At 43.2% G+C, this 288,358-nt stretch overlaps 9 protein-coding genes across 11 annotated transcripts in view; 4 read left to right on the forward strand and 5 right to left on the reverse strand.

Annotated features, from left to right (window-relative positions):
• Positions 1-5,525: 5,525 nt before the first annotated feature.
• NEK3 (NIMA related kinase 3) lies at positions 5,526-26,732 on the reverse strand. Its single transcript, XM_075265890.1, has 14 exons — positions 26,614-26,732; positions 23,403-23,524; positions 22,048-22,141; positions 20,430-20,527; positions 17,485-17,568; positions 16,605-16,672; positions 14,030-14,116; positions 13,539-13,593; positions 11,779-11,979; positions 11,611-11,695; positions 9,390-9,533; positions 7,493-7,627; positions 6,200-6,329; positions 5,526-5,644 (listed from the first exon to the last, which is right to left on the reverse strand). The coding sequence occupies exons 2-14, from the start codon at positions 23,517-23,519 to the stop codon at positions 5,575-5,577; spliced, it is 1,368 nt and encodes a 455-aa protein (XP_075121991.1). The 5' UTR covers positions 23,520-23,524; positions 26,614-26,732; the 3' UTR covers positions 5,526-5,574.
• A 5,861-nt stretch (positions 26,733-32,593) lies between these two features.
• CKAP2 (cytoskeleton associated protein 2) lies at positions 32,594-43,453 on the reverse strand. 2 transcript variants are annotated; one of them, XM_075262931.1, is made up of 9 exons: positions 43,229-43,453; positions 42,514-42,580; positions 41,339-41,408; positions 39,106-39,770; positions 36,521-36,764; positions 36,071-36,241; positions 35,671-35,731; positions 33,713-33,968; positions 32,594-33,225 (listed from the first exon to the last, which is right to left on the reverse strand). In XM_075262931.1, the coding sequence occupies exons 1-9, from the start codon at positions 43,287-43,289 to the stop codon at positions 32,952-32,954; spliced, it is 1,869 nt and encodes a 622-aa protein (XP_075119032.1). In that variant the 5' UTR covers positions 43,290-43,453; the 3' UTR covers positions 32,594-32,951. The 2 variants fall into 2 exon arrangements, with proteins under 2 accessions (XP_075119032.1, XP_075119031.1); XM_075262930.1 differs by having other exon boundaries at positions 42,514-42,601.
• A 7,793-nt stretch (positions 43,454-51,246) lies between these two features.
• VPS36 (vacuolar protein sorting 36 homolog) lies at positions 51,247-79,585 on the forward strand. The gene is made up of 14 exons (XM_075265901.1): positions 51,247-51,356; positions 52,602-52,670; positions 56,418-56,488; positions 58,985-59,099; positions 59,931-60,014; positions 62,510-62,596; positions 68,792-68,824; positions 68,912-68,989; positions 70,124-70,258; positions 72,103-72,168; positions 76,848-76,912; positions 77,326-77,410; positions 78,196-78,272; positions 78,352-79,585. The coding sequence occupies exons 1-14, from the start codon at positions 51,261-51,263 to the stop codon at positions 78,443-78,445; spliced, it is 1,155 nt and encodes a 384-aa protein (XP_075122002.1). The 5' UTR covers positions 51,247-51,260; the 3' UTR covers positions 78,446-79,585.
• Positions 79,586-82,676: 3,091 nt separating this feature from the next.
• THSD1 (thrombospondin type 1 domain containing 1) lies at positions 82,677-122,659 on the forward strand. The gene is made up of 5 exons (XM_075262932.1): positions 82,677-82,863; positions 106,133-106,228; positions 107,767-108,735; positions 118,299-118,457; positions 121,098-122,659. The coding sequence occupies exons 2-5, from the start codon at positions 106,171-106,173 to the stop codon at positions 122,447-122,449; spliced, it is 2,538 nt and encodes an 845-aa protein (XP_075119033.1). The 5' UTR covers positions 82,677-82,863; positions 106,133-106,170; the 3' UTR covers positions 122,450-122,659.
• Positions 122,660-123,946: 1,287 nt separating this feature from the next.
• On the reverse strand, positions 123,947-139,788 carry LOC142195854 (fibrinogen-like protein 1). Its single transcript, XM_075265922.1, has 8 exons — positions 139,744-139,788; positions 137,115-137,208; positions 129,863-130,079; positions 129,104-129,263; positions 128,531-128,628; positions 125,793-125,881; positions 125,160-125,350; positions 123,947-124,495 (listed from the first exon to the last, which is right to left on the reverse strand). Exons 2-8 carry the CDS (start codon positions 137,190-137,192, stop codon positions 124,315-124,317), a joined length of 1,014 nt encoding a protein of 337 aa, XP_075122023.1. The 5' UTR covers positions 137,193-137,208; positions 139,744-139,788; the 3' UTR covers positions 123,947-124,314.
• Positions 139,789-144,962: 5,174 nt separating this feature from the next.
• Positions 144,963-186,479, forward strand: LOC142195851 (phosphatidylinositol 3,4,5-trisphosphate 3-phosphatase TPTE2-like). Of its 2 annotated transcripts, none has more exons than XM_075265916.1 (19): positions 144,963-145,194; positions 154,972-155,041; positions 160,612-160,686; positions 161,482-161,529; positions 165,520-165,681; positions 165,915-166,034; positions 166,959-167,058; positions 168,922-168,985; positions 170,426-170,490; positions 171,480-171,540; positions 172,147-172,228; positions 173,903-173,991; positions 174,487-174,548; positions 175,918-175,998; positions 178,258-178,363; positions 181,454-181,551; positions 182,025-182,120; positions 185,111-185,181; positions 185,982-186,479. In XM_075265916.1, the coding sequence occupies exons 2-19, from the start codon at positions 154,992-154,994 to the stop codon at positions 186,079-186,081; spliced, it is 1,530 nt and encodes a 509-aa protein (XP_075122017.1). In that variant the 5' UTR covers positions 144,963-145,194; positions 154,972-154,991; the 3' UTR covers positions 186,082-186,479. The 2 variants fall into 2 exon arrangements, with proteins under 2 accessions (XP_075122017.1, XP_075122020.1); XM_075265919.1 differs by lacking the exon at positions 144,963-145,194 and adding an exon at positions 145,371-145,389.
• A 13,636-nt stretch (positions 186,480-200,115) lies between these two features.
• Positions 200,116-220,082, reverse strand: LOC142193915 (mitochondrial ornithine transporter 1-like). Its single transcript, XM_075262933.1, has 7 exons — positions 219,965-220,082; positions 216,167-216,243; positions 213,556-213,814; positions 212,461-212,598; positions 211,164-211,336; positions 210,786-210,944; positions 200,116-200,433 (listed from the first exon to the last, which is right to left on the reverse strand). The coding sequence occupies exons 2-7, from the start codon at positions 216,219-216,221 to the stop codon at positions 200,309-200,311; spliced, it is 909 nt and encodes a 302-aa protein (XP_075119034.1). The 5' UTR covers positions 216,222-216,243; positions 219,965-220,082; the 3' UTR covers positions 200,116-200,308.
• Positions 220,083-223,160: 3,078 nt separating this feature from the next.
• Positions 223,161-237,295, reverse strand: LOC142195855 (mitochondrial ornithine transporter 1-like). The gene is made up of 8 exons (XM_075265923.1): positions 237,231-237,295; positions 235,026-235,067; positions 231,723-231,816; positions 229,059-229,317; positions 226,201-226,338; positions 225,945-226,117; positions 225,404-225,562; positions 223,161-223,487 (listed from the first exon to the last, which is right to left on the reverse strand). Exons 3-8 carry the CDS (start codon positions 231,775-231,777, stop codon positions 223,366-223,368), a joined length of 906 nt encoding a protein of 301 aa, XP_075122024.1. The 5' UTR covers positions 231,778-231,816; positions 235,026-235,067; positions 237,231-237,295; the 3' UTR covers positions 223,161-223,365.
• Positions 237,296-247,270: 9,975 nt separating this feature from the next.
• MRPS31 (mitochondrial ribosomal protein S31) overlaps positions 247,271-288,358 on the forward strand; it is a 50,186-nt gene continuing 9,098 nt past the window's right edge. Inside the window, exons 1-5 of the mRNA XM_075265920.1 lie at positions 247,271-247,377; positions 249,198-249,524; positions 251,442-251,600; positions 255,460-255,558; positions 279,024-279,094. Of these exons, the coding sequence (XP_075122021.1) occupies positions 247,310-247,377; positions 249,198-249,524; positions 251,442-251,600; positions 255,460-255,558; positions 279,024-279,094 (724 nt within the window). The 5' untranslated portion in view covers positions 247,271-247,309. The remainder of the gene's footprint in view (positions 247,378-249,197; positions 249,525-251,441; positions 251,601-255,459; positions 255,559-279,023; positions 279,095-288,358) is intronic.

Consider the following 288,358-nt stretch of genomic DNA (forward strand, 5'->3'; position numbering starts at 1 on the left):
GCAATACAATAACTTTGCAGTACATTGCATTGGGGATCAGATCCTAGGTTCAAGTCCCCTTGTGTGACAAGAAAGAGGTTAATAAGGGGCAACGTGGTGGCTCAGTGGTTAGCACAGCAGCCCTGCAGCACTGGAGTCCTGGGCTTGAATCCCGCCAGGAGCAACATCTGCAAGGAGTTTGTATGTTCTCCCCATGTTTGTGTGGATTTCCTCCCATTCTACAAAAACGTGCTTAAATGAAAAAAAAAAAAAAGTACATTGTGATCCCTATATGGGCTCACATTCTACATTAAAAAGAAAAAGGTTAATAAAATATTATAAAAAATAAATATATAATATAAAATTTAAAAAAAGACCTTTTACTCTAGATTCACACCTGCATCTGGGTTTCTGTTCTTCAGGTCCGCTTGGGGACCCACGTGGTGTCCGGCAGCAAAAAAGCGTTGAGGGAAAAACCGCGGCGGCAACACATTGCAGTTCTTCCTGCAACACTTTACACAAAAAGTTTGCAGAGGTCTCCTCTGAGGACTTTCTATTTCAATTATATCTGTAAGGAAACTGCCGGCGTTTCCGTAGGTATAATTGACATGTTGCGATTTCCAAAAACATAGCTGTGTCTGCACCGCACTTTTTACCGCAAAGTGGGCATAGCTAGAATGCCATCCACTTTACTGTGACTGCTTTTTTTTTCCAATCGATCTGCTGAGTTGATCCCATGTGTGGCCCCGACCTTATGCGGCTTCAGGGACAGAAACCCCAAACATAGAACAGACACAGGTGTGAATCAAAACAAATATGTTAGGTATCTCCATGTGTGTATATGTCCGCACTATCCGAAAATGGCGTTATATATCCTGTTTGATGAATGCTGTATATATCCTTAAAAATATATATGGGTTTCCATATTTTATCCCCCATTGTGATAGATTACGCCCTACAAGATGAGTCCACAGATGACGGGGCCTCTGCAGATAATATAGAAGTAGTACTTGGCCCTGTGAACAATATGGGCCTGCCTGACAGAGAACAATACACAAAGGGAAAGAAATTTGTGACGAAAAAGTCAGAGAGGTAGAAGCCACAGATACGCAAAGGGAAAATAAAGCCATTAGCAGTCTGATAGACTGGGACCTGGGTACAACAAAGCAGGTACTGATACCAGGTAATCCCCTACTTACCTATGTCTAGAAGTGCGTCTTCTACTTTATGTTTCTGCTCGACTCCTGAAGTAAGCACAACAAATGCCTAACAAGTCCAGACACAATAACGTCAGCCTAACATAAGGGGAGCTACACCCAGGAAGTCGTATTCTCCCCGATAACCATTGTCTTCGGATTTCCCAGTCTTATGTAAAGCAAATTTAATGCTTATATACTGGAAAGTTTCTAAATACCCCATACGTATCTAGTCCTGCTCATAGCTGACAGATGGATGCCGTCTAGGCAATGCTCTGTGAGCCAACTACACCAGCAGCTCTAATCCTTGTCATTCAGTACATGTAAGATAATATTAGCCTGGAGTCCAGGAATGATTACCTATACTGAAGGGTTTTCAGCCACTTAAAGGGATTGTGCTGTTATGGACACTTCCCCTAGCCATAGGACAGGGGATAAGTGTCTGATCAATGGGCGCTCAATCGCCAGGTCCCCCAGAGAACAGGAAGATGTGGGATCAAAAGTCCCCCTAAAACCTCCTTGTGGATGGAGCACCATTGTGCCTGCATTACTGGTGCTCCATTTATTGCTATGGGACAGTAATCTCTGACAGCGCCTGCAGCCCCATAGCAATGAATGGCACATCAGTCGCAGCACAATGGTGCTCCATCCACAAGAATGCTGTGGAGGGACTTTTGGTTCCCCTCCTCCTGATCGGTGGGAGACCCAGCAGTTGCGCTCCCTGTCAATAGGACACTTATCCCCTTTCCCTGGATAGGAAATAAACATTTGTAATAGCACATATTGGACAAAGGCGACTACCATATCCCTCAAAGATCCTCCTTCCTTTTAGGAGATTTTTGTTGCTGACTATATTTTGGGATCTTAAAGGTGTTGTACAACACAGAATTACAAAAGCATGACTGCTTTCTTCCTAAAACAGTGCCACTCCTAACCATAGGCCGTGTGTGGTATTGCAGCTCAGTCTCATTCACTTCAATGGAACTACATTCCGATAACAGTCACAACCTATAAACAAAAGTTGTAGTGTCCCTAGCAGAAAGCAGCTGTGCCTTTCTAATCCTTAGAAGATCCAACCCAGACAGGTGTATGAAGATACAAGATCGTCTTTTTGTTTCTTCACATAAACATAAGTAATGCTAAACTAAGATCCTGTATTTGGGATAAGGAAGCCTGACGGATCCTTATACAGGAAGAAAAACATGTACTTATGTGAAGGAATGAGAAGAGGAACCTCTGTTCTGCTTGGATTTTCCATGAATCCCAAAATACAATGAGCAGTACTCTTCACCTAAAAGTAAAGAGGATCTTTGAGAGACGCTCAGCTTTGTCACCAGCTCCATAAAAGGTATGGGTCAATATCAGAATCGTGGGGATCCAACACCCTCACTGATCAGCAGGGTTCAGACAAGCACTGTGGCCTCTTCACTGCTTACCAAGGACAGCGCCACACATTGTGTAGTGGCTATGCTTGGTATTGCAGTGTCACAGACCTGAGAAAAGAAAGCCATTCTCGCCCGAGTGCTATACTCTCTCAAACAGCTGATTGTTGCGGGGGTGCTGAGTGTTGGATACTCATTCCCTGTATGATATTGAAGAACTATTCTATTGATAGTCCCAGAAAACCCTTTCAAAGTTATTAGATAACATATATATGAATAATATAAGAAACTTTATAATATATCTTTTTAAAAGAAAATGCTTCTTTCTCCATTTATCAGGCTGCTTTCATCCACCTTTACTAAGTTTCTTATCACTGTGTGTCTCTTTCTTCACTCTCCCTCCCTTCAGCAGCCTCCTCCTCCTTCTCCTCTTTCCCTTCTGATAAGACAGTTACGCTAGGTTCACACCTGCATTCACCACTCCATTCTGTGCTTTCCATCTTCTGCATGCAAGAAGACGGAAACCACAGACCGGGTCCGGCCGTGAGCGGCGGTGAGCGTTTTGCGCTCTCCGCTGCGAAACCAGTTTTTTTAATCCGGACACAGAGTACTGCATGTCCAACTCTGTGTCCGGATTAAAAAACCCGGTTTCGCGGCAGAGAGCGTAAAACGCTCACTGCCGCTCACGGCCGGACAGCTTTCTCACCCATTCAAATGAATGGGTGAGAGGCTCCTGCAGGTCTCCGTCTCCTGCCTCTGTTTTATGCAGGAAACGGAAACCTGCAGAACGGAGACCGGGCGCAGATGTGAACGAGCCCTTAGATGTAACTTGTCCATATATAGGGAGGGAAGATGGGAGAGGAATGTAGTCTGATGGAGAAAGGAGTATTTTTCTTTAATAAGATATACTACAAAGTTTATTATATTCACATGTACTATTCATGTATGAAAAGTTGTTTTATAATTGGAGGTTCACTATAACTGAACTTTTTTTGTATTATTATTTTTAACCCTCAGAGGATGTTTACTTGTAATAAATCATTTTTCACTATAATATACTGGCATATTTCTATAAATGAGAGCGCCAATGAGGGGGTCTCCGTCTCATTTACCAAGGATACAGTACTGTACATAGTAGAGTTTTTCAATATGCTAGATTTTTTTTCTGCTAAAGTTAATTGGGTTTCACATTTTTCAAAAAAGGTCAGTTAGTGCTATTATTACATTAATAAGTGCACCCATATACCTTTAGCAGTGTTTTCAGTGATTTCTGGGTTTCTCTGGCATCCTCTGCATTTGTTTACCTGGATATCTTCCTGTTCTGCTTTCCTACAACTACCATGATGCATTGCTCTTCACTCACTACCTTCCCCTCTCACTCCCTCTCCCTCTCCTTCCCAGTTTCTCTAGCCAGTCACTACTAGCCCTTCCCAATCAAATAACTCAAGACCCCATTATACATATCTGTCTTCCTGTCTGGATCTTCTGGGCCCGGGTCATCACTTCCTTCAGGAGGGCCAGCTCCTCCTCTTTTTGACATCTGCTAGCACCTGGACGGAGCCGGAGTGATGGCATGTTCTGTAGCTAGTAGAGATGAGCGAGTACTGTTCGGATCAGCCGATCCGAACAGCACGCTCCATAGAAATGAATGGATGTAACTGGTACTTCCACTTTGACGGCGGCCGGTCGCTTAACCCCCCGCGTGCCGGCTACGTCCATTCATTTCTATGCGACCGTGCTGTTCGGATCGGCTGATCCGAACAGTACTCGCTCATCTCTAGTAGCTAGCACTCCGCTCTATTATGCAGGCATGAAGGCCTGATGGAAGTGATGTGCCATGCTCAGAAGATCCGGACAGGAAAACAGGTAAGTATGATGGGTTGGAGTGGGGGTCAGTATAGGTGATGTTCCATTTCTTGAAACGGGGAAATGGAACATCACGGGAAAATCTGAAAATGTGCCTGAGACGGTCATATGACCCCCCCAGTGATCTGGGTAAATATCAATTTTTTTGCAAACTAAGTAAGTTAGAAGGTAGACGGGGTGGGGTGTTTAGCTTAGAGTAGAAAGTTCATTTTATCCTGGACAACCCCTTCAATGGGGGAAAATGTCCAACTGCAAATAACATACATAGGTTATATAAAATATATACCATGAAAAAACACATAGACAGACATCTGGCCTCTGCAGCAGAAAAAGCGATAGTTGTGAATGTTCATCTTACCTATTGGACGTTCCTTAAAGGGGTATTCCCATAACTCTTGTTCTGCAGCCTGAAGGCTCTGTACTCTCTTCACTTCCTGGATTTCTCTCACATTGGTGGGCGGGGTTTCACTTGCTCTATCTGCTATGATCCACTGTATGACGACGCTGATGTGGAAACTGATGTAGCAGAGCTGGATTTGAGTCAGCTTGTATTACATACAGAAGTAACGGGACTCCTTATCTCAGCCCTTATCACCTAAATTCAATTAAATCGGCTGATAAGTGGAAAAGCTATAGATAGACAGCACAGTAATCCCGGAGCTCTCACCTCCCCCTCCCCTATATGAGGAGCTCCATTGCTTGTCAGCCCCTCCCTCCCCCTTTGAGAGCAGGGAACTACATCACTTGGGAAATGAGCAGATAATCCCAAGGGCCAGTGTCAACAATGAAGTGAATAAATTAAGATAGCGGCCAAACAAAGCAGTTTTGATAAAGCAATGTATTTAGGAAAAGTCTTATATCCACATAAACTAGCAGTATAGATAGGATCCTTGTTATGGGACAACCCCTTTAATCTTACAGGTAACATTTCTATTTTCAATAAAGCCGCAATAAAAAACAGAATTCCCATATTAATATTCCATTTTGAAACCAACAAGCAGATTTTTATTGAAAAAACTAATAAGGTCCATTGTCCTGTAGTGTTTGTTTCGGAATTTCGGTATAAATAATATAGTCTGTAGTGATTCACAAGGCAAGTCTTCATGCTGAGTCCGTCAGGTGTAGAACACGTCTCAGTATGGTCTTCAGGTTTACTGAGGATCTGTCACTCTCTGCAGTTCAGAGACCCAGTCACAATCACCCTCTTCTTCCTCAAAATCCCTGTAGGTCGAGGAATAAAACAATTTACCAGCATTATTGAGTTCCATAACATTTATACCGTCCTTATAACTGCATAGCGGCAGTAATACACACTAATATGCAATGGTATACCCCATAAATGTGCAGTAACATATATACAGATATATTCTGCAATGCTGACAATATAAAGGGCCATGGAAAAAACTTCCCAAGGTAATGTGAAATATAATATGGACTAGTGACGTTTTTTGTAGGATTGTGATATTATTGACCTGTCCTGAGGATAAAACATTGTGTAGCTTCTGTTCTTGTTACTGCAGCTTCACCCCATTCATTTGAATGAACCTGAGCTGCATAAAGGCCACATGATGAATGAATATGATGTCACTGACTTGTGATGCAGAAGCGGCACACATAAGCAGCTGATCTGTAGGGGTCCCTGGTACCGGACCCCACCAATCTACAATTCTAAGTATAGGTCAGCAATGTTTAATTGGTTAATGTGAAAAACATTATTAAAAATGTCTGAAAGAAGTTTACATTGGTCGGAAAACACATTACAAATATACAACTCACGTGTCTTCATCATCAGATCTGGTCTCCAGTCTCTCAGGATCTATGTCAATTTCTTCTTCTCTGCTATCTGTGGCATCTGGAGCTTGACTGTTGTTACAGAGCAGACCCTTCAGACAATCCTCAGGAGCTTCTGTTGTTCAGACAGATAAGAAAATCCAGCAAGATCAAGCCATTGTAGGCGTCGAGACATTGACACACATGGTTCATTTTGTAAGAGGGGCATAACTTGAGGGGTGTAGAGGGTACACCCTGGCCCAGGAGCCTTGGCGTCCCATAAGGATTTTCTTTCCAATATGTAGAGACCATTACTATAAACAAAACACTATAGTTGGGAGGCCTTGTACAGATTTTGCACTGTGGCCCTGGAGGAGTTTCATGGAGCAGAACAATAGACATAAAAAGTGACTAATAATGAAAGAAAGCAACCACTAAATTACAAGTGGAGAAGACCCTTCCTGTAAGGTATTTCAGGTTTACTTTCCTTCTTTCATCATTTTAATGAAACTTCTGTAGCTGAAGTTTCCCTTTATCCCGTTTCCACTCTGTGCCGTACTATTATGTTGCATTGAGCATATAGATAATGCTCAGTACCGTAATAGTACGGCACTGTAATACCAGGGGCACAGGTGCTGTAACACAGCCAAGGGCCGGGACCAGCTAATGGAGTCAAAAGATACTCGGAAGATACTCCAACTCCGGTGGATTGAACCCCTGGATGCCGTGATCAAAAACGATCACGGAATCCAGAGGGCCTGGGGAAAGATTTCCCCTTCTGTCACCCCTTTAGGCCAGCCGTGATAAGATCGCAGGTTCTGAGGGGTCGCCATGGCAGCCAAGAGGCTAGGAACTACTGTGCGATGTTCTGCAGTACTTAAGTATACAGTACGTTGCACTCAGTATTGGAGATTCCAGCTTCAAGTCCACTTGTCGGACATGTACAAAAACACACAGAGTTTACAATACAAACAAAGAATAAAAAGTGAAAAAAAACCAAAAAAAAACACCATTATTTAAAAAAAATATATAATGTGAACAAAAAAAAACACACAAAGATGTTGGGCATAACCACGCGACTATAAGTCCCCACTATCCAAAAATAGTGTTATTTATCCCGTATGGTGAACGCTGCAATATTGAATACTCTATAATGCGCAAATTAATGTATTTTGGTCACTTATATTTCCCCCAAAAAAAGCAATAAAAAGTGATCAGAAAATCATACATACAAACAGTGGTAGTAATAAAAACTTCTTATTTTTGCCTGGAGACTCAATGTCCTCCCAAATCACTTACTTGCTCTATAGATGGTGTAGGTCTTAAAGGCTGAGCAGAGATCCAGGTTACTCAGGATATTAAGAAGAGTTTCTGGGGCTTCCTTGTTCCATTCCTTTCTCTTCTCCTTCAGATCATACTTGATAACATGGCCGCCTGTGTGTAGAAACAGGACAGTGAGTCATATACGTGTATGGCGTAAAGATATACTGAATAATGTAATATACAGGGACAAGTGAGTCAGAGGAACCGAAGATGGAGAGAATTTTTATTGCAATGTTATTAAAAAAAAGTTTGAGGTTGATATGGGCACTTTCATTCCATTACCTATTCATCTGAATAAACATGACCTATCCCTAAAGATTTAGGGGTCAGCACAGGTTATACTAGGTTCACACATGCGTCTGGGTTTCCATTATTTGGGTCCGCTTGGGACCCAAAAACAGAAACCTAACTGACTTAAAAAGTGGTTACTTGCGCAAGTTCATGTACCTCATAGTCTATAATGCGGTCCGCTGGGTTATCACCCAAAAATGCATTTTTTAAGGATTCAAGTGCAACATTGTCTTCACAGGACATGTGATGTCACATTCATTGGACACATGGCCTGATTGCAGCTCAGTCCCATTCAAGTGATTTTGCAGTTCTGTGTTTGGTAAGTAATGGAGAGGCTGCAGTGCTCATCTGAATGCTGCAGCCTCTTCAAACAGCTGAGGCCCAGGTGGGTGTCAGACCCCTGCAGATTTTTAAATGATGACCCATCTTAGGGTAAGTTCAAACTGAGATTTTTGGTCCGGAACCGGCATCCAGCCACGCACTCCGCTCCGGATTAGGTCCAATGAATGGGCCTAGTCCGGAGGAGGGAGTGTCTTCAGGCCGAATCGCAAGGCAACTCGGCCTGAAGAATGAGTATCTCGCTTGATTTCAGTGGGAGCCATCTTTTTGGTCAGGATTTTGAGGTGGATATGACTGGATGCCGGTGCAGTGCAGCGGCATCCTGTCGCGGTACTCCGCTCCGGATTAGACCCAAATGAATGGGCTTAGTTGGGAGGAGGGAGTGTCTTCAGGCCGATGTCACGAGACGAATCCACATGAAGAATGAGCTGACAGTGAATTCAGCACACTGTCGGCTTTCCCGATCTGGGCCCAGTGTGAAGAGCTTACGGTCCCGGTACCGTAGCTCTTCTATGGTCAGAAGGATGTTTTTGACACTCAGTCAGAGACGTCCCTCTTCACAGCACAGCCAATCGCGCTGTGCTGTGAGAGCCGGGAGGAACGCCCCCTCCATCTGCTCGCAGTACTCGTCCATAGACGAGCATTATCAGGGAGGGGGCGTTCCTCCCAGCTCTCACAGTACAGCGCGATTGGCTGTGCTGTGAAGAAGGACGTCTCTGACTGAGTGTCAGAAACGCCCTTCTGACCATAGAAGAGCTATGGTACCGGGACCGTAAGCTCTTCACACTGGGCCCAGATCGGGAAAGCCGACAGTGCGCTGAATTCAGCGCTCTGTCAGCTTTCCGGCAGTATATAACACTGCCTGTGGGCAAAATGCTGAAAGGTCCTCTTTAAGGATTAAGATCAATTATTTAGCCTGGGAAACTCCTTTAGGTCGCAGCCACACATGGTGGAAAAAAACGTGGCGGTTTACAGTCTCAGCAAAATGGATGGGATACTAGCGAATCCCATTCCCACTTTGAGATAAAAAACATGTTGGAGGCACGTGGCGATTTCCAAAACTGTTGCAGTTTTGTAAATAGCAGCAAGTCAATTATTCCTATGGAAACGCTGGTGGTTTCCCTATTAGTATAATGGAAGCAGAAAGTCGACAGAAGAAACCTCTGCAAACTTTCTGTCCAATGCATTGCCATCAGCGCTTTTATGCTGCGGGACGCCATATTAATACAGCTGATACACTCACCTTCACTTGTGTTGGCTTTGATGCTTGAGGTGAGGATCGAGGCATTTTCTAGAACATTTAGGACAGTGTCTGTGGCTCCTTTCTTCCATTGTCTCCTATCTGATAGTGGTGAAGTGGACTCTTGTGCTACATAAAGAGGAGAAACTATAAAACATGGTTCAAAATAAAAAACAATAGTTATGGAGGTTACATATACCATATAGTATATAGATAAGCATATCCTTACGTGTGTATTTTAGAGAATATACCATAGGTATCAGGTTAATACTAATGTTTTCCTCATTTTCTAATTTCTATATTAGACAATATTAGTGCGTAAAACTAATAAGTGAATCCACCCAATCCACACAGGCAAAGAAATCAGACCAAAGATGTCTATAAATTATGTGTAACTAGCTGGTACCCGCGACTTCGTCTGCGGTGATTGTAGCAGTGGGTATATACAGGCGCGGGTAAGGTTTTCGTACTGTGTATAAGGTATGGGATATAAAATGTAACTGTGTATCTTGTTGTTGCTGTAATTCTGATAGCACATGAGACTTTTGTGTTGAATGTAATTTGTATTTCAGCCGCTATATGGTGTTGGTATAAACTGTACATAGTGACTTTGGGACAGAGGGATTTCAGGTTAATATACTTCGATATACGACATTGTATGAGTTGTTATTTTGCGCCAGTACATGTAAGTTTTGGGCACAGGATACTCTTGAGTAAGCAACATAAAGTCTGGCCCTGTGCATGACAGTTTAGTAACTCCATGTGCCTCTTATTAATAGCAATTAACCCCATCATGTCCCTCACATTAACCCCTGTGTAAGAGTTACTGATAGAGATGAGCGAGTACTGTGGGGATCAGCCGATCCGAACAGCACGCTCGCATAGAAATGAATGGACGTAGCCGGCACGCGGGGGGTTAAGCACGCTGGCTACGTCCAAGCGGAAGTACCAGGTGCATCCATTCATTTCTATGGAGCGTGCTGTTGTGATCGGCTGATCCGAACAGTACTCGCTCATCTCTAGTTACTGATATGTGAGAGACTTGGAGGTAATAATTAAGTATCTTCATTACTGAGGTCTTTTATTAGTACCTCCATATGTCTCACATATTAGTAACCTTTATATGGGGCACACAGGGGTTAATATGAGGGACATGATGGGGTTTATTCCTATTAATGTGAGGTACATGGAGTTACTAACACTAAACTAATAACCCCATGCCTGACATTAATGAGAATAGGAAGTAAAGGAAGGGAGCTGTGTGTTTCTTACTTTCAGTTTGCTAGCAGCTTCGGCAGGAGCTATAACTATAGCAGGCAGAGACCTGAGTGACTAAGCTCCACCCCCTGGGTTTCCTGCACATCTCTCAAAGGGGAGTGTCCTTATGCCTCAGCTCTAGCAGAGAGTTTATTTAACTCTTGCAGGTCCTGTGCTGCTGGCATGCCAGTGAAATATGGCAGGAGTGCCACTCTTGGCATGTGTGCCAGGGGTTGCTGACCTCTGCTGTAGGGGGTAATATGAATTTTGTGGCTTGCTATGGTCCAAAGTGTGTGAGATTGCAGAGATAGTGATGTGAGTTTGGGTTTTGTGGGGGTCCTGGGAAAAACGTATGTGCGCTATTGTGACGAAAAGTAGCCTATTGCGCAATCGAGTGTAGGGACTATGTTTGTGGAAAATTTCAGCCAAATCGGTGGAGCGGTTTTTGCGTGATTGACCGCCAAACATCCAAACATCCAAAGGGTCCTGGGAAAAATGTATGTGCGCTATTGTGACGAAAAGTAGCCTATTGCGCAATCGAGTGTAGGGACTATGTTTGTGGAAAATTTCAGCCAAATCGGGGTCCAAAGTGTGTGAGATTGCAGAGATAGTGATGTGAGTTTGGGGTTTGTGGGGGTCCTGGGAAAAACGTATGTGTGCTATTGTGACGAAAAGTAGCCTATTGCGCAATGGGGTGTATTAACTATGTTTGTGGAAAATTTCAGCCAAATCAGTCAAGCGGGTTTTGCGTGATTGACTAACAAACATCCGAACTTTCACATTTATAATATTAATAGGATAATGAGAAATGACACCAATAAAAAGATGCAAGAGTAGAGTGTCAATTGGTTTCAATAGCAGCAAGTGACCTGACTAAAGAAGCATGGCGTCTACTAGGCCATGGCTGACAGTTCTAAAAAAGCAAAAAGATAAGTTCAATGAAAAATAGCATGAAAAATATTCATACCATCAGGAGCCGCTACCCGCTGTTCTTTCCTAGGCTGGATTATTGAGGAAGATTCATCATTTGGGAGGTCTGAGGGGTCATCAAGCTATTAAAAATGGCAGAAGATTTAGAGGACAAGTAATGACTCTCCCTGGTCAGAGTAACATGGTCCGGTGAGATAGGTGTTACCTGTGCAGATGCGCACACATTCACCACTTTTAGCAGGCCTCTTCTCTTGAGAATAGTGTTGACTGAAGGTCGCTGTCGAGGGTCTTTGCGAAATATCTGTTTAATAAGACTCCGCAGCTCATAGGAATATTGAGAAGGCAGTGGACTGTATGTCCCACGGCAGATCTTCAGAATCAGATTTTTCCAGCTCCCTGCTTGAAACTTGAATAGAAAATAAAAAATCATATGTAGTTGTATGTATTTGGGATCATTCACACGGGGCAAGAGGGGCGGATTTCGGCACTGAATCCACATAAGAATCTGCCCCCTCACAATGGAGGTCTATGTAGACCGCCAGAGACCTGCTCTTTCTTCAGGCGGATTCCGCAGCTGATTCAGCCCCGGCATCCGCCTCGCGGCAGCACCCTCCGGACTAGGCCCATTCATTTGGGCCTACTCCGGAGTGGCAAGCCGCGAATGTCATAAGCCACAACAGTCGTGGTAGGCGCATTTTGGCCCTACTATGACACGGCTCCCCGCGTCACAATCAGGACCAAAATCCGCCAATCTGCACCCCGTGAGAGCTAGCCCTCGTAGTCAACAAGTGCTAACATCGTTTCTCCATTACAAGCCCTATAGTAAAATAAATAATATCCCAATGGTTAATTATTATAGTCACCCTTTAAAGGGGTATGTATTCCTGATAAAAAAAAAAATGTTGTAAAGAAACTGATAAACATTGTGCCCTATACCTGTGACAATGCCCCTACAATGTATAACCGCACCTACAATATATAACCGCCCCTACAATGTGTAACCTCACCTACATTGTATAACCACACCTATAATGTATAACCGCATCTACAATTTACGACCACCCTTACAATGTATAACCGTACCTACAATGTATAACGGCACCTACAATGTATAACGGGACCTACAATGTATAACGGGACCTACATTGTATAACCGCACCTACAATGTATAACAGCACCTACAATGTATAACAGCACCTACAATGTATAACCGCACCTACAATATATAACAGCACCTACAATTTATGACCGCCCTTACAATGTATAACGGCACCTACAATGTATAACCGTACCTACAATGTATAACTGCACCTACAATGTGTAACCTCACCTACAATGTATAACTGCACCTACAATATATAACAGCACCTACAATGTATAACAGCACCTACAATGTATAACCGCACCTACAATATATAACAGCACCTACAATTTATGACCGCCCTTACAATGTATAACGGCACCTACAATGTATAACCGTACCTACAATGTATAACGGGACCTACAATATATAATGGCACCTACAATGTATAACGGGACCTACAATGTATAACCGCACCTACAATGTATAACAGCACCTACAATGTATAACTGCACCTACAATATATAACAGCACCTACAATTTATGACCGCCCTTACAATGTATAACGGCACCTACAATGTATAACCGTACCTACAATGTATAACGGGACCTACAATATATAACCGCACCTACAATGTCTTTAAACCTCACCCATGCTCCATTAAAGATTCAGAATCCTCTTAGCCCACCATGATCCTGTGTCCTGATCCTCTGACGATTACATTAATGTGAACTTCAATACAGTTATACTTAATACTTATACTATAAAGTGACCACTACTCATTCAAATAGGGGAGGGCCAGGACTCAGTGCAGATTACCATAGATAGAAGATTTTTAGGAGGAGAAAATATATAGTTAGAAAAAAGAAATACATTTACTTACTGGATGTTTCAGGGTGCAGATTTCATATAGCACACACCCCAATGACCAGATATCACTGAAACAGAGAAGTAATAACTATATTCAAAAGGTTTTCTGGGACTTTGGCACTAAGTAGTTCATTGCTATAAGATCTGTGGCACTCCGGCACCCCAAGTGCCCTGTATTAATGTAGCTCAGCTCCCACTGATGTCAATGGCCGCAGGGCTGCACTATGTCAGCCGCTCACCTATCAGATATATTAATTCGGATTGGTGGTGGTGGTGGGGGGGGGTCCAGTCATACAGTGCAGTAGGACACTACTCCAGTATATTGCTACTATTAAAAGAACAGCGAGTAAGCAGTGTAGCATACAGCACATACACAATGCAGATGGGGAAACAGCTGATCAGCAGGGGTCCAATAGTTGGAACCCTACCAATCTAAAATTGATGTCCTAGCTTAGACCCCTATTTTGAGGAGGGCTTATGCATACATCACATAATAGCACTTACCTTTTATTATTATAGGGCAGGTTCTCCCAGATCTCAGGAGGAACATAATAAGGAGTCCCAACATAAGTGCAGACATAGGCCATTGGACTGCGAAAACAAAACACTGTTTCATCTACAAAGTACTTGTAAAATTGTCTTAAAGGGGGTGTCTAAGATTAGGCTTTTCTATGTCATCTCTATTAGTCTAACTATATACCTGCAATGCCAGACACATCTACAAGAAACTGCCTGCAGAGGTCACTAGTGGAATCATGGGATCTTATTGTATATAGGGGCAGATTTATTATTCAATTTGTGCCATAAAAACTAGCGTATATGCATGCTGTGTTCCAAATATATTATTTAAGATACCTTTTTGTGCCTTCTTTGACAAGGAGGTGCGGCTTAGAGTAAAGCAGCATGGCTTAAGATGGAACACTGTGTGCCAACATTTTAGCACATTTTTTGGCATCATCTAGGCCAACAAATACAATAGGTGGTGATACATATGGCACAGTGCTCTAAGCATACGGTGCCTGACTATATTAGACGCTATTCACATAACCAAGTCGAGTCTTGGACATATTATATACATATATACAGTCCTATGAAAAAGTTTGGGCACCCCTATTAATCTTAATCATTTTTAGTTCTAAATATTTTGGTGTTTATAGCCATTTCAGTTTGATATATCTAATAACTGATGGACACAGTAATATTTCAGGATTGAAATGAGGTTTATTGTACTAACAGAAAATGTGCAATATGCATTAAACCAAAATTTGACCGGTGCAAAAGTATGGGCACCTCAACAGAAAAGTGACATTAATATTTAGTACATCCTCCTTTTGCAAAGATAACAGCCTCTAGTCGCTTCCTGTAGCTTTTAATCAGTTCCTGGATCCTGGATAAAGGTATTTTGGACAAACAATTCAAGTTCAGTTAAGTTAGATGGTCGCCGAGCATGGACAGCCCGCTTCAAATCATCCCACAGATGTTCAATGATATTCAGGTCTGGGGACTGGGATGGCCATTCCAGAACATTGTAATTGTTCCTCTGCATGAATGCCTGAGGATTTGGAGCGGTGTTTTGGATCATTGTCTTGCTGAAATATCCATCCCCGGCGTAACTTCAACTTCGTCACTGATTCTTGAACATTATTCTCAAGAATCTGCTGATACTGAGTGGAATCCATGCGACCCTCAACTTTAACAAGATTCCCGGTGCCGGCATTGGCCACACAGCCCCAAAGCATGATGGAACCTCCACCAAATTTTACAGTGGGTAGCATGTGTTTTTCTTGGAATGCTGTTTCTTTTTGGACGCCATGCATAACGCCTTTTTTGATAACCAAACAACTCAATTTTTGTTTCCAAAATGAAGCTGCCTTGTCCAAATGTGCTTTTTCATACCTCAGGCAACTCTATTTGTGGCGTACGTGCAGAAACGGCTTCTTTCTCATCACTCTCCCATACAGCTTCTATTTGTGCAAAGTGCGCTGTATAGTTGACCGATGCACAGTGACACCATCTGCAGCAAGATGATGCTGCAGCTCTTTGGAGGTGGTCTGTGGATTGTCCTTGACTGTTCTCACCATTCTTCTTCTCTGCCTTTCTGATATTTTTCTTGGCCTGCCACTTCTGGGCTTAACAAGAACTGTCCCTGTGGTCTTCCATTTCCTTACTATGTTCCTCACAGTGGAAACTGACAGGTTAAATCTCTGAGACAACTTTTTGTATCCTTCCCCTGAACAACTATGTTGAACAATCTTTGTTTTCAGATCATTTGAGAGTTGTTTTGAGTAGCCCATGATGCCACTCTTCAGAGGAGATTCAATTAGGAGATCAACTTGCAATTGGCCACCTTAAATACCTTTTCTTATGATTGGATACATCTGGCTATGAAGTTCAAAGCTCACTGAGGTTACAAAACCAATTTTGTGCTTCAGTAAGTCAGTAAAAAGTAGTTAGGGGAATTCAAATCAATAAAATGATAAGGGTGCCCATACTTTTGCACCGGTCAAATTTTGGTTTAATGCATATTGCACATTTTCTGTTAGTACAATAAACCTCATTTCAATCCTGAAATATTACTGTGTCCATCAGTTATTAGATATATCAAACTGAAATGGCTGTTGCAAACACCAAAATATTTAGAACAAAAAATGATTAAGATTAATAGGGGTGCCCAACCTTTTTCATAGGACTGTATATATATATATATATATATATATATATATATATATATATATATATATATATATATATATGTGTGTGTATTTACCGGATCCATTTATTGTGCGGGAGGCTTTTTCTTATGGACCCATTTACATCTTGATGGGTGACTTCGATCTTTGCAATAATAGAACATGCTGTATCTTTCATTGATGACGAACATCACACAGCCTAGTAAGTCAGCTGTGTGAATAGGCTCTTAGTAAAGATGCCTTACAGTTTTACTGTATAACAGTCTGCAGTAAGCCCCTCCAAAGCTCCCTCTAGTGGTGGCTGCAGGGGGTGACCATCATTAAAAGATGGGGCATCACTAATGCGACAGATTATATTTAGAGCCGTGAGAACATCGCATAGGAATTACCTGGAGAGAACACGCGCTGATCCAAAGTCCCCCAACTTTATAGTCCTTGTATGAGTAAGGAAAATATTCTGCATTAAAAAAATGTACATATAGATTTATTACTATACAAGATCTAAACAGATGTATATACTATAGCTTTATTACTACATAATGTGCAAACGGTATGATAGAATATTTCTGCATCCCCTGATATACATATACATCCTATGAGTCAGTGAATAACTGATAACATTGCATGTATAGATCATTATCGGCTATATGTGATATAACTAAATAGAAGAGACCTAGCCCAACAAAGGGTAACCCTTAGGCTATGTTCACACCTGCGTTGGAATGTCTGTTCTTCCAGTCTGTCGAAAGACCAGAACAGCAGAGAAGTGGACTGCTAAACCAGCGGAGACATAAGGCACAAGACACATCGCATCGACTATAATGGGATCATCAGGTGTCCATTCTTGTAAGCTGAAACTGTCAGACGAAAACATAGGAGTTGTGGCTCTTTTTAATTTGAAATTTCTTGAACAAAGAATGCAATGGAGTCTACAAATGGAGACTCCAATGTAGATGTGAATGTAGCCTTAAAGGCATGGTATATCATTTAAAAAACAGTGCCACACCTGTGTACAGGTTCTATGTGGTATTACAACCCTATTCAGTTTCATGGGCCTAAGCTGCAACACTAGGCACAATCCTAGGACAGGTTCTGGAAAGAAGCAGCCATATTTTTAATATTCCTGTATAACCCTATATGAGAAGTTGCTGGGTCCGCCTGTAGCTGGGACTAGTGACTAGTGTGACTAGTATGTATCTAGGAACCTCTGGCCATGGATGGGTCAAGGCTTGTATGGTTACTCTACAGAACACTGGAGGTTATACCCACCTTTGACTTAATGTCTCTGTGCAGCACTCGCTTCTCATGAATATGCTGTACGGCCAGACACATCTGAACAAACCAGTGGAGGATCTGTAAAGATACATACAGGAATGAGAAATATTTCAACACATTCTAAGAGCTATATGGTGACTGCAGGCCATACCCATATATTTAACATTTCACGGCATCCTGTACATGTCTTCTATGACTTTATAGAAGACAAGTACAAGATACCATAAAATGTAAAATATGTGGGCTATGTCTGCTGTGTAGCAGAGCTGTGTGCACTGCATAGCAAAGCTGTGTATGTGACTATGTGACTATTTATGTGCGATAGGACTGTGTCTGTATAATGTATGTACTGCAGGGTTTTGGGTATGTATAATAACATGGAGCAAGAAAAAAATAAAAATCCTAAAAAATGTCAGTGTGGTTAAAAAAAAACAGACATATTAAGTTTAATCGGAGTCAACTTTTAACTAATAACCCCCTCCCCTACCCTAGCACAGCAAGACGGGGAGTAATTGACTAAACCTCACAAAAGTTAGTTACCTTGGACCTGCTGCTGAGACCCCATCTCTGCTCTACAATCCACCTGCAGTTCCTCAGGGACCTTCTCCTCATCAGCAGCTCCCCAGCTCATCCATCCTCCTGGCCTGCTGTCTGCTCCTGTCTGCCTGATGGACTGAACACCCTGCTTCATCACCTGCATGTTTCTGCCACCTGAGCCCATTATCTAAGGGCTCTCCTGCTACAATCAGCTCTGCTTCTTCCATCTCACTGATGCTTCCAACATAACTCAGCTCTGCTCCATCTCTGCTTGCTGCTATTATCATTCATATTGTTGGCATTCACTTCCTCCCTCCTGCCCCTGAACCCTGTTTGCTTCTTCAGCTGCATACCAAACCATCAGCAGCAGCACAGGAGGCTCTCAACCTGTCAGCTGAGTGACCATGGTCAAGATTGGCCGGGGTAAGGCTGGTGACTCTCCGGAACCAAAGGACAGGCCACTCCAGTCAGTGGGAATGCAAAAATTCCTTAAAAAACAGCAGGCTTCGGGATCTTCTTCTTCTCCAGGGAAGTTGGCACCTGAGGAATCGAGCGGACAGCGTGCAGTGCCACTTGACTCCGACGGGGATGGCTCCTTGCAGGATAATTCCTCGTCATCTATCTCTAAGGGGTATTTAAAAAAGACTTTGTCTCAATCTCTTTCAAATGCTATGGCCCCTGTGCTGAAAGAGCTCACTGCTCTTCGCGAGGACTTTGCTAATGTGACCCACCGGGTGGATAGGCTGGAGACCTGTCAGGGAGAATTGCAGCATGTGGCTTCCTCCGTGTTTGAACGCTTAGATACCCATGCCGCTCACTTTAACTACACTTATTTGGCGCTGGAGGACTTGGATAATCGCTCCCGCCGCAGAAATCTGCGTATACGGGGTCTCCCAGAAACCTACATGCAAGAACAGCTTCCCTCTATTGCAGCCAGTGTCTTCTCCTCATTGGTGGGTGTGGATGTCGCTTCAAAAATGAAGTTGGAGAGGATCCAGAGAGCTGCTCGCCCCAAACCTAGTGCAGAGGTCCCGCCACGGGATGTGGTGTGTGCCCTTTTTTCCCATATGCATACTGTAGATCTTCTTCGTGCAGCCAGGGATGCAGCTGATTTATCCTATGAGGGACACTTGCTGAAGCTGTATCAGGACTTGGCACCTTCTACCCTTCAGAAGCGCCGGGTGCTGAAGCCACTTTTGGATTACCTGCGAGCTAAGGGGTTTAACTATGCCTGGTTATTTCCCTTCGGCTTTTCGGTTCCTCACAATGGCAAGAGATTGGTGGTCCGTATGCCTCAGGACTTGGAGCGCCTATGGGGAGCTCTGAACATCCCTCCTATCACTGTTCCCTCTTGGATGCCGGTGCAGGAAGAGGCGCTACAGTTACCGGCGACTTGGCAACTTCCACCGAGTTGCTCTGAATCCCTGGATGCTGCGTCGGCCTCTGCTGAGAGTTGATAGCTCCGTTTGCCATGTTCTTTCCAGATGGTTGCGCGGACTTTACTTGTTTTCATATTGGAGTTTTTTCTGGTTTGTGACTCATTTCATTTTGCTCTTTTCACTCATCTCCCCACTCACTCTTTTTTTTTTTTTTTTTTTTTTTTTACCTTTTCCTTCCTACCCTCCCGTCTGCCTCACCCCCCTCCTTTACCTTTCTCTATTTTCAAATTTTATATTGATATTGTTATTTCTGGCCTCTTTATGCTGAAGCACATCTTTGCGCTTGGGCCTGGTCCAGACTGTTTTTCGTATACCATGGACAGCTGTTATTCTATGGATGGTCATGGTCTTTGGTCTTATGCTCATTTTCTCTGCTGTTCTCTTATTTTGCCTATGGTACTGTTGTTGTTCTCTGTACTTTGAAAAAATTAATAAAGTTTGAATTAAAAAAAAAAAAAAGTTAGTTACCTTGACCCATCCTCTTACTTTGACCACCAATAAAGATTGAATTAATATTCTAATTTTTATGTCGAAATCTGGTGCATCGTAAAGTCTGAAGAATATGGTAACTACTAGAGATAAGCGAATAGTATTCGAATAGTGGTATTCGATCAAAAACCTCCATTTGCATAGTTATTGGTGTACTCAGTCGAATACCACGTGGAAAGGCGGGAAATATTCGTTTCCCCTCCAACCTCCCCTGGCGCCTTTTTTTTTATTTTTTTTTTTTAACACCAATGTCTATGGAGGGGAGGTATTCGATCGAATATACTCGCTCATCTCTAGTAACTACTTTTCTCCAGTCTGACCATTACTTGGTCACTGCAATGTTTATAAGGTTACTACCATATACAGAGCGGAGTCACTGTGTACGGTATAATATACCATGCTATAATATAAGTATAGCGTCCCCGATGCTGGCGGTCTGCACCCCTAAATACAGAGAGGATAAGAGATACTCACTGTGTGTTCTGGGAAGAGTTTTCCTCTCTGATGTTTGATGGTGTCTAGCAGATCGCCCCGGTCACAATATTCCATCACTATGTACAGGTGGTCGTCCGCTGTTATTACATAACCATAGGCAGAAAACACCAATGTAATAGAGGATGATGTAGGCCAAACCAATGCCATGTATTGACAACCATGATATTTACCAGGACCAGTACAACAAGCCATTTATACCATCAGTATAGAGGATTAGGAAAACCTTTGGTACTTTATATAATGTTAGAGTCCCTGATGAAAATATCTTTTATAAAAGGGGTTTCTGGGGCATTAATATCGGACACCCTAAGCCATTACCAATGACCTTACTGAAGATGTTCATCTGTCACATGGCTTGAGCTGCCATATTAAGCAGCCAATGTACTATGTACTACGCTGTGACTGGTAAAGTGGCGTTCACACTACCGCTGCTGTCCGCCCCGGGGTTTCCATCGTAAACCCCAAGGAAACTGGACAGGGGACGGCTTGCCAGCGAGGGAGGGGGGTGCCAGGTATCACACCCCCACCAATCATAAGGGTAGATCATAAGTATTAAAGCCCTAGAAAACCCCATTTTATTACCCTAGTAAAGTCTAACTCCCTTCATAGATTTCCTGGTGAAATCATATTTACATAATCTGTAAGGGCACGGCTGTAGTGTAAAGTATGGAGGAGGGGGAAAAACAAGGCTATGGCTTTGTAGAGGTGGACCTCAGACTACTACTTTAGAAGCTGTAGTCACTGATCGTAGTTTTACTCTAATGGACTGGCTTGGACTGACCCATGTGTGAACAGGTGAATCTCCCAGTGGGCCCCTGAGCCAGGAGGGCCCCAACTCACAGTACACTCATTGTAAAGCATCTCACCAGGCTGCGTGTCAGTATAATATACTAGGTGGATTATTGCAGGAACTACACTGTCTACTTTTATATATTGTAGACACCTTGGGTGACCAAGGTACAGAGTCAGGCCAACCAGTATCCTTCCTCTCTGGGCCCCATCCTCTCAATTAGACTGTGGGGGGCCCAAGTCACCAATAATTAGAGGGCCCTAGTTCAAAGCAAGGTAGGACACCAGCAGACTACAGACACGACCCCAGGGCAGTCAGAGTGTCAGGTGACATTTGCATGTAGCTGTACCGTGAGTCCCGGCATGAATTTTACTGGTGTGCCCTAGGCACCCCAATCCTACCCTGCTAATGGAGCATTGATAAAAGCCAACCTAGATACACCAATATCTAGAGGTAGAGGGCGAAGACTAGTTGTAGTAGGAATGTGATGCTGATTTTGGGGTGGATTACGCTCCTGAATCAGCAGCCGATTCTGTACAGATTCCCTTTTTTTTAACGGGAGGCAGAGATTGCATCAGGATGCTAAAAAATCAGCCATAGAGTCTGTGGATTGCAACTCCCGGCTGACAAGGCTCATACATCTGGGTCTAATCAGTGGTGGAAATTACAATGGAACGCCATACAGATGTATCCCACCACGGGTAGCAGGTGGCCACAGAACAGCGGCCTGAAAATGAAGAAGAATTTCTCTTCATTTTACACTGTGTGAATGGCCCCTTAGTTTCTCCACAGTATCAGATGACATACCTTCAAATGCCTCCCTGAATTTGACTATGTTTGGATGTTTCATCTTTGCCAGTAGAACGGCTTCTTGTCTGGACTCTTTCATGGCAGCGGAAGACTATAAAAGAAGACATTGAAGCAGCATTGTTATATTACTATAAAGCCGGCCACAAATACAGCAGCTATTCCTTCCGACAATGTATCTATTGGATATTTATGGGATAGCCTGTGGAGATCCATTTTTTACGTTCAGAGGAAATGAAAAGGATTGGACTTCTGCGCGTACTCATTGGAATCAAAGGGAGCGCATGCATCACATGGCCTTATAAAACAGATATGTCAGTAAGGCCTTGTCTATCTGACTCATTCTCGCCTTGACTACTGTAACTCCTTACTAATCGGTCTTCCCCTCACTAAACTCTCCCCTCTACAATCTATTCTGAATGCAGCGGCCAGGCTCATCTATCAGGCTAGACGCTACAGCGATGCCTCTGGTCTGTGCCAGTCGCTACATTGGCTTCCTGTTCATTATAGAATAAAATATAAAGTTATCACTCTCATTCACAAGGCTCTCCATAATGCCGTACCTCCATACATTTCCTCCCTCATCTCTGTCTACCGCCCCCAACCCGTGCTCTCCGCTCACTCAATGACCTAACACTTACATCCTCTATTATCAGAACCTCCCACGCTCGTATACAAGACTTCTCCTGAGCTGCACCACTTCTCTGGAATGCTCTACCCCGGACAATCAGATTAACTCCCAATTTCTACAGTTTCAAACGCAAACTAAAGACACATCTTTTCAGACAGGCCTATCACAATTCCTAATGTAAACCCTTCTGTACTATAATTAGAATCCCCAAAATTTAACCCTCCTCTGTCCCCGTTCCCACATTTCCCCACATGATATGATGTCTTTTCAGACTAACTTTATAGGTCCAAGCACCATCCACATGTTACAGGACATGACTAAAGTTTTGTTTGTGTAATGACAGTAACCTCTATTACAAAATTGTCTGACCACTGTATAAGCAATGCCGCCCCTGCTACCTCTTGTGTCACCCCCTCTACCTCATAGATTGTAAGCTCTTGCGAGCAGGGCCCTAAGTCCCAGTGTGTGAAATGACTTTCTTTGTAATGTATCTTTCTGTCTGTATTTGAACCCTACAAATTGTACAGCGCTGCGAAATATGTTGGCGCTATATAAATAAAATCTATTATTATTATTATTATTATTATTATTATATTAAGGCCTTAGACTACATTCAGACCTTGTACAGTGGTGCAGTTTACAGCACTGAAACATAACATTTTCTCAGCCAAAAATGTAATGAAGGCGAGTTATGATATGATGGCGGCATTATACAATGTCTTACCTTTGGAAGTCTTATTTCTTTCATGACATACTTCTCTGCGGTATTTTGGAGACCCACTAGAAGGGCTCTACCAAATGACCCCTCTCCAATAACGCTCAGCACCTTGTAGTTCTCCATTATAACTGAGAAGAAAATGGGGAGAATTATGGCAATTTACTGCAAATCTTCCAGTTTATGTAGTAATGCTGCCATATAGCGTGCAGTGGTAGAACTAGACAGATTTGATGTTCAGACAATTCCTGAGGAATCTGCAACGTTGGAAATCATTAGGACCATAAATGATCAAGGAGACCTGGACTTTATTAAATCATTTATTGAGAGGATACAACCAACTGTTCTCGATCCATAATCCAGTCCAAATGATCCTTTATTAGACTCTGGGATACAAAATAAAGATAAAAGGAGGTGTATTCAGAAACGCTTGAATAACAAGTCATGGGTTAGGGGGCGTTCACACTACTGTCGGTGTCCGACAGCTAGTGTCCGCTGCTAATGTCCGTGCAAAATCTTGTGCTAAACCCGACGTGTAGGTTTTTTCTGTCCGCTTGAAAAGTCGGACATCTTTGGGAACGGACAGTTAAGGACACCCACGGACAGTAAAAGAACGCACCCGATGTCCATTTAAATCAATGTAAAATGTCACAGACACAGCTAGTGTCCACTGCTAATGTCCGCGAGTGTGAACGCTCCCTTATTGTATGACTGTATGAATAAAGACATAACCAGTTTTGACCTTAAGGAGGGGGCCCCATGTAGTGTAACTGCTGTGAAAAACCCACAGTGTTTACAGTAAATGCAAAGTGGATGGGATTCTAGTCAATACTATCCACACATTGCAAAATCACAGCATGTCAATTATACCTATGGAAACGCCGGTTTCCCTATAGGTATAACGGAAGCAGAAAGTCTGCAGCGCTTTTTTGCTGTGACCCACAACGTAGGGTCTTAGCCTAAAAGGGTTGTGGAGGATATAAAATTTTTCGCAAGGAGACCGAGGAAGGTGAACAAAAAACCCCCCATACCTGTCAGTACTCTGGTGTCTCCCACTGTGGTCCAGTCCTGCCGCTCCTGGTGCTTCTTCTGGTGTAAGTCCTTGCTGCGCCACTGAGGCCAATCAGCAGCCTAAGGAAAGGACACGCGGGGTCACAGGTTACCTATGTGAGTGACAGGACCGAGGTGGGAGACTCGACCACCAGGGACAGGTGAGTATGTTTTTTTTTTTTTTATTTCTCACCTTTTCAGGCCTCCTTACTGAAAACTGCATATCGTGGACAATCCCTTTAAGATTCAGCTTTTTTTTTCAGTTCTTGGCAAAATTCAGAAAGTCATAGCTTTTTCATTTTTAATCCAATATTTTTCACTCACACCTTTTAGGAATGTCTATAATTTGCTGACTGAATGTTATTAATCCTGCCTGAGAGGCTGAAGAAAAGAACATTTTTTTGCAAAATGATTACATTTCATATTAGAATTTTTTGTGCCATTAACCATGCAGCATAAATACCATATGATTCTTACTCTAAGGGTCCGTACAATTACAGCAAAACTTTTTCATGTTTAATCATTTTGCACAATATGAACTTTTTTCTGAAAAGGATGATTTGTTTTGTGTCGTCATGCTCTGAAACTCATTTTTTTTTTTTTTAAATGGAAAAGCTCTACTTTTTTGTTGATACCATTCTGGGGTACATACAATGTCTTGATCACATTTTGCTGAATCTCTTTGAGCCAAAGCCAAGAATGGCTTCAAAAGGAATGGGAAATACAGTATATAGAAAGCTCCATTGTGTTCAATCCACTTCTGGTTTTGGCTAAAAAAAAATAAAAAAAACGCAGCAAAATCTGCAATAAAAAAAGCCGCGTTTCCGCAAAGTGGGGCCATGGCCTTAGACATTCTTTTTTTTTTTTTTTTTTAAATCCCGTTAGGAAACTGTATAAAGGGATCTTCTGATCCATGATACAATACCCTGCCTTACCGTACTAATGCACTGCAGTGTATTCTTATTGAGGGCAGGTTCACATCTGCGCCCTGGTCTCCGCATTCAGGTTTTCGTCTTCTGCCGACACGAGACGGAAACCTGGCAGACAGTGTCTGCCCATGAGCGTTTTGTAGTCTCCACGGTGAAACCGTTTTTTTTTAACCTGGCACAAAGTCCTGCATGTCCAACTTTGTGTCTGGTTAAGAAAAAAACAATTTCGCCACGGAGACCACAAAATGCTCACGGGCACTTATGGGCGGACACTTTGCAAACCCATTCAAATGAATGGGTTTGAAAAGTGACTACCGGTTTCCGTCTCCTGTCCAGTTTCTCGGGCAGAAGACGGAAACCTGAAAACGGAGACCGGGGCGCAGATATGAACCCGCCCTGACAGATACAGACAAGTAATCAAGTAAAGATAGTGGACCCCGGAGCCATGATCAGTGCCGTGATATCATAGCGGGATATTGTTATAGCAGCATATTGGATCCCCTGATATGGGAGCTGATGAGCAGGGTCCACACTAGTAAACAACCCCTTGGTTTGCTATTGACCACAGCACCTGAGGGGTTAAGTTATAGCTGAGAGCTGTCACTTATGACAAGAGATCCTGAGCCAGCGCCATGTCGGTGCTGTACATGTATGGTGCAGGGTGTTCAAGGGTGAAATATGATGACTAAGGCTATGTTCACATCTCCGTAGGAGACTCTACTGCATATTCAGTATAGAACAGGTGGAAACCAAAGGACACCCTGTGGACCCCATTATAGTCCGTGGGGGCTGTGGGTAACCGGTGGCTTAGCTGATGAGCTCTCCGTCTTTCAGGTCCCCAAACACTAGTGTGAACCTGGCGTTAATGATACACAAACACGTGATGGTGCGCACTTTTTACAATGGGACCCTATAGGTGACGTATGCTACTGTACATCTACAGCATGACATTTCACTGGATTATGTCATAATAAAGGAAATCTTCCCAATGAACGGCTCTGTACATAGCCCAACACCAGAAAAGAAAGTGATATGACAAGTTAAGGCAAATTGTCATCTCAGCTCTGCTACATCTGCCAACTACCAAGCAATTTCTTCCATATATACTGTATTTGTTTTGTTGCATTATAATTCTCATTTCATTACATTGCAATAATGTACAAGTGGACGTAACGGAGAGTGGAGACCGCAGTGTGACCAGGAACACAATGACCTGGGTGTACTGTCTACAAGCATCTTACCAGAAGTGTCCAGAGGCTGCAGCTGCTACCTCCGGCTCATGCCTGCCACTGTGCGCTGTTGCTAGTGATCCCTGTATACAAAGGACTGAGCTATAGTTGTCATTGTACTGACTGGCTGACTGTGTGTGTTTCCTGGGTGTGATCTGAGGACTCTCATCCTCCTTCCTGTTACTTCTCCTCCTCCCACTCTGCTCATGTGTGTTACTGATGTAGAAGAAGAGTCATCATTCCTACCAGAAATACAGAGTGACAAGCTGCGGCTATAGATCACATGTATATACCGTATACAGGCTCCAAGGCTTTGTTATGCTCAACAAGTCTGGTGGAACCAGTTACGTGAGCTAAACATAGCAGCGGCGACTGTGAGTCCAGAGAGGATTGCGCAGACTGGATACTAAGCGTCATATCAGGTTTTCACTTTGTCACAATGTTTTGCTAAAAAATGCAAATAGAGCGTAACATCCGCATGGACTGACAGCCCTCGGAATAGACGAGAATGTTTTTACTTACTGACAGCAAAGATCGATCATGAAAATGTTGAGGAATTAAAAAACGGACAGATTTATTAAGATTGGGATTTCATACGCCAGTCTTGATGAGAGCTCTGAATGGCGCAGGGCATGCCTGAATTATCCAGAGGTTCCGACATCTTAGTAAGACTCTATTCTGATCACGTTTTTTACAACCATTTAATGGAACAAGAATGGATACAAACAGACGCACGTTTACATAGACATCAATGTTAAAGAATAAAGGGACAATTTTTTTAGACATGTTTTTTTTTCTACGAACAGCCATTAGTAGTGTTAACACCTACTATGTAAACAAACGGCCATCCACATGCGTACATTTTTTTGCATCTGTTCTAGAGATGTGCTAAATGGAGATAAAATATATATATATTTCCTTGCAAGAACCATATCTTTGACGGAGTGGCATGAGGCCTGCGGGTTTGTCAGACGGGTGCGATCCATTGGGAAACGGCGCAGAAAATTATGTTGCGTTGGTATAGAACACCTAATCAGTTGGCGCATATGAATCCTTCGTATCCGAGACTGTGCTGGCGGGGATGCGGTCACATAGGAACTCTTCTACACATGTGGTGGGAGTGCCCTTCAATCCAGACTTTATGGGTAGCTGTGTTTCAATTTCTTTCTATGCTGGCGGGTCTTCCTATCCCACCCTCCCCAAGTCTTGCCCTTTGTTTTTTGGATACAGGCTCCTTTCCCTCAGATATGCAAGTAGTGTTGGGACAAATAATTTTAGCTGCCAGGTTAATGATTGTGAGACAGTGGCCCTGCCTGACAATAGAACTAATTCGTCATGTTGATTTGGCATTCACCCTGGAGCGGATGCTGGCTTCAAAGAATCACACCTTCCCCCGTTTTCGTTCTAGGTGGGCATTGTGGTTTTCTTTCATGGAGAATAGAACGGGCTCCCCCACTCAGGCCTTTTCCCCTCCTGCCGCGACCCCTTGACTTGGGCCGGGGCCGATAGTCATTACGCTCACTTGCTTATATATGATTTGTGACCTCTGTAGGACATGTGCCGGTTTGCTCTAGGATCTGCGGACATGTTTTATGCTGTAGTTTTGTTGTTTTACTTTTGCCCTTACAGTTATTATTTTTTTTGTTTTTTCTACCAAAGGTTTTCCCTTGTGCCCTGTCCCGCGTCCCTATTCCCTTATTCCCCTCCTCCCTACCCTTTGCTCACATGGTTTTCCCTTTTCCTACTGATTTGTGATGGACATTAAGAGGGTTGTTTCACGCCAATTACCTTTGATCCAATGTTTGTGGGCATTGTTACCTTCCCCTTGTATTCAATGTTTTGTGATATGATTATCCTTTTGTAATGAAAATTTCTTTCTCAATAAAAATCAAATTTAAAATAATATATATATATATTTGCAGATTTTATTGCGTTTTTTTTGAGCCAAAGCCAAAAATGGTTACACAAGGAATGGGAAATACAGGGTGGGCCATAAGTACCCAGAATGGAGGTGGTTGCTGATATGATCTTATCGTTTGTGGTATATTAGTACATGGGAGGGGAAAACATTTGAGGCTGGGTGACACCCATGGCGGCCAGCAGAAAAGCCGTCATTTTGGATTCAACTTTACTTTTAGCAATGGGAAGGGGGTCATGTCACAAACGTGTCAATGAATAAAGCTACATTAAAAATTAGCACACCATTGTTTTTCTTGTGCAATTCTCCATTTGTTTGATGTGTCATTCCCCTTCCCATTAAAAAAAAAAAAGTAAAGTTGAATTCAAAATGACGGCTTTGCTGAGGGCCACCTTGGGCGTCACCCGGCCTCAAATGTTTCCCCCCTCCCATGTACTAATATGCCACAAACGTTAAGGTGATATCAGCAACCACTTCCATTTTATCTGGGTGTGTCCGTACTTATGGCCCGACCTGTATATAGGAAGTTCTTCTCCCTTCTGCTCTCCTGACTTTGGCTCAAAAAACCGCAACAAAAAAGCTGCGTTTCTGCAACGTGGGGCGTCAGCCTAAGTCAGTTGCATGTCTACGTACGAGAATAGAATTCCTGCATAACTCAAGGCAGAACAATGGCGTGTTACAATAAATATGTCAGCTTGAGCTGCAGCTCTGGAGTCCTGGGTTTGAATCCTACCTAGGACAATATCTGCAAGGAGTTTGTATGTTCTTTCCATGTTTGCATGGGTTTCCTTCTACACTCCAAAGACATACTGATAGGGAATGTAGATTGTGAGCCCTATATGGGACAGTGACTGACCATGTCTGGAAAGCGTACTTTCTAATATTGATGGCTTCTCCTCAGGATAGGTTATAATTAGAGGGTGTGACATTTGGGACCCTGCAGATCAGCTGTACCAAGAGCTATTTACATAACAAGAGCCAAACTGCTCACTCACCATACAAAATGTAGTGTCAGCTTTTTGTATTTCAACTGTCCCATTGAACTGCAGGGGGTCTGGGTGTCACAGCCGTGCAGACCTAATAATGGATGACCTTTCCTAAAGATAGGTAAACTGATAAAGAAGAGCAATACACCAGACATCACAGTTTCATTTTTTTTTTAATTTAACTAAATGGAAAAATCCCCCCCAGGAGTCACGCGCCTGTAGAAACACCTTGAGGTTGGGGCCCCACGTTGCAAAAATGCAGAATTTTGGCCATAGGGGGGAAAAAAAAAAAAACCTCTGCATTTTACATTACAGTGCTAATGCGTTGAAGTGTATTGTAAAATCCACACACCTATCATAGCCTGTAATTGATATATTTTGAAGAAAGATCTGGGAGCCTTCAATAGGTTTCTGACTGTCTAAGGCAACAGATCGACACCCCAGATCCCATCATGATGTAAAAATGAAATGGCACCTCAGTCACATTTCACAGGCTCCTGTATGGGTAATGCCTAAGTGTAGACACTGTTGCCCGGTCTCTGCTATAGAACACTGAGCTGAACTGCCGCCATGATAAGACCCAACATCCCACATAATAGTACTGCAAATGTAAGGAAAGGGTTAAAGACCAGCAGGTGTCCAACCCTCAGCACCCTGGCTGATCAGCTGTTTGAAAAGGCTGCAGTGTTAATTTAAAGAGGACCTTTCATCAGATTGGGCACAGGCAGTTCTATATACTGCGGGAAAGCTGACAGTATGCTGAATTCAGATCGGCTTTCCCAATCTGTGCCCTGGGTAAAGCACTATCGGTCCCGGTACCGTAGCGCTTTACAGTCAGAAGGGCGTACCTGACACTCAGTCAGGAACGTCCTTCCGCCCAGCAGCACCTATCGCGCTGCAGTGTGTGAGCGGGGAGGGGAGAAAAAAAAAAAAAAAAAAAAAAAAAAAAAAGCACAATGCTTTTCCCCCATGATTTTTCCCACATAGCAGCCCACAACCAAAAAGCTATGTGGGAGCCTTAGCCTGAAAGATTAACCATCCACCTGATAACGTGGTCAAAACGTTGTGTGTCTAATATAAAAAAAAAAACAAAAAACAAAACACCAAACAAAAAACAGACCATACAACACAAGAGGTATACAAAATTATTTTATATTAACAAGTTGTGATACACGTTACAAACAAGAACATTTGTTTTAAGGCTTATCAATGGAAGTTAAAAATAAAAGTGCGGTCACACTAGTGTTCAGTGACACTGTCTCCCATTCAGTTTAAAATATGTGGAGAGAAGTTCCACAAGCAGGACTCTGCTGATTTCAGGCAAAAACCTGGCGGACCCACTATAATTCATAGGGCCAAAAGTTGTCCTTTATTTTTTTTTTTTGTGTGCACCTAGTGTGAGCAATATAAGGTTGTCATCTTCTATAGACAGATACAGATTTTAATAAAAAAACAAACAAAACTTGTGCGCTATGGTATGCCTGGAAATTGCAATGTAATCCCTTCACACCAACAGCGGGACCACAAATCACCACCTAATAAATGAGCCATACTGGATGAAACCTATTGCTTACAGTCTATCCTGCTGATGTAGCCCAAGATGTGAACAGAGCTTAGGGATCCTATGGAGATTTTAAAAGTGAGGTCCAAGGAACCATGTGAGGTCTGGGTGCTCCTACTGTAACTGCTAAAACACACCCCATAGTATAACCATCTATAAGTAGACATGTATGACTTAAGCTACCAGAACCCAACACATCATCCTAGCCCCACAGATAGATTGTGCTTTATTCAGGGGACCTCAACCTGTTTTTCCCGTTGTGAATTGCTGTCTCCATTGCCAAGAGATCACCCCCTTTTTTTTTTTTTGGCAACATGCAAACAATCTCTTTGGAGGGCGTTACTGTTGCTCCAAAGAGCAAATTTAAATATTGCAAAACCCGTATGTTGGCTATGGAAGAACAGATTCACAAGAGGAACATGAGAGATTCATATGACCAAGCCGTCTGCAGGCCTGTTGATATGCCAAGACAAAAACTTAAAAAAATCTTAAGGTATTATAATGTGGACCAGCCCCCAGGTGAGAAGTAATGGTTTACATGAATTCCAGTAAGTTTTTATTTCATATTTAATAAGTTAAATAGTTAAAACAAATATGGTGCATGACCGCACTTGTATAATCCACTGTTTTGGCTAAAGCAGGGACACTATAAAATTTTCAGAGTTAACATCTGTCTCATTTCATCCATCCGTTGTAGGAGAAGAAGAATGGAACAACGGTCCATCCAATGACTGACAATGAATCCCATGGAACCCTACCGACTATTTGGGTGGGTGTCAGGTATGCATAGTTTTCTCCCTGACATTTCTGGACAAGAGGCTGCACTTGCAGGAGTTGTCTGCGATGGACACAGGTGCACATGTGAATGTAGCCTAAGGGTCCATTCACACAGAGGAAAATGGTGAGGAATTTCAGCACTGAAAAAAAAGCCTCCTATTGACTTCAATGGGTTCCTTTTAAATCAATGAGCGGCTCTTTTTTTCCCCCCAGTGCTGAAATGCCACACCAATTTCCTCCGTGTGAATAGACCCTTAGGGCACCCATTACTAGCAGAGCCTGTATTATCCACCACAGCCCCAGCATCTATATTACTCTGAAATACACTTTCACATGGGCTGAATAGCAGAAGGTTTACACAGTGCCAATTCGGGACCAAACATGAATGTTCTGGTGGTATACAAAAAGCTCATGCCATTCAGCACATGTGAAAAAGTTATAAAATGCTGCAGGGCATAGATTTTCAATGTGGGTCATTCATACTTTCCACTGACCCTTGGCAGCTTTGTGAAAATCCAGCCAAACAATACCAGTTACAAGTACTCGCAACACGTCATCTCTAGACGTGAGAGAATAGTATTCGAAACTAGAGTTTTGAATACCTCGCTCCCATAGGAATGCATGGGAGCGGCTGTACAGCAAGGGGTTAAGCGCCGGCCGCTCTACGGCCACTCCCATGAATTCCTATGGGAGCAAGGTATTCAAAACTCTAGTTTCGAATACTATTCACTTATATCTAGTCATCTCATGTACAGTCTGTTCCTAAAGAAACATCCTTATTCTGGAGCTCAAAAGTAAAGAAAATGTTGAAGCTGGCCGCCTCCTTTGTAGTATACAATATGCACACAATCATTCTATGAGGAATTTTACACCTATGGAGTGCTTGCACATGCGCTACTCGCTGGCACACACAGATGGCAGCCATTATTGGGCCGATAGACCCGCTGGTCAGCTTCCATCACTGTTCTTACGAGAAAAATATAGACGTAAAAATCCTCAGATAGTAATGTAGAACAGACACCAACACATATAAAACAATGACAAGGATTAGTGTATTGTGCAGAGTAGAATCGTGGCTATAGACAAGGGTTAATAAAGTGCTGGCCAGTCAGTCTGAGGAGGCCACTCCTTTCTTGGTTGCGCTTTTTGCAGAAACTTCATTAAGTGCGCTGTTTTTTCGGAAGATGTAGGCGTTGGCACAGGTCTCTGAATCTTCCAGCTCTCCCAACTGATCGATATCAGACACACAGGGATCGTGGTCCTTCAACATTTCTGGTAATCTGTGAGATTTGCGTTCCAGGCGACTTGAGCGTCTGACGGGGGTGAGAAATTTGTAGCTCTTAACGCTGGAATCTCCTTCATTCAGCTGTAGTTTCTTCATTCTGTATTAAAACAGGTTAAGCAGTCACATTATTAGGAGATTGGCAGTTCAGATTACACTACATGTTACAACAAAAACAGAGGGTACAAGGGATCAACACTCTTGTGATTGGTCAGAGTCCCAGTGATCAAATCTCCTCCAATACACAACTGATTTCTTATCTTGTGGATATGGCGTAATGGTGGACAAACCGCTAACAAAGTGTTCCCATCTAGAACCCACATCTCCCTCCTGTACACTACTCTGTTCACTTCTAGGTTAGTTCCAGAAATAGCCAAATCTGCCATTTAATGTTACCGTAACGGTCTCTGCAGTTAGATAGATAATTTAGGTCACGGGAAGCAGTGGCCATCTAGACCATTCCCCCTGTGGGTATGGAGTTACGTGGTGACCATTCAGATACTATACAACATGGACTACTATGCAGGGGTCACAAGCAGGAGCACTCACATATACACCAATACTTTTATAAACAGTATAACTCTTACTTTTCCAAATGTGGCGTTGAACGAACATTGAATCTTATGACGGATGACGCAGCACCTCCATGTTCTGGTGTACCATCTGACCTGGGTGGCTTGTCGGGTGTAGACTGGCTCTCTGGCTCACTTTTCATAGCTGCAACTCTACCTCTCCTTCTCCTCCCCTTTGCAGTCTTTTCTAAAGGCTCATCCTTCACTTCAGTCTGGAGCTCCTCACTTTTCAGGTCTTCCCCATTTTCTTGTTTTACACTTTCTTCTTTAACTATAGAGAGAAGGGGGGAAAAAAAAAAAAAAAGAAAAAAAAATTATATAGAAGAGATAGAGATGAGCGAACAGTGAAACGTTCGAAGTTCAATTCGAGTAGCCGCTCAATACTGGACTGTTCAATCGAACATCGAACCCCATTATAGTCTATGGGGAATAAATACTCATTTAGGGGGGGGGAAACCAATATTCGACTCAGGAGAGTCACCAAGTCCACTATGACACCCCAGGAAATGATACCAACACCCTGGAATACAACTGGGACAGCAGGGGAAGCATGTCTGGTGGCATCTAACATGCCCAAGTCACTGTATTATGTCGGGATCCCTGTCAGCTTGCGATATGTGGGAGCTGAATTTTTCCCATAGGAATGCATTGACCACTGTTGATTGGCCGAATGCCATACAGAGTACAGCATTCGGCCAATCAACGCTGGTTCTGCCAGTTCTGTACTCTGTACTGCTGGTTCTGTACGGCATTCGGCCAATCAACGCTGGTCAATGCATTCCTATGGGAAAAAGTCAGCTCTGGCATATCGCAAGCTGACAGGGATCCCAACCAGATAGAGCCCCAAAGAGCTGGGTGAGTGACATTCCCACCTAAATAAAGGTAATCTCTAGCTAACCCCGCCTGTACATCTATCCCTGTCTCACAGTTATATAGTTCAGTCTCATATGAACCGGATATTAAATCCACCATTCTTATAAATTGGAGGTCACCTGATTTAGCCAGCCAATTACTTTTTCCGATGCCTCCATTGTCGTAGTTCCTGTCCCACCTCCCCTGTGCAGTTATTGGTAAAAAAAAAAAAAAAAAAAAAAAAAGTGGGAGGGGATACAATTTTTAATGAGTTTGCCTGGTGTTCGCCTGGACTCAAACATCTGGAACTGCCTGATATCCGATCGAACATGTACTCGATCTCTAAAATATATATTTTAAACTTTTTTAGAGAAGACATTCTGGTGACGTTCTGTTTTGGAAGTGGTGAAACAGAGCGTCACCGGATTATCAGAAAGAGTCCCTGGGCGGACCAATCCAGGAATATGGGCAATTATAGATTATGTATTTATTTTTTAAAATTGAACTTAGGCGGGGGATTTAGGGGTTTTGGACAACCCCTTTAAGATGGACACAGGTTGATACTAGAGATGAGCATGTAGTATTTGATCGAATACCTCCCCGCCATAGGTATGCATGTAAGCGGCCGAACACCAAGGGGTTAAACGCATCAAATATTCGATGCGCTTAACCCCTTGGCGTTCGGCCGCTTACACGCATACCTATGGCGGGGAGGTAGTCGAGCGAATACTACACGCTCATCTCTAGTTGATACTAAAAGGGAATTTATTAAGACTGGTGCAGGTTTCAACACCGACCTTTTAATTTTGGCACATCCTCCGGTGCTTTATAGCCTATACAGAATTGAGATCTATGCCAGTCAGGGATTGGTGCTAATTTCAGGTATAAGTCACTCTAGTTTCCTGGTATGAATTACAGTAAATAATTGGCCATGGCGCCTCTTCCCCCGCACACCATGATCACTGCCCTCTTTTCCTAAAAGCGGCACGCACGTTAGATGGAAGTGGAAAAAGTGGTGATTTTTGGCTCAAATAGCTTTGTGACACCAACTTAATATATTCCCCCACTGTATGGGAATCAGCACAGAAGTGTTATAATCTGAGAAGATGAAGACAACATACCTGGGTCAGGCTTCAGCTGCTCCAAGGCATCAGCGAGAATGGCACGAAGCTCTTCAAGAGGCTAAAGATGGGAACATTGTTAAGAGTCATTCCAAGACAAAGATACTAAATATTCCAATAAGTGTTACAAAAATATAATATTCAAGAGATGCTAAATGTCACTCAACATATCTGCCTATAGACAAGCATGTTACAGTCACAGTAACCAAACAGCTGCTTGATAATCTGTGCACTTGTATGTCCATCACATGACCATGGACTGTCCATCGCATGACCATGGACTGCTTTTATTCCCTTGGAGTAAATAGCGAAAAAAAATAAAATGCGAGTTATAATTATTAAATCTGCCCCATTCCCCATGACTTTTGCAGGCAGAAGCCCTTAGACTTGTTTCACTTACTTGGGCGCCAGCAGACACGGCCTCCTCACAGACCGCAATCACATTATAGAGCTGTCCATCCCGTTTCTCGAGACGGGCAAGACACTCCCAGTATCCAGAGAGTTTCTTTGCCTCTGGAACAGTTTCGATTTGCTTTTCAAGAACGGATAGAACTTCTTCCTTTGGACAACCCTATTAAGAATTTACAGACAGATGTGTCATTTGTACAAAAAAAAAAAATTCCTATTAGAAGAGTTTTGTGCCGCATCGCTATAAAGAAAATCCTAGATAGCAGGAGACATCGGTCAGTATATCAGAGCCCACTTATCATCTCAGTCATACATCTATCAGTGTTGCCGCTCATCCACCATTTAGTATATAATATAGTACTTTTTTTTAAATCTATGAAGTTAACACATTAAGTTGTACTGGAAATATGAATACAAGCAATACACAAGACATGACCATTACCTCATCTATTAGCTTCTGGCAGTCTCTAAAGATCTGGATCAGCTTTAGAGTGAACAGCTCCCGCTCATCCTCTTCAGCCATGGTTGCCCAGTACAGCTGGCGAGTCTCTTCTTTTGGTTCCTCTGGCTCAGTTTTAACATTTGGCTCCTTCTTTTGTATATTGTAAGTGGACGGTAGGACGACGGCCATTGGTGGCCTTTTTATCACTTTTCCCTTAGATTGTCTCCATTCTGCCAAACGTGCCCTAAGCAATGAACAACAGTGAAGGTTTACTAGAAGTCTCACCCAGGCATCTCACCGTGACCTATTAAAGGCCCTTGTTGCATCATGTATTAAAGAGGTTTACTGAGACTATAATATGACCTGGACATATCAGATTGGCAGGGTCGGCTCAGTCAGTCAGGCCAATTCAATTAAGGTGCTGCAGCACTCTGGACACAGCTACACCGCAACACATTGTGTAGTAGCTGTGAGCAAGTATGCAGCTCATGTCCATTAAAGGGGTTTCTGGGTTCCTCTGTGAGCTCCTGGCATCTTCTGCATTTGCTCACATGGGTTTTTTGTTTTTAGGTTTAAAACAATTATCATGATGCCTTGGACCACTCAGCACAGACTCACACCACCTTACTGTTTCCCTAGGCAGCCCTCCCACTACTACCCTAACAACTCTTTCCCCCACCCCATCATACTTACCTGTCTTCTGATCCAAACCTTCTGGGCTGGGATGTCACTTCTTCTGGGCGGCCAGCACCTCCTCTTAAAGTCTGCCAGCCGCCCACTCCTGCACAATAGAGTCAGCATGACTAGTAGCCCAGAAGAAGTGATGTCCTGTACCCAGAAGGTTTTGATCAGAAGACAGGCAAGTGTGATATGGGTGGGGGTTGAGTTAGGCTAGTAGTGGGCAAGCCAGCTAGGGAAACTGTAGGGGGTCTATTCAAATGGAGTTTTTTTTGCAGGCAGAATCCACCTGCAAAAAAGGCTCCCATTCACTTCAATGCAAACCGCTCACTTTTTTCCCCCTTCTAGCGATTTTTTTCAGCTAGAGGGAAATAGAAGCGCCATGCCCCATCTTCCCACAGATTCCGTGGCTTACTTAGCTGACGCATCCGCGGCGTGAGACTCACTCCCGATTAGGCCCATTTACTCAGGAGCGGGATACCGCGCTGAAAAATTTAAAAAAAAATAAATAAATCTCACATAGCGGAAAAGGTTTCCAAAGTGTGAACATACCCTAAGGTGGTGTGAGTCAGCTGTGAGTGGACCAAGGTAACATGGTAGTTGTAATCAAATGCAAAAGATGCCCGGAGCTCAAAGAGAAACCCAGAAATCACTGCTAAGTAGAGCAGCAGCTCAGAGCCACCACTTTATTTCTAATTTCCCCTGAAAAGTTGACATCCACAAGATTCCTATGGGGGAAACTCTCCCTTCCTTTGCAAGCAGCATCTTCAAATAAGCACATAACGTGACCAAAAGGGAGACAGGTTCTTAAAGAGGACCTTTCATCAGATCGGGCACATACAGTTTTATATACTGCTGGAAAGCTGACAGTGTGCTGAATTCAGCGCACTGTCGGCTTTCCCGATCTGTGCCCGGTGTAAAGCACTATCGGCCCCGGTACCGTAGCGCAGGGGTCCTCAAACTGCGGACCGCCAACAACATCGGCAGGCGTGCATTTACAATGAAGCTCCTGGGGAGCTTGGGCCAGGCCATGGAGCGCACTTCACTTTACCTATTGGAGAGCACCGCTCCCGATGTCTGTGCGACCTGCTCTGCCTCCAGCCCACTGTTTAAAAAGTTTGAGGACCCCTGCCGTAGCGCTTTACAGTCAGAAGGGCGTTTCTGACACTTAGCCAGGGACGCCCTTCTGCCAGCAGCGCCTATCGCGCTGTACTGTGGAGCGGGGAGGAACTCCCCCTCCCACTCCTGATAATACTCGTCTATGGACGAGCTGTGTGAGCAGAGGGAGGGGGCGTTCCTCCCCGCTCACACTCTACAGCGCGATAGGCGCTGCTGGGCAGAAGGGCGTCCCTGGCTAACTGTCAGAAACGCCCTTCTGACACTAAAGCACTACGGTCCCGGGACCGATAGCGCTTTACACCGGGCACAGATCGGGAAAGCCGACAGTGCGCTGAATTCAGTGCACTGTCAGCTTTCCAGCAGTATATAAAACTGCATGTGCCCAATCTGATGAAAGGTCCTCTTTAAGTGTAAAGCCCCGTTCACATCTGTGTTTGGATTCTGTCTGGTGGAGTCTGCATGAGTACCCCCCCCCCCCCCCCCGGGGGTGTCCCAGGTAGACTCCCCATACAGAATACCAAACGCAGAGTGGTGCAGTCCTGTAGAAGTGAGATGTGCAGTGGTCATGCATCTGCTCTATTGCTTCAGAGAGACAGGTGACACTTGAGATCTCTGTTCAACTCCATTGTCAGTCACCCTGTGGGAAGGTGATCGGTGATATTCATTGATCAACCCTTTAATATACAACACAAAATGGCAGCTTTCAATACAACTTGTGACATTATCAATAGCATAGACACACAGCTCGCCCTAACTATCCGGAATACAGCCATATGTATGTTACTTACTTCCGCTCTTCAGCCGATTCTTTGGCTCTTGGGAATTTGCAGGCCGTTGGCAGCTTAGGAGCAGGCTTGTTCTTCTGAGGGTCCGGCAGGGTTTTTACAGGCCCAGAAGAAGGTTTTGTGCTCTGAATCACTGGGTTACTTTTCACCACTCCATTTTTCAATGGAGGTTTAGCTGGCTGTGTCTTCTGTTGCATTGTTCTCTGTTGGATAAGAACTTGGGTGGTTCTTCGCACGGTCACTGGCTCTACCCCGCTCTTGGTCAGAGTAGCGGATGGTCTTGCTTGTGATGAAACTGGTGGAATCACAGGCCGCTTTGGTTTAACATTTGTAGATGATCTTACCACCGTCTTTGCAGGAACAGATGCAGATGACTGCGGCCTCTGTACTTGACTTTTAACCGTTATATTTTGCTCAGCCAGATTTTTGTTTTCAGAGTTCTTCCAGAAGGAATTGATTTTAGACTGCACAACTTTCCCCCGGTAAGTACCAAGAATGGGTTTAGTTGCAGGTTTTGGCTCTTCCTTTTTAGATTCCAGTTTTGCCTTCTCATCTTTCATTTGTTTCTCCTTAAGAGTTTTTGTTTTCAGGAACGACTGGGTGAAAGTCACACTCTTACCATCTCTGGTTATAGCTGGCCGAATATTCTCTTTATTTACAGCTTCAGCCTGAAAGGAAGCAAATATAGTAGAAATATTTTATATCAATTTGGTAAATTATACTGTAAGCCGATGGCTGGCCAGGTAATGGAGGGGGTATACATTTCACCCAGACTACTAAGGTGGGTGAGATGAGAAAACTCCAGAAAGAATGTTCCTCAGCAGATAATTCTGTCTGCTGAGGGTTATAGCAAAGTTCCGGACACTGGGCTGGATTTTTAGGAATGGCAGGTAGGATTGGTAGTGGGACCCGTCAGTCCACCCCACTCCAGTCTACACTATGGAGATGTTCCGGCAGCGACTCAGCTGTTGAGTCTACTCGACAAGGAGGCTTAAAGGGGCTCTATCAGCAAAATCATGCTGATAGAGCCCCACATATGCGTGAATAGCTTTTAAAAAGGCTATTCAGGCACCGTAAATGTTATATTAAACTACCCCCCTCCCCCCCCGTTTTAAAATAAAACCCTAAAAAAAAAAAAAAAAAAAAAAAAATATGATCTACTTACGCATCGTGCACGCTGGGCGGGCATTCAGGGTGTGTCTTCTTCATCCCACGCTCGTGAACTGACACGGATATAAAAAAATGGCCTGGGCGCCTGCGCAGTAGCATGCGGCTTCTACTACGGCTGCTGCGCAGTCGCCCAGGCCATTTTTTTTTTATCAGTGTCAGTTCGCGAGCGCCGGAGGAGGACGGGACCGGAGGAAGAAGAGGCGTGGATGAAGAAGACAGCGCACCCTGGAAGGGGGGTAGTTTAATATAACATTTACGGTGCCTGAATAGCCTTTTTAAAGGCTATTCACGCATATGTGGGGCTCTATCAGCATGATTTTGCTGACAGAGCCCCTTTAAGAAGCCAGCTCCAGCAGCAGACTGGGGGCAGAGCTTGGCTGGAGAGCCGACAGAGGTCATATTTTTGGAGCTTTGTCCTGAATGATTCTACTGGCTTTTGGATTTCTGTTATTCTAGGTGAGGTAACCTATTCTCTTTCTAGTTAGAGTCTAGCCGGGCAGGTATTTATTTTTGTTTACTTTTGTTGCTGCACTACCTTTTTGAGTGAAAATAAACTCTACCTTTGTTTTGGACTAAAGAAACTGGACTTTTGTGCCTATGCCACCCCACCTAGCAACCCCAGACCCTGACATTACATACTTACAATGCATTATATATTTTGCACCCAAGACCAACCCACCAAGTCTATCTACAGAGCAGACGGCTATAAGTAATACTGTATGAAAAAGCCCGACGGATCCAAACGTTTGTATCTGAATATCGACCACAGCTTTGTATCTACACTTGTAAGGGAAAAGAATTTTTCATGATAGCAAAACAACATTTCTGAAACCAGGATATCCCTAGAACCCCAACAATGCTCATTTTTGATGCCACTACCCTACACACTGCATATAACATATCCTGCCGTCAGCCATGGCCACACTGTGCAGGAGAACCTGTTGTGACCATTAGCAAGAGTCCACACATGATAGATATGCTGCAGATTTTGCAGGTGAAAAATCCAGACATATATATTTTAATACATTGACCACTACAACTAGTGTTTTCTCCAATAACATCTTACCATTTTCTTTGGTATATTCTTAACTTGATCTGGCTTCTTTTGAAGATTGGACCTTTCCGTTAATGGGGACCTTTGGGTAGAAAGATAAAATAACTAAACTGTACTGTGCAGACACGGCATGGTATGGTATGAACTACACAGTGTACACTGACATTTAATTTACAATTCTCTGGTCTTACTACTATGGGTGCACTACACATGCACAGACAGGGCTACATGAACATATGATACCTGCACACATATGCAGCGACAGATCCCAGGATTACATGGAGGAGACGTGGTTTTAAAAGGACAGCAAAGTCCAAAGAAAGGAGTACAGTATAAAGGAGAACACCACAACACGCCTGGTCATTGCTGTAAGACCTCACACGGCCATGATAAATGCCCAAACATCTTTACAGCTGGTCAGATATTCCTCCTATTGGAAAGTTTGTGGCAAAGAACTAATGATCTCAATGTCAATTTTAAAAGGGTTGTTTTTAAAAACTCAAATTCTCAAGTACTACTTCGGGTTTCTGGCTCTCAGTAATGTGATTGAAACCAGCAACCGGAACCTGAGTCCGATCTGTCTCTTTCCTCTTGTTCACAGATAGTTGGTTACCTGTACTATGTGGGCTGCCATACTTATTTGTAATAGTCAAGTGAGCCCCCATAGTACATAGTCAACACCCACAGGAAACGACCTACCGGTTATCTCAGGCGAGGAGGTAGAGCAACTTGGGTATCAGTAGTTAGAACGAGTCCAGAAATCCACGGTTCATCCCAAGATACACCATTTAGTTTCTGACTGACCCCAAATGGCTCTTCACTGCAGAATATCGCAGCCACTAAAGTTTGGTCTGCAAGGTCAATGTTGCAGACCAGTCTTTAGTTGACCATACACGTTAGACGCCATCTGGCGTGACTCCTTTATGCGTACCAGACTGGTAGGACAGGAGAAGGCAGCTGACAGCGACTTCCCTCCACCCACATCTACCACTGGGAAGACAGTTGGGAGACTCCCAAAACACATTGTATGGTCAGTAGGTCGCACGGCAGCTGATACAGATCGAATGTGTGGGCTAGCTTTTATCTCTTGTACATGTACACACCATACACTGACGGACACTCTGCTAACATATACACCCCCCAGATATGAATAGAAGTCGTGTCCTTTCTGTACATGATCTACTAACCTGATGTCAGGTCGCCTCTCAGCCACACGTGCTTTCTGCGCAGCTGTTTTCTTGGTTATAGACACTTCTGGTTTCCTTCTTCTTTCCTCTGATGTAGGAAACAAAAGAAGATTTTAATGATAATTAACCATAAAGATAGCATTTCCAAAAGACATTGCCAGCTTCCATTCCTAGGTGACCTAGCTGGAGAAAGGTTTGTTTTCTGCTGGGTGTAATTTGTAAAGACACCGCTTCTTTGGTGTACATACAGTGTATAAGGCTAAGATCACATCTACCATGCTACAGATTCCATCTAAAATGGACGGAGAGAAAACTTCTGTACGGAGGACGTTCCTCTCCCCCAGTTTCAGTATAAAGACAGCGTAATCCTGGCAGACCCCCCTATCCACAAGACCTGGACCCCACACAGATCAGCTGTGGTGAGGTAGCAGACAGGCAGGGCCACTCCTATTCAAGTTAGTGCCCTTGAAGGTGTCCAGAACCATTCACACTGCAGCCCTGGCCATTGACACGTTCATCAGGTGCTCGTCACATTACTGCTACATGGCTGATGCATCAGGTGCACCCCTATAAAGCAGAGACAAGTCACAGGCACGTGTAGTTACACACACTGAGACACTATAAGGCAATGACAGCGCGCAGTGGCCATCGCGTAGTCTTACTAGCCCTCACCATGCTGAGCACACTACACGCTCGCACTCCCACTCCCACTCACCTCGGTTGCCGGGCTGTTGCCTCCTGCTATGCGGTAGCGGCTGTACCGTAGACACGCTCATGTCCGCACTCAGTCCGTCGCCTCCGATTTTGAATTGAACTCCGCACCACAGCGCAGCTGCCAGTCGCTTCTCGACCGCCCACACGATTGGTCAGCGTCTTGCGCATTGACCTATCACAGCACAGCCCTGAGAGCACTGAAGGCTTTGATTGGCTCTCACATTGTGTTGTTATCTGGGGACGAATCAATTTAAAGTTGGCATCACGTGACGGGCAAACCGCCCGAGCTGTGCACAGGCTTGAGAGGGCTTGTTTGTTGTATCCCTCGTGCCCAAACAGAGGGGCGGTGCTTTTCCCACACACGTGACGGAAGACGAGACCCATATGTTATGTTCTAAGGCCCCTCCACTCCGGGGCTGTCCTTTACAATTGCCTGGCTGTTTAACGGGTGACGTTTAGCATGGAGGCATGGATTTGTAGCTGATAGGTCCTGACTACAGCATCGCAACTGTAGACAATTCACTAGTCAGGTGACTATATTGGAGTTGCCGGGGCAGGACCTACCTGGAGCTGCTCCAGTCTACACTAGAATGGTCTGACTCTCTGGATGGTCAGAAACTCCCTCGTAGTCACCTCCCATAGGCATCAGCCATCTGCCAAACCAAAACCCCCAACATGCCCTGAACAAGGCTCAAATAAAAGGGGTCATTGAGAGAGATAGAGAGCGGTACATCGAGGAATGGAGAAGCGCAATAAATAACTCCAAGAAACTCACCGTGTACCAGTCACTGCAAAGAGACTACATCATGGCCACCATACTGGAGAGAGTACGCCACCCCAAACACAGACAGACCCTGAGCCGGTACAGACTGAGCGCCCACAACCTGGAGATAGAGACGGGGCAATACAGGCAAACGTACAAGCCACGGGAGAACAGACTGTGCCAGCACTGTGACCAGGGGGCCCTAGAAGATGAGACCCACTTCCTGCTACACTGCACCAAATACCGTATTTTTCAGACTTATAAGACGCACTGGACTATAAGACGCATGTCTTAGAGGAGGAAAATAGGGAAAAAGACTGGGCATTTTCAGACACAGGGATACCTAATGTGTATGTGTTTGACATATGATTTTCTACTTTTATATATATTCTAGGGAAAGGAGGTGATTTAGAACTTTTATTTCATTTTTTTATTATATATTTTCAAAGTTTTTTTTTTTTACTATTTTATTCCCCCCCGGGGGCTTGAACCTGCAGTCATTTCTTTCTTTCTTTCTTTCTTTCTTTCTTTCTGTCTTTCTGTCTTTCTGTCTTTCTTTCTTTCTTTCTTTCTTTCTTTCTCAAGGGCCATCGGGTCCAACCCCCTGCGAGTGCAGGTTTTCCTAAATCATCCCAGCTATATGTTTATCCAGATTCCGCTTGAAGATTTCCATTGATGGAGCGCCCACCACCTCCCGTGGCAGCCTATTCCACTCTCTCACTACCCTCACTGTCAGAAAGTTTTTCCTAATGTCTAATCTGTATCTCTTTCCCTTTAGTTTCATCCCATTGCTTCTTGTACTTCCTTGTGCTAATGAGAATAGGGGAGATCCCTCTGCACTGTGACTACCTTTCAGATATTTGTAGACTGCTATTAAATCTCCCCTCAGCCTTCTCTTCTGCAAACTAAACAGTCCCAGTTCTTTTAGCCGCTCCTCATAGGACATGGTTTGCAGACCTTCCACCATTTTGGTTGCTCTTCTCTGGACTTGCTCCAATATATCGATGTCTTTCTTGAATTGAGGCGCCCAGAACTGTACACAGTATTCCAGGTGTGGTCTGACCAGGGAAGAGTACAGCGGAATAATGACCTCTCTTGATCTAGATTCAATGCTTGTCTTAATACATCCCAGAATTTTATTCGCCTTTTTTGCAGCAGCACCGCACTGTTGGCTCATGTTGAATTTGTGATCTACTATTATGCCCAAGTCCTTTTCCCCTATGCTATCACTTAGTTCTATTCCTCCCATACTATATATGTTTTTTACATTTCTGTTACCCAGATGTAGAACTTTGCATTTGTCCCTGTTAAATACCATTTTGTTCGCCTCAGCCCATTGTTCCAGTGTGTCTAAGTCCTTTTGAATACGCTCTCTCTCCTCTCTAGTGTTGGCTATTCCTCCTATCTTCGTATCATCTGCAAATTTTATGAGTTCCCCAATAATTCCATCGTCCAGATCATTTATAAAGATATTAAAAAGTACTGGGCCCAGAACAGAGCCCTGAGGCACCCCGCTTTTGACTTTCTTCCAGTTCGATGTGTAGCCATTTAGTATTACTCGTTGTGCCCGATCATTAAGCCAGTTGTGAATCCACCTAACTGATTTTTTGTCAAAGCCATACTTAATCATTTTTTCAATAAGAAGGTTATGTGATACTTTATCAAATGCCTTACTGAAGTCAAGATATACTATGTCCACAGCATTCCCTTGGTCCAACCATTCAGTGATTTTGTTGTAGAAGGAAATCAGGTTAGTCTGACAAGATTTATTGGTCATAAAGCCGTGCTGGCTCTGGTTAATTAATGCCTTCCCATCCAGGTACCGAAGTAAATGTTCCTTGACAATTTGCTCAAAGATTTTTCCTGCTATCGAGGTCAGACTTACCGGCCTGTAATTTCCTGGATCGTCCCTTTTCCCCTTTTTGTAGATGGGGACAACATTTGCCCTTTTCCAATCTAAAGGGACCACTCCTGTTTCCCATGACTTACCGAAGATTATAGCAAGGGGTTCTGTTATTTCCTCTGCTATCTCTTTCAGGACTCTAGGGTGTAAATCATCTGGTCCTGGGGACTTGGTTTCCTGTAACTTGGCTAAGTGCTCTCTTACCAGACCTTTGCTTATAGTCAGCTTGGAGTCCTCTATATTTGATTTGATTGCAAGTCCCATAGACGGCAATACAACTGTTTTGCCGTCTATGGGACATTCTGTATATTACTATTACGGCTGGTCATAGACCCAGCCGCAATACTAATATAGCAGTGACAGGCCTGGGAGCCTTCATTAGGCTCCCGGCTGTCACCCAAACAGGTCGGCTCCTGCGATATCGCCGCGCAGGAGCCGGCCTGCAACTTTACAGGTATGGGGCCGGTGGGGACCAGCCCCGGGGGAGAAGGGGCCGCCAATACTGCTGTACCGCTGTACTAGAGAGGCGGATGCCGGCGAGGGATAGACGCCAGCACAGGTGCCGGGCCTGAGACATCGCTGCGCTCCATGCTGATATTCCCGGCGGGGGGACGGAGGAGCGGAATAGCAGCATCGTTCCTCCCGCTGCTGGCTTCATGCAGGGCAGCGATGTCTCAGGCCCCGGCACCTGTGCCGGCGTCTATCCATCGCCGGCATCCGCCTCTCTATTACAGCGGATGCCGGGCGGCCACATTCGGACTATAAGACGCACCCTTCTTTTCCCCCCAAATTTGGGGGGAAAAAAGTGCGTCTTATAGTCCGAAAAATACGGTACTCAGCTGTGAGGGCCGTCTACTACCAAAGACTCTCTGCCCACATCCCAGACTTCATATCTGCAGACGAGAAGAGGAAACTCTACATCCTACTGGGAGAAGAAGAGGCCACTGTGGAGATCGCTGCCCAATACGTGTCCAGCTGTCACCAAACCAGAGGAAGATGAGACTCCACGGACTGTTATACCCCAAACCCCCCCCCCCCCTCCCATACAGCTGTCACCAACTAAGAGGAAGATGAGACTCCACGGTCTGTTATACCCCAAATCAGTCACCCCCCCCCATACTCTCCCCCTTGACTCCAACTCCCCCCCCCCCCCCACTTTACTAGCTTTGGCAATGCCAGATATCCATTTGGACGTGCCAATAAAGCCGATTTGATTTGAGTGCAGGGAGGTCCCTGGGACATAGGCTCAGTTCACACCTGTGCCTGCTCTGCACCTGCGGATTCCTTTCCGTTCTGCTGTAAAAATGCGGAGAGACCTACAAGTGGCGCATTTCTCTACCTTTACAAGCAGTAGCCCAGTGGACCCCATTATAGTGTATGGGGTCCGCAGAATTGCACTGACAACCACATTTTTAAAGAGGACCTTTCACCACTTTTGAGCACATGCAGTGTTATATACTGCCAGAAAGCCGACAGTGCGCTGATTTCAGCGCACTGTCAGCTTTCCCGATCTGTGCCCGCTGTAAAGAGCTTACGGTGCCGGTACCGTAGTGCTCTATGGTCAGAAGGGCGTTTCTGACCATTAGCCAGAGACGTCCTTCTGCCTCGCGGCGCCAATCGCGCTGTGCTGTGGAGCGGGGAGGAACGCCCCCTCCCTCTGCTCACAGCGCTCGTCCATAGACGAGTATTATCAGGAGAGGGAGGGGGCGTTCCTCCCCGCTCCACAGCACAGCGCGATTGGTGCCGCGAGGCAGAAGGACGTCTCTGGCTAATGGTCAGAAACGCCCTTCTGACCATAAAGCACTACGGTATCGGCACCGTAAGCTCTTTACACCGGGCACAGATCGGGAAAGCCGACAGTGCGCTGAAATCAGCGCACTGTCGGCTTTCTGGCAGTATATAACACTGCATGTGCCCAAAAGTGGTGAAAGGTCCTCTTTAAGTGGATTAGGTTTCCGTTCAGGTGTCCTGCATGTCCTACTTTGTGTAGGTTTTCCTGCGGAGAGGCTAAATACGGACACCGATGGTTTGCTTTTAAAACTCATTCAAATAACCCATTCAAGCCGTCCCCTGTTTAGTTTCACTGGGGAATAGGACGGAGACCCCTGGGCGGACACGGGCACAAGTATTTTCTTCTGGCCAGTGGAAATCCTCACCGCAGGTGACCACGACAGCCAATCAGCAGCCTCAGCAAAGAACACAAGACGTCACTACCTCCTATAATGAAGCTGTCCCTAGCTTGTAGGCCAAAGAATCAATCACTAACACTATTATTATTGTTTATATAGCACCATTAATTAATTCCATGGTGCTTTACATTTGGGGGTTACATACAATACACAAAATATACAAACATATATAATACTAACAGTGACCGACTGGCACAGTGGGGTAGAGGGCCCTGCCTCGAGGGCTTACAATCTATGAGGGAAGGGGGGTAGAGACAGAAGGAGAGGGGGAGACTGTACAGATGGGGGTGCAGTGATAGTGTTATTGGAGGTTGTAGGCCTTCCTGAATAGGTGAGTCTTCGGGACCTTCTTGAAGCCTGTGATTGTGGGGTCAGTCTTATGTGTCTTTGTAAGGAGTTCCAGAGTATGGGGGATGCACGGGAGAAATCTTGGAGATGGTTGTGTGAGGAGTGGATGAGGGCAGAGCGGAGTAGGAGGTCATTGGAGGATCTGAGGTTACGTGTGGGCAGGTAGCGGGAGATTAGTTCAGAGATATATGGAGGGGACAGGTTGTGGATGACTTTGAATGTTAACGTTAGTAGCTTGAACTCAATTTGCTGGGCTATAGGTACCAGTGGAGGGACTGGCAGAGGGGAGCAGCCGATGAAGATCGGGGGGTTGAGGTGAATTAAACGAGCAGCGCAGTTTAAGGTGGACTGGAGGGGGGCGAGGGTGTTAGCTGGGAGTCCATGGAGAAGCAATACATATGCATTGCTGAGTATTATGCCTCTCAGTAAAATACTAACAGTCATCCTATTAGGCTCTGCCTTTGCTCTCTGGAGACTTCTCTGACTCAAATTAGACAGTTTTGCTCCGGATATCTGTGGCAAAGCTACAAACAGCTTCTTCCCATAGTTGACAAGTCCACATAGAACTGTCATGGATGCCGATGGTTCTGCCATTGATGGCCTGTGGCAGCCACATGTCCATGTATAGGGGCGCCATCACTGAAGCAGGAAGTACAGATACGAGGGGGGGAGCGGTGTTGGATGGATCAATAAGCTAAGTATTGCTTGTTTTATGATTTTTTTTTTTTTTATGTAGATTGTGAGCCCACATGGAGCTCACAATGTACATTTTTTCCCTATCAGTATGTCTTTTTGGAATATGGGATGGAAATCTGTGCAAACATGGGGAGAACATACAAACTCCTTGCAGATGTTTTTTTTTTCCTTGGTGGGATTTGAACACCAGGACCTCAGCGTTGCAAGGCTGCAGTGCTAACCACTGAGCCACCATGTGGCCCCCTTGTTTTATGATTTTAACCCATTCTAAACTACTGAACAAATTGTGAAGAAAATAAGCCATACGCAATTCTGGTTTTAAAAATGGGGTAATCTTTATTCAAATAGGTAAGACGTAAGAAATCTTGTAAGGGTGCCTTCACACTACGTAAACGGCAGCTTATTCTGAACGTAAAACACGTTCAGAATAAGCGGCGTATAAAGCAGTTCCATTCATTTCTATGGGAGCCGGCATACGAGCGGTCCCCATAGAAATGAATGGGCTGCTTTTTTGACTACGAGCGCTCCCATTGAAGTGAATGGGAAGCGCTGGGTGTACGGCAAGCTCTGCTCATGCCGAGCCGTACACGCGGGCACTTTCCATTCACTTCAATGGGATTGCTCGTAGTGAAAAAAGCAGCCCATTCATTTCTATGGGGAGCGCTCGTATGCCGGCTCCCATAGAAATGAATGGAACTGCTTTATACGCCGCTTATTCTGAACGTGTTTTACATTCAGAATAAGCTGCTGTTTACGTAGTGTGAATGCACCCTAATGGCGACTCTGACTCTAAGTATTTATACAGGGTTTTGTACTTGACACAGCAAATACTTCAGAATGGACATTCGGTTCATTTTCATCCTGAATTCCTACCTGATATTCTTCTTCCCACTTCAGTAACCAATGTTAAGGAAACTACAGATGATTCAAGTCGTAGTTTCCATTGTATGAAGAGTGGACTTAGAGAAAGTTAAATATTGTTATACCCTACCAGCTTCCCCCAGGACTCGGCCTATTCATTTCTTGACCAAAGACAATTACCAAATTCTGAACCAGCCATTCCCAATCCATTTCCCCATCCTCACAACTGACACCTTCCTGGCCTCATCTGGGCTCTTTCTGAACTGCACCTCCAACTATTAGTCAGAATTGTTGCCAATTTCAATCTCAGCATCTTCCTGAATGGCTCGAGTGCTCTTAGCAACTCCACCCACCTACCATAAATTTCTGGTCCCCCCTTCTACTTCTTTCTCTCCCTTCCACATGTATCCCCTCTTGCGTCTTTCCAATTCTAACATTTCCCCTCCATTCCCCCCTTTTCAACTTTGCCCAACCCCCTCTGACTGATCAACCAAATATGTAAAGTGTTTATTGATACAATTCTGTCATACTTGTGTTACTATGTACAATGCTGTGTGTTTGTAACTCTTCTCCTTTTAGCCCCCTCTAACATCCAGTCCCATGTATACATCACCCCCGTTTCCCATCATGTTTCTCCAACATACAGTCCCATGTAAACATCACAATTTCTGTTCCACCCTTCACCATGCAGTCCCATATGAACATCACTCTTATCCCTTCAGCCCCCCATCATGCAGTCCCATGTAAAGATCATCACCATTCTCTTCAGGTCCCCCAAAATTCAGCTATCACCTACAACCTAATATTAACAAATCTCTCCTTCTCCCTTTAGCCCTGTATAACCTTCAGTCCCATGTAAACATCACTTTTCTCCCCTCAGCCCCCCATCATGCAGTCCCATGTAAAGATCATCACCATTCTCTTCAGGCCCCTAAATTCAGCTCTCTCCTATAATCTAATATTAACAAATCCCTCCTTCTCCCTTAGTCCGTATAACCTTCAGTCCCCTGTAAAATATATCACCCTCTTTCTTTAGCTCCTCCCATCATGCACTCCCATGTAAACATCACCAGCACTCCCTTCAGCCCCTCCATACAGTCCAATGTAAACCCATCATCCCTCTGCACCGTGCAGTGCCATGTAAGCCCCGCCCCTCCCTCTCTTTCTGTGTTACACTCCAGCAGACCCCGCCCCTTCCCGTGACGTCACGCCCCCTGCTATTTGTGCTCTGTCCTGCACTACTTCCTGGTGCTGCTGTCACCTGTGTGAGGACATGGACCGCTTCTCCTGGTGCTCCGGCCTGCTGGAGATAGACGAGACCCTGGTGATCCAGCAGCGGGGAGTGCGGCTGTCTGATGGGGAGGAGAAGGTGAGGAGCAGAGCTGTGTGACCGCCAGGGGCGCTGTGCATGTGCCCTGTACGGGGCAGCCTCTCCTGCTAGTCCTGTATGGAGCTCTTATAGTTTTTAGTTCAATTTCCTCGTCATTGGTGAGATTATAGTTTACTTCCTGAGGATAAGACTGTGTTCACACCTGCAGGATATGCTGCAGTAACTACAGCATACATTGTCATATTACAGATTTAAGCTAAGGCTACTTAGTTGCAGAAACCACTTCATAGGTTAATAATAAAATTTATATAGCGTCAACATATTCCGCAGCGCTGTACAATTTGTAGGGTTCAAATACAGACAGAGAGATACATTACAAAAAAAGTCATTTCACACAATGGGACTGACGCTAGGTTCACACCTGCGTTCAGGGTCTCCGTTCTGTGGTGTCTGTTCTGCATGGCAGAAGACGGAAACCATAGACCGGGTGCGGCAGTGAGTGTTTTATGCTCTTTGCCACGAAACCGGATTTTTTTTATCTGGACACAGAGTACTGCATGTCCGACTCTGTGTCCGGATTATAAAACCCGGTTTCGCAGCGGAGAGCATAAAACGTTCACCGCCGCTCACGGCCGGACAGCTTTCTCACCCATTCAAATGAATGGGAGAGAAAATCTCCTGCAGGTTTCCGTATCCTGCCTCTGTTTTAGGCAGGAAACGGAAACCTGAAGTACAGAGTGCCGGCGCAGATGTGAACGAGCCCTCAGGGCCCTGCTCGCAAGAGCTTACAATCTATGAGGTAGAGGTGGTGACACAAGAGGTAGCAGGGGCGGCATTGCTTATACAGTATTCAGACAATTTTGTAATAGAGGTGACTGTCATTACACAAAATGACAAGCGGACAGAAGAACCCTGCATGTCGGGTTTTTCTGTCTTCTTGAGAAGTCGGACATCTTCACTTGCGGACAGGGAAGGACAGGCACGGAGTGCAAAAGAACGCACCCAATGCCCATTTAAATAAATGACAGGTGTCACGGACACAGCTAGTGTCCGCTCCTAATGTCCGTGCCAGATTTTGAACGGACACTAGGAGTGGACACTACCTGTCGGACACCGACGGTAGTGTGAACGCTCCCTTAGTAGAAGTCACAGCTGCACCGCCCTGGGTGACAATGCAGCTCCATTCACTTCCATTATGTTACAGCCATGATTGTATTATATCTGGATTTATTTTGCTGATCATTTAATTTATTTATATATATATATATTTGTTTCTTCCATCAGAGCAAATTTGACAGCGGCACCCTTCTCCTGACAACTCACCGACTGATGTGGAGAGACCAGAAGAACCATGTAAGCCCCGCCATTTACCTCCAGCTTTGGTACCCCTGTTCTAGTGATCTGTGTGGCTCTCTGAGATCAGAATTTTATCGCCTTTTTAACCAGCGATCACGTAGGTTATATGGAGTCACATTTATCAAGTGACTACTGAGGCCCAATAACAGGCCTAAGTGGTCTCTGACGTCAGTCAGAAGCGTAGAAGATGACAGGGAGCCGCGCCAGAGCTACATTTTGCAAGGTTCGCCCAACATATGCTCATATTTGAAAGGGGGCGTGACCAAAATAATCTTTATATACTTTATTAGGTACACCATGCTAGTAACAGGTTGGATCCCCTTTTGCCTTCAGAACTGCCTCAATTCTTCGTGGCATAGATTCAACAAGGTGCTGGAAGCATTCCTCAGAGATTTTGGTCCATATTGACATGATGGCATCACACAGTTGCCGCAGATTTGTCGGCTGCACATCCATGATGCGAATCTCCCGTTCCACCACATCTCAAAGATGCTCTATTAGATTGAGATCTGGTGACTGTGGAGGCCATTGGAGTACAGTGAACTCATTGTCATGTTCAAGAAACCAGTCTGAGATGATTCCAGCTTTATGACATGGCGCATTATCCTGCTGAAAGTAGCCATCAGATGTTGGGTACATTGTGGTCATAAAGGGATGGACATGGTCAGCAACAATACTCAGGTAGGCTTTGGCGTTGCAACGATGCTCAATTGGTACCAAGGGGCCCAAAGAGTGCCAAGAAAATATTCCCCACTCCATGACACCACCACCACCAGCCTGAACCATTGATACAAGGCATGATGGATCCATGCTTTCATGTTGTTGACGCCAAATTCTGACCCTACCATCCGAATGTCGCAGCAGAAATCGAGACTCATCAGACCAGGCAACGTTTTTCCAATCTTCAATTGTCCAATTTCGATGAGCTTGTGCAAATTGTAGCCTCAGTTTCCTGTTCTTAGCTGAAAGGAGTGGCACCCGGTGTGGTCTTCTGCTGCTGTAGCCCATCTGCCTCAAAGTTCGACGTACTGTGCGTTCAGAGATGCTCTTCTGGCTACCTTGGTTGTAACAGGTGGCTATTTGAGTCACTGTTACCTTTCTATCAGCTCGAACCAGTCTGGCCATTCTCCTCTGACCTCTGGCATCAACAACGCATTTCCGCCCACAGAACTGCCGCTCACTGGATGTTTTTTCTTTTTCGGACCATTCTCTGTAAACCCTAGAGATGGTTGTGCGTGAAAATCCCAGTAGATCAGCAGTTTCTGAAATACTCAGACCAGCCCTTCTGGCACCAACAACCATGCCACGTTCAAAGGCACTCAAATCACCTTTCTTCCCCATACTGATGCTCGGTTTGAACTGCAGGAGATTGTCTTGACCATGTCTACATGCCTAAATGCACTGAGTTGCCGCCATGTGATTGGCTGATTAGAAATTAAGTGTTAACGAGCAGTTGGACAGGTGTACCTAATAAAGTGGCCGGTGAGTGTATATGTATATATATATATATATATATATATATATATATATATATTTGGTCTGTCAGCAACTTGTATGGATGGAAAATGTCCTTTTTGTTGGAAAAAGCAGTACACTATGTATCGCTCCACACTGGAACCTTTCTCAAGTGCACTTGAGAAAGGTCCCAGTGTGGACAGATACGTGGTGTACTGCTTTTTCCAATAAAAGGACAGTTTCCATCCATACAAGTTGCTGACAGACCGGATTGTTTTTTCTATTGCAAACCCTTTTGCTTGAAGAGGGGTTTCTGCCATGCAATTTGTGGGATAATCCCCAGATTTGCTGGTGCTGCTGCAATTATTTTTCTTTGAAATTATATATATATATATATATATATATATATATATATATATATATATATATATATATATATATATATATATATATGATAAGGATTTGTTGACCACTCCCTCCTGTTAGGAATTCTTTCATCCCTTGGCATCTCCGACCTGGCCCTTTCCTGGATCTCCTCATACCTCACCGACCGCACATTCAGCGTCTCCCACTCGCACACCACCTCCTCACCTCGCCCTCTCTCTGTAGGTGTCCCCCAAGGCTCCGTCCTAGGACCCCTCCTGTTTGGTTTAATGCATGTTGCACATTTTCTGTTAGTACAATAAACCTCATTTCAATCCTGAAATATTCCTGTGTCCATCAGTTATTAGATATATCAAACTGAAATGGCTGCTGCAAACACCAAAATATTTAGAACTAAAAATGATTAAGATTAATAGGGGTGCCCAAACTTTTTCATAGGACTGTACATCTCTGGACCAGACATTGCATTTTGAGGCTTGAGAAAGCGCACATAGTTGCGTGAAACGGCTGTTGCCTTCTTGCCAATTGATGCTGTTTTTCCCTCCCTTCAAGAATTGTTTTTAAGACGTGATACCTTAATAAAAGAAGACTTTTTATGAAGATGAGCCTTTGTGTGGGTGAGTGCCCTTCCAATTTTTCTACTTTTTCATTATTGCCCTAGTGCTTTTTTTCTGGTTGTGTAGCACCCCCACGGCTCTCAATATATAAGGTTATATTCCTCTGATTCACCTCCAGCCTACTAGGAATCATATTTACAGACCCAGCAGTGCCATCCTATTTATCTTCTTTTTCCAGTCTGGACCAGACATTACCTCTCTGCTGACCAGAGTTCCAGACTGTTTAGCAGCTGTAGCCTCCTTCCTCTCCTCCCGCTTTCTCAAACTCAGTATGGAGAAAACGGAGTTCTTTATCTTCGCCCCACTCCGTATGGCTCCTCCACCTGACCCATCTATCAAAGTTAACAGAACCAAACTTACCCCTGCCCCATGGGCTCGATGCCTTGGGGTAACCCTGGACTCTGACTTATCCTCCAAGTCACACGTTCAAACCCTCAACACTTCCTGCCGCCTCCAACTCAAGAACCTCCACCGAATCCACTCCTTCCTCACCCAGGAAACTACTAAGACACTCGTCCATGCCCTCATAATCTCCCGCCTAGATTACTGCAACATCCTTCTCCATGGACTCCCAGCTAACACCCTCGCCCCCCTCCAGTCCACCTTAAACTGTGCTGCTCGTTTAATTCACCTCACCCCCCCGATCTTCATCGGCTGCTCCCCTCTGCCAGTCCCTCCACTGGTTACCCGTTGCCCAGCGAATTGAGTTCAAGTTACTAACACTAACATACAAAGCCATCCACAACCTGTCCGCTCCATATATCTCTGACCTAATCTCCCGCTACCTGCCCACACGTAACCTCAGATCCTCCAATGACCTCCTACTCCGCTCTGCTCTCATCCGCTCCTCGCACAACCGTCTCCAAGATTTCTCCCGTGCATCCCCCATAGGCTGGAACTCCTTACGAAGACGCATAAGACTGATCTCCACAATCACAGGCTTCAAGAAGGCCCTGAAGACTCACCTATTCAGGAAGGCCTACAACCTCCAAAAACACTATCACCGCACCGCCATCTGTACAGTCTCCCCCTCTCCTTCTGTCTCTCCCCTCTTCCCTCATAGATTGTAAGCCCTCGCGGGCAGGGCCCTCTACCCCACTGTGCCAGTCAGTCATTGTTAGTATAATATCTACCTGTATATTTTGTGTATTGTATGTAAATGTAAAGCACCATGGAATTAATGGTGCTATATAAATAAACAATAATAATACATAACTGTTAATATAAGGATTTTACTTGGCTACTCACAAAACGTTTCATTTGCATTAAATTTTCCTTATTTGTGCAGGATTTCTGCATTGCAATTCCACTTTCTCAGATTGTGTTCTCAGAAGAGCAAGCAGGAGGGATTGGTAAAAGGTGAGTTTTTTTCTGTATATACACAGAGATGCTAAAAAGAGAAAACCTTACAATGTGCCGATAAGGGTCTATTCACACTACCATTATTAATGTCCGTTGCTGTCATATGCTAGGTTCACAGCTGTGATCGGGTTTCCTTTCAGAGGGTCTGCTGTTCACAAGTCTTATCCTGCATTATTATTAATCTATTTATATAGTATTATCAATTATTTATTTACCTAGTTAATATGCATGGATTCTTGAGATGTGATATAACGGTGTAATGTAATATCGGTTTAACTATTTTTGTATGCACAGTTGACAGCTTTATAAGTTATGTATAGTACAATTATTTATTGGGCTACTTGTATGAATTGGCCATTTATGTGTTTATTCTAGGGTTTGCAGCAACCTCCACCTTCCTCTTTTTTTGTATTTTAAGTGTTTTTAATGGGATTAGCTTTTGCACATATTAAATAAAATGATTTATGAATCTGTGGTGATTTGTGGAAACATTCATTGTAGATTATTGCCTATTTTTTGTCAGATGTACTGTACTATTTATCTCGTGGATAGAAAGTTGTAGGAGTACATGTACATAAGTAGACTTCTCTTGTATTTGTAAGCTGTCAGATGCTGTCAGTCCAGTGTGCAGGCAGGGACATGTGTGATGGCTGTGAGGAGAACCAGCCCTTCCCCTCTCCATTTATAGTGTGAACAGCGAATAGGCCTTCCCTCTCCCCTTACTATAAACCTGTCTTTTTTTTTTTTTCTTTTTTTTTTTTTTTGTAATAACTAAGGATGGAAGTTCTCTAGTAACAGGAAGTGAACAGCAAATTGTCTTGATGGGAGACACACAGTGGCAGGAACTTTAGGTTTTTCAGACAGTAAACGACAACATTTTGTAAATAAACTTCATTACATTTTTGTCCACTATCACATGCTATATTAAATAGATTAAGTTGGCTGAAAAGTTAATTTAAGTAGTTGGCAAAGCTATGGAGAACATTGTACTGTGTGGAGCATATAATACTGTGAGGTTACCACTCTGGAATGTATACTACACGGGGGCCACTCCAGAGCATATAATACTGCATGGGGGCCACCCTGGAGCATATAATACTGCATGGGGGCCACCCTGGAGCATATAATACTGCATGAGGGCCACCCCGGAGCATATAATACTGCATGAGGGCCACCCCGGAGCATATAATACTGCATGAGGGCCATCCCGGAGCATATAATACTGCATGAGGGCCACTCCGGAGCATATAATACTGCATGAGGGCCACCCCGGAGCATATAATACTGCATGAGGGCCACCCCGGAGCATATAATACTGCATGAGGGCCACCCCGGAGCATATAATACTGCATGAGGGCCACCCCGGAGCATATAATACTGCATGAGGGCCACCCCGGAGCATATAATACTGCATGAGGGCCACCCCGGAGCATATAATACTGCATGAGGGCCACCCTGGAGCATATAATACTACACGGGGGCTACTCCAGAGCATATAATACTGCATGGGGGCCACCCCGGAGCATATAATACTGCATGGGGGCCACCCCGGAGCATATAATACTGCATGGGGGCCACCCCGGAGCATATAATACTGCATGGGGGCCACCCCGGAGCATATAATACTGCATGGGGGCCACCCCGGAGCATATAATACTGCATGAGGGCCACCCCGGAGCATATAATACTGCATGGGGGCCACTCCGAAGCGTATAATACTGCATGAGGGCCACCCCGGAGCATATAATACTGCATGGGGGCCACCCCGGAGTGTATAATACTGCATGGGGGCCACCGTGGAGCACATTGTACAGTGTGGGGACCACTGTGGGGAAGATTGTATTGTGTGGTGGCCCCTTCACTATTTATATCGCACAGTATCTGTTTTATAGCAGACGTGATATTAGTACAGGCTGTAATAACATTGCACAGTCTCTATAAAACAGGTCCTGTGTGATGTAAATAGTGAACAAAAATTGATCAAAAGTTCCAAATGCAGAGACCTTTACCTTTCAGTAAAAAGTTGTTTATATCATTGAAAGCTCGGTAAAGCCCCATTTACATGACTGTATTTCGTGGGTCCACAATTGTGGATTTGCAGAGTATTAAGGTTAAATTGTTGTGTTGCCACTTTACGATAATTTAGTGGGTTTTGGGTTGCAGTTTGGGCATTCGGTCTCTAAAAGGTTTCCTTCACTGCTCTATTTTGAGATGATGTAATTATAAATTTTGGGGTTGTATTACTGAGACTCTATAGACGTGTCTTTCTAACTTCTTTTGGTGTATTTTTCAACACGGAGAGCTTGTGTTGCTCCATATCTCCACCCACATCTGTGTTCAGCGCTGGGTTGGGTGTCAGAATATATGTGGACATTGATGTGAATGGACATAGTAATAGAAGGTAGCATTCTTATAAATTCTGCACAAGGTAACTTAGTACTGTGTAAAACAATGGTTACTTACCACAATATTATTATTCATTTTTTTTCATAGTGCCAAGATTGTTGTGCATCTCCACCCTCCGTCTCCAAACAAAGAACCTGGACCATACCAAACCAGCCGCTACTCACATGTCAAGCTGTCCTTCAGAGAACATGGTCAGATTGAGGTGAGCTTTGTTTGTTCTATTACGTCTCTACATTCATTGTATGTTTCTATGACATGTGTAGGGGGATATCGTCACTCCTTGAGGAGAGACCACCATTTAGGTGTGTGGAGACTTATTAAGCCTTTAGCACTCCACTGTGCAAGGGACCATGGGAAGAATATGCAAATCTGTCTTCCAGAAGTCTCAGTGTTGCAAACCGATCAGGATATTTAGCTGCTGCTCCACACACCTAAATGGTGGTCTCTCCCCATGTTTGTAAAGAGAACATGTAGATCCAGCTCTCTGATCTTACTGTGCTATCCTCCACCAAGGATATGTTCCAGACTCGCACACAGTTTGGCGGCATTTAGTTAAAAATGGCATCATACTTTATTCATGGCATTTTAAAACCACGTGACCAGAGGTCACAGATCAGACATGACTTCCTCTACTTCTCAGGTGCATGCTGTGCGCTTAGTTCTAGGTCTTTCCAGGCTTAAAACATTGACTTGCCCATACAGACAGTTGGCCGAAGCTGCAAATTTCAGGCCGATTGTGTGACATGTGTAGGGGTGATTCTTACTCTGCACCCACAGATGATATTTCACAAGGAAAATAAAGATTTGGAAAGGGTGTCTGGCATGGGCTTAGTCACTTCTCTGTATCCATAACACATGCACACTCGGCTGAGACGTGTGAATGTGTATGAAGGAGTCGGGGAATAACAGCGGGGCAAGTGACAGGTGTTGCAGGCATCTTTACACCGCTCAATGACTGCTTTAGTTAAGAATTAGAAGTTTAATAGATATTTGCAAATCAAGTGCCTGACTTGTCTATTGTACTTGGATACAGTTCAATCGACGTCTATCAGAGGAGCTGACACAGAAGAGATGGGAGAGGGTATCGCCCTCTATTCCGATGAGTAAAGGTCCTCAGGTAAAAATATGATGCTGATATCCACATAATAGCCAACATACTGTATTTTCTTTATACTGTATATTTGTTTTGTCCTGAATCTATATTATTCAGGTAATAAGTCTCTAGTAACCTTATGTCCTGGAGTCCATGTGTCCTTGAGTGATACAGTATATGTAATGATAAAACAGCCCTCTGGTACCGGACCAGTCAGGTGGGGAGGATTCTAGGTGAAGTGCACACAAATCCAACAGAGAACAATTTCCAAAGTTCCTTCAACAACTTATCTTACGTTAAAAGCACTACGCGTTTCGTGCCTCTGACCTTTCTCAAATGCAATAAGAATCTGGCTGGTAGTCCCTGTGATCAGTAGCTAGGTAGCTAATACCTGATAGCTACTCATCACAGAGGCTACCAGCCAGTTTCTTATTGCACTTGAGAAAGGGCAGAGGCTCAAAACGCGTAGTGATTTTAACGTAATAAAAGTTGTTGAAACAACTTTGGAAACTATTCTCTATTGGATTTGTGCGCGCTTCACCCAGGATCCTCCCCACCTGACTGGTCCGGGCTATTTGATCATATTTGAATACGCAACCCACAATTAGCGTCACGGGGAAGCTGCTGCCACCTCATTTGGGTTAAATACAAGCTGTGTTGGTGTTGTGACAATACCTTGAAGTAAGAGGCTAATTTGGCATTACACATATTTGTCCTCACTACTATGAACCTACTCCACCATATTGCCGCTCAGTGTTTCTACCGTTTTAGTTCACATTATGTTTAAAAACTCGGTGATTAAGTGATCAGACTCGGGTTTCCATGACTTCTGAATGTGATATGTGACTAGTAATTCATACCTCTATATTATTGCATAACTATTGAGTTCTGTAGAATAGATCTTCCTTTGCCCATACAGGCTCCTGCACTTCTAGTTCATCTTCTGCATGGATACGCAGTTTGCCTGGGGCTGCACATAGTTGGCTTTTCTTATCTGTCTGTCATTCATCTTCGTCATTGCAACGCATTAAATATGGAAATATTAATCCGATACCATTGCTTTCATCTACCGGATTAAGTTCAGGCTGCTCAACACGTGTATACTGCAATTTTTTAATGAATGAGGCTGCTTTTTCAAGACTTGCTGTGTGCCCTGCTAAAGATACTGAGAAAAGATGATACAAATAAGTCCTTTTTGGCAGTAAAGAGGAACTTGCTCTAGTCCCACCTTTTGAGAGGTCGGTCCCTATAGATCAATGCTTGGTATTTCTGAAATCTAATGGCAAGATCTGGGATAAAAGCCGAATCTTCCAAACGGATGAGAGACCTATTGGAGTTATTAGCTCTAAGGAAAAGTGATGGGTCATAAGACCTTGCCTTCTGCAAGGGTCCAGTATCCCTTCTATAGACTGACGTCTACCCTGCTTGGAACTGACAAGGGGCAATAACTCCAAAACGACTGTCTGTGATGGGTCTCTTCCTTTTGGAGGAGGATATTCTGGCTTGACTTTAATCTTAGATGAATGCCTGGTTTTCCTGAAGCTATTATAGAATCCCTTTAAGTTTGTATGTTCTCCCCGTGTTTTTGCATGGGTTTCCTCCGAATTCGGTTTCTTTCTATATGCCAAAAACGTACTTATGGGTAAATTGGCTTCCCATAAAATGACTTACCTTTGTGTATGTTGGGGATGAGCTCCTGTACGGCAGCCTCTAACTCCCCTACTCTACAATACTCCCCATCGCTCTGAGTCCATATAACAAAAAGTTTGTGATTGATCCAAATCTTTTTTTGTCTCCCTGCCACTAGAGGGAGCCAAGTGCAAATGGATTTCTGCAGCGAATAGTGACCTCAATAGGAGCTGCACAAATCTCTATGCCGTAAATCTCTGTAATAGTGACTGTAGGCAGAAACAGGAGATCAGCCTTTACTAACCATGGACTTTATGTTAGTCCAATAATCTGCTTCTATAGTAAGTACAACACTGTTTCCCTATTCCCAGGATTGGGCTTCTATCATTGGACCCCCAGCAGTAACACAAATCGGGTCCCCAAGTCTTGTGTGTGTGTGTGAATGCAATAGTTTGCTTACTCCATGCCATCCCTGCATTCACTTCTATAGGACTGACAGAACTGGCCGAGTAAAATTCCCTATTATCATTTTAGATGGGGGTGTCCGTGTTTGAGCCCCCAGTGCTCAGACCTATCCTCTGGGGATCAGTGTTGTTAATAGGAAACCCCCTTTAACTGGATAAATTGTAGCAAAATCCCTGCTATGCCTGTATTGGGCCTCTATGAGGTTTTAGCTTTAGCTATATAATTTGGAGTTGAATTTTGATGGGAGTAAACGGTTAAATCATGTGCCTCTTCTGGCCAGTGTTTCATACAATACTCCGGCCTCTCATACCTTCGAGTTTCCATTTGCATCCTGCATGCTATACAGATTTCTTTCATGAATCCATTGACATGGTGAGAACTATTTTCTGTTTCCTTCCTCTTTCCTTTTTTCTTACCTTACAAAGGCAGGGAGAATAAAGGCTGTCGGGATTGTAGGCATCGAACGGAAGCTGGAAGAGAAAAGAAAGGAGACGGACAAAAACATTTCCGAGGTTAGTATAAATGTGCCTGTGCACTGGTCTCTGACTCATAGGTTGTGCCGTATTCCTGGCCATTGCCAGCCCTGTGTACATTGGTGTTGGTAATAGAGGAAACCAAAGATACTTATGCAAACGCTAAATTGTGACCTAACTAAAAGGTGGTCGGGCACATAATGTATTTCTGCTTTTAAAGGGGTCATCCAGCTTTTAAAAATTGTTGTCCTATATACATAACATAGTACATCAATATCAAATTGGTAGAGGACTGGCTGCCAAGGCCCCTGCAGATCAGCTGTTGCACATTGGTCCTTAGAATAGGTTCTCGATATAGGATTGACAATAGGTCCTTAGCATAGGTCCTCGATATATGATTGAGGATAGGTCCTCATTATTTGATTGGTGTGGGTCTGATATTTGGGACCTCCAACAGTCACCCATTTGAAGAGGTTGCCATACTCATGAAAGCTGCAACCCCTCCCCTATGGCAAATGTCATGTTCATTGGTCACATGGTACAACGGCGGGTCAGTCCCATTCTAGCCCACTCAAGGGCTGAGCTGCAATACCAAGCATAGCAATTTATGGCGATGTGCTTGGCATTCAGTTGAAGAGGCTGCAACCAGCTGATTGTGGGGGTCCCAGGTGTTGGACCACCACCAATCATATATTAATGGCTTGTCATAAGGATAATTCATCAATATGTAAGTCTCAGAAAACCCCTTTTAAAGATGGCAGTCAAGTGATGCCAGTCAGTCAGGCTGCTCTCCCAGTTTAGCTATGGCAAGGGAGCATACTTGTGCAGGGAATGCGCTGTCCTTTGTATTGGACAATATATTTAGATGACACACTCCCCTGTAATACAGTCTTGTTTAGGAAAATTTTCCTTCCAGTCTATTTTGCTCTCCAGCTAAGCTTGGCCATGACATCATTTTCCCGATGCCACTTTTACTAGCGATTTCTGTCATTCCTGGGGATTTTCTTATTCAAGATCTATTATTCAGGTGTTACCTCTATAAAACCCAGACCAGACAATAAGCAGCTCCATGCGTGAGCCACAATACCCAGATTATACGTTGTCTGAGCCTGACATAACTTGCTTTTTGCCTTTTTTCTTGTTGCTTGTGATGTACTAGCTCTGGAATTTTGTTAACCAATTCCATAGTTTCTTATGTCAGTCCATAGAACAGACTCCGGGGCTGAAGGAGTCGGACAACCCCTGTCCATGTACCTACCTGGGCATATGTTTATTACAGAGGACACTCCTTCCTCTGGGGCGCCCCCTGTATGCCAGAACGGAGAACTTCATACAAAGCAGTTTGCTCCTTGTCTTGAGCTGTGCTGGCCAATGTAATAGCAGGAGGGAGTTTCTCAGACCACCAAAGTGTCCATAGATTAGTGGCCATTTTACAGAAATAAGAAGGCCCGAGAAATTGCTGGAAAACTTACTAAACTGCTATGGTGTTCACACAGGCGATCTGCACAAACTGTCTAGCTATTTTTGTTTTTCCTGGAGCTTCTATATGTTTCCTGTCTGGAATCTCTCAGGAGATCTCTTATGAGATCAGAGACTTTACACGCTCCATTGTTTAAGATTTACTCCTTATTCCCGAATGCTTTTCTCACCGCCACCTGCTACAATGATGGTTTTCGTAGTTTATTGTTTTAACATTCATAAGTATGATTTCCTGTTATTTCTACAAAAAATGCTGCATATCAACCCAAACCCTAAAACAGAGGGAAATCTGCATGCTAGTAGTAGTAGTGTATTGTTGTGTTTTTTTTTTTGTTTTTGTTTGTTTGTTCTTTTAATTTTGAGTATTTAGAAGGCTAATATACATATATACACATAAACTATAATATGTCTTTATTTTTTTTTTCCTTTGCCACGTTCATAGCTATAGCATACATCACTGGATGAGGTCTTGTTTTTTATGGTATGAGCATATGTTTCTATATGCACAGAGGACTTTTTTTTTTTTTTTTTCTTCCCCAGTCTAAAAATGGGGTCCGCCGATATGGCTCTCTGTTGTTCTGATCCTCTGACAGATCAGAACAACGGAGGGGCAGTGCTAGTGTGGACCTAGAATTAACTGCAGATACAAAACCAAGAACTGCACCCCTTGTATTTGTGATATATACCGGTCCCCAGTTGATGTGTTCACACTGTTTTGGTTGGGATGTTCTGGTTACAGGGACACTAAAAGTGACAATTCTGGAGGTGGGAATAAGGAAATAAGAAAGCAGCTGGCTATCTACTGTTTTGTACAAGAGAAATTACGCATGACAAGTAGAGCAGCAGTGGGTCCTCGCTCCTTCAGTGGGTCCTTTAATTTGCCGGACCTTGCAGGATGTGGACGCTGACCCACAAGCAATGGAAATAAATCTACAGCAGTACTAAATCCTCACTGTTCTCTTATACAGCCTTTGTTTGGCTTTATTTTACTTACTGCACCTGCCTTGTATCACTGTTATTTATCTGCAGTGACTCTGTGAACAAACTACATTTCCCATGATTCACCTGCCTGCTCTCACTTTTTTTTTTTTTTTCTTTTTAATGCATTAAATGCAGCCCCACATAGGGCTCACAATGTACATTTTTTTCCCCCTATTAGTATGTCTTTTTTGGAGTATGGGATGGAAACACGGAGAGAACATGTTCTCACTTTCTGTATTCTCCTCCCTTCTCCACTATCCCCTGCAATAAAATCACAGGAAATAAATTGCTCCCACATCTGAGATCATGTTCTGTTTTAATGCTTCAATAACTGGCTGAACTGCTCACAGGGAAGGGTAGGGAGCTTGCAAACGGAACTTCCATCTGAGGTCAATCACCTGAAAATAAATTGGATACACAGTGGCAAATTTAAACAGTATATATCAGGAAGTGTTTTGTGTTGATGTATCCTGTTGTTTGGGCCATATTTAAAATAAATAAATAAACAAAAAAAAAAATTGCATAACTCCTTAAATACTTATTGTGAGAGCTGAGATCTATACGTTCTTCATACTGTAGTATGGGTGTACAGGCTATTGTATAATACTGGGACTAGGGGGGTAATTTCAAACAAGGACAGGAGGGGGCAAAAGGGATGTGTGGTCAAGTATCAATTAAATATGTGCAATAAAAAAGTTACTGCTCCATATTATTCTGATGGATTTACTGGTGGCAATGGCTGATCTGATGCATGTACAGTGGGTTACTCCTAGGGATGTAGTATTCGTAGAGAATTGTTGTGTGTCAGGGTGTACAAGGTGTTGTCTGTCAGGGTGTACGATGGTCTCACAAGTTGTTGTTTTTAGCTGATCGCACTTTTTCTAGTTCTCTGTTTAACCAAGACGAATTCAAGTGAAAATCACAGAGGGCTATTTGTTGACTGGATAAGTAGGGGAACGTGCGGCGACATTAGCTGTACCCCCTCTGACTATAGTGTATGTAATGAGAAAATGCACAGAGCTCTGCTGGCTTCCTGCGTCTGCTGCGGCCCACTGATAAGACCCCAGCGATGCTGTATTGTGTTTATATGAGGAAGTTCCTGTTAGGTGTGTGCCTCTTCCCCTTTGTCCTCACTTCTGTCCCTCGCCGTGAGCGATGAGTTCTAGCATGTTATTAATTAGATTTAGGAAGCCGACGACCTGCGACAAATCCTTTTTTATAATGGTTAACGGCCGACAATTTTTCCTTGATAAATATTCAGCCAAGTAGTCAAACGCGACATCTGTAGCCACAACCAAAAATCATAATTTCGCACTGTGACACCTTCACTAATGTAAGTGCAAGCTTAAAGATGCTGCAGCTTTTACTTCTAGCCACAAAAACTTCAAGCACCGCTCTTTCTTACACTAAGGCCCCATGTTGCGGCAATGCTTTGTTTTGTTTTTTTTGCTTTGTTTTTTCTAAGCCAAATCTAGTAGCGGCTATAGAAGTTATGGGAAAGATATAGGAAACTTCTTATTCTTTTCCCTTATGCTCAGTCCACTCCTAGCTTTGGCTCAAAAAAACGCAGCAAAATGTGCAATACAAAAAGTTGCAGTTTTAGAGTCGCAGTTGAAGCAACCTTGGGGTCGCAGTGTCGAAATGATGATTTTTGGTTGTAAAACAGTGATCTTTGGTATAGTCAAAATCCTAAACCAAATTAGCTTCGATGCAAAAATGACCCTGCAGTTGTCCTGCAAGTATAAAAGTTTTTTAGGGTGTTTATTTTTTTTTTCTTTTCTCAGAATGGGTTATAAATAGGGTTGAGCCAATCTTGAAATTTCAGGATCATTTTTAAAATCCAACTTCCGATTATTTTCCATTCGAACCCGATCCTGATCCCAATGCAAGTCAATGGGATTTTTTAAATAATCGGAGATCGGATTTAAAAAACTATCCTATTCATTACACAGCATGTAGTCCAAAAATTTATTCAATTTTTGGACCCCACGCTGTGTAGTGATTAACCCCCTCGGTGTTCACTTACCTGCAGCTCCCAGTTCTTCTTCGTCTAGTCCGGTCCTCTGTCCTTCACGTCTTCAGAGCGCCCTGCCCCCCTGCCTCCCTAGACTAGTATTGTAGAGATGCAGGGAGTAGGCGGGGCTTGGTGCGGCTGGAGAGTGTGGGCGGGGAGACGTGAGTGCATCATTCACGTCTCCCCTCCCAGTACCTGCCCACACTCTCCTAAGCACCGCCTTCTCTATAATACTAGTCTAGGGAGGTGGGGGCGGGGCACAGGGCGCTCTGAACCCACATGAAGGAGAGAGGACCGGACCAGCAGAGGGCAGCCGCAGCACTTCTGAGCAGGTAAGTTGAGCGAAGTTCACGAGTAGATAGATATTACTGTACATTGACTTGGCTAGTAGATAGACAAGCCAATGTACAGTAGTATCTATCTACTTGTGAACTTGCCTCCTCGTTCTCACAGCAGCACAGCACACAGTGATTTACCGCAGCCTGCCACTCTTCTGCTTCGTCCGTGTTTTACCATATATTCAGTTGAATATACAGTAAAACAGGGACGAAGCAGAAGAGTGGTAGGCTGTGGTAAACCCATAGGAATGAATGGGCGCAGCCGGCACGCAGGGGGTTAAGCGGACGGCCGCTTCCATTCATTCCTATGGGTGCTAAGCTTTTCCCACAATGATTGGCCAGTAGCCAAGCATTGTGGGAAATAAGCCCCGATCTCGATCCCGCCTGAAAAGATCGGGATCGGAATTCCGATCGCGATCGTGAAATTTTCTCGATCGCCGATCAGAATCCGATCTTTTCCGATCCCGATCGCTCAACCCTAGTTATAATTGTAAACTAATATGCATTACTCCCCTATCTGTTTGTCAAGACCAGTAACTATAGACCAGTGAGCATCAGGATAGGACTGGGGTTGTTGAAGGAAGAATTGCTTTCTTTATTTTTAACCTGTTCTGAGCCTAAAATATTTATTATTATTATTTATTAATAATAATTCTCTGCTGGACAACCACTTTAATTTCATGTAATATAATGGTAAGTTGTGCTGTGCCTTCACAGTCCCACATAATGTCACGTGACTGCCTGTATCCTGTATAGAAATGATCACTGTATCCTTCTCTCTTAAATGGACCACAATAACCTTCTATATGTACTGTCATTGCCTATAGAGTCTATAATAGTTAAACTTCTGGAGCTTTTTCTCCAATATCTTCCTTTACATGGGTTTTCTTTATCTCAGGGTTTCACCTGATTTCCTGTCTCCTCTCCCCTCCACTTTGTGATTTCAGTGGCAAGTTGTTGGGTGGGCTTAGCTTGTATGAGGGACAGGTCAGGCCAGCTCATGTCTGAGAATAAACTGCACACTGTTATCTCTGTACATAAATGCAGAGATAACAGACACTGATCAAGTACTGTTCTTGCCATTATCAGGGCACAGCAGCTAAGTGCACTTTGCAGAGTGGACACACTGCTTCATTAGACATCAATCACAGTGAAGAGAAAAGGGGACTGATGTCACCAACCCAGCCAATGCTACTAGATAGCAGAGGTGGTGTATAACCTTGGCAACGCGCTATAAACAATGAAGAAACCTATTCAGCTGTATCTGACAAACAGAACGAGATACTTAAAGCAATATATTGGGTAAACACTTTGATTTGACTACAAGCGTGGAGATGGAATATCATTTGGTATTAGTGAACTGATTCTAGTACATATTTCTATGTACATTTAGTTTAATCTTTGTTCATTTCTGCTTTCCAGGCCTTTGAAGATCTCAGCAAGCTTATGGAAAAGGTATGGCGAGATATTAATATGAGCCGGGACTCTGTGCTGCTATTTCCTGTCAGCAATGAAAGACGGTTGTCTCCATTATTTTTACAGGCCAAGGAAATGGTGGAACTGTCCAAATCGATAGCTAACAAAATCAAAGACAAACAGGGAGACATCACAGAAGATGAGGTATGAAAACATGACCGTGAGCTGGTTGCCAGGGTAAATGGGAACAATATTTTTTTCGAGGCCCCACTCCAGGAATAACATGATGAAAAATTGTGTCTGGGCTGGAGACCTGTGCCCTGTAAATATCTGCTATCGTATCTACATGCTACACTATTTTCCGAAATTTAGCTTGTTTGATTTATTTCGCAAGCGAACGTGGAAAATACTAGTATGAGAAAATTTATATAAATGTGGAAAACCAAACTCTGTATTGTGCTGTTACTCGGTTATTCCTCCTAGAAACGTATGAATACATTGACAACTCTTTGTTAAAGGGATGTGTCCCTACAGTCTGGTACCGGCAGCACTGATTGGACAGAATATGTAGTGACACCCGCCAGATGGTAAAGCCCAGTTGTCAGTTCATTCATACCTCATGAAAAATACAAGTCCTTACTAAATCAGAGGTGTCAGTAGAGATAAATGATAGAAAACTGTCTGCCCATAGCTGCCACTAGGGGGAGGTATTCAGCTCTCTTTGCGCTCACTAATATACGCAGTGTACAGGAAACGCCAAAGATGTAGGTGGCAGGAATATGGATTTCAGTGTACTAGCGCGGTATGTAATACCACACATTGATGAGGATGCGAAAGGGCCTCCTTAAAGGGGTGTTAGAGAATGACCTATCCTTAAGTTATATTATAAAAACTGGGGTTTGGCACCTGGAAAGCCCCTTTAAAGCTTTTGTCTGGGGAATAATAAAGTTTACCAGGGCAGGGGTATTTCTGAGGTTGCCTGCGCATCTATTTTAAGTAATCCCATAAAAATGAATGAAGAAACCTATGCATGCACCACTGTCTCTCTTGACAGCACCCACAATAGAGTTGGGGAATGCCTGTTCTTGACATAGATGCATCCTATGGGGCCTGTATCTATCAGATATTTATGGCGTATCCTATGGATAAAGCCATGAATGCCCAGATTGGAATAATCCTTGAAGTGTTGGCTTCCTGTCAGTGAAAGCAAGCAGATGGGTCAGAGGGTGAAGCACAAAATATAAGTTTTCAATACATATTGATTGACCTAAAATTGAGACCAAAACCCATTAACAACTTTTAAGGCTATGACAACTTCATATGAAATTGTATTTGTAGACCATAAAGTTTAAGTCCTACCTCCTGAGTATGGGAATTGCTAATCCAGTGACACGGGAAACCCACGGATCTGGCACGCACTACCACATGCAGCTCGCAAAGCAGCTGGCCACCATATTACAAACCCCACTGGAGGTGAGTGTCTAGTGTTTGTATACTTTATACTATAGAAAAGTTATTTTGGTCATTAAAGGGGTCATCCTACTAGGTCAAATGCTTATTATGGTGGGCAGGAGGCCACTTTTAAGGATGGCTCCTCTAAATTCTTATCACTAGAGGATTTGCCCTTTTGATGTAGCACTCTCCACTTGTCATTACAGTGTATACAGTCCTATGAAAAAGTTTGGGCACCCCTATTAATCTTAATCATTTTTAGTTCTAAATATTTTGGTGTTTGCAACAGCCATTTCAGTTTGATATATCTAATAACTGATGGACACAGTAATATTTCAGGATTGAAATGAGGTTTATTGTACTAACAGAAAATGCGCAATATGCATTAAACCAAAATTTGACCGGTGCAAAAATATGGGCACCTCAACAGAAAAGTGACATTAATATTTAGTACATCCTCCTTTTGCAAAGATAACAGCCTCTAGTCGCTTCCTGTAGCTTTTAATCAGTTCCTGGATCCTGGATGAAGGTATTTTGGACCATTTCTTTCTACAAAACAATTCAAGTTCAGTTAAGTTTGATGGTCGCCGAGCATGGACAGCCCGCTCTCAAATGATCTGAAAACAAAGATTGTTCAACATAGTTGTTCAGGGGAAGGATACAAAACGTTGTCTCAGAGATTTAACCTGTCGGTTTCCACTGTGAGGAACATAGTAAGGAAATGGAAGACCACAGGGACAGTTCTTGTTAAGCCCAGAAGTGGCAGGCCAAGAAAAATATCAGAAAGGCAGAGAAGAAGAATGGTGAGAACAGTCAAGGACAATCCACAGACCACCTCCAAAGAGCTGCAGCATCATCTTGCTGCAGATGGTGTCACTGTGCATCAGTCAGCAATACAGCGCACTTTGCACAAATAGAAGCTGTATGGGAGAGTGATGAGAAAGAAGCCGTTTCTGCACGTACGCCACAAATAGAGTTGCCTGAGGTATGAAAAAGCACATTTGGACAAGGCAGCTTCATTTTGGAAACAAAAATTGAGTTGTTTGGTTATAAAAAAAAAAGGCGTTATGCATGGCGTCCAAAAAGAAACAGCATTCCAAGAAAAACACTTGCTACCCACTGTAAAATTTGGTGGAGGTTCCATCATGCTTTGGGGCTGTGTGGCCAATGCCGGCATCGGGAATCTTGTTAAAGTTGAGAGTCGCATGGATTCCACTCAGTATCAGCAGATTCTTGAGAATAATGTTCAAGAATCAGTGACGAAGTTGAAGTTACGCCAGGGATGGATATTTCAGCAAGACAATAATCCAAAACACCGCTCCAAATCCTCAGGCATTCATGCAGAGGAACAATTACAATGTTCTGGAATGGCCATCCCAGTCCCCAGACCTGAATATCATTGAACATCTGTGGGATGATTTGAAGCGGGCTGTCCATGCTCGGCGACCATCTAACTTAACTGAACTTGAATTGTTTGTCCAAAATACCTTTATCCAGGATCCAGGAACTGATTAAAAGCTACAGGAAGCGACTAGAGGCTGTTATCTTTGCAAAAGGAGGATCTACTAAATATTAATGTCACTTTTCTGTTGAGGTGCCCATACTTTTGCACCGGTCAAATTTTGGTTTAATGCATATTGCACATTTTCTGTTAGTACAATAAACCTCATTTCAATCCTGAAATATTACTGTGTCCATCAGTTATTAGATATATCAAACTGAAATGGCTGTTGCAAATACCAAAATATTTAGAACTAAAAATGATTAAGATTAATAGGGGTGCCCAAACTTTTTCATAGGACTGTATATGATTATATGTTTATGTAACTATTATTACTTAATATTTTCTTTGCCTTTTTTTTTAGGAGCGAGGAGGCATAATGTCACTTACAGAAGTATACTGCTTAGTTAATCGAGCCAGGGGCATGGAGGTAGGTCAGACAAAGGGAATGTGTTTTTGTTGATGATGATGATGATAATAATGTGTGTGTGTGTGTGTGTGTGTGTATATATATATATATATATATATATATATATATATATATATATATATATATATATATATATATATATATATATATATATATATATAATGTTTTTTTTTTCATTGCAAAATCACCCCAGCCAATATATACTAGTGCATTTAAAGCCTGCCACACCTGGTTGGGTGAGGTATTGCAGCTCAGCTCCATTCTCTTTATTGATAAATAGTATGCACAGATGTCTCGCTGGTTTACATATCCTCTTATTGTGTTTCAGGTGTAGATAAAAGTGTAGGGATCCATGGCTCAAGATCACCCACTATTAGATAATCCAATGAGCAATACCCAGTTCAGCTGAGCTGAGGAGAACCATGGGTATTGAAGGGGCATTTTGGTTACACAAAATTATCCCTTGTCTAAAGAATTAGCTAACTTGCTGATCAGTGGGGGATTCATCCACTGAGACCCCTGCTGATCACAATAACTGGAGTGCTTTGCACCCCAGTTTTTTAAGTAGCTGCCGTTCAGCCATGGGCTCCTTCATTCTGGGAAACTCCAGACATGGCATAGTCTGCGCCATTCACTTGGCTATCTGACTTATTGCTCCATTGAAAACTGGAGAGTGAAACTCACCAATTCTCGCGTTTTTGGACAAAAGTTGATGTAAGTCCCTTACTCATAGCATGTTCTATAACAAATGCAAGGACACATATATAGGAACAAAAAGCCCCACCCATCAAACACAGTTAACTCCAGCAACACCAAAAATGCAAGGATAGACAGAAACATGGCGTACACGTGTATACAATATAACACTTCATATACAATCCATCTACCTCAAATGATCATGTCTAATGCACCATCATAAAACAAAACCAAAAAAAAAACCATGCAAAAAATGCATTCAAAAAATGCATAAAAAATAAATAAAAATAAATTAAATAAAAAAGTATTCAAAAAATGCATACAAAACACATTCAACAAACGCATTCAAAAAAACAAAAAAAAGCAAAAAACATATCATATGAAAAATCGCATCAAAACATTTTAAATACCTTAGTGGATATACGAAAACTCAGAGACCAAACACTCACAGTATAGTCACCATCAGACGTTTGTTTCACGTATCATGGGATGTAATCCACATATATAACATCTCCAATAGTAGTATAAGAAGATACATTACTCGCCCTCCAAACCAATGAATAGATCCAGAAAAGGAATAAGATCCTAGTTCCCCCATATGACTCCACTCTCAGCCTGTGCACACTTGATCACGTGATGTTGTCACATGTCCAGTTGCCATAATAAATATCATCACTCCCGAGTCATGTGATTCACAACCTTGTATGGACAAATACACTTAATCTGAACCCAGAACCGGGCATTAATATAGAAGATTGAGATCCTGCCTAACATTTAGACCATGTGGTGTCCGGGTATCAAGCTTCCAAATCCAGTAAGCCTCGCGTTTGAGGAGTAAGGATCTCCTATCTCCTCCACGTACTGGATTTGGAACGGAATCAATGACATAAAACCGGAAGGATGAAGTATTACCTCCATGTTCAATAGAAAAATGCCTAGAAACATTTGACATGTTTTCAGCTTGTTTTTTACTGCAATCCGCCAGATGTTCTGCAATGCGAACCTTCACCTGTCTGATGGTACAGCCCACATACATGAGAGAGCAAGTCGTACATTCAATCACATATACAACAAACACACTATTGCAATTGTAAAAACTGACAATTTTAAAATTCGATGTTCCATTATATGTGCTGAATGTAGACATTTTTTTGGCATACCTGCAGGCTACACACCTTGTGTGTCCACAACCATAGAAACCCACAGTTTGGGGTAAACTAGGTTTGTCTCTATCCTTTGAACAGAACAGACTAGGAGACAGAATAGGGCAGGACGGCGCTCACAGGTCCAATAGATTTTATTAATAATAAGAATTGCACATTGCAATTCTTCTTATTAATAAAATCTATTGGACCTGTGAGCGCCGTCCTGCCCTTTTCCTCTGCTGTTTCCCCGGTTGACACAACTGGTGCCTTAGAGACGTGCTGCTCCCCATACCTGGTATCATATACACCTTAGTACGGAGTTGTGAACGCTGTCACAACCAAACCAGGTGAGAGGCCACCAGGTCTGATACATTCATTACAATTATCTAAAAAGGTGAATAGACTATCTACACTATAAAGTGTGCTCGGTGTTTTTCTATCTTTTACAATAGGAGACAGAATGTCATTCAAAGATGTTCCCTTACGTGGAACAAAACCAACGCCCTTATCTACCATCTGTCCTCGTGGAATAGTCCGTTTCTGGAATTGGAATATTTCTTTTAATGATTTGAACTATTTGTTTGTATTGTGGAGAATAAGGAGTCAAGAAATATAAAGAATAATCCTTGAAGAGGTTTTCATTTTTTTTTTTGTCCTTTAATAAAGAGGTGCGATCTTTCTGTGCTACGATATTTTTGGCCCTATCTAACGTCCAATCTGGGTAACCCCTTTTTGCTAACCTGTCCAAAGTCTGTTCTGATTGGGCAGAAAAATCCTGATCATCCGAACACGCACATTTAGTACGTACTAGCTCACCTACGGGCACTGCTTGTATTGTATGCCTCGGATTGCCCTAAGAGTTGCATTTCCACCCGTAGGTTTGCGGAATAATGAAGTTTGGACCCTGGCTTTCGTGTGATTTCCAACCAAAGTTAAATCAAGAAAATGAATAGAAAAATCATGATGAACATAAGTAAAAAATAAATTTAAATTGTTAGTATTAATATAATCCAAATCCAAAAACATCACCCCTCCAGGCGATAAAAATATTAGCCACTTTATTAGGTACACCATGCTAGTAACGGGTTGGACCCCCTTTTGCCTTCAGAACTGCCTCAATTCTTCGTGGCGTAGATTCAACAAGGTGCTGGAAGCATTCCTCAGAGATTTTGGTCCATATTGACATGATGGCATCACACAGTTGCCGCAGATTTGTCGGCTGCACATCCATGATGCGAATCTCCCGTTCCACCACATCCCAAAGATGCTCTATTGGATTGAGATCTGGTGACTGTGGAGGCCATTGGAGTACAGTGAACTCATTGTCATGTTCAAGAAACCAGTCTGAGATGATTCCAGCTTTATGACATGGCGCATTATCCTGCTGAAAGTAGCCATCAGATGTTGGGTACATTGTGGTCATAAAGGGAAGGACATGGTCAGCAACAATACTCAGGTAGGCTTTGGCGTTGCAACAATGCTCAATTGGTACCAAGGGGCCCAAAGAGTGCCAAGAAAATATTCCCCACACCATGACACCACCACCACCAGCCTGAACCGTTGATACAAGGCAGGATGGATCCATGCTTTCATGTTGTTGACGCCAAATTCTGACCCTACCATCCGATTGTCGCAGCAGAAATCGAGACTCATCAGACCAGGCAACGTTTTTCCAATCTTCAATTGTCCAATTTTGATGAGCTTGTGCAAATTGTAGCCTCAGTTTCCTGTTCTTAGCTGAAAGGAGTGGCACCCGGTGTGGTCTTCTGCTGCTGTAGCCCATCTGCCTCAAAGTTCGACGTACTGTGCGTTCAGAGATGCTCTTCTGGCTACCTTGGTTGTAACGGGTGGCTATTTGAGTCACTGTTGCCTTTCTATCAGCTCGAACCAGTCTGGCCATTCTCCTCTGACCTCTGGCATCAACAACGCATTTCCGCCCACAGAACTGCCGCTCACTGGATGTTTTTTCTTTTTCGGACCATTCTCTGTAAATCCTAGAGATGGTTGTGCGTGAAAATCCCAGTAGATCAGCAGTTTCTGAAATACTCAGACCAGCCCTTCTGGCACCAACAACCATGCCACGTTCAAAGGCACTCAAATCACCTTTCTTCCCTATACTGATGCTCGGTTTGAACTGCAGGAGATTGTCTTGACCATGTCTACATGCCTAAATGCACTGAGTTGCCGCCATGTGATTGGCTGATTAGAAATTAAGTGTTAACGAGCAGTTGGACAGGTGTACCTAATAAAGTGGCCGGTGAGTGTATATTGTCAGTGTTTGGTCTCTGACTTTTCGTATATCCACTAAGGTATTTAGAATGTTTTGATGCAATTTTTCACGTTTTTTTTAATGCCTTTTTTTTTTTTTTTTTTTTTTATGATGCTTCGGCTATGCATTAGACATGATCATTTGAGGTAGATGGATTGTATATGGAGTGTTATATTGTACACACCTGTACGACATGTTTATGTCTATCCTTGCATTTTTGGTGTTGCTGGGGTTAACTGTGTTTGATGGGTGGGGCTTTTTGTTCCTATATGTGTCCTTGCATTTGTTATACAACATGCTATGAGTAAGGGACTTTCATCAACTTTTGTCCTGAAACGCGTCAGCTTTCCATCATGTTCCTACCTTCTTTAAGGTGATGTAATATCCATCTTTTTTATACATTGAAGTAAAAGTTTTATGTTTTAGATAATTGGTGGCATGCTGGAATTTTTTTCTTGGATTTTTCAATCTTTTAGATGTGTAATACTAGTATACTGCCCCCAGTGGACAAAATACTGTATGAATGTGAACAAATATCAGATTTTACATTGCAATTGCTCTTTTTTCAGCTGCTTTCCCCGGAGGATCTGGTAAATGCCTGCAAAATGTTTGAATCCCTGAAGCTCCCTCTGCGGTAAGATGTTACGTGGAGTATTTAGTACTTTCTTTCTGACCACATCAGTGCCCACGGCCCTTCAGTTCCTCTGATTCACAACACTTTCCTTCCCCACTCACAACTAAGCATTTGGCAGACTCCTGTATGAAATGTTCAGCGATGGCCCAGGATAAGCTTCCTGTCTAGTTTCCCATTCAAGTACATTTGGCCTGCACCAAACAATAAGACAAAGGTGGCAGCTATTTATCCAGCGCTCACAATGTGCTATATGTAACAATGCTTGCACTTTGCTTTCCAGGATATAAAACAATATGCTATTCGGGTTTATGGAGCTTTGGGCAGTATAGTGGTTTGGCTCAGTAAGGGCGGTGCACGGCTACAGGAAGCATTACCCTATCTGCTCTGATCTTACTTCACTCTCTTATTTACAGGCTTCGTATCTTTGATAGTGGGGTCATGGTGATTGAACATCAGTCTCACAATGAAGAGGAAATGGTCGCTTCTGCTTTAGAAACGGTAATTCATCATTTGTTACATATCTCAATTGTGAATATCATCCCACCTACTGTATAGAAAGGAAATGCAAAGATCCCCGGAGCCACCAGGAAGGGAGCACTGTCTTTGATAGTACATAATGTATTGTATACAAGGCAAATTCTTTTATAGTATTCTAGTATGGGATTATGTGACCGATATAGGGAACTGGTATTAAAAGGGGTTGTCGTTTTGGGGCATTCCTGTTTTAAAGTGGGACCATAAAGCACCCATATGTCCTTATGTCCCAATAACCTTATACTATACCTGTTACCAGCACATGTGCAGTTCCAAAATGAGGCCAGGGCAGTACATGTAAGCTTCCCATGTGCTGAATATTGTGGGCTTTGCACAGGGAAGCTGACTGCTCTGGTATCATTGAATAACTGCATAGGCTTAGGGCAACAGAGTTAAGTCCAAGGATGAAAAATGGACTGGAGAAATAGGAATTTTTTTAAAAACCTACTTGGTGCGGATTGACTTTTTGTAGTGACATTTAGGACACCAAACCAAAGGTCCTTTAAAGAATTGCTGGTGGTTTAGTGTTCCAGATTCACCAGACAGGTCCCCTTTAACAGCATGGGGTTCTCTCATATTAGCTGGAGTCAGAGGACCCAGCACTTTTGTTTGGTAAGGCTTCATTTGGCCCCTAGTGGTTGCGCTGCAGGGAAATTGAACACTTACTGCCAGGTTCCCCTTTAAGGCCATCTTTCTTCACTAATATATACCATGGATTTAACCATTCATACTCCCTTTCGTGTTACCAGGTGTCTGAAAGGGGCTCGCTGACCTCGGAGGAGTTTGCCAAGATTGTCGGAATGTCTGTCTTGTTGGCCAAGGAAAGGTATTTCCCTTTAGTGTAATGGCTGCCCCCTGCTTATGTTGTTGAGAAGTTTCCTAACTTTTTTTTTTTTTTTTGACAGACTACTTCTTGCCGAAAACATGGGCCATCTCTGCAGGGATGATTCAGTGGAGGGTTTACGCTTCTATCCAAATCTGTTCTTGACACAGAGTTAGGACTTTTGTTGGAGAGACCTGTATAGCGGTGCTGAAGATCAGAACATGATACAGAATACACTCCAAAAGTGACAGATACTACACCATGGCCACAGAAGAAGGATCGAAAGAGGACGTGACATCTACAAAGCATGGAAATGCCCACCCTGCCTATTAGAGATGAAATGACTAAGGTTTATTCAGAGAAATACCTCAAATAACAAGATTTGTCCAAACTAGCGCAAGTAAAATGTGGACTAGATGTCCATAGGAACCATTTGGCTTATTGCTTTCAATTCTCCTTCCAAATCTGATTTTGATAATGGAGGGACATTACTGCTGAGCAGGATAGGTGCTAAGCAGAAGAGACCTAAAATAGAATAATAATTTGGAAGATGATATGGGTCCATCGAGTTCACCCTATAACCCTACGATGTATAGACTCTCCTGCTGGATGGGATCGCTACCGGCCAGCCAGTGAGTACTTCCCGGGTGTCGTACATTTGTCTCATCAACTATCCAACCCAGCATGCAATGGGGTCTCCCCATACCCGGAAGTAGATAGGGTGGGGGGGCTGTATATCTCTCCATAACTTTGTAGAAGTTGTCAAAGTCGTTCTCCCATAAACAAAACTTATCACCTGAAGAGTTGTGATCTCTGACTGTCCTATAGATGTGTATTACCAATACATTCATAGAGAGAATTCAAGGCTCCTTGTTCTTCTCACCTACCTTGAAGGGGTTAATGCCCATTGCTTAGTAAATTGAGTTCCTTTGTCACTTGTAGAGCATTAAATGCAGCTTTTACCTGTTGAGCACAGTGGCACTTATGGTGACATTTATTTTAGAAGCCCTGGAGGTTGGCGTCCATTTCTATTCTGTCTGTTAGTTCAACACCTATAGAGTGTCGGGCTTGTGCGTCTCACCTCGAGACCATGGAAAGACCTATGTGACTCTCTTCTCTCCTCTCCTGTCTGGATGACAAGTCGCAACTCTTCATTCATTAACTATTGGCACTGACAGGACTTGACAGACTGGCAGGACAGGTCACTCTCTGAAGCATCTTCTTCTTTCTCTTCGGTTCCTATGGGAGGTTTTTTGTTTGTTTTTTTGTGCTAAAAGGATTTTCCTGTCTTATTTAAATAAAATTTACTTCTGGAAGCTTCTCTGACTCTGGATCTCTTTTTGCTATTTGCATCCAGAGACTTACAGCCTTTTCCTTATACACATGGAGATATCTGTGAGGTTTTTACAGCTATTGCTTCATATTTGGGTGCAGAAATGTGACCTAATTCTAGCCCAGTCTTGTATCCTATAGGATAATATAATGTACATAGAGCTCTCTTATATAAAGCACCTCCAAACCTTTTCTATCATGCAGATGGTTCAGGGCGGATTTGCAGACCTATTATCTATTATCACAATGTGACTGTATTATGACTGAATAAGACCTAAACATTAGATTTCTGATATAGTAATGCTAAAGGGATTGTCCATAGAATACTATGTTTTGTTTTGTTTTTTTGTTTTTTTTTTAAAAAAGGTTTAGCATGTCATAACATGGCAAACAAACCAGACACTCTGTTTTTCTGCTGCTTCCATACCAGACATGTACCATGTAGCTTCCGGTCTCCACTTCCTGATCCCACTTGACATACAAAAATGTCCCATGGGCCAAGTACAGACCACAGCAGTGACCGGCCACATCCATTGTTTTCCTTATAGGGGCTAACAAGGGGACCAGTAAGTGTCAGAACTGGAAAACATCCTGTATAATGGAACATTTGTAACTGGTGACCCATACAGTCCAAGAATTAGAATTCCTTGTTATATAGATCCTATATATTGTGAAGTGGAGAGGGGCATAGTGTGGGAGAACCGCTATTTTTCCCCAAGACTGTTGCAGTATGCACAGGCATTTATCTTGTAGGTCCTGGACTGGAGTAAAGCTCGGGCCAGTCCTGCAGGGCAATCCATTCCAGGCATGGAAACAGACCAGCAGAGCCCTGTAAGTAGCACAGGTGTGCTGGTTAGTAAGAGAGGAGAGAGACTTAAACACACTCAACCAGTCTGGGAAAGCTCTGACAAAAAGGATGCTGTTAAAGGGCCGGGTATGTGTACCCCTTGTATACTTGTGAACTTTTAGGAGGTCAGCAGTAGGCTGATCCCTGGTTAGTGAGGGAATAACTCGTTTAGTAAGCCGCCGGAGAGTCGTAGGTCTTTATTTTCATTTATTTTTTTTACATGCTGAGCAGCACTACCTGTACCTTTTAAGCTTGTCTGCTGCAATAAAGACTGCTTTTGGGAAAGAAACCAGAGCTTCTGAATTCCCCGTACATCACAATATAGCCTTAGTGTTGGATGCAGACAGATTCTTGTTGCCTATGAACTGAGAGGCTAGGTTGACCTGTAGGAATTTGCCACGGATTTGAGAGCAGATTCCGCTCCCGAATGCGTGGCCTATTCCGTTCCAAATCTGCCTCCCATTGCTTTCAATGGGGGCAGAGATCGTAGCAAGATTTGGAAAAAAAAATCAGCGTCCTGTTTGATCTTGCTGTGGATTCCACGGCTCGAGAATTCCTTGCAATTAGGCCCATTCATCTAAGCTTCACTAGCATAGGAAAGCCGCAAGGCATCGACATTCTGTCACGGCAATTCCGTGGTGGAAAATGTGATCGGTGCGATCTGTCATAGCCGCCACATCTCAAGATTCGCTTTTTCTTTTGTCTCTTGATACCCAAATCTGTAGAAATATTTTCTTAATAATATGTAATAAAGCAATATTTAAGCAATCTGTGTTGGTCTTTTTTCCATACCCGAAAGCCTTCTATGGTACCAGCATTCACGACGAGAGCGGCTGTAGGCAGTGTTATGGGAGTAGCTTCACTTCCGCTGGTGAACAAAAATTTGTACGACTGTCAAAGTCATGTAGTGCCACAAGGAGAACCAGTTCTTGTCTGAAGGACCAGTCCATGGTGGGAGAACTGGATTTTCTGCAAAGTCAACGTAATTGATGGCCATTCTGTTTCTGTGACAGGCATTAGCCCCTACAGTAATATGTTATATAATGATGATATTTGCCCGCCCAAACTCCTTTAAAAAAAACTGTTTTCATGATGACCCTGGTCAAAAGTTCCTATTTTTATAGGTAGTACCCTTATAAATATAGTGGCTATGGGACGCAACATCATATCCGTCATCGTGGAGTGATGGGGGGTGTAGTTGGAGTGTTTGTTTGAAACATTTACATCTACTTACATTCTCCCTTAAAGGGTCTGTACCAAGTTTTGATGGGATAGAGGTGATCATTTTATGATTGGTGGGGATCCAACCGAGTGGACTCCCATTCACTAGTCCGGTTCTCCTGTCCCGATGGGGCAGCAAGCTGACCATGTGCCTTGCTGTTCTTTCTCTTCTCTATGGGAGGCACCAGAGATAGCCAACTGATGCTCAGCCAGCCGCTCCATTAGGCAAATGATGTGGACTCTCTTTCTTAGGATCAGTGGGAGTCCCGGTAGTCAGACCCACCAATCATGAAATAATCTCCAATCCTATCACTAGGAGAGAACTTCAGAATTTGGTACAAGTAAATTGGAATTAAAGAGAATGGACAAAATAAGTTCTTTTTGGTTTCCAGAAATGTAGTTTTCCGTCAGGGGTCCTTTGTCCATGCAGGACTTTTTCCTTCACCGATTTTTGTTGCACACTGCAGAGAGACACATTTGGATGCTGTAGAATCACCTCTACAAGGTATTGGGATTAGATTTATAACCCAGTTTCCTGTTGACAGACTCCCTTTAAGCTTACACAATGTTGATGAGTGACTGGAGGCTTCGGGTGCACAACAGACAGTACCAAAGCGTCTATGCCATGTGCCATTTATAATACTGGGGTCTTCTTATGCGGCGCCCCCTTTGGTTACATCTTGATGTGGATGGTTGCCCTGCTTCTCTGTTGGGAGAGGTTATCCTCATTGCATAGATACATCTTCACATTTATAGCTGGAGTTTCCTAGAATCAGAAAACTATTCGCTATACCCTTTGGTTTCCTTCCTAAACTTCCTGGTGGGCTTGGGCTTCTCCGATGAGACATTATCCTATGGCACAATATGAAATATCTCTCCTTTGACTTAGTTTATGATAGAAGCAGCGAGGGGAGTAGTCCATCCTTTTCCCTCTCCACCCTTCCTTCAGGGAGGAGATTGTATTAGCTGCAACTTGTCTGGGGAAACTAGCGAACAAAATCTTTCAATCTACTGGAGCAAAAGCTGCAGCCGAGCCAGTGCCAGGGAGATGCCGATAGCTGTGGAGTGGCCCTGGCACATTGCAGTGGTATGGCAGGAGATGGTGAGGGGTAACTGGTGTTGGCTCCCAGTCAGCTCTGAAAGCTGGGGGACACTGCAAAGCTCCCTCATTGGCTGATATTCTGCACATTGGAGGTAAGAGGATTTTTTTTTTCTTAATTTATTTAGTACATGTGAAGGCTTGTTGGAGCCAGCGACAGCGATTTATTCCCAATTTCCTGTGTACAGTATAAACGTGCTGGATGACTTGACCATGTACACATTATACATGTACTGTAACATATTATACACGCTACATTTATGAGCTGTGATATGTTCATTTTGCCTATTTATTTTGTGTTTTGTGACTATTTTTCATGTTTGATCATGTTAATAACTAATACTATTGTATGGACTGGATATCACCTAATATATTTATTATTATTATTATTAATAATAATAATAATTAATAAATAATTAATAATATTAGTTTTATTAACAATATAGATATCCCTTGGGTGGGGGAAAGGGTATTATTCCCAAATGTACAGAGGGCAAAAAAACTATTATCCTTTCTTAAAAAGATGACAGTGAATAAAATATAATCTTTATTATTAGAGATGAGCGAACACTAAAATGTTCGAGGTTCGAAATTCGATTCGAACAGCCGCTCAATGTTCGTGTGTTCGAACGGGTTTCGAACCCCATTATAGTCTATGGGGAACAGATACTCGTTAAGGGGGAAACCCAAATCCGTGTCTGGAGGGTCACCAAGTCCACTATGACACCCCAGGAAATGATGCCAACACCTCTGGAATGACACTGGGACAGCAGGGGAAGCATGTCTGGGGGCATCTAACACACCAAAGACCCTCTATTACCCCAACATCACTGCCTAACAACTACACACTTTACACACTCAATACCACCTCTCTGACAGTAGGAAAACACCTTGAAACATGTGTATTTGGCACTTGCAGTGAGGAGAGCTTGTCACCAGCAGTGAATTTGGCCCTTGTAGTAAGTTGAGGTTGGCACCAACATTTGTTTTGAAAATCAGGGTGGATTGAGCCTCTAACCAGCAGAGTTTGGGCAAATTCATGGTGGAGGGAGCCTCTAAAAACCCCAGTTTGGACCAATTCATGGTGGAGGGAGCCTCTAACCAGCCCAGTTTGGGCAAATTCATGGTGGAGGGAGCCTCTAAAAAACCCAGTTTGGACCAATTCATGGTGGAGGGAGCCTCTAACCAGCCCAGTTTGGGCAAATTCATGGTGGAGGGAGCCTCTAACCAGCCCAGTTTGGACCAATTAATGGTGGAGGGAGCCTCTAACCAGCCCAGTTTGGACCAATTAATGGTGGAGGGAGCCTCTAACCACCCCAGTTTGGACCAATTCATGGTGGAGGGAGCCTCTAAACAGCCCAGTTTGGGCAAATTCATGGTGGAGGGAGCCTCTAAAAAACCCAGTTTGGACCAATTCATGGTGGAGGGAGCCTCTAACCAGCCCAGTTTGGACCAATTAATGGTGGAGGGAGCCTCTAAACAGCCAAGTTTGGACCAATTCATGGTGGAGGGAGCCTCTAAAAACCCCAGTTTGGACCAATTCATGGTGGAGGGAGCCTCTAACCAGCCCAGTTTGGGCAAATTCATGGTGGAGGGAGCCTCTAACCAGCCCAGTTTGGACCAATTAATGGTGGAGGGAGCCTCTAACCAGCCCAGTTTGGACCAATTAATGGTGGAGGGAGCCTCTAACCACCCCAGTTTGGACCAATTCATGGTGGAGGGAGCCTCTAACCAGCCCAGTTTGGACCAATTCATGGTGGAGGGAGCCTCTAAAAAACCCAGTTTGGACCAATTCATGGTGGAGGGAGCCTCTAAACAGCCCAGTTTGGGCAAATTCATGGTGGAGGGAGCCTCTAAAAACCCCAGTTTGGACCAATTCATGGTGGAGGGAGCCTCTAACCAGCCCAGTTTGGGCAAATTCATGGTGGAGGGAGCCTCTAAAAAACCCAGTTTGGACCAATTCATGGTGGAGGGAGCCTCTAACCAGACCAGTTTGGGCAAATTCATGGTGGAGGGAGCCTCTAACCAGCCCAGTTTGGACCAATTAATGGTGGAGGGAGCCTCTAACCAGCCCAGTTTGGACCAATTAATGGTGGAGGGAGCCTCTAACCAGCCCAGTTTGGACCAATTAATGGTGGAGGGAGCCTCTAAACAGCCAAGTTTGGACCAATTCATGGTGGAGGGAGCCTCTAAAAACCCCAGTTTGGACCAATTCATGGTGGAGGGAGCCTCTAACCAGCCCAGTTTGGGCAAATTCATGGTGGAGGGAGCCTCTAACCAGCCCAGTTTGGACCAATTAATGGTGGAGGGAGCCTCTAACCAGCCCAGTTTGGACCAATTAATGGTGGAGGGAGCCTCTAACCACCCCAGTTTGGACCAATTCATGGTGGAGGGAGCCTCTAACCAGCCCAGTTTGGACCAATTCATGGTGGAGGGAGCCTCTAAAAAACCCAGTTTGGACCAATTCATGGTGGAGGGAGCCTCTAAACAGCCCAGTTTGGGCAAATTCATGGTGGAGGGAGCCTCTAAAAACCCCAGTTTGGACCAATTCATGGTGGAGGGAGCCTCTAACCAGCCCAGTTTGGGCAAATTCATGGTGGAGGGAGCCTCTAAAAAACCCAGTTTGGACCAATTCATGGTGGAGGGAGCCTCTAACCAGCCCAGTTTGGGCAAATTCATGGTGGAGGGAGCCTCTAACCAGCCCAGTTTGGACCAATTAATGGTGGAGGGAGCCTCTAACCAGCCCAGTTTGGACCAATTAATGGTGGAGGGAGCCTCTAACCACCCCAGTTTGGACCAATTCATGGTGGAGGGAGCCTCTAAACAGCCCAGTTTGGGCAAATTCATGGTGGAGGGAGCCTCTAAAAAACCCAGTTTGGACCAATTCATGGTGGAGGGAGCCTCTAACCAGCCCAGTTTGGACCAATTAATGGTGGAGGGAGCCTCTAAACAGCCAAGTTTGGACCAATTCATGGTGGAGGGAGCCTCTAAAAACCCCAGTTTGGACCAATTCATGGTGGAGGGAGCCTCTAACCAGCCCAGTTTGGGCAAATTCATGGTGGAGGGAGCCTCTAAACAGCCCAGTTTGGGCAAATTCATGGTGGAGGGAGCCTCTAACCAGCCCAGTTTGGACCAATTAATGGTGGAGGGAGCCTCTAACCAGCCCAGTTTGGACCAATTAATGGTGGAGGGAGCCTCTAACCAGCCCAGTTTGGACCAATTAATGGTGGAGGGAGCCTCTAACCACCCCAGTTTGGACCAATTCATGGTGGAGGGAGCCTCTAACCAGCCCAGTTTGGACCAATTCATGGTGGAGGGAGCCTCTAAAAAACCCAGTTTGGACCAATTCATGGTGGAGGGAGCCTCTAAACAGCCCAGTTTGGGCAAATTCATGGTGGAGGGAGCCTCTAAAAAACCCAGTTTGGACCAATTCATGGTGGAGGGAGCCTCTAACCAGCCCAGTTTGGACCAATTAATGGTGGAGGGAGCCTCTAAACAGCCAAGTTTGGACCAATTCATGGTGGAGGGAGCCTCTAAAAACCCCAGTTTGGACCAATTCATGGTGGAGGGAGCCTCTAACCAGCCCAGTTTGGACCAATTAATGGTGGAGGGAGCCTCTAACCAGCCCAGTTTGGACCAATTAATGGTGGAGGGAGCCTCTAACCACCCCAGTTTGGACCAATTCATGGTGGAGGGAGCCTCTAAACAGCCCAGTTTGGGCAAATTCATGGTGGAGGGAGCCTCTAAAAAACCCAGTTTGGACCAATTCATGGTGGAGGGAGCCTCTAACCAGCCCAGTTTGGACCAATTAATGGTGGAGGGAGCCTCTAAACAGCCAAGTTTGGACCAATTCATGGTGGAGGGAGCCTCTAAAAACCCCAGTTTGGACCAATTCATGGTGGAGGGAGCCTCTAACCAGCCCAGTTTGGACCAATTAATGGTGGAGGGAGCCTCTAACCAGCCCAGTTTGGACCAATTAATGGTGGAGGGAGCCTCTAACCACCCCAGTTTGGACCAATTCATGGTGGAGGGAGCCTCTAAACAGCCCAGTTTGGGCAAATTCATGGTGGATGGAGCCTCTAAAAAACCCAGTTTGGACCAATTCATGGTGGAGGGAGCCTCTAACCAGCCCAGTTTGGACCAATTAATGGTGGAGGGAGCCTCTAAACAGCCAAGTTTGGACCAATTCATGGTGGAGGGAGCCTCTAAAAACCCCAGTTTGGACCAATTCATGGTGGAGGGAGCCTCTAACCAGCCCAGTTTGGGCAAATTCATGGTGGAGGGAGCCTCTAAACAGCCCAGTTTGGGCAAATTCATGGTGGAGGGAGCCTCTAACCAGCCCAGTTTGGACCAATTAATGGTGGAGGGAGCCTCTAACCAGCCCAGTTTGGACCAATTCATGGTGGAGGGAGCCTCTAACCAGCCCAGTTTGGACCAATTAATGGTGGAGGGAGCCTCTAACCACCCCAGTTTGGACCAATTCATGGTGGAGGGAGCCTCTAACCAGCCCAGTTTGGACCAATTCATGGTGGAGGGAGCCTCTAAAAAACCCAGTTTGGACCAATTCATGGTGGAGGGAGCCTCTAAACAGCCCAGTTTGGGCAAATTCATGGTGGAGGGAGCCTCTAAAAACCCCAGTTTGGACCAATTCATGGTGGAGGGAGCCTCTAACCAGCCCAGTTTGGACCAATTAATGGTGGAGGGAGCCTCTAAACAGCCAAGTTTGGACCAATTCATGGTGGAGGGAGCCTCTAAAAACCCCAGTTTGGACCAATTCATGGTGGAGGGAGCCTCTAACCAGCCCAGTTTGGACCAATTAATGGTGGAGGGAGCCTCTAACCAGCCCAGTTTGGACCAATTAATGGTGGAGGGAGCCTCTAACCACCCCAGTTTGGACCAATTCATGGTGGAGGGAGCCTCTAAACAGCCAAGTTTGGACCAATTCATGGTGAAGGGAGCCTCTAACAACCCGTTTGGACCAATTCATGGTGGAGGGAGCCTCTAACCAGCCCAGTTTGGGCAAATTCATGGTGGAGGGAGCCTCTAAACAGCCCAGTTTGGGCAAATTCATGGTGGAGGGAGCCTCTAACCAGCCCAGTTTGGACCAATTAATGGTGGAGGGAGCCTCTAACCAGCCCAGTTTGGACCAATTAATGGTGGAGGGAGCCTCTAACCAGCCCAGTTTGGACCAATTAATGGTGGAGGGAGCCTCTAACCACCCCAGTTTGGACCAATTCATGGTGGAGGGAGCCTCTAACCAGCCCAGTTTGGACCAATTCATGGTGGAGGGAGCCTCTAAAAAACCCAGTTTGGACCAATTCATGGTGGAGGGAGCCTCTAAACAGCCCAGTTTGGGCAAATTCATGGTGGAGGGAGCCTCTAAAAAACCCAGTTTGGACCAATTCATGGTGGAGGGAGCCTCTAACCAGCCCAGTTTGGACCAATTAATGGTGGAGGGAGCCTCTAAACAGCCAAGTTTGGACCAATTCATGGTGGAGGGAGCCTCTAAAAACCCCAGTTTGGACCAATTCATGGTGGAGGGAGCCTCTAACCAGCCCAGTTTGGACCAATTAATGGTGGAGGGAGCCTCTAACCAGCCCAGTTTGGACCAATTAATGGTGGAGGGAGCCTCTAACCACCCCAGTTTGGACCAATTCATGGTGGAGGGAGCCTCTAAACAGCCCAGTTTGGGCAAATTCATGGTGGAGGGAGCCTCTAAAAAACCCAGTTTGGACCAATTCATGGTGGAGGGAGCCTCTAACCAGCCCAGTTTGGACCAATTAATGGTGGAGGGAGCCTCTAAACAGCCAAGTTTGGACCAATTCATGGTGGAGGGAGCCTCTAAAAACCCCAGTTTGGACCAATTCATGGTGGAGGGAGCCTCTAACCAGCCCAGTTTGGACCAATTAATGGTGGAGGGAGCCTCTAACCAGCCCAGTTTGGACCAATTAATGGTGGAGGGAGCCTCTAACCACCCCAGTTTGGACCAATTCATGGTGGAGGGAGCCTCTAAACAGCCCAGTTTGGGCAAATTCATGGTGGATGGAGCCTCTAAAAAACCCAGTTTGGACCAATTCATGGTGGAGGGAGCCTCTAACCAGCCCAGTTTGGACCAATTAATGGTGGAGGGAGCCTCTAAACAGCCAAGTTTGGACCAATTCATGGTGGAGGGAGCCTCTAAAAACCCCAGTTTGGACCAATTCATGGTGGAGGGAGCCTCTAACCAGCCCAGTTTGGGCAAATTCATGGTGGAGGGAGCCTCTAAACAGCCCAGTTTGGGCAAATTCATGGTGGAGGGAGCCTCTAACCAGCCCAGTTTGGACCAATTAATGGTGGAGGGAGCCTCTAACCAGCCCAGTTTGGACCAATTCATGGTGGAGGGAGCCTCTAACCAGCCCAGTTTGGACCAATTAATGGTGGAGGGAGCCTCTAACCACCCCAGTTTGGACCAATTCATGGTGGAGGGAGCCTCTAACCAGCCCAGTTTGGACCAATTCATGGTGGAGGGAGCCTCTAAAAAACCCAGTTTGGACCAATTCATGGTGGAGGGAGCCTCTAAACAGCCCAGTTTGGGCAAATTCATGGTGGAGGGAGCCTCTAAAAAACCCAGTTTGGACCAATTCATGGTGGAGGGAGCCTCTAACCAGCCCAGTTTGGACCAATTAATGGTGGAGGGAGCCTCTAAACAGCCAAGTTTGGACCAATTCATGGTGGAGGGAGCCTCTAAAAACCCCAGTTTGGACCAATTCATGGTGGAGGGAGCCTCTAACCAGCCCAGTTTGGACCAATTAATGGTGGAGGGAGCCTCTAACCAGCCCAGTTTGGACCAATTAATGGTGGAGGGAGCCTCTAACCACCCCAGTTTGGACCAATTCATGGTGGAGGGAGCCTCTAAACAGCCAAGTTTGGACCAATTCATGGTGAAGGGAGCCTCTAAAAACCCGTTTGGACCAATTCATGGTGGAGGGAGCCTCTAACCAGCCCAGTTTGGGCAAATTCATGGTGGAGGGAGCCTCTAAACAGCCCAGTTTGGGCAAATTCATGGTGGAGGGAGCCTCTAACCAGCCCAGTTTGGACCAATTAATGGTGGAGGGAGCCTCTAACCAGCCCAGTTTGGACCAATTAATGGTGGAGGGAGCCTCTAACCACCCCAGTTTGGACCAATTCATGGTGGAGGGAGCCTCTAAACAGCCAAGTTTGGACCAATTCATGGTGGAGGGAGCCTCTAAAAACCCCAGTTTGGACCAATTCATGGTGGAGGGAGCCTCTAACCAGCCCAGTTTGGACCAATTAATGGTGGAGGGAGCCTCTAAACAGCCAAGTTTTGGGAAATTCATGGTGGAGGGAGCCTCTAACCAGCCCAGTTTGGACCAATTCATGGTGGAGGGAGCCTCTAAACAGCCCAGTTTGGGCAAATTCATGGTGGAGGGAGCCTCTAAAAAACCCAGTTTGGACCAATTCATGGTGGAGGGAGCCTCTAACCAGCCCAGTTTGGACCAATTAATGGTGGAGGGAGCCTCTAAACAGCCAAGTTTGGACCAATTCATGGTGGAGGGAGCCTCTAAAAACCCCAGTTTGGACCAATTCATGGTGGAGGGAGCCTCTAACCAGCCCAGTTTGGGCAAATTCATGGTGGAGGGAGCCTCTAAACAGCCCAGTTTGGGCAAATTCATGGTGGAGGGAGCCTCTAACCAGCCCAGTTTGGACCAATTAATGGTGGAGGGAGCCTCTAACCACCCCAGTTTGGACCAATTCATGGTGGAGGGAGCCTCTAACCAGCCCAGTTTGGACCAATTCATGGTGGAGGGAGCCTCTAACCACCCCAGTTTGGATCAATTCATGGTGGAGGGAGCCTCTAACCAGCCCAGTTTGGACCAATTCATGGTGGAGGGAGCCTCTAAAAAACCCAGTTTGGACCAATTCATGGTGGAGGGAGCCTCTAAACAGCCCAGTTTGGGCAAATTCATGGTGGAGGGAGCCTCTAAACAGCCCAGTTTGGGCAAATTCATGGTGGAGGGAGCCTCTAACCAGCCCAGTTTGGACCAATTAATGGTGGAGGGAGCCTCTAACCAGCCCAGTTTGGACCAATTCATGGTGGAGGGAGCCTCTAAACAGCCCAGTTTTGGCAAATTCATGGTGGAAGGAGCCTCTAACCAGCAGAGTTGTGGGAAAGCAGGGTGGAGGGAGCCTCTAACCAGCAGAGTTGGTGGAAATCAGGGTGGAGGGAGCCTCTAACCAGCAGAGTTGGGGGAAATCATGTTGGAGGGAGCCTAGTATTAGCAGAATTGTGCAACGCTTATGGTGGATGAGTATGAGGATGCGGAGGAATTGGAGAGGTTGAGTACAGACATGGAGTTTCATGTTGGGGTGCTTTACACAGGTGGGCACAAAAATGAAGGCTCTATCCAGTGGTGGTTCATTTTTATCAAAGTGAGCCGGTCGGCACTCTCAGCTGACAGACGGGTGCGCTTGTCAGTGATGATGCCACCGGCTGCACTGAACACCCTCTCAGATAGGACGCTGGCGGCAGGACAGGACAGCACCTCCAAGGCATATAGGGCAAGTTCAAGCCACAGGTCCAACTTCGACACCCAATACGTGTAGGGCGCAGAGGGGTCGGAGAGGACAGGGCTGTGGTCGGAAAGGTATTCCCGCAACATGCGCCTATACTTCTCACGCCTGGTGACACTAGGACCCTCCGTGGCGGCACTTTGGCGAGGGGGTGCCATCAAGGTGTCCCAGACCTTAGACAGTGTGCCCCTCGTTTGTGTGGACCGGTGAGAACTTGGTTGCCTACTGGAGGAACTGCCCTCCCTGCCGCCAACGTCACATGCTGGAAACATCTCCATCATATTCTGCACCAATTGCCTGTGGCAAGCATTGATGCGATTGGCCCTCCCCTCTACCGGAATAAAAGACGAGATGTTGTTTTTATACCGGGGGTCAAGGATAGCAAAGATCCAGTACTGGTTGTCCTCCATGATTTTGACAATACGCTTGTCGGTTGTAAAGCACCCCAACATGAACTCAGCCATGTCTGCCACAGTGTTAGTTGGCATGACTCCTCTAGCCCCACCGGAAAGTTCAATCTCCATTTCCTCCTCATCCTCCATGTCTACCCATCCGCGCTGCAACAATGGGACGATTCGAAGTTGCCCGGAAGCCTCCTGTATCACCATCACATCATCGGACAACTCTTCTTCCTCCTCCTCCTCCTCCTCCATTAAACGCAGTGAAGCGGACAGATGTGTGGACCTACTCTCCAGCTGTGACGGATCGGATGCTATCCCTAACTCCTCTGTGTGATCTGAGTTATCCCTGATGTCAATCAGGGATTCTCTCAGAACACACAAGAGCGGGATTGTAAGGCTCACCATCGCATCCTCAGAGCTCACCCTCCTTGTGGACTCCTCAAAGACCCGTAGGATGTCACAAAGGTCTCTCATCCATGGCCACTCATGGATGTGAAACTGAGGCAGCTGACTTTGTGGCACCCTAGGGTTTTGTAGCTGGTATTCCATCAAAGGTCTCTGCTGCTCAACCACTCTATTCAACATCTGAAACGTTGAGTTCCAGCGTGTGGGGACGTCGCACAAAAGCCGGTGTTGTGGCACATGCAGGCGTTGCTGGAGAGATTTTAAGCTAGCAGCGGCTACTGTCGACTTGCGAAAGTGGGCGCACATGCGCCGCACTTTCACCAGTAGCTCTGGAACATTGGGGTAGCTCTTTAGGAAACGTTGCACCACTAGGTTGAAGACGTGGGCCAGGCATGGAACATGTTGGAGTCCGGCAAGCTCCAGAGCTGCTACCAGGTTCCGGCCGTTATCACAAACGACCATGCCTGGGCCCAGGTGCAGCGGCTCAAACCATATTGCCGTCTCATCGAGGAGGGCATCCCTCACCTCGGAGGCAGTGTGCTGTCTGTCCCCCAAGCTGATCAGCTTCAGCACAGCCTGCTGACGTCTACCAACGCCAGTGCTGCAACGTTTCCAACTCGTAGCTGGGGTCAATCTAACAGCGGAGGAGGAGGCGGTGGCGGAGGAGGAGGCGGTGGCGGAGGAGGAGGCGGTAGAGGAGGAGGAGGAGGGGGGTGTTCTTCTCGTGTCCCTGCCAGGAATGTTAGGCGGGGAGACGAGGTACACCGGGCCAGTTTGGGAAGCAGTCCCAGCCTCAACTACATTCACCCAGTGTGCCGTCAGTGAAATGTAGCGTCCCTGTCCGCATGCACTTGTCCACGCGTCGGTGGTCAAGTGGACCTTTGTGCAAAGCGCGGAACTAAGGGCCCGCCTGATGTTGAGTGACACGTGCTGGTGCAAGGCGGGGACGGCACACCGGGAGAAGTAGTGACGGCTAGGGACGGCATAGCGAGGTGCCGCAGTTGCCATCAGGTCCAGGAAGGCGGGAGTTTCAACAAGCCGGAACGCCAACATCTCCTGGGCCAGCAGTTTAGCGATGTTGGCGTTCAAGGCTTGCGCGTGTGGGTGGTTAGCAGTGTATTTCTGCCGCCGCTCCAATGTCTGAGAGATGGTGGATTGTTGTAAAGAAACGCCTGATGGTGCCTTTGATGGTGCAGGAGAAGGAGATAAGACAGGACCAGGGGAGGATGAGGTAGAAGTCAACAAAGTGGCGGAGGCAGATGAAGTGGTGTCCTGGCTCGTCCTCTGGAGTGCATCGCCAGCACAGTCAGCAGTGGCAGTGGCAGAGGCAGTGGCAGAGGCAGTGGCAGTGGCGTGAACGGCAGGCGGCCTTTGTCCTGCCGTTGCTGCCTGCCACTGATTCCAGTGCTTGGATTCCAAATGACGGCGCATTGAAGTGGTGGACAGGTTGCTCTTCTCAGAGCCCCTAATCAATTTCGAGAGGCAAATTGTGCAGACAACACTATATCTGTCCTCGGCGCATTCCTTGAAAAAACTCCACACCTTCGAGAAACGTGCCCTCGAGGTGGGAGTTTTTCGGGGCTGGGTACGAACTGGAACATCTTGGGAGATTCCGGGTGTGGCCTGGCTTCGCCTAAGCTGCTGACCTCTGCCTCTGCCTCTAGCTACCCTTTTTGGTGCTGCACCTGCCTCAACATCCACACTACTTTCCCCGCTTGACATCCCCCCTGTCCAGGTCGGGTCAGTGTCCTCATCATCCACCACTTCCTCTTCCAACTCCTGTCTCATCTCCTCCTCCCGCACAATGCGCCGGTCAACTGGATGCCCTGACGGCAACTGCGTCACATCATCGTCGATGAGGGTGGGTTGCTGGTCATCCACCACCAAATCGAACGGAGATGGAGGAGACTCTAGTGTTTGAGCATCTGGACACAGATGCTCCTCTGTTAGGTTCGTGGAATCGTGACGTGGAGAGGCAGGTTGAGGGACAATGAAAGGAGCGGAGAACAGCTCTGGGGAGCAGGGACAGTTTGGGTTATTGTTCTGTAAAGCTTCGGAATTTTGGGAGGAAGGAAGACAAGACTGTTGGGTAATAGGAGGAGAGGAGGCAGAGTCTGACTGGCTGCTGGACAATGTGCTGTAAGCGTTCTCTGACAGCCATTGCAAGACCTGTTCCTGGTTCTCGGGCCTACTAAGGTTTGTACCCTGCAGTTTAGTTAATGTGGCAAGCAACCCTGGCACTGTGGAGTGGCGCAATGCTTGCTGCCCCACAGGAGTAGGCACGGGACGCCCTGTGGCTTCACTGCTACCTTGCTCCCCAGAACCATTCCCCCGACCTCGCCCACGGCCTCGTCCACGTCCCTTTCCGGGAGCCTTGCGCATTTTGAATTCCTAGTTAGAAATTGGCACTGTATACCAGTAGTAAAAATTGTGGGTGCACGTAACCCCAATATATTCTTTGAATTCCCAGTCAGACACTGGCACTATATGGCAGTAGCAAGAAATGAGGGTATTTGTATTCCCAATATACTCTTTAAATTCCCAGTCAGACAATGGCACTATATACCAGTAGTAAAAATTGTGGGTGCACATAACCCCAATATATTCTTTGAATTACCAGTCAGACACTGGCACTATATGGCAGTAGCAAGAAATGAGGGTATTTATAACCCCAATATATTCTTTGAATTCCCAGTCAGACAATGGCACTGTATACCAGTAGTAAAAATTGTGGGTGCACGTAACCCCAATATATTCTTTGAATTCCCAGTCAGAAACTGGCACTATATGGCAGTAGCAAGAAATGAGGGTATTTGTATTCCCAATATACTCTTTGAATTCCCAGTCAGACAATGGCACTGTATACCAGTAGTAAAAATTGTGGGTGCACGTAACCCCAATATATTCTTTGAATTACCAGTCAGAAACTGGCACTATATGGCAGTAGCAAGAAATGAGGGTATTTATAACCCCAATATATTCTTTGAATTCCCAGTCAGACAATGGCACTGTATACCAGTAGTAAAAATTGTGGGTGCACGTAACCCCAATATATTCTTTGAATTCCCAGTCAGAAACTGGCACTATATGGCAGTAGCAAGAAATGAGGGTATTTGTATTCCCAATATACTCTTTAAATTCCCAGTCAGACAATGGCACTGTATACCAGTAGTAAAAATTGTGGGTGCACGTAACCCCAATATATTCTTTGAATTCCCAGTCAGACACTGGCACTATATGGCAGTAGCAAGAAATGAGGGTATTTGTATTCCCAATATACTCTTTAAATTCCCAGTCAGACAATGGCACTGTATACCAGTAGTAAAAATTGTGGGTGCACGTAACCCCAATATATTCTTTGAATTCCCAGTCAGAAACTGGCACTATATGGCAGTAGCAAGAAATGAGGGTATTTGTATTCCCAATATACTCTTTGAATTCCCAGTCAGACAATGGCACTGTATACCAGTAGTAAAAATTGTGGGTGCACGTAACCCCAATATATTCTTTGAATTACCAGTCAGAAACTGGCACTATATGGCAGTAGCAAGAAATGAGGGTATTTATAACCCCAATATATTCTTTGAATTCCCAGTCAGACAATGGCACTGTATACCAGTAGTAAAAATTGTGGGTGCACGTAACCCCAATATATTCTTTGAATTCCCAGTCAGAAACTGGCACTATATGGCAGTAGCAAGAAATGAGGGTATTTGTATTCCCAATATACTCTTTGAATTCCCAGTCAGACAATGGCACTGTATACCAGTAGTAAAAATTGTGGGTGCACGTAACCCCAATATATTCTTTGAATTACCAGTCAGAAACTGGCACTATATGGCAGTAGCAAGAAATGAGGGTATTTATAACCCCAATATATTCTTTGAATTCCCAGTCAGACAATGGCACTGTATACCAGTAGTAAAAATTGTGGGTGCACGTAACCCCAATATATTCTTTGAATTACCAGTCAGAAACTGGCACTATATGGCAGTAGCAAGAAATGAGGGTATTTGTATTCCCAATATACTCTTTGAATTCCCAGTCAGACAATGGCACTGTATACCAGTAGTAAAAATTGTGGGTGCACGTAACCCCAATATATTCTTTGAATTACCAGTCAGAAACTGGCACTATATGGCAGTAGCAAGAAATGAGGGTATTTATAACCCCAATATATTCTTTGAATTCCCAGTCAGACAATGGCACTGTATACCAGTAGTAAAAATTGTGGGTGCACGTAACCCCAATATATTCTTTGAATTCCCAGTCAGAAACTGGCACTATATGGCAGTAGCAAGAAATGAGGGTATTTGTATTCCCAATATACTCTTTGAATTCCCAGTCAGACAATGGCACTGTATACCAGTAGTAAAAATTGTGGGTGCACGTAACCCCAATATATTCTTTGAATTACCAGTCAGAAACTGGCACTATATGGCAGTAGCAAGAAATGAGGGTATTTATAACCCCAATATATTCTTTGAATTCCCAGTCAGACAATGGCACTGTATACCAGTAGTAAAAATTGTGGGTGCACGTAACCCCAATATATTCTTTGAATTACCAGTCAGAAACTGGCACTATATGGCAGTAGCAAGAAATGAGGGTATTTGTATTCCCAATATACTCTTTGAATTCCCAGTCAGACAATGGCACTGTATACCAGTAGTAAAAATTGTGGGTGCACGTAACCCCAATATATTCTTTGAATTACCAGTCAGAAACTGGCACTATATGGCAGTAGCAAGAAATGAGGGTATTTATAACCCCAATATATTCTTTGAATTCCCAGTCAGACAATGGCACTGTATACCAGTAGTAAAAATTGTGGGTGCACGTAACCCCAATATATTCTTTGAATTCCCAGTCAGACACTGGCACTATATGGCAGTAGCAAGAAATGAGGGTATTTGTATTCCCAATATACTCTTTGAATTCCCAGTCAGACAATGGCACTGTATACCAGTAGTAAAAATTGTGGGTGCACGTAACCCCAATATATTCTTTGAATTACCAGTCAGAAACTGGCACTATATGGCAGTAGCAAGAAATGAGGGTATTTGTATTCCCAATATATTCTTTGAATTCCCAGTCAGACAATGGCACTGTATACCAGTAGTAAAAATTGTGGGTGCACGTAACCCCAATATATTCTTTGAATTCCCAGTCAGACACTGGCACTATATGGCAGTAGCAAGAAATGAGGGTATTTGTATTCCCAATATATTCTTTGAATTCCCAGTCAGACAATGGCACTGTATACCAGTAGTAAAAATAGTGGGTGTATATAGCCCCAATTCTATTGCTAGGGGACTTGCAGGGTATTTCTGGGGTGAAGGTGGGGGGGCACACCGTTGGAACGGGTATCAGGGTATATATCGGGTATACGGGAATACACTGACAGTGTATTCCATTCAGGATCCTGGGAAAGCTGGGTTGCGGCGATTGAGCCCGTCAGTGCCACGTTACACTGACAAGCTTCTCCCTGGAATTTAGCTCTTACAAGAGCTGTTGGTTGTCTTCTCCTTCCTATCCTAGCCTGTCCCTGCCTACCCAGAATCTAAGCCCTAGCTAGCTGGACGGAAACCTCCGTCCTCGGTGAATTGCAAGCTCAGAATGACGCGAACCTGGGCGGCGCTGTTCTTTTAAATTAGAGGTCACATGTATTCGGCAGCCAATGGGTTTTGCCTACTTTTTTCAACGTCACCGGTGTCGTAGTTCCTGTCCCACCTACCCTGCGCTGTTATTGGAGCAAAAAAGGCGCCAGGGAAGGTGGGAGGGGAATCGAGTAATGGCGCACTTTACCACGCGGTGTTCGATTCGATTCGAACATGCCGAACAGCCTAATATCCGATCGAACATGAGTTCGATAGAACACTGTTCGCTCATCTCTATTTATTATATGATCACTAAAGTTTTGGAAAAATGTAAAAAGTTTGCAGAATAAATAGATCAAAGTCTGTATCCCTGTAAGTAGAAAGTAGTTCTAGTAAGAATATGCGTGTAGCCATGGGCATAACTACCAGGGTGATGTGGAGCCAAATAAATAAGGGGGACACCGATTCCACTGAGACTTGGGGTGCAGTTACTGATAGATATGGATGGTGGAAAGAAATATAGAAAACTGAATGCAACTCCATTACTTGCTTTACTGAGATATTACCTTCTTTATATGCTATAATGTGAAAGTGTGTATTATCCCTGTACTGTGACATCACTGTGTGTATTATCCCTGTATTGTGACATCACTGTGTGTATTATCCCTGTACTGTGACATCACTGTGTGTATTATCTCTGTACTGTGACATCACTGTGAACAATATCCCTTTACTGTGACATCACTGTGTATTATCTCTGTACTGTGACATCACTGTGTACATTATCCCTGTACTGTGACATCACTGTGTATTATCCCTGTACTGTGACATCACTGTGTGTATTATCCCTGTATTGTGACATCACTGTGTGTATTATCCCTGTATTGTGACATCACTGTGTGTATTATCCCTGTACTGTGACATCACTGTGTGTATTATCCCTGTACTGTGACATCACTGTGTGTATTATCCCTGTACTGTGACATCACTGTGTGTATTATCCCTGTATTGTGACATCACTGTGTGCATTATCCCTGTATTGTGACATCACTGTGTGTATTATCTCTGTACTGTGACATCACTGTGAACAATATCCCTTTACTGTGACATCACTGTGTATTATCTCTGTACTGTGACATCACTGTGTGTATTATCCCTGTACTGTGACATCACTGTGTGTATTATCCCTGTATTCTGACATCACTGTGTGTATTATCCCTGTACTGTGACATCACTGTGTGTATTATCCCTGTATTGTGACATCACTGTGTGTATTATCTCTGTACTGTGACATCACTGTGAACAATATCCCTTTACTGTGACATCACTGTGTATTATCTCTGTACTGTGACATCACTGTGTGTATTATCCCTGTACTGTGACATCACTGTGTGTATTATCCCTGTACTGTGACATCACTGTGTGTATTATCCCTGTACTGTGACATCACTGTGTGTATTATCCCTGTACTGTGACATCACTGTGTGTATTATCCCTGTACTGTGACATCACTGTGTGTATTATCTCTGTACTGTGACATCACTGTGTGTATTATCCCTGTACTGTGACATCACTGTGTGTATTATCTCTGTACTGTGACATCACTGTGTACATTATCTCTGTACTGTGACATCACTGTGTGTATTATCTCTGTACTGTGACATCACTGTGTGTATTATCCCTGTACTGTGACATCACTGTGTGTATTATCTCTGTACTGTGACATCACTGTGTACATTATCTCTGTACTGTGACATCACTGTGTGTATTATCCCTGTACTGTGACATCACTGTGTGTATTATCCCTGTACTGTGACATCACTGTGTATATTATCCCTGTACTGTGACATCACTGTGTGTATTATCCCTGTACTGTGACATCACTGTGTACATTATCTCTGTACTGTGACATCACTGTGTGTATTATCCCTGTATTGTGACATCACTGTGTATTTTCCCTGTACTGTGACATCACTGTGTATATTATCCCTGTACTATGACATCACTGTATGAATTATCCCTTTACTGTGGCATCACTGTGTGAATTATTCTTGTACTGTGACATCACTATGTATATTATCTCTGTACTGTGACATCACTGTGTACATTATCTCTGTACTGTGACATCACTGTGTGTATTATCCTGTACTGTGACATCACTGTGTATTTTCCCTGTACTGTGACATCACTGTGTATATTATCCCTGTACTGTGACATCACTGTATGAATTATCCCTTTACTGTGGCATCACTGTGTGAATTATTCTTGTACTGTGACATCACAATGTTTATTATCTCTGTATTAATACACACAGTGATGTCATATCTCTGTATTGTGACATCACTGTGTGCATTATCCCTGTATAGTGACATCACTGTGTGTATTATCCCTGTATAGTGACATCACTGTGTGCATTATCTGTTCTGTATTTGTAATTCACCATACAGTGCTATATATGTAACAAGACCAAACTACGCTGCTCCTGCTTTATAATGCTGCACATTAGAAATATTTCTATAGGGCCCTATTGTTACGTGACAGGTTCATGTTTGTGGCAAACTTGCTCCATATTCAGTACTTGTTTTTAGGCTAGGACTACACAGCAATTTTCCATGCTTAGCCATGAAACTTGGCTGTCAATTGCCTATTTTAGAGGTATTATTTTTTGATCACATACTTGGCCTTACTTTGAGGTCTATGCTGACAAACAGAATCATAAATCCAGCAAGTTTGGATTATTTGTCACAATGTTACAATCTTGTTATGACCACATCGGCACTCATATTGTGATCTTCATGTCATGTGACCAAAGTTGCGCTGTTGTCCAAGGCTATTTTTGCAACATTGTATAAAGTCAGTGGAACGTCTACAAGAAGTTAGTGCTGAATATGTAGCAAGATTGTTCCAAATATAATCTAGTTCACCAGCATTTTTGTCAGAAATATGTTTTTGGTCTCTTGGACATACAGTGACTACTTGTAAATCTACCATAAACTGGGTTCGTGAGAAAAGTGAACCCTATCCTGCAGAGCTTACAATCTAAAGGAATAAGAAGTTGGTGCAAAAGTTGAAGGAAGGAGTTAGAGCCCTCTGTGCAGGATTTTAGTATCTATATGGAGTAATGGGTGAGGGAAGCTATATCTATGGGCGGATATATAACGTAAGGACGTTATTAGGAGCATAGACAGGTAGCTGTGCTCTATATAGGAGTTCACAGTCTGTAAAGGTATGTTCATGTGTTATGGATTTAATCTGACACATTTTGACTATAGGATCCGCCAGCAGGAATCCCAATCTGGTACTTTGATGTCTGACCGCTACACAAGAATTATCCAATGGTACCAATCCTTAGCACAGCGGTGCAGAGTCCGTGGAAGTAACACGCTTCTTATGTGCACAGCTACAAAAATCATGGGAATATTCTGTACCATGTAATACTAGTTTGAAATTCACATTTGAGTTTCCATTGTTCGGGTCTTCTTCTGGACCAAAAACCCGAAACCCTATCCACTTAAAAAGAACGAAAACCCACAGACCACATAGACTATAATGGGGTCTGCTAGGTTTCCACCTGATATTGGCAGAGAGTAAAGTCCTGCTTGCATACAATATACAATACATACAATATACCTGATATTGAAGAGTACAGACATGCTGCCATATAATTAGAATATCTATAAGAACAATACAATATGTGCTGTAGTTTGTGAGTTTGGATGTTTGTGGGTTTGTGTGTTTGGATGTTTGTTCCTCAATCACGCAAAACCCACTCCACCGATTTGGCTGAAATTTTCCACATAGTTACTACACTTGATTGCGCAATAGGCTACTTTTCGTCACAATAGCGCACATACGTTTTTCCCAGGACCCCCACAAAACCCAAACTAACATCACTATCTCTGCAATCTCACACACTTTGGACCATAGCAAGCCACAGAATTCATATTACCCTCTACAGTAGAGGTCAGCAACCCCTGGCACACATGCCAAGAGTGGCACTCCTGCCATATTTCACTGGCACACCAGCAGCACAGGACCTGCAAGAGTTAAATGAAGTCCGAGGTTCCTTCAGTGGGCTGCTAGAGCTGAGGCATAAGGACACTCCCCTTTGAGAGGGGTGCAGGAAACCCAGGGGGTGGATCTTAATCGCTCAGGTCTGTGCCTGCTATAGTGGTCTGCATCCTGCTAACATTCCCCGAGGAGGAGAGGAAGCTGCTAGCAAAGTGAAACTGAAAAACACACAGGTACATAGGATTACTGTTCTCATTAATGTCAGGCATTTGGGGTTATTAGTTTAGTCTTAGTAACTCCATGTGCCTCACATTAATAGGAATTAACAACATCATGTCCCTCATATTAACCCCTGTGTGCCTCACATTAATAGGAATAAACCCCATCATGTGCCTCATATTAACCCCTGTGTGCCTCACATTAATAGGAATAAACCCCATCATGTCCCTCATATTAACCCCTGTGTGCCTCACATTAATAGGAATAAACCCCATCATGTCCCTCATATTAACCTCTGTGTGCCTCACATTAATAGGAATACCCCATCATGTCCTGCATATTAACCCCTGTGTGTCTCACATTAATAGGAATAAACCCCATCATGTCCCTCATATTAACCCCTGTGTGCCCCATATAAAGGTTACTAATATGTGAGACATATGGAGGTACTAATAAAAGACCTCAATAATGAAGATACTTAATTATTACCTCCAAGTCTCTCACATATCAGTAACTCTTACACAAGGGTTAATGTGAGGGACATGATGGGGTTAATTGCTATTACTAAGAGGCGCATGGAGTTACTAAACTGTCATGCACAGGGCCAGACTTTATGTTGTTGATCAAGAGTATCCTGTGCCCAAAACTTACATGTACTGGCGGAAAATAACAAATCATACAATGTCGTATATCGAAGTATATTAACCTGAAATACTTCTGTCCCAAAGACACTATGTACAGTTTATACCAACACCGTATAGCAGCTGAAATACAAATTACATTCAACACAAAAGTCTCATGTGCTCTCTGAATTACAGCAAAAACAAGATACAAAGTTACATTTTATATCCCATCCCTTATACACAGTACGAAAACCTTACCCACGCCTGTATATACCCACTTCTACAATCACCGCAGACGAAGTCACGGGTACCAGCTAGTACACACATAAAGCTCTACAGGCTTCTGCGGGCAGTGAAATAAAATGGAATATTATTGAAGATATTAAAGAAGATATAATGATATACTGAGCAGCTACTAATGGAACCAGATAAAATAAGTTGAATACTCTGCACCACCATTACTAAGGCTGGGTTCACACTAGCGCCCTTTCTCTGCTCTCAGATTCTGTTCCCCATTCCACTTTAAAAGTGCAGAGAGAAAAGTCCTGCAAGTATTTCCGCCCTTCTCAAGTGGGAACCTGGCATACCCCATTATAGTCTATGGGGTTTTTGAGGGTAACTGCTATTTTAAGCAAATTGGGTTTCTGTTTTGGGGGGTCCTCAAGCGGACCCCCGAACAGAAACCCAAACACAGGTGTGAACCTAGCGTAAGTAGGATAGACACTTAAATAATAAGTGATGCTATAGTTCAACCAAGCGTTGTGGCCCCCTGATCGGCCAAGATGAAAAGTGTCAGCTCTGCTCCACTTTAATATCCATGGCCTACAGGTCAATGATATTCTGATCCTAGAAAATCCCTCTAACCTAGAGCCAATAGCAGTACAACCTCCTTCCCAGAAAAATAACAAGCCCGGCAATACTCGTCTACACTCCTTATACCCTAATAGCGCCAAAAGTGGAGCCGTTACCCCTATCATTCAATAAGATCACTTATTTTAGTTAGTAATCTGCAGTGGAAAAATCCCAGATAACATATAGAAAACACTGGGGAAAAAATGCAGCAAAATACTAGTGTTCTTCCATTTTTGCCTCTGCCCATGAAGTCTACCTCTATGTTCATTGCATTCATGGAAATACAGTACAGCGTTTTTTTTGTTTTTTTTTTAAAAACATGAATTTTCTGCATTGTTTCTTTTCCTGCAATGTGTGTTTGAGATGATCTGAGATCTCATTCTTTTTGCTAGAGCTTTAAAGTGCATTTTTTTTTCACGCTACGTTTATGCAATGGCCAAAATAAGCTGCGTTTCGATACTGTGGGGCCTCAGCACTGATTTTGTATGTGGGGTGGACAGACGGCGGCGGGGGTGCGGTGTACTTTTGGCTACTGGTCACAACACCTCGAGGTACTCTGCACCTTCTACACATGCGTTCCCTATGGCGAGTAATGATATTTGTAGAATATTTAGAATGTTGCATAGACAGAATACCAGAAACCATCGTAAAATTCTATCCAGGGCCTGTAAAACCTGATCGGTCTAGAAAGGTGTCAATGGTGTTGTGTATGATTTACTACTACACTGTATTGAATACTCCAGAAATGCTGTATATGACGTCTAAAACACATCAAAATGCCAAAATATATTCAGTTTCTGCATGTGTGGATGAGAATACATCAAACCTCACGCTCTTTCCTGCTACGGTTCTGCAAAGAAATGCAATAATGTAAACTTATAGAGAAGAATATATTTCATAGAGATTAGACATTGGCTGTAAATGATTACTTTTACTGATTTATTCTATACGGTCACTATACTGCATTCTGTATACTCTGTACACTATACTGTATACTCTGTATACTCTTTACACTATTCTGTATACTCTGTATACTCCGTACACTATACTGTATACTCTGTATACTCTTTACACTATTCTGTATACTCTGTATACTCCGTACACTATACTGTATACTCTGTATACTCTTTACACTATTCTGTATGCTCTGTACACTATACTATATACTCTGTATACTCTGTACACTATACTGAATACTCTGTATACTCTGTACACTATACTGAATACTCTGTATACTCTGTACACTATACTGTATACTCTGTACACTATACTGAATACTCTGTATACTCTGTACACTATACTGTATACTCTGTACACTATACTGAATACTCTGTATACTCTGTACACTATACTGTATACTCTGTACACTATACTGAATACTCTGTATACTCTGTACACTATACTGAATACTCTGTATACTCTGTACACTATACTGTATACTCTGTACACTATACTGAATACTCTGTATACTCTGTACACTATACTGAATACTCTGTATACTCTGTACACTATACTGTATACTCTGTATACTCTGTACACTATACAGAATACTCTGTACACTATACTATATACTCTGTATACTCTGTACACTATACTGTATACTCTGTACACTATACTGAATACTCTGTATACTCTGTACACTATACTGTATACTCTGTACACTATACTGAATACTCTGTATACTCTGTACACTATACTGAATACTCTGTATACTCTGTACACTATACTGTATACTCTGTACACTATACTGAATACTCTGTACACTATACTATATACTCTGTATACTCTGTACACTATACTGTATACTCTGTACACTATACTGAATACTCTATACTCTGTACACTATACTGTATACTCTGTACACTATACTGAATACTCTGTACACTATACTGAATACTCTGTATACTCTGTACACTATACTGTATACTCTGTACACTATACTGAATACTCTGTATACTCTGTACACTATACTGTATACTCTGTACACTATACTGAATACTCTGTATACTCTGTACACTATACTGAATACTCTGTATACTCTGTACACTATACTGTATACTCTGTACACTATACTGAATACTCTGTATACTCTGTACACTATACTGAATACTCTGTATACTCTGTACACTATACTGTATACTCTGTATACTCTGTACACTATACTGAATACTCTGTACACTATACTATATACTCTGTATACTCTGTACACTATACTGTATACTCTGTACACTATACTGAATACTCTGTATACTCTGTACACTATACTGTATACTCTGTACACTATACTGAATACTCTGTATACTCTGTACACTATACTGAATACTCTGTATACTCTGTACACTATACTGTATACTCTGTACACTATACTGAATACTCTGTACACTATACTATATACTCTGTATACTCTGTACACTATACTGTATACTCTGTACACTATACTGAATACTCTATACTCTGTACACTATACTGTATACTCTGTACACTATACTGAATACTCTGTACACTATACTATATACTCTGTATACTCTGTACACTATACTGTATACTCTGTACACTATACTGAATACTTTATACTCTGTACACTATACTGTATACTCTGTGTACTCTGTACACTATGCTGTATACTCTGTGGTCTTAGTTAGAATTGAATGGTTGTGTCTAATTTACATTTGTCTTTGGCAGGTACACAGTCATGGAGTGATACCCCCAGCCCGTACAGAATGAGACAGTCACTGACCTGCTTCTCCTATCTATCTCTGCTTGTTCTCTGGGACTCTGGTAAGTTGCGCCATTATGGTGTAGTGTGGGTTGGGTAGGGGGTGCATGTTAGGTGTAAATACAGGGGAGTAGATATAAGTGCAGTTAGTAATGACTAGGAATGATAGAGGGGTGTGGAGAGTTGAATTTTGACCTGTGCTATGACCAGGGGTATATAGTAGGGTTTGGGAACAATTTTTTGTGGAGTCAGAGTCAAGTTAAAAAAAAGTTACTGTACTGACTCCGACTCTGGCTTCAAAAGAGTCAGAATCAGTCTATGGAAAAATAGAAGAGTTGGAGGTTTGGCCTAATGACTTCACTATGTACATTATACATATATTGTGACATCACTGTGTTTATGATGTCACTCCATGTATTATCTATATATTGTGATATCACTGTGTTTATCCCCCTGTACTCTGCATTGTATATCTATATCACCATAAATCACCAGGTTTGGCTGACATTAACTCTATATGTGTGAACACCTTAATAGCTTGCACAGACCCACGTGACAAGTGATTTGTTAGCAAAGTCAGCTCTTGACTCTTAACGTAGTGGCCATAATGCTGGGCAGGATTTTGGCTGCATGGCAGCTGTTATGGGATCCATCAACCTAAATGGAGCAGAAAGACTGTATAAGGGAGTGCAGTACAATCCTCATTCAATGACTCTAAAGCTTCTGCTTGGATTTTGGAGGATGTATTGTGTCAGTCTCTAGACCAACTGGTTCTCTAATGTGATGACAGCCACAGACATCAGTGACAATGTCCCCATAACAGTGACAGTCACCGTGTTCCCATGACCATGAACTCCATAGACTGCAGTATCCACACCTAAAAGCTCATGTACATGACCATGTGTGAACCGCGGCCATGATTGATTGGCAATCGGCATGTCCCGCCTGTGCTTCTGCAGTCCCATTCATTGGGGTCATTGAGCTCATCCGCAAAACCAGACAGGAACTGTCCTGAGTTTTGCACATAGATCCTTGGAAATCATGGTTGTGTGCATGGGCTGCTAGAAATTAATGGGTCAGTGTGCTATCTGGAAAAACCGGACAGTTGTACATCCCCATGATGTATGGCGGTATTATTTGTCCTTGTAGTGCAGTATGAGGTCATACTATAAAACAGTGATGTTGAAATAATTTCATTGGGGAGGGGGGACTGTGGGAATTTAAGAGGATCTGTCACCTCTCCTGACTTATATTATATATGAAATATCAATTCTGGAGCCCTTTTACTTATAACTCTGTTCCTCTATTATTCCTCCTAGAAGTGTATAACTACATTAACAAGGGGGTTACCACTGATGTTGTGAAAGGGGTGTCTATACAGTCTGATTGGACAGAGTCAGACCCCCCTCCCCAACTTGTAACATCTATTTCTCAACCTATTCATACATTTCCATGAGGAATAACAGAGGAATGACATAACAATGAGTTGTAAGCAGAGAATAGTTATTTCCATGGAGAATAGAAGTCTTCACTAAAGTCACATGATACGACTGCGCCTTCATTACGGTTTTACTAACCATCCTTTTCCTGGTTCCTGCAGTTTTCAGCGAGCCTGGCTATCTTCTCCTGAAACAATCCCACCACTCAGCATTAAGCAGATCCCCCGTCTATGTGGACTTCAGTATACAAAGCAATTACAGTTTATTAACAAATGCTTCAGTAAACCTTCTGGATGTAAAGAACAACCTTATAATTACGAGTAAGGAGCTCCCGGCCAACCAGTCGCAGGGTGACCTGGAATTCGAGTGTATCCATTTCCTATCTGCCGGACTCTACCAGTTTCGCATGAGCCTCCAGACAGAAAATGATAGCTCCATTTCTTTTATGAGCGGCCTCCTAAATGTCACCTGGCCAATATTTCACATTGACTTGAACAGGACAACGAAAGATACGTTGAGATCATTCCAGGTTGGCGTCTTCACCAATGAACAATTATGTACTGGATTTCCTACTCGAGATCCCAAACTTCTACTGGAGGTTGAGCATACCCATAGCTTTCAGGAAGAGGAGGAACCAAGTGCTGATCGATTTATGTTGTATAAGACCTACAAGGAGGTCCCATTGTCTTCTTCTCAATGGGTGGAGTTTGAATGTGCCTCTGTACGACCTGAAGCTTTTATTACCGTGTCCCTTAAACCAATGTTCTCCGAGTCGGTCATTGCTTATTTGGGGCCCATTGACCTTGTCAAGACCTTTAAATATAAACTAGTTACCATCATGGAAAAAAAGTGTGATACCTCAATGTCTATCTCTGTTATTGCCCCGCCATGCAATTATGCCGAAGGGCGAATAATCGTGTACAAAGAGTTGCCCAGGAGCCCAGGTGAAAGTGTCACCACATTGGCAGAAAGCGCTCTGCAGAAAGGAGAGAAGACGTCTCACTTCAACTGCACCTTATTTGAGATTGGCAAAAATAAATATTGCTTTGAGTTTTTGATGTCCTCAAGTGGCACTTGGAGCTTCTCGGCGCCACGAGCCAAACAATGTGTGGAGATTCGGAGAGAAATCGGTGAGTGACTGCATTGTTACTATTCAGAAATATCAGCGCTTCTGTAAAATGTAACCCTGGTTGTAAAAGGAAACTATCAGGTTCCTATAGGCCGGAGTTTAGTGTCCCATATAGACCTGCATTAACGCCATCCAGGGATGTACACTGAAATCTGGCGCATGCGCACTGAAGCTGATCTGTACTCTGCCAGCTTCACTGAAGAACTGAGTTAGGAGCTGAATAAATATAAATGGAGGCTATTTGGGGCATAATACCTTCTCGATCTTGCTGCAATTCTATGGCTGGAGACTTTGTGATGATCTTGGGCCTAAACTGTGTCGGAAAGCTGCGAAGAACTTCCAGTGCGGGGAGACTAGCGGTGGAAAATGAAGAGGAATCAGATAAGGATGTCCGAGTCAAATTTCTCTTCATTTTCCGCCGTGTGAACATAACCTTAGCAGAACCGCTGTTAGACCCGGTTCACAAATGCGTTCAGGTTTCCGTTCGGGGAGTCCACTTAGGGACCCACTGAACGGAAACCTATACGCATTAAAAAGCGGTAACCTTAGGAAACCACATGCACCCCATAGACTGTAATGGGGTCCATGTGGTTTCCACATGAATCATGCGGAGAGAAAAGTGCTGCTTGCAGGACACCGAGCAGAAACCACACAGACCCCATTATAGTCTATGGGGTCCGTGGGCTTCCCATGTAACCACTTTTTAATGTGTATAGGTTTCCATTAGGGAGAGGGGGGTCCCCAAGCAGAATTCCCGAACGCAGATGTGAATGGGGCCTTAGTAAGACACATTTAGGTTCTATTGTTGTCAATAAAAAAATCCAGCATGCAGGGTAAAAACGGTGTAAAATGGGGGATATTGTAAAGGAACCTGATGGACCACATTGTTAGTCAAAGTTCTGAGGGTTTTTTCTATGCTCCTGAGATGGAACATAAAAATGTAGTTCCTTATGCAGATGTGAACTCAGCCTTAGAGCTCTTTCACGTGTCTGTATTCAGGTCAAGAAATCTAATCTATGTAACATAGACTGTAGGAAATATAAAAAAAAAAAAAAAAACTTGAGTCTTCAGTAGTTGATACCTTTTTTTAATGTCTAACTAATAATGATGGTAGATTACAACGTTTGGAAGCTCCCGGCTTCTTCTTCAGGTATATCTAAAAACAGTTTTTGAAGAATGCATATTAATGTACAAGAGAGACACATAGGAATAGAATTCTAGGAGGGAGGGTAGAAGAAGGTTATTGGTTATACATAGAGATGAGCGAACAGTGTTCTATCAAACACATGTTCGATCGGATATCAGGGTGTTCGCCATGTTCGAATCGAATCGAACACCGCGTGGTAAAGTGCGCCAAAATTCGATTCCCCTTCCACCTTCCCTGGCGCCTTTTTTGCACCAATAACAGCGCAGGGGAGGTGGGACAGGAACTATGACACCGGGGGCATTGAAAAAAATTGGAAAAAGTCATTGGCTGCCGAAATCAGGTGACCTCCATTTTAGACGAATAGTGGATTTCAAATCCGGGTCATATGAGAATGTGAACTTTGTGACTATGAGACAGGGATAGCTGTACAGGCAGGGATAGCTAGGGATAACCTTTATTTAGGGGGGGATGTTATTAAAAATAACTTTTTGGGGCTCTATCGGGTGTGTAATTGTGATTTTTGTGAGATAAACTTTTTCCCATAGGGATGCATTGGCCAGCGCTGATTGGCCGAATTCCGTACTCTGGCCAATCAGTGCTGGCCAATGCATTCTATTGGCGTGATGAAGCAGTGCTGAATGTGTGTGTTTAGCTCAACTACACCGGTGGAGTAGTTGAGCTAAGCACACAGATTCAGCTCTGCTTCAATCAGCGCTGGCCAATGCATTCTATTAGCTTGATGAAGCAGAGTGTGCACAAGGGTTCAAGCGCACCCTCGGCTCTGATGTAGCAGAGCCGAGGCTGCACAAGGGTTCAAGCGCACCCTCGGCTCTGATGTAGCAGAGCCGAGGCTGCACAAGGGTTCAAGCGCACCCTCGGCTCTGATGTAGCAGAGCCGAGGGTGCACAAGGGTTCAAGTGCACCCTCGGCTCTGCTACATCAGAGCCGAGGGTGCGCTTGAACCCTTGTGCAGCCTCGGCTCTGCTACATCAGAGCCGAGGGTGCGCTTGAACCCTTGTGCACACTCTGCTTCATCAAGCTAATAGAATGCATTGGCCAGCGCTGATTGAAGCAGAGCTGAATCTGTGTACTTAGCTCAACTACTCCACCGGTGTAGTTGAGCTAAACACACACATTCAGCACTGCTTCATCACGCCAATAGAATGCATTGGCCAGCACTGATTGGCCAGAGTACGGAATTCGGCCAATCAGCGCTGGCTCTGCTGGAGGAGGCGGAGTCTAAGGTCGGACCAGAATGGAGACTGGTGTGGAGCGATCTTAGACTCCGCCTCCTCCAGCAGAGCCAGCGCTGATTGGTCGAGTTCCGTACTCTGGCCAATCAGCGCTGGCCAATGCATTCTATTAGCCCGATGAAGTAGAGCTGAATGTGTGTGCTTAGCACACACATTCTGTTAGGAGTATTTAGGTTCTTTACTTTCTATTTTTCTTACCTGGGGAGTTTTTGGCTGCGCAGTGTCTGGGGTGGCATCCTGGCACTGCGGGGTTGTCCTGTCGTGGGTATTGGTCCACACCTTCTGACTTGCACGTGCGCACTGCTGGTAGGCAGCTTTTATCTCCTGGTTGATTAGTCTGTCCTCCCATTTGCACCTGGGAGGAGTGGTCTCTACTCTGTATTTAAACCCATGCCTCCCATGGTTCTGTGCTGAGTGTCGCTTTTACAGAGCTAGGCCTTAGCAGGAGGAGTAGGTGGTGTTCTGGGATAGAGGAAGTTCCGTGGTTGGTTTTTGGGAGGTTTGGGTGAACGAGTTGGTTTGTGTGTTTTCCCTTCTGTGTTCACCAATCCTCCCTCTGTGTATAATTGACTGTGTGAGTGAATTGCCTTATCCTTTGATTTCTACTCAGTTTCCCTGTGTTTGTTTCCTAGTGTATGGTTCCTTCCCATATTGGTTTGGGGGAATCCTTTCCCACATGTTTCCTGTGTGCTGCTTGTGTTGTTAGTCAGCGCACACCCTTGTCAGTCCCTGTCAGTAGCAGCTTCACTTGTTCGTTAGGGGTGACCCCCTTTAGTCTCCAGTCCCTAGAGATCTTATAGGGCATTCCTTCTCCCACTTCCCTCTAGGCCTACGGAATCAGTGAGAGAGGAGCTGTCGGGGTCAGGCTTAGCCTGAGTACAGCCGACCCACACCCGTGAGGCAGGGACCGGGATAGCTAGTGGGAGTAGTGCAGGGCGAGATTCCCTACTGCTATCCCTTAGCCCCGTTGCAGCTACCTGGACTGACATAACACATTCAGCTCTACTTCATCGGGCTAATAGAATGCATTGGCCAATCAGCGCTGGCCAATGCATTCTATTAGCGTGAACTGAGTTTGCACAGGGGTTCTAGTGCACCCTCGGCTCTGCTACATCAGATTGCTACATCTGATGTAGCAGTGCCGAGTGTGCATCAGATGTGTAGTTGAGCAGAACTGGCTCAGCACTGCTAAGTCTCTGCATTCGCATAGGAATGCATTGGCCAGCCTTCGGCCAATCAGCGCTGGCTCTGCCGGAGGAGGCGGAGTCTAAGGTCGGACCTGAATGGAGACTGGTGTGGAGCGATCTTAGACTCCGCCTCCTCCAGCAGAGCCAGCGCTGAATGGTCGAGTTCCGTACTCTGGCCAATCAGCACTGGCCAATGCATTTCTATGGGGAAAAGTTAGCTTGCGAAAATCGCAAACTGACAGGGATTTCCATGAAATAAAGTGACTTTTATGCCCCCAGACATGCTTCCCCTGCTGTCCCAGTGTCATTCCAGGGTGTTGGTATCATTTCCTGGGGTGTCATAGTGGACTTGGTGACCCTCCAGACACGGATTTGGGTTTCCCCCTTAACGAGTATATGTTCCCCATAGACTATAATGGGGTTCGAAACCCATTCGAACACTCGAACAGTGAGCGGCTGTTCGAATCGAATTTCGAACCTCGAACATTTTAGTGTTCGCTCATCTCTAGTTATACAACTAAACAATTCATCATCTTATAATGTTCTTATCAGTTCACAGAGTGTCTTTATGGCTGGCTGTCTCAGTTCAGTGATTTCTGTAGGATGCCATGAACCCATGTGAGAGATTCATCCCTCTCTCTCTCTCGAGAGAGAGAGAGTGTTAAACAAGGTCATAAATTTGTACTATTAAATCCATCTCTCTTTCCTAGATTTAAAATTCCCTTTTAAAACCAAAACTTTCATGTGATCGGTGATATTATGATCTTCATTGCAGAAATGTTTTGACATGGGAAGGTCCATTCTTCGTTCTCTAATTGTATGGTGATGGGAATTCATACGCATTCTTAGCTTCTGGCCCGTCTCTCCAACATACAGATTTTCAGTGGAACATTTGGTGCATATTATTAAATGCACTACATTAGGTGTGTTACAGGTGAACGTACCCGGGATTTTATATTCCCTGTTAGAGTTTGGTATCTCTATCCTGTCCGTCGTCAGTATGTGGAGACAGGTTTTGCACCTTACCTGTCTGCATGGAAATGTTCCTGTGTTAGTTGGAGGTGACAGTGAGCTGCTAATAACCATATTCCTGAGGTTTGGTGGCTGTCTGTAGCACAGGAGAGGGGGGGTCTGGAAATATGGATTTTAGATGGTTGTCTTTTTGCAGTAGTGGATGTAATTTGCGTGTGATTCCTCTCAGTGTCTCCAGGTGTGGGTTATATGTGACGACCAGGGGCACCTGATTGTTTTCCTGTTTGGTAATTATTTTAATAACTCTGAAATTGGTATTCTGGTGGCCTTGGTGATTTGGTTTTTGGGAGCTTCGAAACGTTGTAATTTGCCATCATTATTAGTTAGCCATTAAAAAAGGTATCAACTACTGAAGACTCTCAAGTTTTTTGTTTTTTTAATATTTCCTACCCACTGGCTAACACGGTACAAAAACAAACATTTTCCTTACATAGGCTGTAGTTAACTGAGCTGAATTCACAGTATAAGGCTGTATTCAGATCATGTATTTTACATCTGTTTAAAAAACTTATGCTAAAAATGGACACAAATGGATGGCCCCCCGTTTACAAAGACATCCATGTTAAAAAAAAAAAAAAAAAAGGATCCGCTTCTGTCCATTTTATTTGAGAACGTCGTATACTGTAGTATTTTGATCGTCTAAAAAAAACAGACAGCAATGGATCCGTTGTTTTTTTTTTGTTTGTTTTTTAACATTAATGTCTATGGAAATGGATGGCCATCCGTTTGGGTCTGTTTTCTGCATCCGTTAAATATATGTAAGAAAAAAAACAACCTTATCTGAATAGAGACTAATACTGATTTACAGTGTTGTGTGATTTAGAACTAGCGTGGCTCTATTGACTCGTATTCACATGATGCTGTGTATATGGTACCAGAAACATAAGTCACTATAACACTGTGAGTTCAGTTCGGAGGACTACAATTGGTCAGTATTTCTCAACCTGAATTTCTCGATTATGATTCATTTAAATGATATAAATCAATATTTGTCCAGCTCCCCTAGTGGCAACTGCAGGTTTTCTAAAATTGTTTTGTTCTAAGAGCACCTGTCATGTCTACAATTTAGGTGAATATAAGAAAGTTTGTAATATATCTTATCAGAGGGAAATGCTCCTATCTCAACTCCTGACTGGTAAACTGCTCATTTCACCCACAGGTTACATTGAGGTCTTTGGGGATGCGGATGAGCCCAGTGGGGTGTAACTTGAAGCTTCTAGGGCAGTGATGGCGAACCTATGGCACGCGTGCCAGAGAGGGCACGCAGAGCCCTCTATGCTGGCACGGTTGCGGTCTCCCGGATCGCTCAGTAACGGGGAATCCGGTACAGGATTCCCCGTTAGTGAGCAATCGCTGCTTTCAGCTGGATGTGCAAATGCACATCCAGCTGAAAGCTGTCAGTGTAGGCCGCGCGGTACGCACGGCCTACATTGACTATACAGAGTGTGACCTCTGCACTGGTGCGGACATGATGACATAAGTCATCAGCGCCCGTAGTGAATAGGTGAGAGAGAGGACGCCTGGCGGCCCTTCAGGTAAGTATATATGTGTATTGTCTGGGGAGGGGGCTGCTCTGGACCATTTTGTGCTGTTGGGGAGAGGGAACTACTGTGGAATATTTCATGCTGTGTGGGGAGGGGGCTACTGTGGAATATTTCATGTTGTGTGGGGAAGGGGCTACTGTGGACCATTTCGTGCTGTTTGGGGAGGGGGAACTACTGTGGACCATTTCATGCTGTGTGGGCAGGGGGCTACTGAGGACCGTCTCATGCTGTGTGGGGAGGGGGCTACTGTGAAATATTTCATGCTGTCTGGGCAGGGGGCTACTGTGGACCACTTCATGCTGTGTGGGGAGGGGGCTACTGTGGACCACTTCATGCTATGTGGGGAGGGGGCTACTGTGGACCACTTCATGCTGTGTGGGAAGGGGGCTACTATGGAGTATACAGGTATAATCCCTTGTGGGGGGGGGGGGGGGCACCGCGGGGCAGATTGTACTGTCTGTGGGGGTCACTGCAGGGCAGATTGTAGTGTGTGTGGGGGCCACTGCGGAGCAGATTGTCCTGTGTCTGTGGGGGCCACTGCAGGGCAGATTGTACTGATTTTGTTTTGTTTTTTTATGTAGATTGTGAGTCCCACATAGAGCTCACAATGTACATTTTTCCCTATCAGTATGACTTTGGAATATGGGATGGAAATCCATGCAAACACGGGGAGAACATACAAACTCCTCGCAGTTGGTTTTATGCCCTTGGTGGGATTCGAACACCAGGATTCCAGCGCTGCAAAGCTGCAGTGCTAACCACTGAGCCACCGTGTGGCCCCCTGGCAGATTGTACTGTGTGTGGGGGCCACTGCGGGACAGATTGTACTGTGTGTGGGGGCCACTGCAGGGCAGATTGTACTGTGTGTGGGGGCCACTGCGAGGCAGATTGTACTGTGTGTGTGTGGGCCACTGCAGGGCAGATTGTACTGTGTGTTGGGGCCACTGTGGGACAGATTGTACTGTGTGTGTGGGGGCCACTGCAGGGCAGATTGTACTGTGTACAGACCTTTCAGTACAAGCTCTGTAAAGCCCAATTCACACGACTGTAATTTGTGAGTCCGCAATTGTGGATCCAAATAGTTTTAAAGTTAAATTGCTGTGTTGGCACTCCGTGATAATTTATTGGGTTTTGGGTTACAGTTTGGGCACTCGGTCTCAAAAAGGTTCGCCATCACTGTTCTAGGGTCTGGTAGAGATTGCTACTGCTATACCCCTTCCACAATGCCTGTTTCTCTCTGCTTCTCATTCACTCCTCTAGCTCCTCCATAGCATTCTATGAACTGCAACATGTCTTCTGTGAAAATGTATCTCTCTCAGTGAAAGGAGCAGTTTGCCAGGCAGGAGAGCATCTGATAATCGGAGATAGAAGCATTTTCTTCTGATAAGATATATTACAAAGCTTCTTATATTCACCAGAACTGTTCATTTACAAAAAATAAAAAATAAAAATAAAACAAGTTACACTTTAAATGGGAGAATAAGCTGCATGAAATGCTGTGTATTGTGTCCCAATTGTACTGTATGGTGCAAGGAGTGCACTGAGCCATGCACCACTTCTGAAGGGGTTGGGGGTCTAGGGACAGAGAAGTCCTCCTAGACCAGGGACCCGCCCAGGGATTTACTTGCTCCATTGTGAGTATGTTCAAGCCTGTCCATATTATCGTCTTATAAATGTAAGATTTTCACTATGGCTTTTACCTAGTGTTAAATTCTAGCATTATGTATTTGAAATCCTGATTGAAAGGAAACCTTAAAGGGAGTTTACTACCTCCCCCAGGCATACTCAGTTACTACTGCTACCTTAAAGAGCACATTACAGTGATAACACTCATACCTTTGTTATATATGTCTCTTCTGTAGATTTGGAGAAAAACAACTTTGCAGTCTTATGCAAATGAGGCCGTTGGTGCCATGGGGGCGGGCCTTTAGCCCTGGGTGCACTGATCTTGCCACTCAAACACCTGCCATCTTCTCTCTGCACCACCCTGTGCAATGGAAGTTGACCCTCCCATCATCCAACATCATCCAAGCTACATGAGTCGCAGGATCAGTGCTCCCATGGCTTAAGGCCCGCCCCCAGTGCACCAGCTTCTTCAGTTGCATCAGTCTTCAAAGTTGTTTTTCTCCAAATTTACAAAAGTGACAGACATAACAGAGGTATTATGTTCATCAGCGTAATGTGCACTGTAACGTAGTAGTAGCAATTTAATATGCTGGAGGGAATGTAGTAGACTCCCTTCAATGTGGTTTATGATCTCTAGACAGCCGTGTTGTCTGCCCTGTGTCAACGGCGTCACATTCATTGGTCACATAGTACAATTACAGTTTGGTCCTGTTTAGGTAAATGGGAATGAGGTGAAATCGTAAGTGCAGCTCCTATGCAATGTACAGTGCTATGCTTGGTTACAAGTGAAGAGTCTGCAGAAAAAAAAAGCACTGTGCAAAAGTTTTAGGCATGCTTGGCAAAATGCTGTAGTACAAATTCTTCCAGAAATAGAAGTCTTAATAGTTTATTTGCCTAATTAACAAAATGAAATGACGTCCGTTTGGTTGAGGAGTCCTGGTAATGATGACATGGCCCCCGCAGAGCCCTGATTTCAACATCATCCAGTCTGTCTGGGATGACATGAAGAAACAGAAGGATTGGAGCAAGCCGCGGAAAATCTGGGCTTAGTTCTCCAAGATGGCGAGAACAACCTGCCCGCTCAGCTCCTTCAAAAACTGTCTACAAGTACCGAGAAGAACTGATGGAAGGCGAAGGGCAAAGGTCACACCGAATAAACGGTTAACCCTTCCACTTCTGACAACATTCTTATGCTACAGCATTTTTTCTACACCTGCCTCAGTCTTTTGCACAGTACTGTATATATCATTCTGCATAGCTCCTCCTTCTCTATAACATGCTGCTTGCTAATGTTCAGTGTGAATAGTTCCTTATTATGCTATGTACTTTTTTGCATCAATGTATCACTCGGCTAGATTCACATTACTGTTATTTAATGTCCGCTGCAGTCATCTGACACAGGATGAGAGCGACGGATATTACATGACAGAAGCGGACAGAGCCCCCTCCATCATGTCTCCATCTGCTTTCACCCCAACTTTCTTTTGTCATGTTTTTTACTTTTGCGATGGAAGAACAAGTCCTGCATGTAGGACCTTCTGATACAAAGGTATACAAGTGTGATGGAGGAAAGCGTCCGCCATATTGTCTACAAGATTAGTAATGGACTGGAGGGGGATCCGCCTGTGTATGTTATGGGAATGGACATTGATGGAGGGGGTTCCATGACAGATGACAGCATACGTTAATATTGATAGTGTGAACATAGCCTTAATAATTGACCCTGCAGACCTTCTACAACAACACTATTCTTATTTGTTTTTTTTTCCTATCAGAGACTTGGAGCCTGTGGCAGCCATGGAGCCCGTGCAGTGTCACGTGTGGTGATGGTCACAGAGAACGGTACAGAAGTTGCCTTTCATCGTCGCCTGCAAATGCTCAATGCCAAGGGAACACAAAGGAGACGTCGCTCTGCTCCCTGGAGGACTGCTCGAGTATGTCCGCTGCTCTCATTCATTGTCATGTTACATAGGGGGTATACTTTCTGGTACAGAGGACTAGATCTAATATTTACCTAATCCAGCTAAAGGGATATTCCAGAAATATTACAGTTTTCCCTATCTACTAGATAAGGCAGAACTTCTCCACCAAGAGACGATCCATTTTGTATCTGCAAGACTGATGAAGAGAGCCGAACACATCGCCATGTGCAGGGTCAATGCTTCAATTCAAGACCACCATTCTCATGGCAGTGGGGGTCCCAATGGTCAGACCCACATTAACCTAGCAGTTATTCCATATCCGGTGATCAGGGATGAACTTGTTATTACCAGAATGTCTCTGAGTATTGTGTGATATAGTACTTTAGCAGTGTATAGGGTCAGAGACACTATATGACTACACTATATTGTTATTTATAGTGTGCACTGCTGTACACCATTTATCTTTAGGCACTATAGTGTGGTTATCTGTCTGCCTCGGGAACAAAATTGGGGCCTACAGAAGGCACCATCCAACATGAGGCCCCACCTGTATGTGGCTTTATATAGAAGCCCTTTCTTACAGACATAACCATATTAATATTATTAAATTGTGTTTTAGGCTAAAGGTTCATGGACACAACCGTGTCTGAGTTGGGGCTGAGTTTATCATGGAATGAAGTGGAAAGACATCGTAGTGCATTCCATGATGTGTTTAGAGATGAGCGAACACTGTTCGGATCAGCCGATCCGAACAGCACGCACCCATAGAAATGAATGGAAGCACCTGTGAAGCGTCACAGGTGCTTCCATTCATTTCTATGGGTGCGTGCTGTTCGGATCGGCTGATCCGAACAGTGTTCGCTCATCTCTAGTGTTGACGTCTATGGGGCTTCTGGATCCGTTCAACTCTTGTAACATGGATGATTGTAGAATAGGTTTTATTCTGCTCCGTTTTATCAGAACAGAATTGATCCGGAGGCCCTATAGCCGTGAATGTATCAAGGAATTCACTCAGATGTCATACAACTGCATTCCATGACAAACTCGGCCCCCAACTCACATGCACACTCATGTTGTTGTTTGCATAGATCCTAAAGCTCCATGAAAAAGCGTATTTTTTTGTTGCAGATTTTGCTACTGTTTTTTGAGCCAAAGTCAGGATTGAGCAGGAGGGAGAAGTATAAGAGCTTCCTTTATATCCTTTATATTACCCATTCCTTATGTACCCACTTATGGGCTTTGCTAAAAAAAAAAAAAAAAAAAAAAAAAGAAAAAGGAAAATCTGCAACAAAAACAGCTGCTTTTCTGCAACGTGGTGTCTTATGCTAGGTTCACACCTGCAACTGGGTTTCAATTCTTTGGGTCCACTTGAGGACCTCAAAAATGGAAACCTAATCTGCTTAAAAAGCGGTTACCCACAGGCCCCATAGACTATAGTGGGATCGCCCGGTCTTCCCGAAAAAAAGTCTTGTCTACTGAACTTTTCTCTCTGCATTTTGTATGTAGATTCAGGGACAGAAACCCCGAACATAGAATAGGCTCAGGTGTGAACCTAACCTTATCCCAGTACTAGGAAAGCAAATGAGATATTGTTTAGTTATACATTGTAGATAAGAAGTTGTGGAAACGGCATTTCCAAAAACGACTGTGTATTAGGAAAACCCAACATGTTAATTTTAGCTGCAGAATTAAATATATAGTGTCTCCCTATATATTTAGTAGGGTAAGAAGAAACGCAGAGTAAGGGAGCCTGCACACGGAGTTACGCTCCGCTCATTCTGAATGAGCGGCGTAAAAACCAGCTCCCATTGATTTCTATGGGTGCCGGCATACGTGCGCTACCCATTGAATTTAATGGGAGGCTTTGTTACCTATTGCTTTCAATGTGATACGTGCGTATGCCAGCACACATAGAAATCAATGGGAGCTGGTTTTTACGCCGCTCACTCTGAACGAATTTTACGTTCAGAATGAGCGGAGCGTAACTCCGTGTGCAGGCTCCCTAAGGCTGAGTCCCCACATTGCGGAAATGCAGCTTTTTTTTACTGCAGATATTGCTAAGGTTTTTTGAGCCAAAGCCAACGTAGGGAATCGGCCTTAGGGAGCCTTCACACGATGTAACGCTGCGCTCATTCTGATCATAAAAACACGTTCAGAATGAGCGCGTAAAAAGCAGCTCCCATTGACTTGAATGGGAGTCGGCATACGTGCGCTCCCCATTGAAATCAATGGGGGGCTTTTTTTCCTATGCTTTCAATGTATTACGCGCGAATCACATAGAAAGCAATAGGGAAAAAAGTCTCCTATTGATTTCAATGGGGAGCGCACGTATGCCGGCTCCCATTCAAGTCAATGGGAGCTGCTTTTTACGCGCTCATTCTCAACGTGTTTTTACAATCAGAATGAGCGCAGCGTTACATCGTGTGAAGGCCTCCCTTAGGCTGAGGCTCAACGTTGTGGAAAAACTAATTTTTTTTTGCAGATTGCTGTGTTTTTAATAGTCAAAGCCAAGTTTTTTGGTTGATACCATCTGATATAGGCATGCTTTTGTTCTACGTATACGTGGCGTTTGTGAATATACAGTACCATTTTTCTGACATATTCTGCATTGTGCCTTCCAACTGATGAGTTGTCTTTTCTTTTGTGGTTTAGCTGTGAAACCTTCAAGCAAATCCACCACAAATACCAATGAAGATCCCAAAACAAGTAATACGGTCACTATCACCGGTATATCTCTCTGTCTTTTTATCATCTTCATCACCATTGTGATCACAGTCTGGAGGAGGTTCACTAAGGCGGGCAAGTGTAGTACGACAACCAGACACAGCTCTTCCCATACAGCCAACTGTCGTAAAAACTCTGATGAAGAGAATATCTACCAAGTGAGGGAAAGCTTCTCCGATGCTGGAGATGGTCAACAGGAAAGCATGGAGGAAGAAGTCCATATACCTTTAAACTACAGACAAAGCGCACGTGTGACAGAGGAACCAACCATGGCAGAGAATGACTGTTCACAAGGAAATAGCCAGAAGTTGATACCGCCTATCTTCAGTTATCGTCTCGCCCAACAACAGCTAAAAGAGATGAAACAAAAAGGTCTGAAGGAGGCCACTAAAGTTTATCATGTGTCACAAAACCCAATGGCCGATACAGCAGTAGATGTTTCACTGGATCCTCCACTGGTCATAGAAAATTTAGAGGAATCTGCAGCAAATAAGTTTAGGATACAGTCTCCATTCTTAGAAACGAAGAACAGTCATATCCGAAGTGCCAACGAGAGGCCTACGTCAAGGTCTCTCTTTTCACCAACCCATGGCCCAAGTCAAACATTGCCTAAAATTTCCCATGTTAGGAACAGCGATGCTAAAGGAAGGTATGACAGAGGCTATCAAAGAAATAACTTCCGAAGAACTTCTAGTTTTCATGAAACTAAACACGTTAAACCCTATAGAGAAAGAAGTCTTACATCTCTATCTCCAAGGCATACAATGGTGTATAACTCACGGACCAAGATGTGGGAATATTCCACAGTAGAGAGACCGAAGCATAAACCAATAAGACTAGAGAAGAGCCCAGAATGTCTTACAAGGGGCGTCTCTTTCCCTCTTGATACCACTGGGCATTCACCAAAGACTCTCTATCTACAGCCAGGAGACAGTAAACCCGATATAATTTGTAGTAGATATAGCGCTGGCAAACCGAAACAGGAAAGGTCCGAACACAACAGAATACGAAAAGGTCCTTCACCCGTTGAGAAGTCTTGGAATCGGGGTCAAGATGCCTCGCCTAATGATAACTACCAACGGAAGAGTGTCCACAGCCCGTCATATTACCGGAGAGAGAAATGTCAGAGTTTTCCGTGGGGTACAGACTATTCCTTCTATGATAATTCTACATTTGGACTCACTGAAGCTGAGCAGCAGATGCTAGACTTACCGGGATACTTTGCCTCCAATGAAGAGGACGAGACAAGTACTCTAAGCATTGAAAGACTGGTCCTTTGATCATACAATCCTATAGACATTTTGGATTTTGTGTATTTTGCACATTGACAGAGGTCGCTATATGTCACATTGTAGTTTGGTGACCATAGTATGAGCACAAATACAACACCTTCAACCTGTGTTGTATACAGTGGGGCAGATTTACTAATAAAATTGTGCAAGACTGATGGAATTTGTGCTGTGCTCCGCTTTTATCATGTGTTTTATATGCTTTTTATGACTTGTCTGACAAGGTCGGTTTATTAGTAAATTGTCACGGCCTACATGGCGACACAGTGTACCAAAAATGTACTAAAACTAAGCCAACAAATAAGTGGTCTAAAGTTACGCAGTCTAAAGATATGCCAGATTTATCATTCAGCTCAATTCAAAGGGGGTTTTCTGGGCTAAATATATTGATGACTAATGCTAAGGATAGGTCATTGATATCATATTGGTGGGGGTCTTACAGCAGATGCCACCACCGATCTGCTGTTCTCAGTAGCCGATACACAGAAAATGGAGAAGGAAGCAGATAGGTCTGTTCTCTGTGTAGTGGCCAAACCAGTGTACTACAGGTCAGATCCCATGTACTTAAAGGGGTTGTCCAGGCAAAATTGGACAACCACTTTAACTTTTAAATCAGCTGAGGGCATTGAAAAAAAATTTAAAATTCATACTCACCTGTCCCCGATGCTCCGGTGTTCTGGTCATTCTGCTGAATGGGTTTCTTCCAAAGTTCTGAAGATGACCACTGAGGACTCATAAAGAGACACATGATGTTACCGGTAGTGACACTACATGCTATTCATAGAAACCCATTCAGCAGACACTGGAGCATTGGGGACAGGTGAGTATGATGCTGATTTAGAAGTTAAAAGGGTTGTCCATTTTTGCCTGGACAACCCCTTTAAATGGGAGCTAAGCTGCAGTAACTAGATTTGGCCACTATATAGAGAAGAGAGCTGTCTGCTTCCTGCTCTGTTCTCTGTGTATCAGCTTCTGACAACAGCTGATCAGTGGGGATGTCTGCAGTCAGACCCCTACCAATTTAATATCAATGATTGGGAGGGGTTTCTAAATATTTTAGCCCCTTTAATAATTTCTCCATCTAAGTTGGCCCCTGTTTTACACTGTTTTAAGTAGTAAATCTGCCCCAGCATGTTTCTAAAAAGCAAAACAAATGCCCGTCACATACTATATCTCCCCCTATCTTCATGGAACAACCTTGAAATAAATAAGATTGATTGAACAGAACATTTGCTCCTACTCTTTGTTGATCTGCAGGATTTTGGAGCTGGGGGCTTTGGTAAGGGTTAATAGATGAAAGCCTTTAAAGGGGAAGTCTAACAGAAAACTCATTTATGTACCAGCTTAACCATAAATTAAATGTAAGAGAACAATTTTAAAGCTTCTTTTATTTTTGATTATTTATAAAAGAATATAATGAAATAAGTCATTTTTATTATGAATTAAATTTTTTCAATACATTTTATGTAATTTTTTTTTTTTTGCTTATTGACCTTCACATTTTGACCTAGTTTCCCATAAAAGTTGATATAACACATATAACCTTTATCCATGATAGTAAAATCAATGTAGACCTTGCTCAAGATGTGAATATATGGGCGGATATGATAGTGGTGCATTAAAGGGGTTGTCCAGAAATTGGACCAACATCTATGGAGGCTATAGCAGACAATGGTGGGCTTGGGGCAGATGAATATGCTTACATATATATATATTATATATATATATATATTTTTTTTTTAAATGTGGTTATATGGAATTACATACATCTCCTACATATAAAATATATCATGGAGTGACTTGCATAGTCTTGGCCAACTCCTTTGTATACATTGTACCAAACGTCACAAAGAAATTCACCCATTCATTCCATCACCACTTCCCACATTGAGAAATGATGGACGCCGGATCTTCATAGTGGTGGATTTTAGAGAGTACCATAGCCCATGCCAGGTGGACCATACAATGCCATTGTCATATTGTCCTGTGTAATTGCCATTCTTATAGTACACGCCATTTAAATTTGCTGTATGACACCTGTAAATAGAAGGAAAGTAGGATGTTTGATTATTTTACAGAAATGTGGTTATGTGTTTGTAACATCTGTTTATGAAGACCCTTCAAGACACGGGCCGATGTATAGTGAAAGATATGGCCTAGCCTATTACACTGAGCTGGGCAGCCAAGCAATCTTACACATACAGTGCAGATGACATGCCAACACAAGAAACACCGTCCGGAGGAGAGGTCTAAGGATTGTATACCTTGCCTTTTTGGAACGTTTAAGAAGATTCATTTTTAACTGGGAGATAAACAAGCTTCCAACAAGCTCTTGGAAATAGACCATAGTACCCTTCAAATTTTGGAATCATCTGCTGGACCATTATTGTGTTAAAGCCTTGGCCTACTGGAAGATCCTCTGTTACCAGGGGCATAACTTAAGGGGGTACAGAGGGTGCAGCCTCTTCAGGGCCCAGAAGTCTTAGGGGGGCCATAAGCACTGGCATCAGTATTGAGATTGCAGCTTCCATCTGGGCCATAAGCCAAGGATCTAAATTTTTGTATTTTTTTTTTTAGCACCCAGTAACAGTGTCTTAGACTATCCATAAACCCGCTGTATGTTTCTGATACCCTTGTTATATATGGTAATAACCTTGAATACTTCTACAAACATAATATTGTTGTATATTGTTACATTTACCTGTTAAACCACCAGCCACACTTATTTTCTTTGGCACAGTTGCCTTTGATGAATCTGTCATTATCATTGTCTACGGTGCTGAAGGGCATCCCTTTAAGTGAGGCGGACCACTGTTCTGCAAAGTTATTTCCTCCTTCCAGGGCATCTCCAGCGTTGCCGGAGTAAAATCCCAACCACAGCTTGTACTTGTCCTGTAGAGCATTGCAGAGCAGGCATTTACCATGATATAATGTATTCACAAGACAGCCTATATACTTGCAGATATTGTTACTTTATGTAGACATTAAAAGCAGCTTCACATTCTGGACAGGTCTGTGGCATGCCCACCCATTCCACCGGGTCTGCAACTAGCCCTGCAGTCATCTATATGTGTTGTATTATATGCATTTGTGTATGTGCTTGTATATAGTGAGCGTAAATTTGAACACATGTATGAGTGTACTGACTGCGTGCCTATAAACGAGCCTGTATGAGTGAGTATACATATATTTACTCATATGAATGACTGCTTGTATGTAGATTGGTCTTGCCTGTAGTGAACTCTGTACCTGAGATCCCAACCCTCCATGTTGATACAAGACACATACAGTAAGCACAGCCGGATATACTCTAGTACTAACAGTCTCTTCTTACCTCTTCATTGGTGATTCTGAAGCTGTCATAGATCGCATATCTTTTATTCCCATGCCAATCCATCAGGTCTATCTTTAGAGACATTTCTCCTGCACAGTAGTATATAGAATAATGAATCACACTTCTCTTTAGATGCATTGATGGGTGCAGGTCTACATAGACAGTGGCTAAAATAATATACTGACAGCAGGGGGCACAACATGGAGGCCGCAATGCCATTGTGAGTGACCCCCAGCCATCTGGGCACAGACAATCTTTGTTGTTAGAAGATGAGTGTCCCAAAGCCCAGGATCAGCGCCGGGTAAGTACTAATGGTGCACAGTATGGACCTCACTGGGATCCCCACTAGTAGAACTGGCATCACTGGGATCCCCATATATTGGTAGAATGAGGATCTTCTGACCCCTAGAACGTGAGGAGGCGGCCATGTATGTGTCTGCATCTTAGTTGCAGTGTTACATGAGTCGTGAAACGCACATAAACTAGATCAAATGGTCTCTTCTGTTCTACAGTGTGAATGGGAGTCCTGGATGGGCCTGGCACATATTAGCAGCGCCATAGTTTGGCTTTTCTTCACTTGGGGCAAAGGCTCAGTTCACTACTCTAAAGGGGCATTCACACGGAGTAACGCCAGGCATGTATTACAGCCGTACACGCCGGCGTTACGGCAGACTGCCGAACACTTCCCATTCACTTCAATGGGAGCGCTCATAACAACGGCGTTTACGAGCGCTCCCATTGAAGTGAATGGGAAGTGTTCGGCAGTCTGCCGTAACGCCGGCGTGTACAGCTGTAATACACGCCCGGCGTTACTCCGTGTGAATGCCCCCTTACTCTGTATTTATCAAAATAAAAGTGGCTTGTTGGTGACCCCCTGACCACAGTACTACGGGCACATACCCAGATTACCCCCCTCCCCTGCATATTAGAAATTTAAAGGGGTTGTCCCATCACAAGGATCCTATCTATACTGCTTGTTAATATGGATGTAAGACTTTTCCTAAATACACTGCTTCAGCAAAACTGCTTTGTTTGTCCACTATCTTACTTTATTCAATTCATTGTTGACACAGCCCTTGACTTATCTGCTCAAAAGTCAAGGTATGTATCTGCTGCTCTTAGGGGGGAGGGAGGAGGGGCTAAGTGCAGGGAGCGAGCCTGTGTATCTAGCTATTCCTGTGTCTACACCACGTGACCTAGCTTCCTGTTAGCAGATAGAGGAGAGGAGCTGCTTTCATTTCTGAACTCGTCTTCTGTTCTCCCATTTATCAGGTTAGCTAATTCAATTGTGTTCGTTATGGCAGAGACAGGCAGTATTGTGCATATAGTGTTGTTTGAGGACCTTTGATGACATCACAGGCCCTTCAAACTGCAGGTTGAACGAAACCCCGCCCACCAAATGACGCAAGAAACCAGGAAGAAAGAAGATTTTACAGCAGTGAAGACTGGTGAGTATGCGACGTGGGAATACCCCTTTAAGGTGTATATTTTTGATATGCTATAAGTGTCTTATATGGTAAGTTTTACTGTGGCCCTTGGGACTGGGTCACACTAACAATGTGGCCCTTGGACTAGAAATGGTTGTACATTCCTGATTTATAATAGTGTCCAAGGCTGATAAGTTGTTAGGAGTATTTAGGTTCTTTAATTTCTATTTTTCTTACCTGGGGAGTTTTTGGCTGCGCAGTGTCTGGGGTGGCATCCTGGCGCTGCGGGGTTGTCCTGTCGTGGGTATTGGTGCACACCTTCTGACTTGCACGTGCGCACTGATGGTAGGCAGCTTTATCTCCTGGTTGATTAGTCTGTCCTCCCATTTGCACCTGGGAGGAGTGGTCTCTAATCTGTATTTAAACCCATGCCTCCCATGGTTCTGTGCTGAGTGTCGCTTTTACAGAGCTAGGCCTTAGCAGGAGGAGTAGGTGGTGTTCTGGGATAGAGGAAGTTCCGTGGTTGGTTTTTTGGGAGGTTTGGGTGAACAAGTTGGTGTGTGTGTTTTCCCTTCTGTGTTCACCAATCCTCCCTCTGTGTATAATTGACTGTGTGAGTGAATTGCCTTATCCTTTGATTTCTACTCAGTTTCCCTGTGTTTGTTTCCTAGTGTAAGGTTCCTTCCCATATTGGTTTGGGGGAATCCTTTCCCACATTTTTCCTGTGTGCTGCTTGTGTTGTTAGTCAGCGCACACCCTTGTCAGTCCCTGTCAGTAGCAGCTTCACTTGTTCGTTAGGGGTGACCCCCTTTAGTCTCCAGTCCCTAGAGGTCTTATAGGGCATTCCTTCTCCCACTTCCCTCTAGGCCTACGGTGTCAGTGAGAGAGGAGCTGTCGGGGTCAGGCTTAGCCTGAGTACAGCCGACCCACACCCGTGAGGCAGGGACCGGGATAGCTAGTGGGAGTAGTGCAGGGCGAGATTCCCTACTGCTATTCCTTAGCCCCGTTGCAGCTACCTGGACTGACATAACATAAGTATTTGGTTGGCAAAGCTAATGTATCCAGCTGAATGGGGTTGTTACTTTTTAGCATGGGTGAAGGGTATATAGCTACAGATGCCGCATGTTTATATCATCACAGTAAAAGACATTATAAAGTCATTACAAATGTGGAGATGCCATTCTGTGTCAGTGTAGATAAGTGTCACATTAAACTCTGCTACATCTGATGTTCTTTCCATTACGTAACTTTATTTGTGTGAACGTGAGAACATAGTCCCTATAACTAACCTGCAATAAAAGGTACACTTACGGCCATTCAGCAGGTGATAAATGTGATTGTTCCCCAACCAGTGCTCATCATTTCTTTTCTTAAAGAGTCCAAAACCTTCTTTATACTCCTTCCAATTCCTATGTATCAATGATTGGCATATACAATATAGTCAATGGTTATTAGCGCTCTTTAAGTCACTGCATAACACATATAACACAATGCTATAGGTCCTGATGATAGTTCTTATTTATCGCTCACTTACCTACAGTATACATGAGTTTGTTGGTATGACCATTTCCTAATCTAGTAACCTAAGGCTCTTGGTCCCTCTACATCCCCTGAGTATGAGGTTTAATGCTAGATGTCCTTGTAAATTCCATGCAGCAGCCACTAGGGGGACCTTATGAGGTTACCGCAGCATACTTCTCCCTATGGCTGCTGCAGGTTATCACCCTTGATAGCTTTGTGATGGGAATCTAGGGAATTTGGTCCTACAGATATATGAGCACAGATTTCTAGACCTACGTAGAATGAAAACCTGAAGATATATAATACATAGACTGTATAAGACCAAACAGAATATACAAGATGGCGATACATTTTATTCTTTACCTGTTAAAACTAACTTTGCCATTGCTGCGACGCTGAATTACTGTCCATCCTCCTCCATCAGACATGTCACAATACACTGTGAATGGCTCAGTCTGGGGGCTTGGCTGTACACGATAGTAGCCACTTTGCTTTTTACCGCTATCAAAAACTGCAGAGCAATCTGTTGGAAATGTTAGTGATGTATAATAGATGCAATAACACCATATATATATATATATATATATATATATATATATATATATATATATATATATGGGAGTGCATCAGGGCTGCGAAGAGAATACATGGGCTTAGTACAGATTAGGTATGGGCAAGTGCATTAGGTGACTGTAACTTTATGTTTGGTGATAGGGCCACTAACCCAAACATATTGTTACTAATGAGAAAAATTCCTATTTCTCCTTTTGTAAGGCTCTTCCCTCCTACCGTGTTTTTTCTAATCTGACAATCACTCTGAAATTTCGCCTACCGGCTCAAATTACATCTGCCCATTAAAAACTATGGAGAGGGGAGTGGGGAGGAACCGAATAAGAGAGAAGCAGAAATGCTGCAGATAATAGTAAGTTTTATGTCTCACTCATGTGTTTTATTCACATTGATACTTCTCTATATAATTTCCTATATGTTACTTCTGAGTGAGTAAGGGAGAAAGCTAGTAAGCAAATAATTTTGCTTTTAATATGTGTAGTCAATGGAAAATATCCAGGTGTCAGATCCCCACCAATAAATATTATACAATAGATAGAGCTCTATACACACCTTCTTCATGAACTATGAGATTCCCACTTGTTGGAGGAATCTGGACGTCTCCAGTTTTACTTTTAGCCAGGTTGCTTTTATAGTATTTGCTCTTGACAGAGTGATAAGTGTTCTCTCTAAGGTCTTTCAGCTGCAGTCTGCCCAGCTCCAGCTTGCTTTCCAAGACTTGAATCCTGTGGAGAAGCTTTGCATTGTCCATACGGCAGATGTCTATGTCCTGTCCAAAGAAAAGGAAAGGACCATATGAGCGGCATATCATGAACATGACATAGTGTGAATCGTACGGTGATGATGAGATCACAAGTATCTACAAATCCCTCCATCTGCAAACAATTCAGGGACACTTCATTTTAAGGACACTTTCCTATGGATTACCCATGAACGTACAGATGACTGCCAACCCTGGCAAGCTGGTGGTATGTGCCCAGTCAAATGAACTCTAGACAGTAGTGTACGCCATACACACTAATATATAAAAGCCAGATTAAAGTCAAAGTTAGTTAGACTCAGGGAACCTTAAACATCAAGTGGTGTAAGATTATTGTTTGTTAATGTGCCAAACTGAGAGGGATGGAGTCCTTGAATTTGGTTTATTATTCTGGCAGATCACAACACACCTAAGCCAAGATGGTAGACTATCCATGGTTATGTGTCCTGGTGGTTGGGAGAACAAAGACAAACTGGAATGACAAGAACTGCATGGAGTCGAATCTCTGCTCAGATGGAACATTGGAAGGATGTTATGTAGTGATCCATGCTGTAATGCAAGTGAAATTGAATGTTTCATCATAAGTCTATGGTGACAATTTCAACACCACCCGCCCAGCCAGAGGTGCCCCATTGATCTCATACCACAGTTCTCAAAGGCTATCATGGCATATAGCAAGATGGAGGCAATAACGCCTTCATTTGGTGCAATGATAGCCAGAGATTGGTCTGGAGACCAGGTGGGCAATCTCATGAAGAGGCCTTCACAAGAGAATATCACAACTGTCCTATTTCAGGGATTATGATGTGGGGTGGTTTTATCAAAGGTACCCAGACCTCTCTACTCTACATTTCAGGTACACTAACAGTTCGGCATTACACTGATTTGGTTGTGGCACCAGTGGTACGGCCATTTCTGCAAAGTGTCCCAGAAGCCATTTTCCAACGGACAACACCAGGGCGCATGTGCTACTATGAGCCACATGCTTGGCCTAGACGTGCTACCATGGCCTGTAGTGTCTCCAGACTTGTTTCCCATTGAGCAACTTGATTTGTATGCTCAAGTGCACTCTTCAGACAACCATTATTACATTCATTGATAGCAAGCCAAGGTGTGTAGGTACATGTAGTCCTCATACTTGATATTAAGTACCGATGATTTGAATATTTTGTTTCAATTTTATCAGTTGATCATTTGCAGATCATTAACATAGATTGCAGACAGAGCCCTGTATCCCATCTTTCCAGTGGTCACTCTTTAGTGTTGTACTTGTTTTGTGTATTGTAGGTAAACCCTCAAATTCCAGCACCATGGAATTAATATAATAATGTACAGGACCATTGAATTAATATAATAATATACAGGACCATGGAATTAATATAATAACGTACAGCACCATGGGATTAATATAATAATATACAGTACCATGGAATTAATATAATAATATACAGGACCATAGAATTAATATAATAACGTACAGCACCATAGGATTAATATAATAATATACAGTACCATGGAATTAATATAATAATGTACAGCACCATGGAATTAATATAATAATATACAGGACCATGGAATTAATATAATAATATACAGGACCATGGAATTAATATAATAACGTACAGCACCATGGGATTAATATAATAATATACAGTACCATGGAATTAATATAATAATATACAGGACCATGGAATTAATATAATAACATACAGGACCATGGAATTAATATAATAATGTACAGCACCATAGAATTAATATAATAATATACAGGACCATGGAATTAATATAATAATATACAGGACAATGGAATTAATATAATAATGTACAGCACCATGGAATTAATATAATAATATACAGGACCATGGAATTAATATAATAATATACAGGACCATGGAATTAATATAATAATGCACAGCACCATGGAATTAATATAATAATATACAGGACCATGGAATTAATATAATAACGTACAGCACCATAGGATTAATATAATAATGTACAGCACCATGGAATTAATATAATAATATACAGTACCATGGAATTAATATAATAATATACAGGACCATGGAATTAATATAATAACGTACAGCACCATAGGATTAATATAATAATGTACAGCACCATGGAATTAATATAATAATATACAGTACCATGGAATTAATATAATAATATACAGGACCATGGAATTAATATAATAACGTACAGCACCATGTGATTAATATAATAATGTACAGCACTATGGAATTAATATAATAATGTACAGCACAATGAATTAATATAATAATTTACAGCACTATGGAATTAACATAATAATGTACAACACCATGGAATTAATATAATAATGTGCAGCACCATGGAATTAATATAATAATATACAGGATCATGGAATTAATATAATAATGTACAGCACCATGGGACCAATATAATAATGTGCAGCACCATGGAATTAATGTAATAATATACAGGACCATGGAATTAATATAATAATGTACAGCACCATGGAATATAATAATATACAGGACCATGGAATTAATATAATAATGCACAGCACCATGGAATTAATATAATAATTTACAGCACCATTGGATCAATGGTGTTCTATAAAAAAAAGTAAATAAATAATAATTATAATAATAAATAAAAAAAATAATGATAATAATTAACATGTCTATGGAACCTGTGATTTTGATAATTCTAACTATTTTTGTTGCTGCAGTTTCAATGTTGAGGAGTGTATTTAGTGCCATTTAAAGTGCAATTAAACCAGAGTCCACTAGATGTCACTTTGTCTCTAGCTTTTACCTGTTGAATTGATACCTCTTAGTAAAGCAATTGAAGCACAGTGCTAGTGCTGATGCACATAACAATGTTCTGTTTGGGAATTGAAAAACACAGTTTGTGTTAGTTGTATTTCCCGGACTGACCCCAGCCATGTGTATAAACTCACTGCATGGGCAGATATGATACAATGAACTCCTGCGTTGCTCAGTCATGACTGCGCTAAACTGACAGTTTTATGTCAGTCCAGGAAATATGGCCCAAGCAGATCATATTTCCTGCATAGAACAAGGCCATGTGCATTGTTGGAAGTGGTGGGATTACTGGTTACTTAAACGTGGATAGAGTTTTTATAATGTGATCCAAGCAGGGCCGCCGATAGGCCAGTACTACTGCTACTGGCGTCAGGGGCCCGGCCAAATTTTAAAATGGGGGGGGGCCCGGGCCCCCTGGCGCCGGCAGCAGTCATCGTATGTCCTGTTTCAACTCAGATCTGCGTCCAGAGGACGCAGATCTGAGTTGAGCACATACGTGGCTGAAGCGAGGAGCTGACACAGGTCAGCTCCTCGCTTCGCCGCTGCCGCCTCTCTCGCTGACACATATGCGGCTGAAGCGAGGAGCTGGAACCCGGCTCAGCCGCATATGTGTCAGCGAGAAAGGCGGCAGCGGCGAAGCCAGGAGCTGACACAGGTCAGCTCGCTTCAGCCGCTGAAGAGAGGAGCTGACCTGTGTCATCTCCTCACTTCGCCGCTGCCGCCGGCTACCCGGCAGTGTAGACGCGATGTGATGACGTCACATTGCGTCTACAACTGTGCGCCAGTAAGAGAGAGAGGCGCGCAGAGAGCAGCGGGGGAACGAAGGAGAAGGTAAGTGTAATGTGGAACGTGAAACTGGGGGCAGATGAAGGAGAGGACGGCATGACACTGGGGGCAGAGATGGAGGGACATGAATCTGGTGGCAGAGATGGAGGGACATGAATCTGGGGGCAGAGATGGAGGGACATGACACTGGGGGCAGAGATGGAGGGGACATGAATCTGGGGGCAGAGATGGAGGGGACATGAATCTGGGGGCAGAGATGGAGGGACATGAATCTGGGGGCAGAGATGTGAGGACATGAATCTGGTGGCAGAAATGGAGGGGACATGGATCTGAGGGCAGAGATGGGGGGACATGAATCTGGGGGCAGAGATGGAGGGGACATTAATCTGGGGGCAGAGATGAGGGGACATTAATCTGGGGGCAGAGATGAGGGGACATTAATCTGGGGGAAGAGATGGGGGCACATGAATCTGGGGGCGGAGATGGGGGGACATGAATCTGGGGGCAGAGATGGAGGGACATGAATCTGTGGGCAGAAATGGAGGGGACATGAATCTGGGGGCAGAGATGTGGGGACATGAATCTGTGGGCAGAAATGGAGGGGACATGAATCTGGGGGCAGAGATGGAGGGGACATGAATCTGGGGGCAGATGAAGGGTGTATATGAAGCTGGGGGAGAGACGGAGGGGGGACATATAATTTACGGGTGACTGTAGGAGGATTATACAGTGTGCGGGCAAATGGAAAATTAATGAATGGGCGGAGTCAACATAACAGTGGGTGGGGCTAAATTTCCCGCCGCACATTTTGTCCCTCTTTTGGTTCTTCAAAAGTTGAGAGGTATGGGTACAGGGGGCAATGGAAAGATGTTAGAAGGTGGACGGGGGGGGGGGATTGTTGGGACATCGGGTGTGCGGCACTGCGGAGAGGGAACTGGGGCAATAATATATAATATATAAGTTTTTAGCTGGAGAATAATAATGATGTAGGCTGCTATGCTACTAGCATAGCAGCCTGTTTGGGGGTGGGACTTTCACTTTAAAGGAGTGTTCACATTGCGTTTTTGGCCTCCCTTGCTGGGATACGTTGGTAACCAGTCACAATTAGCTCCCCACTTATCCCTGCACGGAGAACTGCAGGCCCCCCTTTTTTTTTAATGGCCAGTTCTTCGTGCAGGGATAAGTTGACAGCTGATTCTGACTGGTGTTAGAGTTAAGTCCTCCATCTTTGTATTTTGGCAGCCATCTTGTACTCTTTCACATATAAACTGTATAAGTATGTATCTTTCTGCTTAAGTCAAGGAGGCCCCTTGTTAGACTTTAAGGAATGTGATAATGAACGTTAATGCATAGGTTGCTAATCATTATCTCTCAAGGGCCTCATTTTGAGAAGATGCAGCTGACTTTGTATATCTCTTATCTCCTTTACATGATGTATGGACACATAACCAACAAAAGTATTAATCTTATGGTATCTGGGCACTCTGTCATATTTTATGGTATATGAAGGTCACTTAGTGTGTGTATAGACACAGAGTCTATGGAACGTGTCATCTTATCTCTTTTGCCATGATATATACATATTGACATAGTCTGGGATGTTAGCTCACACATAAGTATTTTGAATCCTTCTTTGTTTCATGGGAAAGTCCATCCCAGTGTGGAAAGCTATAATGAGATGCAGATTATAATGAGCCTCAGCCAATAGCCATGTGCCAGGCTTGTCTTATATCTCTATAACCAATCATGATTGTACTGATTAGAATAGCCAAGCCAGCTCTTTGTCTGTAATTTATTTAAACTACCTTTTTCTTACAATAAAATCAGAACTCTTTTGATACACCATCATCTTGTGTCTGAATCAGTTCTCCAGGCCTAAAAGAAAGATGGCTGCAGTCCATCTAGGCCTGTTAATTAATTATCTAATTAGGACCTCTACAACATATGGAGGGATCCATATGTCCCTATCACTGGTTACCAACGGATCCCGGCAAGGGAGGCCAAAAACACAATGTGAATAAGCCCTGAGGATTTATTAAGAGGGCTCTTATAGATGGTGTTGGCTCCCTATAGGCGCTGTCACACGTAGCAGATTTTACCTCCAAATAGAATCTGATTAAGCCTTGTAATGCTGCTAAATAAAGGGAAATGTAATACAGAATTGGTATGACGCAAAATAAGGTAGTTTTAAAATGGTAGGGGAGGGGGGGGGGGCCAGACACAGGCTGTATGGGGCCCCAAAATTCCTGATGGCGGCCCTGGATCCAAGTGTGACAGAAGAGTATGCATGGAAAGCATGTTGGTGCAGAAATGTTAGATAACTTTGGCATGTCCTTGGCTGCACTAGGCATAGACTTGATAAAACTGATCACCTCGAAATTGTTAAAAAAAAAAAATAAAAAAATAAATCTTAATTTCTTCTTCACTATGCAGATGATGATGGTTGTGCTAATTTACAGAGTATTGGTGAGGAAATGGACTACTGAAGAGCACGGAAAGCTGATATGTGAGCCTACCCATAAGTGGTGGTGCAGCAGCCCTGCAGGTCCCTGAGAAAGTTTTAGTGGCCGCATAGGTGGAACATCGCAACATGCTTCACCCCTACAGATTTGTGCATCTCCCAGAAGACACACCCTCATTGCCAAAGACACATGCAATGGCCAGGGTTTACAAGGCTGAAGATGACATGTTTGTGCTCAATGTACCACCACCATTGGAGAGGCAGATGTCTCAAAACTTTGGAAGGTTTGCCCCTGGGGGGAGACCAGTTTAAGGAGTCTTAAGATGACCAAAGTTGCTGGAGGTATATTGGGTAGACAGCAAAGAAGGTGATTGAAAGGCTTTCTCTAAGCCAGCTTGGTTGGTAGGTCGGAGAAGATGGGTTTGTCTAAAGAGACTGTAGCAAGTACTTTGAGTTGGTTGTTCTTGCATTCTTGTCCTTATTCTCTGTATCTTGAGTTTTGCAAGTAAACATTAAGCATCCGCTCTTGCACGTTACATCTGCATCCAAATCCACAGGTAACACATAATAAATTGAATATCCATGAAGGCGGAGTACAGAGGAACAATGCACTATTATGTTCTCCTGTCTGGCTTTGGTTTATCTCTTATGTTCTGTATATATTTGTCTATAGCTAGTGCTGCTGAGGAATCAGCAATGAATATTTCAAGGTCAATTGACATCTGGATTTTGCTGGATTAATTCCTCGCTTCTTGGCAAACATGGTCATAGGTGAACAAGCCAATAAAATGGAAGAGGCCCTATTGTTTGCTAAGACTTGTCTGTGCTGACATAGTATTGACATATGTTTGTCAGAAAGGGATCTTATGGCACTTTACTTTCAGTTGGGTTTACCCAAACATCAAGAAGACCCATGATCAAAATGTAAAGGACAGAGAATAAGTGGGGAAGGGGCAAATCATGGAGAATAAAAGGTCTACTTACCGTGAGCCTTGGGGCAGACAACGTACAGTGCGGGAGAAGGAGAGCAAAGAACAGCCACATAGATGACATCATTTCCATAGGTTTTGTGCGGTCACTGTTAAAGGACCAGATAAAATCCATGAGCCTTTATATAGTGTATTGATACTGAATCATTTACTGACATCTTTATTGTAAAGTTATGTGCTCCCCTCCTCTTCGCTTCTCTGATGCACACAGCGTTTCCAGTATCAATAGGAGGTCAATCTCACAATGCAGGTCCATAGGATTCACATCATGGTTCTAATAGGCTTGCACTGTTCATACAGTAAAGGAGCAGAGAGGAAGACAGCGCTTCAGAGGAGAGCATATAATTTCACAAACAGAAGCAGTAATAGAATCATACTTTTGCAGCCACATACGTTGAAGCACTACATAAACAGCTGTAAGTGCTTCGGTGCAACACCCCTGTAACTATGAGTGATATTTTTAGGTTTTCCTTGCATCACAGCTGTCTGTAGACAAATCTACCAATTCAGACCCCGCCTCATTGCACTTGTAGACTGATTTGCATATCCATAAAAAGATCAACATAATAAAGGAGAAAGGGTAGGGGAAAAAAAAACACAGCCCTTCGTGCACAAATGGACTACAGTTCAGTTTTCAATGTAATGCACTCACGCTAATCCTGAGGGAGATGGAGTTTGCCCGGAAAATAACCCTTTGGCTAGGGTGACTTGAATCCAAATGTTCAGAATTCTGGAATTCTGGAATTTTACTTCTGAACGTTTGGATCCATAAAAAGATGATTGTATCTGTATTGCTTCATTTGTTTGTGGCCATAAAGGTATTTCCTACCCCTATTAAAGTCCGCTATCTGGTACTATTATTGGTTTGGGGGGGGCATTTTGGGCTTGACAGACACCCTTCAGGGTCTATTGGCCCCAGTATATGTGGAAATTCTGGGCACTGACTTCCTTGTGAATCTGTAATAGACTTGCGTTATACACAGTGGCCAATCAGAAGCGGCAGAACTGCAAAGAGAGAGCAACTGTAACCAATGAAGAGGCAGGAGGTGTGTCTCTGACTACTTCAGACCACCCATAGGCACTGCAGCTAAAATATATCAAATCAGTTCAAAAAAAGGAAGGCAGGAAGATCAGAGGAAAATAAGCAGACAAGCTTTCCTTGTAGGTAATGACAATCCCTTTAACCCAAATAACTTTTCCAGATTTTGTCAAAATTAAGTACTACCTAATACATTCTTACAAAAATACAACTACTGAACTTATAACTAAAGGTGGCCATGTCTGTAATATCCTTTCAGTAACTATATGAGGCACTGCACATTCCTATGTTACTCAGTATGTTTTTCTACTACTATGTTACTCAGGGGCTATTGCGTTGTACCAGAACCCAACAGATCCCTGCAGATAGATAGGTTAGGGTCATCTGAATCAATTAGTGCTTTCTCCTCCCGATTTTTGCCCCCTTTGCTGAGATATAGCCTTATAGCAAATGATCTTTCTAGAACATGAGGCATGTAACATGAGTCAATGATTCACAAGGGGAAAACACCCTTTGATTCTGGCGACACTAACCTATCTATCTACAGGGCTGGGGTGATATGACACATGATATGCTAGATTATAGACACACTAACCTATCTATCTGCAGAACTGGGTTGATATGACGCATGATATGCTGGGTTATGGTGACACTAACCTATCTGTCTGCAGGGCTGGGGTGATATACTGGGTTCTGGTGACACTAACCTATCTGTCTGCAGGGCTGGGGTGATATGCTGGGTTCTGGTGACAATAACCTATCTCTCTGCAGGGCTGGGGTGATATGCTGGGTTCTGGTGACCCTAACCTATCTATTTGCAGGGCTGGGGTGATATGCTGGGTTCTGGTGACCCTAACCTATCTATCTGCAGGGCTGGGGTGATATACTGGGTTCTGGTGACCCTAACCTATCTATCTGCAGGGCTGGGGTGATATGCTGGTTCTGGTGACCCTAACCTATCTGTCTGCAGGGCTGGTGTGATATGCTGGTTCTGGTGACAATAACCTATCTATCTGCAGGGCTGGGGTGATGTGCTGGGTACTGGTGACTCTAACCTATCTATCTTCAGGGCTGGGGTGATATGTTGGGTTCTGGTGACAGACTCCCCATGAAGTGATGTATTACTTTGCTATGGACTGGATCGTGTTGAATGGGAAGTACATTGCTGGGTGGCTTTAGGTTTTGCTGTCATCATGTTCTTATATTTAATGGAAACATCTCCAAGCTCATAAACCCTGAGGATAGAGAGGGATCTCATAGTCACAGATGTCTTTTGTCACTGGGATATCAGGCATGTCTGATCTGCTACCAGCGTATATATAGAAATAATCAAAACCAGAATTAAAAAAGTACATTCAAATCTGCTCAATTCTGATCATAGGATAAGAATGAACTTCTAAGTAGTGTAGAGATGGGTCAGACTCTTAGATTGTCTATATGGACTATCACATCCTATAAAAGTGGAGACATCTGGCTGTATCACACAGAAGTAAGTAAGAAGGATCCTCAAGACAAAACTGTTCAGTATCCGAGCAGCAAATATGGGTAAAAGGGACAACCTTGTATAAGAGTGAAGAAGTCTTACCTTGTGTATTCTAGGATCCTGGAGCAGAAGAGCTTGGGAAATGGATAAAATCAATAAAACCAGCAACGCTTCCTTACATATTTGTGTGGTAATAACAGCCAGATTGCATCAGTATGCAACCACATGTTTTCTATTACAGAAAATCTGGAGCCAGGCGAATAAACCTTGATACACATTCTTCCCAAGATTTGTATATATTTCATCACAATATTTCTAGATATCATTTATTACATACTTGTTAATGACAGTATGACTACTGCCATGGCAGGAAAGTATACACCAGATGGTGCATGTATCCTGCTGTCCCGAGACCCTGCATAGTCAGGAACAAGGGACTTACAAGAAATGATAATACCCTACCGTAGTATGGAGCCTTAGGCTAAGATAATCTTTTAATAGTCCCACAGTGGGGAAATTTCAGTACCGTATTTTTCGGACTATAAGACGCAAGATTTTTTTCCCAAAATTTGGGGGGAAAAGAAGGGTGCGTCTTATAGTCCGAATGTGGCCGCAATACAGACCCATTATCTGCAGTAATAGAGAGGCGGACGCCGGGGAGTGTTAGACGCCAGCACATGTGCCGGGGCCTGAGACATCGCTATGCTCCTGCCCTGCATGAAGCCAGCAGCGGCAGGAGTGATGCTGCTATTCTGCTCCTCCGTCCCTCCCCGCAGTAGCAGCATCACTCCTGCCGCTGCTGGCTTCATGCAGGGCAGGAGCGTAGCGATGTCTCAGGCCCCGGCACATGTGCCGGCGTCTAACACTCCCCGGCGTCTGCCTCTCTATTACAGCGGATAATGGGTCTGTATTGCGGCCACATTCGGACTATAAGACGCACCCTTCTTTTCCCCCCAAATTTTTTGGGAAAAAAAGTGCGTCTTATAGTGAAACCTACAGAACAGAAATACAAGCAAAACAAATTCAATAATGGGAGGGTCAGTGGTTCTGCCTTGGTTTTGGGGAGTATCCAAGAAGAAGACCACCCAGCACCAAGGCTATATTCCCCCATACAGCCCATCTCTTTTGGCCTATTACTGAATCCTACCAGAAACGGGACGGCCTGGTAACAACATCACAAAGGAGAAGCACTATTGGTCACTGGCCTTCAGGCCCAGAGACTCACAAGAAACCATACATGTATTGTCCAGATACATAAAGCATATAGCATTCATGTATACTGTATATAGTGTACAGAGTCCAGACAGAGAGTGTCACACAGAATCCAGCACAGTCAGCTTTCTAGCAGTATATAAAACCGCATGTGCCCAAGGATATGAAGAGTCCTCCTTAACCCCGTAATCTGGAAGTTGTGCATTCAGTGTTTGGGTTTCAGTAAATTTGCCTGTCTTGAGTTTCTTCTAGTGATTTTATGGCTCCTAATGACACATTATCAATTCCTCATTGTAATCAAATGAAAGTCAATAGAAACTCATTGACATGTGATACCGTAGATGAGAACATGACCTCAGGAAGTGCCAAGGAACTTGTAAGGCCCTCCTCACCATGGACTTTATTCACACCAGTGATATATTTATAACTTAGCCACAATAGCTGGGCCAGGTTTATTCTTCTGGGATGAGTTGCAATAAAAGATACAGTGACATAGATTAGAGAATTATACTCTATTCACACAGATGTGCCAGTTGTTTGCTATGTGTTTAATGGACCTGTGTCGTTTTTTAACAGACCCATTCGCCTCAATGGGTGAGAAAGGTCCAAGAGGATCAATCTCAATCTGCTCAGTTCTTCCTGCTCTTTACCATGATCTATACCATGTTTTCTGCAGATACATTTGCATTGTGATATGTTCCCCTTAAACAGATATTCCCAAATAACAAGTTATCACCTATACACATACTGTATGTTGCTAGGGGTCTAAGTGCTGGGACCTTCACCAATTACAAAAATGTAATTTTTCTGCCCCCTTATGAATGTAGTGACAGTATGTATGCGTGCTGACACTCCATTCAGTCTCTATGGGACTGATGGAGATGGCTGGATGCAATACTTGCCTATCTTTATCAACCTCCTAGTTTTTATATGGAATGGCCGCACATGGCTTGACCATCCCTTCATTAAAATGGTGTCCCAGTGTTGATGACATGCTAAGTTCTTATTGTGGGGCAATCCTCCTCTGAGGTTTATCTAAATCCCTTCGGCCATTCCAAGGTTATAAGCCCTGTTTAGTGTAGATGCACTTTCGGTTATACTAGCCAAGTGGGAGGTAACACTGCGGATTCTCTGGGAGCAGGGTCTCTTTGTGCTAAATGTCATGCAGGGTTACCACCCACTTGACTAGTGTACCCAAATTTGCATAGACACTAGAGATGAGCGAGTACTGTTGGGATCAGCTGATCCGAACAGCACGCTCGCATAGAAATGAATGGACGTAGCCGGCATGCGGGGGGTTAAGCAGCCGGCTGCCGTCAAAGCGGAAGTTCCAGGTGCATCCATTCATTTCTATGGAGCGTGCTGTTCGGATCGGCTGATCCGAACAGTACTCGCTCATCTCTAATAGACACTAACAGGGCTTATATCTTTGGAATGGCTGATCGCCTATCATATGATGTATCTCATTAGGCTTTTCAGACCCGATAGGTATTCTTAAGGCTGAGGTCATACATTGCTTTAACAAAGCTTCTTATGTTGTAGATTGTGCTGCGGTTTTTTGAGCCAAATCTAGGAGTAGCTACAAAGGGAATGGGAAATATATAGGAAGTTCTTATACTTCTCCCTTTTGCTTAATCCACTCCTGGCTTTGGCTCAAAAAACCGAAGCAAAATTTGCAACAAAAAAAACTGTGTTTCCGCAATGTGGGGCCTTAAAGGGGTATTCCCATGTATATAATTATATCTATATTTGTAGATAATTAAAAGTTAAACATTTTTGAAAATATAAGTAATTAAAAATTCTGCAGAGTTTTAAAGATTTTTCTAACTTTCTTAGTGGTGACAGTCTTTTATCTTGATCGGTTGCCATGGATACGACCACTAATGCAGAAACTTTCTATGGTCTGGGACTTGTCAGGAACCAGCTATGATTTTCTTATTGTAGCTTCAGGGACACTACATGTATGAGAAGATATCCCGGCCACAATAAGGAAATCATGGCTGATTTTCTGACCTTAGAAAGTTCTTTCATTAGTGGTTGTAACCATTGGCAACTGATCAGGGGTGAACCTACCTCTTCCACCGCCCAAGGTGAATGACAGAAAGCTGCCCCCCCCCCCCCCCGGAGGAGGGGGAGGAGCGGAGGGGGCGTGGCGGAGTGTGAAGGGGCGGGTGCAGCAAAGGGGTGGGGCTTCGCAGCGCTCGCAGGCACAGAGCAGGCAGGGAGAGGACCTGCTCTCTGCCTGAGCATGAGGGGAGGCTGCTGGAGCAGCGCTGCTTCAGCGGCCTCCCCAAACCACCGCTCGGTGCTAAGCCAGTCCAGGACAGCTTGTCCTGGACTGGCTTAGGTAAGCCAAAATGCCGCCCTCCCTGGGGCCCTGACATAGCGCCGCCTGAAGCGGTCGCTTCAGGTCGCCTCATGGGAGGTGCGGCGCTGCAACTGATCAAGACAACAGACTGTCACCACTAAGAAAGTTAGAGAAAATCTTTAAAACATGGCAGAATTTTTAATTACTTATATTTGTAAAAATGTTTACATTTTAATTCAGTGATTTTCAACCAGTGTGCCGCGGCACACTAGTGTGCCGTGACACATGGTCGGGTGTGCCGCGGGGAAAGTTCCCCAGACGCATGCCAAGATTGGCCCGGGAGACCTATTTTGCTGGCACAGCAGCCAGTCCCCGTGTAAATGTAGACGGAGCGTCCCTTCACTGCTCTGCTAGCTAGAGCTGAGGTGTAGGACACGCCCCCTTCTCTCCCTGCCCACCAATCAGAGGTGAGCCTCTCACTGCACAGGATAAGGGCTCCTTGGACCTGCTGCTACATGTGAGGAGGAGCTCCTGCCGTCTGCAGCCCTGAATAGGAGAGGAGGAGAGGAAGCTGAACAAAGTGAAAGTAAAAGAAAACACCAGGTTAGTAACTATTCTCATTAATGTCAGGCATTTGGGGTTATTACTTTAGTTTTAGTAACTCCATGTGCCTCACATTAATAGCAATTAACCCCATCATGTCCCTCATATTAACTCCTGTGTGGCTCACATAAGAGTTAATAACATGTGTGACATATGGGGGTACTATATAATGAAGATATTTACTTAATTATCACCTCCATATGTCTCACATATCAGTATCCCTTATGTAAAGCACACAGGGGGTTAATGTGAGGGACAGGATGGGGTTCACTGCTATTAATATGAGGCACATTGAGTTGTAACCTGTAATATACATGACCAGACTTTTTATACACAACTGTGGATAAGAGTACAGACCTATACATTTCTAAGGACCCATATATACAGCCATTCTTTTTGTGGCTGTGTATCTGGGCCAAATTGAAGAGCTGAAAATTATAGAGCAGGTCCTATATCTGTCCTATACCTACCCTATATCTGTCCTATATATACCCTATATCTGTCCTATACCTACCCTATATCTGTCCTATACATACCCTATATCTGTCTGCATTTGTGGCCCTGTCAATTAATTTTTAATGTTTATATCAGTGAAAACCACATGCGTGCCACTTGTATGCAGAAGGCGTAAGGCTGAGGCCCCACGTTGCATAAACGCAGCGTTTTTGTTGCAGATTTTGCAGCAGTTTATTTCAACCAAAGAATCAACCATTTAGAATCTATATTATTAACTATATGTATAATATGTACTGTTTTAGTGTCATTTTGTGCCATTTTGGTTGGTGGTGTGCCCCGGGATTTTTTAAGTGTAAAAAGTGTGCCGTGGCTCAAAAAAGGTTGAAAATCACTGTTTTAATTATCTACAAATTTTAAAATATTTATGTAGATGGGAATAACCCTTTAAGGGCAAAATTGGCTGCATCCTTAAAGGGGTTAACAACATCTGGCAAGTGACCAGCGGCCTAGCTGGAAAGTATATTGGGAAGCGCAGTTACCAGATGGACAGAGTCATAGCTTTGGAGTCTTGATGTATTCTGGGAATAATCCTCGTAACAATCACATGACTTAAATTCCTGCGACTTTCATGTCTTGAAACATAATATCAGAACTAAAATAAAGTCTTAAAGTTCACGTTACAAGTGATCGCAATCTTAGCCACTACTACAATTATATTACATTGTAACAGAAGGAATATCAGGGACGAGGAAAGTCAGAAAACAACACAAGACAGAGTCAGCAAAAGTCAGTGGAGGAAGTGGAAAGTGCTGGGTCTGCACTCACAGAAGGGGGGCAGAGGAAGAGGGCGACAGCAGGAACGCTGAGGAAGACACGACTACAACATCCCCAAATTCACTGTGATGGAAATCAAGGGTGAGGGAAAGTAAAGAAGAGAAAGGATTAAGAAGAAGAGGCAGAGGCGACGCACAGAGGTGAGCTGAGACTTGGAGCATGTTTTTGTTTCTTCTGCATACTCTCCCTCCCCTCCCCTGTCTCTAAGTCCTTCCTCCCTAATCGAGTTCATTCAAGAAATGCGAGGAGGTGACATGGATCTGGAGACATCTAGGTGCAACCTCCCTGCAATGTCACTTCATTGATGTGCTGTGTACAGGCGACGAGGAGCTAAGGTAAGACTCCGAAATATTCATGACACTCAACTATTACCAGCCAATGTTAGGAGGAACTTGGCATCAGGTCTACCTAAGGGACCACAAACAGGATGGGATATGTCTTCAGATATTACCCTAGTGATTGTAAATGATGTATATGAGTCTGAACCATCAGTATGTATACATGAGATACACAGAATCCACAGCCCATATATACATATACTCAGTATTCATATACACTTCATATATAGAGAAATCTAATACATTTACACACAGACCTTCTGTATGTACACAAAAGACATATAGAATTCACTGCTCACGTTTCATATAGAGAAGCTAATGTATCTATATAAATATCTTCAGTATGTACATATAGAAAATCCTATGCACATATGTAAGCATAAACACCCACATATACACAGGTCACATATAGAATCCAGTGAACATGCTTTTAGTATATAAACTTCAGTATATCATATACAGATATATCTCCAATCCTTACACGTGACATATTGTATTCAATGTACATAACTGCACATCCTCAGTTCGCACATATGGATCATATATAGAATTCTTTACAATTCTTCATACCTCACATATAGATTGCACATATCTCCGACACTCACACTATAAATTGTAATGCACACATTATATATAAGGACAGTATATACACACTTCTTGAAGATTTTTCCACTATTTTATTATTTATCCCATATGTATTTTCCCTCTTCCAGAAACATTTCAGTCTATAGGGCCTGTTCACACGGAGTAAACGCATGTGTATTTTGGCAAAATACACGTGTAAAAAATACACGTGTAAAAATAAGACTCCCATTGACTTCAATGACATTTTTTACACGTGTAAAAAAACACGTCAAAATACACGTGTAAAATGTCATTGAAGTCAATGGGAGTCTTATTTTTACACGTATTTTTTTACATGTGTATTTTGCCAAAATACACGCGCGTTTACTCCGTGTGAACGAGCCCTATATGACTGTAAATAAAATGTGACCTAGAGTCTTATATACTGGACGCATGTATAGGGTATTTATGGCAGAGCACAGTTTTGGAGGTGTTATAGGCGGGATGTAGTTTATTATCTTATGTGATAGGTATCATTATTGTTAGGTGGGGGATACAGCCTATGCTGTTACATGTCATTTAGTTCATCCCATTGTGAATAGTGTTATAAAGAGTGCTCATAGAAATCTATGACATGAGGACTCATTGACTATGTGCACTGCTTATATCACTATTCACAGTCTTCACAATGGACAAATATCAGGTCCGATCTGCAAAGATTTCTCATTTGTAATCCAGAACATACACATGACAATATTCTACCAAACATCCTAGAAGTTTGTTCCGAGACTCAACAACTCTCTGTGTAATAACATTTCCTGACATTGCTTCTGATCTTCCCCCCAACTAATTTCCGATTGTGCCCCCTTATTCTTGTATATCAAGCTACTACTTGGACAACTTCGCCCATCAAATGTTGTCAGTGCCACCTCCTCAGGGATTTGGCAATCTGCTGCCTGAGGTGAGATACAGCCTCTTGCCAGATGTAGCGCTGGCAGCGGAATATGTAGAAGCAGAAAAAATCAGCTTCAGGAATTTCAAACTGAATTTTTCTGCTTGATCAAATTCCATTGGGAAATCTTCTGCGGAATTTGCAAACTCCGCACCAGCGAAGAAGAATCTTGAGATCAAGCATGAGACTTCTTTTTGTTAGCAGTGTCTGCCTCCCATTCAGTCGGAATTTGGAGCTGATTTTGCAGTATGTGAACACAGCCTAAAGCACCAATAAGTCCTTTTGGATGGGTGGTTTAGTGCCTGAAATATCCCTAAAGAAAGTCAAGGGTTAAAAAAAAACCTTATGCCTGAAGAAGCCAAGGTGAATTTGTGTTGAGTCCAATGAGAAGATTGGACTCATCCCTGGAATATAAAGACATGAAACAAACTGTCCATAGACAGGCTCTCCATAGACATCTTCGGACACTGAACCACCTGTGACAACCTGCTGTGATTGGTTGCTTTGGCCAGTTTAGGGCTAGTTCACACGTGAACAAAGGGGCAGATTTTGATAGCGGATTTCGCTTCAAAATCCGCCCCTTTGCAATGGTGGTCTATGTAGACCACTGGGCTGCCGCTAGCGGAGAAAAGAAAGGACATGCCCTTTCTTCAGGCGGAAGCCGCGCGGGCTCAGCCGCGCGGCTTCCGCCCCCGGCAGCTCCCTCCTATGTCGGCTCATTCATTTGAGCCGACAGCGGAGGGGAGAGCCGCGACCGCGGTCGCGGCAGGCGGGTTTTGACAAGAGAGAGACGCGGCTCACCGCGTCCCTCTCCGTGTCAAAACCCGCGCGGGCAGTTCACGTGTGAACTGACCCTAAGACAGTTGTCATAAATTCGCAGTTTGACCCATCCTTCAGATTAGTCGGGATCTGACTCTAAACACCCCTCTAAGTTTTTGAAGAGGCCATGGAGGTCAGGCAGTTGCCATTACCTCTTTTCAGGCCCGTGACCAGGGGTGAACCTAGTCTTTGTGCCGCCTGGGGCGGACGTCAGAAAGCCCCCCCGGAGGAGGGAACAAAGTGGAGGGGGCAGAGTCGAGTGGAGGGGGCGGAGCGGGCAGCGTTAGCAGGCAGAGATCAGGCAGGGAGAGGACCTGCTCTCTGCTAAGCGTGAGGGGCGGCCGCTGGAGCAGCGCTGCGTACACAGGGCCGCCCCAATCCACCGCTCGGTGACGGTGACGCTAAGCCAGTCCAGGACAGCTTGCTGAAGTACCATACATCACCACTATATAATGTATGGCGCTGTGCTTTGTAAGCAGTGATGAGCCTGCAGAGCTTGTGCCGCTTTCCTTTCAAGCAGCTTATTGGTGGGGGTCACTGGTTGTGAAATCCCCACCATAGCTCTTTTTACTGTAGTCCCTTTTTGCATCTGTGTCCCAACCATGATGTTTTCACGCTTACATAGACCTCTATGGCTTGGCCCATCTGCAAACAAGGACAAGAATAAGACCAGCTCCATATTTATTGGACATTTTTACGGCCAGACACTGATCCGCTATAATCATGGACATGTGCATGGGAGGCGGAGGGGGGTGTTGGGTTTGGGATGAGGGTTGGTAGATATTTTGCTTTGAGGCCCAGGGGCTTCCTGTTACGCCTGGGCTGACACAGACACACCATAAAGTTTATAGTTTGTTTACTTGTCCATAGTGATTAACTCAATTACAAGCCAACATTAGGAAACAGATACTGGGCATTGCATTGTCACTGCTATTAATACCAGACATTGAGCTCGTGTTTTACCACTTACTATCAGTTTCTGGATTGTATGGAGACTAAGCTGACACCTTTGTACACCCAGAAACTCCAGCCAGATATCAGACAGGCCCTGACTTATTGTAAGGGTATATTTCCATGTGACGCTGAATTTTTTGCATATATATGCAATGATTTTTGTAATTGTGGCAAAACTACTAGATTTTTTGCTTATATAAAGTAACTGAAGTTTACCCCACACCAGTCAGTATCCTTCACTTCCCATTCCGGGCCAAGCTTTAAAGTCACACAGAATCCAATCCAGATATAAAGTAATATGTCCATGCTGCTTCAATAAATAATATAACCTGCAATACATTATTAAAGGGGTTGTCACATAACATACAGTCCTATGAAAGAGTTTGGGCACCCCTATTAATCTTAATCATTTTTAGTTCTAAATATTTTGGTGTTTGCAACAGCCATTTCAGTTTGATATATCTAATAACTGATGGACACAGTAATATTTCAGGATTGAAATGAGGTTTATTGTACTAACCGAAAATGTGCACTATGCATTAAACCAAAATTTGACTGGTGCAAAAGTATGGGCACCTCAACAGAAAAGTGACATTAATATTTAGTAGATCCTCCTTTTGCAAAGATAACAGCCTCTAGTCGCTTCCTGTAGCTTTTAACCATTTCCTGGATCCTGGATGAAGGTATTTTGGACCATTCCTCTTTACAAAACAATTCAAGTTCCGTTAAGTTTTGATGGTCTCCAAGCATGGACAGCCCGCTTCAAATCATCCCACAGATGTTCAATGATATTCAGGTCTGGGCACTGGGATGGCCATTCCAGAACATTGTAATTGTTCCTCTGCATGAATGCTTGAGTCGATTTGGAGCGGTGTTTTGGATCAATGTCTTGCTGAAATATCCATCCCCGGCGTAACTTCAACTTTGTCACTGATTCTTGAACATAATTCTCAAGAATCTGCTGATACTGAGTGGAATCCATGCGACCCTCAACTTTAACAAGATTCCCGATGCCAGCATTGGCCACACAGCCCCAAAGCATGATGGAACCTCCACCAAATTTTACAGTGGGTAGCAAGTGTTTTTCTTGGAATGCTGTTTTTTTTGGACGCCATGCATAACGCCTTTTTGTATGACCAAACAACTCAATCTTTGTTTCATCAGTCCACAGGACCTTCTTCCAAAATGAAGCTGCCTTGTCCAAATGTGCTTTTGCATACCTCAGGCGACTCTGTTTGTGGCGTGCTTGCAGAAACAGCTTCTTTCTCATCACTTTCCCATACAGCTTCTCCTTGTGCAAAGTGCGCTGTATTGTTGACCGATGCACAGTAACACCATCTGCAGCAAGATGATGCTGCAGCTCCTTGGAGGTGGTCTGTGGATTGTCCTTGACTGTTCTCACCATTCTTCTTCTCTGCCTTTCTGATATTTTTCTTGGCCTGCCACTTCTGGGCTTAACAAGAACTGTCCCTGTGGTCTTCCATTTCCTTGCTATGTTCCTCACAGTGGAAAATGACAGGTTAAATCTCTGAGACAACTTTTTGTATCCTTCCCCTGAACAACTATGTTGAACAATCTTTGTTTTCAGATCATTTGAGAGCGGGCTGTCCATGCTCGGTGACCATCAAACTTAACTGAACTTGAATTGTTTTGTAAAGAGGAATGGTCCAAAATACCTTCATCCAGGATCCAGGAACTGATTAAAAGCTACAGGAAGCGATTAGAGGCTGTTATCTCTGCAAAAGGAGGATCTACTAAATATTAATGTCACTTTTCTGTTGAGGTGCCCATACTTTTGCACCAGTCAAATTTTGGTTTAATGCATATTGCACATTTTCGGTTAGTACAATAAACCTCATTTCAATCCTGAAATATTACTGTGTCCATCAGTTATTAGATATATCAAACTGAAATGGCTGTTGCAAACACCAAAATATTTAGAACTAAAAATGATTAAGATTAATAGGGGTGCCCAAACTTTTTCATAGGACTGTATGTTATGTGACAACCCCTTTAATAATGTATTGTAAATAACGTGTGGCTTATTTTGGCACCGGAAAAAAACGCTTCCTAATTAGCTTTTTTTGTCCTTGGCACGCTTTTTGTGGAGCGTTTTTTTTTTTTAAAAAAGCACTTCCAGGTGGTTTTCCCATCCTTTAAGAGAACGGGCCGCAAAAAACGCATTGCGTTTTTTACCACACTTTTTTTGTAAAAAAACGCGCGGTAAAAAACGCCTCCCATTCACTTCTATTGCTTTCTTCAGGCGGAAAAGCCTGAAGAAAGGTCATGTCGCTTCTTTTTCTATGATAGCAAAAAAAAAAAAGCTAGCAGTCTACATACACTAACATTGTATGGAGGAGGATTATTACGTGGATTCCGCTGTCAAAATCCTCCTCCTTATCCCTGTGTGAACTAGCCCTTATACTTCTACCATCTGCTTAATCTGCTCCTGGCTTTGGCTCAAAAAAATGCTGCAACAAAAAATGCTACCTTTCTGTGACATGAGGCCTCAGGCTAGGTTCACACCTGAGCCTGCGCTACGTTTGGGGTGTTCGTCCCCGAATCCGCTTAACTATCGCAGGACTATGCAAGCAGGATTAGAGATGAGCAAATAGTGAAATATTCGAGATTCAATATTCGTTTCGAGTACAGCCTCAATATTCAACTACTCGATCGAATATCGAATCCCATTATAGTCTATGGGAAAAATGCTCGTTTCAGGGGAAACCACTATACGACTAAAGGAGAGTCACCAAGTCCACGAATAGCAGGAGGAGAGTGTTTAGGAGGAGCGCTGTGCAGTTAAAGTGCACGGACCCCATTATAGTCTATGGGGTCCGTGTGCTTTAACTGCACAGCGCTTGCAGTTGCGCTGATAAAAAGAAGCTCCTTCGTAACCGCAAGCTGCCAGCTCTCCCGACTAGCAAAGACGGGCCTGCGGCAAATCAATGCTGGTTCTGCAGCAGGCTCGTCCTTGCTAGTCGGGAGAGCTGGCAGCTTGCTGTTACGAGGGAGCAGACTTTTTTCTCATAGGAATGACTTAACCAGCGTTGATTTGACCAGTGTACAGCATTCAGCCAATCAACGCTGGTTCTGCTGGAGGCTCGTCTGTGAGGAGGCGGAGTCTAAGATTGGACCACAATGGAGACTGCTGTGGTCCGATCTTAGACTCCGCCTCCTCACAGACGAGCCTACAGCAGAACCAGCGTTGATTGAGTTGATTGGCTGAATGCTATACAGTGTATAGCATTCGGCCATTCATTACTAGCTCTGAATCGAATATTTACTGCGATCGATCGAGTACAAATATTTCGAATACCGTAGTATTCGATTGAATGCCTACTCGATCAAATACTACTCGCTCATCTCTAAGCAGGACCTTTCTCTCCATATTTTTCGGGCCAAAATCCAGCATACCACATTATAGCCTAATATATATAGCCTAGTTTCCGAAGCGGACTCGACGAGCAACAGGCGTGAACCCAGTGTCAGCCTAAGGGTAAGTTCACAGAGTTATTGGTCAGGATTTTGAGGCCGTCTCGGCCTCAAAATCCTGACCAAAAAGACGGCTCCCATTGAAATCAATGGGAGCCAGTCAGGTCTTTTTTCCCGGGAGCCGGAACAAACCGAAAAAAGAAGTGAGGTGCTCATTCTTCAGGTCGATTCGCCTCACGATTCGGCCTGAAGACACTCCCTCCTCCCAACTAGGCCCATTCATTGGGCCTAATCCGGAGCGGAGTGCGCGACTGGTTGTCGGTGCTGTGCATCGGCATTCAGTCGTGGCTACCTGTATTTTGGACCGGAGCCTGAGGCGGCCATATATATATATATATATATATATATATATATACACACACACAAATCATATGTTTAGATACTTAGATATATTCTGCATTCTAAGCACACTACTATACTATTATGTTGCCAGTGACATCAAGAGCTTCATCATTAACTATGAGCTGGTGTATTAATAGGGTGACTATTATTGTAGCAGGACGTTGTGTTCATTGTATGTACACACAAATACGGGGAAGTAACGCACAAGTCACTCCTGACCTAGAACTGCTCAGAGATTATTGTTGCATTATGCAACACAGATTATATGATAAGGATTCTTGAATCAACATGGCAAGATCAATTTACAACCACTTGGTAATCCTAAAATCTTACTGGCTGACTCCGGGACTGGCAGATATGGGAATCTTAGTGGAATATTATCAGTTGTGCAGTGAAATGCTTTGAAGCGACCAGACACCATAAAATGCTATCTGATCTACCTGTAGCATATTGTAGAGTAGAAGCACAATGATATATAGTCTAGTTGGAAAGATTCTGTACAACTTGTAATTGATTGAGATCCCTGCTTGTTATATTCTGGGCGGTCTCACTAATGATTCATAAGCTTTCCTGTATCAGTGTGCATAGCTGACATTGCATAGGACTGCCCACTGGACTCCTAGGTATAGAAAGAACAGAGATGTCAATCAATAAGTTACAAGTTATGCTAAAAAACTAAATATCAATCTGCTCACCTCCTCCTGTGCTACACTGTCTACCAGTAAGTATTTGGACACCTGGGGTAGAATAGAAACACAACATTTATTCCTATACAATAGTTGGTAGATCCCAGCAGATGCTTCCTTACGGATGATACTGGTCGGCACAATACTCCCGGATGCCTGGTGAAACTCCTGGTGTATGTGAGCCATCGGTTGGGTGCGGTTTCTCTGGCCAGCACTTGTCGGTCTCTATCTCCCAGTTTCGGGGGTCCGCCAATTCGAGGAACATTCCGACAATCACTGTTCACCTTCCACTTTGTAATCACATAGGCCACTGTCGATTTTGGGTAATTCAATTCGCTTACTATGTCCCTTAAGGATCAACCATTTCTGTGGTACCCCACAATTACCCCTTTCTCGACATCGGACAACTCTGCACTTCTTGGCATCTTGCATGCGACTAATACCAATGATGTTTCCTATTTAACGGCGGAAGGCGTGACGTACATCACGACCGCAGATATCTTCATTTACATGGGTGTCCAAATACTTATTGGTAGACAGTGTATAACATGCCCAGATTTTACAACATAACATACTCCCTTTTATATAAAGATATACATACACTAGCTTTATATGGTATATTTTTTAAGTTTGATGTATTTAAAATTTACCAATTTACTAAGATAATATCAACTAATCTTGAATCAAGAAGACATATGTATCACTTACAACTGTTATGTAATATACATTATCCATAGACATATTAGCTGACTGTTGGGAGCCCAGGAGCAAAATTTTGGGCAACCAGATGAGATAAGGTGATGGTTACTTCTAGGGATGGGGCTTATCTTTATAACCTCTTGAACTGCTGCCAGACATAACAGATAAGAATTGTAGTCCTATTATCTGACAATCTATAGCTGGTTATCTATTAGAACGCTGTTGACTCATTAGACCAACAAGTGTGTATGGTCAGATCAGCCAAGTGTGCATGATTACTGCGGGAGATAGAGAAAATGGACCCAAATACAGTTTATTCTCACCCAGTATCAAATGATTGGGAATTTTAAAATTCAGATGTGTCCTCTCACCATGTTCAGCCCTTGTATGGTCTGAACCTCCGTGGAAAACGCTAGAAAAAACGCTATGTGTTGCCACTGTGGTTTTTCCCACAGCACTTTTTTGCTGCTGAACACTACATGGGGCCTTAGCCATGCACAAAATTGCCCCTACCTTTTTTTGACACAGAATATGCCGTATTGGCTAGGATTGTTGCAATAAAACCCCCCAAAAACTGGAAGAATCCCCACAAATTTGGCACTGATGGCAAATACGGATCTATACCTGACAAACCACTGGGGGAGGATTTAGTAAGACTGGCAAAATCCTTGTACATTGGTTACCAGCCCGGTCCACCTACTTCCTTAAAGGGATCCTATCATGTTCACACTGGGGCTGTATCACAAAGCATTAGGGTATATGAGAGCTGCACTGAGAACACCTTCTATGTGATCTGTACATTGCAAAGACAGTGAGAGAGGAGGCCCAATGTGAAAAAGTGCCAATACACTTGGTGCTCCGGACAATTCTGTTTTCCCAATGATTTTCTCAATATGGTATTTTCAATGGTGGGTATGTCTATGTGCTCTTTATAAAGCGTGGTACCCTTTATACAGTACACAGACCATGCATGACTTCCCACAAAATTGGAGCCCAAGTGCCCACTTGCACGAATGTGCTTATAGGACTATCTTTTAGTTATTCTTCTTCTTTTCCTTTTCCTCCTAGCTCCAGCATTCATTGACAAGATGTCATCTGTAACATTTGCCCCCAAGGCGGAGGTCGTGGAAGTCAATGGGTGAGTGATCAGCTCATAGAATTATTAAACAGTCTGTGTGCTAAGGATTAACATGAGAGGAGAGAGGATCCAAGGTAAAGACTTAAAGAATTACCAAATCAACTTTATCTCATGGTCCTGTGGTTCTTCTTTCTTCTCTCTGATCCAGTGTCTTCTCTGTGGACAAGACTGTGGATAGACTAACTTCTGGTCCATAGATAAGATGCAGTTTGAAACGATAAATTGTACATGTGTTCACAACAGGAATTAGGGTAATAAGAATTATCGAGTAACACAGACACCTCTGGCAGGTCTTAAAGGAGTTATCCATCTCCCAAATATAAACTGCAAATACATCTACAGCAGTGCAGAATCCTCACTGTTCTCTTGTGCACCCTTTGCTTGGCTTTATTTTACTTGCTGCTCCTTGTATCACTGTTATTTACATGCAGTGAATCTATGGACAAACTACATTACCCATGAGTCATCTACCTGCTCTCACTCTCTGTGTACCTCTCCCTTCTCCATTCTCCCAGTAGTGCAAATTCCTTGCTTCCCTGCTACAGGTTTTCTTGTATCTCACATCTTCAGTCCAAGGGGCAAGGAGGTTATGTGCTGCTGATGTTTTGTTTGCTGGCTGAACTGCTGACAGGAAGGGGTAGCAAATGAAACGTCACAGCTGTGGTTAGCGATCAGATAAACAATGCCGAATTTAAACAGGATATATATTAGGAAATGTTTTGTATTGATGCATCCTGTTATTTGGCCCATATGTTTAAAAAACAGATAACTCCTTTAATGGTAGCGAGGCTGACAATTGTGTAATGTAAATGCTATATGTCCCCTGTTCCAGCGCCAGTAGGCTGATGCCTGTTGTTTGGCTAGATGCTAGAATGGAGGGGTAAAATCAGGTGCTGCCTGGTATGCCGAGGAGCCAGTAAGTGGCGCTGCCTCCTGTAACTGTTAGTATGAGGCACCACCTGCTGCATCCACATCAAACCAGGTGGGTTAGGGTTGCCTGTAGGAGAAGCATAATTAGCCTTTACTTCAACAATGCAACACCCCAAAATATGCAGAGGCTTTGGGTGGGGTAACTGTAAACCCCTTAATTATAAACTTGGAACCTGCCCCATTCCATTAAGTATAGGTGAGGTATTAAAGCTGCGCTGAAGTTCTTTGCCTGTGATTGTCTAGTGTAAGTGGGCTCTTAGGGTAAGTTCACACAGGGTTTTTTGGGTAGCTGTGACTGGATGCCGATGAACACCGGAATCCAGTCGCGCACTTCGCTCCGGATTAGGCCCAAATGAATGGGCCTAGTCAGGAGGGACTGTCTTCAGGGGGATGCTGCGAGGCGAATCCCACTTCCTGGGACTTGCAACTGGCAACCAGCAACTCCTTACACAGGGAACATGTAAACAAGGAGTTATAGTTTTTTGTTTATACACTAGGTTCACACCTTCATTCGGGTTTCCGTTCGGTGGTACCACTTGGGTACCCCCTGAATGGCAAACCTAATCCGCTTAAAAAAAGGTTACCCTCGGAAACCCGTAGACCCCATAGACTGTAATGGGATCTGCTGGGTTTCTGCCCAAAAAGGGCAGAGAAATGTAGAAAGAAAAGCCCTACTTGCAGAACTTTTCTCTCCACTTTTTTTAAAATGCAATGGGGAACAGAATCCCCCAGCGGAGACCGAGCGCTAGTGTGAACCGAGCCTTGGTCTGAAGTTTTTTTCACAATGGTGGATTTTAACAAAAAATGTCATTCTTTAGAGAAAATGTAACTATTGCTTTAGTTGGTTTTTTCATCAGCCATTAGCCTTCTTCTTTCCAATGTGTATGGCTACTTTATGTTTTGGAATACGTTTTTCAATGGGCAAAGCTGGTAATAGTATGTCATCAAATGTAAAACTGTACCTCATTTATAAAACAGGTATGCTACACATGTACATATACTTATTTATAACATGGCGGAGTCTCATGCATTATGTATGACATAGTGACATCACATAGCATACAATAGCACATAAGAGCAGTATAATAATGTCATACAGTAGTTTTAATTCAGAATTTTTAATGTAATGGAAAGCAAAGTATTCTGATCGAGAGGCGCAGTAGAAGATCTTAGACAAACAGTAATGATGGCGGCTTGACTATTGACTATAAATATTGCTCTGTGTTGATGTTCCTTATTACTTACTTTGGATTTTGCCCCATAGATTTGCATTATTAGTGTTAAAGTTCACAAATGTGTCCTGTGAGCAAAGGAAATGTATTAGAAAGTAGGACATTGCAAGTTATATGCTGGGAAAATAGTGTGCAATATTAAAGCTTTGGTCTGTTATTATGCAATATATTGTATGTGCTCAAAACAAGATCCATGGCTGACTTGATCTTATATGCAGCTGCGATAGATATTAGATATACTGAGCTGCCCCTGATGTAGGCAACATGCCTATAGACCTCTACTGGCCAGATGTCTGCCCAAAGAGTGTCCTTTTGAATATATATATATATATATATATATATATATATATATATACCACAAAGTAGTCCTCAAAAGTAGTCTGAACTTCACCTTGAAGCGTTAAGGCTCCTAAGGGGTCATTCACACGGAAGTTGATTTCGAGGGAAATTCCTCCTCAAAATCAGCTCAAAATTCCAGTAGCAATCTACCGCACATTGTTTTATATGGGATAACCCTGAGAATTGGGTCCTACTCAATCTTGTGGCAGATTCAACCACATAAACCCTCTTGGTGTATAGTGCCCACTATTTGGCTTCATTGTGTCTGAGGGTAAACAGGGAGCAAAGTCGCAACAAAAACCTGAAGCTCTGCATTGGCTTTTCACCATGTATTTCACGGGAACGGAATTTAGAGAGGATTTTTCAAAGACCTCTCCCAATTCCTCCATGTCAATTTGTCCTTTCAGGGGTCTGGAATACATAGATGATAACCAGTATGGAGGCTTCAATGGCTACCATTTCTTGCCACTTTTGGAGAAAACATTGATAGTTTGGAAACAGTTCTCTGACAACTGGCAGCCGACCTGGTAGAAGAAAAGACTTCCTACTGGAGCCATACATTCACAATGACATGGGACCAATGGTACAAATGCCATACCTATACCCTGCCTAGGCATTAAAGGGGTTGGCAAGGATTAACAAATAAATGGAATAATGATGGGAACTCATATAAAAAAATAATACATCCAATGGCGTTCCGGTGCTGCCACTCCAGTGCTTCCCATCAGTGGTTGCTCATTGTGTTGCACCATTGATGTCACCCATTACGGTTGCAGTCAGTTACAGATCTTTGTGGTCTCACCATTCTTTTTAACGCTAGATGCTAAGTATGTTCCCAATGTTTGACAGACAGGGATGTGACGTCTTTGACCCCCACCTAGTTAGGATATCACGGGAACTCTAAATATTCTCATGGCTTTGTTAGCCCACCACAATACCAGAGAATCCAGGCTCTAATACAATAGTAGTCCAGTAGAAGACACCCAAATGTGATAGATTATTGGAAGATGAGTCCCAGAGTCATGTTATCTGGTGGGCTCAAGAAGCCATGACTAGCACCATGTACTGCAGATGTGAACAGAGTCTATGCAAATTTCGTTGGAATACTCTGACTTCCCTGTAATATAAACTTCCAGAACTTTAGGATTTCTCAACTAAGAAGACGTAAAAGTTAATGAGTCATTGGTTATTGCAGACACATATCACATAGTAAATGAGTCACTGGGTGGTTGTATCTGCGAGTGGCTCAGTTACCGTCATTATTATTAACTCGTGTAATAATAGTCTTAGGATTTGCATTTGTTCCATTTCATATCGGTACAATTTAATGACACAGGTCAATCCTCAATCTACAGATACACAACCATGTATATACCCCTGTCATATGGTGCAACTTGATAAACTGTACAAGTTCAGCTCTGCTACATGTCCTTACTGTTCACATATTAACAAGTATTAAATACAAGTTCTTCATTAAGACTTCAGCTCTCTCAGTCACACCATTTCCAGCTCTGCCATTTTATTTATATAGTGCCAACATATTCCGCAGCACTGAAGCAAAGCCCAGCATGGAGGACCACTCCTTGCTGGGCTTTGCTTCAGTGCTGTGGAATATGTTGGCGCTATATAAATAAAATGTATTCTTATAAAATTTATTATTATTAGCTGCAGGCGAGCAATGACCATCTGTGTTGCTTAGACTGTACATTGTTGCTGAGAGTTGGACCCCGACCAATCTGATCTTGATGTCATATACTACGGAAAGGCATTCATTTTAAAGAACTGATATAATAGATATAAATGTCAGGTTGCAGCTTGCTATGTATGAGGATGTATGTCACCTTGTACATGTGAGAATTAGAACTGGACCTTGGAGCGCTAAAGGAAGGTGGTCTTGTCTGATTAATTACATTTTATTCTACATCATGTTGCCCTTAGGTGTGTGTATTTCTTGAGATGATACCAGTAATATGTAGGAAGAATGAAATACAGCAGAGGCAGTGTATACTCTGTACAATACTAGAATCCTGGAGTCTTGCCATTTATGGGAATGTCTTACCTACCTTAACATCGTTGAAGACCACATGCACCCCTCCATGGCAATGGTATACTGTGCCCTGTTACACTGCAAAAAACGTTCAGGGATGATTTGAGGAATATGACCACAAATTCAAGATATGACCCCTGATGTCAATTCAATGTAAGGGGTGTTTTGGAAAAAATATGGAGGCCCTATGGTGCAACTTATAGGACTTAAAGGATCTTCCGCTTATCTCTAAGTGTCAGGTACCCCAGGACATTTTCAGAGGTCTTGTGGAGTCCATACCTTGACTCGTCAGGGTTGTTTGACAGCACAATATTAGGTTTAATGTCACATCTTTTCTGATCCCGATCCTCAACCCTAGCCAATGCTTCTCTATGGGAAAAAGTCACTTTTAATGTTGAGCCGATCTTGAGATAACCTCCGACCTCGATCCCGCTGGAAAAGATCGGGATCGGAATTCCATTCATGATCGTGAAATTTACTCAATTGCAGATCGGAATCCGATCTTTTCCGATCCCGATCGCTCAACCTTAGTAAGGTGTATTCCAAATACAGACATTTATGTAACATCCAAGGGGTACAATAAATGTCTGATAAGTGGGGCTCTTGTATTTGGGAGTCTCACCTGTCTCAGGTCTACTAAGCACTGACCAATGATCCTCAGGAGGTTCTTTCCATTGTTCTTTGTCAGTTACAGAGAAGAGAGACAGAAATACAGACAGTGGACACTTGGCGTTGCCCATTATAGTCTATGGGGTCTGCCGGTGTCTGAGGGTATCCTCTGTGTTGGCAGTCATGCTCTCCGTTGTTTGCAGATGGGAACCTAGCCTTATTCTATAGGTAGTCACAACCACTGGGTTTGGGTTATCTAATGGGTGTTGAGGACCCTTGCTGGTCTGTATCTCTTTAGCGGTGTCTGTGACATAACCGAATACCCATATAGAATAGACTAAATAATTTGCACTTAGAATTACTCTGGTAATTGATAATATGATATTAATGTTTCTTTCCTTCATGGTAAACAGGTTTACAAAAACAGAAGAGAAAGTGCAGATTGATGATGGGAAGAATGAAACAGAGGAGCCGGCAACATGGACCAAGTAGGTGCCGACAGACTGACTGCAAAGAGGCCCTGACTAGACAGTATACATTATATATGATATATACACATGTATTATTATAAAAGGTCATGTGTAACCCTAGCCTGGTAAATGATACTTGGAACAGAGAGAATAAGACACATATCCATTTCAGAGTATGCCAGGTAAAGGCGTGATACTACGCTTTATATAGACAAGGGAAGACCCATCGCAAGATTCTCTAAGGTGTCAGATTCTGGCCTCATTTGCACCTAAAATGTACAAATTTGCAAAAAATTTATAAGGTATTAGACACTTTTTGCCCCTGTGATAACAAGGAGTGTGGGCAAGCAGGAACAGTAGTGTGAGTTGCCTGGAGAGGGCATGGTTAAAGGTACGCCAATGGGTACCAAACTCGCAACATTGTAGTTGGCGTACATTGAGCCAACCAATAAGTGGTGTAAATTAGATGTAAATTTGTCATCCAGTGTCAGACAATTTCATAGATTTGGTGCCTCTTCAGACTTACATTAGACTACCTTTCCATCGTATATTCATCTCTGACTCTTTCCTATATTCGGCCATATAATCTGATCCTTCGTAGTTAACGAACTTACAGTAGAAAGTTATATCCAATGTACATGGTTTGTATGTCATACTTACTGTCAGGGATTTATAGATTATATGTCGTGTGATACTTTGTTAAGGGTCAATGTTCTGAAATTTGGAATTCGTTGCTGAACGTAGTTTTAAAATAAAGCATTAATAATCCTAAATATCAATTTTATTTATTTTTGCCACATTTTAATTTTTTAGCAAGCTGAGGAAGTTGATCGCCCCCGTTATCATGTCCTTTGGATTCAGGTAGGAGATTTTCTTTGTGACGATAAAATGGAAGATGATTTCTAATATATTGTATTATGGAGTATGGCAATGGCCTCCTGACTACGTATGCTATGTATGATGTTCTCTAATACTAGGTACTGATGGGCACTGCACTGGGGATCCGAGGTCCTAGGTTCAAATCCCCTTCTGGGAAATGTAAAAAAAAAAAATTAAAACTTTAATAAAAGAATAATAAAAAAATAAAAAGCTCAAAATACCTATCTTTAGGTCTAAAAAACACATAGTGCAAAAATAATCTATATATATTTTAGGAGTTCCCCTTATCCAAAAATAGCATTGGACAAACTATCACCAGATTTAGCTTCCGGTATCATCTTTATGCTGATGACACCCAATTATACACATCTTCCCGTGACATCACCCCTGCACTCATACAGAACACCAGTGACTGTCTCTCTGCTGTCTCAAATATCATGTCCTCACTCTGTTTGAAACTAAATCTCTCTAAGACTGAACTACTACTGTTTCCACCATCTAATAGATCTGTCCCTGATATATCCATTGTAGTCTCAGGCCTTACTATAACTCCTAGGCAGCATGCCCGCTGCCTCGGGGTCATGTTTGATGCAGACCTTTCCTTCACCCCTCATATTGAATCACTCGCACGTTCATTTCACCTCCACCTCAAAAACATTTCCAGAATACGCCCTTTCCTCACCAGAGATACACTAAAGACACTTATTGTCTCTCTGATTCATTCTCGCCTTGACTACTGTAACTCCTTACTAATCTCTCTACTCTTACTCTCCCCTCTACAATCTATTCTGAATGCAGCGGCCAGGCTCATCTATCAGGCTAGACGCTACAGCGATGCCTCTGGTCTGTGCCAGTCACTACATTGGCTGCCTATTCATTATAGAATAAAATATAAACTTATCCCCCTCATCCACAAGGCTCTCCATAATGCCGCACCTCCCTACATTTCTTCCCTCATCTCTGTCTACCGCCCAAACCGTGTTCTCCGCTCACTCAATGACCTAACATTTACATCCTCTATTATTAGAACCTCCCACGCTCGTATACAAGACTTCTCCCGAGCTGCACCGCTTCTCTGGAATGCTCTACCCCGGACAATCAGATTAACTCCCAACTTCTACAGCTTCAAGCGCAAATTAAAGACACATCTTTTCAGACAGGCCTATCACAATTTTTAATGTAAACCCTTCCGTACCGTCATTAGAATCCCCAAAATTTAACCTTCCTCTGTCCCTGCTCCCACATTACCCCACATGATATGATGCCATTTGAGGCTAACTCTATATGTCCAAGCACCATCCACATGTTAATGGGCACGACTGGTGACGGCTCAAAGTTTTATGTTTGTGTAATGACAGTCACCTCTATTACAAAATTGTCTGACCACTGTATAAGCAATGCCACCCCTGCTACCTCTTGTGTCACCCCCTCTACCTCATAGATTGTAAGCTCTTGCGAGCAGGGCCCTCAGTCCCATTGTGTGAAATGACTTTCTTTGTAATGTATCTTTCTGTCTGTATTTGAACCCTACAAATTGTACAGCGCTGCGGAATATGTTGGCGCTTTATAAATAAAATTTATTATTATTATTATTTATCCCACAGTAAAAAAAATACCGCAATGCGCAAATTAATGTATTTTGGTTACTTTGCTTTCCCTAACAATAGCACTAAAAAGTGATCAAAAAGTCATAGATACCAAACACTGATACCAATAGAAAGTACAACTTGCTTCATAAATAAAGAGCCCTGACATATCTTCGCCAACTTTACAGTTAAAAAAGTTATAGGTGTCAAAATACGGCAACCCTAGGAAAGTCCTTCGTTTTCAAAAAAGTGACGTCTTATTTTGCAAAAGTGGTAAAACGTAATAAAAACCAATATAAATCTGGTATCGCCATAATTGTAATGACCGGCCGGACAAAACAGCCATGTCATTTATAATGCAGTGAGAATGCCCTGAAAACAAAAAGCAAAAATTATGATAGAATTGTGTATTATTTCACATGGACCCTTCAAAAAACGTAATAAATGCTAATGAAAACATTATACGTACCACAAAATGGTGGCAAATGAAAGTACAACTCGTCACACAAAGAATAAGCCCTCACATAGCTATGAAGGAAAAAATGAAATAAGTCGCTGAGCATTTACATACAAACTACCCTGCATCCTTAAAGGATTAAACCCCATGAATGTCTATGGGCGCATTCACGTGGCTATATTTGGATAGAGCATGTCAGTTTTATTGTCAGCCAAAAAATCCCCCCAAAAAACGTAGATGTAAATAGACCTATAGACATCTACAGTTTTAAAAATGGCCATGTGACAACTGTGGTCCCCTGGTTATCAACCTTTAATTCTCATATGGGGATATGGATTTCGCTGCAGGGCTACCTGGTCTGGATGTGTATCACAAGTAGTCATGCCCCTAAGTGTCCATTACATGACTATAAAAGATTGATATCTGCTGTAAGTAATGACCAACAGCGAGGAAATAACTAGAAAAGGAATCGATACAGAAAATATATTGGAAAAATTTACAAAATTAGAATTTATTTGCTGAAATTGTACAAACCCTTTAAAGGGGCTCTATCAGCAAAATCATGCTGATAGAGCCCCACATATGCGTGAATAGCCTTAAAAAAGGCTATTCAGGGACCGTAAAAGTTATATTACACTACCCCCCCCCTTCCCCCGTTTTAAAATAAAACCCTAAAACAGAATGTGATAAACTTACCCATCGTGCACGGTGGGCGGGCATTCAGGGTCCGCCGTCTTCTTCAGCCACGCCTCCTCTTCCTGCGATGTCCTCAGGTCCCGTCTTACTTGCGAACTAACATTGATAAAAAAAATGGCGCGGGCGCATGCGCAGTAGCCGTAGTAGAAGCAGCATGCTACTGCGCATGCGCCCACACCATTTTTTATCAATAGCAGTTCGCGAGTAAGACGGGACCCGAGGACATCGCAGGAAGAGGAGGCGTGGCTGAAGAAGACGGCGGACCCTGAATGCCGTGCACGATGGGTAAGTTTATCACATTCTGTTTTAGGGTTTTATTTTAAAACAGGGGGGGGGGTAGTTTAATATAACATTTATGGTGCCTGAATAGCATTTTTAAAGGCTATTCACGCATATGTGGGGCTCTATCAGCATGATTTTGCTGATAGAGCCCTTTTAGGTAGGAGTTTTGTAAATATTTTGGTCATGGAACGTCTGAATATTAACCAGTTTTTATGTAAATTGTGTGACTCGGTGACATCTTCGTTGCACTTTTCCTACCATTCTTTTAGTTGCTGCCTGTTTTTAGGTGAGTTTTATCGGGTAGGTGATGAAAAGACAACAATATTCAATAATGTCTGCACACAAGAGTTCACTGCGGACACCACGAAGGAGTCTGACCTTATTCCTTGTTCAGTTTCGACTGCACCAAACAACATTTTCCCAGCGAGGGAAACATTTCAGTTTACAAAACAGATGAAATGTAGACTTAGGTGGAGCAGGGATTTCCATGATCAGTATTGAAAGGACAGTAACGTTGGCAGCATTGATGTTTATGTAGTAGTCTCTAGAACATGAGATTACCCTCTATGACCTACACTGGCCTAAACTGGAGAATTTGGCCATCCGGCGATGAGATTGTTCGTAGGATCACAAAAAGAAGCAGTGCGTCTACGCAAGTTGGTTGATGATCGGCCAAAGCCGTCCGATCATACTCAACTCTGGTATTTTTGGCCAAGAGCTGGCCAAAACTATCACTGGCCAGCTGCGATTTCCAAAATACATTATTGTTGCACAGTATACTGGGCGAATGAATATAAAGTTGAGGCATGAGGGGATCCACTGCAACTCTATCGCCCACATAAACCTGGAGCTGGTCCTAGGGCAAATGAAAACAATACAGGTGACAATGGGGATTCTGCCGTCTCTCTGGTGTTATGAGCGTTCCGTAATGTTTTCTTTTGTTCATTTTAGGGTGTTTGGGGTTCTCCTTATCTTCGTGGATCTTGTGTTTGTAATTGTGGATCTCTCTGTTGTGGACAAAAGCAAAGAAACAGCAACTATTATATCCAGTATTTCCTTGTCTATTTCCATCTTCTTCCTGATAGATGTTCTGCTGCACATTTTCGTGGAAGGGTATGTGACAAACCAGAACGGTGTTATAAGATCACTGTGAATTATTTATAGGATGGTCCCCAGTGACTTTTTCCATTTCCTCACATTTCCTTCTTGTGCCTGGCACGCTGTCATCACGTATAGACTGTCTTTCATTGTCCAGTGCTCATCTCTCTCCAGTTCTGTTCAGCATCCAATTCTCACGGACGTGTCATGTGCTGATGCCATTGTTGTTTCCAATGCTTTTCTTACAGATTTCAGAAGTACTTTAGAGATAAGCTGAACATCTTTGATGCCGCAATTGTGGTGGTCACGCTCATAGTAACCCTGATATATGCATTCACAGATTTCAGTGGAGCCACCAATATTCCCAGGTATAATCTGAAGTAATAGGATATCTATCTATCTATCTATCTATCTATCTATCTATCTATCTATCTATCATCTATCTATCTATCTATCTATCTTCTATCTATCTATCTATCTATCTATCTATCTATCAGAACCCCAAGTGCAGGTGTGATCCTAGAGTCAGGTCTTTTAGCAATATAATACTAATAGAGATGAGCGAGTAGTATTCGATCGAGTAGGTATTCGATCGAATACTACGGTATTCGAAATACTCATACTCGATCGAGTACCACTCACCATTCAAATGGAAAAATTCGATGCAGAACCAGCGTTGATTGGCTGAATGCTATACAGTCGGCCAATAAACGCTGATTCTTCTCCTACCTTTAGAAGTCTTATCCATGCAGCTTCCCTGTGACGTCTTCCGGCTCTGAATTCACTCTGCCAGGCATCAGGCCTGGGCAGAGCCAACTGCGCATGCCCGCGCTATAAGAAAATGGCCGCTTTGACTGTAAGCGGCCATTTTCTTGTAGTGCGGACATGCACAGTCGGCTCTGCCCAGGCCCGGTGCCTGGCAGAGTGAATTCAGAGCCGGAAGATGCCGCGGGGACGCTGCACGGAGAAGACTTCTCAGAGAATCCAGCCCGACCCTCACTCGTGGACTTGGTATGTTCTATTTGATTGAATGTTGCCTACCCCTGAAACGAGCATTTTTCCCCCATAGACTATAATAGGATTCGATATTCGATTCGAGTAGTCGAATATTGCGGGGCTACTCGAAACAACTATCGAATATCGAACATTTTACTGTTCGCTCATCTCTAAATACTAACTATAGGTGGTGGCTTATCTGTGGATTATCTTCCATACACATAAAATGGATGGGCAGTAGAAAGTCTCTATACAATATCCATCTATTAACTATTCATATATAATTCTGCCTCTAGATTGGTGAACTTCTTCCGAGCTCTGAGAATAGTTATCTTGATCAGAATATTCCGTCTGGCGTCTCAGAAAAAAAAGCTTGAAGAGGTCACTCGTAGAATGGTGAGTTTTGGATCTGAGTTACTAGAAATGTTACTTGGTTCCATGGTCATCCTTAGAGATGAATGAATCAGTTTGGAACCAAAGCGGGTTCATTCCAACCTTTCATAAGGTTTTGGGGCTGGATAAACCAGTACTTGTTGTGGTTTGATTTGTACAAACTGGCTAAAATGGTGGCTTGTAAAAGCATGGAGAATTTTATAATTTTTATGTCACCTGGCTTAATTTTTGTGGGAAGACAAGACGATATTCTTGGTGACATTTAGAGGAACATAAGGGTTTTTCATTATTTTGCACGATATATTTTCAGTGGCCGACAGACAAAAAACGGCAATTCTGCCAGTCCAGGTGTATTGCTCAGGTCACTATGGATGTAGCGCTTCTCTGTATGTGTGTTATAGTTAGATTTTTTTAAAAAAATATTTAGAAAATATCTTGGAATTAGAGATTTATATGTTAATATTTTAGCTTGTGTATTAAATAAAACTTAAACCTAAGAAAGTGACCTCCCCCAAGAGCCATTTAAAGAGGACCCTTCATCACTTCCAACAAGTCCATCACTTTTCATCAATTAATAGGCATTACCCATTGGATTATGGAACTGTTGAAAAAAAAAATTCTCTAGCCCATCATTCCTGAGCAATCAGTGCTGTTAGTTTTGGTGCCTGATATGTTATTTAGCCTCTGTACTGTCAGGAGGGCGGTGTTAGGCAGGAGCAGACAAGGGGTGTGATTCTGAGTTTTGACACTGGCTGCCTCTGATTGGAGCTCTGAATCACACCCCTGCCTGACACCACCAATCTGACATTACAGAGACTTAATAGCACATCAGGCACCAAAACTAACTGTATTTGTTCCTCTGGAATGTGGGGGCTAGAGAGAAAATTCCAACTGTGCTGGAATTAGTGGAACAGTTAAGTGATACTAAGAATCTGAATTCATAGAGGTAGTGAAAGGTCCTCTTTAGAGACCATCTGTACATAGAGCCCCTGCCTGACATTGCCCTTCTGACATTACAATGAAGTTGCTCGTATTAATAGATGCTATACTTGAATTGGTGGAGGTGGTGGAAAGTCCTTTTTAAATGTCACTATTGACCATGGCATGGCATTTAAAGGGCTAAACCTAGGATCAGAGATTTTACAATCCCAGGTATTAGGAGCAGGTGCCAAATTGTGAGTACACAGTCGGGCACCTGCTTCACACACTTCTGGAAACCGACCCTTATGCTGATGCAAGTGATATAGAAAGTCAGTTGTTTGGGAATAAGGCCTGCCAGTGACTGATGTAGAAAGTGTATGGGTCAGTCACTAATAGGTTAAGGAAGCAGTCCCACAAATTATTTATTATTAACCTGTTGGTAGTTAACTTATAATGTAAAGTTCTGTTACTTGTTCACCTGGGGAGCCTTCTTTGCAGTACTGCTTCGGGGTCCTCACTGTGTCATGTGATCAGCAGTCTGAGTTGCGGATTCCGACAACCTCTACTGTGCAGACTATTAGTCCGGTCCTTTATGCAAGTCTATGAAATTGTTAATGTGAGTCTTATAGACTTCTATAGAGAGATCGACTTCCAGTCTGCCCAAAGAGCGTGCACGAGGTAGCAAGTCAGACTTCTGATCACATAACACAATGGAGGACCTGAACAAAATGATATTTGGAACTACTTCTTTTTTTTGGGATTTTGGATTCTGGATGTGTATGTGATACAGCTTTTGTACAGCACTGCAGAATATGTACTGTATGCACTATATACATAACATTACATTATTAGTACCAGTGGTCCGGATGAAATTCGTCTGGTACCAGGATCAGCTCATGGAAGGGCAGGATAGAAGCTTCAAGAGTAAAATGTATTCTTTTGCAGGTCTCTGAAAATAAAAGACGGTATCAGAAGGATGGATTTGACCTGGACCTTACTTATATCACTGGTGGGTGTCAGAAGTAAAGAACATAGCATATACATAATATTCATGAATCCTGAGTCCCAGCAGATCAACAGCACCAGATTGATAACAGAGGTGTAACTTGAGGGGATGCAGAGGGTTCAGTCGCACTGGGGCCCAGGAGCCTTAGGGGGCCCATAAGCACTGGTATCGGTATTGAGATTGCAGCTTCCATCTGGCCCATAAGCCAAGGAGACCCACAGATTACCCTAACCACACTAAGGCTGCATTCACACAGAGTAACGCCAGGCGTTTTTTGTGTGTTTTTTGCACATAGCGCCGCGTTTACGCCGCGTAGCGCCGCGTTAACGCCGGGCAACGCCACCGCTAAATAGCGCGGCGTTTACGCGGCGTTTACGCGGCGTTAACGCGGCGCTACGCGGCGTAAACGCGGCGCTATGTGCAAAAACACACACAAAAAACGCCTGGCGTTACTCTGTGTGAATGCAGCCTAAGGTGGATTAAACTTCCAATTTCAACCAATTTTCTGGCATAAATGTGTCATATTCTTTTGCAAAATCAACTAATTAACACCAAGTAATCTTCATTATAAAGGCGAGAACTTGCCGTGCCTATGGAGGCCCCTAAGGCACAGTGCTAGAGTGTAAGTGTTACATACATTGATACCCCCGAGATGCTTTGAAAATTCTCAATATACATTAAAGTGAACCACAAATTAGAAACCAACTTTTCATAAATGAATAGCACATATGAATATAAGAAACTTTGTAATATATCTTATTAAAGAAATCTGTTTCCTTCTCCACTTAGGCTCCTCTCCTTTATATAGACTCTATCTGCATACTCATCTCGCACAAAGAAGTCTATGGAGGGGGAGGAGGAATCTGCTAATTGATTTATTGCCTCACGCTGTGCAATGGTACAGTTCTAAGATGAAAGATAGCAATGTCAGAAAAGATCTTTCACTATGTGTGTCTTTTCCAGCAGCCTCTTCCTCCCCCTTTTCTCTCCATAGACTTCTATTTAAAAAGTAACTCAGCATGATTAGTGGAGAAAGAAGCATATTTCTTTATTAAGATATACTACATTTTTTTTTACGTTCACCTTTGCTATTTATTAGAGATGAGCGAGTACTATTCGAATCTCCCGTCTCAAATAGCACGCACCCATAGGAATGAATGGACGCAGCCGGCACGCAGGGGGTTAAGCGGCCGGCCGCCGGCAAAGTCAGCGTCCCGGCCGCTTCCATTCATTCTTATGGGTACGTACTCACTCATCTTTACTATTTATCTATGAAAGTTGTTTTCGAATTGGATGGAACTCTTTAAACCTTTATCGAGAGCATAACAATAGACAAACCATCTCTACAATATGACAAACCAAATCTCTAATATGATTTGATATTTGGGTTATGTTGATAAACAATCTTTTAATATATTAAACCTATTATGTAATTTTTTATAGACCGGATAATTGCCATGTCATTTCCATCCTCTGGAAAACAGTCCTTTTATCGGAATCCTATAAAGGTATGTGTTTACTGGCGTAATATTTTAATGTAGTGTTTCCCAATTAAGTTATGTTATGTAGTTATCACTACATATGCTCCATGTTCTTTGTTAGCTGCTATAATCCCAATGGGAGAGATCGGAAATTTCATTGGAATAAGTACAAAAATAATTCTAAAATATACTAAGCAGGCAAATTCCAAGCAATTCATAGATTAGTGTGGCACAACTTAGTTGAGGTGCCAAATGGTATGCTCAGCTTGCAATGCCGCTGAGCTCTAAGATCAGGAAGAATGGAGGTGGTCTGCTGTAGCCTCCTTCAGTACCCTGGACCACCAGTTGGGTAGATAGGTAAGTAGATATGGTATAACCAACCAAAGTTGAGTAGATTGTGTCCTGCCACCAATCATGAAGATAAAATGTATGTCAAAGAGGGTTAAGGTTATTAGAAACTAAACTCTATCACCTTTGACGTTCCTTTTGTCTTCCTGAATGGTTGCTCAACACAATCCTTTCCATTTTAGTTGCATTTTCCATATGGAAGAGTAGTGAGGGCTTCAGACTACAAGCAGAAGTTTGTAGTTTCATGGTCGACCTAAACAACCCAAGGAATTCTACAACTGACTTAGTCTCTGCTGATACCACTGGTCCTTAGGGAATTCAGTGAAGAACAGAAGGTTCAGTGAGAATCTATGTAATACATGGAGGACACTAGTGCACCAGAAGGAGAGCTGTGGGTACAGTTGTGGGTTCTAAACATGGGACCCCCATACACCTGTGACATCCATTTATCCTCTTTCCAATGCATTATATGAATAGTAATTCAATTCCATTTCGTCTCTTTATTTCTCCTTTAGGGTATTCTACTATATTTCTTCTTTCCTGTTTGATGCTTTTCCTTTCTGGTAAATTGTGTCCGTTTCCTCCATCTTAAATCCTTTTTCTGTCTTCTCTTGTCCTTGATGTAATCGCTCTCATAATAAAAGTCTGAACGTATCATTTTCCTTTAGGAAGTTGTAAGATTTTTGGACTTGAAGCATAAAGACCATTACAAGATCTACAACCTGTGCAGTAAGTTGCAGTCAATACAATCCTATGGTGTATGGGGGCAGATACCATTACACAATTAGATAATACACTCCTCAAATACATGCAATGAAGGAAGGGGGGCAGAAATCGGTTGGGACCTATACATTTTCATTTATGTGAAATAAAGGACACCATGTTGAGAACCAAGTTTACCCTAATAATTGGAATGTGCTCACCAATGCAACTTATCCCCTATCCACAAGATCAGCCTACTGGGACGCTCACCAATGATGAAAATGGTCCCATATAAATGAATGAAGTGGTAAAACATCTACCCAACTTCTGCTCCATTCAGATTAGGGTTCAAGACAGTCCCATTGTCTAGATTGATATGAAGTCATATTTGTAGGCTAACCTCATTAAGTAGCCCCCATCATGTTATCCTGGCAGAAGCATCATCTGTACTACCCTGATGGCCGCCCTGACCTCAACTAACCCTTTCAGAAGATACATCCTACATAGTTCATGTACATGTGATCTGTACTGGTAAAGACCAGAATTTACCATTTACAATACAGTAGGCCTGCCATGCATGGTATAAAGGTAAAACATTACCCGGATCTCCAGAATTCATATTTTATCTTACAGGTGAAAAGGGCTATGATCCGGAGTTCTTCCATTACAGAGTAGAGCGAATCTTTATAGATGATCACAATGTGCCAGCTCTAGAGTAAGTGTAATATGGAAGGGGAAGGGATTGTTATAGGTAAATACATACAATGTGAGCACATGTTCTAGAACTTTCTACTATATGTTCAGTTATATTTCAGTTTATGCTTGATAGATAGATAGATAGATAGATAGATAGATAGATAGATAGATAGATAGAATGATAGATAGGAGATAGATAGAATGATAGATAGGAGATAGATAGATAGATAGATAGATAGATAGATGATAGATAGATAGATAGATAGATAGATAGATAGATAGATAGATAGATAATGGGATAGATAGATAGATAGATAGATATGGGATAGATAGATAGATAGATAGATAGATAGATAGATAGATAGGAGATAGATAGATAGATAGATAGATAGAGGGATAGATAGATAGATAGATAGATAGATAGATAGATAGATAGATGGATAGAGAGATAGAGAGATAGATAGATAGATAGATAGATAGATAGATAGATAGATAGATAGATAGATAGGAGATAGATAGATAGATTGATAGATATGGGATAGATAGATAGATAGATAGATAGATAGATAGATAGATAGATAGAATGATAGATAGGAGATAGATAGATAGATAGATAGATAGATAGATAGATAGGAGATAGATAGATAGATAGATAGATAGGAGATAGATAGATATGGGATAGATAGATAGATAGATAGATAGATAGATAGATAGATAGATAGATAGATAATGGGATAGATAGATAGATAGATAGATAGATAGGAGATAGATAGATAGATATGGGATAGATAGATAGATAGATAGATAGATAGATAGATAGATAGATATGGGATACAGAGATAGACAGATACATTCCAAGCCTTATTTCATAGCGGTCACTCAATTTTCCACTTCAGTATTTGTAGCCAGCAGCAAACAAACGAAAGTCATCCAACATGAAACAATAAAGAGGGAAATTATTAAACACCTACTGGACAAATGCCCTTGTGTGTGGCAATACATGGGGCATTTTGCCTAATAAATTAAACTCTTTAAAGTCTTTATTGCTACATGCTGGTGGATTTTGCTTGATAGACAAATAGATAAATAGGATTGTCTGTTTGCCCAATTATCTATCTATCTATCTATCTATCTATCTATCTATCTATCTATCTAATCTATCTATCTAATCTATCTATCTATCTAATCTATCTATCTAATCTATCTAATCTATCTCAAGAGTGACATTTCTACTACTGCTATAGTGGATTGCCTTCATATATACAGCGTTACGCTAGGTTCACATTAGCATTCGGGATTCTGTCCTTTGGATCTGCTTGGGCCCGAAAAACGGAAACCCTGCCCGCTTTAAAAGTAATTACACCTGGAAACCTGCAGACCCCATACACTGTAATGGGGTCCACCCAGTTTCTGCAGAGACTCAAACACTGGTGTGAACTTACGTTTAGCAAGTCAGGACCACTTTCCAGACTCTAGATGAAAACTAGGATATTCCCATTCATTGGCATAAACATGGCGAGGAATTGAAACAAAGTATATTAGAAAGCTGCATATTGTTTTGTTGTACTGTAAATGCTGGAGGCATGACCCCATTAGGATGAAGGGGATAGATTTCTGAAATCTGTCACGTGAGAACATGCAACACCCTTACATGGTGCTGTCGTGTAACTGAATTGACATTTCTTCATATTAGGGACATGTTGAAGTTCACACGCAGTGTACGCACTTGGATGGCTCAGGACCCAAAGAATGTTATAGCCATTCACTGCAAAGGAGGAAAAGGTAAGGGGTAGCATTATCTGTGATATTCTATGTACTGTGTCTATAATGTGCTCTCATACTGGCTTTTATGTATGGTTTGTGCATTTTATATCTAGTCTTTGCACCTTTAAAGATTACGAGAGTTTCCACCATGCCTTAGTGTATAAGAAATTTCTGTCGGTCACAAAATAGAAGAACATACATTTTACAGGGCTTAAGCACATGTCTGTGTCCAAGCTGTGTACAACCTATTAAGATACATGCAGCCTTAGGGTACAGTACGGTAGATTCCGTATGTTTCATCAAATGTTGTATTGTTTCAACACAAACAGAGCTGTATAGAGATACCATATGGCCTAGTACACAAGTGGCTATGTACCATTACACCGTATACCAATGTAGATACTATCGATGTTCCATCAGAAGGGGGATATATTAATGTATATTACACTGTAGCTCTCATATTAATGTAATGTATACCTTAGCTTTATTATTATATTGTCTTCTGCATTATAGGCAGGACTGGCACTATGGTTTGCACATATCTTGTTGACTCAGACCAGTTTGAGAGTGCAAAGGTATGTAGAGTCATCATGTTAAGTGTGAACAAACTGTTATACTGTGTGCACACTAGGTGTCATGTATCACATGCTACTGAATGTACTATAGAAAATTCTCCCCACCTGCTTTGTAATCTTGCATTGTGCAAATCAGAAACACTTAAAGAGTACCTTTCACTACCTCTAACATGTCCAGCTCTTTACATCATTTAATAGGCACTGTTCTGGTGATTCTGGCACAATAGGAATTTTTTCTCTGGCCCCCACCATTCCTGAGCAGTCAGTGCAGTTAGTTTTGGTGCCTAATATACTACTTAGTCTCTGTACTGTCAGGAGGGCAGTGTCAGGCCGGAGCAGACAAGGGGTGTGATTCTGAGCTCTGACACTGGTTGCCTCTGATTGGAGCTCTGAATCCCACATCCTGCCTGACACCAACCCACCTGACACTACAGAGCTTAAAGGGGTTGTCCCATGAAAAGCATCCTATCTATACTGCTACTTTATGTGGATTTAAGACTTTTCCTAAATACATTGCTTTATCAAAACTGCTTTGTTTGGCCGCTATCTTAATTTATTCACTTCATTGTTGACACTGCATTTCTATGGCCACTGGGCTTATCTGCGCTGCCTGTTCTCAGGGGGGAGGGAGGGGCTGACAAGCAACGGAGCTCCTCAGATAGGGGAGGGGGGAGGTGAGAGCTCTGGGATTACTGTGCTGTCTATCTTCAGCTTTTCCACTTATCAGCCGGTTTAATTGAATTTGGCTGATAAGGGCTGAGATAAGGAGTCCTTTACCTCTATATGTAATGCAAGCTGACTCAAATCCAGCTCTGCGACATCAGTTTGCACATCAGCTTCATACTGTGGTAATGCATAGCAGATAGCAGAGCAAGTGAAACCCCGCCCACCAATGTGCTGAGAAATCCAGGAAGTGAAGAGAGCACAGAGCCTTCAGGCTGCAGGTTATGGGAAAACCCCTTTAAATAGCACATCAGGCACCAAAACTAACTGAACTTGTTCCTCTGGAATGGTGGGGGCTAGAGAGAAAATTCCAACTGTGCTGGAATCAGTGGAACAGTTAAGTGATGCTAAGAATCTCAATTCATGGAGGTGGTGAAAGGTCCTCTTTAGAGACCATTTACATCTTGTTTTGACCATTCTTTACATTTGGAATGGAACCCTCAAATGGGTATCTGTGCATAGAGTCCAGTGTTGAAAAAAGAACAGTTCCATTTCTGTTTCCATTTCCATCTAAGATAAGATAAGATAATCCTTTAATAGTCCCACAGTGGGGAAATTTCTTGAATCATTTTAGACTGTATATGTTTTAGGAACTTTTAGGAACTTTTTGGCGGAGTCTTGTATGACATGTTTTGTTTTTGTTTAGGAAAGTTTGGATTATTTTGGGGAGCGTAGGACTGATACATCTGTCAGCACCAAATTCCAAGGTGTGGAAACTCCATCCCAGGTAAGATTTCTGTTTGGAGTTAGTTTATAGGTGTGGTTTATATTATTAGTGTAAAGGCTTTTTAATCTTGTTTATGAAACATGTACGGACAGATTTACAATGTGTCTTTTCCTTCGCTCATTATCTGTCACTCAAGCTTTCTATGTAGTGTGACTTTGGTAGGTAAGTTGTGCTTGTTTACCAATGACACAAAAGGGTGTCATAGGTTTGTTACTCCTCGAGGGGTTTTTAACATGGAAAAACATCTAGCTTTACTAGAAGAAGGTTGGAAACTACAGTTCAACATTTCCAAATATATGGTAATGCTCTTGGGGCTAAGAAACCCTGTGAATTGTATTGGCAGTTCCGTGTTTATACCAAGGAATTCAGAAGATAAGATCTAGAGATGGGCGAACCTCTAAAAATCCATTCAATTTCGGGTTTGGACGAAGCGAACCAGAAGTGAAATTATTATAGTGTGGGCACTCTTCATGTGCCCGGGGTCATCTCTGAGGTACAATCACAGGCTTCACTGGTGACCCTGGGCATGTGACATCACCCGTAGAGGAGGCCTATTACATACCTCCCAACCGTCCCGATTTCCGCGGGACAGTCACGATTTGGGTGACATGTCCCGCGGTCCCGGTTGGAGGGAGGTATGTCCCGATTTCAACTCAGATCTGCGTCCAGAGGACGCAGATCTGAGTTGAACACACATGCGGCTGAAGGAAGGAGCTGACACAGGTCAGCTCCTCACTTCGTCGCTGCCCGCCTCTCTCCTTGACACATGCGGCTGAAGCTGCTCGCTTGCTCGCTTCGCCGCTGCGTCTCTCTCTCGCTGACACATGCGGCTGAAGCGAGGAGCTGACCTGTGTCAGCTCCTCCCTTCACTGCTGCCGCCGGCTCCTGGCTTGTAGACACGATGTACAAGCCAGGAGCCTGCGGCAGCAGCGAAGCGAGGAGCTGACACAGGTTAGCTCCTCGCTTCAGCCGCATGTGTCAGCGAGAGAGAGACGCAGCGGCGAAGCGAGCACGCGAGCAGCTTCAGCCACATGTGTCAGGGAGAGAGGCGGGCAGCGGCGAAGCAAGGAGCTGACCTGTGTCAGCTCCTTCCTTCAGCCGCATGTGTCGGCGGGCAGAGAGCGGCGAGGGAGCAGAGGAGAAGGTAAGTTTAATGTGGAGGTGGAACGTGAATCTGGGGGCAGATGAAGGAGAGGACGGCATGACATTGGGGCAGAGATGGGGGACATGAATCTGGGGGCAGAGATGGAGAGGACATGAATCTGAGGGCAGAGATGGGGGACATGAATCTGGGGGCAGAGATGGAGAGGACATGAATTTGGGGGCAGAGATGGAGGGACATGAATCTGGGGGCAGAGATGGAGGGACAGGAATCTGGGGGCAGAGATGTGGGACATGAATCTGGGGGCAGAGATGGAGGGACATGAATCTGGGGGCAGAGATGTGGGACATGAATCTGGGGCAGAGATGGAAGAGGGACATGAAACTGGGGGCAGATGAAGGGTGTATATGAAACTGGGGGAGAGATAGAGGGGGGACATATAATTTACGGGTGACTGTAGGAGGATTATACTGTGTGCGGGCACATGAAAAATTAACGAGTGGGTGGAGTCAACACAAAAGTGGGTGGGGCTAAATTTGCCGTGGCGCGCTATGCGCGCCGCACATTTTGTCCCTCTTTCGGTTCTTCAAAAGTTGGGAGGTATGCCTATTATACTCTTGGGTTGGAAGTGGTCAGGAGTGGCTCTCCAACAAAAGGGAGGTCAGATAGCCAGGGGGTCGATACCAGATGAGCAGTGCAGTACAGAATAGAAATCCAAGAGAACAGTCAAAAGTAAAGCCAGAGGTCAGGAATATGTATAGAGATAAAAAACAGCAAATAGTAGATAGTCAGCACGTACAATGCAATAGCAAGTGCCACAGTGAACAGAAGCAAACAATAAATAGGAAGGAAGAACCCTCCCAGACTTGATAGGAAGAAAGGCTGTCAATCACACAGGTAAGGCTAAGATTAACTATTTGAGAAGCAGAGGGAAACCAAGGTGAGAGAATAGGAAAGTGTTCAGATAATACAAGAAGAACTCAAAACATGGAATCACAGCCGGCTCCACGTCCTGCGCCACAGCATGTCACCGGAGGATGGCGCTGAAGCCCGGATGAGCAAGGATGTTATACTGACCAAACTAAGTGTAAACGTTTCAGTGCTACTTTTCATATGAATGTCGAGATCTGACCTGTCTTTGTTCTGTGGTATTTTAGAGCAGATACGTATGTTATTATGAAATTCTGAAGAACAAGTACGGGTTACAGATGCCACCAGAGAAATCTCTCAGGATCCGAAGCATAAGAATCCACTCCATTCAAGGTACCTGGATTGAATATAAGACAATTGATAACAATATGACAACTAGCTTGATACATCAGTTAAAGGGGGTCAGTTGTCCCCAAATTGCTGGTCCTACTTATTAGAAAGGTCCTTATATAATAAACTCCAGTTATCATCTGTAATCTGTAGGAAACCTGGCAATAAGCATTACATTTACTTGCAGCACCACAGGGGAAATTAAACTACACCATGCCCTTTCAAATCAATGAGTTGCCTTTGTAATGCAAGACAGGACAGGTCCTCCAGAGCTAGAGACACTCTTTACAACTGCTCTCTTTTGTGGCCAAGCAATGAAGATCTTTACAGGGGTTGTCCACTATCAGACCAATATCAATTCCTTGTGGTTTTCTAGATCTCTGTTTGCTGTCATTTATCCTGCTTATTTCCAGTGGATAAAAATCAGTCCTTGGTCATGTGATATACAGTCCACGGGCATGTAGTGTACAGTAGCATGTATGCATGTATGTAGTATACAGTTCATGGTCATGTGATGGACACATAGGTGCACCTGTGTGTTCATCACATGATCATGGACTGTATATCACATGATCATGGACTGATTTGGATTATTTTTCTCACTCATTTCAGTCAAGGCAGAATATGAGATGTGACAGCAGAGAAACACAACTGTTGAGTCAGGGTTCTGCCTTTCAGCACCGTCAACCATGTCTTCTTCATCTTCACTGACACTGATATTCCCCATAGTCCAAGTCTTCCTTTTCTTCCTCTTCTTGATGAGTTGGATGAGAAGAGGCAGTTTTTTTTTGGATGTATAAGAGGAAGAGGAGGAAGACAAGATTGATGGTGGTGATACAGTTAGTACTGGTAGGGGCACTGTAAAGGCACAGAAGGATCTAATTGCCATCATGAGTAAAAAAAGCAGGGAAGATGATGAAATTACTGAATCCGATGATGATGATTCTATTACAGATAAGATCTGGAAACCGGGTCAAGGTGACAGGGTGACGTCAGTGGAAGAGGGTGTTAGTAACTGCAATAGTAACAATGCCATCCGATGTGCATCTACAACAACCAAAAAACCTGCCTGGGGTAGGTCAAAGGCAAGCACGGGTGATGGTGATGGTGGCACTGGCAGACACATTTCCACCGCGTCTGTTGTTGGCAGCAGCAGCTTTTTGTGGTCATCTCCTGTACAGGAAATTTTTTGTACACTACCAAATGACAAATCTATGGCAAGGTGCGAGATCTGCAAAGAGAAAATTAGCTATGGCCATGCAGATATTCATGTTGGAATTAGATGTCTTTTTACTTACATGAAATGGTGTCACCAGCTCATTTGGATTTGGCAAAATAGAACTGGCACTGAAAAGCAAAGTGAGCAAGACCATTCTACTCCTTCTCCCCATGATCTTATTTGTAGGCAGGCCACATCCACACCTAGCATATGGTCATGGTCATTATCATCATCATCATTTCCGTCTGCTACTCTCCCATGCTAATAGTCAATTATCCATAAGTGAATTGGTCTGGTCTGCGACTTTAACTCATACCTGGCCATGTTACTGGCAGTGTAATTGCTGCTGTACCACTTAGTGAATTCCACTGTATTTCACCAACTGATGGCTTGCTTGTCTTCATGGAGAATATCTAGCTGCCATGATATCACCATATCGGCCTCTCCTTGGATATGTCTATGTGGAAAAAAGTGCAGGCCACCATCAGCACATGGAGCAGCAATTATGTGCAGGGACAATACATAGCTTTCATGGCCCATGGGGTCATAGTTTTGAGTGGCAACAGCCACAGTTCTTAAATGCAGAAAGAAAAGGTGGTAGTACTGACACCAGTCCGTGGATACAGGCCCAGTTTCAATACAAGGTGGGACCCTTCCACCTCCTCCAGTTCCTCCCCACTTGACCATTTCTTGCCCCCAACTTCACCAGAAAAAGCCAATGCTTCCACTCTCCCGCCTTCATTTCAAGGCTGTATGATGAAGCAAAATGGCGTGGCACAGTGCTACATGCTGGACCATCTGGTTGTAGAAGGCAGTAGAAGGGTTTGAAAGACTACTGCATGCAGCAAACTTCATGTACAATGTTTTATTTTAAAATCCTCCATTGGAGCTTCATAAAGGAAGCTTGTCACCTTCTGAAGCCCTTTCAGGAGGCTCAGTCCACCAAACGTGTCAGCAACAGGCACAACTGCATATATATTCTTCCATATATATTTTACAGGAAACATTTACAGACCATAATTACATTTTTCTTCAAATTTTGTCAATGGTCATTCTATCAACACTATGTTGTTGTGGTATTTGCTCCCATAAAGGGATAATGGGCAGGACAGTCCAGGTTCTCTTCTGCCTCTCAAGTGTTCTCATTTAGAAGGCAAACTTTTCTTGAAACTCTGTAAATTGTCACTCTGCCATTACTATGTAGCATTTCCCAAAAGGATAACTGGCAGGATAATCCGGGTCCTCTTCTGGCTCCCAAGCGCTCAAGATCAGAGAATCCTTTCCATTTCAGAAGATATTCCAGCTTTTCCAGTTGGCAGGCCAAATTCTTGAAATTCTGTATTTGTCACTCGTCCACCTCTAATGCTATGTTGCTGCGGTATCTACTCTCATTATGGGATACCTTATGGCAACTGGTCTTAACCCCATCCTGACATCTGCCGTGATAGTACGGCAAATATGGGTATTTAAATATGGTGACCGCTTAGGAGCCGAGTGGCTGCCGTACCGACAGGGTCCCTACTGTATTATACAGTAGGGGCCCGACGCCCACGATAAGTACCCACAAGCATCTTTCCAAAAACAGGATCATGGCAGTGCAGTGTATGGTAAACACGGACTTGGTATCCATGGCCTATCATTCGTTTTTCCATACACATACATATCATTGTCACTTTGACATAACTTTAGCCGTGTTTGTCAAGAAGTGGGCTAGCTAGAGTCCTGGGAGCCTTGACAGTGTCATACACAATGTTTTCAGCCAATTTATGACTTATTCAACCCGAAACAAATCTTTGAACCAAACCACCGAAACTTGACCAAGCATGATGCTTGGTTTTGGTCAATGTGTACTAAAATATTTATTTTTATTATAGGAATAGGAAGAAGCAATGGGAGCGATATGAAGGTCCAGATAATAGTTAAGAAGGAATTAGTATTCCAGTGCGTTTGTGAGACTCAAGAAAGGTGCAAGGTATGTATGAGATGGAGTAATGATACATGGGATTGTGAGTGATGGTAGGTTACAGTGCAGTGCAAGAATATAGTTTACTATACACGTTAAATAGGTGCAGCTATTAGCAATTCCTTATGATCCCTAAACACATGCATGCTTGGCTTGGACAGGTGTGCATGTTTTCTGGATAGGGAGAAAGGAGTAAGCTGGTGTCAGACATCTCTGGTGGTGGCTAATCTTCCAAAAGGATCGGGCATAATAAAATTCATCTGCCCCCTGGCAGCTGGCAGGACACCCTCGTATGATGAATAGCAGTATGAAGGGTAGAGATAAGCCATAGGGTGGAGAGCAGCGGCGTGATACACAATAGACTAAAGAGCAGAGCAAGACTACGGAGTGGAGACAAGTACAAGATGCTGAAGTGCTGTGACTATGTAGACTATGTCTGTATATTAAGATGCCCCTTCTATGGTTTTTTTCTTGAACCATAGCTGTTTTTTGATGCTGGAAACAATTCGGTGGTCATCAGCTTAGAAGATTGTCCCTTCATCTCCGGAGATGTCAAAGTCAGATTTGAATCTAATGCTGTAAGTATATGCACAGTATGCATGTATATATTATATTCATATCAGTGGCATAACTAGGAATGGCGGGGCCCCGTGGCGAACTTTTGACATCCCCCTCCCCGACTGACACCGAAGGTCTGGACCAACTGACCACTGCCCCCTCCCCCACACTATAATGCCCCACAGTGACCCCTGCACACAGTATTATACTGCATAGTGGCCCCTGCACACTGTATTGTACCCCATAGTGGCCCCTGCACACAGTATTATACTCCATAGTGGCCCCTGCACACTGTATTGTACCCCATAGTGGCCCCTGCACACAGTATTATACTCCATAGTGGCCCCTGCACACTGTATTGTACCCCATAGTGGCCCCTGCACACAGTGTTATGCCCCATGTGGCCCCTGCATACAGTATTATCCCCCATAGTGGCCCCTGCACACAGTATTATTCTCCATAGTGGCCCCTGCACACAGTATTTTGCCCCATAATGAACACCCATAAACAATTATTATACTCTGGGGTCTTTTCAGACCCCAGAGTATAATAATCGGTGACCCGGGGCGATAAAAAGTAAAAATACACTGTTACTTACCTATTTCCCGGCTCCGCTGCATTCTCCGGCGCTGTCGGCTATCTTCAATGACGGCCGGGATGTCATGTGACCGGGGTAGCCTGCGTCGCGACGCATAAGGACGCAGGCCCGGTCATGTGACATCACGCAAGTAGGCGCCAAGCATGCCCGGAGCGCGGAGAGGTAAATAACAAAGTTTTTTATGTTCTGTTACCTCTCCGGGGCCTCCGATCATTATACTCGGGGTCCGAAAAGACCCCCGAGTATAATAGTGCTTGTGGGGCCTGCGGCGTTACTTACCGATCCCGGCCCCTGCCAGGATCGGTAAGTAAGTAGGGCCCATTACTGGCTACGGCCTATTAAAAAAAACAAAAAAACACAGGGGTAGCGGCTGTCGCCGGGCCCCTAATGTCCCAGGCCCTGTGGCAGCCGCTACCCCGGTAGTTTCGCCACTGATTCATATATAGCTTTCTAGAAGGGTTCCCAAGAAACATAAAATAAGAAATATATCGACTTTACATATCGTAGATGTTATATAACAGAATGGAAAACTAGAATCTACTGACCAAAGCAGATGGTGAACAAGTTACTACTACCTACTACTCACTATCTCAGGTCACTGGGCCATGCTTGTTTGGATAAGACTTTTTTTTCTATGTTTTTGCTATATAACCTGTATTTACTGAAAATTGTTTCTATATTGGATGAAGATTCACCTTAAGCGTCTGCTGCACAACTCGGTCTATTCTGGATTTGTCAAGGTTTTTGACGATTGACTTTTGAGGAAAGATGTAAATCCAAAACATGACTTTAGTGTATTGTATATGTGGCGTCTCCATACTGCGGTATACAAAACAGATCTGGAGATGTATTTTTAGTTAATGAAATTCCTCTGTAATGCTAAGTTGTCGGACAAGATTTGACCACATTTTATATTTTACAAATGGTTAAAAGCAGCTGGCCATTGTGACACATGTATAATAGTAAATGGCATCTATAGGGTCAAGCAGTTTTTTGCAACTTTGGAAACTTATTGGCTGTCATATATAAGCATTGTACATGAATCTGTTTAAGAATAGGGTCACATCAGTGCCTGGATTCCATTCAGGGTTTCCGTCCCCGAATCCGCTTGAAAAATATGGAGAAAAGTTCTGCCAGCAGGGTTTTTCTCAGTGCATTTTTCTGGTGGAAGCCTGGCAGAAACCTAGCAGTCAATGGAGTCCACGGGTTTCCACGGGTAGCCGCTTTTTAAGCAGCTTGAATTCCTTTTTTTCGGCTCCCTATATGGAACCGAAAAACGGAAACCTTCCTGTTCTGAGTAGAGAGGTGATTGGACACGAGAGCCCTCACTCCATTCATTTCAATGGGATCTCCAGAGATAGCCAGGGGTGGTCCCACTGAAATGAATGAAGCGGGGCACACTTCTTCAACCTCTACTCCTTCAGAACAGTGAGGTCCCCATTGGTTGGTCCTCTACCAATCTGCCACTTATCCCCTATCCTTTGCTAAAATGGGAGAACCTGTTTTAAGGGCAATGTCTCTTATCAGGGGGGGTTCACATCTGCGCCCGTGCGCGCTTTAAGCAATCCAGCTGGGTTTCCGTCTTCTGCCCCGAGACACTGGACAGGGGACAAAAACCCGGCAGTCAGTTTTCAAACCCATTCAAGTGAATGGGTTTGAAAAGTGAGCGCCTGTGAGCGTTTTGTACCTGTCCGAAACCGTTTTTTTTAACAGAACACAAAGACGGACATGCAGAACTTTGTGTCCAATTAAAAAAGAAAAACTGTTTCGCCGTGGATAGGTACAAAACGCTCACGGGCGCTCACTTTTTCCGTCCCCTGTACAGTTTCTCAAGGCAGAAGATGGAAACCCAGCAGGATTGCTTAAAGCGCACACGGGCGCAGATGTGAACCCGCCCTTACTGGTCTTGGCACTAGTTATATTTACGTGACCTCTACTGTTAACAGAAATGCCTGGATATACTTATAGTACTATAAACCAATCTTATTACAATAAAATTAGAAAACAGTAAGTACTATGAACCTAGGCTTAAGGATTGTACATGGGTACTATATATCTGCGAATATCTTTGTGGACATAGCCAGAGGTGTAACTTGAAATTCCTGTAATATCTATCTATCTATCTATCTATCTATCTATCTATCTATCTATCTATCTATCTATCTATCTATCTACCTCATGTCACTTCCAATAGTGGTATATGTAATGTGGCAGAAGGGCCTAGTGGTAACTGCTATGGCTGGCCATCCTATATCTACACCCCTGGGCACAGCAGAGGTTTCCACTGTAACGACTGGGTCTACAGAATCGTTGCTGGCCGCCTATCAAATGTTGTGCCCATTACTGATGGCTGTATCCTGCAGGGTTACATTATGTCCAGAAGGTTATTGATGTATGCTCTCTTTCCTTTAGGGTCTACCTAAAGGCTACGATGACTGTCCGTTTTACTTCTGGTTCAATACATCATTTGTAGAAAATAACAGGTAAGGAATCCATTGTGCTGTAGTACATTAAATCGATTGTCTGTCCCCACACGATTTCAATGGGAGCATGGGCCAATGGGGCAGCTACAGATCTAGCGCAAGTGCAAGAATTGGAGAAAACACCAAAAATGGCGTTTTAGGCTTATAATACACAGTGAGCAGCTGAAAAATTAAAATGGCTCTGTCTTTTCTGCCTTCAGACTGCGGGCTGCCATAAACAGTGATCTGTAGTCTGCTGGCCGATATTATAAAGAAACTGCATTCAATTGGGTTATTCTGCATTAAGCATTATCTGCTCTCCACTGTGTGAATGCACGAGTAGTGCACAAGCGAGTCCCATCTATCCCATGTGCACTACCGCTCCATTTCAACAGGGATGTCGAGGACCATCATTCCTGTTTTTGGTTGGACCCCCAATGATCATACATTTAGGGGCATATTTCTGAAGACTGGCATATTGATCTCCATGCATCGGATCCCCGACACTGGCTGAAGACAAGGCGCACGCCTCTTCATACACGCGATAGCTCCTCTACTAGGCCATGTGCCTGTGCTGAAATCTTCGCCAGCTACAAACTAGCATAGATCTTAGTGATCATTCATTCTAGTAAACTGGTCCAAATGATATTCAATTATATCAAATGGTATTACATGTATCACACTTTGGTTTGCATGAAAGAAGGAGGCGCAGAAACGCCAGTTGCGATATTATTGTCCATTCCGTTTCTAACCCCTTTACGTAAAGTCATATTGTCTGTCTTAGCACATGTTCTATATGCTTTATTTTTACCCTTTTTTAGGCTTTACCTTTCTAAAAATGAATTGGACAATCCTCACAAAGAGAAATCTGGAAAACTCTACAGTGATCAGTTTGCGGTTGAAGTAAACTTTGAGTCTTGACAAATTGCCGGAGCCCTTGTCCGAGAGATCTGCACCTCACTGTGATATGTACTGAAGAATCTGAAGCGCCAATGTGCCATATTGTTTTGTTCTTTTTTATATTCTAAACTTTTTATACAGTTGTTAATATGTACAGTATATAATGCGAATATTATACAGATATATGCATGTGAGATATGTTGACTTTTTAATGTAGTAAGTTAAGTTAAGTTTCCTTGGGGTTTGGTGGTATTATATACCACTCTGTCAGCTTTGCCGCTATGCATCCGTGCTGTTAGTTTTGGAACCGATATCCTTCCACTGTCAGAAGGATGGGGCTTACGGCCAAGCAACATTACTGGGATGTGAGGAATGTCCCCCCTCCTGCCTTCATTACAAGGCTATGGAAGAGTACTGTAATGGGGGGTATTTCTTACCACCCAGTGATGACGCTCGGCTGTAAGACCTGACCTACTGACAGTGTAGAGACATCAGTGTTGAAACTTATAGTACCAATATCTCCGCCATCACAGCACATACCGAAGCTTAATTCAGCACACTGTCAGCTTTCTACCCGTATATATATCGCCCATCTCCGAGGACATGAAAGATCCTCTTTAACCCATTGTCCCGTTGGAGTGAGATGCACCAGAATTATTAAAATACTTTGCCCACATAATTCTGGTGCACCAAGGCAGGACCTAGTTGCCAGATCTGAAATCTGAACTGGACTAGGTTCAAGGCCACTTCTCTGGTCTGTATATTAAATATGACGGCCAGAGTCCCCATGCTGTCTGACCTTGGTTCCTGTCCCAATCAGCCCACTCTTTTAAAAAGTGGGTGCAGAAAAAGCAGTGTGGCTTCTTGGGGTTAGAAGTAATAGCAGGTGCTACAAGGCCATAAACCCAGGGGGACCCTATGCCACTATTCTAATTGGCACAATGTAGGAATGGGACCTCGTTACAGATTTTGCTTTTGGGCCCTGGAGCGTCAGGGTACGCCTCTGGTCGGAAGCACATCTCCTCCAGTGAAGAGGGGATCTGGAAGCAGTATGGGGGTGCAATTATATCTGCAATTATTCTATACTAACCATGGTTGTCACATGTGAAGAGCTGAATTTGTGTTTTACTTTATTTTCTTGTGGCAAAAATTACAGGAATTTTTTTTTCTATTATTACCAAAAATAAAAAATAAAGAAAAGCAAAAACCACTGTAGAAAAAAACCTAAATCCAGCCTAAACCATCCACCCAATATAGCTCTAAAGAATAGATTGTTTTTACTCATTTTCATCATTTTTGCTGATCTTTTGAATCTTTTTTATGTGACTTTATTTATTTTGCATTAATGAAGATGTTCATGTGGCAATGTCCCTTACAAATACTTGGATTGTCATAAAGAATATCTCACCTGATCTTTCTAGAGCTTTATTTCCAGGTTGTTGTAGAATTGTCCAAGTCTAACATGAAGAACCATAGAGACAAAGGGGAAAGGAGCAGGGACTATGCATTTCTAGAAAGCCTGAGAGACTCCGTGACAAAAATATAGCTCTGAATTACTATTTCCAGCTACACGAGGAAGAGGTGGACAGGAAAACTAACAAAATGTGCCAAACCGAGGTGCTAAAAGGAATAAAGGCGAAAACATACATGCCAGGGGAAGCAAAGAGTGATTCATGTGTCCCCTCATATGGTATTGGTTACAGAATTTTGGCAAAACACAGATGTAGTTTTCCTCTCTTTGGGCAAAGAAAGCACATAACCTCATGGGGCCACAAAGTGTATAATTTTTCCGCAGTAAAGGAAAGCACATAACCTCATAGGGACACAAATTGTATAATTTTTCTCAGATGTTAAGGATGCTGCCCTCTAGAGGGCGGCATACAGAGTGCACTGTTCTCCTAATTACATCCTGGAGAATAGATTTGCATATTTTTTACCCAGAATCCCTAGCGGAGCAGGAATGACTTGTAAGTCTCCATACTGCCTATGTAGGCACACACTCTCCCTGATGTGTATGATTATCCCCTGACCCTGGTCTATAGTCTCTCACTCTGCCAAATCAGTATCCCTACGCTATGCTGAGGAGGTCCAATAGGCCGAAACAGCGCTGTCCATAGCTGGGAATCTGTTCCTTTTGGAATAGAAATACTAATTTGGCAATTCTTTGACAGTAGACTTTTTAACCGAGTCATGCATGATGTTAAGGATGCTGCCCTCTAGAGGGCGGAATACAGAGGCACTGTTCTCCTAATTACATCCTGGAGAATAGATTTGCATATTTCTTATTTTTTCTCAGTGAAGGAAAGCACATAACCTCATAGGGTCACAAATTGTATAATTTTTTTTTTTTTAAATGTAGATTGTGAGCCCCACATAGAGCTCACAATGTACATTTTTCCCTATCAGTATGTCTTTTTGGAATATGGGATGGAAATCCATGCAAACACGGGGAGAACATACAAACTCCTTGCAGATGGTTTTTTGCCCTTGGTGGGATTTGAACACCAGAACTCCAGCACTGCAAGGCTGCAGTGCTAACCACTGAGCCACCGTGTGGCCCCTAAATTGTATAATTTTTCTCAGTAAAGTACCGTAAAGATAGTGGTGCTGCCATCGACCTATTACGAACACGTTATTTAATTTATTTATCTCTCTTACTTACATAGAGCCATCATATTCCCCAATGCTTTAAAGATTTTATCAATCACTGTCCCATATAGGGCTCACAATCTACATTCCCTATCAGTATGTCTTTGGAGTGTGGCAGGAAACCGGAGTACCTGGAGGAAACCCAAGGAGAATATACAAGCTCCTTGCAGATGCGCTATCTAAGCCACTTCTGTAGAACGTGCTTTGGTTTAGACAGAGTAATGTCATGTCACCAAGGTCAGAATCTATGTGTCTGCATACACCTCCAATATGACAGCTATGGATTTTTGTCAAAACATTATCACCTGACAAGGTCTCATGAAAACCTTTAGTTACAACATTTTTTCAGACCCAACAAAGGCTCAACCTTCCCTGAGGCGATTGTTCTTGTTTATTGGTGAACAGAATCCGTCTTTGTGCAATGCACATGAGGATGATTTATGTAATGTTGTGAAAGTAATAGAGCAAAGGTGACAATAAGTATCCGAGCTGAGGCTTCCATGTCAGGCACCTTATATAATAATGTGTCACTGCACTACATGGTAGAACAGGAAATGTGACCACAATCGGGCTGATCCTAGTCAGTGGTGCACCTATAGCGGGAGCAGGTAGTGGCGAAATGGATCAAATGTTTGGAAAGTTTTTGGTTTTCCGGACTAATAACACTGATAACCATGCTAAGGATAGGGTGCCAATATAAGGTTGGTGAAGGTTCAACACCTAACACCCATAATTGATCAGTTGAATTATTATCAAGTGGAACAGGATGCAAACAGCTCCATTCTCTGTGTAGTGGCCAGACCAGGTACTGCAGGCAATCTCCCATTCACTTGAAAGGGACCTAAGCTGCAATGACTCTTTTTAGCCACTACACTGAGACCAGAGCCGTCTGATATCCTGCCACACCATTGTCTCTGTGTACACCCAATGGGATTTCTCTCCAATCAGCCCAATCTTACGTATATGGGAAATGGTTGGCATAATACACACATATATTATGCACCAGAACACAATGCAGAAGAATGTAGGTCTCCATCTTTCGGGTCCCCATGCAGACCCAAACAAAAGAAACCCAAACACTGGTGTGAACTTACTGCTATTAAAAATTTCATGTAGTTTTGGAAAAAAAAAAGGAACGTGTGAACCCAACCTTAGGCCGTGGATGGGTTTCTAGCGTATCCCATCCCTACTTTTCTGGAAAATACGTTCAGCGGACACACAGCAATTTCCAAAACCAATGCAGCATGTCAATGATGTCTACAGAAAGGCCACCGGTTTCCCTATAGGTATAATAGAAGCAGAAAGTCCGCGGAGGAAACCTCCGGTGCAAAGTACTGTGGGACGAGCCACAATGCGTTGATGACGTGCCTTTTCCCACAATGCTTTTTTGCTGTGGGACGCTATGTGGAAGAAGAGGAACCCATAACAAAGACATCTCCTCCATTATGGTACTGAGTTTTGCTATCCAAGGCGGGCGGTCCACCATGGACTCTCCTTGGCACCAGTTTTCACCACTCAGTAAAAGGGGATGGAACCAACCAGCGGCCTACTTGGTCTCTATGGTCTCTGTGTCTATGCATGTCCAGTATTCAAGTGACTAGTATTTATGCAGCCAGCAATGTTTCCTGGCATCTTATAGTACACAAATAAGTCAGGACTGAATGTTCTCCCAGAATATGACTTGACTGTAAGTGACTTTTAACATTCGCCTGGAATAAGCAGCATTAGAAAGACTAGAAGGATCTGGTTTGTATATACGAGTACTGAGCAAACACTATAATCAGACATTGGTTGCCGTATCTGAAATGTTCTAGCTGCTTCTTGCTAATAAAATGACAACGAACAGAAATCAGGACAGTTTGTTCCGCCGCGCTGACAACCCTATATTTATATCTGGGCGGCACATGGCGGGCACAGGCCATAGAGCAGATGTGATCCGGATCATTAGGAGCACTTAATGAAGATGATTTTATTACTCGCATTTCCTCAGGGTTCTGTCCATGTTGTTTCCACCATTCAGGGGCTATTGTAGTCTCCTAAACACACAAAAGCACTTTTTTTTTTACTTGTTGCTTTCTTTTTCTTTTAACTCCTTAATGATCAAGTCATATTGTGTTTTTCTGTAGTCGCATATCAAGAACTAGAACTTTTTTATTTCTCCATCAATATATGTGAGGGCTAGTTTTTATGTGGGAAAAGCTGTATTGTTTAATGGCCCCATTTCAGGGTACATATATCTCAGTGGTGTAAATACCGGGGTAGCAGCGGTAGCGGCAGCCACAGGGCCCAGGACATATTTTAATTTTTATTTTTTTTTTTAATAAGCTATGTGCTGGAGTATCCCCAGCAGGGAACGGGCCCTATTTACCTACCGATCCCCGCTCCTGTTCATGGCTGCCTGAGCTTCCCCTTCTGCAGAAGTGGAGACGGCTGTGAACAGGCGCTGGGAATGGTAAGTAAGGCTGCTAGCCCGGGAACCCCACAAACATTGCTATTAGTGGCATAACTAAAGTCTCGTGGGTCTGGTTGCAAACTTTTGTCTGGGGCCCCCTACCCCCTTCCTAGAGTGAATTCTTGATAGTGGCAGTTACGGGCACTGAAGCGATATCTCAGATACTTGAAAGGGATAAAGTACCCACAACTGCAGTTATCAAGAATATGGTGAGTGAGCAGCGCAGCACCTGGCATATATACAATACTGGGACAGTATTTCATGCTCCGCAGTGGACCCCACACAGTATTATGTGCTCCACAGTGGCCCCCAAACAGTATTACATGCTCCACTTTGGCTCACACACAGTATTATGTGCTCACGCTGTGTATACACTTCTGAAAGCCGAACACTAAAGATCTGATGAAGGGGTGGTGCCTGTGGAGTACCAAAGGACCCCGAAACTCGTTATCTTAAATAAATCACTTTGTTGTTACATCAGCATACCAGCATTTCGTTCCACCGATAGGAGCGCAACACCGGTTCCTCCATTTTGAGGGTATATCCCTCAGAATAAGTTGCATTTAAGATAGAATAATAAGAACGGTAATTTCACCCCTGTCTTTTTACACTTTAAATTTTGCTCCATTTACCATGCAGTTTAACTCAACACAAAGTTGTTGTTTTTTCTACGTATTCTAGGCAAATTGGGGTCATTTGAGCTTTCCCACCCTCAACCCTAGGAGAGCTGAACCTGCCAACAATTGATCACTTATACCATAGACTGCATTACTAATACATCTAAGTCTATTGTAAAACCTCTGACCTACTAGTGAGACTCTAGGCTAGCAAACAAAGCACTCCAACAATCTTACTCCATGGGGGGCTGTTCAGAGCCCAGGACTGCCATGCTGACCATGGCATCAGAGGGGTTAAATGCCCATGATCAGAGATGTCTCTAATCACAAACACAGCCATTGGGTCTCTTCCCTGTAAAATAGCAAAAACCTGACAGCTATCGTGCCTGCTCCGCATCTGGACAGGCGGCATATTTAAAACCTCATTGGAACGCAGGACGGGGATACTCGGCTTGTAGAGTATATTTGTATTTATGGTTTCTCACTGGCTCCTTGAAGCCTACTCTGAGTGTGTGATGCAAAGTATACATTTACCAAAGTCAACGTCTACTTAACTACGCTTGGCAAGGTTCATGGATCAGCCGGCTGAAAAGATCAGTCATTAGGTCTTGGATAACCATGAAAGAAAACCATTGTAAGTTATTACGCAACAAAGATCAAGCTTAGGGTCACTGAGCTGTACTGGCCAAATAATATTAAGATGGCTGTATGTATAGTGTAGTGGTTGGTTGATGATGATCATTCAACGCCTATTTATACGCAATGACTTACTATTGACATACGGTATAAAACAAGACAGCAGCTATCTCCTCTGACACCTCCAACTATGTACTCTTGGATTGCCCCAGTATTCATGTTTACGGTCCTAAGAACAGACACCACTGACTGCACTTATATTTCATGAGTACATCACAAAATGTCACATCTTAGATCCTGGTTTTCTCTGAAGTAGGTGAACCATACAATATACCATACATAAGTCTCTGTTCACACTAAGTTTTGCCAAGTGCATGCACCAAGCATATTTATAGGTGCCCTATGCCCCCAGTTTAAAGTAAACTTTTCCTTTTTTTTTTTAAAATAAATCAATAGTGCGGGTAAAGGGAACAAATGTTGCAATATACTTCACTAAAGAAAAGTGCCTGTGACTTTAACTATTACTTCTGCCTTTGCTAATCTCAATGAATTTATCCAAAAGTCTGCACCCAAATCCGATCAGTTTACAGTGAAGTCTATGGAGATGAGATGGGGGAGGAAGAGAAGGAGAGAGACAGAGATGTGAGGCATCTACAGCATTAAATGAGTGATTTCTGCCAGAAGACTGGATAGTAATTCCTAGTAATCCAGCTGTTTTTGTCTTTCTATAGTGCAGATGTCTCTGCTTTGAGGATCTCTTTATAGATCCTATGGAGACAATGGAGCACAACATACAAATTTGGGGAACAGATGTATATCGTAACAACACCCCAAGGATATATAACTGAAATGTTACTGTATATTAGGACCGCAGAAGAAGTCACCTAGACATGACATGTAGGGCCAACGTTGAGGGGGGTTCATACTGGGCTATTACCCAGGGCCCTCATCCCCAAAGAGGCCTTCAAGATCCGGAGCACCAGGTTTTTAGCCTGAAGGCTTGAGTCCCGGGAGCTCCACAAGTGTATCGGCATGCTGTGCTTTGCTGTGTATACCTATACAGCTGAAAAGTTCCTCCTCTGCCATAGAAGACCGACAGTAGACCACGGGAGGTCGCGGCGCAGGTGGCATTAGATGGCATCAGTGCATCGTGCCACCTGTGCCACTACTACTATAAGGAGGCGCTATAATAACTGATGAGGGGGTACAAAAATCTATTAGGTGGTACAAAGGTGGTTGTTTGAATTGTGTGTGGGCATAAGAGGGGTGGTTGTTACTGTTTTTGGCGAAGAAAGGGGCGTTATTAAAGGGGATGCCACTAGAAATATGATGGCGTTGTTGGTATATCAGCATTTGGGGCCCCGCTTTTAATTTTGCCCAGGGCCACAGTTTGTCTAAAACTGGCGCTGATGACATGTCTCTTTTTACTGAGTCATGTGCTCTTTAGTCATGTTGTGGGGGATCCCCTGTTATCTTAGCATAATGAGTTTTAGACTATAATCCATTTTAGGCAGAATATCCTGTTTTAAGGGAGAAATAAAAAGCACTTTTTGGTTTAACATTGGGTTGGTACATACACATACTACACCTAGTACACATACTAACCTAAAGTTCAGGAGTTTGCTTTTTTTTCAGTTTGTTTGTCTTGCTGGTGATATGGCAAACCCTTATCAGGAGACATAAACCTAGACAAATGGTTAAACAATACCAAAGCATTTTCAGAAACACCCTAAAAATCAGCTAACAGGAGCGTACAAGGATTTGCGTTCCTTTTGGAAGTCCAAACAATCGAGTTTTAATCCCATCTCAAGGATCCTAGCTATACTGCTATTTTATGTAAATTGCAGATAGATTGTAAATTGCTATAGAAGAGTGCTCTCACTTATCTACAAACAGGTCAGCTAATTGCAGTTTGCTGATAAAGGCTCAGACAGGGTCTCCCTATGTAAACCCAATGCCTTGTTCTGCATCTATATTACATTTCTAGTAATCATAATAAATAATCTCTCATGGAAAAGTCTATATTGTGATACTTCATAGTGCCCTGTTAAGCAAGCTGGCAGGTCCTGGCTGTATTATACAGCCGGCATCCACTGTGTATGGAGAGAGCTCAGATCCTGAGCCCTCGCCATACATCCCCATGCGACAAATTACGTAATAGTAGGTAATAGGGGTTACAAGCACTATTACAGGGAGATCCTACAATATAAAAGCTTGATCAACTGTAACACATTACATTTGGTGTGCAAGATCACTTGCTCCTGTAGATTCTGGGTTGTGGGTAAAACCATTAGGGAGTTCTACAGAATTAAGGATCATGTGAATAATGTCCAGAAAAAAAATAAATAATTTTTTTTACACCAGTGGCAGAGATCTGAAACGCCTCCAATCCCAGGGCCCAGAGCAGGTGATTTCAATATGAAGGTCCTGCAGAGAGAAGCCCACTGGCTCTTCCTACCGAGCACCATTAATCCTAGAAGCCTTAACAATATTTTGTATGCCTGTTTTCTCTAAACCGGTCTATAATTGTAACTATGCATGTCGTGATTGCAGTTTATATTTATATATCTGTTCTTGGTCAGGTCTTTGATTCTGTATAGACCAAGACATAATATAGAAGTATCTGGTTTCTTTGTACTGGAATAATTCGGACTCCCTGTCCATTGTGGTTCTGTCTGCCTCCTACTACCCTGCTATTTTACTCAGAAATGAAGTGGAAAATGCTCTTTGAGAGAGAGGAGAGGGGAAGGGAAAAAACAAAACAAAAGAAGCATTTCCGTGTTTTTTTCTGCAGGTTTTATTTGCTGTGACTCGCTCACAGATCATTGATGATCACTGGGGGGTTGCAGAGGTAATCCAACCTATGATCAGCTTATTATAAGTGGACAGCTAGAATCACATGTTTTCGATGGTTTTTAGGGATAAATACAATAGAAAGGAGAACTGTAGGTCTTTTATTTACGCTTTTCCTTCTTTTCAGAAGTGATTGGTGGAAAAATAAAATCATAAAACCCCCAGTATTACACTAAGTTCACACTAGCATTCAGCTTTCCGTTCCACGGGTCTGCTAGGGGGACTCAAGAAACGGAAACCTAATCTGCTTAAAAAACTGTTACCTGCCTAACCCATTGATTGTATTGTTCCACCTGAAGCATGCAGAGATAGAAGCCCTTTTCAAGAGGATTCGAGGACAGAATCCCCAAACGGAGACTGGGTGCTAGTAAGAACCTTAGCCTAAGGCCTGGTTTACATCTGCATTTGTATTCTGTCTGGGGGAGCCCACATGAGGAACACCCCCCCCCCCCCCCCCGAACAGAATACCGAAAGCAAATGCAAGCGGTGTGCACGGACCCCTTAGATTATAATGGGGTCCACGTGTTGGCTGTGCGCTGCCCACACGAATCCTGGGCAAGAAAGTAGATTGTGAACTACTTTCCTGTCTGCATGATCCCTGCGGAGATCTGGCAGCAAGCACACGGACCCCATTGTAGTCTATGGGGTCCATGTGCTTTCACTGGCACACCGCTTGCAGTTGCATTCAGTATTCCGTTCGGGGAAGGGGGGGGGGGTCCTCATGCTGACTCTCCCGGACAGAATCCGAATATAGATGTAAACGAGGCTTTAGCGAGTCCTGCATTAAGCTATATATCTATCTCTGGCATATATACATGCATGTTTCTGTCCAAACAAAGACAGAACCACCAAAAGAAGGGTGCCAGCCTCAAGGTATGAGTCCCAATATACAAAAACAGCCGCCATTTTGTAGAAAGTAGTGACAGTTGTGGGTTTAGTGTATTTTTGTTTGGGGCAATAAAGGCACAATTTTCTCTACTTTCCACTGTGTCACCTATTTTTTTGCCCATGTATACATAATTCACACAGTTATTTTATACCGAATATCTATTAATAAGAGGTCAAAAACAAACACAGATTTCCAGGGGTCACCACATTTATTGAACAGCAGGAGATACAGATCTGCTATTAAAGTGCATAGTAAACAATACAAAAATACATTTTATGCAATTTTTGAAAATACAATATCTGGAGTGCTAACACTACTGGTACTGATACTGGTTTCCAATACTACCACAGAGAATCTACTATGGAGAGGCAGAAGACTTTATCCTTCTACTGGAGTGTTTCTTTTATGGTGCAACATAATATTTTCAAGCATAACTAAACTTTCAAGCAACTTTTTAGTCTCCGATAATATTTGCACCATTAAATACCCGAAAATATACATTTTATTAACAAATTTTGGCTCCTTTCTGTGAAATCCTGCATTTCTTTATGGTTACCCTTGCTTCTCTATTGAGAACCGTACTGAACAGGCTTGTGCATATTACAGCGAATATAACGGTCACTTCAAACAGTTCTATCTCATGCATTATAAAATGGCGCTGGTTGGAGACAGTCGGGATTGGGATACTTATATGCTATATATTACGCAGCTGCATACAAATATCCCAATCCTGAATGTATTAGCAACCAGTGATCTCTCTGGAAATAACATACATAAAACTGAAACCTTCGTGCCATATGAGAGAGGAGAACGTGGCCCTCCCCACCCTTACTTTCCCCGCATTACACTCACATGCCCGTACACCATGAAAAAGGGGACGGCTCAATAGAGAAGCAAAAGGGAAAGAATAAGGAGTTGTTTGACCAAAAAACATTAAAAACCATAGATATTGACTAAATTGTCAATCTCAGGCGAGGGACTACCACATATTAGATAAATGTACCCTAATAGGACCTATGATAGATTGCCGTCTGACAACCCGTTAAATACTCATAGTATAAGGTATATACGGTATATAATAAAAGGTCTCCATACGTCAGTCAGTAAATAAGATGTTGCCAATACAACTATTTGCTCTCAAGAGACAATTTTCCAGTTCTCTATAACTAAGGATAAACCGTATCATTCAATACTATGCAACGCAACGCCACAGGCCAAATGCAAAGTTTGAAGAATAAGTCCATGTAGCAGAATATATGCACATAGACTTTAAGGATGTGACTTTAAGATTTCCATGGAGGACTTATAAGCTACCTGTGCATTTCTGGACTGCAAATCCTGTATATTAATATAAAGTGTCATGTACGTCCCTCCAGTGTATAAGATACAGGCTAGTGAACGCTCAGCAGGGCTGTGGACTACGCGTCAGAGTTGGGGCCAATTCTGGGTGGAAAGAAGTTACAGACTTTGGCTTCAAACTATGGAGTCCTTGTTCAAAGTGCGGATCAGTGAAAATAGTACGCCAGACATACAGAATGTTATCCATGCTTCTCACCAACCCATACCTTAATGTTAATGGAACGAACTGCAAATACAGACAGGTATAGGGTCTGCTCCGTATTTTGCGTTTCTTCACCACGGCTCAGACACACAGATGCAAAAATTACAGCTGTGTGTATGAGCCCATAGAAATACAAGTGACCGTATCTGCAATTGAGGTTCCATCAAAAGTACAGTTACGTGAAAGGGCCTAGAATTCTATTATAATATGATATTATAAAGTGAATTAGAATTGAATTTGTTGAGTATTTACCATCACAGGAATTCAGTCTATGGCTTTTCAATGAATTACATGAGCTTGAAGACTTCTAACCACGGTTGTCAGCCATTTATGGTGTCGTAGTCGCAGCAGAAAAATGGAATTGGTGGTTTGCCTTACCGACTAGAGATGAGTGTATAGTATTCGAAACTCTAGTTTGGAATACCTCGCTCCCATAAGAATGAATGGAAGCGGCCGAACACCAAAGGGTTATGCGCCAGCCGCTCTCATTCATTCCTATGGAGCGAGGTATTCGAAAAAAGAGTTGCAAATACTATTCACTCATCTCTATTACAGACTCCACAGACCTGCTGCTCCGAACTAGTGGGAAGGTTAAAGAATAGAAAGTATAATAGAGGAATTTTATCACACCTTGTACTTTAGTTTCTTTGTGTACACGGCATGAAGGTTACCTTTTTTTTTTTTTTTTTGCAAAAATTGGGGCATGACTAGAGGAGTGATGGAGCAGCCGGCAATGTAAGATTTATGATCATTTACACGTTACTGATGGCAATAATGCCTGAGACCTATACCACCTGTGCATTGGTATACCTGCAGATATCAATATAGGTGCACGGCTCCGCCGGCGATCGTCAAGAATGGGCCTCAAACTATACGGAATGATTTCCAAAACCAGTGCTTTTTTTTTTTTTTTTTTTTTTTTTTTAAATCATAGCATGTCAATTATATCTATGGAAACACCGTTGGTTTCCCCATAGGTATAACTGAAACAGAAAGTCTGCAGAGGACATCTCTGTGAGCTTTCGGTCTAAGGTGCTGCAGGAAGAACAGTGATGCGTTGCTGCCTTGGTTCATCTCGTGGGGCCTTAGCCTAAATCGAATTTTCTTTTCAGTCAACATGCTATATGAATTTCCATGTCCACATTAACCTGCAAGTCTGCATAGAAAACAATGGAAAAGGCACAGGTAGTCTAGTGGGAGTGTAGCACTATTGCTCAGCTTAGAAGAGTATTCACACCTGGAACACTTGTATATATACATGCAAAAAACAGAACCCTGAAAATGTCTTTAATATGATTCCACAAGTTAGGATAATAGGGCTTCGTTCACACTACTATTATTAATGTCCATTACAGTCATCGTATGACAGCAACTGACATTAACTGTAGCAGAGTACAACAACGCTCTCGCGGTTCCCACTGACACTAACATAATGGATGTTGTATTAGGTCAGGTTTGTTTGTGTATTCCTGCATGCACAACTTTTTTTAATCTGCCAGAAAAGTATAAAACATGATGGAAGAAAGATTTTTTTTTTTTTGTACTGGGGTAATTGCAGGCAGGAGATGACTCCACTTGCCATTTATTGTCCGTTCTCATCCTGTGATGGATAAGAACAAATAAATAACGGTAATGTGAACCTAGCCTTAGACTACTTGTAATACCTCAGTCTCCATCTTGCAGCTTTCTAAATTCCCCTTACATTCAGAACTGCAGGACTTGCGGCTATTAAGGCAAGGGCTACATTGTGACATGTCTCATGACAAACTTGTACAGAAGGGCAGGGATTTGGCTTTAAAACCACAGTCAAGTCGCAGGCTTGTCACATACGAGTTCCAGTCATGATAAAATCTAACAGGTGTGGATTTTCTGCGACTGTCCGGTCGCAGTCATCGGATTTCATAATGTGACACCATAAACACTGAAATTTTTGTTGCGCAACTTCCGTGCGACCTTATGTCACGATGTAGCCCTAGCCTTATACTTCATGTGGACCCACCTAATCATTCATAAGGGGCGATCCCATTTCTTTGTTTAGGTAGAGGTCTCGTTCATCAATTAAGACAATTTTAGGAATCATTGCGTGGCCTCCTCGTGTATGATACAGTACCGATATATCTTACCATTATGTCAGATGACACATATTTACCCTCATTTTAGCTTTTCTTTTGGTATGATCATTGTTTTTTTTCTTATCATGTATTAAAGCTATCCACACTTTTTTGGGGGGAAATTCCTCGTATTACAAAGATGAAATCAGAGGTCCTGAGAACTTTCCCAGGCATCATATGACAACCTAAAAAAAAAATCCCACGGTTAAAAAAGTTTTCCTACTCTTCTCCATAATATCCTTCTACTATCATGGTGGGGCTTGCAATTATGGTCCACTTTTTGGAAGTTGAGGTTTCCACTAGGTCAATGTCATAGCATAACCATCAACAGAATATTGTTTGCTAAATAATAACTCACACCAGTCTGCATTCAGCACCACATGTCACATGACTGACAACTTCAGTAGAATGTTCATAATGTGACAATTGTCATTTAGCCCTGAGGTGATGAGTAGCCCTGCTGGCAAGGCCAGAGAAAGGTCAAAGAGAGTCAACCTGTTTCATCATCAGCTTCCGGCTATACTCATAGGCCAGGAACAAAGCACCATTGGCTGGGAATGCACGAATCAGCGTAGGCTTAAGCCCCGAATACAATGCCAAGATCCCTGCAAGGACAAAAGATTTGTAAATATTAAATTCCTCAGGGGCCGGATAAATCCAAAATTCAGAGCTCTGGGTAACTGGTTTATAAACATTGATATCACATCTATCACATGAAGAAAAATGCAGCACGTCTCAGCTACAAATTCTGGAACCTTTCTCAAGCAAAGTGCAAATAACATATCCATAGAATACAAGTGTCAATATATCACGTAATATCCATTCTTCTCCTGTTTACCTTGCAAAGTATCTGCGCTCCGTGCAAGGTCTGTCTACCTCATCTCTAGAATATGCAAATCTGTCACCCAAGATATAAACAGGGAGACAGTGCCTCTGTTATGCCGCCCTCTATGGGAAGCACCCTGAACATCATGCCTGACTTTCCCAGAAGTCTTTACTGCATAATGCGGGGTTATAACCAAATCAATTTCTCAGCTACGGACGGCAGTTTCTGTTCAGGGTGCTTCCCATAGAGGGCGGCATAACAGACGCACTGTCTCCCTGTTTACATCTTGGGAGACAGATTTGCATATTCTTCCCATGTTCCCTTGCAGTGGAGCAACTATGGCTGTATAAGTCTCCACACACCTGAAAACGTGGTCTCTCCCTAAGGATAGACGTTATCCCCATAATCACAAAAAGTCAGAGGTTTCTTCTGTAGACTTTACGCTTCCATTATACCTATAGGGGAATTGTTGGTGTTTCTTTAAGTGCAATTAACATGCGCGATTTCAAAAATTGCAATATTTTCCCGCAGTGTGTGGATGGGATTCACTAGATTCCCAGCCAGAATGTAGTGACTGTAAAACTCTGCATTACCTGGGGCTCTGACTTAATAGTGTAATAAATGTATAGTTTTGGATTAATTACTCAAATTATTTTGGCTGGGCACTGATCATTTTCCGGCCCCTAATGCATGTTTCATATTTAGAGATAAGCGAACACTGTTCGGATCAGCTGTTCCGAACAGCACGCTCCCATAGAAATGAATGGAAGCAGCTGGCACGTACACTTTGCCGGCGGCCGGCCGCTTAACACCCCGCATGCCAGCTACGTCCATTAATTTCTATGGGAGCGTGCTGTTTGGAACGGCTGATCTGAACAGTGTTTGCTCATCTCATGATATATCCACAAATCAAATATTTCGGCAAATGCACCAGAAGCTGCTGCAGTGGACGGGAAGCATGCGCAGTCTGATCCCAATCAGAGCTATAGCCCCCAATCTACTGCATAGTGGTGACATAAGTATACTGGAGCTCCGTTGCTATTATTTGTATAGGAGTACACGGCATCCGCTCCCGTCCACTGCAGCGGCTTCTTGCTTGGAGCTGCCAGAGCGGCTTATCTTTGGGTCCCCAGATGTCACATGCCTACAGCTCGGAAACTGATGTTCAATCCTGTGGACAGGTCATCAGTATGAAACATGTATTACAGCTGGAAAACCTCTCAGCATTTCACATATTCAGATTTTTTTAATACATTTTTTTCAGACTGGTAATGTTTCTCTATCACCTGCCTACCTTTTATCCGATTTTGATGTCTACTGAAACTACAGCATTGCAACATAAATTCCTAATATCTAACTTCTCCTCACTTGTACTTACAGAAAGTAAACTAGCCCTGCCCAATATTCCTATCAGTTACACTTTTATGGCTGCTAACTTGGAAAAACGACAGACAGAAAAATTCAGGTTAAATATAAGGTGAACAGCGCCACCTGCTGCATTAATGAGCTTATGATTCTTAAAGGCCTGTCTGGCTTAGCCATTATTTTTTACTGTTCTGTGAATCAGGTCTGTGTGAGTTTTTGTTTTGGTAACCACTAGAGATGAGCGAACAGTGAAATATTCAAGATTTGATATTCGTTTCGAGTAGAGCCTCAATATACGACTACTCGATCGAATATCGAATCCCATTATAGTCTATGGGAAAAAATGCTCGTTTCAGGGGAAACCACTATTCGACTAAAGGAGAGTCACCAAGTCCACGAATAGCAGGAGGAGAGTGTTTAGGAGGAGCGCTGTGCAGTTATAGCACACGGGCCCCATTATAGTCTAAGGGGTCCGTGCGCTTTAACTGCACAGTGCTTGCAGTTGCCCTGATAAAAAGTAAGCTCCCTCGTAACCGCAGGCTGCCAGCAATCCCGACTAGCAAAGACGAGCCTGCGGCAAATCAACGCTGGTTCTGCAGCAGGCTCGTCCTTGCTAGTCAGGAGAGCTGGCAGCTTGCTGTTACGAGGGAGCTTACTTTTTCTCATAAGAATGAATTGACCAGCGTTGATTGGCCAGTGTACAGCAATCAATGCTGGCTCTGAATCGAATATTTACTGCGAATAGCTAGTAGTATTCGATCCAGTACGAATATTTTGAATACCGTAGTATTCGATCGAATACCTACTCGATCAAATAGTACTTGCTCATCTCTAGTAACCACTAGAGATGAGCGAACACTAAAATGTTCGAGGTTCGAAATTCGATTCGAACAGCCGCTCAATGTTCGTGTGTTCGAACGGGTTTCGAACCCCATTATAGTCTATGGGGAACAGATACTCGTTAAGGGGGAAACCCAAATCTGTGTCTGGAGGGTCACCAAGTCCACTATGACACCCCAGGAAATGATGCCAACACCTCTGGAATGACACTGGGACAGCAGGGGAAGCATGTCTGGGGGCATCTAACACACCAAAGACCCTCTATTACCCCAACATCACAGCCTAACAACTACACACTTTACACACTCAATACCACCTCTCTGACAGTAGGAAAACACCTTGAAACATGTGTATTTGGCACTTGCAGTGAGGAGAGCTTGTCACCAGCAGTGAATTTGGCCCTTGTAGTAAGTTGAGGTTGGCACCAACATTTGTTTTGAAAATCAGGGTGGATTGAGCCTCTAACCAGCAGAGTTTGGGCAAATTCATGGTGGAGGGAGCCTCTAAAAACCCCAGTTTGGGTTTTTAGAGGCTCCCTCCACCATGAATTGGTCCAAACTGGGGTTTTTAGAGGCTCCCTCCACCATGAATTGGTCCAGTTTGGACCAATTCATGGTGGAGGGAGCCTCTAACCAGCCCAGTTTGGACCAATTCATGGTGGAGGGAGCCTCTAACCAGCCCAGTTTGGACCAATTAATGGTGGAGGGAGCCTCTAACCAGCCCAGTTTGGACCAATTCATGGTGGAGGGAGCCTCTAACCAGCCCAGTTTGGACCAATTCATGATGGAGGGAGCCTCTAACCAGCCCAGTTTGGGCAAATTCATGGTGGAGGGAGCCTCTAAAAACCCCAGTTTGGACCAATTCATGATGGAGGGAGCCTCTAAACAGCCCAGTTTGGGCAAATTCATGGTGGAGGGAGCCTCTAACCAGCCCAGTTTGGGCAAATTCATGGTGGAGGGAGCCTCTAACCAGCCCAGTTTGGGCAAATTCATGGTGGAGGGAGCCTCTAACCAGCCCAGTTTGGGCAAATTCATGGTGGAGGGAGCCTCTAACCAGCCCAGTTTGGACCAATTCATGATGGAGGGAGCCTCTAAAAACCCCAGTTTGGACCAATTCATGGTGGAGGGAGCCTCTAAACAGCAGAGTTGTGGGAAAGCAGGGTGGAGGGAGCCTCTAACCAGCAGAGTTGTGGGAAAGCAGGGTGGAGGGAGCCTAGTATTAGCAGAATTGTGCAACGCTTATGGTGGATGAGTATGAGGAGGAATTGGAGAGGTTGAGTACAGACATGGAGTTTCATGTTGGGGTGCTTTACACAGGTGGGCACAAAAATGAAGGCTCTATCCAGTGGTGGTTCATTTTTATCAAAGTGAGCCGGTCGGCACTCTCAGCTGACAGACGGGTGCGCTTGTCAGTGATGATGCCACCGGCTGCACTGAACACCCTCTCAGATAGGACGCTGGCGGCAGGACAGGACAGCACCTCCAAGGCATATAGGGCAAGTTCAAGCCACAGGTCCAACTTCGACACCCAATACGTGTAGGGCGCAGAGGGGTCAGAGAGGACAGGGCTGTGGTCGGAAAGGTATTCCCGCAACATGCGCCTATACTTCTCACGCCTGGTGACACTAGGACCCTCCGTGGCGGCACTTTGGCGAGGGGGTGCCATCAAGGTGTCCCAGACCTTAGACAGTGTGCCCCTCGTTTGTGTGGACCGGTGAGAACTTGGTTGCCTACTGGAGGAACTGCCCTCCCTGCTGCCAACGTCACATGCTGGAAACATCTCCATCATATTCTGCACCAATTGCCTGTGGCAAGCATTGATGCGATTGGCCCTCCCCTCTACCGGAATAAAAGACGAGATGTTGTTTTTATACCGGGGGTCAAGGATAGCAAAGATCCAGTACTGGTTGTCCTCCATGATTTTGACAATACGCTTGTCGGTTGTAAAGTACCCCAACATGAACTCAGCCATGTCTGCCACAGTGTTAGTTGGCATGACTCCTCTGGCCCCACCGGAAAGTTCAATCTCCATTTCCTCCTCATCCTCCATGTCTACCCATCCGCGCTGCAACAATGGGACGATTCGAAGTTGCCCGGAAGCCTCCTGTATCACCATCACATCATCGGACAACTCTTCTTCCTCCTCCTCCTCCTCCTCCTCCTCCATTAAACGCAGTGAAGCGGACAGATGTGTGGACCTACTCTCCAGCTGTGACGGATCGGATGCTATCCCTAACTCCTCTGTGTGATCTGAGTTATCCCTGATGTCAATCAGGGATTCTCTCAGAACACACAAGAGCGGGATTGTAAGGCTCACCATCGCATCCTCAGAGCTCACCCTCCTTGTGGACTCCTCAAACACCCGTAGGATGTCACAAAGGTCTCATCCATGGCCACTCATAGATGTGAAACTGAGGCAGCTGACTTTGTGGCACCCTAGGGTTTTGTAGCTGGTATTCCATCAAAGGTCTCTGCTGCTCAACCACTCTATTTAACATCTGAAACGTTGAGTTCCAGCGTGTGGGGACGTCGCACAAAAGCCGGTGTTGTGGCACATGCAGGCGTTGCTGGAGAGATTTTAAGCTAGCAGCGGCTACTGTCGACTTGCGAAAGTGGGCGCACATGCGCCGCACTTTCACCAGTAGCTCTGGAACATTGGGGTAGCTCTTTAGGAAACGTTGCACCACTAGGTTGAAGACGTGGGCCAGGCATGGAACATGTTGGAGTCCGGCAAGCTCCAGAGCTGCTACCAGGTTCCGGCCGTTATCACAAACGACCATGCCTGGGCCCAGGTGCAGCGGCTCAAACCATATTGCCGTCTCATCGAGGAGGGCATCCCTCACCTTGGAGGCAGTGTGCTGTCTGTCCCCCAAGCTGATCAGCTTCAGCACAGCCTGCTGACGTCTACCAACGCCAGTGCTGCAACGTTTCCAACTCGTAGCTGGGGTCAATCTAACAGCGGAGGAGGAGGCGGTGGCGGAGGAGGAGGCGGTGGCAGAGGAGGAGGCGGTGGCAGAGGAGGAGGCGGTGGCAGAGGAGGAGGAGGGGGGTGTTCTTCTCGTGTCCCTGCCAGGAATGTTAGGCGGGGAGACGAGGTACACCGGGCCAGTTTGGGAAGCAGTCCCAGCCTCAACTACATTCACCCAGTGTGCCGTCAGTGAAATGTAGCGTCCCTGTCCGCATGCACTTGTCCACGCGTCGGTGGTCAAGTGGACCTTTGTGCAAAGCGCGGAACTAAGGGCCCGCCTGATGTTGAGTGACACGTGCTGGTGCAAGGCGGGGACGGCACACCGGGAGAAGTAGTGACGGCTAGGGACGGCATAGCGAGGTGCCGCAGTTGCCATCAGGTCCAGGAAGGCGGGAGTTTCAACAAGCCGGAACGCCAACATCTCCTGGGCCAGCAGTTTAGCGATGTTGGCGTTCAAGGCTTGCGCGTGTGGGTGGTTAGCAGTGTATTTCTGCCGCCGCTCCAATGTCTGAGAGATGGTGGGTTGTTGTAAAGAAGCGCCTGATGGTGCCTTTGATGGTGCAGGAGAAGGAGATAAGACAGGAACAGGGGAGGATGAGGGAGAAGTCAACAAAGTGGCGGAGGCAGATGAAGTGGTGTCCTGGCTCGTCCTCTGGAGTGCATCGCCAGCACAGTCAGCAGTGGCAGTGGCAGAGGCAGTGGCAGTGGCGTGAACGGCAGGCGGCCTTTGTCCTGCCGTTGCTGCCTGCCACTGATTCCAGTGCTTGGATTCCAAATGACGGCGCATTGAAGTGGTGGACAGGTTGCTCTTCTCAGAGCCCCTAATCAATTTCGAGAGGCAAATTGTGCAGACAACACTATATCTGTCCTCGGCGCATTCCTTGAAAAAACTCCACACCTTCGAGAAACGTGCCCTCGAGGTGGGAGTTTTTCGGGGCTGGGTACGAACTGGAACATCTTGGGAGATTCCGGGTGTGGCCTGGCTTCGCCTAAGCTGCTGACCTCTGCCTCTGGCTACCCTTTTTGGTGCTGCACCTGCCTCAACATCCACACTACTTTCCCCGCTTGACATCCCCACTGTCCAGGTCGGGTCAGTGTCCTCATCATCCACCACTTCCTCTTCCAACTCCTGTCTCATCTCCTCCTCCCGCACAATGCGCCGGTCAACTGGATGCCCTGACGGCAACTGCGTCACATCATCGTCGATGAGGGTGGGTTGCTGGTCATCCACCACCAAATCGAACGGAGATGGAGGAGACTCTAGTGTTTGAGCATCTGGACACAGATGCTCCTCTGTTAGGTTCGTGGAATCGTGACGTGGAGGGGCAGGTTGAGGGACAATGAAAGGAGCGGAGAACAGCTCTGGGGAGCAGGGACAGTTGGGGTTATTGTTCTGTGAAGCTTGGGAATTTTGGGAGGAAGGAGGACAAGACTGTTGGGTAATAGGAGGAGAGGAGGCAGAGTCTGACTGGCTGCTGGACAATGTGCTGTAAGCGTTCTCTGACAGCCATTGCAAGACCTGTTCCTGGTTCTCGGGCCTACTAAGGTTTGTACCCTGCAGTTTAGTTAATGTGGCAAGCAACCCTGGCACTGTGGAGTGGCGCAATGCTTGCTGCCCCACAGGAGTAGGCACGGGACGCCCTGTGGCTTCACTGCTACCTTGCTCCCCAGAACCATTCCCCCGACCTCGCCCACGGCCTCGTCCACGTCCCTTTCCGGGAGCCTTGCGCATTTTGAATTCCCAGTCAGACAATGGCACTATATACCAGTAGCAAAAATTGTGGGTGCACGTAACCCCAATATATTCTTTGAATTCCCAGTCAGACACTGGCACTATATACCAGTAGCAAGAAATGAGGGTATTTGTAACCCCAATATATTCTTTGAATTCCCAGTCAGACAATGGCACTATATACCAGAAGCAAAAATTGTGGGTGCACGTAACCCCAATATATTCTTTGAATTCCCAGTCAGACACTGGCACTATATACCAGTAGCAAGAAATGAGGGTATTTGTAACCCCAATATATTCTTTGAATTCCCAGTCAGACAATGGCACTATATACCAGAAGCAAAAATTGTGGGTGCACGTAACCCCAATATATTCTTTGAATTCCCAGTCAGACACTGGCACTATATACCAGTAGCAAGAAATGAGGGTATTTGTAACCCCAATATATTCTTTGAATTCCCAGTCAGACAATGGCACTACAGTCCTATGAAAAAGTTTGGGCACCCCTATTAATCTTAATCATTTTTAGTTCTAAATATTTTGGTGTTTGCAGCAGCCATTTCAGTTTGATATATCTAATAACTGATGGACACAGTAATATTTCAGGATTGAAATGAGGTTTATTGTACTAACAGAAAATGCGCAATATGCATTAAACCAAAATTTGACCGGTGCAAAAGTATGGGCACCTCAACAGAAAAGTGACATTAATATTTAGTACATCCTCCTTTTGCAAAGATAACAGCCTATAGTCGCTTCCTGTAGCTTTTAATCAGATCCTGGATGAAGGTATTTTGGACAAACAATTCAAGTTCAGTTAAGTTAGATGGTCGCCGAGCATGGACAGCCCGCTTCAAATCATCCCACAGATGTTCAATGATATTCAGGTCTGGGGACTGGGATGGCCATTCCAGAACATTGTAATTGTTCCTCTGCATGAATGCCTGAGGATTTGGAGCGGTGTTTTGGATCATTGTCTTGCTGAAATATCCATCCCCGGCGTAACTTCAACTTCGTCACTGATTCTTGAACATTATTCTCAAGAATCTGCTGATACTGAGTGGAATCCATGCGACTCTCAACTTTAACAAGATTCCCGATGCTGGCATTGGCCACACAGCCCCAAAGCATGATGGAACCTCCACCAAATTTTACAGTGGGTAGCAAGTGTTTTTCTTGGAATGCTGTTTCTTTTTGGACGCCATGCATAACGCCTTTTTTTTTTATAACCAAACAACTCAATTTTTGTTTCCAAAATGAAGCTGCCTTGTCCAAATGTGCTTTTTCATACCTCAGGCAACTCTATTTGTGGCGTACGTGCAGAAACGGCTTCTTTCTCATCACTCTCCCATACAGCTTCTCCTTGTGCAAAGTGCGCTGTATAGTTGACCGATGCACAGTGACACCATCTGCAGCAAGATGATGCTGCAGCTCTTTGGAGGTGGTCTGTGGATTGTCCTTGACTGTTCTCACCATTCTTCTTCTCTGCCTTTCTGATATTTTTCTTGGCCTGCCACTTCTGGGCTTAACAAGAACTGTCCCTGTGGTCTTCCATTTCCTTACTATGTTCCTCACAGTGGAAACTGACAGGTTAAATCTCTGAGACAGCGTTTTGTATCCTTCCCCTGAACAACTATGTTGAACAATCTTTGTTTTCAGATCATTTGAGAGTTGTTTTGAGTAGCCCATGATGCCACTCTTCAGAGGAGATTCAAATAGTAGAACAACTTGCAATTGGCCACCTTAAATACCTTTTCTCATGATTGGATACATCTGGCTATGAAGTTCAAAGCTCACTGAGGTTACAAAACCAATTTTGTGCTTCAGTAAGTCAGTAAAAAGTAGTTAGGAGTATTCAAATCAATAAAATGATAAGGGTGCCCATACTTTTGCACCGGTCAAATTTTGGTTTAATGCATATTGCGCATTTTCTGTTAGTACAATAAACCTCATTTCAATCCTGAAATATTACTGTGTCCATCAGTTATTAGATATATCAAACTGAAATGGCTGTTGCAAACACCAAAATATTTAGAACTAAAAATGATTAAGATTAATAGGGGTGCCCAAACTTTTTCATAGGACTGTATATACCAGTAGCAAAAATTGTGGGTGCACGTAACCCCAATATATTCTTTGAATTCCCAGTCAGACAATGGCACTATATACCAGTAGCAAGAAATGAGGGTATTTGTAACCCCAATATATTCTTTGAATTCCCAGTCAGACAATGGCACTATATGGCAGTAGCAAAAATAGTGGGTGTATATAGCCCCAATTCTATTGCTAGGGGACTTGCAGGGTATTTCTGGGGTGAAGGTGGGGGGGCACACTGTTGGAACGGGGATTTGGGGTGTATATATGGGGTATACGGGAATACACTGTCAGTGTATTCCATTCAGGATCCTGGGAAAGCTGGGTTGTGGCGATTGAGCCCGTCAGTGCCACGTTACACTGACAAGCTTCTCCCTGGAATTTAGCTCTTACAAGAGCTGTTGTGGTTGTCTTCTCCTTCCTATCCTAGCCTGTCCCTGCCTACCCAGAATCTAAGCCCTAGCTAGCTGGACGGAAACCTCCGTCCCCGGTGAATTGCAAGCTCAGAATGACGCGAAGCTGGGCGTCGCTGTTCTTTTAAATTAGAGGTCACATGTTTTCGGCAGCCAATGGGTTTTGCCTACTTTTTTCAATGTCACCGGTGTCGTAGTTCCTGTCCCACCTACCCTGCGCTGTTATTGGAGCAAAAAAGGCGCCAGGGAAGGTGGGAGGGGAATCGAGTAATGGCGCACTTTACCACGCCGTGTTCGATTCGATTCGAACATGCCGAACAGCCTAATATCCGATCGAACATGAGTTCGATAGAACACTGTTCGCTCATCTCTAGTAACCACCATCACACAGCCATTTTCAAAGCCCATAGATTTCAATAGGGCCATTCACACGTCCATATTTTTTGGATGGTCCATTTTAACAGACATGTCCTATATTCATGGCTATTCGGCCCCAACAGAAGTCAATGGGTCTGTTTATTCATAGCTATTATACAAACAGCCTATTGATTTCAATGGATACTGTGTAATGTTTTATTCCTCCTGTAGTTGTGCTACAGGTAAGTTTGACACTTACTACATGGTTTCCCTACAAACTACACTCCCCTGCAGGACACTTTGCTGATCATCAGTGCCAAAAGGTCCGTAACTGGGTGACAGACATGGATGTACAAGTCGTACCTTCATTTTTCACAATGCTCGAGAAGGTTCCCATAAAACCTGCTTGTTTTCCTGTAATTGAAAGAACCTGAATCCTGGATTTTATACAGTCTATAGGGTACACGGCAAGCCAAAGTGCAATCCCTCCACAGCCGCCGCTGATCATCAGTGCAACCGGACCTAGGAAATAAAGGTTTTCGGTCTATGAAAAATTCTCACATTTCCTTCAGAACAGAAAATGGCAGATAAGTAAAATATATAAGTTTACATTTCATCTATATCCAATATATCTATTTATTATGGAACAATATAGTTATCTGGTGACACTTTACGTAACCAGGCCTTCATATGCCACAGAGCTACAGCCTGCCATATTGACTATATCTAACCAGTTCTTACCAAGCTCATCCTTAGACTTTCCTCCCGAAGCAAAAAATGATCTGCTCAGCTCATATCCACCAAAGAACAAGAAATATCCCGGCATCTCTCTGCAGATTGTGCTTGACAGACCTTGGTAGAATCCCAGAGGACCTTCACGTTGTACAATGCCTTTCACCACTGACCACGCTGTACTGACACAAAGAGACGCATTACATGCAAAATGGTAACATCCTACACAAAAGGCCAGAAGAGGGTCTGATAGTAGGGACCCCCACCAAGCCAAATAATCCGCTCCAATCTCTATGGGACTACGAGAAGACAGGGTTCAGCATCTTCATTATTCTTTAAGACTTTATAGGTAACTGCAAATTGTAAGCTCAGCCTCCAAGAGACAGCGACCCCGTACGGATGCAAAAGGTTGAAAACTAGTGGCTACTTTGACAGAGTCCCAAATGCAAACCAGTTAGGTTATGTTCACATGGATTTTTTTTGCAGGCAGATTTTGACGCGGAATCCGCCTCAAAATCCACCTGCGAAAAAGGCTCCCATTCATTTCAATGGGAGTCGCTCTACTGTCCTTGCTTGGCCGGGTATACTCTATTGCCCTTCTGCACTCGTCGTTAGTTGCCTTCTAGGTCATTTGGGGGAGGGTGTGGGCCTGGAAAACCCAGAATTTATAGGGTTGTCTAGGGTATCGTACCAGGCAAGAAAATGGATTGCTTATCACTGGTTGGACCCGGACACTCCCTCACTAGTGGAATTGATATCTAGGGTTAATATTATTAGGCTGGAGAGAGGAGTATACATACAGAGAAAGGCGCATACTAAGTTTGAGAAACTTTGGGGGGCATGGTTGGATATACTTGGTCTTCCGTCCCAGTCTCTGATTAGGGACAGATTTCTCATTTCTACTCTGTTTCCTGATCCCTTGAGCGCTATTCTTTGTCATGAACCGAAGGATGTTTGGGAGATTTGGTGGGGAGTCCTAATGGACTATTCCCCTTTAGGTGTCAGATTGTGTCTCCATATTTACCTTGCATTGTGATTGTGTTGATGTTGAATGGGAGCGCTCGTAAAGCCGGCTTTACGCGCACTCCCATTGAAGTGAATGGGAAGTGTTTAGAAGCGCTCACGTGTACGGCTCAGAATGAGCCGAGTGCTTACGCCATGTGAAGAGGCCCTAACAGTAAAATCTGTCAATTTTTTTTTTGCAGCAATTTGTGTAAAATTGTAGCATTTTAACATGTTTGTATATATCAAAGATATGATTCTTGGAGTTCTAGTGAGAGCAGTAGATTTGCAATATCACACTTACTTTTGTCCATATGCAATCTTGCCAGACACCTGCAGCTCATGCATGGCCTGGAGTCGACATTTCACCAATTCTGTTGGGCACAAAACCATAGCCGCAAAAATGCTAGCAAATGAACCCGCTGCTGCGTTCTGGACATCACTACAAACAACCATAGAGAAGGAATGGGTCATATTAAATAGCTATACAGAACAATATGAAAATTATAAATAATGATAAGCAATGTGGCATTTTGTACCCCCATATTATGGAACGCTCTACCCCAACACATCAAAATCATTCATAATAAAGACGCACTCCAATATTTAAAACAAAAAAAAAGTAATAAAGTAAAAAAGTATAAAAATCTCTCTCTCTCTCTATATATATATATATATATATATATATATATATATATATATATATATATATATATTGTACCCACTCCATCAGGGTGTCTATAATGTACTGCTGCTGAACAAATTAGTCAGCTTTATAATGAACATTTTATGAGGTTATGTGCTCCCCTCTGAAGCACTGAGATCTATTTGGCTTCTTGATGCACAGTAGAGATGAGCGAAGAACACAGCTTTCTCAGCTGCATCTACAACATGTATGACAGGAACCTGGGAGAAATGTATACTCCTTCTCCCACTTAATAATAAAAAATTATATATATATATATATATATATATATATATATATATATATATATATATATATTTTTTTTTTAAATCTTGCAATTCCAATTCTTGCCACTAAGTCTTATCTAAAAATACAAAATATCAGTCACTGATAAATTAGTTGACTGCTGCACAAATCTACAGAAAACATGAAGTCTCAGCATATTATTTGGCTTAATGGAGAGAGTCAGAACTGCAGGATTGCTAGGAATCTTAAAAGAAATGTAAGTAACATGGAATTTTTTTTATTTTTTTTTTAAATATGTTTAATATAAAAAATTATTAAAAAAAATAAAGAGGCATTTTTTGGTGACCCATTCCTTTTTATACTAAGCCAGGACCCCCCTGTTCCACAGCTGCACTGACTGCCTGTGTGGTATGAATGCCCATATACTAGATATAGGTCTAATATGATTTTCTGAACCGTTCTGTTTACCTTAGTGTTGCATTCTCCTCTAAACCAACAATCTTCCGGACAACTCTTTGGCAGAACCCATAGCTCATAAAGAGAACAGAGTTTTCAGCTATATTGGCAAGAAGAGCCGGACTGGTCCCTTTGTAGAATCCTCTGAACCCCACTTGTTTGTAGGTCTTCACCGCACAGTCTATAAGGCCTCTGTACAGATTAGGGAACGTCTGCATTTTCACCTTGGCAGTGTCAAACGGCTGTCCGGTCAGAACACATGCTGTTCCTCCTGAAATTAAGGGTTAATAGTATCTATGAATATGATAAACCGCAATAGAAAGAAATAGCACGACTGAGAACAGGACTCCCCTGTAAATCCACTGGCAAACTACAGGTGGCTTTTACAGGGGCTTTACCAAGAATATGCCCATAGTTACAGTGGTAGACAATGGATGACAATAACTAACATTTGTCATAGAGACCCAAGGTGCAGGTAACATTGTGGAGTAGGGAGTTTGTGGCTGCTGTACAGGTGCTCATCCCCAACACCCACCAGGGTCAATTTACCCAGCAGTATATATTTGACATGAGTACCCAGAGGAAACCCACGTAAACATAGGAAGAACATGTATGTAGATATTGTCCTTGGCCGGATTTGCACCCAGGACCCAGAACTACAAGGATGCAACCATGAATATAGGAACTTTCTATGGTCTGGGACTTGTCAGAAACCCAGCCATGATGTCCTTATTGTGTCCAGGTTTCTTCTCATACATGTAGTGTCCTCCTGATAACCAGCCATGATGTCCTTATTGTGGTCGAATTTCTTCTCATACATGTAATGTCCCTGTCTCATAACCTGTCCACAAAAAGGGCATCATGGCTGGGTTTCTGACAAGTGCCAGACCATAGAAAGTTCCTGCATTCATGGTCATATCCACTGAAAACCGACTAAGACAAAAGATTCATCACTAAGATGGGTTAAAAAAAAAAAAAAAAAAAAAAAGCTCCAAAATTGTGAAGAATTTTAAGTTTATATTTGTAAAAATGTTTAACTTTTAATTGTCTATAGCGTTAAATATTGTTAAGTTCATGGAAAAACCCCCTTGAAGGCCATGGCCCCACGTTGCGGAAATGCCATGGCAAAAAACTGAGTTTTACAGTACCTGCATGGGATGGGATTCTGGCTAATTCCATCCACACATTGCAGAAAAATATCCTTAGTGGAAATACTGCGATTTCAAAAACTGTTGCGTTTTTGTAATTCACAGCATGTCAATTATACAGAAGACGCCAGTGTTTCTGTAGATATAATAGGAAGTGTTGAGGAAACAAAACGTGACGCGTTTCCACTGTGGTCTTTTCTGCGGCGCTTTTTGGTTGCAGCTCCCTAAATGAGGCTTTAGCTTTAAAAACAAGCCACGGTCAGTTTATGGCCTACAGACTACAAGCCGTCACAAAATACATTAGATATTGAGATTTTGTGAATTATTATATTTCTTACCATTTAACCTGGCACTAGATTTTCGGAGAGTAAAGCAGTGCCATGATGTTATAGGGCTTGTAATACCTCTAAGCTTGTCCTTTCTTCACTATGTAAATAAAAAGTAGTAATATACCGCAGGGGAGACGTGTAAATCACTCACCAAGAGTCATCTGGGCAATGCTAGTGTAGTATAGGGTCACAGTGTCCTGCCTGCAGGAGTGTCCATTCTACTTTGATAAAGGGCCCAATGGGCCAAGTCACCATGTCTTTATACTGTCCAGATGAGAGATTTACACTCCTGTATTGAGTATATTGACATGGCCAATATTAACAAGGGCAGCCTGGAAAAACCTCAAAGAACGCGTTGTCTTCCCATAAATAATGTAACAAGTGGTCTAAAGTTACATGCTGTGTAATTTCTAGTGAAGGGCCTGAGATGTCAGTACATGACACAGATATTCCTGGGCGCTATGAGAAATCCCATTTCATGTGTCCATCACCACCAGTGCCCCTCTGGAAATGGATCCAGTACTGCATTGTGGTTTCTGCTCATGACATAAAACTGGGTGTAGATGTGAACAGTCCCTAATACATGGTATCCTCAGCAATGACAGTGATGCCGGCTTACATCTCCACATTTGTGATTGTAGCAGTCAATGCAATGTAAGGCTAAGGTCCCATGTAGCATCCCTCAGAAAAAAAACGCTGCAGGAAAAAACAAAAACACACAGTAGTCAAGCATCACGGTTTTTCCCGCACCGCTTTTCACAGAGGGCCCCTCTGTGCACTTTATGTCAATTATGCCTATAGGGAGACCACCAGCATTTCTGTAGGTATAATTGACATGCTGTGTTTTATAAAACCACAAGGGTTTTGGAAATGGCAGCATGTCCACTGTGTGCATTTTTCTGCAAAGTGGGGATGGGATTTGCTAGAGTCCTGTCCACTTTTCTGTGACTGTAAAATGCCTTTTTTTCTTCTTTTTTACAGTGGCATTTACACAACCTGGGGTCCCAGCCGAAAACAATCCCCCCCCCCCCCCCCATTTAAAGGTACAAAACTCAAAAGATTTTTTTTTTTTTTTTTTATTATTTAGAAGAGCACAAGTACATCCTATAGGACTGAAGTAGATGGAGTTGTAGTCTGAACACTCACCTGCAGCTCCGGCTGTAAGATCTATAGCAGCTTGGATGGCTGGATCTGGCGCCATGATGTGCTTGGCCTAATATTACCTAAAAAACAAAGTGACATGATGGCCATGAGCTGATATCTGCAATATGATAGCATCAGAGGCACAACGGCAATTGGTAAGTGCTAAATTTCACCTACTAAAATGTTTTCTTACATTGCTACCTTTCAATGGCTTATATTGCTACAATTCTCATTGCTGACCCTTCCGCCAGTGCAGTGATATCGGCACCGAAACGAACTCCACCGATATCTCTGCAACTGGGGCACATACCAGCAAAGCTGAAGTCAGGACACTGTCCGCTTTCTAGCAGTATATAACACTGCCAATGTCAGGGGACAGGAAAGGTCGTCTTTAAAAAGTTATACATGAAAATTACTAGAAAGAACCAAAGTCTGGAAAGTGGAGTCAGAGTAATACTTGTATCAATGTCATGATCAAACAGGCTTTCATACACCATAGTGAAAAACGCTGACCGCGCTACAAGACTTCAAGGACGCCGTGCAAAGAAGCTGTCAGAATGGTATGCAGTGTGTAAACTGATACATAGCAAGACTACAGTCACCAGGGAATACTGCATCATAGCCAAGTCCTAAGCTAAGTAACAAGGTTATACACACACAGAAATATATATATTACTAGCAGGAGGACCCAGCGTCGCACGGGTATATTTCATTTTTTGTTCGTGTAGTGGCCCTATAAGAATTGCCCAGTTTTGCACTCGTGTATTTTGTATGTTGTTTGTGTGTGTCTCTGCCCTCGACTTCGTCTGCGTGTTGTTGGCGTCGATGATCTTCCTATATTCAGTAAATTGCTGCCATCGATGGTTTGCCTGCTCCGGCACTTCGGCATCTCTTAAGCGGTCCTGTTGCTGAACTTGTACCTCACGCCATGTCTGTGATTGTTACGGCATGTCAGCAGCTCGCTAGGACGCCATATAATGAGCGTGTTGTTGGCATTGATGATCCGCCTGCTCCGGCGTTTTGGCAGCTGTCAACCTGGCCACTGAACTCATTCCTCGCGCTGTGCCTGTCATTGCTCCGGCATCTCAGCAGTTCGATGGGACGCCATATAATGTGTGTTGTTGGCGCCGATGATCCCCGTCAGCACTGCTTGAGAAGTCTGTTGACTTCTTGCTTCCTTCATAGCTGTCGTTTTAGAATTTTGCAACAAATTAGATTATCTTTTTCCCGGCATGTTTAAAAGAAACAAACTGTCAATTTGGATTAAAGGTGGTTTCCCATCCAGTTTGTCAGCACTGCCTAGAGCAGATCAAATAATATACAAGTGTGTGTACACCAAGGGTCAATATGTGTTTACACAGAGAGATAACAGCCCTGGGACCTGAGATAAGGTTGCTGAAGGAGCAGTGTAATATAGTATATGAACAAAAATTCATAACAGTCATGAACCCATGTATGTCATTTACTGGGATAAAAACTAGCCTATGTTTTAATCAAGGTTACAATCTATGTATGTGCCAAATTTCATTCAAATCCATTCAGCGGTTTTTGCGTGATTGACTAACAAACACACAAACTTTCACATTTTATAATATTAGTAGGATAGGATACAGAGTTTGTATAAATGTAGCAAAAGTTAACTTGACACTTAATGCATTTGTAACAATGTGGATGAGAAATCTTCCCATAATGCTCCCATTTTGGATGAAAAGCAGAGCCTAGAGCCTGGGTGCTACAGCCAAGAGTCTTGGTATGAACTGCGTTTTGGCAGTAGGCCTACACCCTGGTAGCCAAGGACGCTGTATGTTGTGTATTTAGTGATCCAGGATTTTTCCCATTTACTATATGGGAAAACTTTAATTTTATGATGTGGCAATGTAAGGGCAGCCTGTAATATAGCTTTCTATGAACACTGGCCTGGAACCCTTGCTAGGCTCCCGGCTGTCAGAGTAACAAATGACTGCTCTGGATCTCAAGGGACAGTGATTTTAATAAACGTGGCAGCACACAAGCGTGCAAGTACATGGATAAATACATGCCTTGGTCAAACTTGACCATGGTATCTAAAGGGTTTAGGCCTGTGATCTCAGGCATTGCTGCCAAGTCTCGTTGACCGATCGGCTGCTGGGTAGGCACCATATTTAAAGACTTATCATCAGCTGTAATAGTGTGGCAGATGTTGGGAAAGGGTTAATGTTAGGGTATGCAGCTGAATTACCTATAGGGAAACCCAACAGGACAATTATTTTTGTCAGTATCCTAAAAAAGAAGCGTCTATCACTGCCCCCCAATGAAGACAATAGAAGCCAAATTGTGGCTGGAATTTGGAGCGGATTTCGAGGTAGAATCCACATACAAGTCATGTGAACCAGGCCTAAGTGTACGTTGTTATGGTGGAAAATGAAGAGGAATTCCAATTCATTCTCTACCACTGTATTTGGACGTGGCTTTCTGCTATTGGTTAAGCCCAGGGGAATTAACCTAAGTCGAGGGAGTCTCAAGACGCAGAATCCGTGGCCGAAACGTCCACAGTAAAAAAAATAAATAAATATTGAGCAGGGAGTTTTATTCTTCAGTGTCCTGCTGCGATCTCTGCCTCCTATTGAAAACAATTTGAGGCAGATTTAGGGGTAGAATCTGTAGCAAATTCCTACATATGAATGTATCCCCAGTCTTTTCAGGCCTGGTTCACATCTGCGTTCGGTATTCCGCTTGGGGACACCCCCGAATGGAATACTGAATGCATTAAAAAGCGGTGAGCAGTAAAAGCACACAGACCCCATAGACTATAATGAGGTCCGTGTGGTTTCCGCATGAATCATGCAGAGAAAAGTGTAGCACTTGAAGTACTTTTGTCTCCGTACGACTCATGCGGACACTGCATGAAAAACCATACTATAATGGGGTCCGTGTGCTTTCACTGTTCACCGCTTTTTAATGCGTTCAGTATTCCGTTCCGGGGGTCCCCAAGCGGAATATCGAACACAGGTGTGAACCAGGACTCATTCACTCCAGCTCAGCAGAGATCAAGGGTAATACATTTATGACACAGACTGCCAGTCAAGAAAGGAGAGCAAAGAAGTGGTTTATATAGTCCTAAAGCCTAATGTGATGAAGGTTGCCCGTGGGGATCTAGGCCCGATTGTAGTTCCAAGCACTTCTAATCCTATAGTTACACTAGTGAGCTGCACTCAGCATTATATGATGTATATGGATAGGTTACACAGCCACATTTGTCTTCCTGTCTCGTGTTTGAGATTGTGTATATATACATACACACACACACACACACACCTCATTCACTATACATAGTAACAATATACAGTAGGTGTAGATACCAAACACTTCCTCCCAGCTATAGTGGTATCATGTATCTGAGCACATGACATGTAATACTGGATCTTGTCTCCATTGCTGCCATGCTAGAAGAGCTCACACTGGTTACATAGTAAAAGACCTCCACAGCTGTTAGGAAGGAATGGAGAATGTGAGAGCTACTTCCAGGCAGGCCACATGTGAGCAGGGAGGAGGGCCAGACACAGAGGCCCTGCCAGGGTTACATCAGCCACATACCGACATGGGCACACGTGGAGGACATTAGGACACCTGGAACTAATCCAGCATATGCATTGCAGCTCTGGCTGTGAGTAGAGCAGGATCAGGGGGCAGATGCTGCAATGCAATGTAAGCCCACAGGGAAGGATCATCATCATCATCGTCATGAGCCTCACTACACAGATCAGAAATCAATACAGCAGCCTAGGAGTATAATACATATAGGGAAGCATGGAGGGCACTTACCAGGCAGCTGTATCCGGTGACCCTGCTGCCAGGAACAAGATGTGTGTCCTGCTGTCACCGCCCACAGCCTGTGCTGGATCATCAGTCACCCTATAGCAGCACGTATAGCAGGCGGGATACAGGGCTTTATATATGACAGGCAGGTATATAGAGTGGGGGTAGCAGTGCCCAGAAACAGGCCAAAGGGGGCGATCACAGGCTGCAGGAGCTGTGACGTCATCACCACACTGTGTAGGGCAGAGCTCCGGACGGTTTATAGGAGTGCTGTCTGATACATTGTATAATACAGGGTCTGTAATAGGAAGTCATTCTATCCTGATACAGTATACAGTCAGTACAGGCCACTCTATATGGGCAGGATCTATGATCTCACTTGTAAAATATGTGTAATAGTTGATACTACATACATACACCAGGATAGGATTGCAGGGTCTGTAATAGGAAGTAATTATATCCTGATACAGTATACAGTCAGTGCAGGCCACTCTATATGGGCAGGAGCTATGATGTCACTTGTAACATATGTGTAATAGTTGATACTTCCTACATACACCAGGATAGGATTGCAGGGTCTGTAATAGGGAGTCATTATATCCTGATATAGTATACAGTCAAGACTGATAACTCTGTACATGAACTGGTCAGGATCTGTGACATCACCTGTAAGATAGGTATACTGCTTGTTACTACAGACCTATGGCAGGTGTAGTACTCCTCAGATATAATGTACATATTGTCTGATCAGTTTCTCTGTGCACATAACCCCTTGGTGTTCAACCGCTTACACGCATACCTATGGCGGCGAGGTATTCGATCGAATACTACTCGCTCATTGCTAGTCAGCAGTTAATACACAATATCAGATAATACAGGCATCACATGACATGTTGAGATATATGAATATAAGTCTTGGTAGAGTCCCAGATATTTCGGTAGTTATAACCTTTTTTGGTGGGAAGTCCAGATATAAAAATAAAGAAATGGAGTTATCTTTGATTTGAGGACAATGGCAAACATAGAATAGAAGGGTCCCTATAGGAAAGATCAAACCCACTCCCAATAATTGTGCCTAGTGCTGTCACTAAAGGGCCTGGTGTTTCTGGTCTTTCTTTAAACTTTGGGTCAACACCCCCCCCCCCCCAAAAAAAAAAAAAAAAAGTAAATGGAGAAGACTGCGTTCAAGATGGAACTTGCACCTTTTTTTTGAATCCCGATGGAAAGTGTGAACGTTGCAGTTAATTTGGTTAAAGAAATATTTGGAGTTTCCGTTTTTTGGCTGAGGACACGGTAGAAACTGCAAAAACATCACACAATGAACTTTTGACCACAAAATCGTACTTTAGACTTTGTATGACAAAATGTTCTAAATCAGCTTTTTCCCCTGGAGAAACAGATTTATTTCTTATGTATAGCCAGCTTGAGCTGTGGAGCTGACATTAGATTTTAGACCGCCATCTGTCGTCTGTAATGGACAGTGGATGGTTGGTCGTATGGACATTGGCCCAAAAACATGAACAACCAAGGACCTTGCAACAAACATTGGACTGCCCCAGACTTCTAAGGGGCCATTAATACGGAGCAAAATGGTGCGGATACCGCGCGTATTATGGCGATTTCCCGCGCAGTATCCGTTTGGGATCGGTGGCAGAGTCTGTGCGGTAAAAAAGCCTCCCCATAGAGTGTGAATGGCCCCTAATGAAGTCCTGAAAACAGGAAACACCTGCCCACAATACAAAAATCTCCCACAGATCTGTCAGTCTACTCCATACACATCAGACCAAGGCAAACAGATGTCAGAAAAAATCCAACACAACAGATTTTGGTTCTGACCAACATTAGTAGATGGTTGATGTATGGGACGACCTGTCATAGGTTTATGTGCGACCAACAGCAGACAGTCCAAAATCTGAGCTTGTCTATTTGGGTTATTATATTGTATATCGGCTCAGCAGCCATATCATTCCAAAGTAACGTTCAACTTTATTTATCAATGTTGTTTGTTTCGCTGATTTTGTTATGTGACATACAATCCCATGTATGTTGCATGTATGTCTAAGGCTATGTTCACACAGTGGAAAATAAAGAGGAATTCTTCAATTTGTACCACTGGCATGTTCACCTGCGTTCGGCAGTGACCAGATGCTGATGTAGTGCATCGGCCTTCCGTCCAGATGAATGAATCTAATCAGCAGGAAGTCTCAAGCCGCAAACTCCGTAGCTGAATCAGTTGCAGAATCTGCGACAAGATTGAGCAAGACACTTCTATTTTCAATGGGAAGCAGAATTCAGCTTTAGGCCAGGGCCCCACGGGACGTAAACGCAGCGATTTGCCCGCAGCGGAGACGCTGCGGGAAAAATCACGGCGTTTTACAGTGCAAGCAAAGGGGATGGGATTCATGCAAATCCCATGCCCACTTTGCGGAAAAAAACGCAGTGCGGCTTAGCAAATCGCAGCATGTCAATTATATCTACGGAAACGCCGGCGGCTTTCCCGTAGATATAATGGAAAGAGAAAGTCCGCGGAGGAAAACTGCGTGAACTTTCTCTTCAAAGCACTGCGGAAAGAACTGCAATGTGATCACGCAGCGGTTCTTTCCGCAAGGCTTTAGCGCTGCGATTATGGCCCGTGGGGCCTTAGCCTTAGGGGAAATAAGGCATTGCCAGAGAGATAGTTCCATTGATGGCTAATGCTCATCTGACAGCTATTGAATGTACATGGCCACCTTTATGGTCAGTTTTAGACATCTATAATAGGTGCATGGATGTCCCGACAATGTAGCTGAACCATAATCTGATGTCCACAGGGTTCTATAGGGATTTCATGTTTTTACAACCTATACCTGAATATTAGTATAAATATGACCATATTGTGGGTCCATGTATTTAGTTGTTGGATGGAGCTTATCATGTTTAATGAGAAAAGTCTTTCCTATTTTTCTTTTACACAGTGATAGACACCTGTATGGTTTGTACACAGACCAATATTATGTACATGAGCTGTAAGACTGCAGTATGTATCACGACTGTCCAACATGGCTAATTTTAATGCAAACAGCACAAAAATTCTAATTTTAACATTACATTAACAGAGCAAATAAATAATTTTCATATCCCCTATTAATATATTAACATACACAATTTTGTCAATTTAAATGAAATATCAATTGAAATGTTTATTATACAACAATTTGTGCCCTCTATATATTGCATACATCCGTGAAGATGGGAGGTATCCACGCCAATAGTAGATCTTGAGATACAGTACAATAGTATCTCAACAGTTCACACCTGACGATCAACATGGGAGAGTACATGGCACTCGGAATGTGGACAAGGAACATCTTGCAGATTCTCCACCTCTGCAGTAGCGAAAGGGTCTCTCCATGACGTTATACTATAGACTAGTCTTCAAACTGCTGCATCATAAACTTCCTGCTGTACTCGTAGGCGACAAAGAGCGCTCCGTTGGCGGGGAAAGCTCTGATTAATGTTGGTTTTAGGCCAGAATATAAAGCCACAATACCTGGAAAAAGAAGGATATGAGCGCCTTAGTAATAACATAGCATTGGTTGAAGTTGTACGTGGCCCCTGGTAGCTAAATGCCCCACTGCCACATGAAAGGGCACCAGCACTCAGACTAGCGCTCGTTCTACGACTGGGGTTTCTGCCCCTGAACCTGTTTAAAAATGCAAGCAAGACTTCTCTCCTCATTTTTCAGGTGGAAACTCGGCGGACCCCGTATAGTTTAGGGGTTCTGTGGGTAACCGCTTTTTAAGCAGGTTAGCTTTCTGTATTAGGCCCCTTTCACACAGTGGAAAGTGAAAAGGATATTCCTCTTCAGTTTCCGGCGCCAGCTTTTTCATGCGGCTAGCTGAGACAGGATGACGATTCAGTGCATCAGCATTCTGTCGCGCCATCCCGCTCCTGATTAGGCCTCAATGAATTGGCCTAATCAGGAGGGAGTCTTGAGCCGCGGAATCCACCTGTAGATAGGTTATGTTGCTTTTTTTCTGCTAGCGAAAAAATAAAAATCGCTAGTGGAGAAAAACTGCTAATGACTCCCATTGAAATGAATGAGAGGTGTTTTCTGCCACGGATTCCACAGGTGTTTCTTGAGGCAGATTCACACCTGTGTTGGAGTCTCTATAGGAGGCTTCACTATAGAATCTGCTTAAGGCCGGGGCCCCACATAGCGTAAAAGGCGTGGAAAAAATTGCGGCATTTTACAGTCAGAGCAAAGTGGATGGGATTCTAGCGATTGCAATGCCCACTTAGCGGTAAAAACCATGGTGCAGACAAGTGGCAATTTCCAAAACTGGCGCGGTTTTGGAAATCTCAGCATCTCAATTAAACCTATGGAAATAGCGACGGTTTCCCCAGAGGTATAATGGAAACAGGAAGTCTACAGAGGAAACCTCTGCAAGCTTTCTGTCTAAAGCACTGTAGGAAGTGTTGTTGATGCGTTGCCGCCACAGTTTTTCCCCCAGAGCTTTTTTTCCTGCGGTACACCACATGGGATCTTATCCTAAAATTGGTGGAGAGAAAATCCTGCATGGAGGATTTCTCTCTTTGCCAATTTCAGTATAAAACCGGGGGAATATCCGGTAGACCCCATTATAATCTATGGTCTATATAACCGCTTTTTAAGTGGACAGGGTGTAAACCTAGTGTATATCTACGTTTCACCCTTGACCCCACATGTTTCATTGTTGGCTTCAAAATTGACTGACCATACTTCTGATTTAATTTCATGTAAGCCCTTTCACAAACTTTATGCAACCATACAGTATATCCTATTACCGCCATGTTGATCTGCTTCCCTCTTGATAAACAGATGGACCAGCTGACACCAGCTCAAGGCACCAAAGTTAAGGGGCCAGTTGTGTACCAAAGTTACGAGAAAGAGGTATGTGATATGTAAAATCATATAGGAACCATCTGCGTGAATTATATCCAACCACAACCCACATTTACACTGCTATGTAAAGCCCCTTGAACACGATTGTGCGCTAGGTCAGTGTGTTGTCCGGGTTTTGCCAGATAGCACACTGACCTTTTCTGTGGGCCCGTGGACATGACCGTGAATTACACTGTCCCGTGTGTGGGGACAGTACGGGCTGCAAAATATGGAACAGGTCCTATTCCTGTCTGATTTTGTGGCCCTGCTTCCGTGACTCCTATTCATTGAATGATTGGGGCCATGGAAGCATGGTCGGTGCACATGGATGGCATCGCCAGTGCGCCAGCCAACGGCTAGCACATGGTACTAATAGAGAAACAATCCATATTTCCTACAGTTATGAGTGAGGGCATCTGCATATAAAATCTATCCAGGCAAATGGTGCTTACAAAGGAATAGCAGAATCTAGGATTAAGATTTGTGATGGATTATGTGAGTTTCGACTTTCTAGAGAAGCAAGCTGTTAACTTGATACAAACCTTCATTTCTCAAAATTTGCAAAAATGTCCTTATGAATCCGGATTGTTTTCCTGTCATGGAAAGGACTTGGATTCGGGATTTCACACAATCCACTGGGAAGACAACCAGCCACAAAGAGATCCCTCCAATTCCTCCACTGATCATCAATGGCATTATTCCTGGAGGAAAATCCAAAATGGTTCCATAAATGTAAATATACTGATATTTGTAGAGGTGAGATTATTACCATTCATAGATCTATTATAACCATTAGGTAGATTACATTAAGAGTTAGGCTTCGTACGACCCAGCGGACGCCATTACAGTATAGGGTTTACAGGTTTAACTGCTGTTGAAGCAGATAGGCTCTCCATAGTTCGGATCCCCATGTGGACCTGAACAATGGAGAGCCGAATGCTAGTGTTAACCTGGTGTAACTCTGTATTTCCTATTAGGGCATATGAATATAATTTTTCGAAACCAGACCACCCATTTTTGAAGATTGAACATTATATTATATAACATATTATTACAGAAGAATGTGAAGAATAATTTTCATACCTAATTCATCTTTAGATTTCCCACTTCTTGTAAAAAATGAGCGACCTAATTCATAGCCCCCAAAGAAGAAGAAGTATCCTGGAACCTCTCTGAGTAGAGTGCTGGAGAGTCCATGATAGAAACCCATTGGACCATCTGTGTGCAGAATATTCTTTATCACTGACCACACTGTACTATGGAGAGAGGATCGATATTTTAATGAGCACTTTTCTGGATAAATCGCAAAAAGTTTTACATACGGTACATCGCAACTCACTTGTGCCCTTCTATAATCTTTCCAGATAGCTGCATTTCATGCATGGCCTGAAGACGACATTTCACCAGTTCTGTGGGACAAAGGGCCAAGGAGGCAAATGCTGCTGCAAATGAGCCTGCGGTCGCATTGTGCAAGTCACTGAAACGTAGAAAAAACACATGACCGTCACAAGTCACCATTGTGTGTCCAATAAAAACTAGAACTGTTTTTGGATAATCATCATTAATATGATTTAGATTATGCTACCAGTAAGATATGGTAGAAATGGTTTACTGGCATGGAAATGTACACTTTTCAGCCAGTGATATTCCTTGGGACATTTATTTTAAAGGGAATCTGTTCGGTTGATTTGGGATACTACTGTATATCACCCACAGGTCCTTGTGGATGGGGGGGGGGGGGGTGGTTAGTATCCCAAATAGCCCTGTTGCAATGATAACTGTATTAAAAAAACCTGTTAGACCTGTCTAGAGAGGAGTCTCATCAGACTCCTCTCTGGTGCTCCTGGCGCCTGTGCAGTTGTACAGTAAAGCTAGGGACGTACAACCCCATCTTATTTGCATATGCGCCCAAGGTCCAGAGGATTCACCATTAATGAAGAAAAAAAAATCAACAGGTTATTTGAAGAGTTATGCTAAGTTCACAAATACCCTATCCACCTCAAAGTGAATAAGTTGTAGAATAGTGGGGGTTTGACTGCTGGGACCCCCATCAATAATGCGAAAGAGGTTCCCTTTTACACTATCCAAATGGATCAGTAGGCAGTGAATGCACTTCTGCTCCATTTAGCACTGTTGGACTGCTACAGATCACTCCACTTTTCTTCAGCAGTCTCCTAGAGATGAACAGAGAGGCTAGCAAAATGTCTACATTTATACCACCTATAAGTTGACTTACTTTGCTCCAGAGAACACAGACATCTTAAAGTGCACCCCCATTTATAAAGCAATATTCCATAATGAATTGTACATGTGAATAAATAAAACATTATATATATATATATATATATATATATATATAATATCTTATAAAAGAAATCTTTGCTTCTTCTCAACTTATTAGGCCGTTTATTTATATGTCTGTTTACGTATTCAACATACACACAGAACTCTATGGAGAGGGGGAGGCTGTTAATTGATTTATTGCCTCGTTTGGAATCTTATCTTGATTTAGTGCCTCATTGGGAAACATAGCAGTGTTAAAAGAGTTCCTTGACTCACAGTGTAGTAGGATTTAGAAGCTACAGTTAGGGGGATGTTACAAGAAAAGATTATTTTGTATGAGCACCAATAGGCTACAAATTGTGTTGATCAGCACTTGTTCTGCATTGGTCTGATAAATGATACAGAGCACGTGCATTAAAATGATTGTTCCTCACATAGATGGGCGAATTGGTTCATACCGAGCCGTGTTTGACTTGAATATTCCAAATCGTTGGTTTTATTTTCAGAAACTGAACAAATGGAGATTTGTCTTTATACGCCATAGTATAATGGGTGGAGGCCTAGGGGAGGTGGAAAACAAAAAAACAAACCACCATCTATTCTCATTTTCTGTTACCTCTTTTGCATCTCCTTGCGGTGTCTGGTGCAGTTCTTTGACATCATTGGCCCAGGCACAGAGCTGAGGGCCTGTGATTGGGCCACCAGCGGTTACATGGGAATCCAGAGCGGCATGACGTCAGATTATAATAAGAGTCCCCAAAGCATAATAATGTCACTTTGACATTGGAATACCTTTAGCAGTGTTTGCCTTAACTGGATACATAGTTTCCTAGGAACCCTAAGAGTATTCTACACTATGTTTTATAGATAGCTTCCTAAGAGCCCTGACAATGTTCTACACTATGTTTTATAGATAGGTTCCTAGGAGTCCTGACAGTGTTCTACACTATGTTTTATAGGTAGGTTCCTAGGAGCCTTGACAGTGTTCTACACTATGTTTTATAGGTAGGTTCCCAGGAGCCCTGACAGTATTATACACTATGTTTTAAGTCGATCTAAGGTGTAGTTCGTACCAAAACGAATCAAGAACCTGAGCTGCGACTTCAGTGGAACTCCGGAAGAGACCAGTTGAGTCAAATGGAATGCGCTAGGATCGAGGACAGGTGAGTATGAATTTTTACATTTTTTCACTGCCCAAGGCAGAGTTAAAAGTCAAAGGGGTTGTCCATTTTTGCCTAGACACCCCTTTAAGTGTAGTAAAGCTACTCTATCTTTTGCAATCATAAATTTTGGAATTTTGACAGAAATAATCAATCTTTAGGACTCTATGACATACAGATATTCATGGCCATACTTTTGGTTTCATGTAAAGTACCCACCTTCCCTATTTATAAATTGAACTGAGACCGTCCATAATAATGAAAATTGTCATAAAAATGTGAAAATTGTACAGCATACACTTAAAGGGGTTGTCCTGGCGAAAATGGACACTCAAATAATTTTTTTTAAATTGGCCAGGGGCAGTGAAAAAAAAAAAAATTACACTCACCTTTCCCTGGAGTTCCAGTCCCGCACCTTCATTTTAGTCTTCCGGATGAAGTCCCTGCTGCATGTGACCACTGAGGCCACTGATTAGGGAATGGAACCGGAATGTTACAGCCGGTTAGAAACTTCACAACAAGAAGACAGCCGAGCTGCAGGACCGGACCGCACTTGGAGGACTCCGGAACATTGGGGACAGGTGAGTATGATTTTCATCTCCCCAGTCTATAATTGATTTGTCCGGACAACCTCTTTAATGCAAAAAAAATGTAAAATGCAAATAAAAAAATGGCAGACCAGTGACACTTTTACTTCTGAATTGCTGACATCATAATCCCATATCACTGGTTCACTGCTTTTCCCAAATCTTACCTGAGAGGTGTATTTTTTTCCAAGCCCACAATCCTTCTCACAACTCTCTGACAGAAACCATAGCTCATGAAAAGCACAGAGTTCTCTGATATGTTTGCCAGAAGAGCCGGACTGGTCCCTTTGTAGAAACCTCTGAACCCCACTTGTTTGTAGGTCTTTGCCGCACAGTCTATAAGGCCTCTGTACAGATTAGGGAACGTCTGCATTTTCACCTTGGCAGTGTCAAATGGCTGTCCGGTCAGAACACATGCTGTTCCTCCTGAAATAATAATGCAAAGGGTGTATAGTAAAATCCTTTCATGGCATGGAGTCTCTGGTTAACTATACACAGAAGGTAGGCCACATCCACTGATCCACTATGGCACTTGTACCGTTTGTATATGGATACGGACATATGTGGCTTCAACTACAAATGTGCCCACCCTTACCTGTCTATGAATTTCCTGAAAGACACCAATTTTGTCAAGATTCTTGCACAGAAACTTAGCCTTCACACGATGTAACGCTGCGCTCATTCTGATCGTAAAAACACGTTCAGAATGAGTGCGTAAAAAGCAGCTCCCATTGACTCGAATGGGAGCCGGTATACGTGCACTCCCTATTGAAATCAATGGGTGGCTTTTTTCCCTATGCTTTCAATGTATTACGCGCATAATACAGTACATTGAAAGCATAGGGAAAAAAGCCTCCCATTGATTTCAATGGGGAGCGTACGTATGCCGGCTCCCATTCAAGTCAATAGGAGCTGCTTTTTACGCACTCATTCTGAACGTGTTTTTACGATCAGAATGAGCGTAGCGTTACATCGTGTGAAGGCTCCCTTATAGTGTAAAAAAAGCCTGACAGAATAGTAGAAACATTTGTTTTTTCAAAGCTGGTTATCTGATGCCACTCATTTTGGGATGCCCCATTCTGAGAGAAATGTTACCAGAATGGAACACCTTTTTCCTCCATGAAAATTCATGCCTCCGATGCCGAAATGTTAATTTATTTCACAATATTCAAATGAGCAGTCTTGGAGCACCAAAGGTGTCTCCATTGCTCCAAACCGCTAGCCCCCACACTGTTCTAATTTGCCCTATGTTCCCTCTCCATTCTTTGAATGAAATCTCACCTGGCCGTGTGGTCCGCTGTATTAGAGCAATATGGGGTGTATCAGTCTGGAGCAATAAAGCCGCCCTCAGTGCTCCAGACTCCTCATTTATGTACTGTGAAATACATGAAAAACCTCACAATGGAGGCACACATTTTCCCAAGGAAGAAGCCCTGACACTCAGGTGAGCCTGAACTAATTGTTTTGCTAGTTTAATATGCTTCACCATGGTGACACTCACTTTAAAAGAATAAAGGTACATCAGGGTAAGAAACCCATGGGAAGGGTAGGATAATGCACACACTTGGACATGAAACTCCGTATAATTGGAAACAAATATAATTTTTATTTGGGTACCGAGTAGAGACGAGCAAACACTGTTCGGATCAGCCGATCCGAACAGCTTGCTCCCATAGAAATGAATGGAAGCACCTGGCACGTACGCTTGCCGGCGGCCGGTCGCTTAACCCCCCGCGTGCCGGCCACTTCCATTCATTTCTATGGGAGCATGCTGTGAGCGTGCTGTTCGGAACGGCTGTTCCGAACAGTGTTCGCTCATCTCTAGTACCGAGCACTACTCGTTTCAGGAAATATACTTTTTTCAAGTGCATAAGATAACTAATGTTGCTAGCCAAATGGACTCACTTTAAAAGAAATTGTATAAAGCAGAATATATGCAGCTCTGACCACCATGGAATGACCTGTATATGTATTGCTGGATCTATTTTACGAGCAAATGGGCTGCACGGAGAAACCCCCGGACTGTTTCACGGGGTAGGCAATAGTCAAAAAAACAAAAAAATTACTCCAGCATGCCCAATTATATATAAAATATAACTTTTACTTCAAAAATTTAAAAACATAGTACAGACATGGATCCAGGCATGTACAAAAAACAGAAAAGCTTAAGTGTTACGGGAACAAGGATGAGGTCCCTTATTCATAGCTCAGCTATGTACTGACTGTACTATGTTTTTAAATTTTTGAAGTAAAAGTTATATTTTATATATAATTGGGCATGCTGGAGTAATTTTTTGTTTTTTTTCACTTTAAAAGAAGTCCTTTGGTATTTTATTGTGCTTATTTCTTATACAGTCTTAAAGGGGTATTCCCATTTCAGTATTTCTGACTAGATGCATAGAACCTGAACCATGAGAATAGAGCACTGTCTGTTCCTAAAAGTCATTGGAGAAGGTTTGCGCATGCGCGTGTATTTCCATTCACTTGTATGGGAGTTATGGACATAACTGAAGAGGCTTGGTCGCCTGCTGCTGTACAATTGAATGGGATGATGCACGCATGCACAGCATACTTTCTGGAGCATACATGGTCCTACTCTCGAGATAGATGAAGGTCCTAGAGGTGGGACGAGCATCTATCAGGTATTTATAGCATATAGAATGGAAATGGCCATAAATATTGTGATAGGAAAAAAATGTATACACTGGATTCTTGAAAGGTAGACCTTGCCTAGTGTATATCACTTACAGTGACAATGTAATAATCTCACTTATCAAATGGAATCTGAGATAACTAAAGAATCAGAGAATAAAGAGGAAACTATAGGATACCTGCGGCACCGGCTGTCAGGTCAATGGCAGCCTGGATGGTATTATTTGTTCTCATATTTGCTGTGTAGACTGTTGCTTGTCTTCATGTATAATCCTGAAAAAGTATAATACAATAGAAAGTAATGTTATAGAAAAATATATATATATTTCTGTTACATAAAGTCAGGTAGTAATAGGAAATGTAATGGTAAACCCAGGTCTACTAAATGCTGATCTGATACTGTCTAATACAAGCCTAGTTTATAGTCTGGATAGTCTATACAATCGGCAATTCCATAAAGATTATAGAAACCATAGGGTGGCGCTACACATTTATTGTGAAGAAGTGGCAGATTGCTACTAATTGGAGCACCAGAGAACATGAGCTGACTATACTGCTTCTTTAAATACAAAGAACCCCAATGTTTCCCGGTGAGTTTTGCCTCCAAGCATATGGCTCTCCACCATGATAATAGACAGTACCGTGTACGGGGCTGTAGCAAAGAATGGGTCAATGTGCTAGCTGTTAAAAACATGGATAGCACATTAGCAAAACATATGTTCATGTGCATGTACATGCGTAGGATATTTTAACACAAACAATCCGTCTTGTAGGCTATAATAAAAAAACGGATGTTGTACATCCTAGTTTATCTCCTTGTCCAATCTGTCCGTCATCTGTTCTTTCTTGTAGAAAATATTTGACATATGGACTGTGCACAGATGATATTAATGTGATGTCCTTTTTGCTTCATGGACCCATAGACTTTAATGGCCACGACAAGTAGAGAGAAGAGAAAAAAAATTGGTACAGGTCACAAGTGTCTTTTGGGTCATGAAAAAAACAAACTGTAAATGTCTCCATTGATTATAATGTCTGTATCCATATATTTCATAAAAAAGTATGAAAAGACCCTTGGTCAATGAAGTCCATTTGGCAACTGTAGGATCCATTATGTGACTGATCCACCATTGTGGCTTTCTCAATCAATGGTGTTCCATTTCCCTACTGCATCTCTGGAGCTCAGCCACAGTGATCTTTGGGTTCTTCTTTACCTTTCTTACCAAGGCTCTGCTCCCATGATTGCTCAGTTTGACTGGACGGCCAGGTCTAGGAAGAGTTCTGGTCGTGCCAAACTTCTTCCATTTAAGGATTGTGGAGGCCACTGTGCTCTTAGGAACCTTGAATGATGCAGAAATTCTTTTGTAACCTTGGCCAGATCTGTGCTTTTCCACAATTCTGTCTCTGAGCTCCTTGGACAGTTCCTTTGACCTCATGATTCTCATTTGCTCTGACACGCACTGTGAGCTGTGAGGTCTTATATAGACAGGTGTGCGCCTTTCCTAATCAAGTTCAATCACTTTAAACACAGCTGGACTCCAATGAAGGAGTAGATCCATCTCAAGGAGGGTCAGAAGGAAATGCACAGCATGTGAGTTAAATATGAGTGTCACAGCAAAGGGTTTCAATACTTATGACCATGTGATATTTCAGTTTTTCTTTTTTAATAAATTTGCAAAAATACCTACATTTCTGTTTTTTTCTGTCAAGATGGAGTGCTGAGTGTACATTAGTGAGAAATAAAATGAACTTTTTTGATTTTAGCAAATGGCTGCAATGTAATTCTTAAATGCATCAGTATTGTGAAACCATGTAGCTCAGGTAATTGTGTAACAGATTCTGTTCTGGCAACATGTGAGTCAGACGTCAACCCAGGTCACTGCGCTATTATATGACCTCTATATCTCATGATCTACTTCGCAACCATTCTTTGAAGGAGGACACGGTTGTATTGTTTAAATTAGTTTGGTCACAGTGTCACACCTTTACTAGCAACATGTTTTTGTGCTCCTTAAAGTGGACAGTAATACTCACAGGTATACGTACCATAGAGGTTGCAAGTGTAGCTACAATTGGGCCATAGCAGAGAATGGAATTGAGAATAGGAAGCCCCTTCACAATCTCAGTAATACTATTAAAATGAATAACCAGACATGAATGTGTAATTCCAGTTATAAACAAGTTTTCATAAATGAATAGTACAGTTTAATATATGGAACTTTGTAACATATCTTATTAAGTAAATGTTTTATCCACTATTCTGGCAGTTACTTTCTCCATATTAGTCTATAAACAAGGGTAGGGGATAGAAAATACACTCAAATAATTGCTGCTGTTACACTTTGCTATTCCTTGCTTTTTTAACACTACTAGGTTGTAGATAAGAGGCTACTAGTACACAGAATAAGGCAATATATCATTTAACCAGCTCACAGGAAATCCTTACTCCCTCTTTCCTACTCCATAGAGTTGTATGTGAGAGGCTGAATATGGAGACAGATACACAAGCAGTCAGAATGAGGGAACAGCTTAATAAGTGGTGAAGGAAAAAGATCTCCTAACGCTGGGTTCACACCAGCGTCTGGACTCCGTTATCAGGTTTCCATCTTCTACATGCAGAAACCTGTCATGCTAAGTCTGGCTGTGAGTGCCGGTGAGCATTTTGAGCTCCCCGCAGCGAAACCATTTTTTTTAAACCCAACACAGAGTACTGCATGTCCGACTGTGTCCGGTTTTAAAAAAACGGTTTCGCCGCGGAGAGCATAAAATGCTCACCGGCACTCACGGCCGAACACTTTTCAAACCCATTCAAACGAATGGGTTTGGAAAGATGCCGGCAGGTTTCCATCTCCTGCCCTGTTTTGTGCAGGAAATGGAAACCTGCAGAACGGAGACCGGGCGCAGATGTGAACGAGCCCTTAATAAGATATATTACAAAGTTTCTTATATTTATAAGCACTATTCATTTATCAAGAGTTGTTTAGAACTAGAGATGCACTTTAATTTTGCCAATGGCGCTTTCTTCTAACATAGTGAATCTATCTATCTATCTATCTATCTATCTATCTATCTATCTATCTATGTCTTCTGTGAAACTTGGTCCATACTATAACCACTACAGAACTACAGGACAGTATTTTGCTGGGAGGTAAGGACTTCTACCATCATAGATAAGTATAATTCCACAAGTCCATCTCCTAGAATAGTGATAGTAAATGCGGACAACACAAGGACCGAGTTTTGCACGGCTCAAACTCAATTGTACAAATGTAAGTGTCTAGTATGAATATATTACCTGTAGAGAAAAAAACATAGTAATCTGCACAAGCTGCAAAAAAGTCCCCTATTTTAATGGATTGTCCAAAAATTGACAGAGGCTTGACAATCCTGTTAATGACTATGATCTATGTAAAAGAGATGTGTACAAAAGACGTAAAAGCAAGACTCCGAGTATAGACAGAAAAGGAAAGTGTCTCACTCACCGCTTTCACGTGTCCTCTCAGGCTCAGCTCAGATTTGTGGGACTTGAAAGAGAACACATGGTTATGCACAATCTGTCTATTTACACAGTGTCCTAATCCCTGTCACTAAAATGACATTTTCCCCTCTGTCTGTTTACATATTCCATTGTGACCATTTCACAATTCATTCCCCATGTGATCTTCTACAGTCTCATTCACTTCTGAAATAGTGGAAACATATAGCCTAGGATATACTATATACCACTTATAACATTGACTGTTATAGTGTAACAAATTGACACTAAGAACACCGTAAAAACATAAAAGTCACATTGTTACTTCATGTTTCTATATCATTAGTCATACATATATTAGGATTACAGTCAGACCTCTCTGGGTTCTTACAGCATGCACTCCATGACCTACCCAGACTGGCTCGCATTTGTCTCTTACCGAGTCGCTTTGCTGTATGTCTCCTATTACAGTCCACTGGAACGTTTCTGCAATGCGCTCATTCTCATGTAAGGGACTTGTTTAAAGAAGCACTCTGAGAGCAAACCAAGTGACTGCCAGGACTTGCCTGCAAAGCAGAGGTGACTGTGGATTGTGACTAGCAGAAGTGCGAAACTACATAGGGGCTAATACAGTATCACGAGCGCCAGCAAAATATCACAAATCTCACTATCCTGCTGCCTCATCTGAGAACATGGTAGCAATGAGCTTGTAGCCTTCCTCCTGTATAGTTGCTAAATGTCCCAAATTTGCCAGAACAGAGACAGGTTTTCTAAAAAAAATCCTGGCAAATTCAGGCATGTCCCAGCTGAAAAGGGGCATAGTCTGGGGAAACCTGTGTGAAAGCCGGAGCACTCATTATAAGCAAGGTCCCAGGCATTCCTGAGAAGGGCCTAGGGGTGTTCTGGAGTGCTGATCTTAAAGGGGTTCTCCAGGTAGTCTATCATCGTTAACTTACTCTTGGAAATCGTATGCTAAGTACCCCCAAGATTCCATCCACAAGTCACATGATCAGAACTAGCACCTGGCCACCGAATTGCCCCCTCTCCTCATGACTCTCCCATGTGCAACTCTAGTTATTTGTATCATGGGGGCTGGCTGAATACATCAGTGTAATACTATATAAACCAGCCCCCAGTTAAGAGGAGGAGTGACTAGGGGACCAGATGTTGGTTCCAATCATGTGATGTGGAGTTGAAACCAGCCAGGAACCATTGGGTTCATCGTATATAAAACCCTGGAAAAAGTAAGTGATGATAGACTCCCTGGATAACTCTTTTAACCATCCATATTTTATCAACCTCAAAGTTGGTATGTTGTCTGCTATTGATACTGTGACCTATTCTATCGTTTTGTGGGGAACTTCTCTACCATTAAGGGGCACTAGATCCTATAAACATTATTTAATGTTGCCCAACAACCAACCACTTTATAAGCAGCCAGGGTATCTCACTCAGGTGGAATGGCTTGGGTCTCACTTCAGCCCTGGCGATCTCCCTTGGATTGCTAATAAGCCTCCAATTGGGTCTCCATCTCTAGATAAGAGAGGGCTTTTTTCTACTTGTCTTGTCATGTACACTTTTGCAACACACACTCCATCCAAAACTGGTATGTTGTCTACTTCAGATGTAAATGTTGAATGCCCCATTGAATTCAATAGGGGTACACCTTAGACTACTCTGCAGTGGATCTTCTAGACACCCGCTGCAGATTCGATATGTGAACCTACCCTAATGGGGAAAAGGTCCACTCTTTAAAGACCTATGTGAGATATGCAACTTCTTAGATTTAGTGCAGATCTCTCTCTTAGCATATTTACTCCATGATATTACTCCAAACTAGACTTCATACTTAGGGGTGTAGCTTGAGGGGGTGCAGAGGGTGCAGTCACACCGGGGCCCAGGAGCCTTAAGGGGCCCATAAGCACTGGCATCAGTATTGAGATTGCAGCTTCCATCTGGCCCATAAGTCAAGGAGACCCACAGATTACCCGAACCACACTAAGGTGGATTAAACTCCTTAGCACCAATAACCATCACTATCAAGAATTCACTGTATGGATGAGATAGGGGGCCCCGGACAAAAGATTGCACCAGGGCCCATACTTCAAAAATACATAAACTATGGATTATCAGTGGTATACAAATCCTAGTAATACAAAATGTATTCCAGTCCGCACTCCTGAGATGTATAGAGGTATACAAATCCACCTACCTATGTGATGTGTGAAAAGGTAAACTTCATCTCAATAATAGAACAATTTGTTTGCGTTTGCTCTGTATTAACATTTTAGGTACAGTCTCATGCACTGCCCCTTTCTGCCACGTACAACAATCTGAGCCATGTGCTCTGCCGGCAGAACATTCATTCCTAGAAGAAAGTGCACAGACCTCTATTTAACCTCAGTTTGCAATACAGAGATGAGAAGACTTTACTCAGCAGATTTCTGTGAGCATTTATTCACATTGCACAGTTTAGCTAAAGCTTGGCAAGATTAGATCATTAGATCATGTGAGAGTCAGCACAAAGCTCAGCCGGCGCTCAGCATTGCACTGCTCGCACATAAGAGGCCAGAGGACCTTGTCTCTGGGAAAAGTAATCCTAGAGACATTTCCACTAACACTGTAATATAGTAACACTAGATGGATATTACTAGTACAGTATTCAGTATAAAGGGACTACATACCACTCTATTGTTGCACGCAGGGGACACTCATTTTCATGCTTTATACGGCCCAGAGATCTGTGATGGCTCTTCAGACTATAGTCATGAGAGAAAAAAAAAAAAGAAGAAGAAAGTCCATCCCCTCTGAATCCTATGGTTTTACGTATTAAGACATAATAAAAAAAAAACATCTGGTCCTTCGAAGGTCTTAAAATTAGGTAAATACTGTACAACCATAAATCCATACCTTCTAGAACCACAGTTAGCAGCAATAACCCAAGTGATTATTTTCATTGCTGATGTCTTTCCTCTTTGCCTTAGCATTGTTTTAACACATGACTGAATGCTCCAGACCAGCAAACTGCCCAAACTTCTGCTTTTGGTAGTCACACTTACTAAAGATCACTTAATCAAGGACATTTGATTAGCAGAACATGACTGCTACTTCCCTTCTTAATTCTCATGGCAGCAGAGTGGTTCCCAATATTTGCACACTGTATCTGCATTTTGGCCGAGTTTTTGTTATAGCAGTAAGGACGCAACACGATTTGTCACGTGTTGTTCTTCATCTGAGGTTTTACTTACCCAGTTTTAAAATTGTCTACGAACAGATAGTAATTTTTTCGTGATATGTAAAACCATAGAATTCACAGAGGGTCTTTTGACCCTCACTACCCCCATACATCCCTCCCTAATCTCCTTGGCGAATTGAAATAGTATGGCGCTCTTTCTGGCTACAATGTTAATCCTGACAAGACTGAGGCTCTCCCTCTGAATATCCCCGATGCAACCTTGCACCTCCTGCAGTCTAACTTTGACTTTCAGTGGCGTACTCCCCCCCTCCGTTCTTTGGGGATTCATTTGTCCCCATCTCTACTCGGCTAACTATCCCCGTCTGTTTGGAGAAATATGCTCCCTTCTAGATAAATGGTGCCCCCTCAGTATTTCCCTCATTGGCCGTATTAATGTTGTCAAAATGACCCTTCTTCCGAATTTCTTGTACTTTTTTGAGCCTCTTCTCATGGTGGTTCCGCGGTCGGAGTTGCGTGCTCTCTAGAAGGTGATTTTCCAGCTCATATGGAATGGCAAGCGTCATCGTATTCCCCGCTCTGTCCCACATATCCTGCACTACTATTGGGCCTCTCATTTACGTTGCATTCCATTTTGGGCTGCATCGCGTGCCTACACAAAGTGGGTAGAGATTGAAAAACTTTGGCTAGCTCCGGTCCATCCGAATGCATTCATGTGGTCCCACTCCCCCCCTCCCCCAATCCCCCTTTTACAGCCTATTCGTATCACGCGAGCTCTGTGGCTCTCGTGTTCAAAACTTTTTACATTGGCGTGCCCATGCTCCTCCATGGTTTCCTTCCTGTATAACCCACTCCTCCCTGGGGGACTCGAAATGGCTATGGTGCGACCTTGGAGTACGCGTGGCCTCTTTCATGTAGCAGATTTAATTGACCCGCTGACTTTGGAGCTCAGGCCTTTTGATTATTTTACCTCCACCTTGCTGATGCCGGCTTCAAAGTGGTTTCACTACCAACAGATTGCTCATTTTATCTTTTCCCAGTTTTGTTCTCTTCGGGTATCCACACTTACTGCCTTCGAGAAGATTTGCCGAGTGGGTACCTCTACCGCCGGCCTGATTTCATCTATATATAGGCTTTTCTCCTCTCCTGACGGGAATACTCCTATTTCTCACAAGTACATGGCTAAATGGTGAGAGGCATTGAATAGACAGATTTCACCCGGCCAGTGGCAGGTAATTTGGTCTCGCGCCACTAAATCTTCCACATGTATTTCATTTCGTGAGACTCAGTTTAAAATACTCATGCACTGGTATCATACCCTTGCCCTGCTCCATTCCCTTAATCCTAGGCGCTGCCAGTCGAGTGTAGGTACATTATGCCATATCTTTTGGGACTGTGCCTTCATCCGTCCCTTTTGGTTGGAAGTTCAGTCCCTTACCAATGCTCTCTTTATTCAGGGAGTCCCGCTAGACCCGCTTCTTTACTTACTTTCTCCTAACCATCTAGGTAAACAAACCTCTAAATTGTTTTTATACATTTGCACCGCAGCCAAAACGCTCATAACCCTCCACTGGTAGAGGTCCTCTCTGCCCTCGGAAGCGGACCTTATTGCTAGAATTAAGGATATTTGTAGTATGAAGTACTTAATGGCATCTCTCAATCATACTATGGATGCTTTCCAGGCCCTCTGGTCATCCTGGGACTATTACTGTGCATTGCGTGTTTTCTGACTCCTCCCTCTTCCCTCCCTCCCCCTTTCCTTTATTCAATTTAGTAATGCTTTCTAATGTTTTATATGTTTTTTTTATTATGCCACACCTCTGTTTTTTCTGTTTGTTTACTTTATTTGAAAAAAAAGTTCAATAAAAATTACAGTTTCAAGAATTCACGGAGGGCGCATTTTGTTTTTCTCATGACTGTAAATGTGACTATTATAATATTTTAGAGTGTGGTGGCCTAGTGTTGAGCGAATAGTATTTGATCGAATACCTCACCGGCATAGGCATGCGTATAATCGGCCGAACACCAAGGAGTTAAACGCTTCGATGTATTTAACCCCTTGGTGTTCGGCCGATTACACGCATGCCTATGACGGCAAGGTATTTGATCGAATACTATTCATTCAACACTAGTGGCCACTATTATTCTTATGCAGTCACATTGAATTTAAGTTTATTTTTCCACTCCAATCCCACTTCTAATCTTTTTATGTATACAATGATCCTTGTTCTAAACATCAGACCTTAAGAACATATGTAACATATAGTCACTTGCATGAAACTGCTTATACCACATGGGGGGAGGTATTTGTCAAACTTCTTGTACCTATTTACTGACCCCCAGTGCATGTTTTTTTCCATTGCTTTAGTGAATATTATTCTTGTATGTATGCCAGAGCTAAGTCTTCCTACAGTCACAAAACCTTTACTTACAACATGTAAACACGACCAAACTCCATACAGTTCTCTATTACTATCTGTACGCTGTCACATGTTTGTTCATATGTATGAGAATATGTGAAATATTCTCCACATCCCAATGTGACTGAATAGGTGAACCATGTGAACAGCTCCTACCCTGATAAATGGATGTTAATATATCTGTAGGACTGGGTTGATATGCTGGATTTTGGTGACAGACTTCCTTTGAAGCGAATCTGTCAGATTCATATCCTGTTCTATTATTATGACAACACATTACAGTTACAGGTCGCCTTCCCCAACCCCTTGAGATGACAGACATAAATGCTTTCACAGCAGCCTGTCAATCTCTATCCAGGGCATTGCTGGAGTTGGGCTGAGTGTTCTGCTCATGAATATAGCCGGACTCCTACTATGAGACTTTATTGAAGTAGTCTGGACCTGGAGTTACAATATGCTTATGTAGAGCAGTATATAAAGCTGACACATCCACTTTGAATTTCTTGTACTGTAAATGAATAAGTTTAAAGTATTACTTATGAGCTATTAATAGACATAGAAATAGTCTTGTACTTATTGACATGCTGATACTACCACTTTTCTGCTGCCTTCTTAGATTTATTTTTTACATGGCATATAAAGATAGAGAGAAAACGCATGGTCAACATACATATAAAAATATTTTCCCGTATGGTGAATGCTGTAGCAGGAAAAAAAAATTAAGAGGGCCGAATAAATAAGAAAGAGCTATTAAAGCAATAGACATTCCCCAAGATGGTATATCTATAAAGTACACCTGGCCCTGCAGAAAAGATCCTGTACACATCCCTGTATACACACAGAAATATAAAAAGTTACAGGTGTCAGGCTATGGTGACTTTAAGAAAAACAATTTTTGCAACGTTATGGATTTTTGTTATGGCGTTAAAATGTAAATAAAACTATATGATTTTTCCCTGCAATCGTACCAAAACATAGAATACAGGTGACGTCATTTTGACTGCAGAGCGAACGCCGTAAAAATAAAGCCTGCAAGAAAGTCACACAAATGCACTTTTTTGTCCAATTCCACCTAATTCTGAATTTTTTCCAGCTTCCCAGTATATTATACAGAATAATAAATGGTACCATTATGAAGAACAATTTGTCCCGCCAACATTATATCCTCATATGGCTCTGCGAAGGGAAAAATAAAAAAGTGACAGGGAATAGAAATTGAAAAATGAGGTGGTACTTCCAGCTTAAACTAACTGAAGTGTGGATTTCCATCCCATATTCCAAAAGACATACTGATTGGGAAAAATGTACATTGTGAGCTCTATGTGGGGCTCACAATCTACATAAAAAAAACAAACAAAAAAAACTAACTGAAGTGTTTACACAATACACCGCATTAACTATCTTGCTCCGTTTACCAGATACTATTCATTATGCCTCCTCTGTGTTTACAGCATTTTGCCTAGATTCTAGATCAACTCCGCTAAGTAGCAGGATGATGGGGTTGGTCTGTCCACCTCTATTCTCTTCACTGTAATTGATGACTAGTAGAGTCTCTGTCAGCTCTTCAAAGTGCACTTAGCTGCTGATCCCTGGCTATATTACTACTTAATTGGTGCCACTGTTATCTCTGCATGTCAATCTATAGATAACAGTGTGCAGTTTAGCTACTTTAACCTATACATAACACAATCCTGCTCACCAACTTATTGCCAAAACCTGGAAGTTGAGGAGAGAGAAGACAAGAGAGCAGGTGAAACCCTGAGATGGGAAAAGCCTTTTAAGGTAGTAAAGACAATCACTATTTGGTACAGACAAACTGTATTTTAGGGATGGCACAAGGCCCAAATTCATTGACCAGACTTCCCCTTGGATACCTAGGGTGCAATCACCTACCCTGCCGGCCCAGGTAAGTTTTTTTCTGTTTGTCAGATTACTGCCAGATTAGGACTGGTTGTTCAGTAGTTGCCATGAGAGCCTTTGATTACCTTTACCAACATACACCTTGAAGGCTACAGACTTATTCTAGCTTATGGACTACCATCTATACTTTTTTCACACATTCTAGGCACGGAGGCCTGGTCACTATTACCTTACCTCTCAAGAACACAATGGTCGCTTCCTGTTTTCTTTCTAAAAAACAATTCAAAAAATGTATAAAATAAATAGTTGTGAAAAAAAAGACAAAAGAAAACATTAGCTTAACCTATTCAGCCAGGAAGAGGTGTAGAGGTGGCCAGGGTACGTTTGGCTCTCTCCTTTAACCTTTAAGTACTATCATGGTGTCTATCGTACACTACTATCATATACATATCATTATGATAGACACCATGAAGTTATTTATATTATCATACAATAATTCTGCTAATGGGGCTGTAAATATAACAAACCAGTACTCTCCTATCCCTAGGCCACCATCTTCAGGGGTGGCAGCTCTGTTAGTCTGTATACATGCCCTCCCAACTGAAGTCAGTAGTGGTACACCCTGTTTTTGTGATGGGACTGCTGCAGCCAATCACACACCTCAGAGGTGACCTCCTCACAGATGGCTGGTGGGAAATGGCGTTTGTGAAGAGGTGACTGCTGAGGCATGTGATTGGTTGCAGAAGTCATGTGGTGCAAACAACCCAGGGACCTATTTACTGATGAGCAGAGCTGCCGCTGCTGGAGACGGGGGCCTGGGGAGAAGCAAATGTTGGTTTATTATATTTGTGTTCCCATTAGCACCAGTATAAAATAAACAAAATGAAGCAGACAACCCCTTTAAAGTTTGGCTTAGTAATTTGTGTAAATCTCTTTGATTTGGGTGGAGATAACCAAACACATGTTCGCCCATTTCTTATACATATGGTTGTAATTGGGGTTCAGGCAGGGCCTAGCCGCAGAGGTGTCATAGAGCCTCCCCACCAATAATTGACCAATGGGACTCAATCTACCTTAATCTGACCCTTGTCCTACTGACTGGCTCATAACAAGGTGTTGTGTATTCAGTATAGTCGCTGTTATTGAGTTTTTAATTGTGGGAAATTTTAAGGTTGTCAAGTTTAATAGGTATCATCCATTGTTGGCTGGTTTCACCACATGAACATTGAGACTTAGTGAACTATTCTTCAACTAGAAACCTATACACACTAAATATAACGCTTTAATTTCTACGTCTTTATTCAACGCTCTAATAAATATTTCTGAGTGAAAGACATCTAAGACAGTTTCCACTATGCATCATGTAAGGGTGGACATTGTCAAAACTTCTAAATGGATATCTAAATAAAAAAAAGTCACTAAAGTTTGGCAAAATATTTTTTTTTCTAAAGTTTTTCCTGGATTTACTAATGTGAGGAGTGGTGAGCGCTGGAGGAGCACGTTTTTCCACTATTACCCCCTCCGCTATTGCCAATATCTCTGTAGCAGACCAGCGCAGTTGCATGCTTTCTATGTTTTACTAGGCTATACCTAGTGGCAGGTATATACTGTGTAAATACAGTATATAGACTCCGTGCAGAACTTATGACAAGAGGTTCTCAAAAGAACTGAAGCTTCTAGTTTACGGGAGCCTGGGTCTACATATTGGGGGATTACATTACCTGCAGTTGTAAATATCTTCTAGAACAATTGCTCTTGCTGTAAGGAGAATGGACTCAGTGCAAGGAAGTCTCAGCGTAAACAAATTGCCACCTGGTGCCCTCTAGAGGCAAAATATAGTTATAGCTCTGGACAGTAGACTATGGACTCCCATAAAACAGTTTGTAGCATATAGTTTGCCTGAAGATTGTACATTATATTATGCAATGGTTTTATAACTATATTTTAGAAATTATCACCACTTTATCTATTTTACAGTGCTCCTGGACACATTGTTGGCACCAAAGTATTAAAGGCCTGCAAATGGTATCTAGCACTGGGTATTCTGGGATGGATTAAATTTCTAAATTACAATAATCTAACATTATTGGATTTACTGTCCTTGATATTCTCTAGCGAAATGTTAAACAGACTGCCACCTTTTGTAGCATGCCACAGATTAAGATAGCACAACCTATATACAGTAATTCCTGTACAGTCTACATGGAGCTACTTCCACATTTCTAAGTATTGCTTGTATAAACCTGTCTGTGGTTGCTTCTACTTTGTGGTGATTCTACTATATATCTTTCTATCTATTGTGGGGAATTTAGCTTGGTAGAAGCAGTGGTGCGAACCCAAGCTGTCAGAGACAGGGACACAAAACTTGCAGCAAAGCGGTTTCTTTAAGAAAAACAGGAAAATAAATAAACCTTTACGTCAGGTACAACAATGAGCAAAATAAAATACAGCCTTAACTTCAGGCAAAATAATGGCAAACCAAAATCCTGCTCGTCTGAGCTCTAACTAAACAGAAAATACTAACTGTACATGTGGCTTACTACCAGCCACACGAAATCAACAAAAAACCACCATACCGTAACACAAAGCTCTCAGTGTCAGGACAGACCCAGCCACTTCCTCTCCTCTTATGATCTGCCCTGAAGTGCAGGCTCAAGATCTGTCTATTTGTTTGTTTATACTGTATATAGGCTTTGGATATCTGTAGCCATGTAATTACGTGCAGGGTCGTTCCTGTCATGGGGTACTATAGCCAGCTTTTGAATGGTGGTCCAATGTGCCTTTAGTTGAAAATGAGTTTTTCAAACGATAGACTCCCTTTAACGACTTCTGTAGTGCAATCAAAGATTGTTGCGTTTCCCAGCGACTCCTTTACTACTATTAGTGCATGGCGTCACAATGTGGCTGCAACTTCAAGTTGCAAAAAAATCAAACATCTCTTGACTTTTTTGGGACTACAAGTCGTGGCACAACTAGGGGTCACAATGCGACTCCATACACTAGCATAAGGAAAATGTTTGTTCTCGTACCGTGTTAGCCAGTGGGTAGGAAATATAAAAAAAAACAAAAAAACTTGATAGTCTTCAGTAGTTGATACCTTTTTAATAGCTAACTATTAATGATGACAGATTACAACGTTTCGGAACTCTAGGCTCCTTTCTCAAGTAAATTTAAAAACCATTTCTGAAGGCTCCATATTTATGTACAAAAGGACACATAGGGATAGAAGTCCAGGAGGAAGGGGGGTAGAGGGTTATTAGTTATTGGTAGAAACAATGTAAACAATTCCAGGTTCTTATCAGTTCTCAGGTCAGTGATTTCTGTAAGATGCCATAAACCCATGTGACAGATTTAACCCCTTCTCCAATGTTTGAAGCAGGGTCATAAGTTTGTACACATAAATCCGTCGCTCTTTCCTTGATTTAAAATTCCCTCTTAAAACCAAAATTTTCATGTGATCGGTGATGCATGATCCTCGTATGATCCTCATTGCAGAAATGTTTTGACACGGGAAGGTACATTCTTCGTTCTCTAATTGTATGTCGATGTGAATTCATCCGCATTCTAAGCTGCTGTCTGGTCTCTTCAACATACAGATTTTCAGTGGGACATTTGGTGCACATTATTAAATACACTAATTAGGTGTGATATTCCATGTTAGAGTTTGGTATCTCTATCCTGTCAGTATGTGAGGGCAGGTTTTGCATCTTTTCTGTTCGCATGGAAATGTTCCTGTGTTAGTTGGAGGTGATAGTGAGCTGCTAACAACCATATTCCTGAGGTTTGGTGGCTGTCTGTAGCACAGGAGAGGGAGGTCTGAGGTCTGTGATTGGCTGCAGCAGTCCCATCACATAAACAGGGAACGAAGACTGGACCTTCCCGTGTCAAAACATTTCTGCAATGAGGATCATAATATCACCGATCACATGAAAATTTTGGTTTTAAGAGGGAATTTTAAATCAAGGAAAGAGCGATAGATTTATGAGTATAAACTTATGACCCTACTTCAAACATTGGAGAAGGGGTTAAATCTGTCACATGGGTTTATGGTATCTTACAGAAATCACTGACCTGAGACCCTGAGAACTGATAAGAACCTGGAATTGTTTACATTGTTTCTACCAATAACTAATAACCCTCTACCCCCCTTCCTCCTGGACTTCTATCCCTTTGTGTCCTGTTGTACATAAATATGCAGCCTTCAGAAATGGTTTTTAAATTTACTTGAGAAAGGAGCCGAGAGTTCCGAAACATTGTAATCTGTCATCATTATTAGTTAGCCATTAAAAAGGTATCAACTACTGAAGACTATCAAGTTTTTTTGTTTTTTTAATATTTCCTACCCAGTGGCTAACACGGTACGAGAACAAACATTTTCCTTATGCTAGTGTATGGAGTCGCATTGTGACCCCTAGTTGTGCCACGACTTCTAGTCCCAAAAAAGTCAAGCAATGTTTGACACTAGCATAAGTGAAGGAAACGCAGGGCGACCTGGGCTATTTTTGGCCATTCGACAAGTTTCGCAGACTAAAATCGCTATGCAGCCCTAGCCTTAGATACATAGCCATCCTCTGCTGTCTGACTATGTCACTGGCATTCATGGCAGCTAGAGAGTTTAACCACTCAAAATCCTGATTTGCCAACGTTTTAACCCTTGATGTCCACTGACATGCTGTACACTATACAGGTAGAGTTCATAGACGGAACGCTTTCACCGCGCTCGTGTTTGCAGCCGAGCCCTGATAGTTCAGGACGCGTGTGCCCTTGCTTTGTGTTCCCCCAGGTCACGGTCACGCTGTGCAGCAGATCGGGCTGGAGATGTATCACAGGGCACTGCAGGCGCTGTACGGAGGCGGCATCTCCGGCCTGCGGCTGGCGGGTAACAGGTAGGAGGCTCTCCATGTTATAAGCGCCTGTGTGGCCCTGACGGGGGCGCGGACATAACTGCTACGTTTAGTAGATAACTCAGATGAGACCTCCACCATTGCCCAGTGCTAGGGGCGCAGTGTGAGCCCCTCTAGTAGCTCTCTAGAGTTGCCCGTCACGTGACTTGCTTTAGACTACTAGTTTGAGTGCACAAAGAGTTAATTAACCCCATAACTCCCATTGTTGTGTGGCCTGACATGATGACAGTGTGAAGGGCGCAGACTACACTAGAGCAAGTGGGCGAAAAGTAGTCACCCATGGCAACCAATCAGGACGCGGCTTTCATTTTCCGAAGCATCTTGATAAATGAGAGGCGGAGACTGGTTGCTATAGGCGACTACTCCGCCATTACTGATAGATCTCCACCACAGGTTTCTGTTGACACTTTGGCTAGTCTCTGTACTCAGTGTTGTCATGATCTCTTTTTATACATGAGCCTTGGCAAGTGTGAACAGACCTTTATTCAGTCAGGCCCACAGTCTAGTCTAGATGCTTTTTTCCAGTCAGTTTAGTGTTAGGCCTTGTTCTAGAACGGCAGACACTTCATGGCAAACCCCACATACTGTCCGGGCTCTGCTGACGACAAGTGAGGCATTGGATTTAACAGATGTGAACAGAACCTAAAACCCTTCCTAACTTCTAATGTACATCGGAGGTTGTCTGGGAATGTATGGGGCTGGTGCAGGAGCTGAGGTGGCCCTGTATGCCATGGCTACTAAGTATGGGATGCAGCGGTGCCCAGCAAGGATCAGCCATAATGTGGAGCCTAGCCGTTTAACCCCTCAGATGCCACAGTGTAAAGCTATATTAGTATATAATATATAATATACTCAGTATATGAGTAGTACTGCATTCGTTCCAAGAAATTGAAGTGTAAAGTAAATGCTGTTGGGGAGAAAACAAGGCAGACGGCCCTGTCTGAGCCTAGTCCCTAGCAAGAAGGAAAGGGATGTGCTAGGTGTATAGGGGGTCCATATGGACTGGAATGGCACCACGGTGTTATTCAAAGTTGCATTTAGATTTCATTTGGTCCAGAAGGGGGGCTACTGCAAATGCATTTTTAGGAAAGGTTATTAATAGGTAGAGCTGTGACATGTGGAGTCCCCACTGATCACTGCTTCCGCTTCACAGGTCATGTGATGTCACATTCATCGGTTATACGGCCTGTCAGCAGTTCAGTCAAGAAAATTGTGTTTTTTGCTGCAGATTTTGCTGTGGTTTTTGTAAAGAGGACCTTTCATGTCCTTGGGCACTTGCAGTTTTATATACCGTTAGAAAGCCAACAGTGCGGTGAATTCAGCACACTATTGGCTTTCCCGTTATGTGCCCCGGGGGAAGAGACATTGGTGCAATTACCGATAGCTCTTCACTATCAGAATGACGTTCCTGACAGTCTAGCTGGGTACGCCCCTCCTGACAGTACTGCCATAGCTCTATACACAATATATAACAGAAGGGGCTGGAGAAATAACTCCAATTGTGCTAGAGTCAGATGAGCAGTGTCTATTAACAATTGCTAAGCAGTGGAGGTGGTGGAAGTCCTCATCCTTAACCACCACATCATTCATTCGGGGACTTGGGATTCTCCAATTTGGTGATTGTTGGGAGTCCCAGTGGTCGGCTACCTCTAAATTGGATAAGGGTAACATGGTATTATCAGACAGTTCCTTTAACCTCTTCTTTATTTTCTTTATATTTTTACTTGTCTTAAGGTGGCTAGGTGATTGTCCTATCATGTTTTTATTCACTTAATTCAGATGTCACCATGTTCTTCTTATAGGTATGGTGATGTGGTCTGCAGACGGTTCTCTGCTAGCAGCGTCCTCTGGTCTGAGAAATCCCCCCCTGAAAATAATGGCACAGGAAAGCCGCCCGGTGAGGCTCAGGAGAAGAAGTCCCAACCAAACACGGCAGATTCATCCGAGCCACCAAAGAACAATACCTTGACTAGCTTGCTTAGCGGCATGAAAGTTGAAGTGAGCTCGAAAAAGAAGTTCCAGGCGATGAAGAATAGAAAGACCAAACAGCAAAGTCAAGAGAATACGGACAACATAGAAAGCGCCAGCAGAATGTTCCAGATGGTGGCAGAAGAAAATCAACCAGACAAGTAAGAGATTTGTCAAATGATGATGCATTAGCGCCCTGCTCCTGAGCGGCCGCCATAGTTAAACACCCGGCATCTGCCGTACTAGTATGGCAGATGTCGGGAAGGGGTTAATGATTGTTTTGCATCTGTTCCATTTTTGTTGGCCTATTGTCATCCATTTTGGATCAGCTTTTAAGTGTGAGTAAAAAGCCTACGGATAAATTTCATTGGTCTGTCTATTTTCATCCAACCCGCAGATCCATTTTTAACGGATGTATAACAGACTTCAATCCTTTGTACATCAGTTAAAAAAGATTTCTGTTGGGTGCATGAAAAAGGACAAAGATAGAGAATGTCAATTGTTTTGATGGCCGCTACTGACAGATTGTCATAAAAAAACAGACCCATTGAAATCAATGTTTTCTCAAAACAGTTCTGTGACAGACATTACAAAAATGTCTGCCAGACAGCCGTAAATAAGAGGACCTTTGACCACCTCCACCAACGCCACTTCTCAGTATCTTTTAATAGGCACCACTGATTCCAGCACAGAACTGTCAGGTGGGCAGTGTCAGGCAGGAGCGAGCAGTCAGAAGTGGACAGTGTAAAGGCCTGTGCACACGGAGTTAACGCGAGCGCATTTTAGCATAATAGAAGTGTATAGAATACACATGTAAAAATAAGACTCCCATTGACTTCAATGAAATTTTTTACACGTGTAAAAAACACGTCAAAATACGTGTCATGTTTTTTGGCGCATATTTTGACGCGTTTTTTTTACATGTGTAGAACATTTCATTGAAGTCAATGGGAGTGTAATTGTTACACGTGTATTATGCTAAAATGCGCTTGCATTAACTCCGTGTGCACGGGCCCTATGGCTGGTCTTACACGACCGTATTGAATGTACGGTCCGCAAGTTGCTGATCAGCAACACTAGTTACTGATCGGCAACATAGACTCTGCAGACGTCCGTGTCCTGCCGCACTCGCCCATAGAGTTCTATGCGCGAGTCCATGCAGTGCCGCAATTCACGGCCATTACGGACATGTTCTATAAATTGCGGACCACGGTTGCGTCCTGGCCACACCACGGATAAAATATCCGGTGGTGTAAGAGGCCGCATTGAATATAATGTGTCCACAAATGGTCCGCAATCGAAAACCCTCAATTGTGGACCATTTGCGGACTTACATTACGGCCGTGTAAGACCAGCCTAAGGGCTCAGAATCCTACCCTTTGTCTGGTCCTGTCTCACAGCGCCCACTTTGCTGGGCAGCAATTAGTGGCAGTTATCTAGAGAGTGAAGCCCCAGCAAGGAGAAGACATGTCCCTAAAGTCCTTTTCAGATAATTTGCATGAAAAAGGAGCTGCAATGCAAAATAAGAAAGACATCTTGGGAAGTGTAGAAGCAGCACAACAAGGTGCGGTTAATACCAACTTTTCAGTTGACAGGCTCCCTTTAAATACTAGTTATATGGAAAGAGAACTATTGGAATATAAGGAAAGCTAACTTCAGTGTGTGGTACTAGCAGGGTAGTTCTCTTTCCCTGTGATAGCTATTTGATTCCATGTGAGAAGACTATGCAGTCAGTCTGCCTACCTGAAAGTGAAGGGGCTGCTGGTGTAGCGATCATGTCCTTCGCTATTTTGCTTGCAGAGCTGGAAACTAGAATAAGCTTTCCTTATCTGTAGTATTCAGTTACATTCTTGAGGATTCTAGGTGCATATAAATGTCATAAATATCACAGATGGGTCTATCAGGAAACTAGAGTCTAGTCCTCCGTGCCCTAGACAAACCCTTACCTATAACACATTCAGTATATACTCTATTTTACAGATGTTACATACATGGCTGTGTGTTTTTTTTCTCAAGTGAGTTATATACAGTATGTATGACACATTTGGAGGTTTATACTAATCTCCTATTGCTTGTAGGGAGAAACCGGTGAGCAAAGAACTAGCCGATGCCGCATCTGCAGTGGCGTCCTCTTACCCATCCCGGCAAAAACAAGTGGAATCTGAACTACTTCGACAGCTGCGATTGCACAAGCAGATGGCTGAGGAAATAAGAAAGAAAGGAAGTGAAAATATCAGGTTGGGAATTTGTGTATCTTTTGCATGAGAGAGATACATTTTATATGATGTGCACTCCATGTGTTGGGCTAGGTTCACACCTGGGTAGTTGGTTCTGGCCTGTTAGAGGGAAAAATGGATGCATTCTATCACTGACACACACAGAGCCCAGGAGACCCCACTGTCTATAATGGAGTCCATCGTTTTTTATTAATAGTGTGTTTTTTACAGGACTTTTTTTTGTCTGGCAGTTTCTGACAAATCTGTGCTAAAAAATCTGAACACTGGAAAGCCAAATAGTTCCATGTGTCAGATTCATACACGGTCTACCAATAAGTATTTGGACACCTGTGGTAGAATAGAAAACAACATTTATTCATATTCAATAGTTGGTAGAACCTCCAAGAGCAGCAATTACAGCCTCAGCCCTCCGGGGGCATGCTTTCCACAAGTCCTTGTATGACGGCTAGTGGTATTTTATTCCATTTGGCTTGGAGAAGACAGGTAAGTTCTTTCACCAATTATGGACGGCTGCTGCACCCCTTAGTTCGGCGATCCAACTTGTCCCAGAGGTACTCGATAGCATTCAAGTCTGGGCTCTGGGCAGGCCAGACCAGTCGGTTAACCTGATTGTCATTGTACCAAGCCATGGTAGATCTCGCTACATGACAGCTGGCGTTGTCACCCTGGAAGTAACGTTGGTCCAACCCATAGAACCGCTATAATGTAGGAAGCACGCTGTTATCTAAAATAGTGCAATAGGAATCGGTGTGGAGTTTACCATGTGCTGGGACCAAGGTGGGACGTATATCATGGCTGTAGATGTCTTCATTTGCATGGCTGTCCAAATACTTATTGGTAGACAGTGTATATCGCTATAAGGGAATGTGAGGGTTTGTCAGCACAAGTAGTATGCCGATTAAGCCATTTAATTAAAGGGATTCTCCATGGAGTCTGTGAGTAACTACTTCTTACTGGTTTATTAGTTCATTAGTATTATAATGGTCTAGTCTGCCAGCCCCCTATAGTACAGGTTACTACCTATGAACACTGCAGAGGCAGAGCACCTTAGGGGCCAGGTCCTGGTTCTAGGGTCAGATCCAGCAGGGAACCCCCAGGGTTCTTTACCTAAACATTCCGGAGAATGTAAGTACACTGATCCCTTTTGCATTGCAATTGTCCACAATGCAGTTTTGATAACAGAAGTCCCTGCAAGTGGTCTAAAATAACAAAGAAAATTAATACTCAACTATCCACTAGGAATTCAGCATGATCGTTGCCTCTTCTCCGGTCCTCCTAGTGCCCGTTTACGTGGATAGGGCATGTAGTTGCTGCCACCAATCAGTGGCCACAGCAGTCATATGACCTGTTAATGGCATTGTGGCTATAAGAAACGAGCCATAATGCCTGTAAAACAGCACCCGACAGCTGCGGTCACTATTAGCTGCAGTAATCACATGCCTTATCCAAGTAGATGGCACCAGGAGGACCAGAGAAGAGGCAGCGCTGGATTCTTGCAGGACAGGTAAAGACATATTTCTTTTTATTATTGCTCCCCTTACCTGCTGCTCCCCTTACCACAACCGTGTAGAAGGGATACCTAGACTCACCTGGAGAAGCCATTTAAAGCCTTCCTGATATTTGACATACATGTATTGCATAATATTGGGTTGGGTGTATGAATCCGGCTTAGATAAGCCTGTATAATACAACAGATACTTGCTGGCAGCTTCTGGCATCAGAACAGGTTCATTTTGATGGAAAATGGCTCCTGGATGGTGTAGATGAAAAATTGAAAATTTCCTGTGCTAGGAAGGGGTTAAAGTGTACATCCAGTTATGTGGCTAGAACATTATATTGCAGGAATTTACACACTATTCAGCATGAGTGCAGGCTGTGAGCTATAAACTAGGACACTGGGTCCTCCTCTGTCTCCTAGCCTCTTGTATCCCGTGCGGGACCTAGCGACTAGTGTCATGTGATTCTTCAGCTCTGGGTCCCTTACTGGTAATAGTCCGCGTGTCCTTTCTGTTCTAGAGCATGCTATAAATAAACAGCGGTAATAAATGCTATATAGGTTGCTTGTCGCGGTTAGATCCCTGCGTTTCGGATGGGAGTTCTTATAGACTTCAGTTACTCAGTGATCCTCTGACTCTTGGTCGATGGCCCTGAGAGGTGTCTTGCATATGACTTTATTACAGCTCCATGTTCTATGCAACACAGGTGATTGTGTGCAGTTTCCTACAGATCTAAAGGTGTGAATTAGACCCATGTTGCAGACCAATAGAATGACAGTTCTTGTTTTCACCACTTGAGGTCAGTATTGCTCCACCAATACAAATCTATGTCACAGTGAAGGCGCTCATAGTCTAGTTGTAGGGCTTTCTTTTTGCGCCCCTAAATGATGCACCATATAGTTTACAACAATGTCAGTATTTATTGGCTCTCTCCATGTGATATGCTTTCATCGTATTCTCCCCAGTATTTGCCTTATAGCTGAATCCTCTGGGCTTTGTATAACACAATATCTCCATGGTTTTTGTACTGGTCCATGTAGTGCTTTGTATACAGGTGTAAACATTGGCAGAATGTGGACTTATCAGAGAGGCCTGTGCACACTGTGCAGTTGTCACTCATATTATGTGGTTGCTCCTAGGAACCAGAAGCAATAGCTAGAAGTTGAGCAAGCTTATATTAGTAGTGTACATGTTACTATATCCCACTCTCCTATCTGGTCCTCCACCCCAGTGACCCAGTAGCTGAAACGGCTAATGTAGGAAAATCTTCCATGTAGTAGGAGGTTTGTATAAAACTGACATTTGCTTAATGGTGCCAGGCGAGGACACTGTGCTGCCTGTTACGCCAGCCTACCCAAAGGAACGAAAAGGGCAGCCCTCTCCCTTTTGACGCTAGTCAGACCATTTCACTGAGCACCTTTTTGAGCTAGTTTAGCATTCCACACTTCTTTGTGTGGAATCTCGTGCTAAAATCCACTTTTGTGGTCCTTTTTATGTCCCCTAATTCTCTGTTGCCAGCATTACACGATGTAGGGACGCTGATGTGTGTGGATATAGATGGGCAGCCCGTATAGACCATTGTCTTATCATTGTACATGCAGGAGGGAGGTCACTTGGAATAGCTCTATCTCAGGCTTTCATATCACCTAGAAGAGTGGTTCTGGTGTCATATTATGTCTGACATACAGCATTAGGGGGATATCGTCACTCCTTGGGGAGAGACCACCATATAGGTGTGTGCAGACTTATTAAGCCTTTAGCACTCCACTTTGCAAGGGACCATGGGAAGAATATGCAAATCTGTCTTCCATGATGTAATTAGGAAGTCAGGTGCCTCAGTGTTGCAAACCAATAGAGGGCGCTCACTGGAATGTGCAAGCCTGCCTTCCCTGATGTAATTAGGAAGACAGAATCTCAGTGATATAGCCCAATAGAGGCTGCTCCCTTTAACATCATGCTCAGACAATATCGTCAACCATTTTTATCATAGAAATCATAGAAGTCTCCCTTCAGACATTTTCCAGCTGGAATGCCTCACTATAACTATATGATATTGGACAGTATAAGAGATGGGTGATAATTGCTACTGTACGTCTACATATGTATGTATAATATTACATATCAACCCTTCAGATGAATTTCCACACCCTGTATTACATGGTCTTCTCACGTCACCATTTATAGAAGATGCTACTTCATGGCTTATGGGGGGGGGGGGTCTTAGCCATATATAGGTCAACAATGATCTAGTGTTTTTTATATATTTTTCTTACTGATTGACTACACAGATCAGGAATCCTTCTGTGTACTAGACACATCTCTGACTGGATCATGTCCTCACTGTGTCACTTTTTATCTTTCAGCAACGTCATCTCCGGGATGAAAGTTACAAAACAGCGGCCCAAAACCGGCAAGCAAATGTCAGCCGAGGAGCGAGAGTTTATGAGAGACGCCACCAAAAAGTAAGCCTTTATTTTCAATCAATACTTTCTAGAAATTGTGTTAGGAACAAGTTGTTCAGTACTGACTTAAAAGACTTTAATATGAAATATTTCATATAATATAATATTTAATATAATTATTATTCTAGGCATTTTGAAGGAATTGCCAATTTTTTAAAAAAATTCTTTATTAAAACCAGATACCGGTATTTTAATATATGATTTTTTTTTTTCTAATCTGTTTTTGTTTTCTGTATATGATTATGGGGGCGGCCATCTTCCCTGAGCTTCTTCTTTACTCTATCATTTGGTAGTCTGCTTTACATCATGGTTAGGGCCATAGGCTGCAGTAGACTGGAGATGACTCAGTGAAGACGATGGGAGATTTTGCTAAGCATTCTCTTTACAGGGAGAAGGGAGTAGATAAGCTGTAACATCATCTACTGTCACCCCCACCACCTTAGGCCCCATTCACACAGTAGAATTTATGCTGGATTGCACCCCAAAATCAGTGGCATGTTCTTCCCCGATTCTACTTCTCGTTGTTTTCAATGGTAGGTAGAGATTGCAGCAAGACACTGAAAAATAAGCGTCCTGCTTGATCTTGCCAAGGATCCTGTGGCTCAAGACACCTCAATGAGTCTAATTGGCAGCAGGGGGATGTGGGGGTTTGTGGGGGCTGAAAATGTAGAAGAATCCGACTGTCCAATGTCTGAACTGGGCCTTACAGGTGTTTGCAGGAACAGCATTGCCGCAGTACTCGCACAACTTCTGTACAATGTGTAGCATCTGGGAAACAATGGCAAGTTGCATCTCAAAAATAAATGATAGTCAGTGTATGGAAAAATAGGTGTGGCCGACCGATGCCACAGCCTTGGTAGTGATATTCTACAGTAAAAGCTAGTAATAGATCCTACTGGAAAATGGAGTTTGCTTCTGGGTATAGGATTATACTTGGAGGCCAGTTTATAGTGTCAGGGATATTCTGAAGCTTGTCCGTAGTCGCTGTGTTTGTGACCAGTGTGCTTGCAGTGCTACACATGACCAGTTGGTGGCAGTCACATCCCACCCACCCCAGCTCAGTACCTGCTGGCAGAGTCTATAGCCTGAGCTTACTGAAGGTAATTATTTACTCACGTTAAATGGAGGAGACAGGATTCTCAGCGGTGGGTACGGTATAATTTTTGGGTTGTTTCAGTTCTAACCTGTTGCAGCTAATTATAAGACACAGCCGGCCTTGTCCTTGGGTCCGTTCTGTAGTGTTAGCCTGTAGATACAGACACAGTTTACTATGTTCACACTAGTTGGGAAAGTAAATAATTGCAAATTCGGCCCCAGTAATACTCAAGGCTAATACTTAAGTCGCTGCAAAACTTTTCTGTCTGGATAAACAAAGAGGTTTTGTCGAGATGATAGGCATGAGCACTTTATCGTGCTCAGATTATTGTATTAGGCTTAACAACAAAGTGAGGGTTACTTTTGTGTACTGCACAGCAGGGAAACTGAGGGACGTCATTTACGTAAAAATTTAACCCCTTATAACTAGAGTACATAAAACCTTTGTTACCATATCCAATAGAGCATCTTGTCTTGTAGTTCAAGGAAATGAATCTCTGATATGTTATAGTTACACTGTGATATTTCTGATCTCGGACTCCCACTGATGTACAGAATGAAGGGATCCTGTATAGAGAGTCGAAACTCTTTGATCTATATACTTTCACCAAAAATCTGATGTATATACTGAGTACGTGGCCATAGATTTGAATAATACTTTGCTTAGCATATGGTGTCAGTAAGGCTAAGTTCACACTTTAGTTCAGTGTACTCACTAGGAAATCTCCCGAAGCTTATGCCAGGTGTGTATATGTCCTAGTATAAGGGATATTGTAATATGGCATCACATAAGTGATAAGTGCTTTTATACGTCTACATATGTTAGGAAATCCCATAATGTCTCCAAAAGGAGGCTTGACCCAAATGTGAACGAAGCCTAACACAAATCTCTGTTATGTATTCTGGTTCATTGGATAGTCAATGACTGTGAGATTGGTGAGGTATCCTAACCGACCACCAGAACTAATGGTACCACGTTCCCCATTCCCACCAGCCACAATACAGAAGACAGGAGTAGTTGGACAGGGCACTTAGGTGTATGAACACTGCAGCTCTATTCAGTCTCTATGGGGGATAGACAGATCCAGTGCTTGGCTGTCTTCATCATTGCCATAGACTTTGAATGGCGTCCCAAGTCACATGCTTGACTTCTGCTTTATTACACTCCTCCCGGCTGCAGTCTTGTGGCTGCGGGGTGAATACAGGACATGGGACCCTTTTGCTGGCAATCATTGGGGGAGGGTCCCAGCAGTTAACCCCTCACACTTATCACATTATCCAATTGATAGATGGTATTGTGTGACTGGAATACTCATTTTAAAACTTTATAGAGCATTTTTATTTTGGAAGTCCGGGGTCCAAAGATGAGATTTCACCAACATGATCTTCTCATGTGTGTCTACGATGTGTTTAATGATGTGTAACCTATTCCCATATACCAGCACTGGTGAGAGTGTAGTAACACACAGCTCCATACATGTACAATGCTTTCATCTTGGAAGCAATAGCATCAACATCTGATGGCTATCGTCTTGCTATAATGGCCGGGGTCTGAGAAATAGACTGTGTAACCCCCTCGTCACCACAGCCTATATTATGCAAGCCATAATGGGTGAATAAATCAGAGGCATTACTACATAGGCACATTAAGCTGTGGAGTACTGTTATTATTGGCAGTGACTATAGAAACCTATGCCAGCCATGTATATTCATACCTGAAATCTACCTCTCATTCATTTCAACAGGAGGCAGAAACTTTTTTTTTTCTTCTCCTGTAACTAATTTGTTTAGCTAGTGGAAAAAATAAGCGTCATACGCGATCCTCGGGTGGATTATTCTTAAAGGGGTTTTCCCATCTGTCTCTCTCAGTGGCTATGCTTGCTGTGTCATCTTCTCACTTCCTGTATACTTCAAAAAGCTGGGGGGAGGGGGCTTTGAATGTTTGGTGGACAGGACACTATGAAGAACCTCAATAGATATAGACATTGTCTTTACTATGAGATATTATTAAAGGGGTTGTCCCACGTCGCATACTCACCAGTCTTTGTTGCTATAAAATCTTCTGTCTTCCGGCTTTGTTGCGTCATTGGTGGGCGGGGTCACATATGCAAAGCCAAGCGGTGAGATGCCGCTGGCCCTGCGTGCGCACTCATAGACCAGTCTAGTCTTCACAATGCGAATACAGACCCGACATCCGCCTCTCTCTATTACAGCGGATGCCGGGTCTGTATTCGCATTGTGAAGGCTAGACTGGTCTATGAGCGCGCACGCAGGGCCAGCGGCATCTCGCCGCTTGGCTTTGCATATGTGAATATAAACCCGGCATCCGCTGTAATAGAGAGGCGGATGCCGGGGAGTGTAGACGCCGGCACAGATGCCAGCAACATCGCTATGCTTCTGCCCTGCATGAAGCCAGCAGCGGCAGAAGCGATGCTGTTATTCTGCTTCTCCACTACCTGAATCAGCTGCGGTATCCGATTGAAGAAAGGGCAGCTCGCTTCTTTTCTCTGCTAGTGGAGAAAACAACGCTAGCGGTCTACATAGACCTCTATTGTGAGGGGGCGGATTTTGAGGAAGATTCAGCATCAAAATCAGACCCCTCTTGCCCCGTGTGAACGAGCCCTTAAGATAAAAATGTAACCGGAGCAAAGAAGGGAGAGGTGAGGACACAGGTGAGTCATTGTACATTTTATTATAGATAGAGTGCAGGGAAAAAAGGCGAGTTTAGGTCCTGAAGGGGTGACAGAGAGGAAAAAAGGAGACAAGCAAATGTTTCTATTGAAAAATAAGCAGAATTTATTGGAGGTGAGGGAAGGACGTCACTGTTGGGCGCTGTATTCCTTAGGAATACTTTGCCCAAGGTGTACGTCACTTGATTTTCTCTCCTGTCACTCTGAACTGACAGCAGAAGCTGAAGGGAGAGGATGCCATTGGTAGTAAGCAGCTCCCCTGGCTCTTAAATTGCTGACTGAGTTGTACTTGGGCTAAATTTGAAGATGCTTTGTAAGGTCTTCAAAGCCCGACCCCAAATTGGGCAAAAATATTAGGGGATTAAGTGATTTTGAATTTGTACTGTATTGTAGATCACCTTAAAATCCAGCAAGAAGTACCCGCCTTTGTTGTGGGATACAAAGTTTCAGTATGTAAATGCTTGGGACTCCAATTCTAATTATTATGGGGAAGGCTTTTGGAACCACAGAAACATTTTTTTTTTTTTTTTTTTACAAAAATAGAGTTAGAGTCAGCAGTGAAGGTGGACTGTACTGCAGTCTCTTATGGATCAGTAATAAGCCCAGGTCTCACACCCAGACTGAGGTCCACTCAATACCATCACTGAACCATACATAGCTAAGAAACATGAGGGAGTTATAACGCCACTCCAACACCGTGCCTGTCACCTTCTCACAGTACATATCTCTTAGATATAAAATAAGTTCCTGTCCGTCTGTCTGTTCTTTATGCGCGACTAAGCGACTGGACCGATTTTCACCAAATTTGGCACACACGTACATCAGGTGTCCGGGAGGGTTTTAGACTGGGTCTCGGCTCTCTAGGATGTACCGTTCCTGAGATACGGTATTCCCAAAAAATGACCTGCATTAGCCAATAGAAGCCTGCAAGTCTTTCACTCATAGTCCAACTGCCATGCAAAAAAGTATGGTCAAACCCAGGCATTATCTTTACTGAAGATGTACAGTATAGTGGCCTGTGTGACAGCTGTGGGTATGATACAGATCACTGACACATTGCATATATCTTCTGCACTGAATGCATTGCAGGTGAAATGAATATAAGACATCCAAGCACTTAGTTGGAAATCTCAGCACATCTGCTATATTACTGGCAGGAGTACAGGGCACAGCTGATGAGATTCCCAGATGCCAAGCTAAGTGCTTTGGCTCATATTCTGGGTGGACACGTCTCATCTGGGCCATCCATTATTGCAGTGCATACTTGGCTTGGTCTGGGATACCAGCTCATAGTCGTCCACATTACAGGTGGCCCTTCAATCCAAAGACGACCTGGGATGAAGTATTCTTGTCCTGCTAGTATGCACTAAGGGGACCTGTTACGTGGAAAATACTGACCAGTCTGTAGGCAGCATGTTATAGAGCAGAATAGCTAGGCAGATTGATGTGATTTTATGGGGGAAGGTTCCATATTTATCCATTGAAACCTCGTCTTATGCTTAGGAGTCAAGGAGGCGGACCTATCAGTGATTGACAGCTTTGTATGCACATAAAGAGGAGGCTATCAGTCACTGGTAGGACCGTATCCTTGACCACTTGGCATAGAAAGAGCAGAGATTTCAATGGATAAATGACAGGATAGACTAATCTTCTCTCACAAACCTATGTAACAATATGCAATATCTCACAAATGGCCAGGGCAGTTACAATCCTTTAAGTTTTATATTTGATATTAACCCCCTAACAGTTACATTAAAATTGCAAAAACCCTCCCGAACTTGTCCCTTTTGTATTGCAGATTTTGAATTTATATCTGAAATAATTCTTATTATAAATACTTAAAAAATGTAAGAAATAGAAACGTCTCCTCCATTTTATTGTTTAGATGTTCCTGGATAGTATTAAAAAAAAAAATCCCACAATTCTTTGAATAACCTAAATGAAAAAGATGTTACAGCCCTCAAAATCTGTCGTGAAATGGTTACATTTCAGCCATTGAACGTTCATTGAAATCTGTCTGAATGAATGAAGCAGAAGGACAAGTGAATGAAGCGCCTGCTCTGTTAGGATGGGGAAAGAAACCCCCCATCTTGAGATTGGGGAGGGTCCCAGCAGTTGAACCCCCACCAATCATGAAGGTATCACTATCCTATCGATAGGACATAACTTCAAAAATTGGGACAACCCCTCTAAGACATGTTGATGCACAACCTTCTTGTGACTTTTTTGTCTCTTGTTCTCTTCCCAATCCTGCTTTTGGTTGAAGCCCCGTGAGGCGTCCTGCAGCAAAAAAACGTTGGCAAAGCGTTGCGGTTCTTCCTGCAGCGCTTTAGACAAAAAATTTGCAAAGGTTTTATCTGCTGACTTTCTGTTTTAATTATATCTATGGGGAAACTACTACTGTTTCCGTAGGTATAATTGACATGCTGCGGTTTTCACCGCAAAGTGGGCATGGCATTCTAGCAAATCCCATCCACTTTGCCTGACTGTAAAACGCTGTGATTTTTTTCTGCTGCGTTTACGCCGCATAGGGCCCCAGCCTTAAAGGGAGTTTATCATTGGGAATAGTGCTTTTAAGCTAAACACACTTCTGAATAGCCTATAAAAAGGCTATCCTACTAATACCTCTACTATCTCAGTTGTCCCTGCCGTTTCTTTATAGCAAAAAAGTCAGTGGTACCGCACACTCTAAAATTATATGTGGTGCTAGCGAAAAAAGGTCCTTCGACCCAAATATACTAGTGAAAATAGATTTTGCTGCACACACTGTTTTGTGATCAAAGGAATATAGAGATTTATTTTACAATATAGTTAACGCCTTTTGACACAATGCAAAATATTGGCATAGAAAGACAGGCTAGATCAATTGGATATGACGTTTCGGTCCTTAGACCTTCCTCAGACGCGATCTAGTGTGGTAGCAGGATCAGTATAAGTGTCAAGGCAATGACAACCCTTCGCCGGCAATGGATCGCATCTGTCTAAGGACCGAAACGTCATATCCAATTGATCTAGCCTGTCTTTCTATGCCAATATTTTGCATTGTGTCAAAAGGCGTTAACTATATTGTAAAATAAATCTCTATATTCCTTTGATCACAAAACATTGCCATTTCTTTATAAACCGCTTTATTCCTTTACGCAAATTAACCCCATGGAGCACCGTGGGCGTTCCCCAGGGCCCCTGAGCACCCCCCACGTGATACCTTTAATACCACCCCTCTACTGCTTGTGCTCTGTCTCTCCTCCTACTCCCTGGATATTGTGCTGTGCTCTTGCCTCAGATTGCGCTGTTAGTTCAAATCTCGGGCATGTACAGTACCACTTCGGTTAGAGCGGTACTGCGCATGACCGAGCGGACATTTTGTTGTAGTCAACTACTCGACAGTATGCTCAGTTCTCCTTTCTCAGTTCTATCATTTATGCATGTATGTTATAGAACTCTTATGTTTGTGTACATATATATATTTGTTAGATATATCAAAACTACTTTAATACACATAAAGTTAACGTAACATAATTGTTTGTGTATGTGTGTATATACTGTGTAAAAATATATATATATATATATATATATATATATATATATATATAAAAAATACATACTAGCCTCTGCCTGCGACTTCATCTGTGGGTTCTTGGAGTGGATGACCCGCCTAGATTCAGATATTCAGCAAATTGCTGCCGTTGATGGTTTGCCCGTTGCAGCGTTTTGGCAGCTCGCTGGGATGCCATATAATGAGCGTGTTGTTGACGTTCGTGATCCGCCTGCTCCGGCGTTTCAGCAGCTCTCAAGCTGGCCTGGCACTGAAGTTGTTCTTTCCACCCTGCCTGTAATTGTTCCGCCATCTCAGCAGCTCGCTGCGACGTCATATGAGTGTGTTGTTTTCAATGATCTCCCTGAGCTCCGCTTGAGGAGAACTCTGACTTCTGGTTACCTACATAGCTCTCGTTGTTTGCGACAAATTAGATTCTCTTTTTGCAGGCATGTTTAAAATTGACAAACTGCCAATTTGGATTAAAGGTGTTTGCCCATGTCAGTGTATCAGCACTGTCTGGAGCAGATCATATAATATGCAAGTCCATGTACGCTGAGGCTTAGGTAAGTGTTTACACAGAGAGATAACAGCCCTGGCTTTTTCAGAAGCTAAGACCAGTGTAATATAGTATGTGAACATAAATTCATAATAGTTGTAAAGCCATGTCATTTACCGGGATAAAAAGTGGTCTATGTTTTAATCGAGGTTAAAAATTTCATTCAAATCCGTTCAGCCGTTTTTGCATGATTGAGGAACAAACATCCAAACTTTCACATTTATTAAATTAGTAGGATGTATATGTGTTAAATCAAATCGAATCCGCATAATATTGTGTATATATAAATGTATGTGTATGTATATAACTTATGTAGTATACATTATAACTTTTATGTATGACTGTATATAGTGTAAAGCAAGTATACTACGACCCTACCTGCCTACAGAATTATATCTTAGCAAATCTTCTCTACATATGATATAAAAGATAAATGCCCAATCTCTCCGTAGCGTTCTAGCCCTGGTCACGGAGTGGTTAAGGCCGGGTCTGGAGCATCATTTAATCCGGGCGTCTGATTTGGGCGCTAGGTGTGAGCGCAGACAGTGACACAGCATTATTTCATCTGTCTGGCTACTAGTCGTGTATTTTCCCTGCCATCCTCCACTTGAGTTAAGATGTAAGCTGAATTAAAATAGGTCAGAGCTGCTGGCATGCTCGCGGATATGTGAAATGGCAGCTGCAACCTTTATGCCAAGTCAGAATTCAAAACAGCGGGGGAAGCGGCGCGGAGGGCAGGGAGGGAACGGGTTACCGTGGCAACGCCAGAATATGTTATAATGAAAAGTTTCAGTGGAAATGTACAATGACCATGGAGAGGCAGGGCAGGATGTGTGTGGCTCAGGAGATTTGCTTGGGCTTCAAAGGAGAAATTTATTTATTTATTTATTTTTTTTTAATTTTCCCCCTTTTTTTTTTTTTTTTCTGGTGCTGTTCCATTGCCGAAGTGTTAATATGGCCCTAGCAAAATAAACTTTCCAGACTACGTAATGCGTTTCTCTTCTGTGGGCAACATATCGGATTATGTAACTGTTCGCTGCGTGTTTGACATTCTGTTTGAACTTATTTAAAGAGGCCGAATAGTGAAATGTTTATTTGTTATCATTTATGCAAAAATTTTGCTTCAAAGTTTTGAAACAGTTGAAAGTAAAAATTGTCTTTTTTTGCTGGTAGCGACCAATCACAGCACAGCTCTTATTTATCAACAGAAGATGATGAAATAAAAGCTGTGCCATAGGTAATAGTAACACGGAATTTTTTAAATATTTTCTTATTTTCTTTCAATTTCTTTTATTGCATTTATTAGAGCCCTTAGGGATCTAATGCAATACATTATGCCAATTTGTTGCACTGCATAAAGCAACCTGCACTACAAATGAATGGCAGATGAGCCTAGTAGGCCTCAAGCCCCCGGCTGTCCTGAAAACAGGACGCCAGAGCCCGATTCGCAGCAAAATGGCGCCTCGGGCAGCTTTGACAGAGGTACTAAGGGGTTAATGCCCTGGCGGTTTTGGTGACTGTTCAGCTGCTGAGCCTCCGCCATATTTAAATACCCGACATCCGCCATATTATTACGACAGATATTCGAGAAGGGGTTGAGTGGGTTGTCCAGGATCATTTTTTTGTTTGTTTCTATTTTTGCTAAAAGCTTCAATTCTAATTAAATGGGTTGCCAGAGATTTTTATTTTTTTTTTCCCAGCAACCAGTGAGATCTTAAAGGGGGTTATTCAGAAATGGAAAACACGGCTTCTTGCTTCTTCTCAGGAAGTGACATCACGTCCGTTAGTCACATGGTAATGCTACAGCTCATTCCAATGCATGGGACTGTGACCAACAGACATGATGTCACTTCCTAAGAAGAAGAAAGCAGTCATATTTTTAATCCTATATAACTCCTTTAGCCTGAGGCCCCACATGGTCTAAACATTGCGGTTCAGGTATCTCTTAGCAGCCATTGTAGGCATCTCAGGAGTTTGCTACATATGGTTTAGGCTCTGTTCACATTTCCATTGGAGGGTCTGCTCTAAGTCTCCATCAGAAATTCTGAAATATTTCCTGAATATAGAGTAGACTTATATGATGCCCTGTGCCGTGATGTGGCAGACATAGCGGCTGTGCCCATGCTGTTACCCTGCTCTAACATCGTTCATCCCGTTTGTTCAACCCCTGCCATAGACAATAGTGACCGGCAAGATGGCCCTCTCACCCCATTACTGAAATAGTGATGGCAAAGGGCTTATGGTTGTCATTGCAGCTGGTGATCGAAGAAAGACTACATGTATATTAGGCCCTGTAAATTTTATTTATTTTTTAAAAGTGTTTTATACAATTAAAGCTTAAAAAAATTAATTGCTTTTTTTCCGTAATAAAGACCTATGCAATAAAATTAACCCATTTCTAGACTCCTTGGGACACATATTGTGTATTTCAAGGCTTCAGATCATAGTTTCCTTAATTTCTTACCCTACCCCTTCCCTTTTTTCAACCGTATTGCTTTTGACCTTGTGTTTTGCTCTCACCGACATTTGATGCTCTTTTTGATGTTCATGTTCTTTTTGTACATGGCCATGCTTTATTATTCTTTTTCTGATATATATTTCTCAAAAACTATTCAGTAAAAACTACAATCTTTGACTTGTACACCAGTTTGAGTTTGGGTTTTTGTGCAAAAATACAGGTTTTTTGTTTTGTTTTGTTTTTTCAGGCTTTTCTTCTTTTTTTTCCATAAACGAGGTGCATAGGATATGAAGGCTCAATCTTAACAATCTTAAAGGGGTTTCCCGGGGGAAAAAAAAGTTTTTTGTTTTTTTTTTCTTTTTTTAAAAAAGGACTGTTAGTGCTATTAATGGGTTAATGAATGCACCCATATACCTTCAGCAGTGATTTCTGGGTGTCTCTGAGAGCTCCTGGCATCTTCTGCATTTGTTTACTTGGTTCAGCTTCTTGCTATGTAACTTCTACACTAACCCCTCTCACCTTACTCCCCCGTCCTTCCTCACTCCTCTCCTTCCTCTCTCCCTCCCTCCAATACTCCCCCCTCCCTGTCTCTCTAGCTATCCCACCCACTACTACAAGCCCTTCCCTACCTGCTCAGCCCAACTCCTCAACTCCATTATATATTTACCTCTCTCTTCCAGTCTTGCTCTTGCGGGATGGCCCATCCTTCTGTTCTCATTCTGCTGGCGTTTCAGTACTGCTGTGGGTCATTCCATATCAAGTGATCCAAATAGGAATATTTTTTTTACCTGACGTCTTTAGATTTTTTTTATTTTTTATGAAGTACAACTTAAGTTAATTACAAATAAAAAGTTTTGAATTTTTTTCTTCATCAGTTAATTTTTTATAGACTTCTAAAGTTTTGAAAAAGTGTGAATTTTGGCCTGGTATGGCTTTACATTTTTTAACATATCTTGGGCTAGAATTAAGATAAATAAGTGGGAGAGGCATCATTTTTCTCAGAGCGGTACCGGCTTTCATTTGATATGTCACAAGACAATGTTTCTTTATATTTTGTTTTGGAGAAATCAAATTCAAAATTTTGATGCACAATTGTGAAAAAAATGTATGTTTTAAAATTGTGAAAAAATGCATTTGTGTTACTTGTGTTCTTGGTTATATTTGTACAGGTTTTCAACTTGGGACCAAATTGGGATCAATTTTTTTTAATTTTTTTTTTTAAGCCTTGAATCATCTGATTTTATGTTTGTGTGAGCTTCTTCCTTTTTTCTTTTCAAATTACAACTTGCTGAATTCAACATTTATATGCAACAATAAAAAAACATAAAAAACAAATACTGTAAGTGCCAGAACAAATACATCTTATCATCAGAACACAGCTTGTTCAGCATTTTCAACCTGAATGCATTGAACAAACCGAAAGAAAAAAGCTGCTCATATCCTCAAGTGGGATTTTCTAAATAGTCTCATCCTAATTATATGTTAACAAGAGTACAAGAACCAATATTTATAACACCTATTTCTACATGTAACAATTGTTTTTTATTATATCACTAAACATGTAATTTATTAAGAAAAATAGTCCAGTAGATAAATCCTCATTCTATAAAATATGAACTAATCAAACTATTAATAGGACATTTTTAACCCCTTCCCGACATGCGCCGTAATAGTACGGCGCATGTCGGGTCTGTAACTATGGTGACCGCCCGGGAGCTGGGCGGCCGCCATAGCCGCCGGGTGTCTACTGCTTTAAGCAGTAGACAACCGGCTCTAATTCCTCCGATCGGTCCCCGGACCGATCGGAGGCATTAACCCCTCCGGCGCCGCGGTCAAAGGCGCATGGGCGCCGCCATTTTGCCCGGGATCACCGGCTCCTGGAGCATGCTCCAGGGCCGACGTCATGTTGCCATGACAGCCGGGAGCCTGTACAAGGCTCCCAGGCTTGTCTGCAAATTCTCTCTTTTGCAGGCTGGTCTAGGCAGCCTGCAAAAGAGAGGATGATTTTTCGCAATGCATTAGCATTGTAATGCATTGCATTAGTGATCAGACCCCCTGGGGTTCAACACCCCTAGGGGGTCTAATAAATGCAAAAAAAAAAAAAAAAAAGTAAAAAAAAATATAAAAAGTATTAAAAGTTCAAATCACCCCCCTTTCCCTAGAACACATATAAAAGTAGTTAAAAACTGTGAAACATATACATGTTAGGTATCCCCACGTCCGAAATCGCCCGCTCTACAAATCTATAAAAATATTTTTTCTGTTCGGTAAACGCCGTAGCGGGAAAAATAGTCAAAAGTGCCAAACTGCCGTTTTTTCACTGTTTTGATTCTGATAAAAATTTGAATAAAAAGTGATCAAAGCAATAACATTTCCCGAAAATGGTAGAAATAAAAAGTACACCCGGCCCCGCAAAAAAAGACGCCCTATGCATCCCCGTACACTTACGTATAAAAAAAGTTATGGCTGTCGGAATATGGCGACTTTTAGAAAAAAAATTTTTTAACACAGTTTTGGATTTTTTTTAAGGGGTCAAAATGTAAATAAAACCATATAAATTTGGTATCCCTGGAACCATACCAAAACACAGAATATAGGGGACATGTCACTTTGGCTGCACAGTAAACACCGTAAAACCAAAGCCCGTAAGAAAGTCGCAGAAATGCATTTTTTCTTCAAATCCACCCCATTCTGAATTTTTTTCCTGCTTCCCAGTACATTATATAGAATAATTAATGGCGGTATCATGAAGAAAAATTTGTCCCGCAAAAATTAAGACCTCATATGGCTCTGGAAGCGGAGAAATAAAAAAGTTATGGGGTTTAAAAGGAGGGGAGTCAAAAACGAAAATCAAAAAATGCCATCGGCGGGAAAGGGTTAACATGAAGATTGGAACCTCCCTTCTTGTGGTTATCTGTGGTGAACTACAATAAGTGTCCTACCAGAAACACACCTCTGAGAGAGATGGTCCCACTCTAGTGTCATAATACAGGACCTGTATACTGCTAGTCTGACACTTTGTGAGGTGGATCATTCTCTGTACATAACATACATCTGTACCTACAGACCCCGCACTTTTAGACCACAGGCTGAACAGATCTGAATTCAAGATTTTCGGAATGACACTGTAATAGTTATATTTTAAAATATGATCCCATCGCGATCCCAACTTGAATTTTGGTACAGATGTGGCTAAGGGCATAGCAGGCCCATGTGCATTTTTTTGAAATATTTAAATAAAACGTTTTTTTTCGGAAATGCGTTTTAAAATTTTGCGTTTGCGTTCACATGGGTAAAATATTAACAAAGATACTCTTGTGACATATTTGGTGAAAGCCTGTATAGTTCTGAGTAGAATGGCGTTTATTTTGTTTCTCTATCTTTTTTCTAGCCTAAGTTATGAGGAGAAATGTAAAGGCAGGCAACACAGAAATTCACACTTTTTCTGAACTTTGAAAATCAATTAAAAATCCAAAAAAATTTCTAGAATTTTTTTTCTTCACATTTTGCATTCTCTGACACACTATTACCAAATAACAAAATCTCAAAAGAATTAAAAATATAGAGGGAAAAATCATTGGTTCACTTGACACGGAATGACCCCTGTGGGCTCTGCAGCGACGATACGTTTTAACTGCTCAGGTGTGGGAGCTGGACATTAGAGGTGGATTATTGGCTGCAGAGCAGCGCTGGCACTATAGCGCGCGCCAACAGTTGGAAAAGGAGGAGGATCCATCCCGCAGGAAGTAGCCTGGAAGGAAGATAAGTAAGTATGATGGAGTGGATGGGGGGAAAAGTAGTGACGATCCATTTCTGGGAACTGGAAAACAGATAGCCATTGGATAACCAGCAAATGTCCCTGGGGCCATCACATGACCACCCCAGGGATATGGGTAAACAGACCATTTTGATAAATTATATTATTTAGAAAGTGAGGGTGCCATTTGTGGAGGGTGTTTAGATTTTTGTTGGGATTAGTTTTTATCCTGGCCAAACCCTTTAATAAATATGGGCCAGAAAACAATGGCAGGGTTGCTGTTTTTGTCCTCTCAAGCCCCACAAAACTGTATAAAAGTTTTATGTCCCCAAAATTGTACTAATAAAATGTACTACTTGTTCCACAAAAAACAAGCCCTCTTCTAACTGAGTCAATGGAAAAAATAAACGACTGCCTTATTAGATTATAAAAAAAAAAAAATTGTCACGTTTGCATGGCCAAAATAGGTAATGAGTGACCCTAAATATATGGTACGATACCCGTATTCTAGGTGGACGCAGCTGTATGTAATAGGCAGAGCTGAGTTGTCATATTCCATAAGGAAAATAAAGCCCGCTTATATCTCAGACTACCTGCAATTCACATCCAAGACGACTCTTCGTCTTCTGTCACGTCATTAGGAATTCTATTATTAGTTGTATCTTCATTACATCTGTTTTTTCCCCTCTGTTTTCCAAATACAAAAATAGGAAATGTTAACCATTACGGCTCCCACAGGGCTGGTCACTGAGTTTTCCCAGACTCCTACATGGCTAATCTACCTGTTTATGCAGCAATATGAGGGTCAGTGAGGTATGGCTGTCTAAGGGCGCGTTCACACACGTCCGGCAAAGTTTTCTTCTGGTTGCATCAAAACCAAAATGGATGACTGAAACCTATCCGCATAAAATAGCGATAGACTATAATGGGGTCCGTGTGGTTTCCGCACGAAAATGTAGAGAGAAGAGCGCTGCTTGCAGGAATTTTCATGTGGATAGGAGAACAGAATGGCCCGAACACAGATGTGAACTGTACCTGGCTTGGTCTATGTTCACATTTGTGTCAGTCTCCATCGGAGACCTCATCACAGTGTCCACCTGAAATGGGCACTCGGGAACGACCACAGACGACTCTTCATTCACCAAACACCCGATGGGCACCATTATAGTCAATGGGGTCCATCAGGCAGTCTGTTCATCTGTTGTTTTGGTCCTTCAACAGATCAGAACAATGAACAGCTGACACTAGTGTGCACCAAACCTAAGCTGATTTGACGTTCAGACATTTGGGAAAGCTTGGTAAAAACGAAGCTGTAACACCTTTGGAAAAAACAAGGATGTAAGAAAAATCTAGGAATATTTTGATTTCCATTAGGAAATGGCGCCACTTTTGTCTACGGATTGTGTCTACTATTCCATGTCCATCCTAGTCACTTGAATGAGGATGAGGTGCAGTACCAGACACAGCCCACGGACAAGAGTGGTGCTGTTTCTGGACAAAAATAAATAAATAAAAGATGCACTTTGCTTCTTCTGTATAAAACGTATATGTGTGTTCTCCATGTGCGGTATTGTAGAGCTGCCCCCGGTCCGTCTTCTTTTTGGTTGGATATTACTGTCGTACTTGTTACTGCTTTATATTGCAGCGTGATCCATTTCGGAGGAGACAAGTCTGAACTCTTGGTAATTCAAAAAGCATGTGTGTGTTTGATGGGAAGAGAAACAAAAGTTGTATTCATGGGCGCCGGAGAGAAAATGAAAACCCTGTTTTGTAATCGGCTTATCCCAAACTGGAAGAATTCAGGCTCTTAGCAGAGAGCGGCTACACAGAGCCCAGCAAGTGCTTCAAATGGCTTCTTTAAGCTCTTCGCAGCGAAAAACGTTTAACCCTTTCTGTCCTCCTACTTTTTAGCACTTTTAGCTTGGTACTACAGTAATGTTTTCTGTTCTCTATGGGGGTGATTTTTCGTTAAAGTCCGTTTTTCTGGATTCTGCATTGTTCAGATTTGTGCCAAATTTTGTCAAATGTCACAATGTCATCTCTATGTGTAAGGGTAAATTCACACTAGCATTATTAATGTCCGCTGATCTCATCCGTCACGTCTACATGATGTTTCTGTCATGTTGGTTACTGAGTGTGCAGGACACTATAACAGCTTTAAGAAAACGTCCAACCTCTTTACATTAGAGTGAGTCGGAACGAACGCAGATGGAGGGCACTCTGTCTTTATCTGTCACTCTATTGCGATTTATGTTCGTTGCTCTAATCCTATGAGATGCATCATCTAAACAGGCTAACTACACCCACTTTACACCACTCATTCTAAAAGTAGGTGGCAAAGATGCAAAAAGCTGCAAAATCTTTGTGCAGAAAAGCTCAATACACCGTGGACTTGAAAAATTACTGTATATACTCAAGTATAAGCCGACCCGAATATAAGCCGAGGCCCCTGATTTTACCACAAAAAACTGGGAAAACTTATTGACTCGAGTATAAGCCGAGGGGGGGGAAATGCAGCAGCTACTGGAAAATTTCAAAAATTAAAATGGTCTGAGTTTTTTGGTGCAGTAGATGCTGGGGAAGGGGAGGGAGTGTTTTGGTTGTCTGTCTGCCCCTTCCCTGAGCTTGAGGACTGTTTTTTTTTTCCTTCACTTGTAATTCAGTCTGGCTGAATATAGGGTATCTGCAGTGCTCCTATTAACCCCTTCCCGACGGAACAGGAGCACTGCAGATCCCCTATATTCAGTAGACCGGGCACTCTCAGACACAGGGATACCTAATGTATATGTGTGTCACAGTCATTTTCTACTTTTGTATGTATTCTAGGGAAAGGAGGGATTTAGAACTTTTTTTTTTTTTTTTTTTTTTTAAAAAAAATTTACACTATTTTATGGGAGATTCTATACATGGATATTGTGTCTGGTCATAGGTTACTTTCATCTTTCAAGCTGCAGTTGCCTGGTTAGGGCACTACACAGAAGATAGCTGTCTGCTTCCTGCTCCATTCTCTGTATCACCTGCCCAGAATAGCTGATCAGTGCGGGACCGTGTGTCAGACCCCTGCTCATCTGTTATTGATGACCTATCCTATCATTTTAACCTGGAATGCCCGTTTAATTACTTGGTGCCTCTTTTTAATCTTTCCTTCACCGTTACTCCAATTCCAAGACCCTTCTTCATTTCTGTAAGGACTTTTGCTAGGCCGGCATGTGTCTGCTTTTTCTGTGCAGTTTTAGTCTATGTTTTTATCTCTTTCGGAACTTCTGCTGCAAGCCTGACTTTTTCATTCAGCAAAAAAATAAATAAAAAATGATCATCTGACAGACCTCATTGTAGTCAGTGGTGTACTTCAGGCTCTGTTTGGGTCAGTCATAGGACAGATAAGTATTTCTGTTTCTTTTGTCTCCACCTGGACTAGAAACTTAGCATTAAAGGGAGTCTCTCACCAGAACCCGGTATAACAACCCAGCTCTTAAGATCAATAGGTTTGGACCATCTGAATTAATCTATCGATCTGTGGGGCTAAGTTGATATTCTGGGTTCTTACTGACAGATTCCCTTGAGGGCCAAAAAATTCCAGTCCAAGCTACAGCTCTTTGATGCTTGTCAGGGAGGGGTTCTTTCTCGATCACCATAAGAGTAAGTTGACACGGAGATTTTTGGTCAGGATTTTGAGGCCGTATCCGCCTCAAAATCCTGACCAAAAAGATGGCTCCCACTGAAATCAATGGGAGCCGGTCAGGAGTTTTTTCGAGGAGCTCATGCTTCAGGCTGATTCGCCTCGCAATTCGGCCTGAAGACACTCCTCCTCCCAACTAGGCCCATTCATTGGGCCTAATCTGGAGCGGAGTGCGCGACTGGGTGCTGGTGCAGTGCACTGGAATTTAGTCACGGCTACCCGTTTTTTTGTACTGAGGTGGCCTCAGGTTCCGGTCCAAACAACCCCGTCTGAACGTACCCTAAGAATCAACAGAGTGAGGAGGAATGAAGCAGCCCAACAATTCTCAGAACGAGGACACATAAAACAGCATGCCACCCAAGAACAAAGCAAGTCCACCTCAATAGCGCAGTCTGTATCCTATAGCGGTACACGGGGTGTAGCCTGAAACAACTATTCTACAGGCAAAGACTGGCACAAATCCGCCTCCAAGCTCTGTCAGGACAAGGGCAGGATCTTCTGGCGCTGGGCTAGACTCAGCCACCTTTCAGGTAGCTCTAATTCGAGATAAATCCAGAAGTATATGTCTCAACAATTCTCTCACCTACCCCTTCTTATAACCCTAAATGGGGTGACTACACAGACAGGCTGCAGTCTCCCCGAGACCTGAGAAGGAAGTGAGCACTGTATGAAACGTCTCTTTCAGACCTGGCACAAAAGGTGGATCTCTGAAGGCGGTCCTCACAAGGGACCAGTACCATTCACCTAAGGCCAAACAATACTGATTCACTTATCTCCCCCTTCTTGTTTGTACAATATATATCAGTATAGATGATACCAAACAAATATTACAGATAACAATAGCGCTATGACGTAACCTATCATGTTGTAAGTTGGCGTGCTTTGAGTCTTGGTCAGGTTGGAATTTGCAGCCATAATACAGTCTTGAAAATGAGTTTACGGGAGGCCTAAAAGTGCCACCAGCTTCTTAGACTACTCCATGTACCCTATGCTTTTAGTCTGGGACACTCCCCCCTACTCTTAGTCCATTCTGAGACTACTATAGCACATTGTACTTAGAGTAGTCTGAGGCCACAGGTATTTTAGCTATGCATTTACTGTAGGGGACCAGAATGGGTTGTGTTTAATCCACATTATTGAAGAGCTTGATATATCCTTCGCTTCCCCAAGAAATCTATGAACAAAAATAATCTACTTATCCCTTTTTCCTTATAGCTTACATCTTTTCTTCCCCATGTTAAATTGCTGCTCAACAAAAGTATGACCTGACGTTCCGTACACCTGAAGGTTGGGAGGGAGGGTGTGATTTTTTTTTTTTACGGTGCTAATAGGCTGTTGTAAACAGTTCCTGGGCATCTGGATCTTTAATTCCCACATGGAAGCTAGCAATGAAATTAATCGCTTGCATTTAGCTTACGAAACATGAGGCATTTGGAAGCAGGGAGTGGGCGGATGTAGAAACACACGCCAAGGAAACTCGTTTTTCACGTGTTTGGATGTTTCTTTTCCCCCCTTTTTATAACATGGACTATCGTGTTCCTGTGAGTCGTGCCGGGGTATGGGACTCGGTGGGGTTAACTGGCACATGACTCACCCCTTCTGTTGTACCCAATTAGCAGCTACCCCATTAAATACATTTTCTCCTCTGAGCATTTCAATTACAGGCAATTATATCCCAAGTAATGAGAGCGACTCTGAGCTATTTCATGAGACGTATGCTGGGAATTGGCTGCTAAAGCCTAATTGCTGATATTATATATCAAGGATTCCATCTGAGAACGTTTTATATCACTTTGATTCTGCATCATAATAATGCAGTGAAACTTGCTCATCTCCTAGGCGGTATGCCAGGGCGGTATGGTGAGATATTCCCAATGGTCTACAGATTTAGCCCTATGTATGCTTGCCATAGATGGAAATCTGGCCTAGTACACAAACGTTTCTGACCACGTACAGACATTTTATTGATTCTTGTTTGGGACCAAATTTTTTTCTAAGATCCAAAATTGAAAGGGTTTTCGGAGACTTTAAAGGAATATTCCCATCTTGGACATTTATGTCATATCCGGAGGATCTGATGTGTGACTCTGGGATCCACTTGTATCTTAAGAGTTTGGTTCCCATTACTATTGCAATGAAAGAGACTGCCAGCCCCCACAATGTAAGGTGTGAGTCTGCCAGCCCCCACAATGTAAGGTGTGAGTCTGTCAGCCCCCACAATGTAAGGCGTGAGTCTGCCTGCCCCCACAATGTAAGGTGCGAGTCTACCAGCCCCCAAAATGTAAGGTGTGAGTCTGCCTGCCCCCTCAATGTAAGGTGCGAGTCTGCCAGCTCCCTCAATGTAAGGTGTGAGTCTGTCAGCCCCCACAATGTAAGGCGTGAGTCTGCCTGCCCCCACAATGTAAGGTGCGAGTCTACCAGCCCCCAAAATGTAAGGTGTGAGTCTGCCTGCCCCCTCAATGTAAGGTGCGAGTCTGCCAGCTCCCTCAATGTAAGGTGCGAGTCTACCAGCCCCAAAATGTAAGGTGTGAGTCTGCCTGCCCCCTCAATGTAAGGTGCGAGTCTGCCTGCCCCCTCAATGTAAGGTGTGAGTCTGCCAGCCCCCACAATGTAAGGCGTGAGTCTGCCTGCCCCCACAATGTAAGGTGCGAGTCTACCAGCTCCCTCAATGTAAGGTGTGAGTCTGTCAGCCCCCACAATGTAAGGCGTGAGTCTGCCTGCCCCCACAATGTAAGGTGCGAGTCTACCAGCTCCCTCAATGTAAGGTGTGAGTCTGTCAGCCCCCACAATGTAAGGCGTGAGTCTGCCTGCCCCCACAATGTAAGGTGCGAGTCTACCAGCCCCCAAAATGTAAGGTGTGAGTCTGCCTGCCCCCTCAATGTAAGGTGCGAGTCTGCGAGCTCCCTCAATGTAAGGTGCGAGTCTACCAGCCCCAAAATGTAAGGTGTGAGTCTGCCAGCCCCCACAATGTAAGGTGTGAGTCTGTCAGCCCCCACAATGTAAGGCGCGAGTCTGCCTGCCCCCACAATGTAAGGTGCGAGTCTACCAGCCCCCAAAATGTAAGGTGTGAGTCTGCCTGCCCCCTCAATGTAAGGTGCGAGTCTGCCAGCTCCCTCAATGTAAGGTGCGAGTCTACCAGCCCCACAATGTAAGGTGTGAGTCGGTCAGCCCCCACAATGTAAGGTGTGAGTCTACCAGCCCCCAAAATGTAAGGTGTGAGTCTGCCAGCCCCCTCAATGTAAGGTGCGAGTCTTCCAGCCCCCACAATGTAAGGTGCGAGTCTGCTAGCCCCCACAATGTAAGGTGTGAGTCTGCTAGCCCCCACAATGTAAGGTGCGAGTCTTCCAGCCCCCACAATGTAAGGTGCGAGTCTGCCAGCCCTCACAATGTAAGGTGCGAGTCTGCTAGCCCCCACAATGTAAGGTGCGAGTCTTCCAGCCCCCACAATGTAAGGTGCGAGTCTGCCAGCTCCCTCAATGTAAGGTGCGAGTCTGCCAGCCCTCACAATGTAAGGTGCGAGTCTTCCAGCCCCCACAATGTAAGGTGCGAGTCTGCCAGCCCCCACAATGTAAGGTGCGAGTCTGCCAGCTCCCTCAATGTAAGGTGCGAGTCTGCTAGCCCCCACAATGTAAGGTGCGAGTCTTCCAGCCCCCACAATGTAAGGTGCGAGTCTGCCAGCTCCCTCAATGTAAGGTGCCAGTCTGCCAGCCCCCACAATGTAAGGTGTGAGTCTGTTATCCCCCTAAATGTAAGGTGCAAGTTCAGCCCCGCCCACCAATGTACCGAGAAATCCAGGAAGTGAACAGAGCAAACAGCCTGCTAGTTGGTGAGCGGGCGAGCTGGGAATACCCCTTTAAGTACACCTTTTATTCGTGTGGATTTTAGGTCTAGTACTTGGGTGATTTATTTCTATCTGTATCTTTGGAGTCATTGGAGCTCAGTTTCTTCATATATAGAGTTTTTTTTGTTTCCTGTGTTGACCCTAAACTATATTATAAAATTCAGTACCCAGGATTTGCTTACCGATACCAGAAAACTTATTTACGTTTTTCCCCATGAACCATTACCAATAATTCCATCTCACTACATCCCTGAGCCTCTTAAGTCTCAACCCCAAATAACAAAGTGAAAAAAGTTTCCCCGCACTTCAATTTTATTTTATTTTTCCCAAAGAATGGCTGTCGTGAGTCTGCAAATAATAACCCACTGTTGTCAGATACAGTCGGAATGATTCAGGGAAATGTCAAGCGCACGGGGCGTCTGATAAAAAACCAATACGTTGCTGTGACCTAGAGTATGGTCTTTGGTATTAACCCCTTAGTGACCATCTGTTCACCTTTTTATAGCGGTTCTATAGGGGCACTAAATCTCTCAGGCAGCTCCTGCTTTATCCAGTTAACCCCTTAGATGCTATGGTTGCTATTGAATTCAGCATCTAATTGGTGTCACAGGGAGCCGGATGCTTCTGTACCCTTTAGGCACCCCCGTGCTTCCAGGTCTATCATGTGCAGAAGCTAGTGGAGGGCCTTTTAGTCTGCGTTTCAGTACAGTAAGGGCAAGCATAATACACTGTCCGTTTTTTGTTTTTTTTACACGGACACAAAGTCCTGCATGTCCGACTTTGTGTCCGTGAAAAATAAAAAAGGGTTTCACGTTGGAGAGGCTACATATGGACACCGGCGGTTTGCTTTAAAAACCTATTGAAATGAACGGGTTTTTAAACTGACCACCAGGAAGCCGTCCCCACGCAGTTTTTCCTGGCTTACAAAGGGTGGACAGCAGTGCAAGTGTGAACACCTCCTTAGAACTTAGAAATGTAGTCAACAAAAATTCAATAAAGTGTCAAAAAAAATTTTTAAAAAATAAAAAAAATCTTTTTCTTTTACAAAATACATCAGCGGAAAAAAAAATAGGCTCAACGTAATTGCAACATTCCTATTGATCCAGTCTACAGAATAGTGGTGAAGATAAAACGACTAAACATTACCAGAATTGCTTCCTTCCCAAAAAACAAATCCAAAAAAGTCATACCGCAAAATGGTACCACTCATTTTCCAAAAAATCAAGCCTTCACAATAGCTTGGTCAATAGAAAGTAAAAATGTTTCTGAGTTTTGGAATGCTGCAGTGTATAATAAAGTATTAAGCCGGCTTCACATGGGGTTTTTTGGTCCGGAACCTAAGGCGGAGGCTGCCTCAGGTTCCAGTCCAAAATAAAAATGTTATGGCTTTTGAAATGCAACACTGGGGAAAAAAAATATATATCCCGGGAATGGGTTTACCCCCTGTTCACATCAGCGTTCGTTAAGTTTGCCTGGGAACCCCCTGAACGAAAACCTGTACGCATAGAAAAGAGTTTACCTGGGAAAACACGCAGACCCATAGACTGTAATTGGGTCCGTGTGGTTTCCACTCAGTTTCTGCATGAAACATGCGGAGAGAATAGTCCTACAAGCACCACTTTTCTCTCCGCATGTTTTTTTTGTGCGGAAACCACACAGACCCCATTATAGTCTATGGGGTCCGTGTGGTTTCTTAGGTAACTGCTTTTTAATGTGTATAGGTTTCCGTTCAGGGAGTCCCCAAATGGAAACCTGAACGCTGATGTGAACTGGCCCTAAGAGCTGCTCAGTTCCCACTTGTGTAGATATGTGGTATTTTCATACTAACAGTTTTTGTGGTTTTTTTTACAGATCACTAAACAATGGAAAACGTCTCAAGATATTCTCCGTTTCTGCTCCCTCAGAAGTGGCAATCGGCACAGGTTAGTTTGTCCAAAGCTTGGGACATCTCTTAAAGGCAACCACTTTCCACGTGTCCTCTATAATGCGTACGACAGTGGGGGTGCTGTATGAGCCTCAGCACAGAGCTGCTACCAGTCCATCCACTATCACAGTAGGTAAAAGGAAAGTGTCTGTCTGGCTGCAGCTTTCCCTGGTGGTCACCGCTGATCTGTGTGTATGTCTGTGAATAGTATCATTCGGCATCTTTTTCCTTTCCTCTGCTAGTTTTAGCAAATACCTCTTTTTCTCTCCCCATGCTTGCTGAATTGGTGTAGTCTTTGTGGTTTGATGTAAAGGCTATACTGTGTTCTCTGGGGCCATCAGATTGCTGCTGGTCATCCCACATCGATGGTCTCTGAATCCCAGTGAGATTCTGCAGCATCATTCCTTCCTCTACTTACAGTTTTACACTAGGAGGACTGAACACTTAGGGCTCGTTCTCATGGGGCAAGAGGGGGTGGATTTTGGCGCTGAATCCGCCTCCTCACAATAGAGGTCTATGTAGACCGCTAGCTTACTTTTTTCCGTGAGTAGTATGTTCCTGCTCACAGAAAAAAGAAGCGAGCTGCCCTTTCTTCAGGCAGATTCCGCGGTTGATTCAGCCCCGGCGTCCGCCTCGCAGCAGCACCCTCTGGACTAGGCCCGTTTATTTGGGCCTACTCCGGAGCGGGAAGCCGCGACTGTCGGAAGCCGCGGCAGCTGCATTTTGGCCCTATTCTGACGCGGCTTCCCGTGTCATAATCAAGACCAAAATACGCCATACTGTGCCCTGTGTGAACTAGCCCTTACAGTTTTTTGCTGGCTGAAAAAATCTGCTTCAGGAATTAGGAAACCTTTTTTTGACCTGTTTTTTTTTTTTTTTTTTTTTTTTTTAATACATGATATGGTTTCTCTTGCATTTTTTTTTTTTCGTTGCGGGTTTTGCTCCAGCACACTATATGGACCTGAAAACTTCCCTTTACAATAATGCTAGTGGTTTTTGAAGCAGTTTTTGCTGTAGCACACTATATGGATCTGGAAACTTCCATTTAAAAAAATCCATTTCGATACGCCCCAAGTTTTTTCCATCCCCCCCTTGATTTCAATGGGCTATTCAAGGAGGAATCTGCCTGAAGATAGGTCATGTCGCTTTGGACTCCCATTGAAATGAATGGGAGGTGGTTTTTTGAAATGGATTCCGCCTCAAAATCGGTCTGCAAAAATCTCTGTGTGAACATACTCTGAAAGAGGGCTCCATTTCTCTCATTATGTGTCCCTTGCCAGGTAGTTGGGTCACCAATGCTGCCAGTGATTGGTCATTTCCTGCAAGTTGAGGGGGACCAGGAAGTAGAGACCAGCAGGGGGCGTACAGGCAATATTGTAAAGTCAAACAAGATACCTTGGTGTGAACAGGGTATATAGATCATCCGTTCTAGTGACAAGGGCTCATTATATATGCAGTAACTAATGATATCTGGGAGTGCTTAGCATCAGGAGTTGGTGTCGGCCTTCCTATAATCCCCCTGGGACGTGTAGAAGAAAAGTGAGAAATCTCAAGGTGCTTTGTCAATTAGTAAGACAAACTTTAGGCTTTATTGGGCTACATGCCCATCAAGTTAACCGGCGTTTCAGCTCATAAAACCAAAGCTTCGTGTATCAGCCTGTGTGAGGGTTTTATCCCAATGAACACTTTGTTTTATGGCGATATCTGATCAGACAGGTAGCGGCAGAAAGAAGGCTCAGCTCTGCTAAATTCTCATTTTTCACACATTTGGCTTAACACTTTTGTGGGTCGTGAACAGCACCTTTCAGGATTGTGACACCCAATACTCGTCTCTCCATGTCAATCATTCCTGTGTTGTCTTTTGGGGCGGTTGCGTTACTGGTTGCAAGTTACAACACTTTTATGGGACCATAGAAGAAGAAGGACTCTTTCAATTTAGGTAAATTATTAGGTCTTAAGCTCATTGGAAATTTACGATGTGTACTAATAATTATATAACCCGCAAACCATCATCAATACGGCGATGTACTAGTATTGTACAATAATCAATATTAAGCTTTTAGTGACTTCATTTTTTTTCATGACATACCAAGCCCTTTAAAAAAAAAAAAAAAAAAAAAACCCTTCAATTTAACTGTTTTTTTTCAGTGGGCAATTTTGCCAATGCCTTTTTACATGGGAAGAATATGCAAATCTGTCTTCCATGATGTAATTAGGAAGTCAGTGCCTCAGTCATACAGCCCAATAGAGGGCGCTCCCTTTGACATCATGCCCGACCTTCCTAGAGGCCTTTGCTGCAATGATGTGGAATTTTACCAAGTACAGTCTCTCAGCCGAGGACAGCTGTTTCGATCTGATTGGATCTCTTCAGCCCGGTGCAGAGAAGACTGACTCGGCAGAAGTCAGAGGCTTCTAGACAGGGTTAAGGGGATATCGTCACTCCTGCCAAGTCAGTCTTCTCTGCGCCGGGCTGAAGAGATCCAATAAGATCGAAACAGCTGTCCTCGGCTGAGAGACTGTACTTGGTAAAATTCCACATCATTGCAGCAAGGGCCTCTGGGAAGGTTGGGCATGATGTTTTCCCATTTTCCTTTGCACAGTGGAGCGCAAAATGGCTTAATAAAGACCCCACACACCTAAATGGTGGTCTCTCCCTAAGGAGTGACGATATCCCCTTAACAATGCCTTTTTATCCCATTGCCACTTTCCTGCAGAAATAACTTAAAGGGGTGATACAGCTTGCAAATATTATTTCCAAATATATTCACAGCACTGCTAAATCCTCATTTTTCCCTTGTGCATACTTTGCTTGTCTTTATTTTATTAACCACTCCATGTATCACTGTTATTTACATGCAGTGAACTTGTGGGCAAACTACATTTCCCATGATGCCTGTGCTCACTCTCTGTGTACCCCTCAATTATGCAATTTCCCCTGCATTGAAATCACAGGTAATAAATCAATCTTACATCAGAGTTCACGTACTGCTGTGATGTTTCGTTTTCGGGCTGAACTGCTCATAGGGAGGGGTGCTGAGCTTGCAAGCGACACATCACTCTGAGACTGACCTAAATGTATGTGAGGAAGTGCTTTGTATTGATACGTCCTGTTACTTGGCCCATATATATATACTGTATATATAATAACCTCATTAATTTATTTTTTGTTAACAGATTGATATATATATATATATATATATATATATATATTATATTATTTTTTGTGGGAAGACCTAATGTTTTTATTGATGCCATTTTGAGAATATAACAGTTTATATAGATACAGGTCTAAGTAAGGAAGCTGAATATTTGGAAAGGAAAAGGTAGCAAAAGTAGTTCCAAATTGTAAGAAGGATGCAGACCTGAGGCTGCAGGACTAAGAAGATTTCCCACTGCCACCTACCACATGCCTTAGGCTCTATTCAGATCAGGGGTTTTTAATTACCTATTTCTTTAAAGAGGACCTTTCACGTCCTTGGGCACATTCGGTGTAATACACTGCTAGAAAGCTTACTCGGAACAAGTACTGGGGTGGCGTTCCTCACCGCTCAGCGTCATGGCTGGACAGTAAGGAACGCCCCCTCTGACAGTACAGCGCAATGCACGCTACTGTGAGGAGGGGCTTTCCTGACTGACTGTCAAAAACGCCCTTCTGACAGTGAACAGATGCAAACTGAAGGTGATCAGACATCAGCAGTATTTTAAATAAATAAATAAATAAATAAATAAAAAATGTCTATGGAAACTGACGACCATGCGTCTTTTTTTAAAAAAATCTTTTAAACAGATATTAAAAACTGATATAAAAATATGATCTGAATAGAGCCTTAGATTGTTACCTCAATGGTGTGAACTGTCTAAAGCTGGCTTTCCCCTTTTCTGGTTTCAACATAGTGCCATTCAAGCTTTGAGTCCTTCAATATAGGGTTTTGGGTTTTTAATGGACACTTCTTTTTATTTAGGATATATACAGACAGCTTTCCTAATAACTACAAGATTTCCAAAGGTTAAAAAGCTTGCCAAGGAACATTAAAAACAGAAAAAGCACTAAAAAAAAAATAAACAAATCCCAGCCCTCCATGTCCTGGTTTCCTCTGATCCTTTTTTGTGTAGCAAGTTACAATGAAACTTTGGTGATATATAAAGAATTTAGTGTCGTAGGAGCCCAGCCATGTCCCTTCTTTCTCACTGTCCTTGGACAGGCTGTAAGACAACTGGCTGGTGCAAGAACTCGAAAAAAGGTTAAGCCCCACCCCCCTGCTTGCTACGTACAGCGGATCGCTGGTGATTAACCCCCTAAGTTCTCTGCAGACTGCTTGTCCAGATCAAGCAGTAAATGCTGCAAACTAACAAACTGGGAGGGAAAGTTTATGTCTTGTTTACTTTTAGGTATTGTATCCCTTTATAAAATAACTTCAAATGGGGGCTAGTTTTTTAGTTAATATTTTTTTTTTTTATTATTAATTTTTTTTCTTCTAAATCTGGTGGGGCTTCAATTACCTCACGGGCTTATGATGGGTGCATGTACAGTGTAGGGCTAACCAATACTATCCACTACCTGACGAAGGGTTTGTTGAACACGAAACGTTCTATTTACTGAGGCTGGTTTTACTGATTTTTACCTCTCCTGCTCATTGTAGGTGAAAATCTCTTGCATGCCCGGAGCCAAAGACAGGTGTAAAGCGATATACATCACAGAATCAGTATTTTGGCAGTTGATTGTCTTGCGGCACCTTCACTATCAGTTCTTATTGTTAAATGTCATGAAATGTGAGATTTGGATTAGGATCAGACTCGGGTGCCCTTGCTGGGTGTGAGGAGGTGCCCGTACAGTATAGAATTTCCTATGGAATGTCTTTGGGTGGTTACGAGAAGCCTCCAGTGGCGTCTGTTGCTGTGTTTCTGCGCTGGAAGAGGGATTGCAAAATACATCTTCTCCCCGGAGCAGGAAATACCAAGAGATATTTGATCCCTGAAGTCTCCAGCATGATCTCTGCTTTGCTTGCTGTCCCAAAATCAGAAATTAGCGTGACACTATGAAAATGAAGGCGCTTAACTTGTGCCATAAGTACTTGGAAGGCTGAATAAAAGGTTGTTGTCAGCAGCAAATGTCAGACTGAAGTCTTAAAGGAACACTAAGCCTAGAACTGGATGTTAAAAGTGAAGTGGAAATAGATTTGCTTTGCCCACACTGTGTCAGTCTGTAGTATATCATGTATGATACAGAGAGCAAAGATGTCAACCCCCCCCTCCCGACTCCTCTATTATTCCGCAGTCTGACACGGTCTGTCATGGTCAGAAGCCTTAAAGATCCTCAAATTAATTAAAAAAAAAACCAAAAACAAAAAAAAAAACGATTGATTCCCCTGAAACTAAATATGTAACAAGTTCTATTTCTAATTCTACAATGTTAATAATTCTGTAATATAATTATACATCTTAATCATATAATAAATAAATATATTTTAACATTGTATTGCAAAGCCCAAGTTGGTAACTTTTTTGTGATTCCACGCCAAATTGGCCCCAAGTTCAAATCCAATACCACAGCCCTGCCATATTCAGCTAAAAAATGTCTAGGGTTGGGACTTAAACATGAAGGGGGGCATGGATTGTCAATTTTTATTTTTATTTTTTCCCCCAGTGCAAACAGTGCACACAGGGAAGATCCTGCTCCAGACGGTTGTCTTACAGCTTGTCATAGGACTATGAGGAGGGGAGGGGAATGGATAATCTCTTAGGATAAAATATTTACCAGTTCTTACCTATGGAAAAAATTTAAAGGGGTTATCTAGTTTATAACTTTGATGGCCTATCTATAGATCTGTGGGGGTCAGACACCCAGAACCTTCACAGAACATCAGTATAAAGACAGCCTAGCACTTGTTAATGTTTAGATCCCACGTGCCATGGTGCTTATTTACCCTACAAACAGAGATCTATGGGGCAGTACCTACACTCTATGCTAAAGTTTGTTCAGCAAGTTCGCAGGATATAAACATCACCAAGAGCTGCACTATCTTGATATTGATGATCAGACATCAATGTTAGAAACCAGATTTAAAGGGATTCGTTCATTTGAATCCCATTTTTTTTCTCCCTAACACGTAGGAATAGCCTTAAGAAAGGCTATTCTTCTCTTAACATTAGATGTCTTCTCCGCGCCGCCGTTCCTTAGATATCCCGGTTTTCTTCGGTATGTAAATGAGATTTCTTGCAGCACTGGGGGCGGTCCCCAGTGCTCAAACAGAACTTAGGGGTGTCCCCAATGCTGCGATAGAACTCTCTAGCGATGGACTCTGTCTTCTACTGGGTCCCCTCCCCATGATGCCTTCTTCCGTTGGCTTCTTCTGGATTTAAAATTCACATATACGCAGTCAGCTCTGCCATCGGGCAGAACCGACCACATGTCTGCTGCCATTTTCTTGTGGCCGTTTACACAGTACACCTAATCTATGTATATGGATGATTTCCACTGCCAGCTAAATGCCTAAATGTAAAATCTAAAACATTTTTTTCTCCACGTTTATTGACAAATCTTGATTTTCACCTCTACGCACAGACCAGTGACTTAGTAATGGTGTAACAAGTGTGACCTGATTATAGGGAAGGGAACTAAATGGACAGGGATTCTGCAGCGGATTTCTGGAGGTGTCGAACAGATTTCCTTAAGGAAGTTTAGTATCATAGGGCCGGAAATTCCTCATGGAGGAAGACACAAAGGAAAGACCTGACGGTGTGTGAGGAAGCTTGTTATACTAATTTACAGGCATCATTTTCTCCCAAACATGGCAAATATCAGTTTCATATGGACAAAGTGGAAAGCCAGCTGTGATGATGCCTGTGACATGGAACATGTGTACATGGCTTTTTATGTAAATGTAAAGGAAGTCTGTCAGGTCCACATAACCTCCCCAAACCAAGAACAACTCAGTTTAAGGGATCTTTAATAGGCCTACCTTTATGGCCACAAACTGATGAAGCAATTACTGTCATTTTATACCTACAAGTCCAATGGGAGCAGGTTTGGACTATAATAGGGGTAAAATATATGGATGTCCATACCCAATGCTGCAAGGGGGCCAAACGTCAAGTAACTGATCATTTGCCCACGTTCTAATTATCTGACCTTGCATCAGCATGATTACTGTGGTGGGCAACGGGGGTCTAGTGGAGGTGGTGAGTATTTGTTGCCGAATCTTGTCTCACAAATATTTGGTTCACCAGGCGGTTTCATTCAGACCAAACAAGTCCCAACCAGAAACTGTCATTAGTAACATTGGGCATCCACGTAATAAGCGAAGGCCTGATGTTACTCTCCTCCTCTGGGCTCTGGTGCGTCCTCTTCAGGCCTTTCCCAGCCTCCTGAATGCTGTCAGGGACATCTGTGGCCTGTGATTACGTGGGTCCTCCATATATAAGCCCAGTCGTGCAGTGAAGGGTGGTGGGATACTTGGCTATTGATATCAGTTGTGTCAGCCCCATTTTGGAGAGTAGTGCTCTTTTGTTACCACAGCTTCACCCATACTACTCCTCATTTTGCCCATGTAGTGAAGAGGGATGTGGCGCTGGAACCTTCGGCTTTCTGACATTTATCTACCATCCTGTTGGTTGGTGTTCAGATGCCTTTTGTGTCTTGTTTCCGTAACTTCTATTTACCGCTATACAACTTATGGAGACCATGTACAACAACCAGATGTTTCTGTAATCCTGGGCCACCGCAGGCTGGTGAATACACAGCCAGTCCCATCTCAGCCATGGAAGGCTAGCTGAGAATACCCCTTTATTCATCTGTAATAGTCTACATATATGACCTATTTAATAGTAAGGGTTAGGTGTTGCGTGTCCAGGAGTAGCGTCCTTCAGACTGATGGTAAAGGGTTTGGAAGTTTTCTTGTAATTTCAAATCTACGGAAGTCATTTTAAAATGGAAATATAATTTGACCAAGTTAAAATGCCAAAGTCTAGACACATAATTTCTCAGACTGTTCCTTCTTGCGGAATCTCATGGATCAAAACCTTCAAGTGCCTTTTCCTCTTGTACTCTCTTTCAAGCTTTGTAATTCTAGAACCATGTGCAATTTTCATGATTTTCCCTGAAATTTGTAGATTATTCCAGCAATTGACACAATCATGTTTATTTGAGATACCTGTATAAGACTAATTGCAAATAAGTTTGGCTTCTACGAAATGGATAGAGAATCTTTTGAATTCTTTACTGTTATACAGATTTTTTGCCTTTAGGTTGCGTTTCTACAACCATATTTCCTTATACTAGTATTACGTAGGGATCACCTTCCTTAGGTTTATTTGACTTAGATTGCCATAAAGGTGACAATCAAATGTAAAGTTAAATAGCCTTAGATAGACATCTTAGTTTGATACAAGAACAAGGGTTGTCACTTTGTATAACCCATGAAATGGTTCCGCAGTGTCTTTCATTGTAGCGCTACACTGGGCTTGAAATGTATAAATAAGTTGACAATTTGGGGTTACCTGTTTGGGCTGGGTTTCTGTACAATCTGTCTTATCAGTGCTTGCTGACTGTGTAGGGACATACAATTTTGACAAGCGGAACAGTAACACTCAGTTGTCAATGTAGTCTTACATTTCTGGAAAGAAAAATAGAGGAACGACACAATGTGCAGTTCTAAGCAAAATTGCTCCAGTACTGTAACCAGATTTCACACTGCGGACTGTACTCTTCGTTCTGTACTGTGAACATCCACATCAGAATGGCTTTATAATCCTTTTTCAAAAAGTTTGCCCTCCAGATGTTAGGCTGGTCTTACACGGCCGTAATGTAAGTCCGCAGTTGAGGGTTTTCAATTGCGGACCATTTTCGGACACATTATATTCAATGCGGCCTCTTACACCACCAGATATTTTATCCGTGGTGTGGCCAGGCCGCAACCGTGGTCCGCAATTTATAGGACATGGCCGTGAATTGTGGCACTGCACGGACTCGCCCATAAGAACTCTATGGGCGAATGCGGCAGGACACGGACGTCTGCGGAGCCTATGTTGCCGATCAGCAACTAGTGTTGCTAATCAGCAACTTGCGGACCGTACATTCAATACGGTCGTGTAAGACCAGCCTTAGAATGAGGGATTGAGTATAGCTCGGGAATACACTACTGGACTCATGAACTTTGGCAATTCCTATCTAGACTCATAAATTGCTCCTTTTTGATATGTGGTGGTAGGTAATAAAAGAGATTTTCTGAAAAAAATATGTAAAATCTTTCTCTAATAGGTTTTA

The sequence above is a fragment of the Leptodactylus fuscus genome, chromosome 2, assembly GCF_031893055.1.
Source record: "Leptodactylus fuscus isolate aLepFus1 chromosome 2, aLepFus1.hap2, whole genome shotgun sequence".
Classification (NCBI taxonomy): Eukaryota; Metazoa; Chordata; class Amphibia; order Anura; family Leptodactylidae; genus Leptodactylus; species Leptodactylus fuscus.

Coding starts and splice junctions, on each gene's coding strand:
- LOC142193915 (XM_075262933.1), bottom strand. CDS start 216,221: ATGGCGCCAGATCCAGCCATCCAAGCTGCTATAGATCTTACAGCCGGA. Junction 213,815..216,166: donor TCTTACAGCCGGAGCTGCAG/GTGAGTGTTCAG, acceptor CCTTAATTTCAG/GAGGAACAGCATGTGTTCTG. Junction 200,434..210,785: donor GAGCATTGTGAAAAATGAAG/GTACGACTTGTA, acceptor TTGTCCTTGCAG/GGATCTTGGCATTGTATTCG.
- VPS36 (XM_075265901.1), top strand. CDS start 51,261: ATGGACCGCTTCTCCTGGTGCTCCGGCCTGCTGGAGATAGACGAGACC. Junction 68,990..70,123: donor GAGACATCACAGAAGATGAG/GTATGAAAACAT, acceptor TTGTATTTGTAG/ACCATAAAGTTTAAGTCCTA. Junction 72,169..76,847: donor ATCGAGCCAGGGGCATGGAG/GTAGGTCAGACA, acceptor CTCTTTTTTCAG/CTGCTTTCCCCGGAGGATCT.
- CKAP2 (XM_075262930.1), bottom strand. CDS start 43,289: ATGAGCGTGTCTACGGTACAGCCGCTACCGCATAGCAGGAGGCAACAG. Junction 42,602..43,228: donor GCAACAGCCCGGCAACCGAG/GTGAGTGGGAGT, acceptor TTCCTACATCAG/AGGAAAGAAGAAGGAAACCA. Junction 41,409..42,513: donor GAGAGGCGACCTGACATCAG/GTTAGTAGATCA, acceptor TTCTACCCAAAG/GTCCCCATTAACGGAAAGGT.
- LOC142195851 (XM_075265916.1), top strand. CDS start 154,992: ATGTCATCTGTAACATTTGCCCCCAAGGCGGAGGTCGTGGAAGTCAAT. Junction 171,541..172,146: donor CAAGATCTACAACCTGTGCA/GTAAGTTGCAGT, acceptor TTTATCTTACAG/GTGAAAAGGGCTATGATCCG. Junction 182,121..185,110: donor TCAGATTTGAATCTAATGCT/GTAAGTATATGC, acceptor TCTTTCCTTTAG/GGTCTACCTAAAGGCTACGA.
- NEK3 (XM_075265890.1), bottom strand. CDS start 23,519: ATGGAGAACTACAAGGTGCTGAGCGTTATTGGAGAGGGGTCATTTGGT. Junction 20,528..22,047: donor ATTCAGGGAGGCATTTGAAG/GTATGTCATCTG, acceptor ATGTAATAACAG/CGGACGACCACCTGTACATA. Junction 17,569..20,429: donor AACTCTTCCCAGAACACACA/GTGAGTATCTCT, acceptor GTATCTTTACAG/ATCCTCCACTGGTTTGTTCA.
- THSD1 (XM_075262932.1), top strand. CDS start 106,171: ATGAGACAGTCACTGACCTGCTTCTCCTATCTATCTCTGCTTGTTCTC. Junction 108,736..118,298: donor GGAGATTCGGAGAGAAATCG/GTGAGTGACTGC, acceptor TTTTCCTATCAG/AGACTTGGAGCCTGTGGCAG. Junction 118,458..121,097: donor CTCCCTGGAGGACTGCTCGA/GTATGTCCGCTG, acceptor TTTGTGGTTTAG/CTGTGAAACCTTCAAGCAAA.
- LOC142195855 (XM_075265923.1), bottom strand. CDS start 231,777: ATGAGAACAAATAATACCATCCAGGCTGCCATTGACCTGACAGCCGGT. Junction 226,118..226,200: donor AAGATTATAGAAGGGCACAA/GTGAGTTGCGAT, acceptor CTCTCTCCATAG/TACAGTGTGGTCAGTGATAA. Junction 223,488..225,403: donor GCAAATTTTGAGAAATGAAG/GTTTGTATCAAG, acceptor TTCTTTTTCCAG/GTATTGTGGCTTTATATTCT.
- LOC142195854 (XM_075265922.1), bottom strand. CDS start 137,192: ATGGAAATGATGTCATCTATGTGGCTGTTCTTTGCTCTCCTTCTCCCG. Junction 130,080..137,114: donor TGTCTGCCCCAAGGCTCACG/GTAAGTAGACCT, acceptor TTCTTTGGACAG/GACATAGACATCTGCCGTAT. Junction 129,264..129,862: donor TCTCATAGTTCATGAAGAAG/GTGTGTATAGAG, acceptor CATTTCCAACAG/ATTGCTCTGCAGTTTTTGAT.